General features: G+C 36.3%; 2 protein-coding genes and 1 non-coding gene across 7 annotated transcripts; all 3 read right to left on the bottom strand.

Annotated features, from left to right (window-relative positions):
- Window positions 1–15,754: 15,754 nt before the first annotated feature.
- LOC120077747 (Pentatricopeptide repeat (PPR) superfamily protein) lies at window positions 15,755–20,369 on the bottom strand. Of its 4 annotated transcripts, none has more exons than XR_005481835.2 (3): window positions 20,268–20,369; window positions 16,027–20,193; window positions 15,755–15,784 (listed from the first exon to the last, which is right to left on the bottom strand). XR_005481835.2 is itself a non-coding variant. In XM_039031738.2 (3 exons), the coding sequence occupies exon 3, from the start codon at window positions 19,610–19,612 to the stop codon at window positions 17,828–17,830; it is 1,785 nt and encodes a 594-aa protein (XP_038887666.2). In that variant the 5' UTR covers window positions 19,613–19,829; window positions 20,076–20,193; window positions 20,268–20,369; the 3' UTR covers window positions 15,755–17,827. The 4 variants fall into 4 exon arrangements, 3 of the variants coding, with proteins under 3 accessions (XP_038887666.2, XP_090169608.1, XP_038887664.2); XM_039031738.2 differs by having other exon boundaries at window positions 15,755–19,829; window positions 20,076–20,193; XM_090313482.1 differs by having other exon boundaries at window positions 15,755–19,571; window positions 20,076–20,193.
- Window positions 20,370–49,648: 29,279 nt separating this feature from the next.
- LOC120078006 (pleckstrin homology (PH) domain-containing protein) lies at window positions 49,649–187,104 on the bottom strand. 2 transcript variants are annotated; one of them, XM_039032177.2, is made up of 64 exons: window positions 186,736–187,104; window positions 181,368–181,471; window positions 174,447–174,581; window positions 174,287–174,337; window positions 172,503–172,597; window positions 172,316–172,433; window positions 167,158–167,259; window positions 166,883–167,071; window positions 166,459–166,619; window positions 147,196–147,366; window positions 142,397–142,489; window positions 141,662–141,980; window positions 141,468–141,572; window positions 141,297–141,392; window positions 134,623–134,690; window positions 122,751–122,871; window positions 109,693–109,899; window positions 109,386–109,586; window positions 109,186–109,295; window positions 108,080–108,176; window positions 107,893–107,991; window positions 97,932–98,093; window positions 97,779–97,853; window positions 97,204–97,689; window positions 96,785–97,126; window positions 96,562–96,693; window positions 95,147–95,260; window positions 94,885–95,069; window positions 94,669–94,777; window positions 94,324–94,467; window positions 93,949–94,233; window positions 89,515–90,165; window positions 88,958–89,134; window positions 88,090–88,193; window positions 87,584–87,873; window positions 87,408–87,492; window positions 86,981–87,322; window positions 85,754–86,113; window positions 84,975–85,464; window positions 84,049–84,212; window positions 82,893–83,058; window positions 82,476–82,745; window positions 82,150–82,344; window positions 81,677–81,719; window positions 80,897–81,018; window positions 80,301–80,792; window positions 76,379–77,149; window positions 76,197–76,270; window positions 75,769–76,120; window positions 75,586–75,690; window positions 63,876–64,031; window positions 63,591–63,772; window positions 62,996–63,511; window positions 62,560–62,737; window positions 62,338–62,474; window positions 55,661–55,787; window positions 55,264–55,485; window positions 54,838–55,197; window positions 53,560–53,718; window positions 53,188–53,469; window positions 52,897–53,112; window positions 52,196–52,248; window positions 50,871–50,979; window positions 49,649–50,503 (listed from the first exon to the last, which is right to left on the bottom strand). In XM_039032177.2, exons 1-64 carry the CDS (start codon window positions 186,830–186,832, stop codon window positions 50,156–50,158), a joined length of 13,071 nt encoding a protein of 4,356 aa, XP_038888105.2. In that variant the 5' UTR covers window positions 186,833–187,104; the 3' UTR covers window positions 49,649–50,155. The 2 variants fall into 2 exon arrangements, with proteins under 2 accessions (XP_038888105.2, XP_038888106.2); XM_039032178.2 differs by having other exon boundaries at window positions 82,896–83,058.
- Window positions 143,626–143,731, bottom strand: LOC120078850 (U6 spliceosomal RNA). The gene has a single exon (XR_005482130.2). It is a non-coding gene; the product is annotated as a U6 spliceosomal RNA (small nuclear RNA).
- Window positions 187,105–288,358: the final 101,254 nt, after the last annotated feature.

Raw genomic sequence — 288,358 nt, 5'->3', positions numbered from 1 at the left:
AATACCGTCCAATCGATAATCTCGCACGTGTTCCCGATAATAATCAATAGGCTCAATCCAATATCGTCTGTCCTTATCGACCTCACTTGCCAATCGGGTTTCACAGTAGTCAGAGTGCAATGTCGTTCAAGATGCTTAGTAATTCCTTCATTCGTAGAACCACGATTGGAGCATTCCTCTAACATGTTCAATCAATCATACTATGGGCAATAGTCGATACTCTTTAGTTAACGAATTGAAATACTCTGCACTGTTGGATGTCATTATCATATCTTCGTTCTATTTGGTAAACCCGTGCCCACCTTTGAAGACCGATATCTTCCAAATATTTCGTGACAACACTGTCTCGAAAACTACAAAGTTCGTCCCATTTTATCTGGAACTCTGTCATGCGAAATGCCCTGACTACATCTCTAAATATCCCAACAACCGTGCTATCCTTAAAGTTTGTAACCAGATTTTATTCTATATGCCATGTGCACAGTCCATGAAATTCCGTGGGAAAAAAATGCACGAATAACATTGCCGATAGATACCATCCAATCAGACACAAACACCAGATTATCGAGTTCTTCAATACTGCATTTCAAGTTTGACATAAACCATTTCCATGATCGATCGGTTTCATTGTCCACTATTGCATATGCTAGTGGGTATAATTGATTGTTCCCGTCTATAGAAATCGCAACCAACATGGTGCCTTTGTATTTTCCTTTCAAGTGTAACCCATCAACAATAATACAAGGCCGACAACTTGCGAAACCTCTAATACAAGGCCCTAATGCCATAAACATATACTTGAAATGCACCTCATCTTCAAGTTCGATCTCAAAGACTGTATCTGGATTCTCTATTTTTAACGTTTCTCCATAAGCATGTAGTTTAGAGTATGAGTACTGGAGTACCTCTAGTGAGATCATACGCAGCTTCCCTTGCACGCCACGATTTATCATAACTTATGTTCATGTCATAATCTCTCCTCATATCCTCAACGATGTGAAAAGGTTTATAAATACGTCCTATTCTCGTGAACTTATCTTTAATGAGTTGACCAACAACCGTAACAGTTGCTTGTCTATGGTCGTGATTCAGAATTCCAATGGAACATGTGTACGAACTGCAGTACTTTGTGATCTTGAATATATCAGACTCTTCCATTTTGACTGCACGAAGGCTCCACTTATATGTCTCCCCAATACATATGAATGTGAACAAAGATTTGGTTGATTTCCTGACCTTAAATTCAAAATTTTGTTGATGAGCAAAATAGATAACCTCATTTTCAAGTCCTTTTTGCTAAAAAATAGTTGACCAACTTCAACGTCCTCTGTCCCAGATGAAGAGGTGTCAGACATAATCAACTCTGTCCTATAACTTAAAGGCACAGATGGTGGAACCACTGAAGCTGCTGTAGAACGACGCAGATCTCCATGATCACGATCCATTTCATTCAATCCTGCTGGTTGCTCATTCACATCCAGGACCACAATCCATATAATCGAATGTTGATAGTATAGTGTTAGTAGACAATGAAATATCATCCTCTTCCCGACGAAACTGATATGATTCCTCGTATTGTCTGTCCACAGCCGTATCATCATAACTCACATTTCTAAACCCCATTCCAATATTTTTTTCCTGATTAGATTTCAACGCTACAACTATCTAAAGTCTACTAAACTCTTCTCGTAAAAGAAGGAAGCGAACATCATCATCATTCCTTATGCATTGTGGAGGGGCTTCAAATTCAAGCTTATATTTAACTTTCAGTATAAGATCAAACTCTGAAGAACTGACATTTGTAACCCTGTAAATGCGAGATTTAAGTTCTTTATACTTCAATGTATGAGGCACAATGATTCTTGTCAACTTTTCCCCCAATATACAAATTTTCATTCTCATCTCAATCATCTCCATATTGAATAAGTAGATACTTTTGTGTCATTCTACAAAGCAAGAGAACATTTGTCATTAAGTTGTACAAGCAATTGAAGTGTACTCTCACTCTCAATCTCGCTCTCTCTCAAAATCCCGCTCTCTCAATCTCGCCCTCTCTCAAAATCTCGCTCTCTTTCGTAATCTCGATCTCTCTCTTACTCTTGCTCTCTCTCTTCCTCTTCCTCTTCCTCTTCCTTACTCTCCCCCAATACAAAATTTCGTAATGCTACATTTCTAGAAATAACACAACAAAAATAATTAAACAGACTCAAAATAATGAAACACCTTTCTGAAAAAGTTGTTCTGTTCTGAAAAAACCTCGTCTTGGAAATCCCTGTTCAAAAAATCTCTGTTCAACAAAATACCGTCGAAAATTAGAGAAGTAATCACCTTTGAAATGAAGTTTTTAAAGAAATCACCATTGTATTGTGTTTAGGTATTATTGATTTGATTTGAGGCTTCCGTCGTGAAAATTGTCAAATCATTCGTGTACTGACGAGCAATCACATCAAACCGGAAATTTCAAGTGAGAGCGAGAGCGTTTAATCGGACGAGAGCGAGATTTACCTCGTGTGGCTGGTGTAAGGGCAATTTACGTAATTTGATATGCCGATGATGTCAGCAGAGGGTCAATTGACATTATTTTTTAAAAATGGGTCATTTGATATTTTGGACCCAAAAATTGGGTCATCCGTACAAATTTCCCGTTTATTATGGCAAAGGGAATAAATGAAATATGATTTTATTATTCCAAGATAAGTATTACATGATTTTTGTGAGATCCTACACGACAAAAAGCAGAGACTATACGATAGCCTCATCGCCTAAACGATTGAAGCACTTTTCTATGCGATAGAAAGTTTCTTTGTCAATCGTCTTCCACCTCCAAACCACAAACTCCTTCCTAACCAAAATAGTCATAATCCACCACTCCTGGGTTCACACATCAAGAATACCAAGATCACCAAGTGGTATGTCCTTCCTTTTTGGGTTCGAGGTCTAGTTGCTATTTGGAATGTTCGTGACTGTTCGTGGTGTTCGTGACAATATGAGGGATTTACTTGAAGAAGAGTTCTTCAAAGGTATAATCTCTAAACCCCTTTTTTTAGTTCAAAAACATGTTGTAATTTATGTTTTGATGCATAATTTATATTGTTTACTGTAAATGTTTGTTTTAATCGAAATGAGATTTGGACTATCCGCTTCCACTCAAAGGTTCTTTATAAAACGAGATCCTTCAATTGGTATCAGAGCCAGGTTATGTTCTGATTTCCAAATTCCATTTGTTGTATTGAATTCGTTTACAGTTTGGTGGGTTTTAAGTTTATGCATTGCGTTTAATCGTTGAATGTATGTGGATGTTTTGTTGATGGATAATTTCGGGATAGTTGTCTCTGTTTTGTCTTTTTTTTTTTTTTTTTTTTTTTACAAAAGATAATTTGTAACGGACCCTACGTTTTTTTAGCATAATTCTTGCAATCGAGTCTATATTCGTTTTGTTTTTTTGAGTCATTCGTGAAGAAGCTTTAGACACAAAGGTTGCAGTTCGTTTCGATGGAGAAGACGAAACGATGGTCACATCGTGTAGCTTGAGCTAGACGATCATTTAGATTTGGCTATACATTCATGTAGAATTTTCTATACGATCGTGTAGCATCTGCCAAACAATCGCATAGCTAATGCTATCCGATCGTGTAAAGTGTTTACACAATCATGTTGCGTTAGCTGCATGATCGCGTAGGCGCTCGAGGAGTAAACGATCGCGCGATATTTGTTACTCGATGCAAGGCATGCATGCTAAACTATCGTGTAGGCTATCATGCTCATCTATAGTCAATAGCTACACGATCGAATAGTATATGATACCCAACGCACGCTACTCGATCGTGTACATTATCATGCTCATCGCATAGCCAATAGCTACACGATCGCATAGTATACGATACCCGGCACACGCTACTCGATCGTGTAGACTATCATGCTTATCGCATAGTCTTTAGCTACACGATCGCATGGTATGCGCTACTCGAGGCACACTGCACGATCACGTGGACTTTCATGCTCATTGCATAGTCCAAAGCTATGCAATCGTTGCTACACGATCGTTTACACTCGACGCTTGTTACTCGATGATCAGAGGATTTGCTACATGATCAAGCTACAAGGTTTCAAGGTGAGTGGTTCAAGACCCAATTCACCTGTTCCGAACCGGAAGACTCGAAATTTTGTAATAGATTAGCCTGTTCTTTTCCGATTTTTGAGATATACCATCCCAGTCCATCAACTTTATTTAAATATGCATTTGATATATGTTTATTATATATGTCATAATGTATGTCATATAGTTTTAAAACCCACCATAGTTTATGCATTTTATTTCATGCATCATTTTATATTATAAGAGTTATAATATATTAGTGTACATGTTTAAATTACATAAAGTATGCTCATGCATCATATAATATAAAAGTTATAATATATGCATGCATTATAGCATATCCATGCATCATCTATATTATAAATGTTATAATATAAAGTTGTATGTATATATGGAATGTATGCTATAATTTAGTTCATTACTTGTTTATATAAAAGTTATATATTGGTAATGAATGAACATTGCATGAAGTATGACACTACTTTAGGTTAATTTATAATTGTTATAAATACCTTATGTATGTCTAACTAGCAATGTTGAATGGTTTTAATTGTTTCATTTTTTATAAAAGTTATAATTAATGAAATTAGAATGAAAACCAATAATAAAGAGTTGCTAGTGAAAATGTTTCTGGTCAGAAATTTTGAAACGGTCGCCGCATCATTTTTGGCACATGCTATTGCTTTAAGCCATTTGGATACGTAATCCATCGCTACTAAGATGTATTGTTGTCCACAAGATTGAAGGAAAGGTCTCATAAAATTAATGCCTCAAACATCAAATAGCTCAACTTCTAGTATGTTGTTCAGCGACATTGTGTCCCTTGAAGAAATATTACCCGTGCGTTGGCATGGGTACATATTCCTTTGTGTCTTTGAAAAGAGTGGGCCAAAAATACCTACACTGAAGGACTTTAGCAGCAGTCTTTTGTCCTCCGAAGTGGCCCCCGTAAGGAGAGTCATGGCATTCAGCTAAGATACGTTGCATTTCAACTTCAGAAAACATTGACGCATGATGGAATCTGGGTCTTGTTTGTAAAGAAACGGTTCGTCCCAAAAATAGAATTTGCTGTCATGTATAAGCCATTTCTTTTGTTGGGCGTTGAAGTCTTCAGGGAACTATTTTGTGGTTAAGTAATCGACTATGTCTGCATATCATGGTTCCTTGTCATCAACTCTAAGTAGGCATTCATCAGGGAACGCATCTCGAATCTGAAGGAAATCAGACATGAGAATTTCCATGAAGACTCATTCTTCAGGGAACATTAACAATTACAGTCAAGAAACGGAAACTAACAGGTCATGCAACAACTAGAAATTATAGCATGCTGATAAGATAATTGAGGAATATATACATACCTTTGAAGACTCATTCTTCAAACTCCCTCGATTGCAGTCCAAGCGTCCAAGACAGCAATATACGAATGCTCGAACACAATGACCGTAACACAGCACGATCAATAGCAACCACGAACCCAACAAACGGCTTCTAGAACCTCGAACTCAGTTGAGTTGAGTGAGGACACCACCACAATGGTCACCTTGATATTCTTGGTGTGAGAATCCAGAAGTGTGGGCTATGTATGATCTTGGTTAGAGGAAGAGACTGGAGGAATAACAATCGTGTAGACGATTGAGCAAGTGAAAGATGATAAGTGTCTATCGTATAGACGAATGTTCAATCGTGTAGAAGAAGGCAACCTATCGTATAAACAATGCCCTATGATCGTTTAGCTACGACTAACTGAGTGAACTATCGTATAATGACACTCCACGATCGTTTAGTCTCTCTATTAGCTATCGTTTAGTGAAATATTTTCAATTGATAGCAATCCGTGAGTTTTTTTTTTCCGAAAGTAGCAACTCTTCTAAATTAAGGAAAATATTTTTCCTTTTATCTCACGGTTACTATAAAACCATCAATAACCTCTCACTCAATTAGTTATTAGAGAAAAAGAGAAAATTATCTAATAATTAATACTATTATAAATATATACGATAACCAACTTACTATTACATGTTTATAATCTATAGTTTTAATAATATTTCATCTCATTAAACATATAAACCATAGTTATTTTTCTATTTTATGGTACTTAATGTAAATCATATTTACATTAATCCTTCACTTGATGTATCTCATACATCATAACGATTATATCCTATATAATCGAATTTCCTCTTGTCAATTTGAACATTCAAATCAACACCAAGAACTGATTCTCAACTTGAATCCATTGAGCTACCAAAGGGACCTTATGGACCTGTAGTTTGAATCTGTAATGATACGTGAATAACTGACTAAACTCTTTAGTCACGGGATCCACCATCCATTAACTGCCGAGCACTCCACTAAAGACCGACAGTTACACTCTCCTCACTATAGATATATTTTGTGTCCATACCAACCAATCAATAGTGCGATAGCCCTTCATAAATCGCTCGTAAGTACAGCTGGGCCAATATATCATTTTGTCACTATAGTTACAACTAACTTCTTAAGTACCACTAATCCCTCTAATGAACATAAGTCATAGTCCTACTATGACTGAGTCTTCTTCCAAAGAGAAGCTGTGACCACTATGTTCGAGACCCAAAATCAGCCCTTAAGGGAGGAATCTCTCTACTTATCCCTGCTTCGGGAAAGGAGTGAATTCCACCTTGTGGATTGAGTTCCCAGCTCCCAGATCAGAAAAGTCCCCAAAAAGGTAGCCATGTTGAGTTGGCAATCTAGCCACTCTCACCCATACTAATCAAAGGACCGCCCTCAAAGGCAGGAGTTCCCAAAACACTCAGGATTAAGGTCATGTCATCTATGGTTGTTTAGGTGAGATGTAAGTCTCAAATATCAACGACATTATATAAAGAGACTATTCATCTCATGGCCCGAACTTATACAAACTCTTTGTATAGGACACCCCTGCTCACATGTCTCCACATGAATGGTCAGAATCTACCATCTGTAGTAGTTCACAACACTTGTAAACCTCTACAAAGAGGGTCATATCCATAGTGTCACCAGGATCAAGTATCCCTCCTTAATCCTTATACTATAAACCTTTTTAGATTATCGCTTAAGGCATGATCCACTTTTATATCTCATATACATGCTTAAGTTTTCATACAATAACCATAGAGCTTTGTTTATTGGATATGAGTAAATGCAAAATAAAATAACTCTTATTTTATTAATAACAATGTGTACAGTTTATAAACTACGAGACTCCGGGAGAATTAAGACACCAATCCCAACAATCTCCTATTTGTCCTAATGCCTCAGGAGACTAATGTAATATACATGAGAAATACAAGTACAATATACAATAAACTAGGGCATACTCTATACCCCAGTATCATCTCTCACTTTCCCTAGAAAAGATGCCGCATGTCCCGTAGACCAAGACTCTCCAGATGACCCTCGAACACTTTAGCTGTGAGATCCTTTGTAAACGGATCAGCAACGTTGTGCTCCAACGCGATCTTCGTGACTTTCACATCAACGCAATGCACAATCTCCCTAATCAAGTGATATTTCCGTTCGATATGTTTGCCTCTACGATGACTCCAAGGTTCCTTCACATTTGCCACAACCTCGCTATTATCATAATAGAAAGTGATCGACAAATCCATATTTGGAACGTCCAAATTTGTAAGGAATTTCCTCAGCCAAACAGTCTCCTTAGCTGCTTCACAAATAGCTACGTATTCGGCTTCCATAGTAGAGTCCGCGATGCATCTTTGCTTGATGATTCGCCACACTACAGCCTGACCCTGGTGTCAATTTACAAAAATCACTATCAATCTGAAAGTCAGAGTCTGTGTATCCTGTAAGGATTAAATCCTTATCTCCATACACGAGCATATAGTTCCTCGTTCTCTGAAGATATTTGAGGACCGTTTTGATCACCGTCCAGTGATCTAATCTCGAATTGAACCAATAACAACTGACAATCCCTACTGCATTGCAAGTGTCAGATTTGGTACACAACATTGCATACATTAAGCTTCCAACAGTTGAAGCATAGGGAATCCGTTTCATCTCCTCAACCTCTTGAAGTGTCTTAAGACATTGATCCTTAGACAAAATGATTCCATGCCTGAAGGGTAACAAACCCCTATTGGAATCCTGCATCTGGTACCTAACCAATATTTGATCAATGTACGATGAGACAAGGCTAACCTCTTGTTCTTACGATCCTGAATGATTTGGATCCCTAGAACATACTAAGCCTCACCCAAATCTTTCATTTTAGGCGGCTAGCCACTTCTTAATGTCAGTCAGAAACCCTACATTATTCCCAATGAATAGGATATCATCAACATACTGTATCAAGAAAGCTACTGAGTTGTTGATGATCTTGTAAACACAAGGCTCATAACATTTTGATCAAAGCCAAACGATTTGACCGTACTGTCAAATCTAATGTTCAACGATCGAGACGCTTGTTTCAGCCCATAAATGGACCTATTAAGCTGACAAACTCTTTGCTCCTGATCTGGAACAATGAACCCCTCTAGTTAAGCCATGTAGATGGTCTCCTCAAGATTACCATTAAGAAAGGCAGTCTTGACGTCCATTTTTCATATCTCATAATCATAAAATGTGGCTATGGACACAAGAATCCTGATAGACTTCAACATGACAACAGGTGAGAAAGTTCCTCATAGTCCACTCTTTTGACCTGGGTATAACCCTTTGCCACAAGTCTAACCTTAAAGGTTTACACCTTTCCATCTATACTTCGTTTTCACTTGTAGATCCACTTACACTTTATAGGTTTTACCCTATCAGGCTGATCCACAAGTTCCCAGATGTTATTAAAGTACATAGATTCTATTTCCTGGTTCATGGCCTTAATCCACTCATCTTTGTTAACATCTGCCATTGCTTGCTTATAAGACAATGAATCCTCAAACCCATGTAGCGTTCCGGTGGGTTCATAACCCTCCCACTATGTCGAGGCAGTCTCAACTCTTGAGATGGTCGACTAGATGCATCGACCTCAACAACTCTTGAGGATCTGTCAGTCTGTTCAACAACTCTTGTTGAACTCTCAGTAGTCTCACTAGAAGTCTCACATAAAACAAGCTTACTTCGTGGTTTATGATCCTTAATGTGGTCTTCTTCCAAGAAGATAGCATTTGTAGAAACAAACACTTTATTTTCACTCGGGTCATAGAAGTATCTACCTCTCGTTTCCCTGGGGTAGCCTATAAAGAGGCAAACTTTCGAACACGGTTCCAACTTTTTCGAGTTAGTCACGAGCACGTGGGCTGAACACTCCCCAAATCCTGAAGTGGCATAAACTACCTTTACGGCCCCTCTACTACTCAAAAAGTGTTTCAGAAACACTTTTCGAGGGAACTTTGTTCAGAATGTAACATGCAATCTCCACTGCAAATCCCTAAAACAAGTCTAGAAGATGAGCATAACTCATCATAGACCGAATCATGTCCAACAAAGTTCTGTTTCTCCTTACTGATACACCATTCTGTTGAAGAGTACCTAGGGCCGAGAGTTGATACGTAATTTTGTGTTCTATCATATAGTTCTAGAATTGAAGGTCCATATACTATCCACCACGATCAGATCGTAGTGTTTTTATCTTCTTACCTAACAAGTTTTCAACTTTAGCCTTATACATCTTGAACTTGTCAAGGGCTTCAGACTTACGTTGCATTAGGTAAAGATACCCATACCTGGAATAATCATTTATGAAAGAGATTAAACAAGTAACGGTAAAACTGTTTGATCCTTCTGCTTTTCAGGAATGTTGTTGTTGATCAACGCATTACACTCATGCGTTAGTGTTACTGCTTCCAACTCACTGATCTTTCTTTTCTTTGTTAAGACATCCTTTAAGGATTTTATGTAGCTTGGCATCTGTTCTAATCCTTCTATGAGGGGAATGTTGGTACGCAATTGCTTAAGGATTTCAAGGAAGCGCTTGAATTGTTTCTCGTCATTCTTCTTTTGTAGGCATCGGGGGAATGGTACACTCAGTTGCACCGTAGGTGCCCCTGCATCAGACGTGCTTGGCTGTGAATGACTGACAGAGTCAGGTGCTCTTTCTTCTGGTTTCCTTTGCGTTGTGTTCTCAGCTACTGAAGGATGACTGTCATTTCTTGGACTTATCTTCTTCTCAACTAAAGGTCTACCACTCTACAACGTCACCGCATGACATTGCTCCTTCCCATTGTTACTTCATGGGGCCTCAGTGTTGCTAGGCAATACTCCATGCGGCCAATTCTTCAGCTCGCTTGCAATTTTCCCTACTTGCATCTCCAAGTTTCGAATTGATGACACCTGACTCTTCAGTAATGCATCATTCTAGGTTATGTATTCCTTCAATAAATTCTTAAGCGAAGACGTTGAACTCGATGCCTGACCCCCTCTATTAAAGGTCTAATGCTAAGGTTGTTGTTGCTGTTGGAATCCGGGCAGCAGCCTCTGCGTAGGTTGCTGATGCGTCCTAGGATGTTGCTCTTGTTGGTGACCTTCCCAAGAAAAAATTGGATGGTTCCTCCATCCAGGGCTATATGTGTTTGAGAATGGGTTATTTTTTATAAAACAGACCAATTGTGGGTGTTGTGGGCAGTCATTGTAGGAGTGTGGTTTTCCACATCTAGGGTTGTCATGGGTTGCGTGAATGCATCCATCTGGTGCACCCTTTGAGTCTGTGCTACGCTTCCCATTGATAAATTTTGCAACAAGTTTGTCATCGCAACCACCTGTGTAGAGAGAGTGATTATTACGTTAAAGTTAATCGCATTCACGTTCTGAGAATGCCTTCTACCATATGTTCTAGAATCATAAGCATCATCAACCCACTCATATTGTGCTTGGCGATGCGATCTAAAATTTCCTTAGCTTTATCCTACTATTTGTCCATTATGCCACTAGCTGCAACTACATCTGTTGCAATCTGGGAAGGTCTATTCAAACCCCCCTAAAAAGTTTCCATCTAAATAGTCAAGGGCAGTCCATGGTTGGGACAATTCTTGATTAGTCTCTTGAATCTTTCCCATGCTGCATCAAGGTTTCAAACTTTCCTTGTTCAAAGTTCATAATCTCCCTACGCCTCCTTGCATTGACGATGAGAGGAAAGTACTTTTGCATGAACTTTTCCACCCACTTTTCCCACGTTGTTATCTCACCAGGATCTAAAGAACTCGCCCATTGGTTGGCATCATCACGAAGAGAGTAAGAAAATAAGGGCAGTCTGATAGCTTCGTGTGATTCTAGGAATCATAAATAAGTTGCATGTTTCCAGGAAGCATTTCATATGGGCATGTAGATCTTCACCGCGGGTGCCTCCAAATTGTCTTGTTGTTTGAAACATCTGGAGCATCACATACTTCATATCAAATCTCATCCCATCAGGCGTGGATATACGATCCTTGGCGAAAAGTCATACAATACAAGCGAGCATACTCTCGCATTAAACTCGTGCTATTATTTGCCATCAAGATCGGGTTCAAGGCAGCATTGGCTAATTGTTGAGCTAAGTTCTGATTCCTCTGATCATCCGCTATCTGTTGTTGTTGTTGTTGTCTTTGTTGTCTTTGTTGTTGCCTTAACCTTCGATGACGATTAGATCAGTTTCTTCGTCTAAAGGTCCTTTCAATCTTCGGGTCGTATACGAGTTTAGAAGTATTCTCTCTTCCCATAAAACATTTACAAGCTTAGGCTTGACTTGTAATACTCCTTTAGCTGAAAGTTTTCTATGAAAGAAACAAGCGAAATTCTAGTTAGCTTTGTTGCTAAAATTCTCGGCAATGACGCCAAAAACTTGTTCACCTTGTGATTTGTATCTAAAAATGCTTATGAATGAGGGTGAAAGAGGATAACTAGATGAATGGAGATGAATGACGAATTGCTTCTCTATGTGATAAGAGTAGGCGATGCGTCGAAATGGATGTAGCACACTTATATAATGTGTACAAGCTTTCCTAAATCAGACCCAAATATACATTTAACTCAGGCTTCTTGGTAAGTCCAGGGTCGAACATAGGGATTTTGAGACAGTCTAATGCAATCCTTACGTTGCTTCAATTGTAGAGGGTTCCCAGATTAATGAATGAAGATTATTTACACTAATTTCAATGCATGCATACAAGAAAACATATGAGTTCAAGGGAAAAAGGGGGATTTATGAATGAATGGTGCTAAGTATTTGGGGATATGCGTTGATTCCAAGCAAGATGAACAAGTGTGTGTGAAAGTGTGAGAATGAAATGAAGATGATATGGATGCTTGTTTACAGACCAAGTGTATGAGTATGCATTAGGTCTCTGTTCCTTAGATCATGTTGTTCAACATTTCTCAATGTGAATGCTACATGTATTCCTATCTCTAGGATGCATACATTGGTGACAAAGAATGGTAAAAACACAAGTATTTTTATCTCTAAACCTACTATGCATTCTGACTCAATGCATTCTTTAGTTAACCTACTCTCTCTCAAATAGTTTAACTATTTAACTTCAATCAAGTGATCAAGATGATTAAAGCATGAAATTCTAGTATGCAACAAGTCATAAAAATGACTGCCACACACAAATTTGAATGTAAATAGAGAAACAAGAATGGATTGATCAAATGTAAGATTGAATTTAAAAATAGCAAATGTTTTTACAACAATCTTAACTTAGTCAAATGGATGGTAAATGAAAAGAGAGAAGTAAAAGAAAAGAAAGAAGTCAAGCCGTAGAGTTCAATCTCCTATCCTCTTTGGCTTGATTTAAATGCTTGTTGCAACCAACTTGGTGAAGAAGTTGATGAATAATTCTTTCTCGAGCTTAGTTCGAATTCGGATCGCTGATGACACACCAGGTGCCTTTCGTAACCTCCACCCCCATTTCAGAGAAAACAATTTTAGGAAACGAGTTTAGAGGAAAAGGTTTTCGTAAATGTTTGAAAACATAGTTTGAGAAAAGAAATACTGTAGTGGGCTATAAAGCAATAAACAACGACTTTATAGCATACCACTTAGGATATGAGGATGATAGGATATAGAAACAAGCAACGGAAGCAATCAGAATTAATAAGCACTCTAATTACATTTAATTTGAGTTCTAAAAGCATGCAAAATCAAATTTTCAGAAGAGGGTTTTATGAAAAACATACCTTTGAAGAATTCCTTCAATCCAGGCTGCTCTTTCCCGAATTCTCAACTCCAAATTTACAGTGAACCACCAAAAGAATTTCTCTACTATTCTCAGCCTTGAATTTGAGTGGTGGAACTCAAGATTGAAGTGAAATATGAAGGAAAGATGGTGTGGGTTTTTGGTAGAAAGAAACTTTCTACAGAATTTTCCTAAAATCCAATCATCAGCAAAAATTGAGAGTTTATATTACCATTGACCATGCAGGCATCAAATGATTTCGGCCAAGACCACCTCAATTTGATGAAGGAAGTGGGCTAGGTGTTTGTTTGGAGATGAAGACACCAAGACTAAGAAATGTGGATAAATCCACTTTCTCAATTTTGATTTTTTTTTAAAAAAAATCTTTTATTTAATTTCAAAATTAAATAAAATCCAAAATTCAATTTCTAAATTTGAATATGAAAATTGAAAAATAATTTGATTTTAATTAATCGAACAAATTTAATTAATTAAAAAATAATTTAATGTCAAATATTAAATTAATCAAACGCCTAATTCTAAACATGAATCATATTCATGTAAATAGTATTTAAATCAATACTTAAATATTATAAACTCTCAATTTTGTTTAATTTTGATAAACTAAACGTTAATTATATCGAATATAATTACACAAACCCTAATTTGAAATTGAACATTTCAAATTGAAACCCTAAATTCAATTTAAACACTTCAAATTGAAATCATTTCAAAATCACTCAATTTACTAATTAAGGTGTTCATGTTTTACGAGTCAGTAGAGTGACCTTATGGACCTATAGATCATGAGCTATAACAATTTGAGATTAATTGGCTAAAACACTTTAGACCAAATTAATCAATATTTGTTAACTACCGAGTCACACTACTATAGCTCGATAGTTGCACTCTCCTCCCTATAGATATATTTGTGTCCACTTGATTTAACCATAATCAGTAAGTCGACCTTTCATTGGTCGTTCGTAATAACGAATGGGTCAAATGTTGTTTTACCCTCGAAATTACATCTTGCTTCTTAAGTTCCATTATTCCTCTAATGAACAAATGGTTTGTGATCCAATCACTAAACAGAATTCCTCTCAGGCCAATGAGATGGTGGGGCCCCTTGTTCAAGAACCTGAAATCAATACTTAAGAGAACAACCTTTCTCCTATCCCTAAATCAGGTAGGCATGAATTTCATCTTGCACTCTATGTCCCTAGCTATCCACCCAATCTTACCCCTAAAATGGGAGGCTTATTAAGTTGACGCTATTGAACCAACCCTCATCTATGCAAATATAAAGATAATCCCGAATAAACAGGAGTTCATAGTTCGCTCAGGCTTAAGATCGAGTTACCTAGGTCATCTAAGCGAAATAGTCAGTCTTAACTTATTTCTTGGTCCGATTTTATGCAAACTCATTGCATAGGACGTCCCCACTCCTCATGTCAATACATGAACGAATTAGAATCACTTCATTTGTAGCACCTTACAACAAATTATAACAAATACAGAATGGGTCACATCCGATAGTGTTACCAAAATAATGCACCCAACCTTATTCGAATACCATAGATCGTTTTGGCTATTTACTCGAACTTGATTCATCTTTATGTCTCTATATAAAGTTCAAGTATTCATATAATAGTCATGGATCTTAGTTTATTGGATTTCATCTTTATAAATGCAATTTACAAATTCAATAACTTTGTTGAATAACAACTTTATTGATAATAGAAAATGTTTAACTTTACAAACAGCGAGTTTTAGGACATATAACCTAACAAAGGATTTGATGGTTAGTCTTATCTCCATATAGTATATCATAAGCATTTTTGTGATTATCACCCTTGCATATGAAAAGCGATGAGCGGTCACTTACAACAAAAAGTACTAACAAAGCAAACTAGCTTACATAATGAAATACATAATATGAAAGCATGATAAAAAGAAGTTGAGATGGACGTGCAGCCATAGGCAACAAGCCCTATACAAGCATGATCAACACACCTCATCCTAATGAAAATTCGAGCCTCCTCACATATACTCTTACAGGCAACCCTTTCAGTGGACAAGAGAAGATTATGTGGACACATGGATTACGTGGAAGGAGAGAAACAACCACCTCTTCAATAATGTTTTTTAACATATTTACCTTGCTATGTCATGGTGCAAGTGTGCATAATTCTATAATTCTTTTGATCTTACATCTCTTTTGACCAATTGGGGAAGTCTTTTGTTAGTCCATTAGTTTGAGCCCTTCTTTTATAAATTTCATGCATCAATAAAAAAATTTCTTATAAAAAAAACTGCAATTTCTTCCCATTTCCAATATATATCATTGCCTCCTTGCTAGGTGTTGAGAGATCAACTCTGTTTCTATCTGATAATTGCATTACTCCACCATTACCATTCTAGATGAAATGATCCGAGTTTTCATCATCTCCTACTAAAAGTTTTCAAGGAGATATATGCAGTTCAGAAAATGGCTGCCTATAAGGTGACTAATCCAAGACAACAGCATCAGTAACATGTAAATAGCTCTTATCTTCTTCATCTGACAACATATTGCCAACGGTTGGAACAAAAGGTTCAACAACGGCCAGGAGAAAATCAAGTGGAACAAGAAGTTGAGGTTTTTGAACTAATAACCCAAAAAAAAACAAAAACAAAAACAAACAAACAAAAAAAACAGGAAAAAAAAAAAAAAAAAAAAAAGGTTGAAAACTGTGTGAATTTTGCATCAAGAATAAGCATTGTATGAACTGCTTGAGAAATATTTTCTTCCATGGTACTTACATCACTTGAGAGTTGATTTTGGTATGCGCAGCCGAGCTGTGCTGATGCTGTTAGAAATTCCAATTGCCCGCCTGAATTACAGTTCAGTTCCCTCACGCTCATCAAAAACAGTGAAACCCTCGAGTGTTGCTGAAAGAAAACCTTTACCATTTGTGTTGTGAGTTCTACAATATCCTTGCACTATTAGCCTGGAAAATGCAGTTGAAAAACAGAGCACACAGAAGAATTCGCAATACAAGATATGAAATATAGAATCTGCTTGAGTTACTAAAGGAAAGACTGAAAATTCAATGTTTGAAACAAGATAGAAGTGCAAAGGAAATATTTGATAGTTGGGCCTATAAATAGCGGATGAATGATTAAAAACTAAAAACGTAAAAGAGTGGTGGATAGTATATTTAATGTCTTTTAAAAAATAAGCTTTATGAATAATAGAATGTTGGTAGGCCTTGGATTTTTTCCTCGTGGAATTTTAATTTGGGGTTGTTTCGTTGAAGTCTAGTGGTTTCTTAGTGTTGCTGTCCCCAGATCCTTTAATTTGTTGGCTCATTGTTTCTGTTTTTCTTCTTACATCTTTCTTGTTAGTGATGCTCTTATTCAAAGCCCTTTTTTCCTTTCTTCTTCCTTCTCACATAGGGAGTTTGCTTCCTGACATTTCCTTTTCATTTTATAGATGAAAAGATTTTTTGTTTTTTTGAAGCTTGTTGTTTAGTTAGTAATTAGATTTAGTTAGTTCATTGTCATCCTCTGTAAATAGACGAGGGATAGTCTCTTGTACTAAGAACTTTGAATACTGCACAATGGCTTATGCGTTCCCTTGTTTGTTGATGAGGAGAATTATAGGATAATTAGTACATTTGAGTTTAATATTTGTTTAGTTGTTAATTTAGATTAATGGGTGTTTAATTAGTATTTTAGACTTTATTAGTTAATTGATTTAATTTCTTATAAGACTATAAATAGCCACTTTAGCGTTGTAAGCTTTTGAATATTCATTTGAATATAGAACTTTCCTTGTTTAGCCATGGATTTGTCCTGTCATTTGTTGATTGTCCTCTACAAATAAAAGTGCTCTCTCGTACTTATTTTCTCATCCAGTATATCATCCAGATTCCTTTCCTTAAAAAAAATGATTTTGAATACTGCTGCTCATATTGAAGTAAATAGTTCACTTTAGGAGAGTTTCTTAGACACTGTGCATTTAATTATAAGGAACTGAAAATTAGCTACAGGAGGGAAATTTTAGTTAGGGATACAACACCTGCACAGTAGCTAAAGATGCATCTCCTGATATTCCTGCACGTAAGCACAATTGAACCAGGTCAGTAATAACAGTGTTTCATTGACACGAGGATGGTTCGCTTGTTTCAGATTTTGTCCCATGTAGAACCTGACGACTTGCCATGGTTCACCTAAAGATCGAGCTGCACTGCAGTCATGAAGGTCGTTGTTGTCCTCGTTTTTGTCCTTCTCCTAATATATCTGCATCTTGCTCTTAGAAATTCATTTTATAGATGAAATCCAACAACCTGGGCTGCAAACTGCGACAGTTTCGATCAATTTGTGAGCAGAAAATATTAGCGATTTGGACGGGCGGCCGTTCATTGTACATAACTCAATCACGTCGAAAAAATGTAGATGTGTCTCACTATTTTTCCAATTTACTAAACATAAGATCTTTTGCTTTGAACTCTAGTTCGGACAATTTTTTTCAATGGCCTTCAACCAGGCTCAAGGACGGTTCTATGAAAATCTAGACAATGATTTTTTATCACACCAGTTTCAAGCTTCATGTATAATTTCAGTATAAGCCAACCCATTTTTTGAATGCTCTAACGTCCTGCAATCTTTTCTTTTGTGCCTCAGTTTTGGCGTCTGATGGCTTTAGGCTCCTATAAAGATTCTTATGAAGCATTAGAAACTCGCTTTTGTACATCCCCTTGTCAGTGTACATATTCCGCTCCTCCATATGTCCAACAATTTCCATCACTCTCTCAAAGTAACCACCTTGAAGAAAGCACAGCAACAAGCACTCATACAGATCTCTACTCAATGCCAAACGTGCACTCTGCATTCTCCTTTTCATGTCACCCCATAGGATCGTTATGTTGCGATACATGTGCAAAGAAGAAAACCCAAAAACTAGATTGGCGAAAGTTTGTGCAGTAGGTTGGATGCCCATTTGTTGCATTCTTTTGTAGGCCTGTAAGGCATCCTCAATCATTTTGGCCTTACAGAAAAAGTAAATGGAGGAATTGAACTTGTAAACTCTAGAATGTGAATTAGTCTCTTTCATTTCTTGAACTAGAGATTCAACCAGAGATGTGTTGCCGGCAGCTGCTTTGATTATGGGCAGCGAAATTTGATTAGCTAGTTTGGAAGAACACGTAGAGTTAGCCAAGTCTTCAGTGTTACTGACGGACAGGCCAAACCTTGCCATTTGTTTTTTCAGCACATTTGCTTCCCTGAGCATATCCTTTTTGTAATATGCGTTCAAGAGCAAGAAATAAACCATGGAGTCCATTGCAGAGCCAACTGCTTCAACATCGTCCAAAATGTCATGAGCAGTTTCGAGCCAACCTAAACAAATGCAAGCTTTAACTACATCAGAACACAAATTAGAACATTCAACTGATGCCAACCCTTTTTGAACTTGAAGCAAGAGTTTTGAGAGCTCAGAAGTTTCTCCAAGCCTCCTGAGTTCAATAATGAGTTTAGCTAGAGTCTTATTACTCGCAACAAGCTTCCCATTCTTACAATTTATGAACTCTGGTCTGACTTCCACATTGAGAACAGAATCTTTATGCAGTAGTTCTGGCATAATCTTTATCTTCAATCCATCCTTTAGATGACATGATCCAATTGGAACAAAGCTAGATTTCTGCAAGTCCCTCCAATGTTTTTGAATGCTAGTAGACTCACCAAATTGACATATTTCTAGCACAAGGTTAGCAGCAGAATCAAAATCATCATACTTAAAGTGCAAGCTCAACAAGGCATCATAGAACTGACAATAATGACAAACCAATGAAGGCGAAACTTGGTCAATGTGGATTTTCAAATTCTTTAGCTCATCTCTTTGACCATTCATGTCATAAATCCGTGCAATTAGGACAATTGTAAGCGCATCAGCAACAACCTCAGTTTGAGACATCAATTCCACTAGTTGCTGCCCCTTTAAAGATAATTTAAACCTGACACAAGCATGGAGCACCAGATTAAATAGCATAGTATCCGGTTTCATCGACTTGGCTTGGTCATTTCTACTTGTAGCCTGTCGTAAGAAACAATCACAAATCTGGACCAAAATATTAGAAGCGATATATGTTCCAATCTCTGACTTCACCATGTGCAGAATAACTAGCTGCAACAGTTCCATTTGCGGTAGTCTCCTCGTCTCCAGCATCAATCTAAGAATCTCTGAAGCAGGAATCGGCATTTGGGATCTCGCCAATGCAAGACTAAGTTTAGTTAAGGCATCAAGTCGCAATAGAACTGGCTTCTCTTTCCAGAATTGAAGAACCAAGTTACACGCCTTTTGTAGCCTATTGCAATCAGAAGTATAGGACAATCGAGAAACCAACATAAGCAAAACATTGTCCTTTGGAAAACCATAAAGCCTTCTGAAATCACTAAACAACTCCCATGCTTCATCAATTTGATTATCTTTCAAAGCAAGTTCGAGCTTTCCCAATAGCACATCATAAGATGAACCTCCCCAACATAATTTTGTGGGGTGTGCAGAAGTAGAAACACAGCGAAAAAATGGAATTTGAGACTTTCTATACCATAACTCTGCAACTCTAGGGTTTCCAAAAAAATTTAGGAAGATCAGCTTCTCACTATTAGCTGATATCAAAGCAAAGCTCCGCAAAGCTGAAACTAATCCAGATTTCAAAGGAAAAATTGTGGATAATCGGGATTGCAATAGTCTTTCTCTAGCTAGGATCAAGGCCATAAGAACTAAGAAATTACCCTACAACTTATCTATATGTGAGATACGATGCTCGAAATTTACTAATTCCAAATAGGGATTTCGGCGACAGTACCAGCACTTGCGTGACGGCGATGGCGACGACGACACTGCTGTGAAGGGATTCCTGCAGCGAACGTGCTCGGCGGACCACGACGGCGACTGGTCGAAGGGACGGGCGGCGACTGTGAAAACTGAAAAAGAAAGATGAGAGAGAAAAGAACAGAGAGAGAGAAACAAAGAATTGACAGATGGACGGCGGACTTACCGGTGACGAGCGGCGACGCCAGCGGCACGTGAAATTTTTTTGCATTAAGAGAGACAATGTAATATTGGTAAATGGTAATGAATTAAAAAACAAGGCCTTTTCCAATGTAATTAAAAAAAAGTCCAAATTAAAAATTAAAATAAATAAATAAAAACCAAACGGATGGAAGAAAGCCCAGTCCAACATGTGAAATACCAAAAATATCCCAGTCGATACAAAAAATCGGGACCCGCCCAACTATTAATTGGATTATACAAAACCCACGCTCACGCCTGATACTTGTGTCTTACCATGTCTTCTTCTTCCAACGACAACGAATCCTTAGATACTACACTATAACCATCTATGGCCTGTATATCTCCGGCTTATCCTTCTTTCGCTACTTCATTTTCTTTTCTCGCTGCTTTATTTTCTTCTCCCGCTGCTGCTTCATTTTTTGTTTCTCATTCTTCTTCTTCCTCTGTCCTACTGCTTCATCTTCTTCTCCCGCTGCTGCTTTTGATTTTTAAAGGTTACAATCTATCATCAAATCTAACTTCAAGGTTATAATCATTCTCTTTTCTTTTCATTTCATTAATACTCCTATTTAATCATACTTATTAAACATTATTGGACCTAATTTTGTTTAACTAGATGGTAAGCAAAAAACGATTAATGTTGAATCATCAACCAGTAAAGAAAACAAAGGAAAAGGAAAGAAAATAATGAAAGTTGATCAATAAGCAGAGCAAAAAGAAACAAATCTAAAGAGAAGAAGAAAGTAAAACTAAAATTCTCTATGTATCAATAGAACTTTAACATCAATACATACTTGTTGTGCATCATGCTTATTTAATAATGTACTTATATGTCAACTATTTATCTTAGAAACTTTAGCAAAAACTTTAACATCAATCTATCTATTATTGATAAATTTGAATTAAGATAAACAGAGATATCACAAATAGATAGTGGTAAAGCATTATCTATGTCTATCTCAAATAGACAGTGGTAGAACACTATCACTGCCTATCTGAGATAGACCGACTTCAATGGTAAACATTAATGTCTGTTTCTATAGTTTCTATATCGTTTGTACCCTATATTTTTTTTTAGTTGAGTGGATCTATTATTAATAAATTTGAATTGAGATAGGCAGAGATAGAGTACCATCTCTATCTAACTAAGATAGACAGTGATAGAGCACTATCACTGTCTATCTCAGATAAACAGTGATATACTTCAATTATAAATTCTAATATTTGTTTCTATAGTTTCTATATGGTTTGCTCTCTATATTTGTTTAGTTGAGTGTTATTATTGATAACTTTGAATTGAAATAGACAGTGATAGAGTATCATCACTGTCTATCTGAGATAGACAATGATAGTACTTTGTCTATCTCAAATAGACAGTGATAGAGTTCTATCACTGTCTATCTAAGATAGACAAGGATAGAATACTATCTCATAGATATTGTTAAATATTATTGATAGTTATCTTAATAGTTGTTGGTGTTAGTCAAATTTTACTTTCTAAAATATTGTTAAATATATATTTTCAACAGGTGGAACATGAATTAGTCATGGAAAATGAGAACAGAAACTTAAGAGTTATAGTCTACTTTAGTGTAGAGGTCTTAAATTTGATGAGAACAAAGTTAGATGAAACAATTTTTCCAAAAGTTTTAAATGGCCCATTTGGACACTTTCTAAATATTAACATGGCCAAAAAACCCAACCAATTCCTCAAATACTTAGTAAGAAGACGATGCTATACAAAGAAGCCAAATGTCATTGCATTTAACTTTACTAACCATATAGCAGAATTTGGGTGGAAGAAATTTTGTTTATGTTGGGATTAATGTGCTAAATCTAGTGTATCTCATGGATTGTAGTTTTGTTAACACAAATAATTTATTTAATAAAATCAAAGGTATTTTATTTGACATTTAGACAACATTAATTCACTCCAATAAACTAAGACTCAAGGTTATATGATGTCATAAAGGTGGTTCATATTCAAGTAATAACCTAAAAGGTCTGCTGTAAATAGATGAAAGTTGAGTGTCTTATCCTGATAATACTACGGATACGACCCACTTTGTAATTGTTACATGAGTTGTAAATGTTACAAACAATATGAACTATATTATTCATGTAAAGAAACATGAGTGGGATATTCTGTATGAAGGAGTTTATACATAGACCGAACCACGAAATAATTAGTTTCTCTTTGTAACACCGTTATTTGAAGAAACTAATATTTCACTAGAATGACGATAGGAGACTTGAACATAATCATGAGTGAATTGTGAACTCCTGTTTATGACGACAATCCTTTGAACTGTATGGGTGAGATTGTCCATGATAGCCGACTCAATAAGCCTACCATTTTGTAGATTTGTCTGATTAGGGAGCTGGGAACACAGTTACACAAGATGAAATTTACTTCTTCCCATTCCTTGGGAAAATAGATAAATTACTCCCTTAATAGTTGGTTCCAGGTCTTGAACAATGAAGCTTTAACCTCTCACTGATCCGAGAGATGTTAGTTTATAATTAGACTATAAATTATTTATTCACTAGAGGGATCAATGTACTTAAAGAGTTAGATGTAACTGTAGGGATAAAACGGTATTTTGACCAACTTAACCATTCAACAGACTCTCACCTTTCAATCTCTAAAGCAAACACTACCAAATTTAAGATATTCAACCCATGAATGCTGACATAAATTTTCATTTTATTTTATTTGTATTCTAATAGCCTTATCATAGATGCATAATTAGGTGCTCTGTTTTCAACGCATGGGTAGGTTCGCTTTTAGTGTTGGTGATTTTGATTTTGGTAGTGGAAGAAGTTTTGATTCATTCCTATACACTGCTATCTGCTATAAAGATTAGGTCTAGTATTTTGTGATATATGATATTTGATGCTCACATTATTATGTGTATATAAATCATTATCTGCTATAAACTTTTATTAATGATGATTGCTATTTTTGTGTTATTGCAAATTTTATGGCATTTTATTGGTAAGGGTGATTTTTTCATTTAGCTTTTCAAACGGTTGAAATCACATTTTTTACCAACTAGTACTGTGAGTTTTACATTCTTCTTGTTAAAGATGTGAAAGCAATCCCTTTGACAAATTTCTCTTGTAGGCATGTTTCTTCCCAAGATCAAATTTTTATACAAGAACTTCATTTTAATTTATAGCTTTTAGTTAGTTATCCATAATGTCTTTTGTTGCCATCTACTTTCTGCTAATGGTTGAGATTAAGTAAATCTAACTACCATGGGACATTTCTTCAAAGTCTAGCTCTTAATAGCATTGGTGGATGTCAGCCTGTTCTTGGTTTTGGTCAGGGCTTTCAAAGGCTGATCACTTGAGCACTTCCCCAACATACATTTCCACTTCTGATGCAATTGAAACTGGTGTGTTTATTTAGACTTGGTTGGTTTCTGCTGGACATAAGCTTGGGTTGTTTGTCATTATTGAGTTTGTTGATGCATGTTATGGACAATTGAAGTGCAACTTGAGATAGATCCTGTTAAACAAATAATTGTTCGTAGAATATGGCTTGGATTCTTTATTGACCCCTTTGAGGTTAAAATTTATTTAGGCATCCTAAATAATTGTAGTTTTGCTTTGATTATAGCATGGCATATTGTGCTAAAAGCTTAACATATATTTAGGGTAAATGTTTTCTCATTTTTTTTTTTTTTGCTTGAAATCTTTTTGTATGCTGATAGACTATCAAAATATGCAATGTCTTGACCACATGTGAAAGGAAGAGGTGTAGCTCAGTTTATTTATTCTCTGTTTAATCTATGATTTTGCTTCCATCATTCATGATCAAGTTGCCAAGTTTTCATTTGTTTGAGATGTTTTCTTTATTAATCATCTCATTAAGTAGACCAAAATAGCAAAGGAAGTAGATGAGTATCTATAGCAATCAAGTGGACAAAAGGAAAACCAATACAAGATAATCAAATTTAAACTTACAGAGTGACCTTGCATTCGCATCATATGCCTATGGTATAGTTACTTTAGTATTTGGTTTTGTTGAAATTTGATACTTTCCTAATCTTGTTCTTGCATCATGTTTTTATTTTTGAAACTTGAATTCTCTAAATGTAGAATTATTTGTGTTCCAGTTCTCTTATTTTTATTAATGTTATTTGGTAGGAAGTTACAAAATTGGTCATTCATTTTTGTTCTTTCATGAGTTTACAATCTTAACAATATCCCACCAATAATAGTTGTGCTATTGTAGATCATTTATGTTGGGATGCTTGAAGGATTTTGTTGGCCAATAGTTGACTTAAGTTGTTATCATATAGATAAATAAAATAGTAGAAAATTGTTAAAGTATCTCTAATTATGAACTCTTTATATGACAAATTTGTCTAGGCTAGTTTAGATCTTTTATAACAATAAGATGAACACTGAGATTTAAAGGATTTCATATTGAGTGAAACTTGAAGTGATAATTAAAGATTATATTGCTTGTGATGAAGCATTTTGATAACTTTCTTAATTACAGATTGTATTGCATGTGTTGAAGCCTTTTAGATCTCAATGTCGATTTCACCTCAAGAGATAACTTCATCACCAAATTCTCTCCCATTGTTTGGCTCAATTTGACTCATGATCCAACTCGACAACTCAAAGCTCTTTATCCATAATCTCAATCTGGTTTGACTCAAAGATGGAAGCTCAATTCTATGATGATATAATTTTGAACGCTTGTAAATTTTGTATTTTATGAACTTATATAGTTGCAAACTATATTTTGTACTTTTATTGTTAGATAATTTCATTACTTTATAACGTACAAATGGAATACAAATTTTTATTATTAAAGGAAGTCATGATATTTGATGCATTACCAAGTATTTCATGTGTGTATTTAGCTAAGAATAAGTAATTCTAATGTAAATTGGTTATGAAATGTTGATGTGTAAGTTTGTTGTAGCATAAAATTTAACCTATACATAGGGTATAATAATAGCATTAAGAAAAGGTCATTATATGTTAAAGATAACATTAATAAAATATTGTTATATGGTAAAGATAACACTAAAAAAAGGTTATTATATGGAAAATATAGTATTACGAACAAGTTATTATTCATTAACGATAGCCTTAATAACCAAGGCTATGAAATTTTTTTATAGTAATGTATATCTGCTATATCTTCTTACTCTGTTATAGCATTTGTTATAGTCATACAAAGACGCTAGAAAAAGTCTTAGTCTTTTAATAACATGGGTTGTCAGAACCTTCGAAAAAGGCTATAAAAGGTCTACCATAGCTTTTTTTGTTGCTATCGTATATGTTATTTCTTGTATTGTTGTAGATGGAAAGGTGTAAACTTTTAAGGCTAGACTAGTAGCAAAGGGTTAAACCCAGGTCGAGGGAGTGGACTATGAAGAAACTTTCTCACCTGTTACTATGATTAAGTCTATCCGGATTCTCTTATCTATTGCCACATATTATGATTATGAGATATGACAAATAGATGTCGAGACTGCCTTTTTGAATGATAATCTTGATAAAACCATCTACATGACCCAACCAGAGGGATTCATTGTACAAGGTCAAGAGCAAAAAGTTTGTAAGCTTAATCGGTCCATTTATGGATTGAAATAAGCATCTCGATCTAGGAATATAAGGTTTGATGTTGTAGTCAAATCTATGGCTTTGATCAAAATGTTGATGAGCCTTGTGTTTAAAAGAAGATCATCAACAGTTCAGTAACTTTTCTTATGTTGTATGTGGATGATATACTCATTGGGAATGATGTAGGTAAATATCCTTTTTTTGAATTTTGCATTTTATACCTAGACAACATCTTGTCTATATAAGATGCTTGGGATAATGTCAATGTTCTGTTCTTATGATTCTGAACTATTTGGATTCCAAGAACATACTGTGCTTCTCCCAAATCTTTTATTTGGAATTGTGAAGCCAGCCATCTCTTAACGTCAGCTAGATATTCTACCTCATTCCCAATGAGTAGAATATCATCAACATACAACACCAGAAAAGCGACAATTTTGTTGACGATTTTCTTGTAGACACAGGGTTCGTCAATATTTTGTTCAAAGCCATAAGATTTGATTGCAACGTCAAATCTCATATTCCAGGATCTAGAAGCTTGTTTTAATCCATAAATGGATCGATTAGGCTTGCAAACTTTTTGCTCTTGACCCTGCTGTATAAACCCTTCTGGTTAAGACATATAGATACTCTCTTCAAGATAACCATTCAGAAAAGCTGTCTTGACATCCATTTGCCATATTTCATAATCATAAAATGTGGCTATGGATAAGAGTATTCTAATAGACTTTATCATGGTAACTGGAGAGAAGGTTTCTTCAAAATCTAACCTCTTTCTTTGGGTAAACCCTTTTGCCACAAGTTTAGCATTGTAGGTCTGTACCTTACCAGCTTGGTCTCGTTTTCTCTTGTAGATCCACTTGCAACCGATGGGTTTTACCCCTTCCGGTTGATCTACAAGATCCCAGACAGAATTGAAATATATAGATTCTATTTCAAGGTCCATGACTTTAATCTATTGGTTTTTGTCCACATCGTTCATTGCTTGATTAAAAGACAATGGATCCTCTAAACCATCATCTAATATGATGACTTGAGTTTCAGTTAAACCCATGTATCGGCCAGGCTGTTGCATAACCCTTCCACTACGACGAGGCATTCTCAACTCTTGAGAATGATGTGAAGTATCAATTTCATCAACAACTCTTGTTGACGGACCTGCTCTATCAAAAACTCTTGTTGAAGAACCTGCTTGATCAACAACTCTTGTTGATACATTTGTCGTTTCTCTGGACATTTCTTCTATTACTAGCTTACTGGGAGGTTGATGGTTCTTTATATAATCTTCCTCCAGGAAGGTTGCATTTGTTGATACAAATACTTTATCTTCTTGAGGATCATAAAAGAGACCACCTTTAGTTTCTTTTGGGTAGCCTACAAATAGGCATACTTTTGAACGATGTTCCAGCTTTTTAGGATTCTGTACCAACACATGTGCTGGACAACCCCAAATCCTGAAGTGATGTAAATTTCCTTTACGTCTTCTCCAGAGCTCGTAGGGTGTTTCAGAAACACTTTTCGAGGGAACCATGTTCAAAATATACGCCACAGTCTCAATTACGTGTCCCTAAAAAGAATTTGATAACTGAGCGTAACTCATCATGGAATGAACCATGTCCAACAAGGTTCTATTTCTCCTCTCTGCCACACCGTTCTGCTGAGGTGTGCCAGGGGCTGTGAGTTGAGACTGAATTCCATGTTCTATCAAATAATTATGGAATTCTTTGTCTATATACTCACTACCTCGATCCGATCGAAGTGTTTTAATCTTTTTACCTAATTGGTTCTCAACCTCAGCCTTATACTCTTTGAACTTTTCAAAGGTTTCAGACTTTTGGCGCATTAGATAAATATGCCCATACCTAGAATAATCATCTATAAAACTGATGAAATATTCATACCCTCCTCTTGCTCTAATATTTAGAGGTCCACAAAGATCTGAATGAATCAGCTCTAGGGGTTCTTTGGCTCTAAGATCTTTTCCAGAAAAAGATCTTTTTGTCATTTTACCCTCAAGACAGAACTCACATGGTGGTAATGAACTGTCTTCCAACTTATTTAAAAGACCGTTCTTAACCAATCTTTCAATCCTATTGAGATTTATGTGACCTAGTCTCAAGTGCCAAAGATAGGTATTTAGAGAAATCTTCCTTTTCTTATGAGTCCCAGCAGTTTTAAACATCTTTATGTTCAAAACAGCTTTGACCTCAGTTGGTTTTAACATGTACAAGTTATTTTCTAATTTTGCAAAGCAAATTTGTTTATTACCCATCTTGATGAACACTTCACCATTTTCGAAATAAACTTTATAATTTTGTTCTAGCAAACAAGAGACAGATATTAGATTCCTTTTCGTAGAAGGAATATAATATACATTTTTCAAATAAATGTACTTATCTTCTATAAATAACTTCATGTCTCCCAATGCTTTGGCTGAAACAATTTCCCCGGTCCCCACCTTAAAGATTGTTTCACATTCTGTCAACTGTTTCCAGGAGCTTGTTTCCTATGAGATAGTACATACATGATTAGCGGCACCTGAATCAATTATCTAGATAAATCATATTTGTCTTGTTGTTTGAATTCAGCATTCTCATCTACATAATTCATAATTTCAGATGAGTTGGGAGATAGAGGACAATCCTCTATTAAAACTCTGTTGGTGTAATCAATCGCTAGTAATTTGTTTGTTGATTTGATTTTACTGTTATGTACATCGAAAGCGAGTCCTACAAAAGAATTTGACATGCTGATAAAATTCTAACAAATTCTAATTAGCAAATTGTAACTAAATCCAAAGTCAAGTTTTAGCAAAAAGTAATAATGTACCCATAACCATTATTTATTTGCAACGATATTTTAGTGAGTCAGAATATGTGCTACCAAGGGGCAGTCAGATACTCCTTCACTAAAACAAACAATTTTTACCAAACATTATCCCTGGAATAACTCTTATTCCTATTGTCTCCGGAATAACTCTTATTCCTATTGTCTCCGGAATAACTCTTATTCCTATGGTCATTTAGTTATCATTTTCGATCAAGATCATTACTAACAACTTAGTAATTCTTGTAAGTATGACCCGCCATTTTCAGATCCTATAGGACGGTATGAATTTGCCTCTGAAATAGAAGACAACATCCAAGACGGAACTATAAGACCCTATTCATTTTACAAAGTCTGTGTTGTTTCGAATCCTATGTTACAACCCTCCGAGGGGATAATCGTCGCTAAACGACTAGCAAAGGGCTGCCTAAAGCAAACCAGCAGGTGCAACATAGAATCTCACGGTTCAGACTAATAGAGGAGACCGTAGGATATATTGCCACATATCCTTCACCCACTTACTATGAACTACTTCCTCCGTTTACCTTGATATTGACTCATACAAAACACTCTCCGAAGGGAGGTCACTCCCAGGGTAACATGAAGTGTCATATGAATCTCACGGTGTAAACTATGTGGAGACGTGGTAGTTGAAATCTATTTATTGTATAATAGACTTATATTTGAACAACTTCCTCTTATTCACCAAAATCTAGATTTAGGCTAAAAATACTTTTCAAAGGGAGGTCACTCCCAGGGTGATACGAAGTACCGCTTAAATCTGAATTGTGAACTCTTAGAGACGTGAGAGCTAAAAAATAACGTATCGTATATGTTATTAATCTCCCACTGAAGTTTTCTAATAACTCTATCATATAGAAGTTATAGAACTGCCACTAAAGTGTTCTATTTTGGATAGATTTATACTTAGGTTATTTTCGACGAATAAAACAACCCTAAATCTATGTGGTTTATCCAAATATAACTCTTATAATTGGATTTTAACCTATGATGTCTAGGTGATAAACCATTTTATTACCTCACATCACTTACGTATGCTCATAAAACCGGTTATCAACACTCAATAATTCGGCCGCAATCCCCAGGTAGGAGATGTTCTGTAAACCGTCAACTTAAGTACCCCCAGCCTTAGATAGGATTATATACCGGTTGAGTTTGTAACTTAGGTTTTATAAGTTTTAACAATTAAAACAGGTGATCAACCTATGTGAGCATGCAACTATTGTTTATGGATTTTAAATGTCTAACCCAATTTTATAACAACTTATAAAACTTTAGACATGCTAAACATCCACAACATACTTGAGGCATTCAACATTTAATATAACATTTATATTAAATACGAGAGACCCTAACATGCATACTATATATTATAACAATTATAACATACTTTCAATGCATGTAACATGCTTCCTATGGTGGGATTTTAAATCTAAATGGCATACTATATGCACATACAAGACTTATTTAATTATAACATACATCAAATGCATAAATAATTAAACACAGACTGATATGGTTTTAGTTTTGGCAAAAAAACAAACAAACAAACAGAAGCCTAACTATTAGAAAATAGCTTCTGAATTGCTCTCGAATTGCTCGAATCGCTCCAAAATGAACTCAAGTAGTTTGACGGGACCCCAACCGCCTAAACCGGACCAGCCAAGTCTAAACCGAACCAGCCAAGAACCATTCGAAGCTGAACTGGACCAGACCATAAGAGAACCGGTCGAACTGACATCCCTTGCACATGTTCAACATTACGCTAAGTCTCATCGTTTAGCAATGACGACCATCGTCTTGTATTTTTCCAAATCGTTTAGTAAATGCTTGATCATTTAGTGCACGAAAAGGTAAACGATCGTCTAATGCCATCGCATAGCATTCAACGTATCGCCCAACTGCCGCATAGAGGTAAATGATCACGTAGTGCTATCGCATAGCAATTCAATGCATCGTTTAGCTCCCGATCAAAGATAAACGATCGTAGTAAGCAATCGCTCAGGGCTATCGTATAACTCTTTATAACTATACCTTAGTTCTATCGTATAGAACCAAACGATCGCTTAACACCATCTTCTAGTATTACATGTCATCGTTTAGTATCCGCCGTAGCTTAAACGATTGCTTAGCTCCATCATATAAAACATCATTGCATCGTTTAACATCGTAGGTAAGCGATTTGTTTAGTTCCATCGCATAGAAACTTTAACGCATCGCTTAGCACTATGTCTACACGATCGCTTAGCTTTGCATCTAAACGACCGCTCAGCACTATCGCGTAGCACTTCATCGCATCGCTTAGCGCGCATCGTTGCTGATCGCATAGTACTATTGTATAGTAAATTCAATGTATCGTTTAGTTCCCACGCTAAAGCTAAACGATCGCTTAATTCTATCGTATAGCAAATTGAACGCATCGTTTAGCTCCCGAAGGTACACGATCTTTTAGCGATCAACATCACAACGACCAGCGCCCATTGCTATACGATTGTCTAGCTTTTCTTCACATCGTGTATGTAACAACCCAAATTTGTACGCATACACTACAGGAAATTAAATGTCAAATGTTAAGCAGGACGAAATTTTAATTAAAGGGGTGGTAAATGTAATACCCTAACCCTTATTTAGAAAGAAGGAAAACAAATAAAATATATAATTAAGAATGAAAAATATATAAACTTAATAGGATAATCAGGTGGAAATTTAGAATTGGAAAAAAGATAAGAAATTTATTAATTATCCAAAAATAATGAATAAGGGGGCAGAATCAGGGAGGATTAATTAGAAGTTGGATGCTAGCTAATTCAGGAGACAAAGGGTAGTAGATAACTTTTTATTTGGGCACTGCTCATTGGAAGAATTGGAGGTGAATTAATTACCCATATACTCTTAAAATTTGAAATAGTTAAAAAGAGGAAGTGGAATCCACAAGCAGTGAAGGCAACCACACGTGAAAACTAGCGAGATTGGAGAGAAAATTGAAGAGAGCGAGAGTAAAGAGAGTGAGATTCTCAGCGAGACAGTGGGAGAGAGCAGGAGCGAGAGCGAGAGCGAGAATCACGAGAGCCAAACCAGTGAGAAAGCTGGAGAGAGCGAGATTTTGAGAACAAAGAGAGCGAGATTTGGACAGAAGCGTGGATTATGCGTTGAATTTGACCACGATCTTATAGATTATACATGGAGAACCCTAAAATTGAATACAAACAAAGGTTGAAGACGTAAGGGCAAACGTTAGCCAAAATTAGGTGTCTTATTAAGAGAAATTCTTAAACCTAAATAATTTTAAAGAAGCCATTTGTAGGATGAGTTGTCACACAGAGAAGAGCTGGAAACGGCTATAAATAGGAGGCTTTGGGCTAGAAGTTAAACTCATTCTCAAACAAAACTCAGTAGTAAAAATCGTGTGAAAAGGGTGAAGTAATTCTGTTAGTTTGAAGGAGGAAAAGCGAGGGAAGTGCTGCCCAAATTTCCTTCTGATTTAAGAGGGAAAGCTCTACTGATTAAACCATAATGAATAATAAGGAATAACTAGAATCACAGTCAAGGTAAGTAGTTATCTCACTAGTGTTTCATGGTAGTGTACATTTAATATGTTGCATAATTATATTATTGTTATGTTGCATTACATGTTTAAAATACGTTTATCGACAAGGGACCCTATGCATTATGTTTGTTCATAAGATTAGATTTTAATTAGATAAAGGTTATGCTTCTAGGGCTAGTAGGGCATGTATGGTTGCACCCCTCTAGACCCAATTCTATATCAAGTTTATGCTAGGGACTAATAGGATATGTATGGTTGCACCCCTTTAGTCCAATCTTACGTTTATGTTAATGGTTGATGTTGGATGCGACTCTAGCCCTATTGACTGCATGACCCGCTAATCATCATATGGGTTAGTTTCCGCCTAAGTTCTCGTCTTCCTATCAGGGCGGAGGAATTTACGTTAGAAGCATAACCGACCATCACATGTTATTATATGTTTTCGGTCCCAATCATATGTTTTCAGGACATGTTGCATGTGATTGTACATTTGGTCACTACCCTATGTGAGAACTACTTACTGGGTATATTATATACTCATCCTATTTTTACAGACTTTGTAGGTAAGAACACAACATAGGTGGCATAACTGGACATCGCTCAAATAGCCAACCATCAAACTCACTATTATAGGTATATACATTTTTGTATCACTACGCTAGTGTTTTATGGATCCTGGTGTTTTGTAAAATAAACTTTTTATATAGTGTTTTGTAAAATAAACTTTTTATATAGTGTTTTGTAAAATAAACTTTTTATATAGTTTTCTACCTAATTAATAAAATCTTAGATATGTTCTTTTGAGATATTTACCAAAACTCATCTCATAATAGAAAAGTCTAAGCATGCATGTCGTAGCAGTCGGACCATAATATATAATGATCCAGTCGTTACAGTGTAGTGTCTGGAGCTAGACGATCATTTAGCAACTGGAACCTCAGCGACGATAAGAACAGAGGTTGATTTTCTAGAACTGCAACTGGGCCTCTTCGCTTGTTTCTTCGATTTACAACTTAATTTCAACTCTAATGACTCCAAATAAATTACAGACTCTTGGGAACACATTAAAGCTCATCAAGCAAGAGCCAATTACAAATTTAAATGAGAAACTAAAGAGAATTAAACAACCAAAACTCAGAAAATCATATCAGTGCATTAGTTTCATATTTCTCATATAAAACACCCACCAAACCAAAATTAAATCGAATTGAATGCTTATTTGATGCTCTGATACCAATTTTAGGATTGTATCAATAGCAGTGGAAGCACAAGGATCATCTAAGCATTCAAATTCACTAATTTTGGCAAAATATAAAGCATGCTTTTGCAAAAAAAGTGAGTTTCAAGACATACCTTTTGTAGAACTTCTTCAAAGCTCCATCTCCAGCTGCTATCTTCTCCATATCTTATTGTAGACTACCTCAAGATCTTCCCTACTATTCTCTTGGTGCTCTAGATTGAGTTCTGGGACTCAAAACAAGCTTGAATCAAGGGATGAAGGAGAAAAGCTCACTGCTGCAACTTTGTTGAAGAACCTTTCTTCAAACCAGTTTTTCTCTCAAAACTCTTTTAATTGCATGCTTGATTTTCATTCCAATCTCTTCATTATATTGTAGATCAACATGCAAAGAGAAGAGCTGCATGAGTTGCAGCTCATGCTTGGAGAAGACTAAGGCAAGATATTGCAATATGTGTGAGCTAGTTCAAAGATGGATAATGGAAAAATCCATTTTTCCATTTTGTATTTTTGTTTTCCAATTTTTCAATTTTATCTAAAAATAAAATTTTGATTTAAAAAATCTATTTGATTTTAAAAATAAAAAATTAATTAATTTCATAAATTAATTAATTTAATATCAAATATTAAATTAATTTTAACACATATCCATCTTTATATATTTTAAATCATATTTAAATATATAAATTCTCTTATTCGGTTTAATTCTAAAATTAAACATAATTATATCTCATATAATTACTAATTCCCTTAATTTTATTTTGAACGTTTCAAATTAATTTATCACGCTATTCTAGAGCTAGTCCGTTACGAGCTAGTAGGAGGACCTCGCGGACGTACAGATTATGGGCTCTAACGATCCGAGATTAATTGGCTAAACTCATTAGACCAAATTAATCTCCATTCGTTAACTAATGGGTCATTCCACTAAAGCCCATAATTGCACTCCCCTCACTGTAGATATACTATGTCCACTTGATTTAACCATAATCAGCAAGTCAACCCTTCACAAGTTGTTCGTAATAACGGCTGGGTTAAATATCTATTATACCCCCGAGATTACATCTTATTGCTCAAGTCCCTACTGATCCTCTAATGAACAATTGGTTTGTGATCCAATCACCAAACCAAACTCTCTCAACCTAGTGAGAGGGTGGGGCCCCTTATTCAAGACCTGGATTCAATACTTGAGAGAACAACCTTTCTCATATCCCTAAATCGGGTAGGCATGAACTCCGTCTTGCACCCTATGTCCCCAGCTATCTATCCGGTCTTACCCCTGAAATGGGAGTCTTATTGAGCCGGCGCTGTTGAGCCAACCCTCAACTATGCAAATCTGAGAGCATTCCCGAATAAACAGAAGTTCATAGTTAGCTCAGGATTAAGATCGAGTTACCTAAGTCATCTAGGTGAAATAGTCAGTCTTAAATAGTAAACAGGGTTATAAAGTAAGATTGACTTATTTCTTGGTCCTGATCTTATACAAACTCATTGCATAGGAGGCCCCCACTCCTCATGTCATAACATATACGAATTAGGATCACATCGTATGTAGCACTTTACAACTCTTTGTAACAATTACAGAATAGGCCGTATCCAATGGTGTTACCAGAATAAGGTACCCAACCTCATTCATGTACCATAGATCATTTTGACTATTTACTCGAACCTGATCCACTCTTATGTCTCCACATAAAGTTCAAGTACTCATACAATAGTCATGGGTCTTAGTTTATTGGATTTAGACTTTCATACAATTTATGAGATCAATAACAAGTATATTGATAATAGAAAATGTTTATCATTTTACAAACTGCAAGTTTTTAGGATATAAAACCTAACAAAAATGAGTTTGGAAGATGAGCATAACTCGTCATTGGAGAAGTTCGAGATCGTTGACAACGGTAAAAGAAGAAAGTTAGAGGAATCAACAAAAGTGAGTTTTGATTTCTCCTCTTCTTCCTCTTTTCTAGCATGCTTATGTTTATGTCTGAATATTTATCCTACAAATGCATGTTTTTTTTTCCGTTTCCATAAAAATCAATTATCTAAATGCAAAGCGTTCACACGCTTCTTGGAGAATTTGATTCCTTCAGTTTAGTGACTGATTGAAAGGCCACAAATTCCCTCAATTAGATTTAGGACAAAGAAAAGTGTCTGAACTTAGGAATACTTTTTTTTCTTCATGAAGATCATATAACTAGAAGAGATATAGAGAGAACTTTCAAAGCACTACGTAATGAGGAGGAAGAGTCATTGAAGGTTAAATTAGTCAATCTCTACATTCTAGAAGCTCTTTTAATCCCCAAATAACAATACAACCATGTCAATTTCAAATATCTAGAAATTTTGGATGATGAACAAGTTCTCAAAGACTATCCTTGGGGAAAATTGTCTTACAACATAACCTATCAATTCTTTAAGAGAGCATCATATACTAAGAAAGATGTCTACCTTTAAGGATTTCCATTAGCATTAGTTATTGGGCTTTTGAGACAATCCTATAACTTTTCGATTTAGATGTTGGATTTCAAAGAAAACTTGGAATCAAAGGTCCAAAAATCATCACATGGGAGTGCTTGAAGTAGATGACTGAAGGACTCTAAATGAGAACATTTTCGAAACAGAAGATGTAAGTAATTTCTTAAATGAGAACATTTCCATTGTCTATCACTTTAAAGATAGACAGTCATAGTGTTCGATCTAGTCTATCATTGATAGACCGTAGTAGAATACTATCATTTTCTATAACTGATGGTGCTAGTTTTTTTTCTCTAATAATTTAATATTTGTTCATTTGTAGTTTTGTATGACACCATTGCATCCAACAGAAGAAGAATCTCAATCAACTTTCAAATATTTCATAGAAGTTGAGGTAGAGGAAAAGAAAGAAAGGGAAAAAATAAGAAGAAAGAGAGGCAAATGAATGAAAAAAAGAATGAACAAATTCAAGAAGAATGAGTAAATAGAATAATGAAAGAAATTAGTGAATTAAGAAAAGGCCAATATAAAATAGTAGAAGAATAAAATCTTTTCTTGTAAGAAACCGAGATTTAAACACAACAACTTGAAACAACAAAGGATTTGGATCCAATTCCAACTATAGATTTGGAAACACCCAAAACGCAACTATTGCCTGAGGTTTAATTCTTTTCTTAATCTACTTTTTGTTCAAACACAAGAGATAGATAGTGATAGTCCTCTATGACTTTGTATCTCAGATAGACAATGGTAGACTATGATCAGTGTTAATCTCACATAGACTCTGATAGAGGCCTATCATTGTCTATCTAAGATAGATAGAGATAAAATACTATCTCTATCTATCTGAGATGACATTGATAGAGTTCTATCATTGTCTATTTGAAATAGACACTGATAGTCCTTTATCGCTATCTATCTAATATAGACAGTGATTCTTACTTTCTATCATATGCTTGCAGGTAAATAAAGTTGAAGATATTGGATTTTTATGCCCTAAAATGAAGGAACTCTAAATAGAGGACCAGTGAGCGGAAGCGGATCGTTCGAAACTCTATTGAGAAAGAACACAAACAATTACAGTCTAAAAGAACAGATTATGCATAATGAGTAAACTACAATATGCTTCTTTTAAGAATAAACAAGGGATAGAGTATGCAATACCTTTGAAAAACCCTTTCTTCAAGTATCCCTCGATCGGTCAGCAACTCGTCCAACAACACAAACTCAAACGCAACGATCAGAACTCAATCTCAACGAACAACTGGATGAACCTTGATCACAATCGAGTTCAACTCGACCCTCGACCCTCGAACAGAATAAGAACACCACCACAAGAGTTACCTTGGTATTCTCGGTGTGAGAATCTAGGAGTTGTGGGCTCTGTATGACTTTAGATAGAGGAATGGAGGAAGTAAACAATCGAGTATACGACAAAAGAAGGAAGTCTATTGTATAGACTTGATACTCGATCGTGTAGAAGAAGAAGCCTATCATATAGGCTTGCTACTCGATCGTATAGCAACGAGTAACTATCGCATAGAATACTCGATATTTGATCGTTTAGTCTGTGAGATACTATCATTTAGTAAAACTCTTTTACTCGATAGTTTTTCTTTTTGTGAAACAATACAATAATGAATCATCCTTTGATTTTGGAAAACCATTTTTCTTTTTGTTTTCACAATTACCATAAACTGTGCATAACCTCCCACTCAAGTCGATTATTGAAGAAAAAGAATAATTAATTATCACATAATTAATATATCATAAATAAATATAACAACCAACTTATCATATTATATTTATAACCTATAGTTTTAATATTGTATCATATGCAACATATAAACTATAGTTCTTTTTCTATGTTATAGTATTTAATATAAATCATATTTATATTAATTCCTCCAATCAAATAATGTATCAAATACATCATATCAATTATATCATATATAATTGAATTAATTTAATTATATCATATATAATCAAATTCTCTCTTATTAATTCGAACACTTCAAACTAACCAAAAATCTGATTATCAACTTGAACCCATTGAGCTACCAAGAGGACCTTATGAACCTGTAGCTTGAAGCTCCAATGGTACGTGAATAACTGACTAAACTCTTTAATCACGAGATTCACCATCCGTTAACTGTGGGGCACTCTACTAAAGATCGACAGTTGCACTCTTCGCACTGAAGATATATTTATGTGTCCATTGGTTATAATTAATCAATAGTGCAATGACCTTTCACAAATTGCTCATAAGTACAGCTGGGCCAATTTATCGTTTTGTGCCTGTAGTTACATCTAACTCCTTAAGTACTGCTGAGTCCTCTCTTCCCAAGAGAGGGCGTGGCCACTATGCTCAAGACTTGGAATCAGCCCTTAAGGGAGCAATTTATCTACTTACCCCTACTTCAGGGAAGAAGTGAATTCTGTCTTGTGTAGTTGAGTTCCCAGCTCTCCAATTAGACGAATCCTCAAAATGGTAGGCTTGTTGAGTTAGCAATTTGGCCACTCTCACGCATACAAATCAAAGAACCGCCCTCATGAGTAGGAGCTTCCAACTCACTCAGGATTAAGGTCATGTCACCTATAGTCTTTTTAGTGAAATGTAAGTCTCAATTACAAACGACATTATGCAAAGAGACTAATCATTTTGTGGTTCGATCTTATACAAACTCTTTGTATAGGATACTTCCACTCACATGTCTCCACATGAATAGTCAAGATCAAACCATTTGTAGCACTTTACAACACTTGTAACATCTACAAAGCGAGTTGTATCTGTAGTGTCACCAGGATAAGGTATCCCTCCTTTATTCTTATATTACAGACCATTTAGGTTATTACTTAAGGCATGATCCATTTGTATGTCTCTACATACATGCTTAAGTTACATAAAATAACCCCGGATCTTAGTTTATTGAATTGAGTAAATGCTTATAAAATAACTTATTTTATTAATAACAATATTTTACGAGTACTTACAAACTACGAGACTATTAGGAGAATTAGGACACCAATCCCAACATAAAACTCGTAGATAGTAAATGTAACATTTGACCGATCATTAACCGAGTGTTATCAATGTTTATTACAATAAATAGTTATTACTTATCTTGTATTTATCTTATCTAAATAACCCTAATCCTATAAACTAACATCCTAGACTATTGTATGAATCTTGAACTGTATGTGAAGACATATGGGGATCAGTGTTCAAGATACAGCCTAAAAGGTCTATAGTATATAGATAAGGTTGGGTACCTTATCCTGGTGACACTATGGATACGACCCACTTTGTATTTGATACAAATGCAATAATCCACGCATTCGTGTAGGGGACATGCGAGTGGGGGTATCATATGCAATGAGTTTGCATAAGACTGGACCATGAAAGAGTAACCTCTAGATGTAACTCTGTTAACTAGTTAAGTTTTTATTTCACTAGGATGAACTAGGCAACTTAGTCTCAATCCTAAGTGGATTATGGATTCCAATTCACGAGAGATTATCCTCTGATTTGTATGGGGGAGAGTGGCCAGTTCGTCGACTCAATAAGCCTACCATTTTGGGGACAAGATCGAGTGGGGAGCTAAGAACATAATTTCAGGAGATGGAATTCACTTCTTCTTGACTTTAAGGGTAAGTAGATGACTGTTCTCTTAAATGGTGTCTCTAAGACTTGAACAAAGGGTCTTGCCCTCTCAATGGCTCGAGAAGGATTTTTGTATGGTGGTTGTACCACAAACAGGGTGTTCATTAGAGGAGCACTGGTACTTAAGGATGTAGAGGTAACCTAGGGATAAAATGGAAATTTGACCTAGTTGGTGTTACAGACACTTGTGAAGGGCTAACTTGCTGTTATTGATCAATATCAATGGACACAGAAATATATCTGTAGTGACAAAAGTGCAACTGTTGGTCTATAGTGGAGTGTACCTACAGATAATGAATATTGATTAATTTGGTTAATAAGTTTAGCCAATTAATCTCATATCGTTGGAGCTTCTAATATGTAGGTTCATTAGATCCCATTGGTAAATCATAAAAGGGATTGAGGTAATTAAAATAATTTGAAATGTTCAAATTTACTGAGGGGAAGCATATAATGTATGATGATATATTATAATATAAAGTTTATATTTTAATTAAACTTTATAATATAAATTTATTTTGAATTTGATTCCAAATTAATTTATGAGAGAATTAAATATTTGAAGGAGTTCAAATACTAAATTTAATATGAATAGAATCATATTGAAACTATAAGTTAAAATTAATGCGCATTAGATGTACATTACAACTATAGGTAATATGAGAGAAAAATAATTGAATGTGATTCAATTATAAGGTTAAATCAAATATGTGATATTTAATTTGATGATTAACTGGCGAATTAATTAATTATTTAATTGAATTGAATTGAATTAAATTTAATTAATTAAATTAAAACTATAGGTTATGAGAAAGGGACACAATAGAATATGATTCTAATGCACATTTAATTAAATATGAGAGATTTAATTATTATTAATTAATTTGAATAATTAATAATTATTTAATTTATTTTAATAAATTAAAGAGAAATTGTCAAAAATGGAAAACTAGGGAAACTATTTACATAGTATGGCAAAAAAATTGTCCAAACGGAAACATAAACTTTTTTTTTAAAAAAAATCCAAAACTACCCCTACATATTTGAAAATTATTCTGCGTATATTGCCCATTTTTTGTGCATTTTCCTCCTCCTTCTTCTTCTTATTCCTTGATCACTGTTGTTGTATGTCGTCCCTCAACAAGAAACAAAACAATTAGAACTTCCTCACTATTTCAATTCCGATAACATCAACTACAATGAGATTGTTCTTTGATTCTTTTCTTCTTCTTTTTCTTCTTCTTCGTCTTCTTCTTCTCTTCCTCACCATTTCAATTTTGACAGCTTCAGTGATAATTCTGCAACTTCATCTTCGACTTCAATTTAGTATTCCCGGATCTGATCGCCGATTTTAATTCATTTTCTTATTCTTCATTGCTGTGACATTGCCACACAACTAACAGTTTTTCATTCTTGTTCGTGGATTCCATCAATCATAGGTACACTTTTTCTTCTTCTTCTTCTTCGATCCAAAAAATAGAATTAACCTCTCCATAAAATTGAAATGAGGAACAGTGAGGAAGAGAAGATTCTATGGTTTCATATCTCAGATAGAAAATGATAAAATCACTATCTATCTCAGATAGATAGAGATAGTATTCTATATCTATCTATCTCTAATAGACAATGATAGAACTCTATCATTGTCTATCCCAGATAGATACTGAAGTGCTCTATCTCTATCTATCTCAATTCGAAGTTATCAATAATAGACCCACTCAGATAAACAAGTATATATTAATGTTAAAGTTTTTCTATAGTTGCTAAAATTCCTAAGATAGATAGTGATAGTAGTCTATCACTATGTATCAATCGATAGACTCAGATAGACAACTGTATAATAACAAGCACATTACTAAATTAGCATTGATGCACAACAAGACAATAAACAGAACATAACACTATCTACCAACAACAAAAAAAAGTATAAAGTGCAAACCATATAGAAACTGATATTATTGTTTATCATTGAAGTTTATCATTGTTTATCTCAAATAGACAGAGATAGTATTCTATCTTTATCTATCTCAGATAGACAGGGATAGAACTCTATCATTGTCTATCTCAGATAGACAGGGATAGTATTCTATCTTTGTCTTTCTCAATTCAAAGTTATCAATAATTGATAAACAAGTATATATTGATGTTAAAGTTTTTCAATAGTTGCTAAAGTTCCTAAGATAGATAGTGATAGTAGAACAAGACAATGAACATAACATAAAACTATCTACCAGCAACAAAAAATATGTATAGAGAGAGTGTAAACCATATAGGAACGGATAGTATTGTTTATCATTGAAGTCTACCACTGTCTATCTTAGATAGATACTGGTAGTGCTCTATTTCTGTCTATCTCAATCAATAATAGATCCATTCAAATAAATATGTATATATTGATGTTAAAGTTTTTCTATACTTGCTAAAGTTCCTAAGATAGATGTGATGGTAGTCTATCACCATGTATCAATAGACAGACTCATATAGACAACCATATAACTACAAGTACATTATTAAATAAGCATTGATGCATAATAAGACAACAAGACAAAAATAGAGTGCACACCATATATAAACTATAAAAACTGATATTAGTTTACCATTGAAGTCTATCACTGTCTATCTGAGATAGACAGAAATAATATTCTATATTTGTCTATCTCAAATAGACAGAGATAATGCTCTGAGATAGACAATGACAGTGTTTCTATCACTATAGATAGATAGAGATAGTATTCTATCATTATTTATTTCAGATAGACAGTGACAATGCTTTATCATTGTCTATCTCAGATAGCCATTGATAGTGCTCTATCATTGTCTATGTCAATTAAAAGTTATCAATAATAGATCAACTCAAATAAATAAGTATGTATTGATGTTAAAGTTCTATTGATACACGGAGAATTCGAAGTTATCAACTACTTTAGTTTTACCTTCTTCTTCTCTTAAGATTTGATTTTTTTTCCTTTTGCTCTGCTTATTGATGATTCAACTTTCATTATTTTCATTCCTTTTCCTTAGCGTCCTTTGTTTATTGATGATTAAGCTTTGATTACTTTTTTGCTTACCATCTATTTAAACAAAATTAGGTTCAATAATTATGATTAAATGGAAGAATTGACTAAACAAATATAGTGCTCTATCTCTGTCTATCCTTGATAGACAAAGATAGAAGATCTTCACTTGATTTATATTAGCTTATATGGTTGGAACATCCAATTCTTAAAATTTTGGACACGATTCACATCTTATTCAACTATTACAAGAAAGAATATATGCATATCTAAAATGTAGCTTACACATGAACTCTTCGTTCCAATCAGCACCAGAATCCTATGACTAAATCAAATTTTAATTAATAGGCACATGATATGTTTGTAAAAACTTGTAAAAAATACAAACAAACAAACAATATTTTGCAATTTGTTTTAGCTTGCTTCAACCCAAAATTACTTCTAATTCTTCATTTAATATTTAGTTGATGAATTCAAAGGTTTACCAAAGAGATAGATTGATAGATATATATAGAAGTCTATCTTTGTCTAGAATCTATATTTGTCTGTCACTGATACACAGAGATAGAACTCTATCTCTGACTATCACAGATAGATAAAGATAGATGTCTATCTGTGTCTATCACAAATAAACAGAGAGATGTTTATCTTTGTCTATCAGCTCTTTCTTTCTTCCTTGTTTTGTTTTGAATTTAATTCACTACTTTGCATTGAATTGTATTAGTGAGATAGAACTATTCATATCGTTGTCTATCACTCATCATTGTGATTGGGTGTATCAATGATAGATAGAGATATAAGTCTATCTTTGTCTATCACTGATAGACAGAGACAAAATTCTATCTTTGACTATCACAGTTAGATAAAGATAAGATTCTATCTTTGTCTATCCCTGATAGACAGAGATGGACACTTATCTTTTTCTATCATTATGTTTGTCTATTAGTGATAGACAGAGATAGAACTCTATCCTTGTTTATCTGATAGATACTGATAGAGTTCTATCTTTGTTTATCACTTATAGACAAAGATATAACTCTGATTCTATCTATCAATATTGGATATTTTCTCTATGAGTTTCTTATAAAATCTTAGTGATATTTTCATTATGATTTTCTCATATAATTTTTTTTTCTCCATTTTGTAGAATACCATTACTATTCTTATAATTGTTTTTTTTATAAAGGACAATGGAATGATTACCATTGCTATAAGAATTATGATGTTGGTGGAATTTTGCTAGATGACTGTATAGACTTTAATGATTTAGTTGGTTTGATATATGAAGATATTCAATTGAATGGGTTGGTAGATTTGTTAGTTTTATTGGATTTTGGTAAAAATAGTATTCAAACTGTAGTTCTATGCTGTGGGTATAGTCAATAGGTATCAGTCTAACTCAGGCTAGGGTCATTGGACCGCAGTTAAGAACATCCTCAAGTATCTTCGGAGAACGAGGGACTACATGCTCGTGTATGGGTCTAGGGATTTGATCCTTACTGGATACACGAATTCTGACTTTCAGACTGTTAAAGACTCTCGGAAGTCCACTTCAAAGTTGATTTTTACTCTTAAGAAAGGAGCTGTAGTGTGGCAGAGCACTAAGCAGGGGTGCAGCGCCAACTCCACGATGAAGGCCGAGTACATAGCGGTTTGTGAAGCTGTTAAAGAGGCTGTTTGGCTCAGGAAGTTCTTGATAGAGCTAGAAGTTGTTCCAGATATGTCTAGGCCCATCATCCTCTTTTGTGACAATAGTGATGCTGTGGTAAACTCCAAGGAGCCCAGGAGTCACAGGCGCGGTAAACACATAGAGGGAAGTATAATCTGATCTGCGAGATAGTGCATCAAGGAGATGTGATTGTCATGAAGATCTCCTCGGAGAAAAACGTTGTTGATTCATTTACGAAGGCTTTCATGACTACAGTGTTTGAGGGTCACCTTTAGAGCATGGGTCTACGGAACCGCCCGCGGCTAGACTAGGGCAAGTGGGAGATTTTATTATACTGGGTTTTTATGCCCTAGTTTATTGTTTTGTACTTGTTTTTGTACTCCCCACTTCGCTTTAGAACAAGTGGGAGATTGTTGGGGTTGATGTCCTAAAGTCTCATGTCCTGTAGTTTGTAAATACATTTTGTACAAACGTTTGTGATGTATAATATATATGATATTTACTTCACTTTTTAACTTTGCACATTTAGATGATTTTATTTTACCACAAACCAATAAACTTAAATCCCTGGTTTACTTTATGTAACTTAAGCATGTATGTAGTGACATACAAGTGGATCATGTCTTAAGTGACAACCAAAATGGTCTGTAGTATATGGATATAGGAGAGAAACCTTATCTTGGTAACATTACGGACGCGGGCCACTTTGTGGAATAGTTACAAGTGTTGTGACTTATCACATATGGTCTGATCCTGATCATTCGTGTAGGGAACATGCGAGCGGAGGCGTCCTATACAAAGAATTTGTATAAAACCTGACCACGAAGTGTTAACGTCTCGTCATATAACTCCGTTCATGACAGAGACTTCACTTCACTAGAATGACCATAGGTAACATGACCTCGATCCTGAGTAAGTTGAGAACTTCTGCTATTGAGAGAGGTCCTTTAATTTTCTTGGGTGCGAGTGGCCAGAGCGCCGACTCAAACCTACCACTTTGGGGATTCGTCTAATTTGGGAGCTGGGAACTCAGCTTCACAAGATGGAGTTCACTTCTTCCCTGAAGCAAGAGTAAGTAGATAGATTTCTCTCTTAAGGGTTGATCCCGGGGCTTGAACGATGTGGCGGCACACACCTTCTCATGGCCCAAGAGGTATTCACACATAGTAGGACTATGTTGTATTGTTCATGAGAGGGATCTGTGGTACTTAAGAAGTAAGATGTAACTACAGGGGTAAACGGTAAATTGGCTCAACTGTACTTATAAGCATCTGTGAAGGGTCATCGTATTGATGATTGGTTATATCCAATGAACATAGAAATATATCTATGGTAGGAAGAGTTTAACTGTCGATCTTTAGTCGAATGCCTGACAGTTAACGGATGGTGGATATTATGGCTAAAGAGTTTAGTGAGTTATTTACGTACCGTTGGAGCTTCGAGTCATAGGCCCATAAGGTTCCCTTGGTAGCTTGGATACAAGTTGAGAATCAGTGTTTGGGTCAGTTTGAAATGTTCAAATTGACAAGAGGGAGTTCGATTATATATGATATAATTGAACTAGTTAATTATATATGTTATAATTACCTTTATGTATGAGATACATTAATTTGGAGGAAATTAGATATAAATATGATTTATATCTACTGGAGGAAAAATATTATGGTTAATATATGATATTAATCCATAGGTTATGAATATAATGTGATTATATTCATTGTCTATTAATTGGACGGTTAAGGGATAATAGGTCGGCGTCTCTTTTGTTTTCATAACGGATGAGTAAGTTGAAGAATCGCTTTGAGACACTTAAATAGCTCACGGTGTGTTAAGCATTGGATGCGCGACATAGTGTTGAAGTGTGTCATCGCCTAGTAAAATTAGTGCCTATACGATAGTGCTGAATGATCGCTTACCTATACGATAGTGCTGAGCGATCGCTTAACGCTTACACCCGCACACGCTATTTACTAAACGATCGTTTACCTTTTTCTAAGCGATCGTTTAGTGCCCGATATTTACTAAACGATTGTATAGATGATCGCTTAGCTTTTCCTATACGATCGTTTAGACGACCGCTTACCTTTTCCTACACGGTCGTATACTTCACCTAAACGATCAAGCATTTTGTCTATACGATAGACGAGCCTTTCTCCCACTTGCTTGATCGTTGTATACGATCTCCCTTCCTCCTCTCCTCTACCAAATCTGAACAAAGCCCACCCTTTGGATTCTCACTCCGAGAATACTGAAGGCTCTGAGTGGTTGTGTCGTCCCCGTTACCTTTTGTTTGTGTGAAGACTGTTCGAGGTAGACGATTGGAATTTGCTGAACGATAGCTTGCCGTTCCAGGATAGCGAGATTTTCTGTGAAGAAAAAGACTTCAACTTATATGATCTCTCGATCTCTTATTTATTGTTCCTTTGAGCATGCCAGTAATTTAGCATTATGAATGCATATTAGTATGTTTGAATGTACATGTGGAAATTATGTGAAAATTCTGTCACAATGAATTGGAAAGATCCCCTTCTGCTCGTAGGTACTCTTGAATAAGAGTTCCTTCAATTGGTATCAAAGACAGGTTTCTGATATTCTAATTCATTGCTGCAAAAGAATTGCATTTACAATCTCGGTGGGTGCAGCATGTCTACTCTCTGTTTTAATTGTTAATTCGTTTGTGGATGTGTGGATTAATGGAGTTTTCTGGGATGTAACCTTTTGTAAAGGCCCCTGCATTTTTGGGCACAGTTAATTGTTATCGAGTCTATAATTTCAAAGTTAGTTTGAGTCTTGAGTTGTTCGTGAAGAAGTTCAGAGCAAGGGTCGCTGTTCTTCGAGGAAGAAGACGATCAAGCGTTGGTTGTGTCGTGTAGACGATCATTGAGTATCAGATGCTCGACTGTCGTTTAACAAGCTCGCACACTAAACGATTGTATAGATCAGAAAGCCTCATCGCTTAGTTACTGACTATACGATCATGGAGTAAATGCGTGGTAAATCGTTTACCTTTCGCGTTCTAAACGATCGTCTAGACGATCAGGCTTCATGACCTCATTTTCGTTTATGCGATCGTTTAGCTTTCGTGCTATCGTCTAGTATGCGCTACACGATCGTTTACTTGAAGTCCTTTACTAAACGATGGGAGCTTCGCCTGACGGTTCAAGACCCGATTAGCTTGTGAACCGGTTTGCTCGGTGAAATAATGTAATAGATAGTTTTTCATTCCGGTTTTGTGTTGGTTCATCCCAGTCCATTAATCCATGGTTTTATACATGCGATGTATATTTCTTTTATGTCATATGGTATGCACATATAGATAAATCCCACCTTAAGTTAGGCATTGGTCATGCATATTCTCTTTATTATAAGTGTTATGATTTAGTGAAGCATGATTTAAATTATGTAAGTGCATGCTCATGCATCCTATAATATAAGGGTTATATTTATGTATGCGTTATTTATTTGGCGTAATATTTATAAGCATTATAAATACTTTGTTATGTGGCATGTGTGTTTTAGTTGTTTATTTTATAATGGTTATAAAATGAAATTAGAACTAAAATAATTAATAAAAGGTTAAAATGTAACAAATCTATCTATAAGGGACCTTTTGTCTAAGGCGAGTTCTGTCTAGGCTGGAGTACTTGAACTTGTTTTATTTCAAAGACAAAAGTTGTTTTTGTGCAAACTTAATAAATGACTTAGATTATAGTCAGTAGCCGGATTGTCTAGGTTAATAAACCCCCTAGATAGAACATTAAGTAAGAGGTAATTAGGGCATATGATGCTTCATTTAAACCTTTCGCGTTTCTCCCTCATAGTCCACACCGTGAGATCTATACTCGGCCTCGTGACACCCTGGAAGTGTCCCCTTAAAGGATGGTGTTTGGGTAGGTCAATATCAAGGTAGATGGAGAGAATATTCATAGTAAGTGGGAGCGGGAAGTGCGATAACATATCTCACGGTCTCTCTCGTTGGATTAAATAAAGTTTCTACGCATTGCCTCGAGGCACCCAGGGAGTGTCCCCCTATAGGATGGCTATTTTGTGCGTTTCTTTATTTGATCTCCTGTAAGAGGATAAGGTTACTTAGTCTCTTGTCCTAATCTACTTTTTCCTTACAGTGGACACATTAGACGCATACAAGTTGTGGTTTCTATCGACGATTGAGAGAGAGAGAAATGTTGTACTAAGGAAGAGGAAAGAAGATGAATCGAGAAGAATGAGGGAATCAGACTGAAATTTAAAATTTAAAATGTTCGATTTCTGTCTGATGAAGAATGAGAGGAAGGCACAAGAGGAAGGAGTCTAAAACGAGAGGAATGCGCGAGAATCCAGGTGAAATGCGTGCTATGGACAATTTAACGAGTGGAAAGCACAAGAGGAAGAAGTCCAAAACGAGAGGAATGAGTGAGAATCTAGGATACGTGCATGACATCGAGCGTTTTGAGGGCTAAACAGACATTTCACACATGACTGATGTCATCAGAAGGCCATATTTCGAGTGGGATTCAAAATTTCACACATGACTGCTTTCCATTTTTAGCCACCAATCACAATTTCCTTGACATTTCTTCCTAAATGATATTATTTGATTTTAATTGAGATGATTATGATTTAATTGGATTTGTTGTTCAGTCTTTTATAAATTCCAATCTCTACTCGAACAGGATCTACCCTTGATTCTAAGACAAGATTGTTGAAGCACCTTTGTTTATTCACTCTCCATTGTTCTAAATTTGTAGTACTTAAAAAGTATTCATGTGGAATTATAAATCGCTTTAATTGTAAAAGACATAGATACCATTAATATTAAAATCATTTTAATCATTTTAGTATTCTCTAGGTGCGCGATACCATGAAGTGGGTTGAAAAATCGAGACCACTTTGGCCCCTAGTTAGGTTTTAATGCTCCTATTTATTTATTTTTTTGAATACCATGAAAGAATGAACCAACGTGAAAAGAGAGAGGTTAAGCTAATTATAGTCCTTTATTAGACTCTTTTTGCGAATTTTGTCCATCGTAAATATATGTCTAGACAAGACAGAAATTAAACTTTGATCCATGTCATTACATACATTCCCCCTTTTGAACAAAAAGATCTGCCATTCTGCTTCTATAAAGTACAGAGATTTTCTAGAACTACACATGATTTATCCAAAAGAAAAAGGGAAGTGAAAATTTTAATCTCCTTTAAAGAAATCTACTACCAATGAACAATTTAAAGAGAGTTATGACAACCTTCGTTCTTGTCGAACCTCTCTCAAAAAAAAATGATCGAACATGAAAGAAATCTGAAACAAAGTTCAAAATAAATCAACAAATTCAAGTTGTTTCTTAAATGGACAACCAATTTACATTGTTTTACAATCGGCACAAAAAATGATAAGTCCCGTCGAGACTCTGGTATTTATAAACTCCAATTTTATAGAACAAAGTACACAATCTAATACAAAGTGGGGATAAGATCCTGAAGACTAAATGTCACTAGCAATCTCACTGCAAAACGGTTCTGCTCTCTTCCCGATTCTTAGCATCTAACAAATTTTCTATATGGTATATAATTGAAGGTAAAATTGCAAGGGTATGATGAATTTACCAGCCGTATTTGACATGTTGGAATCTTGCACTTTCTGCACCAAAAGATCTTCTGCCTGACTGCAAAAGACGTTGGTGTTCATATAATTAATCCTTTTTGTGTTGGCTGGCAAAGTTTGTTTCGTAGAAGAGATGCAAATTGGATTATGCAACTTTGAGAAATGGCCTTCTTTGTCAGCCAAATTGGGAAGTATTGGTATTGTTGAACTGCTGTGCCAACATCAGTGATTTCCTGAAGTCGGCAATGGACTGGGGGGTTTATCTAGAATTCTCATAGGCTTCCAGTCAGATTCTTCCTTGCTTTGTCTGAGTGCGACGAAGTGAAGCGCATCGCTTTGAATTTGGTAGATATGACATGCCCAAGGGTATGCATCTGGTGCTGACCAAATCTTCTGCTCCTCAAATACCGTTTCCTCAGCAAGAGATTCGGCAACACAATATACCAAGTTAGGCTCTGGCTCAGAAAAATCGGCAACTGCCACACATCCTGGAGAGACAAAGCCTTCTGGAGCTCTTGGATGCCAGATTGATACCGGAGTTATGTAGTCATCTTGGCAGTTTCTCCATACCTGCAGACGTTTCAAAGTCAGATCTCCAACATTCAGGAGGAACCTTTGCACATTGTGTTTTGATGAATAGAATAGCTTTTATTTTTCTGATCTAGTGTATTCGTCAAAAAGAATGTATGATATAAGTGAGGAGATGAAGCCCATGAGGGAAGCAAAGATAAAGAGCGACAGAATATTATTAGGGTCAATTATAAAAATGTATTATTCCTAGTAATGACCGTTAAAACTTCATCAATCACAAATACAACCTTCCTTTTGCGCACAGTCACGAGCAATGATCAGAGGATAAATTAAAGCATATTCTTTAGCTACGTGTTAAATTCTAATAGTCAAAACATTGACAGGAGTTTTGACTAAAATTTCTTACCAAATCATAACCCACTGGCGGTACAAACATTCCCTCCACGTGACGGTAAATAGCAGCAACATTTGGAGGATGGCTGCCGAGATGAGCTATATCCCCAATGGAGATGTACCTGAAATGAAATAAATCTCTATTGTATAAAAATAGAAGCATGGTTTCTGTTAGTTCTGTCATCCATATTTCTACTAGCAAGATGGAAAGGCAAAACTCTTTGCTTTTCAACTTATTAACTGTCCTAGAACAACTTTTAAGTTATTCAATAAGTAACTTCCCTCTTCAGGTAACTTTCAGTTTTTGCTCTAGATAACTTTGTTCTGGTCTTTTAAGTAGAGTAAATGTATCAAGCTTGGGAGTTGGTGCAGAAAATTGTCATGATAAAGCCCGTTGAATATTCTAACATAAATTTAGTGAAGGTAGAAAGCTCTCTACGTATATAAAAAAAAAAAGCTTGTATTTAGTTCCAGATTTGTGTCCATGGAACATCATTTGGTTGTCATGAACTCATGATATCATAACTCATTAAATTACAAAGGGTACAATCTCAGACAAACCTAAGTAAAATCCATGCTCATTGGATTGTCAAGTTCAAAGATTACCCTTTACAACGATACACAGACGTAAAAGCAGAAAGACTAAGTAGGAGTACCCATTTGTCATCATCTCTGTGCACCGCACATAGATAATTTCTTTTGATCCTAACAAAGATCTTGTTATGATTTATTAAAAGTTAGGGGTAGTTTTGTAATTGCAAAAATAGGAAATTATCTTCTTTTTATTTTGTGTTATTTGAAGATTGATTTAAGATAGGTTATTTCCTTCTATTATTAGGTTAGTTCTTTTTTTTCTTCTAGTATTAGGTTTCCTTCAAATCTCAACGAATAATGAGCATTGGGGCACAAGAACAATAAAGAACAAATCTGAAAGAACAATGAACTCAAGGACACAAGAAAACTCCCAGCTAATTTGAGTGGGCGAGTAAACTCTCCCTAGAGAACTGCTGTTCCAATACACAAATTTCCAATATGATCCCCTACACTATTCTGCTGATAAAAGGACTCTCATTACCACAAAATACCGAGAAAACACCTCCCACTAACTGACGGTCAGGAGAGTATTTTCCTTTTTATCCTTTGTATAAAACGTGCTTATATTGAAATGCACGTGCTTATATTGGAAGGCCCAACACCCCACCCGCCGGAGGTTAAGAAGAATAAATAAATAAAGGAAAATAAAAGCGTTGCAAGATATATAACCTAAATAGATATAATGAAGAAGAACGATATAATGTTAATGTAGGAAAAGTATTACTTAATTGATAGGGGCATTACCCATCAGGACATATTGGTCTCCATATGGTACATATCCCTCCTGTCTCCAGAGCCTGAAAACATAGATTTAAAATGAAATAGGTTATTTTCAAATTCATCAACCTTATTTATCTCATCGATTGAAAGATAATTTGATGATCCCACTGTGAAAAGAGGGAAGACTCACAATCTTTAAAACATACATAATAAGTTGCTCTCTCATCACCTACTGATTTTTTAAATAGAACCAAATACTTGTTTAGTATGGTACTAGAGTACATAAAACCTGAATGGGTACTTTTCCAAAAAAAAAAAAAAGATCTGATCCAAGAATGGTGAACCCACATCTGAAGGGAGTATATTGAGGATCCCACGTCGAAAAGAGGGAGGGACCTCACAATTTTTAAAGTATACATGAGTTACTCCTCTCATGTGGACTTTGACATTTCTGACTCAGCCTAGTCAAAGTCTTCGTAATAGTGTTTTCTCTCCAAAATGTTCAAAGGGTTCTCCATTAAGATATTAATAGGAGGTGAGTTTCCTCTCTAATTATGTTTACTTTACATTGTTAAGTTTTTATTTTTTACTGTTTTTGTTTGTTTCTTGTTTCTTGGTTTCTTTTAAATTTTGAATCTTGGAGCATCAGGATTTATTTATTTAAATTAATGAAATGTGTGTATCCTTAAAAAAATGGTTAAGAAAGATGAAAGAACATAAAGCACCTGCTTTTTGCACAGTATGCAACGCCCTTTTAACTCTAAATCACTGCTCCAAACCTTAGTAAAGTTCATACTGTGTTTCACAAATCTTCCCTCATCATTCGAGAAACTGGATGACAGAAGCTCCCTCGATCTAATAATGGATTTGTTTAAAATATTTGCATCTCTCGCATCAGCTTCACTGCAGGAAAAATAAACATGTCTCTGGCTCGAGGGAACCTAGCATTCAGAAAGAATTTAGTCAAAAAGTTCAATGTTCACAACAATGAAGTGGATAATATCGATAATGCTGACCTTCAGAACAAGGCATTTCATGTCAGATTGATACTCTTTGCTCAATATACTCACCACTGAACAAATCCTAACAGCTTGAGGTTCTCGTCCCGAAATTTCTTCAATATGACACTTTATAACACGTGCAAACTTTTCTGTCCTCTTGAAACTTTTTAAATGGATGATTAAGTGAGAAGGCTGACTGTTAGCCACTTTTGCCAACTCCAGTGCCATGAGCTCCTCCCATGGAACATCCCACAGAATCTTGCAAGGTTTCTTATCCAATTTTCCTGGATCTGAGCACTAAATAGTAGCATAGGAGGGGCAAGTATCAAGAATGGATGAGATTCTATTAAAACCAATAAAGGCAACATAACAGAGGTATTTGCAAACCTGCAGCAGCATGACTCTCTTGTTGGTCACCAAAACAATTCTCTGGTACGGTACAATGAAGTGTTCTTCATAATAATCAGAAAACGCAAATTTTGAAGGCTCCTTGAAGATTTCAGTACAACCAAAATGTGTACTTCCTTCTGCAAGATGAAGAACCATCTAACCCACAGAAAGGCAAAGGAAAAGACATCATAGTTAAAAGAGGGCTTGAAATAAAGTTGATAAATACAATCCATCTGTTCATTGTTAATCTTTCAACATCAAAGGATGTGAATGCGATTTTCTATTTCAATTAATAAAGAAAATACATTAATAACATGAAAAATAACAAAGTTCTTTGGAATCAGAGATATCATCATGAATCATGCAACAAAAACTAACAAACCAATAGCAGCTCTTGGTTTAGGCAGTTTTTGACGCACATTAACCTTTGGGTTCTTACATTATGCTAGAAGTTTGGAAACTGTTCCTAAATTTTGGATGAGCTTGGCTTAGTTTCTCCGAATAAAAGAAAGCCCTGGCCCCACCTAACCAATCCAAGCAGCTGGAGTCCAAAAGGTACATCAGATTGTTCACAACTGGGAAATATTGTCTAAATACTCGGGCAAAAAGTTTGGGGAGATTTACACTAGGATACCCTATAGTATAACTCTCTCACACATGATTGTGCCGAACAAATAACATGACATTAAGATGACGTTTTTATGGCTCAATCAGACATATACCTATAAACGATGTACTCATTGGTATTGGATTAGGCAGGAAAGGGAAGGTTCGTTCTGAATACCAAGATTATGATTTTATTGGGAGATCTAATAGTAAGAAATTCTTGATCCAATAGTAAGAAATTACAGAATTTTCAATGTAAAACATAATGACAGAAAGGAATGAGAGTAATAATTCTTGGCTGCGAGTTTAATACCAGATTCAGGAATCTACATCTCCAGTCTATACAAGCTGCTCATAACTTTTTACATTTTTTAATTAATTAATAATAATAATAATAATATTTTTTATTATTTCTAAAATAAACCGATGGTAGGTAGGACGACTTAATTCTTTAAAGGAAAAGAGTACCTGTTTTTTCTACTAAAATAAAACGAGGAGACATGCAAGCAATAAGAACTTCTCCCTTACAATATTTGAATTTAATGTTGATGAAATACAAAATTAGTCAATTACTCTGCTTTCTTACGTCATAATACCCATGAAGTGGGGAGAAACAATGAAATGTAGAAAACTATCAGGATTACACACACAGTACATATAGAAATATACCTGCCCAACAGCTTCTCTCTCACAGTACTCTCTAAGAATACTGTCAGCATGGATAGCCCGAGGGTTTCTAACTCTTTGGAAAGGAACCTTCTTGTTAAAAACCTCTAAACACTTGGAACAACTTGCACCAATTCCATCAACAGTCAGTGAGAAAAAATCTAATGCTCCACTAACTGGTTGTACAATAAATCCAAGAAACGCACGTCCTAATCCATGAGCCAGACCAAGTAAACCATTCTGTCTAGCACTTTCCACAGGCTTTGTTACCACGCCTGACACTCCAAAAGCAACACCCTGAGCAAGAGCTTCTGTGCCTTGGATTATACCATCACGTACGCCAGTAATTCTCCGTGACCATACCTGCCCCAATTATAAGTCAATCTTTCAACAAAGACCTGCTAATTGCAAGTTGCAAAATTTAGATACCTGCTTTGACCGTAATTGCAAAAACTGGCCATCAGTTGAAAGTTCGGCAAACCCTTTGCTAAGTGAAGCCAATGTTGAACTTGCCATGCCAAGTACATCTAATGAAAATATTAGGTGTAAAGGATTGTGAATAAAGTCCCTCCAGATACGATTTCCAATGGCAGGAAGAATTGAACTTTCACGCATGTATCTATCCCTGTGCATCACTCTTCTTAGGTGCACCTGAAATGACATGCAGCAGTATATTTTCACCATATGATGTCTTGCAACTGTCTCACAACTCACAAGTAGATTTATGAGAATGAACAGAAGGGCAGAAACTATGAAAGATAGTGGAATTACTTTTTAAGATAGTTTCTTCATTTTTCAACATAAAACTATGAAACATTAACTCAACCTGTATCTTGAATGCATTCCCTACAGCTGACAGTATGGGGCTCCAGAAGCCCAAAACTCCATGGGGTCTTTGTGCTGGTGCCGGCTCCAGAACCACTCTCAGCTTCACTTCAGAAATATCTATTAGGCTAAAGAAGTAAACAAAACCATTAGAGTCCTGATTTTTGTATTTAATAAAAAAAGTACAGTACTTAATCTACAACATATGCCATACTCCTAGACCTGGGACCTTTTAGGAGATTGACAAAAATTCAGCAACGGGATAAAAAACGTCGAGAGGATCGACAAATACAAACAACCAATATAAACTGGGATTGGAAAAGGGGAATTAATAAAACATAGACTAATTTGTATTACTATGGAAGGTAAAAAAAATTAAAGGATTTACTAAGCATTCCGTCTCCTCAAAATAATCCCAAAGTCAAGATTTTCTTTTAAATCATCGACTGACCAAAAAACTTAAAGCAGGTTATGGTAAATTTAATTGTACCATCATTTTAACACTCCCCTTCACTTGTGGGCTTGAGAAAATGCCCAACAAGTGGAAATTAATATTAATTGGGGAGGAAATGACATTATAGAGATTTGAGCATAGAACCTTCTACTCTGATACCAAGTTAAATCACCAATTCATCAAAAAACTTAAGCTGATGGGTAATGATAAATTTAATTATATCAACACTTAACACTCTATCATCAAGAATGCGATTTGCGAATGTATATGCATTTCATGAACATGCAAGGAAATCGGAGTGAAAGCCATCACCTAGTGATTAACACCAATATAATTAATGTTAAATCACCACCAAACCCAAAAGCATAAGGTGATGAGTTATGATAAATTCAGTTATATCAATATATTAAAATATAGAGAAAGAGAACACAAGATTTACGTGGAAAACCCTAATACAAGGATAAAAAACCACGGTAGAAAGTCTCTTTTGTTATTTTTAACACACTATAAAAGTTATAATATGAGTCATATATATAGGCTCTAGCAAGCCCTAAAATAAAAAAGGATATAAACCTAGGGTAAAATAAAATACTAAAATACCCTTGGGGCTATACACTATCATCAAAGCCCCTTATTTCCAACACTCTCCCTCAAGATGGGGTGTAGATGTCAATCAGACCCAACTTGCTAACACATGAGTCAAAACTTTGCCTGAGTAACCCTTTGGTGAGAACATCAGCAACTTGTTGACTAGATGGAATATATGTGGAATACAAATACTGCCATTGTCTAGTTTCTCTTTTATAAAGTGTGTGTCAATCTCCACATGTTTCGTTCTATCATGTTGTACAGGATTATTGGCTATGCTTATAGCCGCTTTATTATCACAATAGAGTTTCAAAGGTAAAACACTGTCTTAATGTAGATTAGATAGAACTTTCTTCAACTAGATTTCTTCAAGATTCCCAAACTCATAGCTTTGTATTCAGCTTCAACACTATCTAGCAACAACACTTTGCTTCTTACTTCTCCAAGTAACTAAGTTACCCCACACAAAGATACAGTATCCAGAAGTAAACTTTCTGTCAATAACTGATCCTGCCTAATCAGAGTCAGTATAAGCCTCAATGCATTTCTTGTCAGTTTTTCTGAACATCAGATCTTTACCTGGTGAGCTTTTCAAATATCTCAAAATCCGATTCACAGCTTCCATATGTTCTTCGTAGGATGCCTGCATAAATTGACTAACAACACTGAAAGCATAGGAAATATCTAGTCTAGTGTGAGATAAATAAATCAGCTTTCCCACTAGACGCCGATACCTCTCTTTATCAACAAGAACTTTGTCAACAAAATTTCCTAGTTTCGCATTGAATTCAATAGGAGTGTCAGCAGGTCTACATCTAGTCACACCTGTTTCTTTTAACAGGTCAAAAGTGTATTTTCGTTGTGAGATAGAGATACCTTCCCTTGATCTTGCCACCTCCATTCCAAGGATATACTTTAGATCCCTTCATCTTTGATCTCAATCTCATCAGCCATTTTCTTTTTCAACCTAGTGATCTCAGCATCATCATCTCCCGATAGGACAATATCATCAACATACACAATTATTACAACAATTTTCCCAGATACTGACCTTTTGTAAACAATGTGTGATCAGAGTGTTTCTGAGTGAAACCTTGGGACTTAACAAAGGTTGTAAACCAGTTGAACCACGCTCTCAGGGACTGTTTCAAACCACAAAGACTTCCTGAGTTTGTAAACTTGATGATCAAACTGAGCTTCAAAACCTAGAGGGGGGCTCATATACACCTCTTCTTTTAATTCACCATTCAGGAATGCATTTTTCACATTAAGTTGATGAAGAGGCCAGTCTTTATTAACTGCAACAGAAAGAAGAACCTAGACCGTGTTTAACTTTACTACAGGGGAGAAAATCTCAGAATAATCTATCCCATAAGTTTGAGTAAATCCTTTTTCTAGAGTTCCATAAATCAGAGTGAACGCCCACTTGCACCCAACTATTTTATGCCTTTTTAGGAAGAGCAACAAGGTCCCATGTATTATTCTTTTCAAGAGCTCTCATTTCTTCCATGACAGCAGTCTTCCACTTAGGAATTTCTATAGCCATATGTATGTTTTTCGGTATTGTTACTGTATCAGGCTGGCAGTGAACGCCTTAAACCCAAAAGACAGACTACTATAAGACATACAACTATACATAGGGTACTTGGTGTAGGATCTAGTGTCCTTTCTCAATGCAATGGGCATGTCAAGAGAGATATCATAATCCTCTGGTTTGTCTAATTCCTCATCTGTAATGGGATTTTGATAACATTTTCCAGCCTAATAAAGAATCTCACCCTCTTATGTTTATGTGGAAATCTCATCATTGCTTGCAACCCTGTTATTCTCTAGAACTAACATACCATTCCTATCATTCTCAGCCAAATCAACAATAACATCCTCAACACACAAGTTAGTATAATCAGGGCCAGTAGTACCTTGAGCTTGCATTGGTTCAGATTCATGGATTGGAGCCAACAGAGCAGTAGGGGACACCATTTCCTTTCTGAGATTCTTCCTGTAGTAGGTTATCCAAGGGACTTGTTTAATGGGTAGTACGGTGTCATGGGCATTCAGGACGGGTTTAGAAAGGAGTTCAGGAAAGTCGGTAGGGATTGAAGATGTGGACTAGTTAGTTTCTTCACTAGTACTCTCCCCCTGAAGAAGACTAACGGGAAAGAAAGGTTTATCCTCAAGGAACGTTACATCCATGAAGATGAAGTATTTCCAGGAAGAAGGGTGGAAGCATTTATAACCTCGCTAGTGAAGAGGTACCCAACTAAGACACATTTCTGAGCACGAGGAGTAAACTTAGTTTGGTTAGGGCCATGATTATGGACAAAGGCAGTGCACCCAAAGACTTGGAGAGGGGCATTAGGAATAAACCGCGTGGTAGAGTATGACTCCTTGAGGCATTCAAGAGGGATTTAGAGTTGGAGACATGGGAAGGCATTCGATTAATAAGATGAGCTGCAGTCAAAACTACATCCCCCCATAAGTAAGATGGAAGTGAAGAGATAGCATGAGAGACCATGCAACTTAGAGGAGGTGATGATTTTTCCTTTCAGCCACCTCATTCTGTTGAGGGGTATAGGCACACGAGCTTTGGTGGACAATACCTTTAGAAAACAGAAACTCACGAAAGGTACTAAGGAACTCACGACCATTATCACTACAAAGAATAGCAATTTTATCAGTGAGGAGAAAAACTCAGGTAAGACGGGTATGATCATCAATAAAGGTCTCAAACCAACGTTTTCCCGAAGATGTGGTAATACTCGAGGGACCCCAAACATCACTATGAATAAGGGTGAAGGGCTAAGAAGGTTTATATGGTTGAGACGGAAAGGTGACCTTATGCTGTTTTACACGAATGCACACATCACAAGACAAAGAAGAGACATCAACTTTATTGAATAAATGAGGAAATAAATATTTCATATATTGAAAATTTGGGTGACCAAGGCGAAAATGCCACAACAATCTTTTTCTGAAGTTAACAAATAAGAAGACAACAAACTAGTCCTATAACAATTCCTAGAGGAAGCATCATCAACAAGGAAATAGAGTCCCCTATTGTGTCGGGCAGTGCCAATCGTCTTCCCCGAGCTCAAGTACTGAAAGAAAGCATTATCTGGTGAGAAGGCAACTTAACAATTCAGATCTTAGTATCTTACTAATAGATAGTAAATTGTAAGATATTTTGGGTACATGCAACACATTCTATAAAGTTTAAGGAGAAATATGACCCTGGCTCGCAATAGAAGCAAAGAACCCATTTGCAATCCGAATCTTTTCACTACCAACACTCAGAAGATATGAAATAAAATTATAAGATGATCCAGTCAAATGATCTGTAGCCCCTGAATCAAGTATCCATGGTTTCTTACCATTTACATTGAGGAGACTTAAGGACTGAGAAGTACTTGATTGGGCAAGAGCACATCGGCCCCAACAGCACCAGGGTCACTCTAGCAATTCACCTGAGGTTGTGACTGGGAGGTAGCACTTGCAGATTCACTTACAAGAGCCCGGCCAGGATTAGGCTTGTCATTCGAAGGACGACATCTGCCATTAGATGGTCGACCATGTAACTTCCAGCACTAATCCTTTGTATGCCAAGGTTTCTTGCAATGTTCACAAACAGGAGTCTGTTTTCCATTTTGCTTGTCACCATTAGAACCAGATAATTTTTCACCGAAAGCAATAGAATCAGGAGCAGATACAATAGTGTTGTTCATAGCACTAGATCTGTCTTCCTCTAAACAAACCTCAGAATACACTCCATAAGAGAGGGTATAGGTCTCTGTCCCAGTATACGACTTCGCACTGCATCAAACTTGGAGTTCAGACCAGCAATAAAATCATAAACACGATCAATTTCCTCAATTTTCGAATACTAGACACCTCCACAAGGACAATCCAAGACAATTTCACGACACAGATCCATCTCCTGCCAGATTAGGGACAACTTTTTAAAGTAGGAAGTAACATCCATCATTCCCTGTTTGCACTCGTGAACCTATTTACGTAGAGTGCATAAACGGGACACATTCTGCCTCTTAGAGTATAATCTCTGAGCTGCATCCTAGATATCCCGAGTAGTCGCAGCATATAGTAATGGTTTTCCTATCTAAGGTTCCATACTATTAATTAGCAATGATCAAAGCAGGGAGTCTTCTCCTCTCCAAATGCACTCTTAAGGATCCCCTGACCTAGGTCTTGGTATCTCACCAGTTAGATACCCAAACTTGTGATGCCCTTCAAGAACCATTTTAATGGACTGAGACCAAGAGAAATAATTCTAGCCATTCAACTTTTCTCCAGCAATGAGCCCTGTGGAATTTCCATAGATCCAGAAAAATTATTTGCAGTAGTTAAAGTAGGGAAAGAGGTTACTGGATTCTCCTGATAAATCGATAGACCGGAAGAGATATCAGGATTTACTGGACTCGACTGGAAGTTTGTGGAAGTGCCAAGGGCGGCAATCTGTTGTTGAAAACTTGCCTGAAGGTTAGCCAACTGTAGTTGAAAAACTACCGGAGACAGACCCACCAAACCTGGATTTGCATGGCTAGGCGACACATGCTGAGGGAAGCTTGTCGGCGATAGGTGGGGAAAGAAGTTGGCAGCCGTAGCTGGATGCTGTCCGTCGTGGTAGGAGGACGATTCACCTGCTTCAAGGAGAGTCGTTTAGCTACCGGCAGCAGAAACACTCACAAAATGGGCAGTGCTAAGGTAGGCAGTGCCAGGGTTGGCGGCACTAGGGTTTCCATGGAGGAATTGCGGCGGCAGTAGGGTTGTCGAACCAATATGCAAGGATTGGAGGTATCGATCTACAGCAGCTTGGACGACACTTGCGGTGGCAGCAACAGCGACGGTCTTGACGGTGGTGGTGGCGGCGGCTGCGGCATTGTCCATTGTCGGTGGTGGCGGAAGCACGGTTGATGAAGACCGAGAGTTGTCTTGCACCGATTGGTTTTCGCCGACGACGGAAAAGGTTTTGTCACATGCTCTGATACCATATTTATATAGAGAAAGAGATCACAAGGTTTACGTGGAAAACACTAGTACAGGGAGAAAAAACCACAGTAGAAAGTCTCTTTTATTATTTTTAACACACTATGAAAGTTACAAATAAAAGTCATATTTATAGGCTCTAGCAAGCCCTAAAATACAAAAGGAAATAAACCTAGGGTAAAGTAAAATACTAAGTTACCCTGGGGCTATAAACCATCAACAAAACCCCTTATTTCCAACACAATACTTCGATACTCTACCTCATTTGTGGGCTTGAAAATATGTCATAGACCTAACAAGTGGATATCAATGTTAATTGAGGAGGAAAGGACGTTATAGGAGTTTGAACATAGCACTTGCTCTAATACTATGTTAAATCATAATCCAAAAGCTTGAGCAGATGGGTTACAATATATTTGATTATATCTGTCGATTATTTCCTTTTTTTTTAAATTAATATCCTCACTGTGTTTATTGGGTTATATTTACTGTATTTTTTATTTTCCTAATTTGTAATGAGTGTTTCTTCGATTTAAGAAACCCTTTATTTCGAAAATGATTTTTCAGCAATATCAATCTTCAACGATTAAAGCCACATGCCAACAGCCTTTTGCAGAGAAGAATGAAAATCTTACTTAATGCGTATTTCTGGATCAACTTGGGTGACACTAGAACTTTGGGGTAAACGATCAAGCTGAAGATTATTGTACAACTCAACAACAGCCCAAATGACTGGTTCGTGAATATTAAGCCTCCAAGATTTCTCGGTAACCTATCATGACAAACAAGGTTTTAATGACATAATGAAGGTACAGTTTCTTACTTCGTTATTCTAAATATTAAAAATCATACATTACCTGGACACAAATGTACGGGAAGACTCGGATTCCAACGATATTCTCATTCTGCATTGTTATTGTCATTCGGAATACTGGGTGATTTATATCTGTGGTTTGCTCAGGAGCCAACAGCACTGGCATCAATGTCAGGGGGAGTTGATTATCAAGCTGCAAATTACCAAATGTAACCTCAAACCTGCCAAGTAAAAGTTTTGTCAGTCTGATTCATAAACCTTGTAACCTAAAACTTCATCACCCAGTCAGTTCAAGACATCATTCAAAAGACTTGTGAAAAGAATAAAACACAGAGAGATCAAAGAAAGCTATGAATAAATATTAACTAAACAAAGATGTACAGGGAAAGAATGGTCACGGTACAAGATTAAGTCAACTAGTCCCAGTTAAAATGTCACAAGGGATTATTGTCAAGGGGACAGGAAGAAAGTGTTCAAACCTATTTGTTGTTCCACCATCAAATCCAGTTGAATATGAGATAAAAACTCTCTCCAAGTACATATAAGCCAGCTCTTTTGGCCTGTGGTCTATAATAGAAATGCCCACTACTCCTAACTCAACTATAAGCTCAGTAGGGGCTGCTTCACTATCCTGCACCGGTTTCTGCATTTGAGACCTCCAATTTCTTGCTGCTGTTAAGTATCCAATCTCTTCATGAAAGTCAGATTCCAAATGCCGACTGCCTCTGAACCTAACTACTTTAACATCACCCTCTTTCACCACATAGCAAGATAATTCTGTTTCGCCATCCTCTAAAGAGCAAAATCCAGTGCTTGTATTAAGTTTCCAAACTCCAATACTACCATCACTATTAATTTTAGTATCTAAGAAATGTCGACTATAAGGATCCTCCCAACAAAAATTTGTTGTTGAAAGGGGTGGCAATAAAATCCAAGCCTCTTCACCAAACCCACTCTGACGTAAGCTGATTGTATTGTCAGTTCTATTCTCAACCCTGATGAATCAAAGTTTTAATCAGTTAGGCACTATACCGAAACATAAACCTTAATACGAGTATGTAAGTATGTAAGTACCTGATCGGGCCATCAGTCGATCCAACACGAAACACAATGATAAAACGTGATCCTTCTTCGTAGCCACGAATTTCCATCCTCAAAAATCTACGTGTACCATCAGATCTCCTCAAGACCAAAAATATGGTATCTTCCTTTATAATTTGAAGAGGAAGTGACCAACTGGTATCTTCTAAACGTACCTATAAAGTGAAAACAAGTAAAATCAATTAATGAAACAACTTTTGTTTCATTTAACAGTCAATAAGAGTATTACAGCTGTAGGATTTTGAATTAGTAAGCTACCTGGAATTTATCATGTCCACCAGTTTTCCGAAATGCAAATGAAATTCTTGAATCACACGGATGGAGAACTTTTGGTTCATCTTCGTCACTTAACTTAATGAAGATGTCATGACCAAGCCGGTTGGTAAAGGTCATGAATGGACGGACTAAAATCACCTACGATAACATGGTTGTGCTTTAAGAAGGTGCATATAATATTTATTATTATTTGTTTTTTTTTGGGGAAGAAATTGAATTTCATTAGACAGTAAGATATGCATATGACCACATAGTTATAGAAAATATCTCCAATTGATCAACAAAACCAAAAGAGAGAATCTATAATCAAACTATCCACAAAAGAACTGTACGTGTTAATCTAAAGCACCTGCTAAGTGCTGACTAAAATTCAAATCATTGACAACCTAAAAAACAAAATATTCGGGTTCACTTGCCCTGAACCCTGGCCATGTCAGAAGCTTCCAGCACCTTCAGCCAAAGAAACGCATTATCAGCAGACCAAAACGGAAACCATGGTGTTGGTTTGTTCCAAGAATTTATTAGCTACAAATATTAGATTCCGTTTGTACTTATATGATAGCTGTAAAAATTATGTGGTTATATTATTTGTATTCTCCTCTCTTTTCTTGTAATATTTATGTTAAATCACCGATGGACCCAAAAGCTTGAACTTATGGGTGAAGGTAACTTTAATATTTCATCAACACTCTAAAACTCATTCGCATTGTGGGTTTGAAATATGTTAACGACCCAACAAGTGAAAATCATTTAGGGGATATTTGGGACGTTGAGTTGAGTTATGAAATCTGGAGTTAATATCGCTGTGGAGTTAGAAAGTTTGTGTCTGGGGTGCAAAGTTATTTAGTCTGGAGTTAGAAAGTCTATGTTTGAGATGCAGAGTTGTTTAGTCTAAAGTTAGAAAGTTTGTGTTTTGGTTGCATAGTTGAGTTACCAAGTCACATTATCTGGTACAGTTTAAGTTTTTTTTTTTCCTTTTTTTTTTTTTTTTGTAATCTTAAAAAGAATGATTTTCATGTGGTTATTTTTGTTTTCCTAACCCTTTTTTTAACCCTTTAATTGCACAAATGTTTTTTTTTCCCCAAATTTTTAACACTTATTTGAGATGTCAACTTAAGACCTTTACATATATTTTACAAATTTTTACATATAACCATTGTACTTGAGGTAGACACAATACTTTTATTTCATACTCTTAAATTATAGATGGACCCAAAAGCTTAAGTTAGTGGGTGAAGGTAAATTTAATTCTATATCTAATACTCCCCTTCACTTGTGGGCTTGAAATATGAAGAATGCCAAACAAGAAGAAATGAATATTAATTGGGGAGAAAATGACAATGCAAGGGCATGAACAAAGGACCTCCCTAGACTACCTGCTCTGATACCATTTTAAATCACCAACTGATCCAAAAGATTAAGCTAATGGGTGAAGGTAAATTTAGTTATATATCTAACACATACAAACAACAAAATTACAATATATTTTCACATTATTGGAATGTACGAGTGTAATATGCACGCAAAAAAAAAAGGAAAAAGAGTACGCTATTAAGGGGTTTAGGGCTTTTTATGGCATCTTATGTCAAATTGTAGGTTAGATTTATTATACATGAATGTTGATGTTGAGAATGAGATCAAAGCCTCTCGTTGGCTAGATAAAAGGATGATCATGGGTATAGAAGGAAGAACAACTATCACCAATCGTATAAGACCTTTTAGGTGAGACCGAAGGTCCGAAAGTATAGCCATGAGGGTATAAACTATTATAAAAGACAGACTATTAAACACCATAAACTTATAATTGTAATTTTATATTTAAAAGCACTTTAATTGACCTTTTCTTTTTCTTTTTCAATATATGATCGGTTGAGTTGGTTGTTGGAGATGATCAATGGAGTTGGTCACCATAAGTGACCGTCAAAGTTGGTTGCCAAAGGTGGTAGTCACATAGAGTTGAACGTGGAAGGTGATGATTGTCAGAGGTGGTTGTTGTTGGGGGTAGTTGTTAGAGTTTGGGCACAAGAGGTGGTTGTGGAAGCATGTCGCCTCAGTGGTTGTTGCTAGAGTTAGGCGTCGAAGGTGGTCTCTGGAGATGGTCGTCTAAGCATATCGCCAGTGATGATTGTTACTAGAGTTGATCGGTGGTGGCCAGAGGGTGAATTCATTAAAAGCATTGGAAGGAGAGAGAGAAAATGAGAGAACGATAAAGTTCCTCGACTAGTATGCAAACTTTAATAATAAACACTACTGAACTTGATGGAGTTAAGTTAATTAATGTTAGAGTATATATGTAAATAGAGGAGCTTATTAGTTTCTTGTCCTTTATCGTCTTTCCACTATAGTCTAGGGCTTTCATGTATGCCTATATATATTAAACTCTAATGTAGAGAATGAATGAGATTCTTCAATATTTTGATATGACGATAACATGATATCAGAGCTCTAGCCAATTAGGATTTGGTGGAAGAACCTATTAGTGTTTAGGATTTTGGGAAGAGTTTGAGTTTACACTTCTTCTTGTCGCCACCGTTTGCAGTGTGTTCACCGTCCGTCGCCGTTGCCGCAGCCGTCACCGTCGTCGTAAGTTTGGTTAGTTTTATGTGTTACTTTTTTGACACCACTCGTTCCAAAGAGAAGCCCAGCTATCGATCTACAAAACCGTCGTGATCCAACGTCCATCTGATCAACGCGTGAGCTTCACGCGCCGCCATAGTCCTCTATCGTCAGTCCCACGCATTGGCGCGTGAGAGCGTGTGCGTGGCTAGAATCTTTTCTGACTTTTGGTTTTTTTTTTTTTGTTTTCTACTACTCTGGGCCTATTTGTGTTGTTGCTTTGGTCATATTAAGCTGGTGGTAGACGTCGGTTTGGAAAAGAACCAAATTTTTATTGGAAACCTGGTTAAGTTCAGCTTTTCAGCGGATTTTTCAGAAGTTGTACAGTCTATTGGGTTTGCTTTCATGGGTTCAGATTAAATTTTGCAACTCTACATTTGTTATTCACATATGGCTGAACAAGACCGTGTAGTGACGTCTACTGTGGTTCAATTACGGCCTCAATCCATCCATGGCATGTCTAAAATGCCCGTTGTTCATTCTGTCGCTAAGTTTGCTAAATCTCAAGAATACCAGATATCATCGGAAGCATTTTCTTCATCATTTGCACATGCCCCTATTACAACCATTGCTAATTCAAGTAACATGAGTCATCGTCTTCTTTCATCCTCTACACAATAGGTCATAGACTCTGGTGCTACTGCTCATATGATAGGTAATCCCAACATACTTTCCACCCCTTTATCTTCTACATCCTCCCCAGTGTTACCTTAGCAGATGGATCAAAATTTTCTATTCTTGGATCTGGCATTGTAACTCTCACTCCATCCCTTTCTCTGTCATCTATCCTACATTTACCTACGTTTTCTTTTAACTTGATCTCTATTAATCAAATAACTCATGACCTTAATTGTTCTTATTTTATCCTTATATTGCTTGTTTTAGGATCTTGTGATGAAGAAGATTATTGGAAAAAGACCATGAATCTGGAGGACTATATATTTTTTATCACCTGGTATCGACATTAACAACCATTGCTTGTTCTGGCGTTGTTTCTCCGTTTGATGCACATTGTCATCTTCGTCATCCTTCTCTCTCAATCTTAAAAAAAGTTATGTCCTCAATTTTATAACTTGTCCTTATTAGATTGTGATTCATGCCAGTTTGCCAAACTTCATCGTATTAGTTCACACCCTAGAATTGATAATCGAGCCACTTCTCCTTTCGAATTACTCCAACTGCCGATCGCTCTACCGGCCGTTGGAGGTCCTCCATCGCAACCGTCGTTTCTACCCGGTCACAGCTAGGTCGTCTTTCGCAGCCGAGACGCAGTCGGCCTTCAGTCACAGACGAGCCTTCCATCTCTTCCATCGCAGACGAACCTTCCTTCTCCTCTGCCCAGTCCTTCGAACCAACCGATCCAGCTGAACCAACCAGTCCAGCCAAACCCGGTCTAGCTGAACCAACCAGTCCAGCCGAGCCCGGTCCAGCAAGCCCAACAGAGACCGACAGTAGACTTCTTTCCCCACACTCCTTTCTTTGGTTAGCCAGCTCATCAAACTTCTTTTCCCACGACAGCAGAGACCAATTTTTTAGGGTTTATGGGTAGAAACAACCCACAATGAGTTTTGGTGGGACCATTGGGGACCATTGGGTTTCAACAGCAACCGGCAAATTTGCAGCAACAGATTTCTGCGCTTGGGGCAGCCATTAGATCCACGGCAACTCCTTCGACTGACTTTCATCCAGATACATATCTGGGCTTTCCATTATGTTCAGAAACACTGGTAACTAACTGCTTACCGTACTTTACCTATTGCAAACATTATGTCTGGTTCTGTGGGCAATTCTACAAGAACATCTATCGGCAAAAAACTTAATGGCGAGAACTATTTTTCTTGGTTGCAATCTGTGCAAATGGTCCTCGAGGGATGGTACAAGTTAGTGAGATACCCAGACCGAACCCTGGGGATCCTCAGGAACGTATATGGAAGGGGGAGGATTCTCTCCTCCGCTCGATTTTGATAAACAGTATGGAACTTGATAACGGGCAAAAATGCACGTTATTACAGCGCAAAGATATAAAACAATGAAGGATTACGACGGTAAAAATATAAAAAATCGCGTCCAAAAGCATTAAGTTTAGAACATTGCGATCGCATGTGTCCATCGCATTAAAGAAGCTAACTTATATATTAAGTGCAGAAAAATGCGTTGGTGCAAGGCGGAATTGTGATCCAAAGAATTTAGCGTCCGAGCGCATTAAGATATTGCGACTGCAAGGCTATGCGATCATATGCGTTCGTGAAAATCTGCTCAAGAAGGTGGCCACATAGAGCCGGTGCATCGAGGTGAAAGCTTAATAAATCACGATGGGACTGAAAGCTGATAACTGTCGAATCCGAATTTAGTTGACAAGCCGTTAACGACATACTGTAGCAAGTACACTCAACTTTTCGGTGACAATTATTCGACGCATCAGACAGAGAATGAATGACATCCCATTAGTGCAATCATTTGAGAGAAAAAGCTTTTCACCCTGAAGCTCTATAAATACCGAAGGCCACCCTCGTTAAAGGAGTTCGGTTTCGCTATTTAGACTTTAGAGTTCTTTTTCACCATAGATAGCCGTAGTCTGTAATTTTATATACTTAGAAAGCAGAGACGAGTAAAGGGAGAATACGCCGAGAGATCGTCCTGGTTAACTTGGAAGAGTGCCGAGGAGCGTTGAGAAAAGAGAGAGGGCCGACTCTTACGGAAGCAAGAACATCTTTTGGATCGAGTAGAGAAAACTCAGTGTAAAGCCTTGGGAAGCAAGATATTGTTACCAGGCTCTCTATCCTTACTTTCCATTGTCATTCTGTATTCTGATTTTATTTATAAAATGGAAATTGCATCTCTATATCTGTCCACTCTCTTTACATTATGCATAAGTAACTAAACTGTCGAATGGGTTGAGAAGCACTTAGCTAGCATAACCTAAGATCTTCACTTTATGTGATCATCTTGTATTATGTATGCGTCATTCATCCTTTAGAGATACTCGGGAAGGTGGTCTAAGAATAGAATCTAGGCTTGGAAAAGTCGGATTAGAATCTAGGCTCGGGAGAGTCAGATTAGAACCACATAATCAAGAGATAGAAACTTAGAAATAAGTTCCGTTTGCTATTAACGCATCGCATGCACCCTAGAGATAGGATATGATGGTATGCGGTCACCTTGTATCTGTGCGCATCGTTCATCATCGCATAAACAAGAAATAGAGACTTAGGAATAAGTCCTATAGACATCATCGCATACATCGCATGCGTCCTAAAACTAAGAGCTATCGCATTTGCATTGGAAGATGAATTGTTGTCGCGTGTGTGTAGCATGATCGCATAGCTTGAACGCAATCTCAGGAAGCGCTATCTAAAGACCTTCTCAACCCATTCCCCCGCATACTCATTGTAACTTTCGTTGTTATTGACTCTTTTCTCAATTCCGCCGCGTAGAGTTTATACATTAAACACACATACCAACCAACGCATTGTTTTATTTATCATTGCAAAGTCATCAGAAATTACCGTCGCTTACTGTTTCCATAGTCCCTGTGTTCGATCCTGGACTTATTAGGTAACTTAGTAGGGTTTATACTTGGATCTTGCTAAGAAAACTTGCATGCACCATGCATACTCCTCCATCGCATTATACACCATTATTTCATCGCATTAACCACGCATCAAAACCCCAGATCGGGAAGCCACTACTTTATTCAGCATCAGCTCGGGATATTTGGGAAGCTGTCCAGAAACTATATTCATAGAGGTAGAATGCTTCACGACTTTATACATTGAGGAAAAAGGTACATGAGTGCACGCAGGGGGCTCTTGATGTAACGTCTTATTTCAATAAATTGTCACTATTGTGACAAGAAATGGATCTGTGTCGGGAAGTAGTTTGAAATTGCCCAGTCGACAAGGTTCAGTATTCGAAGATTAAGAAGGTTGACCGCGTATATGATTTTCTGGTTGGCTTAAACTCAAAATTTGATGGCGTCCGGAGCCGAATTTTGGGACAAAGATCGATGTCATCCCTGATGGAAGTTTGCTCAGAAGTCAGATTAGAAGAGGATAGAACTAACGCTATGAATGGTACAGCAACCACCAACTTAGACTCTGCTACGTTTGAAGTCAAGTCATCTGGATCAGAGAATGACAAACAAAATGGAAAGACCCCTCCAATTTGTGAACATTGTAAGAAACCATGATACACAAAAGACCAATGCTGGAAATTACACGGTCGTCCACCAAATGGCAAGCGACGTCCTCCAAATGATAAGCCTAAATCCAGTCGAGCCTTCGTTGGTGAAACGGTTGATGGTGCTCCCCAGGTGGCCAACCATGTGGATCCAGGCACAGTTGGAACTGGCAATATTGTCCAATCAGATACTCCTCAGTCCTTTAGTTTCTTTGTTGAGGGGGATGAATCCTGGATTCTTGACTCAAGAGAAATTGACCACTTAACTGGATCATCTAATCAATTCCTCTCCTATTATCCAAGCATTGGAAATGAGAAAATACGAATTGCAGATAGGTCTTTTGCCTCCATTGCTGGAAAGGGTCACTTATCTCCGATTCAGGGATTGGTTTTACAGAATGTTTTACATGTTCCAAAGATATCTTACAATTTGCTATCGGTCAGTAAAATAACTAGAGATTTGAATTAAAAAGTTGTTTTCTCACCAAATGATGTTTTGTTTCAGGACTTGAACTAGGGAAAGACGATTGACACTGCCTGGCACAACAGGGGGCTCTATTTCCTCTCCGATGATGCTTCTTCTAGGAGTTTGTCTAGGACTAGTTTATTGTCTTCTCTTACTATTTCTGAAACTGATTTTTTATTATGGCACTTTCGGCTTGGACATCCAAACTTTCATTATATGAAATATCTATTTCCCCACTCATTTCGTAATGTGAATGTGTCATCTTTATCTTGTGATGTTTGTATTCGTGCAAAGCAGCCCAGAGCCTCCATTACTTCACAACCCTATAAACCTTCCCGACCCTTCCACTTGATACATAGTGACGTTTGGGATCCGTCTAAAGTCACAACTGTATCAGGTAAACCGTGATTTGTCACCTTCATAGATGATCAGATCCGTCTTACATGGATATTTCTTCTTACAAACAAATCTGAAGTGACGACGGTATTTCAACAGTTCTACACTACCGTCAAAACTCAATTCAATACCAAAATCGCCATTCTTCGGAGTGACAATGAGTGTGAGTTTATTAATCAGTCCCTCCGTGAGTTTTTAACCGTTAAAGGTATCATCCACCAGAATTCTTGTGCCTATACCCCTCAATAGAATGGGGTGGTTGAGCAAAAAAATTGCCACCTTATTGAAGTAGCCCGATCTCTCATTATACCTGCATCCTTACCCTCGTATCTATAGGGAGATGTTGTACTTACTGCGGCTCATCTCATCAATCGAATGCCCTCCCATGTGCTCAAATTCCAAACCCCTTTAGAATGTTTTAAAGATTCTTTTTCGTCCACTCACCTTTTCCCAGATGTTCCTCTTCGGGTGTTTGGCTGTATTGTTTTTGTTCATAATCATGGTCTCCATCAGAGTAAATTTGCTCATCGGGCCCAAAAATGTGTGTTTGTTGGGTATCCACTCCATCAATGGGGCTATAAGTGTTTTCAGCCTTCCTCTCGAAAGTATTCTGTCACCATGGATGCCACCTTTCAAGAGGACAAACCCTTTTTTCCCATTAATCCTCCTCAAGGGGAGACCACTAGTGAAGAGGCTAACACATCTACCTACTCTGTTCCTTTAGATCTGTTTCCTGAGCCTATTCTTGAAACAAATGATCCTGTCCTCCCTACAAAACAAGTACCTTGGATAACCTACTATAGGAAGAATCTCCGAAAGGAAATAGTTCCCCTTGTTGCTTTGCCGGAAGGTGTTCAAGAGTCAGAACCAGAACCGGCTCAAGGTACCTCTATTCTTGATGATAATGAATGTGTTAAAAGTGATGTAGTTAACTCTGACGAAGTCAAGATCGATGGTAGTGGTGAATTGCCAGGAGATACACAGGGAACTGAAAATGTGCAACCGATGGGTACAGATGAACAGGTAGACAAGACGAGTGAGATTGATGCTACCTTGGATTTACCGATTGCCCTATGGAAGGGACGAGGTTGTGCACCAAGCACCAAGCACCAAGCACTCTATGAAAGCTTCTTGTCCTACAGTAACTTGTCTACGAGATTTAAAGCTTTCACTGCCAGCCTGGATACCGTGATGATTCCAGGCAATGTACACAAGGCTCCGGAAGTTCTTAAATGGCGAGCCACAATTATGAAGGAGATGCGGGCCCTTGAGACAAACAGAACGTGGGATCTGGTTGTTCTTCCGAAAGGTCACAAAACAGTAGGATGCAAGTGGGTGTTAACTGTCAAATACAAGTCTGCTGGGACTCTCGATAGATATAAGGCCAGGTAGGTTGCAAAAGGATTCACTCAGATATATGGGGTGGATTACTCAGAAACATTCTCACCTGTGGCAAAACTTAACACTATTCGTGTTCTTCTCTCCATTGCCGTTAATCAAGACTGGCCCTTACATCAATTGGATGTGAAAAATGCGTTTCTGAATGGTGAGTTGGAAGAAGAGGTCTATATGAACCCACCTCTAGGTTTTGAAGCACAGTTTGGCAATCAGGTTTGCAAATTAAAGAAGTCTCTGTATGGCCTGAAGCAATCTCCTAGAGCCGGGTTCGATAGGTTCACTACCTTTGTCAAGTCCCAGGGGTTTGTTCAAGGGCATTCTGATCATACCTTGTTCACTAAGAGGTTAACACCAAGAAAAATAGCTGTTTTAATTGTCTATGTTGATGATATTATCTTGTCAAGAGATGATTCAGCTGAGATTGACAGGTTGAAACAAAGGATGACAGATGAGTTCGAGATCAAAGATCTTGGTGACTTGAGATATTTCCTAGGAATGGAGGTAGCAAGATCAAATGAAGGGATTTCAATGTCTTAGAGGAAATATATACTAGACTTGTTGAGAGAAACAAGAATGACTGGGTGCAAACCTGCAGATACGCCGATAGAAGTCGATAACAATCTAGTAGAATCAGTAGATGATGTTCTGGTTAACGAGGAAAGATATCAACGGCTTGTGGGGAAGTTGATCTATCTTTCGCATACCAGACATGATATATTGTATACAGTTAGTTTGGTCAGTCAGTTTATGCAGGCTCCTTATGAAAGAACATGGAGGCAGTTATGCGGATTTTAAGATATCTGAAGTCTATGCCTGAAAAAGGCTTGGTGTTCAGAAAACATGACAAAAGATGCATTGAGATTTACACAGATTCAGACTGGGCTGGTTCTATTACTAATAGAAAGTCTACCTCTGGATATTGTACTTTTGTGTGGGGAAATTTAGTTACCTGGTGGAGTAAGAAGCAAGGTGTCATGGCTAGGAGCAGTGTCGAAGCAGAGTACAGAACTATGAGCCTTGGTATTTGTGAAGAACTGTGGTTAAAAAAGGTTCCGGTAGATCTTCATCAGGAAAGTCATGACCCGATGAGACTTTATTGTGATAATAAGGTTGCCATTAATATTGCTAACAATCCTGTTCAACATGACGGAACCAAACATGTTGAGATCGACCGACACTTCATCAAAAAGAAACTGGATAACGGAAGTATCTGCATTCCCTATGTTCCGTCTAGTCAACAGATTGCAAATGTTCTCACCAAAGGGTTACCGAGACAAACATTTGACACCTGTGTTAGCAAGTTGGGTCTCATTGATATCTACGCCCCAACTTGAGGGGGAGTGTTGAAAATGTTGTTTAGCCCTAAGGGCATTTTAGTCTTTTTACGTGGTGTCTACAGTCTAGGGTTTCTTACCTTTGGTTATTTATACTTGTCCCTGTATTGTGTACTGGGTATCAGAAATTAATAAAAAACTCTTATCGTGGTTTTTTTTCTCCCTGGTATAGGGTTTTCCATGTAACTTTGGTGTTTTCACTTCTATCCTTTACTTTTCAATATGTATATGTAAATAGAGGAGCTTATTAGTTTCTTGTCCTTTATTGTCTTTTCACTATAGTCTATGGCTTTCATGTATGCCTATATATATTAAACTCTAATGTATAGAATGAATGAGATTCTTCGATATTTTGATATCACAATAAAATTAACACTGACTTGTGAAGTTGGTTGGTGGTCAAACATTGAGTTGAGTTAAAAACCCAACTCAACTCAAGTCAATGCCTCAAATACCCCCAACAATTAGGGAGGAAAGAACGTTACAAAGGTTTAAACACAGGACTTCTTGCTTGGATACTATGTTAAATCACCAATTGACCCAAATACTTAAACTTAAGGTAAATTTTAATATTATATCAACAATCTCATAGTTTCTTACCCTTGCATAAGTGTATGCATTATTTCTCAATGTAATATGGAACTATAGAATCTTACAGATGCATTCTCCTGCACTCCAACACGTAATAAGTACCAATTGGAGTGAGGGTGTTGAGAGTACGGGACATATGGGTAAGATTTGTATAATATAACTAAGGGATTCTTCTTAGTAGTAATTAGCTAGGGTGTCCTGGTTATAAATAAAGGGTGTTAGGGACCTTAGAAGTGTGGATCATTTTAGTGAGAGTTTCCATAGTAGGGCTTTGGGAGAGAGAGCCTCCGAAGAGCTATTGGTATATTATAATTTCTCCTGATATTGCAATATATTACTATCTTTATGTTCTTTGTGTTTCTTTAAGTTTCCTAGAGCACGTTTATTCTGAAGCATCGATCCTAGCCATGGATTATGGCTGCAGTCGCTTGGGTTGACTGTACAGAGTTCTTTTGACAGACAACACAAAGATCACACGCGAATGGACTGGAAAGATCTTTGGCATGCTGGCGGTGGATCCATGGTAAGAGCGAAAATTGCTAATGAAAAATAAAAAATACACAAAAACATCACCATGATAACAGCTAAAATTGATAACGAAAAATAAAAAGCGTGGTGAATGAGAATATTAGAGAAACAAGACTTTTGGGAAGGTGATACAAGAGATGAGAGTATCACCTGAAGTATCCAATAACTCAAATCAAGAAATTACCTTTGTTGGTACAGATTGATAAGGACATGGCTTTGTTGAAATGAAAAGCTGCATACGCTTTCCCTCATCATCATCATCACAAGCATAGAGATCTAAGGATCCGTCCTGCAGATAAAATCAAATTAATAAAGAATGCCTTGACCCTTTTAAGAAGATAATGGATCCAAATTTTGAAACTCTTACCATGTCGCCTAGAGGAGATAGATCTTCAACAGTTACACACTGGCTCTTCCCAGTTTGATTAATTGATACAGAGAGGCCCAACGAATTGAAGTTCAGAGCAGAAGCGATCGTGTAACCTTCGTGTATTTCTTCTTCAGTTATTTCCTCGAAAGTGTCACTGTCAATATTAGTTTTGGACTTAAACCGGTGATAAATCTTTCGTGAATTTTTTCTCCCTGATCTGTCTACAAGATGGAGTGTCAGAGGAGGACATCTAGAAATAGAAAACCAGTAAGGTGCATAGAATCTGATGATCTTCTCCAGGAATGGATGCTCCTGATTATGATTGTGTTCAAGAATAACTTGAACAACCCTGCACAAACCATACTCACGTTGGTCTCGAAGAAGATAAAATGAGAAACAAATGGGGTAGGGAGAAAAAATGGAACCTTCCAGTAATTGAACTTCTCAAACTTAATGTCCTTGACGGAACTCCATGAGGGTGGGATATAAGAACTGCTTCCTGTCAAAAAGAAAAGAGGAGGATGTAAAAGAAAAAAGAAAAAAAAACCATGGCTACAGCAAAATCTCTCATGAACAATGTAGCAAGATGAAAGAGAACTAAATTTACATGCACAGGAAGCCATCCCCTCTGTGGGAGGAGTGAAAAGAACAATGGGTTTCTGATGTCAGCATCATAGACCTTCACAGTTTTCCCCGGATGAAGGATGGCTCTGCAGCAATCAATGAAATGACCACTTTTCTGTTTCTCTAGAACAGAAAATTCTGTCACCAGTGGAAGGTAATTGGCAATAGACAATGGAGCCTTGATAACAAGATTCCAGTCCTGAATAGGGTCAGAGTGTATATCTTTGGCAATTTCCAATGCTTGTATGCCTAAACAAAACCATAATCTATGGGAACTACTTGACGAGGTTCCGCTTGTCTGAACACAATACAACAACTCCTCAGATTCACTTAGGGTTGAAATACATATTTCAGAAAAAATATCAGGCCCATTAACATCATCTTGATTAGGTTTATCTACAACTGAACTCCAAGAGTACTCATCACAATTATTAAGGGTCGAAGGCCTAAAATGAAAGATATAAAGTCCAGAATGTTTCAGCACCGATAAAGGTAGGGGAACCGTATCACCAGGCTTCAATTGCCCTATGAATACTTCCCTCTTTATATTGTTTATTATCTGCCTCCTACTTCTGATCCACCTCCTTTGCCTAGCATGGTTTACAGATTTCACAGAGCTAGAAGAATAGGGCCATTTTAAACTTTTGACATCTGGAGCATAAACCCAACCATCAGCAGCAGTATGAGGGGTCTTGTCCAAATGCCAATCATCAATCCATTCCCAACCTGACGGTAGCTCAACTCTTGATGTTATCTGAGCAAGTGAACATTGGATTAAAAAGCAGCCAAATAATGGATATGAGCCATACAAATATGCACTGAATTTCAATAACTAGAAACAAGAAAGCACCAAAACCATTCCTCAGGAACAATCAATGGAAAAACGGACTTGTGTAAATTATGATGCAAAATCGTTGTAGCCATTGATAAAGCTTAGTTCGCAGAACTGAACCAAACATTGAATATTAATATAACTGTTTCCTCGATACTGGCCTTTGTCAAGCCAGCCCAACTCTATGAATAGATATGCGTGTGTTATTTATTTATATATATATTTTTTTAAAGGAAAAAAATCATTGATATAATACAAAGAGACCCATTCTCCAAATACAAGATCACCAAATAGAAGACAAATATAAGAGACAAAAACAACTGAAGATGAGGAAAACTACATGCCAAATAAGACGAAAACCCATCAACTAAGAAGCACAAAAACTTAGAGAGAGAGAGATAGGCCCCAAAGAATCTAAGAGACAAACTTAACCAAAACAAGCCAGACCAAAACCAAGTAAAACAACAAACAAATGATTGAAAATATTGCACGACAAAAGATCAATAAACTCTTAAGAAACCATAAGGAGAGAGAAACGAGACCCAAGGAAAAATGACAATACAAAACTCTGACAGAAAAACATCTCGAACAATCCATAAAAAGGCTATTATCTCTAAACGACCAATGATAACACCATTAAGCTGTAACTTTCAAAGAACTAGAAGGAATAGCCTGCAACTGAAGATCACAAACCTTAACCAAAGAAGTGAATTTGTCCGGAAAGGAGAAGATATTGGCAATTCTTAGTTTTGGGGGAACAAGATTACACTTTCTTATTGAATATGTGCAATCTTAAGTATTCTTATATAGGAGAAAGAACTCTTACAAATATGGGAAATAATAAACAATAAAGAAAAGTATTTTACAATTAATATTTATACACACATAAAAATTCCAACACTCCTCTTCAAGGTGATTTAAAGATGTCTTCCATGGGCGGCTTGTGAATCAATCTATCAAATTGTTGCTTTGGAAGGCTTTTAGTTAGTGCATTAATGAAAAGTTCTATTTCTGTTAAAAAAAAGGCCTTTGTGGTTAATACATCAACAATTTGCTCGGATGTAGAAAGATAAGAAATACATATTGTTCCTACTTCAATCTTCTCCTTAACAAAATGCTTATCAACCTCGAGATGTTTTGTTCTATCATGTAGAACTGGATTATGGACAATAGAGATGGTGGCCTTATTATCACAATAAATCTTGTAGTAGGTTATCCAAGGGATGGGTTATCCAATTGATATTGTTCCTACTTCAATCTTCTCCTTAACAAAATACTTATCAACCCCGCCCCTGCCATTTAAAGAGGGGGATAGGGGCAGGGATTCCCGTTGGGGAAACGGGTCCAGCCGGGGACCCCTTCCCCATTTCCTCTTTTGTTTCTCCATGGGTACTTTTTTTTTTAAAAAAAAAAAAAAAAGTCCTAAATTATCTTTGGTTTGGGCTTGGACATTTTAGTTGGGCTTAGATTGGGCAAAAGGAAACACTAAGGTAAATGCAAAAAGTTAAAATACCTACATATTCAAAATCTAATCGAGTTGGGGTCGGGGATACTGATGTAGGTATATTAAGGGTATTTTGGGCATTTCTTGTAAAAAGAGTATTTTAGATATTTCTTGTAAAATGACGGATTGTATTCTCTTTTTAAATTCAGTTTTAATTTTAGAATAGGTGTGATAAAACCCTTCTCCTTTGAGTCTATTTAAAGGAGGTTAGGTTAGTTAGTTAATTAGGATATGTGAAGATTGGAGAACAGTTGGGAGATATATTTACCAAAGCTGCAAATGGAGCAAGAATAAGCTATTTATGCAACAAGCTGGGCATGATTGACATATTTGCTCCAACTTGAGGAGTGTTATAAGATATATTTAAATTAATTTGTACAATCGTCCTTTATTGCAATATTGTATATCCCAGATCAGGGTTTCTCATTCTCCTATATATATGTACCTTTTATCTAATTAAATGACAAGAAATTCGTTCTCCAAAAGTACAGAGTACACAACCAAGTTTGAGCCTGTGGCCAAACCAAGTGAAGAGTTGATACCAGTAAATACGAATTACGCCGGGAGATGAGTGGAAGACTGCATTTGAGCTCTACTTCTCATTCGTAGACCGATGGCCAAATTAAGTTACCTCATTGAGTTGACTTGTGATCAACATACTAATTCAATTATCAATATTGCCCATCTCAAATCTTATTTTGCTTCTGTTGACTTCCATTTGGCGTCCTAATTGTCATCTTTGAGGTCAATTCCTTTTTTTTTTTTTTTTTTTTTTTTTTTTTTTTTGGGAGAGGTGGGGAGTTGGTGTACAGACAAGCTAAAGGGTATGCATTGTTAGTGAGCTAAAAGTGAGTTAAAATAGGTAGGTAGTTAGTTAGTTAGTTATTCTACATGCTTATAATCATTTCACCTATAAATAAAGTATCTCCCCTCATTTAAAGGAAGAGAATCATTTCATTCAAAATTAGTCTGTCGGTATTACACTAGAAGGTTACACTAATGATGTTGAATTTACAACCCTCCCACTCGACATGACTATTTTTGGAGATCATCCTGATGAATCTAATTGCCTTCCTTCCTCCCTTACCATCTATGACACTTTTTCCTCCTTTAGTAATTTGATGGAGTTAGTTTTGTCCACTGTTTTGTTTTGTTTTTTTTTTTTTTTCTTTCTTTCTTTTATGCAAAGTTAAGTTAAGCACCATTTCATTCATTTTAGCTTAATCTTTCTTAATCAATAATTGGCACTCTTTATTGTAATCACCTATAGATGTTGGGGGTTTTCCCCCGATCTCAATTATCAATAAAATGTTTCTTTTTTAAAAAAAAGGGGAAAAAAAGAAAATATACAACACATACATCACGAGAAATTAATATTACAAATTAAATTATAACTAAGTTTTAAGCACACGACCAGCTAGAATTCCACCAAACATGTAACAAATGAAGTTCTTTTTAATAAAATTATTTTAAAAAAAGGCTTTTCTTCATTTCATTTCAACTATTTTCTTTTCTAAATGATATTAATTTGAATTCAATTTTTCTCTCTTAAGAGAGAACGATTATTACCTCTGGAACAATTCCTTCTGAGAAATCCTGACTGAATTTCAGGCAGCTAACCCAGCCAGCAGCGGGGCTGTACTTTTCAGTTTCATAGAACTCTTCTGTAACAACCACGTTACTATCGGCTGTTGAACCACCAGAATTACCAGTTTCATCCAGGAGATGCATGTCTTCTTTGCAACGTTTGGACATGAGGCAGACATCAAGTGTAAAATCAGTATTGTTCTGCACTGAGACGAGAGACCTAACTGTCACATATCGGCTGCCGTCCTTGACAGTCACTTGGCTGGCAATGACATCATTCCCTAAGCGCCAACAAGCAGCTGGTGTAGCATAGTTTAACCTAACAGTAGTCCAAGGGCCAGTCCTGTTCGGACTTATTTGAATAGATCCAGATTTTCTTCCTTTACTTTGGGATTGATTAATGTTCTCAAACTCTGGTTTGGGCGACAAAAGCACAGTACAATTTAATCTTCCACTGGACTTGGATGTTTTCCCCTGTGATATAATTTTTAGAAACAACTTTAAATTAGAAATTGCAATAGACTTCCAGATGGTTGTCAAACAGTTACATATCGTACAGGAAGTACAAGACCTATTACCAATTCAGATGAAGCAAGTTCTATACAGCTTAACCTATTCACGTGATCATGCAAATGAAGTTCATCCTCCAAGCTCTGCGCTATCTGTGTTAAAGGGGCAGAAAAGAATCCAGAAGCCTCACCTGTAGAATTGATAAGGAGGGAGATTATAATGACCTTGCTAAATTTTCAAAATGGTTTACTACTCGAAAACTACAAAAACTTACTAAAAAAAGAAAAAAAAAAAAAAGATCAATTTTCCTCATAACATTTCACTTCCAGGCAATTAGAAATGAATAAAAAAGATTCACGCAATTAAAATGAAACGTGACAGTTTTACCACACAAGATATCGCCATAAGAAATTACAAATAACATACATAACAACCATGGATGTTCTTTTCTTTTCTTTTCTTTTTTTCTTATCTTAACAAATATAGATATGGTTGTTATCTGAACAATAGAGATGACGTGACGCCCAAGAGCTAGCAAGGTACCTTATAGGTGTCGGTCATACACATTTTATTCCCATCTTTCCCTTTTTGTTTTGAATTAAAAAAAAAATTCAGATCGGAGTTCAATTCACTGCCAAAATGTGCCGTGTTATATTCTCAAGTCAAACGAAAAACTTAACTACAGTGCATTAGTGTGTGCAAGAATTTAGTTATACATATCCAAAACTCGTTGTGATGTGAATAACAAATATGAACCAACTAGAAATAAGAGTAAGTATCATTGGAATCAATTTGTAGGACATCCCTCCATTCTTCTATTTAAGAGAACTACTAGCATGTTAAGGTACCTTTTCCAACATCTGTTACCATCAATTCCAGCATATATTTTTCCTGTGTATTTTGAAAATATGAATAACATCAGGGAGGCACAAAGAGATGGTATTGACAGAAATCAAAAGCATCTACAAAGTCCGGAAAAAGTTAGATATTTTTCTCATGTAAAGAAAGATATTTGGTGTTATAGATGTAAGATTTTTATATAAAAATGAAAATGACCCCTATCATCATTTTAAGAATCAAGACTGGTAATATCAGCACCATAAACACCAAAAGCACTAATTATACATAATTTATAATATAAACAGCACCAATTCACCCAAAAAAGGATTATAAATAACAATGAATAATCCGATTGAATGGCCATTGATAACTATCAATCAATTCTTCAATAAATCATAATTGCCACCGGTGTAACTATGAATGAATAAAATAAAGATGGTCATGGCTACATGTTGAATGAACAAGTCTATATAGTACCCACCGGGGATTCAACTTTGAAAAAGAATATTTCGTTCCAGTAGACCAAGTCAACCTCAGCAGATAATGAGTGGTCTGAGCTACTTCCGGATGTGCGTGCACTCTGTTGATGTTGCAATTGAGCAAAAACCCCTTGGATGGGAGTAAGGCGAACAGCTACAGTATATTGGTGAACAGCCGGTCCTTCAGCCCCTGGCAACTGTATCAAATGTTTGTCCAAGTAAAAGATGACCAAGTGCAAATAATTGTTCATAAATGAAAGAAACATATTGAAAGAAATGCCGAGGAAAGAGTCTTCACAAAGTAGTTGATGAAAATTATATGTTATACCTCTCCATCAGAAATTATTATCGTCACCATTCTTCTATCTTTCTTAAAATGTTTTCCTTCCAAATGGGAATCTAACATGTTCTTTGAAACAGGAACTTTTAAGGGCTTCATGTCCCCTGAAGGCATCCTAATTACATTTTGAAGACCACGTATTTCAGTAGCTCGGATGTAAATGTCCTGACCAAGTTTGTTTTGTGGGATGATAAAGTAGTCTCGCTTGGCATGCACATCACCGATACTTCTTCCTCCAGAAGTGGAAAACAATGAGTCCTATACGACAATTCCCAGGAAAAAGAAAAAAGGAAGAAGAATTGGTCAGCCAGGCAATACATATCATGCTAATTGTTAACTGAATGCGATCTTGATCTACAGAGGCTATTAATATCAAAATTATAATAGAAGAAGAAACATATGTACTACTCTTGTTTTGTTATGCTCCTGAACATGCGTGAGGTTGATCCAACTTGCATATGCTTGAATGAGCAGATTGACGCTAGACGCTGAAATATTCAAATTTAAATCCCTAGCTGAGGTAAGATGCAACTGAGAAGCTGAACCAGGGGCATTTTGATCGTAGTGGTACCTGACAGGAACCAAATTAAGACAATCATTTAAACGCGCAAACTTATATTCCTGACTGGTGACATCATCCTGATTAAATAAAATTGTATGAAAAGACTTTGCTTTTTTTTTTTTTTTTGTTATTTAAAAGAACCAAGAGCTAATCATCTAAAGATAGCAAAAGAGGTTGCTAAAAGAAAGCTCTCCAACTAGTTTGGTATGAAATAAAAGATGATTACAAGGTCAAGATTCAAGAGCCCAAATGAAGTAGTTGGAATGAACAAATGATTAGTAGTAGTTAATCTTGGGTAATTCCTGATTTAATTCTTTTTAGATTCCTTCTATTTGGAATATTTTGTTTAAATTCTCTAAAAATAGAGAATTCCTCTTTCGTATTCTACAACCTTTGATTCATAATAAAGAAAGGTGGGATAAAAGCTAGGTAGAGGCAATGTGAACCACAATTGATGGAGGTGGAAATTGGAGAAAAAGGAATTTCAGCACATTAGTTCTACCATTGTTCAACCTTCACAACGAAGCTTTTCCTTCAAATGTAAAACACAACAAATAGAGGTGGAAATTGGAAGAAACCCTCAGAATAGGAAAGAGTTGACTGACATCCAGTGTGCAATGGGACATTTAGATTGCTGAATGGAGCATCACGTGAGTAAAATTTTACAAACTAAAAAATAGGATTTCCAATACCAAAAACTAGTGGGTCGCAGAAAAATTAAAATAAGGTTTGCATCTTCCACACTTTTACTATGAGTGCAACACAATTTGGATTAGTTCTAAATTCTATCATTTGTGTTGACAACAAGCAAGGAGTGAGCTCATTGAACACCTTACAAGTTAACGTGAACCAAACAGACCTAAAATATACTTCAAAGTTTTAGAAATGTTATCAATTCTAGTGCACAGTTGCAGTGCATAGTTCAGGCAATCCCTAGGTTCATAATCATTTCATTTGATGAAAGAAATGGCATAAAAAGAAGCATCCCAAGGTAGTTACCTCAGAAATCCATCTACAGGTTCAACAAGAGGCTCCCAAGATTCGTACTTATCATTATATGATCTGGCAGCCAAAAAGAAGTTCATGACAGAATTTAAATATCCTTTTCTTCCATGAAGACTAAATCCCAGCCCGCTAAGCGATATATTGAACAATGGAACCATCTGTCAAAATCAAGAAGAGAAATTATGCAAATAAATCGACAAAAAAAGAAGTCCATTTGTATTTATAATAAACTAAATGTGCATAAAAGGATGGTTCATACTTCAAAATGAAAGAAAGAAGATCGAGAAAGCTCAAAATTTTCTATGAGGGTAATGGAATGTTGGTAGAATTTGAAACAAACAAAATTCCAAGGTACATGGTAAAATTGGCACATGATGGGCCATAGGGCAATCAAATGAAGGCTGTCAAAGAAGAATTAAAACAAGAACAATATGTTGCACAACACTCTCAGATGAGGGTAAAACGAAAAGAATATGTTGCACAACACTCCCATATGAGGGAAGTCTTCGGGATCTGCTGACCCTCATGTCTATGTATTCCACACTTCTATAATTAAATCAATCCATCTCAGGTGAAAGAGTTTTTCCATATTAATTGAGGTTTTCTTTAAGATCCTTGTCAAGGAAGAAAAAAATATATATAAGACAAAGATTTCAAGCAAAAAAATAATAATAAAGATAAAACAAAAATGTCAACAAAATGCAAAAAAAAAAAAAAATGATGCTGGACTAACATTTTTATTATTTAACAAGAAGCAACTTCATTGATGTATGAAACGAAATAAAAAAAAAAAATTTTAAAAAATATTAAATCAAATTGACTCTCATAATGTGCCCCTTTATTTGAAGCTTATTATAACCAGGTGACCAATACTATTTGTCTTATCATTTAACAAAACTGAAAATGAGTAGTTTTCTTACCAAACCAGCATAATCATCAAAAACTGCAATAGAAAACGTTCTCACTTCTGCATCAATTACAGTGTTATCGGAACCACTGGTTACATGTGAATCCGCCAGCTTAAGATTGAAGCTCCTTTGAGGCCTCTTGGACCTGCTCCGCACAACAAAGGTCCCTAACTCATTACCAACTATCCATATGCTGAATGGCTCGGTTATTAGCTTAGCATCTGAAGAATCCCAGGCACTTTCCTCCACGAACTGATCCCATGTTACCATATCCATCCGAATGCATCCCAATGCACTGAAGTCTTGTAGCTTAGGCTTACATTTGCATGCAATACAACCCAAGGAAACAAACCCTGGAGGAGCTTGTGGCAACCAGAAGGATATATCTTCCATTCCTCTTTGCTTCTTGATTTGTCCCACAAGTTGGAAATCTAGTGGGGACTTGTACAGCTCTTCATCTCCGGTATGAAGAAGAATAATAGATGTATTTGGAGGCTCAAATCTGAGTCCAGAAGACAACCAACAGTTAACCATAAAACTACAGGCATGTTTGGATTGACTGGAGAAAAAAATATTTTTTTAAAAAAAGTCATTTTTATTCAAAATCTTTTGAGAAAAAACGGTTTAAAATACACTTAAAAAGTGTTTCAAAAACTATTTTGAGAGATTGTCAAACACTTCAATTTTTTCTAAAACGACTTATTATCAAAATTGAACACTTGAAAAGTTAAACCAAACACACCATAAGACTCTAACATACCGACTAAAAATAGAAAATGAAAGACACACACCCTTTAATAACAACATCACCAAAATAAATCTTCCCCTGAGGAACAACTGGACGCCATATTGATAGTTTCTTCTTGGAATTTGATCCTTTATTCCACCATATCAACTGAAATTTACCAACAGCCTCAAAACGCTGACCAGAAGTTACAATAGGTGATTTCTCCAAATGCAGTGTCTCAGTTTGACTAGGTGAAGCATGACTATCTGAACTCTTAGGCATTTCATGATACACTTCAGGAAACCCAAATATTGAACGACGCAGTTCATATGCAGTACCTCTCACACCAAAAGATGTTGGATCTGCTGGCAAGAAAGATCCAGCAGCATTGTCCACACGCCATAAAGCAAAATTTGAATGGCACCTGCAACTTATAAACAAAACTGTATCAAAAATAATCTTACAGACATAGGTGCCCAAATTTAGTCAAGATAAGAGAAACCAGAAGTACACTGAACATTTCTAGCGGATGGGATTGCAAAGTACACTTTATCGTTTCATTTCAGATTACTATAGCTTTTAAAATAATTACGGACAGCTTCAGTATCAGCTATAAAAAGAAGTAAAATAGTGTTTGGTAAATTTTAATTTTTAAATTAAAAAAGCTAGTTACGGTGTTTGGTAAATTAATACTAACTTGATGTAAATTAGTTATATGAACCAAACTAGGCTTATTATTTCAATTATTTTTTTTTTATGAATAATTAGTTTATAATTTATTTAAAATTGTATATGATTTGAATTTCGACTACTTTTATTTAATCTAAATTATTTGATAAAAGTTCTAAAAAATAATTCTTATAAAAAATGAATCAACTAAAATTTGAAAATACATATGACAAAATATATTAATATAAAAGGATATTATTATAATATATTTATTTAAATTGTTAAGAAGTTAGCAAATTTTTAGAGAAACTAAATCTAAAAGCTAGTATCTATTAATTTTTACACGTTAGTTAAAATTTAAAAGTAATTCTAATAGATTAATAAATAATTCAATTTACAAACAACGTAGGCAGTTAAGATTTCCCCATAATCACTTTTTATAATTGTAAACGCAATCCCTAAAGGAGCCTATATCTTAAATATGAAACCCATCCAGAGTAAATCTTCTTGCATATATAAGACTTATCCAATACAACCATCAATTTCCAAATGTGAATAAAAATAGAATGCCCAGAACGAAAATGAACATAAGAGAGATTCATTAGTTTGATATTTGACATACGGTACACTGGTGCTGATACTTATGCAGTCCCTGAAGGAACAGGCAGAAACTAAGGAAGAGGCGATGCAGAAAACAGCAGACAATGGCGGTTGCATAATTCCATTGGAGACAACACAACCAAGTGCAACATATCCTTTGGGTGCTTCAGGAAACCAAATGGAATAAAAGCAATCCTCTTGGCCTAGACTATCATATCCAGGTGAAGAATTATAATTGTTGATGTGATAACTAGAAATGTCTTGAGAAGCTACCGGTGGCCATATTAGTCTGAAAGATATAGGTCGCTTTACTCTTGCAAAACTGGTATTTACTGCAAGAACTCCTTTCGTTGGTGGTTTTCCACTGCCATTTTAAGAGTGCTCATGTCAATACCAAAAATCAAACCGACAAGATAATGCCAAGGAAATATTATACAGAGATTACTGACGATGGTGTCACATAGTCGCCCAAAACTGCAAAACCAGGTGGAGCATTAGGCCTCCAGAAAGAATATAATTGATCACTGTTCAGACCTGCAAAATGAAGATAAGTGCTGGAAGGATTCAAATTTTGATATTTCTACATATACTGGCAATAAGATAAATAAACAGTGTGGTGGCATACTTTTGATTGTTCCGACTTTGTCAAACTCAGTGCACACGACAGTCATTTTCTTTGACGTCATTCTTAGAAATGTCACAATGTCCTCTTCAACAGCTAAAAACAGCCTCAAGATGCTGAACGAAAAGTTCATAAATATATCTGAAACAGATAAATGTATATTTGTCTTTCCCGAAGCGTTCGAATAATTTATTGAGGAATCAAAGGGCTCCAGAATCCGGATTCCATTACTCTCCATGGTCAAACCGAGTGCATTTGCACTAAATTCAGTCGTATCACCTTTCAGAAGAAACCTATAGGCATGATAAGCATGTAGAACATTACTAAAATGGGAAATTGCGAAATAATCCAAAATGGCGCAATATATATAAATTTCAGAATGAAAAAAATATATGCATAGCATAAGACTCTGCACTAGCATTTGCTTTGAGTGGAAACATGTTGGTATTTTTCTTAGTTTTTTTCAGCCAAATCAAGTTTTCCATAAAATGTAGAGAAACTGCATCTACCTGCAATATACATCCAGTTGAGCATGCAAAAGTTGGTTCTGGAGGATTGTTGATTCCCCTACTTCCCTTGATGTGTTGTAGAAAATCAGCTCAGGACCAATTGCCTGCATGGAGTACATAAATTAAAACGGGCCACAAACAGAAAGTATAAGTTCCTTCAAATTAGTCATCTATGACATGAACATGCTACATAAGTCCCCACGATAAACTACTGGGTGATAAAAAAATTTGAATGGGGAATTTTCAAGAAGATCATCAACATTGAACATAAAGCTTATTTTATTCTCTTCGGACAAAAATCCACAACACATGTTTTAACACTGATCATTTTTAGGTTCAGGCAAATCCACGTTTTTTTTTATGTTTCAACTTTGTCCATGCCAACTGGAATTGCCAAATGATTAAAAGCACTATGACAAAAGCTCACTCCTTCACATATCTTATTCACCTATTACCAGAAGCTTCCATGAAAGTTTTCAGCTCGTAAATGTTCAAACTTCTATGTGCATTTATTAAATAGTTCAACAATGTCAGTTAATTCAAGCATCGATCAGGTGGGAAAAAATGCCAGATCCACAGCTAAGTCAAGGCAGCTTTGTATAGACTAGAGTGATGTGCTCCAACTACGTCAACAATTTACCCTTTCAAAGCGTCCACAGTCCATCTATGCCACCATCCTGCCTTAGAATTTTTAAGAATATTCCAGAACATGAGAGTCGCTTGTCTTTATGCTATTCAAATAACTTTGGCATATTATCTTCAAATCTTTAATTGAAGAGTAGGTTTCAAGGAGGTTGTGCAAAGGCAAAAACAAGAATACATAAGGATAGATCACATTTGAACTAATCAAGATAGTTTAGTACTCAACCTGCAATTCGATAGTATAGTCAGTAGACTTGTTGCTGGTAATATCTTGAGATTGTGCATCTTGAGAACTTCGTTGGACAATGTTATCCCCCAACTCCAAGTACACCTTATCTTGCTTAGATGCTGAATAACTACTGTTGGTGCCCATAAAAACACAAGAATCCAAAAATTGTCCACCCTGCAGTGGTCAAAAGCATTGTTAAGTTCACTATGAATTTTAATGCAAACAATAATGGTCAACACAAAATTGGAGAGCTTTCATCTTCCTAGATTAGAGTCTTCTTTTCTCTTTCATTTGGTTTTATATTATGTATTTTCTTATGTTGAGAATTGTCTCTCTTTATTATTGGGATATGATGAGGGTGCTATAAGTGTATCAATCTGCTGAGGTATTCGAGTGCATATGCCGATCCCCTCGTCTTCTTGATTGTATGGATTATTGTGTCTCGTTGTAATTCAAGCATTAGTTGCTTTTCATTATATCAATTAAAAGTTTGTTCCCATTTTTTTTTTCTAAAAAATAGTGGTTAACAGTAAATTATAGGCAACTAATCATACTTTGATAGTGATGTTTTTGAATTGTAATTTCTTCCCATTTCCAACATATATCATTGCTTCTTTGCTAGGTGCTGATAGATCAACTCCATTTCTATCCGTTAGGTGCATTACTCCACCATTACCATCATAGATGAAGTGGTCAAAATTTTCATCATCTGCTACTAACGGTTTTCCAGGAGATATATGCAGTTCCGATGATAGCTGCCTATAAGGTGACTGATCCAAGATAACAGCATCAGTAACATGTAAGTAGCTCTTATCTTCTTCATCTGACAATATATTGCCAACCGTTGGAACAAAAAATTCAACAACAGCCAGGAGAAAATCAAGTGCAACAAGAAGTTGAGGTTTTTGAACTGATAAGGAAACAAATGTTGAAAACTGTACGAATTTTGCATCAAGAATAAGCATCGTAGGAACTGCTTGAGCAATATTTTCTTCTATGGTACTTGCATCACTTGAGAGTTGATTGTGCTTATCAGTCGGTATGTGCAGCCGACCTGTGCCGATGCTGTTAGCAACTCCAATTGCCCGCCTGAATTCCAGTTCAGTTCCCTCACGGTCATCAAGAACAGTGAAACCCTTGAGGGTTGCTGAAAGAAAACCTTCACCCTTTGTATTGGAGTTGTACAATACCCATGCATTATTAGCCTGGAAAATGCAATTTAGAAACAGAGCACACAAAGAAGATTTCACAATTCAAGAGTTGAAATATAGAATCTGCTTGAGTTACTAAAGGAAAAACTAAAAATCCGATGTCCGAAACAAAGAAAGATAGAAGTGCAAAGGAAATATTAGATAGTTGTGCCTATAACATAGTGGATGTTTAAAATCAAAAAACATAAAAGAGTGGGATAAAATATTTAATTTTTTGTTAAAAAATAAGCTTTATGAATAATAGAATGTTGGTAGGCTAAGAAGCACAGACACTTTAGTTTGATGTCCGTGTTGTTGGACGGACACATATTAGACATTTGTTAGTGCAAGAAATGGGTTGGCACTGGTTGTAGAAAGTCAAAATAGGACCAACATTTGGTAGACATACATCAAACACTTCTCACATATATGACAAAAGTACATAAACTATTTTTTAAAACATAAAAACGAATAAACTCATTAACTTTGAATGTCCTTGTTTAAAAATGATATACTTTATAAAATGTATGTTTTAATAAATGTGTCATTGTCGTGTCTGTGTCTTAATTTTTTTGAAAATGGTGTCCCATGTTAGTGTTGTGTTGTATCCGTGTCTCATATCCATATCCATGCTTCTTAGTTGGTAGGTCTTGGATATCTTTTTCATGGAATTTTATTTTGGGGTTTTTTCGTTGGAGCCTTGTAGTTTCTTAGTGCTACTGTCCCCAAATTTAGTTTTTTGGCTCATTTTTTCTGATTTTCAGGATTTTTTCTCATGGATTTTTTTTTTTGGTGTTGTTTCATTGGAGTCTTTGTACTATAGGGTGTGTTTGGACACTTGGAATGGGGTTGGTTTGTAATGAAATGGGCTTACAGCCCATGTTTGGTTGGCTTGTAATCAACCCCGATTTGTAATTCAAACACTACCCTATTTCCCATCGGTTGTATCATCCCACTTCCCACGGTTTTGAAATTAATCTCTGGTTTCATGTCCACTAGCATTAATCACTCTCTCTCTCTTCCCTCCTCAGTCTTCTCCTCCTCTCAGAATGCCTCGTTTTCTTTAGATCTTCTTCCCCTTTCATTTTCTCCTCTCTGGAACCCTAACCTATGTGCGTGTTTTCACCATGTCATTCGATCTACTTGCCTCTTCTATGAAACCCTAATCCAGCCCGGTTTGGTCAAATGCACAAAACTTTTTATCGATTTGGTTGCCTCTTCTAAAAAATTTCTTTAATTACAAAAAGAAAAACATATTTGCTGGCAAAAAGTACGAAAGCATAAAAGTTTTATCATTTATCAAAAAAAAAAAGGAAAACAATCCTTAGTCGTAGTTTCACTGGATATTTTTTATCAATTTGGTAATTAAAAGAAATTATATCATTTATTAAAAAAAATGGTCAAAAGCACAAAACTTTTTATCATTTATCAAAAAAGGGAAAAAAAAAGAGATTTTTTTATAATTTGGCGAGGAAAAAATTTATATCATTTTACAAATAAAAGGAAAAGCTGAAGCTCTCTAAAAAAACATCAAGCAAACAAATTTTTTTGGTGAAAATAAATAAAATTTTCTATCATTCAGCCATAGAGTAAGAAGAAAAAAACAGAGTCCATTGTAAAAGAAAATTAATAAAAAACTAAAAAGGAAACCTCGTATAATTTTCTTTTACAAAGTAGTCAAAGTTCAAGAAATTGGGATTTAAATAATATCACAAACTATTGTAATATAATGTAGACTATAGATATAAAGAAACAGTCAAAAGAATAATAATAAAAAATAGTCAAAATAATAATAACAAAAAGAATAGTCAAATCCAACCCAATTTCAAACCTGCAATCCAAACACAGTAATAAAAAATACAGCAAACCTAACCCTATACTCCAAACACTGTAATCAAATTCCTAGTAATCCAGATTCCAGACAACAAACCCCATCATAATCTGATTCCCAGTAATCCTGGTTACATTCCAGTTCTCCAAACACAACCTTAGTTTTTTGTTTCATTGTTTCTGATTTTCATTTTATATCTTTCTTGTTAGACATGCTTCTATTCAAGCTACTTGTTTTTTCTTCCTTCTTCCTTCTTACACGGAGTTTCTTTCCTAATGTTTCCTTTTAATTTTATTGATGAAAAGTTTTCTTGTTCAATTTATTTACTCTTTTTTTTTTTCTTTTTTTTCTTTTTTTTTTTTTAAGCTTGTTGATTAGTTAGTTCATTGTTATTCTCTATAAATAGACAAGGACAGTCGCTTGTACTAAGAACTTTGCACACTACATGGTGGCTTACAGTGTTCCTTTCCTTGTTCCCTGCTTGACCAACTCATGGATCATTTCAACTACTTCATTGTAGGGTAATTGTATTGGGTAGCACTTTTAGGGATAATAATTAAGTATATAGCCACATTTTTAAAGAAATTGCAAATATAGCAAAATCTATCGATGATAAACTCTATCGCTGATAGACTTTTACTAGCGATACGGTCTATCATTGATAGACCCCTACTAGCGATATGGTCTATCACAATAGACTTTGAAAGCATAATCTAAATTTTGTTATATCTAGAAATTCTTTTACATTATGCTATATTTGCAAATACTTTGGACTTAATTGCTATTTTTGCAGGAGATTTTCATACGGATCGCCCTTTTCAAGGGCCCAAATGAAAAATGGCCTAGGGTTCATAAATGAATGAAAAATGGCCTTCTACTGACGTTAGCCACATGTGAAAGTACCCATTTGACCTTAAAACGTGCACAAGGGCCTTCCTCTCGCTTTCGTTTCTCGCTCTCAATTCTTGCTCTAGCTTCTCGCTCCTTCTTCTAGTTCCTCATCAAACACAACTACAATTTCTTTCTTCGATTGTCCTTCGTTCGAATTCTTCCTCTCGCTTCTCGCTCTCAATTCTCGCTCTCGCTTCTCACTCCTTCCTCTAGTTCCTCATCAAACACAAATGCAATTTTCTTCTTCGATTTTTATCCTTTGTTCAGATTCTTCCTCTTGCTTCTCGCTCTCGATTCTCACTCCTTTCTCTAGTTTCCCATCAGATACAACTGCAATTTTTTCCTTCGATTTTTTTCCTTTGTTCGGATTTCTCTTCTCGCTTCTCGCTCCGTTCTCTAGTTTCTCATTAGACATAACTGAAATTTTTCTCTCCGTGAAAAAACTACATAACGGGGAAGGGAGAGAAAAAAAAAAACTACAAAACAAACAAGAAGAAAAAGGCAAAGAGAATGGAAGAAGAAGAAGATGAAGAAGACAACAATGCAGAACCAACAAGAAAATGTGGAAGAAGAAGAATGCAAAAGAGAAGAAGACAAAAAAAAAATGCAGATTAATGTTCCCAAATCGAACAGCTACAAAATGAAAAAGAAGGAATAAATGCATTTAGGGTTAAAATGGTAATTTCTCATGATGCTAACGTAAGCAAAGGGCCAAAATTCATTTGTTTTCAAATTTGGGGTTAATTTTCATTTAGGCCCGAAGGAACCCTATGTGCAATTCTTCCTTTTTGCAGCTGCCCATTGTGTTTATCCCCTTTCTTTACACCTAGTCCTAGCGAGCTGGCGCACCCTTATATAAGTGCCCTCTCTTGTACTTATTTGCTTATTGAAATAAATAATTCATATAAGTACATCATCCAGTTTCCTTTCCTAAAAAAATAAAATAAGAATTTTGAATACTGCTCCCATATTGAAATAAATAATTCATTTTAGGAGAGTTTCTTAGAAACTATGCTGGCATTATAAGGAATTGAAAATTAGCTGCAGGAGGGAAAATTTAGTTACGGATACAACACCTGCACAGTGGCTAAAGATGCATCTCCTGATATTCCTGCACGTAAGCACAACTGAACCAGGTCAATAATAACAGAGAGTTTCATTGACACTGAAGATGGTTCACTTGTTTCAGATTCTGTCCCATTTAGAACCTGATGAGTATCAGGTTCTATTATATCAGTTGAAGCAGCAGAAATATTTTTTAATGGAGGCACTACATTTGCTGTCTCAGAGATATTTGACATTGCACATTCAGTGATAATCTGGTACTCTTTGTTTGAGAGAACTGCTTTCAACACTTCTATCTGATAAAATGACAGCAGGAAAAAAGAGGCACAACTTAATTGCATTTGTGAGCAGACTTAGAAGAATAATTGCATAGTTGATATGGCTACCTGAATTCCAACTTCTAAACTTGGTATTTGGTGCAACAAATCCCGAAGTGACCTGCGGATGATCACTGAAACCCCCTTGACATCTTCTATTATGCTTTCCCCTAATTCCGCTCCCACCGCAACATTTAAATTTATGTCATCGATCTGTATATCATACAGTGGTCAGACAGTTACATTGTAACAAACTAACCCTATTCGCAAAACAAATTCTGCGCCACAAAAGACATGCCGATAACTTATTGTTTCAGAAACCTTTTGCCATTCCAAAATTAGTTCAAAAGCCATTCAACACAGAAAAATCATCCTGACCAACAATTTCTCAACAAAATCCCCACAAGATCTCACCAGAACAGTTAAAATTTCCAAATGCACAGCGCCCATGTCTGTTTTACTCCCAGAAATCCACTGAAATGTGTTCTGAATGGTAATGTGGACAATATCAAGCTTCAAATAACTGCCGAAGAAAAATTAGAACATGTAAATAATTATTACAAAGGAAATATAATGCCCACCATACATGTCATGAAATTTGGAAATGACTACATATCCGTTAAAACTCACTCAAGACTGTCTGTCCTTCGAGGCATTAATATTATAGGCTTTGAAAGAGAAAGATCCAACTTCAAAGCAGGCGAACCTTCTATTTCAGTAGTGGTAAACCACTTCTCTGAATTCGTTACTTGATCTTTTAACTTTACAACACCCTCGGCATTTTCAGGGACGAGACCCACAAAGTAACTAACAACCTACAAATAATTTCACAGTTTGATGAATTATAAAATCAAGTAAAACATGGAAAGATTATAATCAGTATAAAGATTACCTCCTGGATAAATCGATTCAAATATACAACGCGTACTTCTGAAAGCTTCCCCAGAAGACTGTATTCATAACCATTGTAATCCTCGTCATCAACATTGAATGAAGAAAAGAATAGCTGCAATATGTAGCAAACTTAAAAAAGAGAACCACCATAATTTGTATAAAACTTACTGTAAAATGCAAGGAACAATTTTTTAAACTTGCATTATTTTCTCAAAACCACACACACAAAGCTGAAACTATAATATGTCTACGGGATATACGTTGAAATAAAATATATCCACAAGTCTGATCCACAGAACATCCACCAAATAACAGAAAAGTAAGATCCGATGAGCATCTTCCAAACTATTATTTCAGAGGCAATGCCAATTAGCATTCAAATACCAAGTCATTATGTGCGATTCATTGTCATTGTATAACTGGTTCGATGCTATTATTTATCTTGGACTAACAGTCGTCATATTTATACATTTCTATCCAAGGATTTTGGATTGTTGTTCAAGTACCAACAGACTTTAGCTGTTTTTTTAATATCAAGATTTTTTTTATTGAGGTTGAACATCCCATTTCTAATTCATTTTGGTTGAATATTACAAGTTTTTCCTATAAAAATATATATATATTACAAGGTTTTTTTTTTTTTTTTTTTTTTTTTTAAAAAAGGAAATTGACCTAGAAAAGGGAACAAATGTAAAAATCAGCCTAAAAAATGTTCGACTGGATGAATGCAGGAGAAAAACAACAAAAAATGAGACAAGAATTGAAATCAGAAATCTACAAGAACACCTCCTAAATGTTCCTAATATCTTGAAAAGAATAACCCGCAGATGCTTAGAAAGAGAACTCCAGCGAGAGGCTTTAAAGTGCACAAGTTCTGTAAGCACACCATTGATATTTAATTTGCATTTTAGAATTCCCAGCTATAAATTGTGGTTTAGGTTACTTTCTTCTTCTGTTACTTCTATTTGTTACTGAATAATATAATTCTTTTTTATTCCAAAACATAAATATTAAAATACAGAATCTTCAAGGTACTACGCAGTGGTACTCATGGTTTCTTCTTTCTCTTCAACTCCCATTAAGTTACTCCCTATTCTAAATAAACTTTAGGAAATTTGAAGTTTAAGTCCTATGCTTTACAAATAATATCTGTGGGGTCTGTTCACTTGCTGCATATAGCTCAAAGACATCCAATCCTAAGTATTTCTTTTTACAAGACACCGAGGAGAAATATCATAAATAGAAAGACAAATCAAATCCGTGCAAGTTAATGAGAGGCCAGAACAACAAAAAGGACAAAATGTTGTCCCACATGATAATGCAAGTTCACCACTATCTACATGCCCGCAAGAATTATAGATATTAATATATACATATACACGTGCATTGGGGGAAGAGAGAGAGAAAGAGAACCTCAACAAAAGAACTGCCACCAGGATTTCTCATATCACATGCCCAATAATACATGTGGCTGCTTGAAAGACTATCATCACTTATTCTCAGATTTCCAAGAGCAGCCTCTATACTAAAAGAGGACGGAAACACCTTAAAGGGAGAAAAGGAGAGATTTCAAGAACATTCCAACTTTAAGACTCGGTACATCTAATGGAGTAATGATGAGATTATGAAACAAAACCTTGATATTAGCAAGCAAGTTGTCCTGAAACAAACTTGCTAGATTTCTTTCATTTTCCTTCACTAGAAAAATTTGTGCACGAGACATCTTCAATTCTAAATTGAATACGACTCTCGACCTCCCTTTTCCTAGCAAACCTTTTACAATGTCATCCTCCATGTTTTTTGGAATCTGTTCATCCTCTTCCATTTGGATGTCATGCCTTATGATGCCTGATGATGAATTATCACTGAATGATTCACAACTTTCTTCCTCCAGGTTAATGGCATTGGCAAACTCAATAAGGGCTACAACTGTAGGTCTACGACAGAAAAATGACAACGTTGCCAAGGTGACAGAAACCTGACACAATAATTCAATATTTTAAAATCAAAATCCTAGTAGGTAATATATAATTAAGCAAGAAAGATGGAGCACACCTGTTTGTCTATATCATGGTATCGAGGAGAATTTTGGTCATAAAAAGCTATTTGAGCTTTTACAAAATTATCCAACATAACAGATTGCTCATTATCCACACGATGAGTTTCAGAGCCACCATGTGGAAGCAGACCAGCAATACGTGAAAAACTGGGGGGTGCAAAATTTTTCAATTGGAGCGAACTTTGAGATTTTACATACTCAAGACCTTTTCCAGGTGATTGTATCTGATAATCAGCATAGTCAATCAAGGTTTCAGGTGCCTCAAAGAATTTCTCATCACCTTCAATTTGAGTTAAATCACTGTTATCAGAACCTTGATTTTTTGAGTAATCAGATAACAAAGGTGTCTCTTCCCCATGAACAAATGATCTAGCCAAATAACAAGATTGTGAACCGGTCTTTGAACAAACTAAGTCTTCAATTTCCAAAGACTTCAGTATAGTGCCAATAAACATGTCATTTGATCTCATTGACAGCTCGACCTATATTGCACAAATGTAACATTCAGAAGAAAATATGAAAAACATATATAAAATATAAGTAAATTAACAGTCAAATTAACAATTTATACCTGACCACCAATTGCCCGGAACTCAATCAAATTTCTCTCTTCTGCAAGAAGGACCTTCTCAAAGTTCTGACCATGCTGAAAAAGGCAATAGCATAACATTTTTCAAACATATAGTGAGTGAAATTTAAAGCACAAGAAGGTTTTCCAAGATACCTGATTACTAGAGCTGAAACGGACTTTAAGTTCATCAAGAGAACCAGTCAAAAATACTTTCTCTATAGATGAATCCATGGTACCATCGCTTTCATCTGATTCCATTTCTGAGTCCTCAGAGTTTGAGGAAGTTTCAGATAGACCCATAATTGGAGCAGAGGCCTACGAAAGTATTAAGGTAAGCAATTTTGAAATATCACAATAAATTCATTTTTTTCAAAAAAAGTAACCTTTTTAAATGTGGAAGTAGCTGATTTAGATATTGTTTTAGTTAATTAGTTGGCTATTTGGTTTTTTTAAAACAAATACGAATTTTTCATTGATTAATGAAAAAGAATAAATAAAAAAAAGTTGGAAGGCTAACCTCTACAAGGAGTTCAAAAAAAAAAAAAAAACAAAAGCTTGTATGTAGCAGGAAAGCTGTTAAAGTATCTAACTTGCCCCGCACACGGTAAAACCCAAACAATCCAAGAAACAGAGGAAAGCACCCTCTTTATGATAAATCAACGCAAAGGTGAAAAATAAACGAGTGCTAGGTTAACAAACAAGAAAAGAAAAAAACCTACTTAACCTAACAATTTGATACCATGTTTTTTTTTTGGGGACCAAAAATAAAAGTTTTCATTGATGAAACGAAAAGAGACTAATGCTTAAAGATACAAACTCCACATGGAAGTGAAAACAAAGATATAGAAAGGACAAAACATAAGCATAACATATGTTTCCAAGGGTAAAGGGTAATCATATGCAAATGAGAGAATCAGAATCATATATTTCATTCACTAGAGAGGACATACATAAAAGTGTATGAAAGATAACCTAAGCAAGCGAAAGTAAAAAAGCCCATAAAGGACAACATGGTTAATACATTTACAATAATATATCCATACTAACATAAGATTCTTGAAGAACTGAAGATTTCTTTGACTACCCTATACGAATTTATTGTGACAATAAAGCCATCATCTCTATTCCTCATAATCCAATTCTACATGATAGAACAAAACATATCAAGGTTGATAAGCATTTTATGGAACAATATATATTCCATATCTTCCTACCTCAAAGAAAATTGCTGATGTACTAACTAAAGGTTTTCCAAAGAAAAAAGTTTAACAAATTGAATGACAAACTGGCTAGGAAAGACATCTTCAAACTAGCTTGGAGGAGAATGTTGGAATTTCTATGTGTGTATAACTGTTAATTGTTAAATATTTTCCTTTATCTTCTTTATTATTTTCCATATTTGTAAGAGTTCTTTCTTTTATATAAGAAGACCTAAGATTGCATGGCCTTACTTGAATCGGAACTGTTTTATAGTTGTACAATTGTATCCTTGAGTTCTGAACACCTATGATTGTGCATGTCCAATAAGAAAGAATAATCTTAATCCTTCAAAATTAAGATATTTTGATGACATTATTCACACACGAAATGATGAAGAAAGTTTGGCTGATCTAAAGAACAAGCTTAAGAGTGAGTTTTGTGATAGTTCTAATATCAGGGATATTTTAATATTGTAAATATCTTTGTTACATTTTCCTTTTATGGCCTTTTCTACGCTTTTCTTCTTTGGTCACTCTTGTACACTTGCATATATATATTTCTTTAGTGAATGGACTAAAGTATCCTAACTTTTTTAAACCTAAGAGTTTTGTATGGTATCAGAGCTCTAGAAAATTAGAGTTTTATGAACTTTGAGTTTTGAGAATTTAGAATCCTTTTGTGTTACATCTAGGGTTTTGTGGAGGGGTGGGTTTATACTTTTGCCCACCACCGCCATCCTCGATTTGTTCACCATCACAACCACCATCGTCCGTCGTCTGCCGCCGCCATTGTCGACACAAGTTCAATCATTTTTCTTCGTTATTTTTTGACATTGCTCAGTCCAACGAGGAGCCCAACCGTCGATCTACTGAACCCCAAAATTCAATGTCCATCTAACCAATGCCTGAAGCTCACGCACCGCCACAATCACTCTGCCCTCCGATCCACACGCCGGCACGTGTAGGCGCGTGCGCCGCTCGTTTTGGTTTGTCTTCTGGGGGTGTCATCGAAGTTGTTTCCTCTCTTTGGTGGTGTGTTAATTTGAGTTATGTACTCACTGTTTGCCGTTCATTGAAGGAAAAATCTCTTCTGTAATTAGGGTTTGCTTCAACACAGCTTTCCTTTAGATTTTAATATGTATTTCTGTCTGGTGTTTTAGGTAATGGCTGACAAGAAACTAGTGGTCATGTCTGAGATGATTCCTATGATGTCAAAAGTGACTAAACACGAGTTGAATGGATCAAATTACTATTCATGGAGATCAAATGTTGGCCACTTTATTAGGAGCATTGAGATGGATGATCATATCACGGAAGAGCCATCGACTATTGCTACTAAAAAAATTTGGTGGTAGGACAATTCAAGAATGCTTCTACAAATCAAGAATTCTATTGACCGTGAAATCGCTGTGTTAGTAAATCACTATAAATCAGTAAAGGAACAACTGGAATATTTGGATTTTCTTTATTCTAGGAAAGAGATCATTAATAGAGTGTTTGATGTTTGTAAGACTCTATATCAACCTAATCAAGGAGAGAAATTCCTTACAAGTTACTTTGTGGAGGTCAAAAACACATGTGCGGAATTCGAAGCCTTGATACCAATTAGCACTGATCCAAAAGGGCATAAATTTAGAGGTCTTTACATCTTTGAACCACAATTACCTACAGCCATCACATGCTCTAGTATATCGTCTCTCTTTGAAGAACATTGTCATTTGGGTCATCTGTCTATATCTGTGTTGAAGAGTCTTCATCCCCAGCTTTAGCATTTGTCTTCTATAGTTTGTGAATCATATCAGTTTGCTAGATTTCATCGTTAGAGTTTGAATCCTCGAGTCAATAAATGAGCTAGTGCTCCATGTAATTTAGTCCAACCTGATGTTTGGGATCTGTGTCATATTGAGTCCAAAGGAGGGTTTCGGTATTTTGTTACATTTGTCAATGACTATTCTTGTGTAACGTGGTTATATTTAATGAAAAATCGTTTTGAGTTACTTTCTCATTTCCGTATCTTTCATGCTAAAATCAAACTCAATTTAGTAGTGCTCTTAAAATCTTACAAGGCGATATTGCTAAAGAATATTTCTCCCATGCAATTAAGTCTTATTTAGATTAGCATTCTTCATCAATCTTTTTGTGTCGATACTCCATCTCAAAATGCAGTTGCAGAATGAAAGAATCGTCATCTTCTTGAAACAACCAGAGCCTTAATGTTTCAAATGCATGTTCCAAAAGCCTTTTGGGTTGATACTGTTTCCACAACCTGTTTCTTAATAAATAACATGCCACCTTCAATTCTTAAGGGTGAGATACCTTTTCGTACTTTATGCCCCAAACAGCATTTGTTTCCCATTCCACGCAGAATATTTGGTTGTACCTACTTTGTTCGGGATGTTCGGCCTCAACATACCAAGTTGGATCCAAAGTTCTTAACATGTATTTTTCTTGGTTACTTCTGTATTCAAAAGGGGGTATCGGTGTTATTGTCCTAGTCTAAATAAATATCTTGTCTCTTCCGATGTCACGTTCTTTGAACATTCCTCATTCTTTTCCTTACATTCTTTCCCTTCGAATAAGAGCCAGGGAAGCATAAGGAGTCAGTGGGTGATTTCCTTGTCAACACAGTCGTTTCCCCTTTTGATCCTCTTCCCATTCATCTCTACCTCTATTCATCAATCATCATTAAGGTCTATAATCGACGACAACCTCCTTCATCTCCATGAGTTGTACCAGAGGCTTCATGCCCTATATCAGAGTAGATCTGAAACAGAGTGATGATCTTCCTATTGCTCTTCATAAAGGCACTCACCTATTTCCTCTTTTATTTCATATAACCATTTGTCGTCTTCTACATGTTTATTCATTGCATCCTTAGAGTATGTGTCCATCCCTAAAATTGTTCATGAAACTTTGTTTCATCATGATTGGTGCACCGCAATGGTAGAGGAGATGACTGTCGTCCGATCCACACATCGGCGCTGCTCATTTCAGTTTGTCTTCTGTGGGTGTCATCGGAGTTGTGCTAGTTTGTCTTCCATGAGTTGTGTTAGTTTGTCTTCTGCTCATTTCATGGTGTGTTAGTTTGGGTTATGTCCTCACTATTTGTGGTTCATTGAAGGAAAAATCTCTTCTAAAATTAGGGTTTGCTTCAACACAACTTTCCTTTAAATTTCAATCTTTATTTTTGTCTAGTTTTTAGGTAATGGCTGACAAGAAACCGGTGGTCATATCCGAGATGATTCCTACAGTGTCAAAAGTAACTAAACACGAGTTGAATGGATCAAACTACTATCATGGAGATCAAATGTTGATCACTTTATTAGGAGCAATGAGATGGATGATCATATCACGAAAGAGTCATCGACTCTTGCTACTAAAAAAATTTGGTGGCAGGACAATTCAAGAATGCTTCTACAAATCAAGAATTCTATTGACTGTGAAATCGTTGAGTTAGTAAATCACTACGAATCAGACAAGGAACTACTGGAATATTTGGATTTTCTTTATTCTAGGAAAGAGAACATTAATAGAGTGTTTGATGTTTGTAAGACTCTATATCAACCTGATCAAGGAGAGAAATCCCTTACAAGTTACTTTATGAAGGTCAAAAACACATGGGCGGAATTCAAAGACTTGATGCCAATTAGCACTAATTCAAAAGTCCTAATGGCTCAACGTGAGAAGTTGCCAAAGATCAGGTTTTGTCAAGCTCAAAGAACTCATCACTGGAAGAAGCTTATACTCGAATACTTCATACAGAGAAGCCATAAGTAGTCATGTCATCTGATTCTAGTAGTGCTTTGATTGGGCACACAAATGAATATAGAGGTAATAGGGGGGTTGGATCAAATAGCTCCAAAGGTTATCCCAATAACCAATGATCTCAATAAGATGTTGTTTGCTATTACCGTCGTAAACCTAGCCATAGGAAACGTGACAGTAGAAAATTGTTGAATAAGGATCAAAGAGTGTCATCCACACATTCTACTCCTGATAATTTTTACAAGTCAATTACGATTTTGCAGAGGAGTTTGCCAAATTTCGACAATATTAGGAATCATTGACAGCATCATCTTTTAATCTCATTACTGTCATCACAGAGACAGGTAACATCTCTAAATGCCTTCTTTCCTCCCCTTTGAAATGGGTCATTGACTCTAGCGCTACAAACCATATGACAGGTAACCCCAATTTATTCTCTAACCTTTGTACATCTACCTCTTCACCTAATGTCACTACAGCTGATGGAACCTCCACTCTTGTTTTAGAATCGATAATCATCCATCTTACTTAATCAATTTCTTTGTCCTCAATTTTAAATTTACAACAATTCTCTTTTAATTTGATTACAGTCAATAAACTCACTCCTGATCTTCATTATTGTCTCTCATTTTTCTTGGTTATTACTTATTTCAGGATCTTATGACAAAGCACACTATTGGTAAAAGGCGTGAATTTAGAGGTCTTTACAACTTTGAACCACAAATACCTACAGCCATCACATGCTCTAGTGTATCATCTCCTTTTGAAGAACATTGTCCGTTTGGGTCATCAGTCTATCTCTATGTTGAAGAGTCTTCGTCTCTAGCATCAGCATTTGTCTTCTTTAGTTTTTGAGTCATGTTAGTTTGCTAGATTTCATTGTTAGAGTTTCTATCCTCGAGTCAATAAACGAGCTAGTGCTCCATGTGATTTAGTCCATTCTAATGTTGGGATCTATCCTATTGAGTCCAACGAAGGGTTTCGATATTTTGTTATATTTTTCGATGACTATTCTCGTGTAACGTGGTTACATTTAACGAAAAATCGTTATGAGTTACTTTCCCATTTTCGTAACTTTCATGCTGAAATTCAAACTCAATTTAGTAGTGCTTTTAAAATCTTACAAAACGATAATGCTAAAGAATATTTCTCTCATGCAATTGTCTTATTTAGATATCCATGACATTCTTCATCATTCTTTTTGTGTCGATACTCCATCTCAAAATGGGATTGCAGAACAAAAGAATCGTCATCTTTTTTAAACATCCAGAGTCTCAATGTTTCAAATACATGTTCCAAAAGCCTTTTGGGCTGATGCTGTTTCCACAACTTGTTTCTTAATAAATCGCATGGCCTCTTCAATTCACAAGAGTGAGATACCTCCTCGTACTTTATGCCCCAAACAACATTTGTTTCCCATTCCACGCAGAATATTTGGTTGTACCTACTTTGTTCAGGATGTTCGGCCTCAACATACCATGTTGGATCCAAATTCCTTAACATGTATTTTCCTTGGTTACTTCCATATTCAAAAGGGGTATCGATGTTATTGTTCTAGTCTAAATAAATATCTTATCTCTCCTGATGTCACGTTCTTTGAACATTCCTCATTCTTTTCCTCACATTCTCTCTCTTCAAATAAGAGTCAGAGGAAGCATAAGGAGTCAGAGGGTGATTTCCTATGAAACACAGATACTTCATGTGAGGCAAAGAATCAGTATTAGGCACGTATCGGATACTGATCCTTCCAGAGACTTCCCAGATACGTATCTGACACGCGATTTGACGTATCTATACTTTCAGATACTTTCCAGATACATATCTGACACACGATTTGACGTATCTATTTCTATGCGTACTTTTTTTTTAAGAAAAAAGACAAGTAACTCATCTAATCTTTCCCAATCTAAAGTTAGGCAACCTATTTAAAAAGCTAACTACTTAGACATATTTCTATGCGTATATTTTTCTAAATATATAAAAAAAATGACGCATCCTTAGACATATCCGTATCTTAGTTTTTTAGAAATTGACGAATCGCCGTATCCAATCGTATCCGTATCGTGTAGCCAAATCTGTGTCTGTGCTTCATAGTTGATTTCCTTGTCTATACAGTTGTTTCCCCTTTTGATCATCTTCCCCATTCATCTCTACCTGTGTCTACCTCTATTCATCCACCATTATTAAGGTCTATAATCAAGGACAACCTCCTTAAGCTCCATGCGCTGTACCAGAGGCTTCATGTCCTGTATCAGAGTCTTCATCATTAAATCCAAAAACGAGTGATGACCTTCCTACTACTCTTCGTAAAGGCACTCATCCTATTTCCTCTTCTGTTTCATATAACTATTTGTCATCTTTTACATGTTCATTCATTGCATGCTTAGAGTAAGTGTTCATCCATAAAACTGTTCATGAAGCTTTGTTTCATCCTGGTTGGTGCGCCGCAATAGTGAAGGAGATGACTACCTTAGATGACAATTGTACTTGAGACTTAGTTTTCTCTTCCTACAAGAAGGAAGTCTATCGGTTGCAAATGGGTGTTTTCAGTTAAAGTCAATCCTGATGGTTCTGTCACTTGGTTAAAAGCACATCTTATAGCGAAAGGCTATGCACAAACTTATGGCATTGACTATGTTGATACTTTTTCTCTAGTAGCAAAAATGGCATCTTGAGGTTGTTTATTTCATTAACTTCAATCAATCAAAGGCTTTTATATCAGCTTGATATTAAAAATGCATTCATTCATAGTGATCTTTAAGAGGTGTATATGGAACAACCACAAGGGTTTGTTGCTCAGGGGGAGAATGGAAAGGTGCATTGCTTTCATAAATCTTTGTATGGATTAAAGTAGAGTCCAAGGGCTTGGTTTGGCAAATTTAGCCAGGTGATTGAAAGCTTTGGAATGCGGAAAAGCACGTCAGATCTTTCGGTCTTTTTTAAGACATCTAAGAGTGGTGTCATCCTGTTAATCATATATGTTGATGATATTGTGATTACTGGTGATGATGCTTTAGGTATCCAATCCCTAATGACCTTTCTCCATAGTCAATTCCATACAAAAGTCCGCCTACTACTTTCAGTAGATCACTGGAAACTGGCATTTAAACTATAAGGTTGGCAACTACAGGGCCAGGGACAGATGTCAAATCCACTCAAATTTTGGCTATCGTATAACCCTTACACTTAATATTACACTATTTTCTTCCCAATTTCAACTGATACAAAGCAGAAAGTGATAAACGATCAGTTTGAAGTTGCAAGGACTACTACCTCAGCTTGGTGTTCTCTTTTTAAACTATTTGCTAATTTTTCCATACAAGATATATGTTTGAATTGGAATGCATTATCTTTTCAGTTTAGATGTTTATTTCTCTTATTCCTTTGTATCAAGGACTTTGTACTTTGAGGCTTTTCTCTTTTCATTATATCAATGACAAGAGCGTCTTCTTTCTCCTCTCAATCCGTCAACCGGCGATTAACTCTTGTAGAGACTTCGCAAGGAAAGTTCAACGCAAAATTGCTTAAAGTTCAAGCCAATATGGCCAGAATTATCGCCACAAATTTGCGCCTCCAGCTAGAAAACCTTACTCAAAAAGTGAAAAAGATTTCAAATGTTGCAGCTCCAAATAATACAATTCATATTCAAGAACAATACCATAACCTTCCGTGCAATCAAGAACAACACGACAATCCATTTCGTGGCCAAGAACATGGGAATTTTCATCAAGATTTTCATGGGTGTGATCAACAAACTAGTCAAGAAAATCAAAGGGAACTTCAAGATTTTCAGCAAAAGCAAGAAAATAACCAACAAGTCCTACCAAGAAACCAAGAAAATAACCGACAAGTTCTTCCAAGAAATCAAGAACCAACAAGAAAATCTCAAGGAGATTTGAACAGAGTAATTTTAGTGCCTAATCCTATTCTGTACCTTCTTCAAGTCCCAAATTATCCACAAATAAGACCAATGTCACAACATTGGATGAGTTTAGATTATGACTCATCCATCGCATGGCCAACGTGCCGGCGACGCATCATTCAAATTTCTGCCCTATCAACTTTCTAATGATTCATGATTATGACTCATCCGAAGAAGAAGAATACTGTAGTCCACGGCCCATTTATCCTCCAAGATTTCAACCTCGTCATCATGTAGAAAATCCTTTATTCCAAAGGCAAATTCCTCTCATTCAACCACAAAGACGTGCTAATCAAGATTATTTTCAAGATTGGCAAGATCAACCGTATTGGAGGCAAGAAACTGACTACAAAATGAAAATCAATATTCCAACACACAATGGAAAAATGAGATCTTTTTAGATTGGATAAACATGTTAAAAATTTCTTTGATTACTTGGGAACACCGGAAAACAATAAGATTAAACTAGTTTCTTTGAAACTAAAGAGTGAGGCATCGGCTTGGTGGGATCAAGTCCTACGCAACCGACATGCTTATGGGAAAAAACCTATAACTAGCTGGCCAAAAATGTTCTTTTCTTTGCTTAGAGATATTGCCTTTGTCGACAGGTACTCGTACACCTACAACCCTTGGAGTCTCGATGAACTTGATGAAAATTTTATGTTTTTGATTTTTTTCATAATATTTTTGTTGAAGATGTAGGAGGTTGGTTTGGCCATACTCCATTGTATAAGTTTATTTTATTTCTTAATTGCTTCATTTTTTTCTTCGTTTTAAAACTCAAGGACGAGTTTTCTTTTTGGAGGGGTAGGATGATGTAAGTAGAAAGGGGTTAAATTGGGTAATTGGATAAAAGTATAGGTTAATTCCCTTTTTACCTCTCATTATATTCAAACTCTATAAATAGGAGTCTTCCTCCTCATGTATGGATTTATATTGATTAATAAAAGTTCTACTTCAAGAATCCTTCAAGATTTCTTCAAGATTTGTAGTCTACATCACATTTGTTAATGTTTTTATTGTAGTGCATTTCTATTTCTCTTTTACTTTTTCTTCCTTCTTTTTCACTCATTTTGGAGTTTGTATCCTTTCAGCAATAGTCTCTCTTTTCATCTTTTGAATGAAAGCTATCTCTTGTTCAAAAAAAAAATGCAACTAATCTATACTCATCTAAACCAAATGAAGGATAAACACAAGTAATCACATATTACGAAAAATAACCACATACCGAAGCACGATATATGGCTCCTTGCAAGCGGGTTTGCCAAGTTTTCCTTGAATCATCAGAATCAAACCTCAATATGAGGGCACTAGTATCCTCCACAACCTAAACCCAAATACAATTACAAAGCTTAGTGATCACGATTCTCAACAGAGCTCAATCATGTACACAAATAGCATAAGACAGACATAACCTTGCTATTTGATCGTGAAGCATCGTAAACAGCCAAAACATGTTGCACCTCCCCAACCAACTCTGCCGGCAGTTGAATGGTCTGTTTTCCTCTTAAGCTTACGCAGATCAATAAACAACTTTTAAATCAGAATATTTAACTTTATCAAATAAAATTAAGGACTGCTAAATAAATAGCTAGTTGACTGTTGCAAGAAAAGGAAACAACGCCAATAAGCTGGATATAAACATACTTTTCCAATCAGTCATATCAAACAGAAAAGGAAACAAGAGATTTCCTTTAAAGCCCAAAGGACTATGAAAACATCAAGCATTTTACTGCTCCAATCCCCAACCTAACTAATCTTATTTGGTGGCTTCGAGGAAAGGGATCCTTCCTCCATCAGCCTCCATCCACCTTCTGCCATCCTCCAACCACCGTAGATTTGGAAAACCTCCGTTCTTTAGCATCCTTAAATACTCCCACTCCCCAAACCCTAGCTGCCCCCCTCCCATATCTAATCCACCCTAGTCCTCCATCCTTTCGTTCTCCGTCCATCATTGGCCGCCTCTGACCTCTCCAATCACCTTCCATCCAGCCTCCGCCCACCCTGAAAACCCAGCCAGAACAACCACCATTTCCTTTCCCAAGCCATTTCTTCTCCTTGTTTTTAATCCTAAGCCGCCTTCACAACCTTCCATAATGAAAATGGAGTTCAATCAACTAGGATAATCAATTTTACAATAATTTCTGGAGCCCACAGCATCCATGTGTCTTTTATAATGCTACAAATTGCATTCAATTCCTAGGGCCAACAACATCAACGTAGATCTGCTATAGATTCTATTTCTTGTAATGATTCTATATCCTCGATAAATCATCCAAAGGTGCAGTGGCAACGGTTTGAATGTGTTATCTGGAAATACATGTTCCCAGCAATTTGAATGTTGAATGTTTTTATCAATTCATCAATTCTATTTCTTGTAATGATTGAGATACAATGTAACAACACTCTTCAAGAAAAGAAACTTATATGGATAATCATTTATCAATTCATGTCTTAAAATTATATCTTAGATGTGCATACAGCCGATAAAGACCTAATTAGCATAGTAGAGTATTTGAACCTGTGATAGCGATTGTAAGATTTGGATCCTGGGCTTTCAATTAAGTAGAGATAGGGCCCTACTAGACAACAGTATCGTCGTTGCCATTCAGCCTCCCTATTTCCAACACCCTATTAACAAAATGAGAAGTAATGAAAGAGATTAAAGATTGATAAATAAGCAAAATATAGAACCTAACAACTCGAGATAGAAAGCACAACCTTCCTAATAAGAACAGATAGCCACCCCTCAAAGTCAGCTTGATTCCACGGTTGAGGAACATCTGAATTTGTATTATCCTCCTGAAAGATCTTCAGAATTTTTAACAGTCGGTGATACCTTGCAGGCGAAAAGTGAAACCCTAAAGACGGCAATCGCACTGCAAGTCTTGTTGAAGGGTAAGACGAATTCTCCAATCGAATCTACGTAGAATAAATCATGTCAATTTTAAAGGCTAGGTATGCATACTTACAGCAAATGTAACAGGCAGCTCAGAAAAGAAACACATACATACTAGTGGAAGATTACCTGTTGCAGCTTTAAGATAACCCCACATTTATCAATAACAGGCAAGATATTAATGTCTGTCACACGGGAAGATTTATGAGTATCTTTGCCAAAAATTTGATTCCAGCTGTAATCACCATCAACCAGAAAGGCAGAGACATCACTCAAGACCACGTCAAATTGCAAATACATATCCAACTCTTGAGAAGATACGTTTTCATGTTCATCCTGTAGACATTAACCATGTATAAGATAAACAATCAACTGCATGTCTGCATTAACAAATTTTGCCAATTCAAATATTTCGATAATATAAAAGGGTTACTTTCCAAGTTTGCAAGCTAAATTATCAGTAGATGTGGGAAATGCTATGTATAGTGTAGTTATCAATACCATTGGACACATATCAAACAAAGAGATTTAATCTTCTTTCCACTATACTGCACCTGAAGAATGGAATTTATTACTACTATCGTTACATTATGTTAATTTGACATTTTTTTTCACGGTATTACAGAATCTGCTGAGTTTTCAAAACATATTAATCCTCTTTGTCATGGAATTTTTTTCTTTTTTTTTTTTTTTCTTTTTTGAGAAGAAACAACTTTATTGATCGATGACAAAGAGAACAATGTAACTACTAGAGATGCTTACAAAGGTTTGGATTTAGTGTAAGTAGTGATGAGTTTGATCATCCTTTCTTGGATTCAGTCGTTGAGGAGCTGTTTTCAGAAGAGCATATTGGGGAAACTTGGAACTCTATTTCAGAAGCAGGAGGATGGACAACCTATGCAGGTGAGTGATTCTTACTCATTTCCTTCTCAAATTCCCTCAAAATTCTCTTCTATTGTGGTTATTTGCGGTCTTCAACTACACGAGATTTCAACTTCTTCTGGACAATAGGCCGTTTGATGCTTTTTTACCTTGAAAAGTTATGAAAATCATTTCTTGGAAACCCAAGGTCTTAGAGATAAATCTATGCATGTTGTTTTGAAGCATTTTCTTCAAAATTAACATCCGGAATTGGTTTTGATTCAGGACACAAAATGACCAGATTTTGATCCTCCTTTCATTAAGACTTTATGGAGTACAAAGGGGATTGGATGGACTTTAGTAGGAGCTCATGGGAAAACCGGTGGTCTTATTATGTAGGATCAAAGCAAAGTGACTCCTTCCAAATTCTTAAAGGTGGTTATACTTTATCCGTCAAGTTCATGACTTCACCACCGATACAATTTCATTGACATAACCCAAGGTGGTTGTACTTTATCTGTCAAGTTCTGTCATGTTTATGCCAAAGAGGACGATAATGCTCTTCATATCCTTGAGATGGACAGGAATTTCATTCAAAATGCAAGTTGAATTAGTTGAAATTGAGGGATGAGAATACCAATTTCTTTTTTAGATCCTATTCTTATTGCCAACGAGGTGGTGGAGGATTGTCGATCAAAGAAAAAGAAAGGACAAATTCTTAATCTGGATCTTGGAAAGGTTTTTGATCGAGTGGACTGGGACTTCCTTGGGAAGGTGCTTCCTCTTATGGGGATTTAATTTTATGTGGATTAAATGGATCAATGGTATACATTAATGTTCGTCCTACAGGCCATATCCATGCTTATAGAGGTATTGATGGAAGAAGAATGCGGCTAATTGGGTAATTGAGTAAAAGTCTAGGTTAATTCCCTTTTTACCCCACTTGTATTAAAAACTCTATAACTAGGCTCTATCAGCTATCTACCACAAAAGATATTTCTACCAAGGAGGCCTGGAATGCTACAAATTGTTCTTGGTCCTTAAACTTTAGCAGAAATCTTAAAGAAGATGAGATTGAATAACGGACTGCTCTTGCTCATCTTATTCCAAGTCTGAACCTTACTAATAGAAAGAACCAATGGATATAGAAGCTTAGCCACACTGGTTTCAATACAAAGTCTTTATACTCTTTCCTCATACCCAACCCTCTCACCTTCACCCGGCCTTTTCAAGAAATTGTGGAGCTGTCCCTGCCCAAAGAGAGTTAATTCCACCTATGGGAAATCACTAACACTTGTCTAAACACTATGGACAGATTACAAAAACGATGTCCTTGGATCCACCTATCTTCCTCATGGTGCTGCCTTTGTCAAATGAACAATGAAGTTGCCCAACATGTTTTCTTTGACTGCCCTTTCTCTAGAGGGATATGGACGGAAGTCTTTTTCTCTTATAACTGGTCTGTGGTCCTTCCAAATGATTTGTAAAGTTCGCTTCACCTACTTATCGGCTGGACTCCTTTCAAAACTGACAAAGAACGTCTCTGGTTAAGCATCATTTGTGTTGTTTTGTGATGAAAGAAATGCTAGAATCTTCCCAAACAAGGCTAAGACAACAAAGGACATTATTGATACCAGCATACACAATGCTTTTTTTTTGTGCAAAGATTTACAGCCATACACAATCACAATTTTTCTTTCCTTGTTTTTGAAAAGGAAACAAGCCTCTTTATTAGAATAAAATGAGACTAATGCTCAAGGTACAAGAGAATTATACGAGGAGCATGAATAAAAAACAGAAAGAGACAAACAAAGCAAAACTAAACGAAATTCCTTGTTACAAATTGGAAACACCTTTTGCACTCCCTTATAAAGGGTCCTTTTGTACACCCTATGATTGGGGTACTCGTGTACCAATGGATACCCATGGATTTCATTTAATCATGAAATTGTTTCTTATCTAAAAAAAAACTCTATAAATAGGAGTCTCTCCTCTCATATATAGACAACTAATGAATAATACTTTTCCTTCAAGAATTCTTCAAGATTCATAGTCTATATTAATTGGCAACAGAGCACCCTCACGAAGGGACCTAACGGCTAGAAAAAAATTCCAGCAAGCTTCCCGACCATTAATGAAGAAATTGGTGAAGAAGATAAAAATGAGGGAGTGAAAAAAGAAAAAAGAAAAAGATAAAAGATAATGTGAAGAGTTGGAAATCAATTGTAAGAAAGAGAAAATGAAACAAATCAAAATTAAGAATATAAAAAATATATTAGGTAAATTAAAGATGAGAGAAAAAGTTGTTATAAAAAATAATATAAATTACACATGAGAGAGAAAGTTGTTATAAAAAAATAATGTAAATTAAACATGAAGGAGAAAAAAAAAGAGGATGGAATTGTTATGTAAATAAAGGTGGACCATAATAGTGACACATGTCACTCATGGGATGGAAGAGGTATGGAAGAGTTCCATACAATAGGACTAGAAATTTTCCCAGCCCTCTATTTGCCCCTTGTGCTTGGGGCTCATGGTAAAGACCTGCAGCATCTGTTGTTAACTATTGGTGCTATTCCCAATCTTCCTAGTACCGATTCTTCTCTTATTTTCATCTTCACTCGGTCTTTGGAAACTCCTTCAGGAGAATATCTTACATATTTCGGTTGGTCCTCACTTGGCATCTAGCTCTCGGTTCTTATGGTCCAACGCAGTCAAAGCTCTTTGGTCTCAAATTTGGTTTCAATGCAATTAGAACGCTTTTTCACGACAAATCACTTCCTTGGCTTGATTGTTTGGGTTTAGCTCGTCTTCTAGCAACATCTTGGTGCTATTTCCAAATATTTTGCTAACTATTCTACTCAAGATATTTACTTGAATTGGAACCGTTTTATTTATTATTATTTTTTTTTTGGCTTATTTTTGTAATGTCTTGTTCAACTATTTACTTTTATATTATTCTTTGTATCTTTTATTTTGAACATTAACCTCCTTTCATTAATAATGAAAAGTCTTGTTTTCTTTTCGATATAAAAGATAGGTTTACTTTTTTGGGGGGCTGAAATCGATGCAACTGATTAGTTATTTTTATCTGGTTGTTTCAAGCTTCGACATTGTTTTAATTTTGTTTTGTTTTTTCCCCGAAAAGAGTACCAGACTTTTCATTAACAAAATGAAATGAGATTAGTGCTCCAAAAGACAAAAACCAAAAGAAACCATGTAATAAAGTTAGAAATAGCACGAAAGGCAATATAGTAATATAATGAAAGTATCTAAAAATGAACAATAATTTCTTGGTTGAAATTATCTAACAGAGGACACCATTGTTATAATATGTATTTATATTATAATTATGAATAGTTGTCCTTTATTGTAATTTTATATCCCCTAAATAAGGGTTTCTTAGTTGCCTATATATATGTATCTTTAGCCTGATTAAATAATAAGATCATTATTCTCTCCAAAAGTATTGAGAACATTGTATCAGAGCATTCTAGGGTTTAGAATATTCGTTCGACGGCTACATTAAGGTTTACGCTTCTCACAAGGTTAGGATTTGAGTGGCTATTTGTCTACATCACCCATCTAGGAGAAGCGTCGTCACTGTCGATTCATTCTGCCTTTGTCAGCGTTGGAACGGCCGTGTGTGAGGTTCATGCACCGCCACAAAGATTTTTCTCCGTAGCCACGCGCTAGCATAGGAGTGCGTGGGACATCTGTTCCACGTTTCGTCGACTCGGTTTATCTTTTCCGATTATTCTATGCAGTTGGTTCCATTGAAATCTACTCGGTCTTGAGTTATTTGGAAAAAATACCCTTTTGTGCTTAGGTTTTGTCGCTGTTTTGTTTCAATTTGGAGTTGTTTTGCTCTTTGATTTACCTCTGATTTCGATTCTGATTTGCTCTTTCTACTTGTGAGATCTACAAACTGTTTGTTAGCTCACAAGGGATGAAGTGAAGCATATGGTTGTATCTAATGTAATTCCCCTAGCATCGAAGATACTAAACACAAGTTAAATGGATCTAATTACTATGATTGGCGTCGAACGATTTAATTTTATTTACTTAGTACAGATATAAATGATCATGTGACTAAAGAGCCACCAAAAGATGATAAGAAAAAAGGCTTCACTTCACGATGATGCTCGACTTTATCTTCAGATTAAGAATTCTATTGAAAGTGAGGTTGTTGGTTTGGTAGATCATTGTGATTCTGGGAAGGAACTCTTAGAATTCTAAGAATTTTTATACTATAGAAAAGAACACGTTCATCGAATGTTTGATGTTTGTATGCAATTCTTTCAAGCTGAACAATCTGTTACAAGTTACTTTATGAGACTTAAGCAGACAACTGCTGAATTTGCTTTACTATTACCGTTTAGCCCCGATGTCAAAGTTCAACAAGCTCAACGAGAAAAGATGGTTATTATGATATTTTTTAATAGACTTTTACCTGAGTTTGGAATGGCTGAAACACAATTTCATTCTGATTTTGAAATTCCATCATTGGAGGAAGCCTTCAATCTATTCTTTAGATTGAGAATTCTCAATCCGATTCGTCTATTTCTCAACCTAACAGTGCTCTTATAAGTAGGAATAATAATAACTCTCAGGGTACTTCAAGGATGACTAACAATTTTCAGAAACCTAGTTATGATAACCGAAAATCAGATTCTTAGGAGATCGTCAATCACTATTGTCGTAAGCCAGACCTCTGAAACGTGATTGTCGAAAGTTATTGTATAAGACTCAACGATCTCAACATGCTCAGATAGCTTCCACCAATGATATGACTAAGAAGTCTATTACTATCTCTACTGACAACTTTGCTAAATTGCAAGTGTTCCAAGAATCCTTGCAGGCATCTTCTTCATCGAATCCTATTTTCACCATTGCCAAGACATATAATACAAAATGCCTTCTTACGTCATCTACCAAATGGGTCATAAACTCTAGTGCCACCGCTCATATGATAGGTAAATCATCCTCTCCTCCACCTTCCTCCGTGTCTCTTCCTTTTGGCCCTTCGATTACTCGAGTCTACTCTAGGCGTCCTCCACAGCCACCTTCAGACACATGTCCTCCACCACTGGCTTCTTCGACATCTGATCCGGGACCAAGTGATGATCTTCCCATTACCCTTCAAAAAGGTAAACGCACTTATACTTACCCTATTTCTTCATTTGTTTCAAATAACTAGTTGTCTTCTCCCACTTATTCATTTATTACATCTCTTGATTTCACCTCAGTTCATGAAGCTTTATCTCATCCCAGGTGGCGTAGTACAATGATTGAGGAGATGACTGCTTTGGATGATAATGGTACTTCAGACCTGGTTTCGCATTTGGTTGGAAAGAAGGCTATTGGGTGTAAATGGGTGTTTCTTATAAAGGTCAATCCCGATGGAACAGTGGCACGGTTGAAAGATCATCTTGTTATCAAAGGTTATGCCCAAATCTATGGGACTGATTATTCTGATTTTCTCCTGTTGCTAAATTAACTTCCATTCGACTATTTATTTCCGTGGTTGCTACTCACAATTGGCCTTTGCATCAACTCGACATTAAGAATGCTTTCCTGCATGGTGATTTTCAGGAAGAAGTTTACATGGACCAACCACCTGGGTTTGTTGCTCAAGGGGAGAGTGATAAGTGTGTCACCTTCGAAAATCTTTGTATGGATTAAAACAAAGTCCTCATGCATGATTTGGTACATTTAATCAAGCACTCAAATGTTTTGGTATGAAAAAAAGTACGTCTAATCATTCTATATTCTATCGATGATCTTGGTATTACTTAGTTTGTTGTATATATTGATGATATTGTTATCATTGGAAATGATGTATCAGGTATATCTTCTCTCAAGACTTTTCTCCAAGTTCAATTTCATACCAAAGATTTGGGGCAATTGAAGTATTTCTTGGGTATTGAAGTAATGAGAAGCAAGAAAGGCATTTACTTGTCCCAACGAAAATATGTACTTGATTTGTTGTTTGAGACAGGTAAACTAGGAGGCAAACCATGTAGTACTCCGATGATACCAAATTTGCAACTTGCTAAGGAGAATTGTTTAAAGATCCTGAGAGATATAGATGATTGGTTGGAAAGTTGAACTATTTAACAGTGACGACCTAACATTGCTTATTCTGTAAGTATCGTGAGTCGGTTTATGTCATCCCGGACTGTGGATCATTGGTTGCAGTTAAATCCTATGTTATCTAAAAGTTTCACTTGGACGTGAGATCTTATATAATAATCATAGTCATACAAGGGTTGAATGTTTTTCAGATGCTAATTGGGCTAGATCTCGAGAAGATAGGAGATCGACCTCTGGATATTGTGTGTTTGTAGGAGGAAACTTGGTGTCGTGGAAAAGTAATAAACAGAATGTTAGTTTCACGTTCGAGTGCTAAGTCAAAATATAGAGCTATGGCACAACCTATGCATTAAATAGTGTGGATACATCAACTTTTATCTGAGATGGGCTTCAATGTTACTGTGCCAGCTAAACTATGGTGTGATAATCAAACTGCTCTCCACATTGCATCCAACCTAGTATTTCATGAATGAACTAAACATATTGAAGTGGATTGTCATTTTATTCGCGAGAAAACACAAGGATAGATATCTACAGGATGTGTGAAGACTGGAGAACAATTGGTAGATAACCTTACTAAAGCAGTAAACGGAGCAAGAATAAGCTACCTGTGCAACAAGCTGGGCATGATTGACATATTTGCTCCAGCTTGACGGGGAGTGTAATAATATGTGTTTATATTAAAATTAAGAATAGTTGTCCTTTATTTATTGGGCGGATCTCAAGGAAAAAGGTGATAGACTGCCCCGATTCTCGAATTTGGTCGCTAGAATCAGAGGGTACTTTTTCGGTCAAATCATTGGTTAATCATCTCCAAATCTCACCCCCACTAGAAGAAGACTTAGAAAAGGCAATTTGGAAGACCAAGAGTCCACGCCGGGTCAATATCACAATTTGGATTATGATTTTTGGATCCTTAAATTGTCCAAAAACACTTCAAAGAAAACTCCCCACACACTGTTTGTATCCTTCAATTTGCTCCCTTTGTACGGCAAATAATGAAACCCAGCAGCATCTGTTATTTGAATGCTCTTACACTATTAACTGCTGGCAGAATCTTTTTAATATTTTTGGCATCAGATGGGTATTTGACAGGTCCTCCCGTGAGAATACATTGCAGATTCTAATTGGACCTAAGCTGAAAGCAGGTCCAAAGAGTGCTATGGAGTAATGCAATCAAAGCAATATTATCGAAAGTGTGGTTCGAGAGAAATCAAAGAATATTCCATAATAAAGAAACTCATTGGACCAAACAATATTATCGGAAGTGTGGATGAAAGCAAAATTGTAGATTTGGAGGTCTTCAAGGCAGAATTCTCATTAACATTAAAGTGCAGCACCATTTGTAAGAAATTATGCTGGATTTCCAATGTATACGAACCAAACAACCCTAGTGAAAGAAGAAATTTGTGGGTTGAATTAACCTCATTAGCAGAAAGATGTGATAGTACTTGGTGTATTGGTGGGGATTTTAACTGTATCCGAAGAAGATAAGAAAGATTTCCAGTAAGAAGAGCAACTAGAGAAATCAGACAATTTAATAATTTCATTAGAAATACAAACCTACCTGAAATTCCTATGTCAAATGGAAGATTCTCTTGGTCACGAGAAGAAGAAACAGTCTCAAGGTCACTCATTGACAGATTCTTCATCACAAGTAATTAGGATGATATGTTTGAAAATTCGACAAGCTAGACCAATTTCTGATCATTTTCCTCTATTGTTTGAAGCTGGAGCTGTTGAATGGGGCCCCTCCCCTTTTAGATTTTGTAATAGTTGGCTACTTGATAAGGAGTGTTGCAGAATTATTGAACGATCTCTAAGTCTGGAAATTCAGCAAGGGTGGGCTGATTTTAGTTTCTCAATCAGATTCAGAAAATTGAAACAAGCCCTTAAAAAATGGTATGCTGAAAAAACCAAGCAGCAGAAAGCTAATGAAGAGGCATTACTAGAAGAAATTTGAAGAAGAGATATGATCATGGAGTCTCAAGAGGAACCCTCTCTTGAGGAGGATTTAAGAATCTCCCTAAAAGCAGATTTAATTTCCATCTACCAAACAGAAGAAAGAGATCTTATTCAAAAGAGCAAATTGAATTGGTTACAATTGGGTGATGAAAATACAGCCTTTTTCCATCGTTTTCTTGCAGCCAAGAAAAGGAAAAACCTAATAACAGAGTTAGTCAATGACTAAGGGAAAGCTACAAAGACTTTCAGAGAAGTAGAAACCCTAATTATTGACTTTTAGGGTAATCTCTACTCAAAAAGTCAAGGATCAAGATATATACCTCAGAATTTGAGCTGGCCAAGAGTCTCTTCAGATCAGAATATGGGGCTGATTTCCATATTTAATTTGGCAAAAATTAAAGAAGCAGTAAAGATGTTGGGAGAAACAAAGCTCCAGGATCGGATGGATTCACCATTGAATTTATCCTAAAATTTTGGGATTTACTAAAGGACAATATAAAGAGTATATTTGATGATTTTTACCGCAATGGAAAGCTCAACTCTTGCATCAAAGAAAATTTTATTTGCCTAATCCAGAAGAAATCAGAAGCAGTTTTAGTGAAAGACTTCAGACCTATTAGCCTATCTACTATAATCTATAAGATTATAGCTAAAGTACTTGCAGAAAGACTCAAGAAAGTAATGCCTAGCCTTATAAGTCAAACTCAAAGTGCTTTCATTGAAGGGAGACAAATCCTTAATCCGGTCTTAATAGCTAATTAGGCATTAGAAAACTACATAAATAAGAAGAAAAAGGGTTGGGTTTTAAAGCTTGACCTTGAAAAGGCTTTTGATAGAGTGGATTGGGATTTTCTTGAAAAAACCCTTAAAGAAAGGAACTTCCACCCAAGTGGATATCTTGGATTTTGGGTTGTATCACTAATCCAATGTTTTCCATCATCATTAATGGAAGGCCAAGAGGAAGGATTAAGGCTACAAGGGGAATTTGACCAGGGGACCCCCTATCCCCCTTCCTTTTTCTTTTGGTTAGCGACTTGCTTAGTATTTTGGTTGCCAGAATCCAAGAAAAAGGGCTGTTTGAAGGCTTTGTGGTTGGGAAAAACAAGGTTCATCTCTCTATTCTCCAGTTTGCTGATGATACTCTACTCTTTTGCAAGTATGACGATGACATGCTAGACAATCTTAAAAAATCTATTACTTTGTTTGAGTGGTGCTCGGGGCAGAAAGTTAATTGGAAAAAATCTGCCATTTGTGGGTTAAATATTGAAGATTCTAAGTTGAGGGCAGTAGCTTCAAGGCTGAATTGCCAATTAACACACCTTCCTTTCATATATTTGGGTCTTCCTCTTGGGGGCACCCAAAGAAATTGTTATTTTGGCAGCCGGTCATTGATAAAGTTCACAAAAAACTTGACAAGTGGAGAAGATACAACTTATCAAAAGGGGGAAGAGCTACCTTGTGCAACTCAGTCCTTGCCAACCTCCCAACCTACTACATGTCCTCTTTTTTATGCCTAAAAAAGTGATTCCAGCCATTGAAAGAATCATCAGAAACTTTTTTTGGGAAGGCTTTAAAGGGGGAAAGATAAATCATTTAGCAAAGTGGGAGATAGTCTCTAAGAAACAAGCAGATGTGGGACTCGAAATTGGAGGTTTAAAAGCTAAAAACGTGGCCTTACTAGCCAAATGGGGTTGGAGGTTCCTAAAAGAGCAACCCTCCCTTTGGAGTCAAGTTATTTTGAGTATCCATGGTAGCAGTCAATTTGGTTGGCACACTTCTGGCAAGGTCCATTGTAGTCTTCGAAGCCCTTGGACAAATATTTCAAGATCTTGGCTGAATATTGAGAAGTTGGCAGACTTTAAAGTGGGGAATGGAACCAGAATTGCATTTTGGCAAGACCCTTGGCTGGATTCTTTTCCGTTAAAGGACAGATTTCCTTCCCTTTTTGGCTTAACATCACTTCCCAACGGTTCAATATCACACTTTTGGGACTATCACACCTCCTCATGGACTCTAAACTTCAGAAGAGACCTAAAAGATGATGAGATTTTAGAGTTCCAATCCCTACTAACAATATTGGTTAAGCAAAAATTATCCAATAGGGAAAACACTTGCATTTGGTCCCTTGAAAAAAATGGCTCTTTCTCAGTAAAATCACTGGTTAATCACCTTTCTGAGACCACCCCAATTTCAACCAGCCTTCACAAGAGCCTATGGAAGTCCAATAGCCCTCGAAGAGTTAATATAACAGTTTGGATCAGTTTGGATAATGCTGTTTGGAACCCTAAATTGTTCCTCGGTGCTGCAAAAAAAGCTGCCTTGCTATTCTATCTCCCCCAATTGGTGTGTCCTTTGTAAATCAGCTGAAGAAGACCTTCAACACTTATTCGACTGTTGTTTTGCCTTCAACTGCTGGAAAGAATTCCTTAATTGTTTCAACACTTCTTGGGTCTTTGATATTTCTTTTAGAAGCAATGTACAACAATTACTTTCAGGTCCTATTCTAAAGAAATACTCCAATTTACTATGGATTAATGGGATAAAAGCAATGCTGGTTGAAATCTGGTTTGAAAGAAATCAAAGAGTGTTCAATGGGAAGGAAACTCCTTGGTTTACTCGCTTTGAGGCGGCAAAACTCAATGCCTCTCTTTGGTGCTCCCTTTCTAATTGCTTTGAAGCCTACTCCTTGCAAGACATAAGTTTAAATTGGCAGCCTTTCTTTCAAATGGAAGACTAATCGAAGCATCGGCGATAGAGACCGCAGCTTCTCTTTAATTAGTATTCTTAATTTTCTTAACTTCTTGATGTAATTTAGATTTCTGTAGCTTAGTTCTATACTTTGTCCGGTTGCAAGATTTTCCTTGTATTGTCTCATTAGAGTGCTCTTCTATTAGCCTTCGATGGCTTTTTCTCTATGTTGGATATGATGAGGGTGCTATGGGGGTGTCAACCTAGTTGAGATGCCCGGGTGCACCTACTAATCCTTTGGTTTCCTATTTGGTTTCTTTGTATTCGCCTTTATTATCAAAGTACTCATCTCTTGTACTATATTTATTGATTAATAAAGGTTGTTTCCTTTTAAAAAAAAAAAAAAAAAAAAAAAAGGCAACTCATTGGCAAAATCGTTTTGAAGATGCAAAGCTTAATGCCTCCTCAGAACAAGACATAAGTTTAAATTGGAGCTCTTTTCTCAAGCAAGAGTTTCAAATTCGTTTATTTGTTTACAATCCATATCTTGTAAGGGTGTAGTTGTTGTTTTCCCTAGCCCAGATAATGTTATTCTCTTAGCTATATTGCTGTGTTTTTATTCTACCATATTGAGATAGATTGTAAGGAAATAATGAGGATGATAAGGAGGTGTCAACCTAATTGAGATGTTCGGGTGCGTCCCTTGATCCATAGACCCTTTTACAAGAGACTCGGTTCCTTTTAAAAAAAAAAAAATAGTTGTCCTTTATTGTAATTTTTTATCCCCTAGATTAGTGTTTCTTAGTTGCCTATATATATGTATCTTTATCCTAATTAAATAATAAGATCATTATTCTCTCCAAAAGTATTGAGAACAACCATGACATGGTCTTTAAATGAGTTGATTGCTGTTTGGGTTAAAATAATCAATCCTTTGTTTCTTGGTTTTCTTTTCTTTGCTGGTTGGTTATATGAGAAAATTCTGTTCAAAAGCTTCTTTCATCGGATTTTTAGTTCATGCATCTTTAAAGAGTTGTCAGTTTGCTCTATATTGGTTGCTGATCCTTTTTTTGGGGTTCCTTGGTAATTTTGAAGTAGATTTTGTCTTTAAAGAAGCTAGAGGAGGCTGGTAGGCCGAAGTTGTTTGAAAGTTTCTCTATTTGGTTGTATTTGTTGTTCATATCTTTTCTTTTTCTCTCCTTGTGAGAGTGTGCATATCTTAAACATTTAGTCCTTTTCATTGACGTTGTTTCTTTTGTGTGTGTGTATACATATATATATAAAAATAAAAAGGCTCCCTGTAGATTGAGCTCTCTTGTTGTATTGAGGGAGATTTTCTTGGATTAAAATTCTTAAGCAAATTTACATCTCTTATCCATTTAATTATTATTTAGTGGTGTGTCTTGTCTTACACTAAATTGTAATAGTAATCGGATACTTTGTTATCGCAAATGCATTATGTAGTCTCTTAATTTAAAAGTTTAGACAATACTGAAACAAGAGCAGAAGCAGAGATGTAACAAAATATCAGAAAAATAAATTTTCACCCTTCTATTCTTTAAATAGGAGTAACCAACCTGTGTTCGAATCAACAAATTACCGAAATCAATCAGAAGCTTTATCGAATTGATATCATCAAGATCAAACTCCGCAGGAATTGTAATCTTAGGAGCTGCAATATCCAAATCCAGCAGAAACCTACAAAGCAGATAAACATTACATGAGATAAAGTTTACAAAATTGTCCGAAGCATCTATAAGATAACTTGCGTCTAGACAATTCTTTTATATAAGAACTTGCATCTAGAAAATTCAGCAGCATTTGAATTAGACATCCTTATAAATTCTCAATCTATAATTCGACACAAAACTTAATTAGCTTCAGTTATGTTCGCTGGTTAAATGGAAGTTTTTTCCACCCTTTTTGTCACATGCATAGTACTTACTACAGTCATCAGTTCTTTTGGAGTTAGTTTTATCTACTGCTTTTTTAGGGTGTAAAATAAAGCGTCCTTTCTCTTATTATAGCCTATCTTTCTTAGTCCATAATTGGCACTGTCTTCAGTAATCGCTTTTAGGTGTTTGGCATTCTCTTATCAATGAAATATTTCTTTTACCAGAAAAAATGAAATTCTGAATGAATGTTTCTCATAAAAAAAAATATATGTATATATGTATATAATTTTGGAGCTTGCAAATATGTTTTTGCATTTAATTGAGCATTGAGATGTAGAATAATATGGATTCTTCCTATGAATACTCCCATGATATCATAGCTAACAATGTTCGATCATAAATCAAAACACGTTTTGGCATTTATATGTTCTTAGAATTGGTAATGTACAATATATTCCATTTTGATGTAGCCTAAAGAGATAAAAGGAGAATCCTCTCCAAGAGTACAATAAAGTCTTTATTATGAATCCAAAGTTATTTAACACAAGAGAAGAATCATCTATTTATAGAGAATTAAATGTAAGATATGACAAAATGTAAATAATCAAGGATTAACCAAGATTAATTTGAATTTCTCAAATTATCTCAATCCTATTACAACATATTCTATCCAGCCAAAAAGAAAAAACTTGTCCTCGAGTTTTAAAACGAAATGAAGGTAATATATTAAAAGAAAAAAAAGTTAAGCCATTCGGATAGAAACATTTCTGAACATCGAGCATCACCAATATATCGAATATTTGACTCTTGAAAGGGAAAATTGTTTCCATCAATACTTTCATTAATGAACCCAAGAATTAAGTTGTTCAAAAAATCCTCTTATTTTTTTAAACGGAACCTCATTCATTGAGTTAATGAAAAGAGACTAATGCTTAAAGTATAATATAGAGATACAATAAAACAGAAGGAACCCAAAGAACAGGGAGTGTACCCGGGAAACTCAACTAGGTTAATACCTCTAAACATCCTAATCATGTCCAAGAAACTATTCAACTGACAAAGCAATCCAAAAGGAGAAAAAAGAGCAAATATAACTCAACAAAATAAAAGGACAATACATCACAGCTCAACAAAATAAAAGGACAATACATCACAGCTCAACAAAATAGAAGAGGGAAGATCAGATTTTAATCAAGGCTTGGAAGAGGAAAAGTCAGACTTTAGTTTTGATGGAAAAAAAAAAGATCCAATTGGATCTTTAACTCCACCACTTCCTTTACATTATTGAAGACAAAAGCTTCTCCAAAGTTCTCCCAGCTTAAAAAAATCAACAATGATGTCGTTGAAGTAAGTTGCGTTAATGCTCAGATAGGGGGATTATTCTCAAAGCAGTCAGCAATTTCGGATCACCCCTCTCAAGGAATCAAAGAAACAATCATCTTTTTGCCAGGTTCTTCTGTCAAATTTAGAGGAACTGCCCTTTGCCCTGCTACTCCAAAAAAATCACTCTCCTTCACTAGATTCAAAAGATGATTCAACTGCAAGTGTAAGTAGTGAGGAGGAGGATTATCAATCTTTGACTGCGACTCAAGATTCTCATCTTTCAGAAGATCATTATGGTGAAGTCATGGAAAGCTTATTCCAAAATTCAGTGGAAAGATCCGCTGTTCAGATTAATACTGTAAGTTTTACTCCTTCATCTACTGAACATATCTGATGTGGGCTAAAAGTCTCAAGGAGTAATCCTCCAAGAATCAAGACTGTGAATCTTTTATTAGAATGAATAATATGTTTCATACCAGAGGGGAAAACTCCTATTTATAGAGTTTATTACAAATGGGGGTAAAAAAGGAATTAACTTAGAATATTACCCAATTAACTTCATTCTTCCTACATCATTCTGCCCCTTCAAAAAGAAAACTCATCCTCGAGTTTTAAAAAGAAAAATGAAGCAAACGAGGAATAAAATAAACTCGTTCAACGACATATGGCCAAACCAACCTCCTACACTTTGAATAAAGTTATTTCGATTAAAGAAGTAAATCCGAGACAAGATCCAATATTGCCACCAAAAGATGAACTTCTCTATCACAAAAATAAACCCAAAAAAGACTTCTCAATCGATCTCACTCAAAACCGTAATCAGAGGACCAATAACAAAATAATTAGCTTCCGTAGAGAACCTTTCAAGAATCACATCTTCTTCATCTTCGATGCTAAAGCAAAAGCCAATAAAATTTCTCCACTTAAAATTGTCATCATCTGAGAGAGCTTTTGGAGTTCTTGATTGAAGACAGATGATTATTCGATGAAATGTAAGAAGAAGCTTTTTTCTTCATTTAAGCTTCATTGGGTTTGGAGCAATGATATCAAGTCCATCGTCATTCAAATTTTAGTTAGCCCTTCATTATAAGTTCAGGTACAACTTTATGGGTTAATTCGGTGAAAGCTCTCCTTTCAGAAATTTGGTTTGAGAGAAATTAACGTATATTTTAAGACAGACCACTTCCTTTTTTTATCATTATGAGATTGCTCAAGTCAAAACCTCATCATGTTGTTCTCTATCAAAACACTTTGTTGTTTATTCAACTAAAGTTATTTGTTTAGCTCGAATGTTTTAACTGCTTCTTCAAAAGTTTAGTCTATGTTTCATATTATGGTTCTACCCTTGTTTTGACAAGTTTGCAGTTTTTTTTTTTTTTTTTGGCATTAGACTCATTCATTATTAATGAAGAGTATTGTTTCCATTTTCTTTTTTTAAAAAAAAAAAGTACACCTATTTAAAGTTACATAAGTCTTTTTTTTTTCTTTTTTTGAAACAGAAACAAAAAACGTAAGTCTATTTTTTCAAAACAAGGAACAAAAAGAAATAAATTTTAAAACACCTTTTTTCATTTATATATGGAAAGAGTACCAAACAGAGCAAAAGGTCAATTTCTTTGGGTGAGTTTTGTAGTTTTACGGAAGTTGTAAGCTAGAAGTTGGGGTTGGCCTTTTTCCGTTTGTTGGAGAGATGCTCAACTTCTTTGTGCGAGCTTTTCATTTTTTTTTTTAATCTCTTTGATCTTTAGGTTGAGCTTTGAGGGTTTACCGGATGGTTTTCATTTTTGTAGGGGACAGATTTTCCTCTTAAGGAATTTCTTAAAAACCTTCATGGTAATTTTACCTACTAAATCTTAAAAGTTTAAGTCGATTGGTTATAGTAAATTTAATTTTCTTTTAAAAAAAATGATATAATGAAAAGAGACAAATGCCCAAAGATACAATTACCAAAGGATTAAAATATCAATGTCGATATATTTTAATTTTACATATATATCAATAGATATACTGTTGAAATTAAGGTTTTGCGTTCCAGGGGCAATTTTGTCTTTTTCATTGTACCCTAGGGTTTTCTTGTTCTCTATTTAAGCTGTTGATCTGCTGTATTCCTTTGTATCAGTTTTCTAATAATAATTCTCTTGTCCCGTGGTTTTTCTCCCTAATTAGAGTTTTCCACGTAAATTCTTGGTGTGCTGTTTTCTTTTCCCTACTCTATTTTTCATCATGGTATCAGAGCATGGAGACGAAACCCTGGCCACCATTGAGGAAAATCCAACAGGAGAATCCCAAACCAATAACCCAGATATAACCACTGTTATCCAAAAACCCATTGACAAATACTTCCAAACCCTTCTTCCCCACTTCCGTGAAGTCCAGATGGAAGAAGTTTGGGTATTTTCCAGCCAGGTATGAGCAACCGAATGGGGCAGTTTTCGCCGATCATGGATGAGTTTGGAGGGGGTGAGTCTTCATCATACCACCAGGACCAAGGAAATATAATCCAAGATCAAGCCAGTTGCAGTTGCAGATTAAACGACAGAACGAGATGTTTCAGCAGCAGCTTGCTGCTATTGGGGAAGCCATGGGATCGAAATCCAAGATCCAATCAATCTAAATCCATACCCTGAAAACTCGGTAACTTCGTTCCCTACTTACCCGTCAAATTTATGTTCTTGAACTATAGGCAATTCTTCTGGAATTATCATAGGGGAAAAGTTGAATGTTGATAATTACTTCTCTTGGTCCCAATCTATTAAAATGGCTCTTGAAGGCCGTCACAAATTTGGATATCTGATAGGTGAAATACCAAAACCAAGGATCGGTGATCCCCAAGAGCGAATGTGGAAAGGAGAGAATTCTTTGTTGAGATCAATTTTGATTGGCAGTATGGAATCTCGGGTTGGAAAACCTTTATTGTATGCAGCTACAGCCCGTGATATTTGGGAGGTAGCCCAGAAACTCTATTCCAAGAGACAGAATGCCTCACGTTTATATACTCTACGTAAGCAGGTCCATGAATGCAAACAGGGAACGATGGACGTTACTGCTTAATTTAACAAGTTATCTCTGTTGTGGCAAGAGATGGATTTGTGCCGTGAAATGATTTGGAACTGTCCTTGTGGTGGAGTGTTACATTATCAGTCTAAAGAAACGAATCGCGTGTATGACTTTCTTGCAGGACTCAACTCTAAATGTGATACAGTGCACAGTCGTATATTGGGGACCAGACCTATACCATTCCTAATGGAAGTCTGTTCTGAAGTTCGCCTGGAGGAAGATAGGTCGAAGGCCATGAATAGTACACCTGTAACACCAACAGATTCCGCTGCTTTCAAAACATCAGGCCCTGTACAAGATAAACAGAACAGTAAGTCGCCCCCAGTGTGCGAACATTGCAAAAAACCCTGGCACACTAAAGATCAGTGCTGGAAACTTCACGGCTGACCGTCAAATGGTAAGAAATGACAGCCAAGTCGAGCTCTTGTAGGTGAATCTGTTACCGGAGATACTCAGACTCAGAACCAGGAAACTACTCAGAGCACTACTACAGTGGGTGTAAGTGCAATCGCCCATACAGGTACTTTTCACTCTTTTGGCCTTGCGAGTATAACTGGTAATAAACCGTGGATATTAGACTCAGGAGCCACAGATTGGTTCTTCTGATCAATTTTTATCTTATCAACCTGGTGCTGGAAATGAAAGAATCAAAATTGCAGATGGGTCCTTTGCTCCCGTTGCTGGAATAGGACGGGTGTCACCCTTTGCCGGCCTAATACTCCAAGATGTGTTGCATGTGCCAAAAGTGTCTTACAATCTGTTATCTATTAGTAAACTTACAAGAGATTTGAAGTGTCGTGTTAGTTTTTCACCTGATGATGTTGTTTTTCAGGATCTGACCTCGGGGATGATGATTGGCACTGCCCGGCATGACAGGGGACTCTATTTCCTTACTGAAGAAGCTTCCTTTAGGATATGTGATAGGACTAGTTTGTTTTCTTCTCATTTTTCCATTTCTGAAACTGATTATATGTTGTGGCATTATCGCCTTGGCCATCCTAATTTCCAGTATATGAACTATTTGTTTCCTCATCTTTTTCGCAACATTAATATTTCTAAATTGAAATGTGATGTGTGTGTCCAGGCCAAACAGCCTCGTGTTTCTTTCTCTTCTCAGCCCTATAAGCCCTCTAAACCATTTACTCTGTTCCATAACGATGTCTGAGGTCCTTCACCAGTCACTACCATAACTGGGAAGCATTGGTTTGTAACTTTTATTGACGATCATACTCGACTAACCTAGGTTTTCCTTCTGACAGATAAATCAGAAGTCACTTCAGTTTTCCAACAATTTTACAATTCTATAGAAACCCAGTTCAACGCTAAAATCGCTATTCTCAGGAGTGATAATGGTCGAGAATACCTTAGTAACGCCTTACACGAATTCCTTATCTCCAAAGGTGGTGTCCATCAGAGTTCCTGTGCATACACTCCTTAACAAAATGGAGTGGTCGAACGGAAAAACCGTAACCTTGTTGAAGTTGCCCGCTCTCTTATGTTGTCAACCTCTCTTCCCTCTTATTTGTGGGGTGATGCTATCTTGACAGCAGCCCATCTAATAAACCGCATGCCATCCCGGGTCCTAAAATTCCAAACCCCATTAGATTTCTTCAAAGAGTCTTACCTAAATTCTAGACTTCTTTCTGATGTACCCCTTCGTGTCTTTGGCTGTGTGGTGTTCGTCCATACACACGGACCTAACCGTACCAAGTTTACCCCTCGGGCACAAAAATGCGTTTTTGTAGGGTACCCTCTACATCAGCGTGGGTACAAGTGTTATCACCCTCCTTCCAGAAAATACTGTCTCTATGGATGTGACATTCTTTGAAGATCATCCATTTTTTCCCAATGGTTCTCTTCAGGGGGAGCATTCCAGTGAAGAAACCAATTGGGGTCCCAGCCTTTCTACTTTACCTGAACCTGAACTCATCCTTGATGTCAGTATCAGTACCAACGCATCTATCCTCCCAACCAAACAAGTCCCTTGGATCACATACTATAGAAAGAATCTCAGGAAGGAAATAGCGCCGCCTGTTATCTCTCCAGCTCCAGTTCATGAGTCTGAACAGAGATCAGTTCCAGGTACTAGTAGTCCTATCCCTGATCATGATAATAAATGTGATAAAACTGATGCTTGTGTTGAAAATGTTGAGAGTAAAAGCAGGGAAGATAATGCCAGCAAGGATGTGATTGAGGTCGATGATGGTGCAGAGACAGATGAGTCTGTCTCTTGAGGACATGGTTGAACCTGGAAAAGAAGCTTCTCTTATTCCCGCTGGAAAAAATGTTGAGAGTGGGAAAATAACAGAACCGGAGGGAGAATGCAGTATGTCAGAAGAAAATAAAGATAGAGATGAATCCCTTGATCTTCCGATTGCCCTAAGGAAAGGTACGAGATCATGTACTAAATATCCGTTGCAGAGTTACTTGTCCTATAGTAATTTATCTCCTGAGTTCAAGGCCCTCACTACAAACCTAGACACAGTGGTGATACCAAACAATATACACAGAGCGTTGGAAAGCCACAGTTATGGAAGAAATGAGAACTCTCGAGAAAAATCATACGTGGGATCAAGTCAATCTTCCAAATGGTCATAAAGCAGTCGGATGTAAATGGGTGTTCACAATAAAGTATAAGCCCGATGGAACGGTTGACAGATACAAAGCCAGATTAGTGGCCAGAGGTTTTACTCAGACGTTTAGGGTTGATTATTCAGAGACCTTTTCGCCAATTGCAAAGCTAAACACAGTTCGGGTCCTCCTTTCTATTGCAGTTAATAAGGATTGGCCCATTCACCAACTTGATGTGAAGAATGTCTTTCTCAATGGAGAACTGGAGGAAGAAGTCTATATGAGTCCTCCCCCAGGATTTGAGAAACAGTTTGATCACCAAGTTTGCAGATTGAGAAAGTCCTTATATGGGCTAAAACAATCACCAAGGGCTTGGTTTGGCAGATTTACTATGTTTGTAAAGTCGTAAGGATATAAACAGGGTCATTCTGATCATACTCTGTTTACTAAAAGGTCTGTATCCAGAAAAATCGCCGTTTTGATTGTTTATGTTGATGACATTATTATTTCAGGTGATGATACCTTAGAGATTGACCGATTGAAGGCAAAGATGGCTGAAGAATTCGAGATCAAAGACCCTGGAAAACTAAGATACTTTCTCGGAATGGAAGTAACTCGATCAAGAGAAGGAATTTCAGTTTCTCAACGGAAGTATACTCAGGACTTGTTCAAGGAAACAGGTATGACGGGGTGCAAACCAGTTGATACCCCTATAGAAGCAAATGCAAAGTTAAGTAATATGAGTAAAAGTGTACCAGTGAGCAAAGAAAGATATCAGCGACTTGTTGGGAAATTAATATATCTATCTCATACTAGACCCAACATCTCTTATGCAGTAAGAATGGTAAGTCAGTTCATGCAGTCACCATACGAAGAACATGTGAGGGCAGTAGAGCGCATTTTAAGATATCTGAAAACCTCTCCAGGGAAAGGCTTGATGTTCAGGAAAACTGAAAAACGATGTATCGAAGCTTACCCCGATGCTGATTGGGCTGGATCTGTAGTAGACAGAAAATCAACATCAAGGTATTGTACCTTTGTGTGGGGCAATCTTGTTACATGGAGAAGCAAAAAAGGTGTCGTTGCTAGAACCAGTGCTGAGGCAGAATACAGGGCCATGAGTCTGGGAATCTGTGAAGAGATCTGGCTTGAAAAAGTTTTGAAAGACCTTGATCAAGAGCATACCAGTCCAATGAAACTCTACTGTGATAATAAAGCAGCCATAAGCATAGCAAACAACCCTGTTCAACATGACAGAACAAAGCATGTGGAGATTAACCGACATTTTATCAAGGAAAGACTCGATAGTGGCAACATTTGTGTTCCTTATATTCCCTCTAATCAACAAATTGCAGATGTCCTAACAAAGGGGCTTCCCAGACAGTTGTTTGACGCATGTGTGAGCAAGTTGGAACTTATTGACATCTACGCCCCAACTTGAGGGGGAGTATTGAAATTAGGATTTTGCGCTCTAGGGGAAATTTTGTCTTTTTCATTGTACCCTAAGATTTCACTGTTCTCTATTTAAGCTGTTGGTCTGCTATATTCCTTTGTATCAATTTTCTAATAATAATTCCCTTATCCCGTGGTTTTTCTCCCTAATTAGGGTTTTCCACGTAAATTCTTGGTGTGCTATTTTCTTTTCCCTACTCTATTTTTCATCATATACCAATAAAATATCAATATCCATAGATATTTATGTAAGTCACAAAATATATACAATCATTTAGATTAATAAGTAAGTTGTTTTTACTCTCAAACTAAGTTATGTTACTAGTATTCTTGTTCATATTTGACTAAATAGATGGCATTGTTTATGTTTTACGGGCATTTATATCTAAGATGATGGAGATATCTATGGATATTTAATATCAAATATCGAACCTGTAAGACGCTTAGGTTTGAGAAAGAATCAGAATACTTTATTCATTCACCAAAGATATGAATATATACAAGAGTACAAAGCATAGAAAAGGAAAATATCACAAAATATTTACAAGAATGGAAAACCCTAATTATAGAATTATAACACTCCCCCTCAAGTTGGAGCATATATGTTAATCATGCCCAACTTGTTACATAGATAATCTATACGTCTTTCATCAAATGCTTTCATGAAGATATCTCTTTATGCTCCCTTGACTCTTATTCAAAGAGAAAGACGGTGATGAAAAAAATGGGGTATGTTCAAAAAACGTGATATCAGGAGAGACTAAATATTTATTTAGACTAGGACAATAACACTGATACCCCTTTTGGACACGAGAATAACCAAGGAAAATACATTTTAAGGACTTTGGATCCAGCTTGGTATGCTGAGGCCAAACATCCCGAACAAAGCAGGTACAACTAAATATTCTGGGTTGAATGGGAAACAAATGTTGCTTGGGGCATAAAGTACGAAAAGGTATCTCACCCTTAAGAATGGAAGAGGGCATGCGATTTATTAAGAAATAAGCTGTGGAAACAGCATCAGCCCAAAAGGATTTTGAAACATGCATCTGAAACATCAAAGCTCTGGCTGTCTCAAGGAGATGACGATTCTTTCATTCTGCAACCCCATTTTGAGATGAAGTATCAACACAAGAAGATTGATGAAGAATGCCATGGATATCTAAATAAGACTTGAGTGTATGAGAGAAATATTCCTTAGCATTATCACTCCGTAGGATTTTAAGAATACCACTAAACTGAGTTTGAATTTCGGCATGGAAGTTACGAAAATGAGAAAGTAACTCAGAATGACTTTTCATTAAATATAACCACATAACACGAGAATAGTCATCGACAAATGTAACAAAATACCTAAACCCTCCTTTGGACTCAACAGGACAGGGACCCCAAACATCAGAATGGACTAATTCAAAAGGAGCAGTAGCTCGTTTATTGACTCGAGGATACGAACTCAAACGATGAAATTTGGCAAACTGACATGACTCACAATCGAAAGAAGACAAATGTTGAACTTGTGGACGAAGACTCTTCAACACAGAGATAGACGGATGACCCAAACGACAATGTTCTTCAAAGGGAGACAACACGCTAGAGCATGTGATGGCCGTAGATGTTTGTGGTTCAAAGATGTAAAGACCTCCAACTTCCCATCCTTTACCAATAGTCTGTTTCGTCATAAGATCCTGAAATAAGCAATAACCAGGAAAAAAGGAGACACAACAATGAAGATCATGAGTGAGTTTACTGACCGAAATCAAATTAAACGAGAAATTTGGTAAATTTAAAACTGATGACAAAGAAATTGATTCAGTGAGATGGACAGTTCCTGATCCTAAAACAGGAGTGGAGGTTCCATCAGCTATAGTGACATTAGGTGAAGAGGTAGATGTACAAAGGGTAGAGAATAAACTAGGGTTACCTGACATATGGTCTGTAGCACCAGAGTCAATGACCCATTTTGACGTAGAGGAAAGAAGGCATTTAGAAATGTTACCTATCTCTGCGATGGTCGTAATGGGAGTAGAAGATGATGCCCTCAATGACTCTTGATACTGCTAAAATTTAGCAAACTCCCCTGCAGAAATCGTAATTGATTTGTCAAGATTATCAGAAGTAAAGGCGACATGTGCAGAGGGTGATGGCATCCTCGGACCCTTATTTAGTAATCTTCTGCATTTACGTTTCGTATGGCCAAGTTTATGACAATAATAGCAAACACCACCTCCTGGATTTAATCTTCATGAATAGTAGTTGGATCCATTCAACTTGTGTTCAGTTACTTTTGACACCATAGGAACAATCTCAGACATTACCTCAAAAAGTAGACACCGGACAGCAAAGAATCAAACCCTAATTTACCGAAGAGATGTCTACACAAGCAGTGAGTATATCTATATATCCCAAACAAACACACCACCAAGAAGAGTCAACACTACTGAGGAAACCCACTGAAGACGGACGAAAAATGGCGGCGCACGCGCCAACGCGTGGACGGACAGCGAACTGGAACAATCGGCGTGTGAGCCTCACGCGCTGGTCAGATGGCAACCGGACTTTGGGGTTTTGTAGATCGATGGCTGGGATTCTCGTTGGAATGGGCGGTGTCGAAAAAACAGCCCTTTTTTTTTTCCCGCGGCGACGGCGGCGACTAACGACGGCGAACGAACCGAAGATGGCGACTGTGAGCAAAAGTGTAAACTCACCTCTCCACAAAACCCTAAACGCATCACAAATGGGTTCTAAATTCTCAAACCCTAAGGTTCACAAAAGCCCTAAGTTTATTTAGAGAGCTCTGATACCATGTAAGACTCTTAGGTTTGAGAAAGAATCAAAATACTTTATTCATTCACCAAAGATATGAATATATACAAGAGTACAAAGCATAGAAAAGGAAAATATCATAAAATATTTACAAAAATGGAAATCCCTAATTATAGAACTATATTGGAATATATCAACATGTCGACAGATATTTCATCCTTGCAGTTACCTTCCTTAAGAGAGGAAAACAACAAGATAAACCAAAAATAGACGAGTGAATGCTATTTCACATTTTTAAACATTGCATGTGATAATTTCATTAAGAAAAAAGAATGTTTTAGGACACAGATAAGAGGTTCCACAAAGGACAACAAACTCAGTCACAAACCTTGAACGATCTTTCAATGCTCTATTCACTTGGTGTTGAGCACTGCGCTTAACTTCATCAATTGTCATCTACAAAACAATGAAATAATTAGCACTCACATAAGTAGGAGCTTGCTGGGGATTTATCCAAGATTGGAATAACAAGCTATATAGCACAAACACGAATACGGGATATGGATACAACGATGCGTTAATTTCTTAAAAAAAAAAAAAAAAAAAAAACTAGAATACGAATACGTTGTGAATACATTATTTAATATATATATATATAGACACCTCAGATACATGTAAATTTAACATAAAGATACTAAGTGTAATCCACTAAAAAAACATAAAATGTCAAGTTAATGATAATAATACATAATACAAAAAACAACATTAAAGACTTTGAAAAACAATAGTCAATAGAATACAATAGAAAAGTTTGGTGGTGCATCAAAGTTCGATCATTAGAGAAGAATAAGATTAAGATTAGAGGGAGAACTAGAAGATAAACAAAGAACTTCTTCGTTAAATTGTTGAAGATATTCAGGTGAGTTACTTTTTTCTTTTCTTTTTTTTCTTTTTTTCTTTTTTTCTTGAAAAAGATACAGTATTGTCACCAAGTAAATGTAAAAAAGAAGAGGTTAATACACCAAATTCAAGAGAAGGACAAAACCAAAAGAACAAACTGAAAAGATATAAGCAGAAAACCAAGCAACAATGACCCGTTAAGAGACAAAGATAAGATACAAAACGATTCATATATGAGAAAAGATAGAAGGGTCCCAGCAACATGAAATGTCTTGAATTGACTAACCATCAACACTCCTCAAGTTGGGACGCTAAAATCTTTTCTTGGCCTCTTGGGAGGTTTCCTTCAGAAAATTGTTGAAAGAAATTGAAATTCAAGAATTTGGGCAGCTTCTACAAATATTTGTAGGGAAGAAAGTGGAGTCTTGTGATGGTTCGCGCATTTGGGCTCTGAACCCTTCTGGCAGATATTCGGTCAAATCTTTGGCAAAATTCTTAGCTGCTACGAAAGTAATTGGAAAGGAAATCTACAAGGGCTTATGGAAGACTTATAGTCCAAAAAGAATTAATATTTTTATTTGGGCCATGATTTTTAGATCGTTAAATTGCTCCTCAACTCTTCAACGGAAGCTTCCTTCGCATTATTTTTCTCCTTCAGTTTGTCCATTATGTCAGGCTGCTAAGTGAAGATCTTCAGCAATTACCTTTTTCATTGTTGTTTCACTATGGCATGTTGGAGGAGATTATTTTCTATCTAACATATCCAAAGAGTCTTTCGTGAAAAATCATCTCGTGGCTAGATCATTATAAAGTTGCAAGACTCAAATGCATCCTCTTGGTGTTCTCTTTCCAAGCTAGCTATTCTGGTTGCATTTGTTGGGTTTTATATTCTAAAACTCGTGGTTTATAAACAATAAAACTTATTCTAAAAATTCAATAAGTTGTTATTGAATATAAACAATAACACTTTTACTATTTAAGACTGACTATTTCAAAGCGATGATCTAGGTAACTTGACCTTAATCCTGAGTTAACTATCGGACCACAAAACAAGTCACTTTTACTTTATAACACTTTTACTATTTAAGACTGACTATTTCAAAGCGATGATCTAGGTAACTTGACCTTAATCCTGAGTTAACTATAAACTCCTGTTTATTCGGATTATGCTTAGATTTGCATAGGTGAAAGTTGGCTCAACAACACCGGCTCAATAGATCTCCATTTCATGAGTAAAACCGGGTATATAACTGGGACATAGGGTGCAAGATGGAATTCACTCCTACCCGCTTTTAGGGATAGTAGAGAGGTCGTTCCCTTAAGTGCTAACTCCGGGTCTTGAACAAGGGGCCCCACTCTCTCATTGGCCCAAGAAGGACTCGGTTTGTTGATCAGATCTCAAACCAATCGTTCATTAAAGAATCAGTGGGACTTAAGGAACAAGAGGTAATCTCCGGAGTAAAACAGCCATTTGACCCAGCCGTTATTACGAACAACCTGTGAAGGGTTAACTTACTAATCATGGTTATATCGAGTGGACATAATATATCCACAGTGAGGGGAGTGCAACTCTAGGCTTTAGTGGAGTGACCCAGTAGTTAACGAATGAGGGTTATTTCGGTGTAAAGAGTTTAGCCAATTAATCTTGGATCGTTGGAGCCCATGATCTATAGGTCCACGAAGTCCCCCTACTAGCTCATAAATGAATTAACCTTATAGTAACGTGATAAGTTAATTTGAAACTTTCAAATTAGAATTAAGGGAATTAGTAATTATATGTTATATAATTACACGTTTAATTTTCGGAATTAAACGAAATTGGAGAATCAAATAATATTTATATATGATTTAAATATTAAATTCATGAATAGGGATTCATGATGGTGGAATTAGTGTTAAATTAATTTAATATTTGATATTGAATTAATTAGAATTAATTAAATTGTTTAATTAATTATTTATTATTAATTTTATTAGAAAGTTAATTATTGAATTAATTTTGTAAAATTGATAAAAATTTCAATTTAGAAAACAAAAATTGATTTTGGAAATCAAATTAGTAAAACAAAATTGAAGAAAAGATGGAAAATGGAAAATCCCAGAAGTGGGATTTCTCCATTTTCAACCATCTTGCTCACATATTCTCCACCATGGTTTTGAGTCAAAATTTCCAAGCATGAGGTGCAATTCATGCAGCTATCTTCTTTGCATGATAGTCTTGCAGAAGATTAAAGTGGAAATCAGGCATGCATCTTGATAGCTTTTGCTAAAAAACTTTTAGGTTGAAGAAGGTCTTCTTCATGATGATGCAGTGACTTCTCCAAATTTCCTTTATTCAAACTTATTTTGAGTCCCACAACTCAATCTAAGGCACCAAAAGAATAGTAGGAAGGCCTTGAGGTGGTTCACAAGTTGATTTGGAGAAGATTTGCGGCTGGAATCGAGATTCAAGTGATTCTACAAAGGTAAGCTATGAAACCCTCTTATTAGTTTATGAGCATGCTTAATTTAAAGCCAAAATTAATGAATTAGAATGTTTAATGATCCGTTTAACTTCCGCTGCGTGTTTTCTGATTCTAACAGCATTTTCCCGTTTGTGAACCCTTGTTGCATTTTCCAGATTATGTATATATAAAACAGTGGAGACTTGCCCTGTTATCTGGGATTCTTGTGTTCTTTTCGGGTAATTTTGTGTGCAAGGGAAAGATACCTAACCGCAAAAAATCACCTGAAGCTACTTTGTACAAGAAAAATCCAATGAGTACAGAGTCGGGCAAACATAGAAGAATGTGATCGAAGACAAAGGTGAAACAGCCCCATTGCTAAATAAAGTCGCCAGCTTAAGTTTGTATTTGTGATGTATTGATTCCATTGGACTATTTGTTCTTTTTGTTTCCTATGACTTTTGGAATGTTATCGTTTGATCTTGTACGGATATGATGAGAATGCTAAGGGGGTGCTAACCTAGTTGAGATTCCCAGCTACATCTCCTGATTTTTAGGTTGCTCTCTCACTCAATGTGTATCTCTCTATTGTAATTTGAGCATTGGTCACATTTCATTATTTCAAAGAAGAGGTTATTTCCTTTCCAAAAGAAAGAACATCCACAAATCAGCCTAACCCAATTGTGACCATTCATCATTCTTTTTCAATAATCCAACTAGGCCCAATTACAAACCAACCTAGCTCATTTTTTTTACTTTTTCTTTTTCTTTTTTCTTTTAGTGAAACAAGACTATTCAATGATGAAATGAATGAATCTAATGCTTAGAGTATAATGAAATAGAATAAGCAAATTGAAGCTAATACAACCTAATAAAGCCCATGACTGGACTTGTCCAAAAAAAAAAAAAGAAAAGAAAAAAAGAAATTCAACCCAAAATGGAACAAGATAGCTCTTGAAAGAAGACCACTATATCTGAAACTATGAAAACCAACAACCGTGTGATAAGAGCTTTTTTAATTCAATTAAATCAGCTCATTTTCAACCCAAAATGGAGGTGAGTTTATTCTGTTAGAACTTTTTTTGTTCAAGTCGGCAGTATCCTCCCTGAGCCACACTATTATTTCTATTCAGTTGGATTGGAAGATGAATTTCTATTATATTTTACAGCATATTTTGATGTCGAAGATGTTTATTTGATCCTTTTTTCCTCTTTTTTTTTTTTTTTTTTTTTTTTTTGCAATCTTCATTTTCTTTCTAAAACTCAATGATGATTTTTTTTCAGAGCAATAGAAACAGAATGATGTAGTAGGATTAAGGTAAATTAGGGTATCTTGGTTAGATCCTTGATGAATTAGGATTATGATCAATTTTCATGGTTAATTAGGATTAGAATTTCCTTGATTAATTAAGATTAGGATTAGTTTTTTTCCAATTTTCTGTCTTCTTGTATTCATAACTTTTGATTCATAATAAAGACTTTGAATTGATTCTTGGAGAGGAGCCTCCCCTCTCGTCAACCTCCATAGCCATTCAAGTTTCTTTCTCGTCTAGATACTCTTTCTTTCCAAGTTTTCGTTCAAAGCTTTCGGAGTTATTTTTTAAAGTATTCAAGGTTTTTTCTACATTTTAAAGAAGGAAGCCAAAAGTTGTTGCAATAGAAATTCTTATTATTATATTTGGTTAGAAGGAAATGGTTTCTTCTTTGAAGATATGAATCTTGAGGAAAAAAATTTCATTCCTCTCTTCATTACAATGGCTTGAAGATAGTTTAGTGGAGTCATTTGGAGTTAAATTGGAACGGACATCTGAAGTTTTATTGTCTCAAGAAGAAGATTTCCAAGATTCACACTTGGAAAATTCAATCGGCCATTCACTGCACAATGAACATAATAAATGTAATGTTGGAATTAATAATACTGTTGACCTGGTTGTTTCTCTCTCTTCTGTTCCCATGGTAGCCGAAAAAGACAGATTAGGAGTTGGAAAGTCCGAAGCACAACAGGTTGTTGAAGTGGAAGAGTTCAGCAAGTTTTTTGAAGTGGAAGAGTCAGAAAGTTGTCTTGTTCCAAAGGAAAAGGTTGCTCCTTTAAATTCCCCTGGACTGGATACGGAAATCTCTTTGGTTGCAATTAATTTGGAGGAAAATCGAAACTCCTAAAAATAAAATTGTTCCTGCTGCTCCTTCAGTTTCTCTTCCAAAAGTTTATTCTCGAAAACAAGGAGCTTCTTTAATTTCTAAGGTTATGGATTCTACTTTCAATTCAGATGTGATTGAAGAAAATTGTTCCCTTACTCAAGTTCCAACATTAATTCCAAAGCCTCAAAGAAAGTCTAGCTTTTATTCAGACCAAGCAGTCATTCGATCGGTCATTTCCCAACCGAATGCTAAGTTCAATATAATCAAGCCGGTCTATTGCCAGCCGTGTTTAGAAATTCAGTTGGAAGGGGAAGAGTCTGACAATGATTCATCAGTAGTATTAGTTGTGGAAAACCAGATTTTATAGTGAAAATTTTGATCCCTGAAGTGGACGACTAATTTTGGGAGAGAGGTTGCGGTTGTTTTTCAAACACCTTCCCTTAAAAAATCGCCTCATCTGCCTTCTTGTAAGTTTGCTGTAATTGATTCCCATCAAATTCCTCCAAATCTTTCCTCCTTTGTTGAAGATGGTGGGTTGCTTGGAAGGACCATTCATCATCGTTCCCAGTAATTCATTTGTTTTCCAAGAAGCAGAAATTTCCTGAGTAATCTCGTGATTCAATCTTATGTTTTGGTTGGTATCTAAAGAAGCTGCTTCAGTGTAGGAGTTTTAATCTTTCCAGTGGGGTAGTCTTCCTTTGCTGGAATCAAGCTCTGTTTTTGGGTGGTCTTGAACTGGGTGGTTTGGTTTTAACTCTCAAATTGTTGGTGGCTTTGGCTGGAGGCTTTTACATTTTTTTGTTTCCTTATGAGGCTATGTTATCTAAAGTTTTCATGGCAATTTTCGATTCTCACGACCTTTGTCTGGGTTGGAGTTTATTTATTTAGGAGACTGATTCATTATGATTTCCAGCAGCTTCTTTGGAGGTTTATCAAGCATCTATAAAATTTTTGGAGCATTATTTAAGGCTATGTCTTATCAGTTGTGGGTTTTGCTGTCAAAGTATCTCAGCCGGATTTTTGGTTTATAAGTTTGTGTGGTGTTATCTTTCTGTCTTCCGTATTTTTTTTTTCAGGTCTTTTTGTAATGGTTTCCTTCATCTTTCATGGTTGTTTTTCAGTTTGTAACGGATTGTGGTAGCTTTCGTGCTATTATTGTTTTCTTTTATTTTCGTTTCATTATAATTTTGAGTGTTAGTCTTATATAAATGCAAAGTTTTGTTCTTAAAAAAAAAAAAATTTGGAAAGGGTTCTCCCCTTATACCTTATGCTACATCACCAATGTTACCTTAACACCACATAGTTTGGAACTAGAAATCTAAACGTTTGATCAATATCCTTCAACTTATTGTCTTCATTGCTCTTCATGTTAATATAACATCTGGATTCATATCAGAAATGCTTTTGATATCTTTGACACTTTCTTATTCATGTACTTTTTCACCTAACCTCCAAAAAAATGTGGAGTGCAATTACTAATAAAATGCATCTGCGACTTGGAGTTTACTCAACTTAACTAGCAAACAGTTAGAAGCAATATGTATAACATTTAAACCATTGGCAAAGAACAACACAAGACCTGTAAGGCAGCTGCTGTTTCCAATGCCACGGTCTGACCAACAGTAGTGCTGCTCTCAAAGAAGCTCAGAATTTGTTCGATGGCATCTTTGAGATACTGGAAAAAGAAGATAATCAGCAGAAAGACATGAAAAAATAATTAAAGTTACAAAAGTATCGAGTTGGACATTACAGTCATGTAACAAGGAGAAGCCTTTGCAACCAAACTCCAGTCCACCTTGGCATCAAAAGGCTTGTAACAGAAGACACCAACCAATGAATCATGAACAGCAGCACTCTGCAAAACACATATATTTCAGTTCTCTACTGCAATCAAGTTATTTTGTCAAGCTTTTGAAAATATCAATCATTTGGTTTGAATCAGACCACAGCAAGGAGACCACTTGGAGAAGATAGTTGATATGACCCCAAATTGATGTCAAAAACTTTCGTTTCTGGAAAAAACTTCATGGAACAATTAAGATCTTCACATGACAGTTCAGCAAGACAATGTTGAGCCTCATCAGTAAGCTTTGATGCATTACGGTTCATGTGAACCTCCACAGAAGTAAGAAGAGTGTCCACTTTGCCAGCGTTTATGATGGACAGTGAATCTTCTTCTTCCTTGTACCCGATAAATTTGTTCAGTTGTTCCCAATCTTCTTGACTAAAAAACTGTTCTTCATCTTTGAATGATTGATTGTTCCTGGACGAGTCCACACCAAACTATCACTGAAATATTGACTATTCCGACTGATATTGAACTTGTTAAAATGGAATGGTTAAAAAATTGTTCAATAATGGTCGGCTATTATGATTACAGAGTGAGTTTTTTGGTGGCAGATCCATTATAAGAAAAGCTGTTTATGATTGTTCTATAAAATTTGGTTTTGTTTTAGATGGATTAGCCTTTCAGTTCTCTTATTGCATTTTTTAGTTTTGTCCTCGTATTTTCTATTTATGTTTAGGCTTCTTTTGTATTTTGAGCATTAGACTCATTTCATTATTTCAATAAAAAAGTCTTGTTTCCGTTTAAAAAAAAAACTGTTATATAAAATTTGAAACAAATTATGGTATGTCTAGGAAAGTTATCATTTGAGTTGTAAAGGAAAAACTATATACCATCCGAATGGCCACCAAGATTTCTTCACTTTTTCTTTCTTCAAGTACTGGTCAGATTCCACCGACTTTTGAACAAACTTGTGAGCGAGCATTCTACAAAATCAGCGATAACAGAAAATTTCATCAATAAATGAAGCTGAATAAATCACAGAGATAAACTTCGACTTTACTAAATATCAAGAGAAACAAATGTATCGAACAGAATTATGTTGTAATATTCACAATGATTTTAATAAGGTTTCTTAAGTAGGAGAAAGGATTTCATAAAATAAATAACCTTACAAATATAATCATATACTAATGACAGCTAATATAATACTGTAAATATTAAAAAATACTATTTAATTTTTTAAAAAGAAGAACAAAAAGAAAACGAGACTAATGCTCAAAGTACATAATTTCCAAAAGACAAGAAAAAAAAGCAATAGAACAACGAAATAGGAAAAAATAAGCACACCAAGTAATACATAAAACGTGAATAACGGAGCCAGCACAATGATGGAAAAGAGTGCAACTTTACAAAACAATACTCCCCGAACCAAGTTTTAAGGTATTTTCTACTGCTAGCATGACGATCAGTTTGTCAAAGTGTAACTTTACGAAACCCTTGATTAGAGTATTGGCTCATGAAATTTGTGAAGGTATATCGATAAACAGAATACTTGAAGAACTAAGATTATCTCAAAGGACACCTATACGGTCCATCGTAAAAACAAGGCTGTCATCCTAAAACTCATCATCCAGTAGGACAAATCACATCGAAGTTGACAAGCATTTCATGAAGGACTTGATGCAAATGTAATATGCACGTCTTATCTTTTAACAACAAAACAAATAGCAGATACGCTAACTAACGGCCTTCCAAAAGGACAATTCGATAAACTTCTAAACAGGCCTAAGGAAGACATCTGCAAATCAACTTATGGGGTATGTTGGATATCCTTTATATTATTTGTAATATTAGATGTGTATATTTCGCATTTATATCTGTAATATTTTTTTCCTTATTGATCGACGATTTCTCTTCTATAAACGAACATGTTGTATTTGGTTCAAGATAGATGAACAAATAAAACAATAATTTTCCTCCCAAATTCAAGTGTTTTCACTCATTCAAACCACCGATATTTTGCATCATAAAAATAAGACATCATAACCTTATGAAAAGCCATAAAAATCTATTTTGCAAAAAAAGGTATTTATCTTGGTTTACCCTTGGGTGGTCTATTACAACCAAATACAACCAATTCGATTTGCGTGTCATCCTTGTATAGGGATCATGCTAATCTTCTCTATATCGTTCCAATTTTATCGGATGTTGCCAAAGGGACCAACCAAATACAACCAATTAAGAACTCAAAAAATGTCGTCGCCCAATATTCGGATCGAAACAGCAAAAATTATTAAAAGTTCATTCCTTTTGAAGGTTTTCCAATGGAGAATGCTCGCTAGTCCAGTGAGAGAAAAAGATGACTCAAAAGCACCAAGATGCAACACAATAATCTAACACAGATCTCCCTTTTTTAAAAGGAAACAAAACTTTTTTATTGAATGAATGAAATGAGTCAAATGCTAAAAGTACAAGAAACAAAGCAAAAGGAAACTTAACAAATAAATGAAAATACAAGCACATTACAAGATCAATATTATTATTCAATAGAAAGATTAAGTCTCTGAAAAATAAAGAGGCTTAGCTCTACAACAAAAATCCATTAAGCAAAAGACTTTCCAACCAAAGAGACATCCAGAGACATCCAGCATGGAGCAAAACTTGAACCTCAAAAGAGAGAACTTTGAATGCGGATGAGGCTTGAAAGTAATATCGAGCAAAGCATAAACTTCTGAACCAGCCAAACATAAGCTTCAGAAAACCAATATTCAAAAAGCCGTGAAGAAGACTTGCACAAGCTTGAACATAGGGGCAATCTGATGAAGAAATACTTAGCAAACCACCTAATTGTTGACCAATTGCATAAAAAACAGAACTGAAAGAAACCAACGAGTTTTCCATGATAAAGCTTCCCCTAGGTTAGATCGCTTTGAGTTTGCTCAGCTAAACGCTTATTCTTGGTGCACACTTTCAAGAGCCTTTGAAGATTACTCCAGGAGCTAAATCTAATTGGCAGGGGCTTATTTCTCCTCCATATTAGAAGCAGTGCCCATTAGCTGGCCTATGTCTTCTTGCTGTGTTCTTTGTATTTTTGGCCTTGTTTATTCCTTCTAGTTTTGGTCTTCCTTTTGTAATAGTTATTGAACTTTGGATATTGGCTATTTTGGATGTTTTGTTTTGTTTGTATTTCTGATTATGGACATGATAAGGGTGCTAAAGGGATGTCAACCTAGTTGAGATGCTTGGGTGCACCTCCTGATCCGCTAGATATGTATATTTTGTACTTTGAGACATTGTCTCTTTTCATTAATTCAATGAAAAGTGCGTTCCCTTTTCCCAAAAAAAAAAACAGAACTCTTCCGAAAAGCCAATGAAAGATTTCTTATACGAATCCAATCTCAATAACACTTTAAAAATATGGTTAGAATGAGCACGATTATTTCATATGAAATTTCGCAATAAGCTTCCATTTACCATATTTCAAGCATGGAACTGAATCTTTCTTTACTTTTAATCAATGCCTTATTATCCATAAATGGATATGTAGAGACTTGTGACTGAAAAAAATTCTTCCAAAAACTCTTTAACTTCCATCCAAGAGTAGAAGCAAACAGAAACCATAAGCAAGGAGTTTAGATCCAAATCCAACACCTCAGAATCCTTCTTAACCCAAAAGGATAAATTACTTTCTAAGGACAGACTTCTAGAAGAAGAGTGGAACGCGGGTTGACGGAACACATCAGCAAAGGACCTCCCATCTGTAGCTTCTGAAATAGCACCTTCGGATGTTTCCATTACTTCATCTTCTGAAAATATGGAACTAATCATGTCTTTGAACAAGTGCCAAGTGTATTTCTCTCTTCCTAAAGGAATATGGATATTCCTTCTTCCACCCGATGAGGACCAAATTGCACATTCTGAAAGAAGAGACCTTTTTTTTTCCTTTTGAAAGAAGAGATAAGCCAAATTGCACATTCTATAAACCAATCTTCTGATGAATGGAATTTAGCTAGGCGTAGAACACCATGGTCAACTCTTGATTTCCTTGAGAAGAAAGAATAAACCGGAGAGGCCAATAGAAGATCCAGAGTTTCTTCAAACCAGCTAAACATTCTTTGTGAGAGGAACACTTTGAATTTCCTACTAAAATCTTCAACAAAAAAACCATGACCATCTGTTCAAACACAGAAGAATATCCATTACAGCTCTTAATTTCCAGGTTGAATACGACAGGGTGATGAGACCGATGCAAGGAAGATGTAGGAAGACAAGAAATCTAGCCAGAAACAGGTCGACGGACGGTAGAGGATAAGGTCAATGGGTGAATGGAGAAGGGAAGGGGAGAGGAGAGAGGAGAAGGGAAGGGAACAGAAGAGATAACACAGATCTCCCTTTATCTCTTTAGAAAAGCTAAACCATACAACAAAAGCTCTTCTCCCCCAACCATGTCTTGTAGGACATCGGAAAATGACTTACTTATCCTCTTGGCTTGTAAGAACATCAACTTTAGCCCTGCATTCATCCCTCAGAATAAGAAGACATCCTAAAAACCAAAAGCTTCCACAAAAGCCCAACCAAATCCTTTGGAACAATATTAAAAGGAAATTAGGATTTATTCCTAATTATTTTATTTTTCATTATTATTTTCTTTTTTGGTATTTTCCTTTTATCTATTTTCCTTTATTGGTTTACTAATGTCTATTTATTCACCTTGAAAAATGTTGGTTATGTGCTCTGATTTATTCAATAATATACAAAATTAATATGGTATCAGAGCATTAGGTTTAGTCTTATTGAACCCTACGATGGAGGTAGACCAATCGCCATTAGGGTTTTAGTATAGATATTCTGCCACCGCTAAGTCCAAATCCAGATCTGGCACCGCCCTCTTCCATTATCGGCACTGGCACCGACGCGTACTCCTCCCAACACACCGCTCGTGTAGATCCGACAGTCCCGCTCCTGATCTGCCTCCATCCGGATCCATTGTTGCCCAATCCGTGCTGTCGACAACATCGCCTCTACCCAGCCGCACACATCCCAGGTCCGTCTGCTGTCGACATAGAACCCACATATGTCAGTTGACTTGGAACTCACATCTGCCGTCAACCAGGTACCTCAATACTCCCAATCCAACCGTCCGCGTATCTCCAATCGCTTGTTCGTTCGTGGGTGTTTCATTTGTGCCAGGTGCTTTGTTCATGTTCGTGGGTTTGGTGTATGCCGTAGGTTTCTTGTCGTAGACTATTCGCAAACCAAAGTTTTCATTGAGGTTATTAATTTGCATCGTAGATTTGGTCGGTCCACAAACTTTGGTTCTGTTAGGTCTAAAAGAAAACTGGTTCTATTCAGACACGCTGGCTCAGTCCAATTGGTTTAGTCAACTTTTGTTCGGTTTGGATTATGTCCGGTTCAGTTAATTTGGCCCAGGCCAGTTCAGTCAGACCGCTTTTGGATACATGTTCATTTTATGGTTTTGAGTCTATTCTGGCCGATAAAACATGTTCTAATTTTTCTTGGTTCTGTTTTCTTGCTTTGTTCTCTCCAATGTGGGGTTCTTATCTATTGAGCATTAGTATCACTTTTTATTTCATCAACGAAAAGTTAGTCTCTTGTTTGAAAAAAAATGATAGTGACAGCACATTATGACCCTGTATCGTAATTAATGATAAATTTGTAAAAGAGTTACCTCCATTGAAGAATGAGCTCAATGTCAAGTTCACGGTCAAGTTCCTCAATATGTTTGTCATCATCAATGATTGCACGAGTAGGATCAGATTTAAGCAACGAAGCGTACAAAGAAATATATCTCTTACGTAAGTTGGCAAACTTCAGAACCTGCTCCCATGTCATTTTTCCACTGCATCAAAGCAAAAAATTAGTTGTAGAAGAGAAAAGAATTCACAGCCTCAAACACAACGATTAATAATCTAAATAAATAAATAACAATAAAAAACTTTTCTTAAAAGTGGGGGAGGGAGGGGGAAGAAGGTCAAAGGATTAATTAGGATAAGAAAATAGGAAAACGTTTCAAGCTAATATTTGATACAAAAACCTACAAAAATGGAAGATATGAATTCATCACCAACCATCATCTACAAAGATTTCATCTATTTTATATGAAAAAAAGAGATACTCAAAAAGGAACAACCAGAAAACAACCTTCCTATTGAAAAATATGTTGAATTTTGGCCAGCTTTTATTGCTGAAAACATGAACCAAAACTATTAAAGGCTGGCCAAACTTCCTCCAAAAAGGATCTAACCAACCAACCAATTCTCACAATGACAACGACATGAAACACTAAAAATTTATGAAGCTGCTGAACCAATATTTTCACAGAGCAACATCATCAAAATCTAAATATTTATGAAGTTGTTGAATCAAATCGAAAGAGAACTTAAAACCAAAGAAGCCCTCCATCAGAAAATGCAACACAACACCAAAGTACAAGATATACTCTAAGAACGGAAGCCCTGAACTTGCAAAAATCAATCAAGAAACTAACAGAAAAGAACCTACCACTGAAGCAAGAGAGAGAGAAACCCTACACCCTACACTGACTACCCCTTCCCCTTAAAAAACTCAAGCCACCCAACCACCATTGTCACCACCTAGCTGCAAACATCTTCAACCACCTATCCCCGATGCCCTTGACCATTGAGCTATGTTGTTGGTCACCATACCCTATATCCTATATCCCCTCCAACGTTTCTCTTTTTCTTTCGTCCTGTTCCATTCCATAACCTTAGTCTGCCACAGACTTCTCCAACTTCCCCTCCGCTTGGACCAGTCGTTTCAACCTTAATGCTGGAAATCTAACTCTCCATCACTGTTGTTGTCTTTCGCCGTTCCAGCTGCCTTTGGCCCCCACCTCTGCCATGCAACTCAATGATTAATGCCATAAGAGAATCACAAGAAACTTCTTTTGGGAAGGACACAATGGCAGTAAGCTAAATCATTTGGTGAAGTGGGCTTTGGTTCAAAAACCATTGACAGATGGAGGCCTCGGCTTTGGTGGATTCAAATCTATGAATCAAGCACTACTTGCTAAACGGGGCTGGAGATTTTTCAAAGAGGAAGGCTCATTTTGGGGTAAGTTATCAAAAGCATCCATGGCACGGATCCTTTCAATTGGCACACGGCAGGTAAAGGGGGTAGAAGTTTGAGAAGCCCTTGGATTAGTATTTCTAAGTCTTGGCTAAAAGTTGAATCGTTGGCCACTTTCAAGCTTGGAAATGGTAGTAGAATTGCTTTTTGGCTGGACCCTTGGGTGGGAGTGACTCTTTTCAGTTCCTTATTTCCAAATCTCTTCCGAATCTCCTTGTTTCTAAATGGATCGGTTGCTGACCATTGGGACATTAGTTTGGCTGCTTGGTCAATCACCTTTCGTCAATTGCTTAAAGATGAGGAAATCATCTCTTTTCAAGATTTGCTTGGGGTCATTGCAACAAGGAAAGTTTTAGAATTTGTTGATAGCAAGGTATGGTCTATTTCAGCCTTGGGACTCTTTACGGTCAACTCACTTAGAACACACCTTTCCCACTCCTCCCCAATGGATAAAACTCTCTTCTCGGCCCTGTGGAAGACTTGCAGCCCAAGAAGAATTAACATTCTTGTCTGGATAATGCTTTGTGGTCAATTGAATGTAGCCTCGGTGTTGCAAAGCAAGCTGGCCGCCAGCTATATCTCTCCTTCAATATGCCCTTTGTGTCTAAATTGGTCAGAAGACTCCCTCCACCTTTTCTTTGTTTGTTCCTATTCAGCCTGGTGTTGGAATAAGTTGCTGTCCTTCTTCAACATTTCATGGGTTATGTGTAATGACTTTAAGGGCAACTTGCAGCAGCTTTTAGTTGGTATAAACCTTCACAAACCCAGCAATTTATTGTGGCTGAATGCAGTCAAGGCTCTGCTGGCTGATATTTGGTTTGAAAGAAATCAGAGGGTGTTCTATGATAAGGCGCTTGGATGTCAAGAGCAGTTCGAATCAGCCCGTCGGCTAGCTTCTTCTTGGTGTATCCTATCCAAGCACTTTAATGCCTACAGTTTGTCAGAATTCAATCTCAATTGGAGGGTGTTTGCCTCCCTCCCAAGTGATGGGTTTTAGTCTCTTCAGCATCAAGTGGTTTTCTTAGATTTTCATTGATTTTTCAGTATGTTTATTTAATTATTAGCCCGTTGTTTGTACCTTTTGGGGAGTGTAATGAAGCTATGCTTCTCCTTTAAGCTAGTCTTAGTTAATTTTTGGATATGATGAGGGCGATAAGGAGGTGTCAACCTAGTTGAGATGCCCAGGTGCGCTAGCTGATCCGTTTGGTATTCGGTTGTTATTTAGCTCATTGTATAATCCTCTTGTACTTTGGGCTTTTGCTCGATATTCTCTTAAATTAATGAATTGTTTCCTTTTCAAAAAAATGAAAAGAGGCTAATGCTCGAAATACAAAGAGATATAAAAAACAAGATAAAGCAAATTCATCGAAATATAACCCAACACTGTACCTGCTCAGAAAATGACCGATTTTTTGTATTTGGCACGAGTATAATGGGTTTTTCGTGAAAGACATAATTTACATAGAAAAGGTAATCCTTTCTCTCTCCCTTTTGCGTTGGTTTGAACCCAATTTGGTTGAGCTTTTGCATCTTCCCGGATCAATCCCTTTTTTTATAAAAAAAAAGATCGAAAGATTCAGAAGCCTTCGATTATCTAAGTTTAGATCTTCTTCTGGAAGGTTTTTTGAATGTGTTGTTTGGCCTACCACGGAATGAGGAATAAGCATTCGTGTTCCAGTTGGTTTTGACAAGGAAGGATGGTCTTTTAAAAAATGGTTTTATTTTTAATTTTGATGAAATGACGAACTTGAATTCCAATGCAGCAGCTGAGGTTGAACCAGTATATCAGTCATAGAGAATTGGGATGAAGAGAGCAATTAAGAATTATGTGGAGGTGTTAGTGGAAAAACAGAGTGACCTCTATTTTGGGAAAAATAAACTCAAGACACATAACTGTGAAAGGGGTTCACGAATAAGTTCTTTTTTTATAAGAGCTAAAATCATTTATCTTGGCTTTTGACACCATATTGTAGGGTGGATCTCGAAAGATATGAAAGATCTCCCTACAAGCCATACATACGACTTTCATCGAATACGACTTTTCACAAAATTTTAAACGTATCTACGAGATCGAGTGTGAAATTGTGTTTACTCACTTTAAATTGAGTATTCGTTCTACGAAATCTCGTTGATTTTGAACTTCATTTGCAAAGGAACCAAACATTTGACGGGTAAGTTGTCTTTATGCACGGCCCCAAAACTCCCGTGGTTTGCGAGAAGGAAAAAGGACTCATCCTTTGTTGAATCTAGCACAAAATGATAAAGAGAGAATTTGTCTATTGATGAACAACGGATTGACAGAACTCTTGGCATTGCTTTGTTTTTCTTTCCTTTCCTATCAGCGAATTTCAATCCTTATATTCGAAATTTTTTCGTTCTTACCAAACTGCTTGCAGAACCAAATCTTGTTCCAAGTGAGGCGGGCTAAGCTTCCATTTGATTCGATCTTGAATTATCTTCAACTCTTCTCGAGATTAGGTGTTTTTTGAGAAAAGGTATGATCCATTAATATCATGGTTGGAACGAACAGACCAGATCATGAGTGAAATGCTCGGACCTTTTATTGGGTTAAAAAAGATCATGCAGTGATTCACTTGAGAACGATGATTTATGGGTGATGTGAAGATTTATGCATAATGATCATAAGAAAACTGCAGTCCTGTTGGAAGATTGTTTCGAAACCCAAGTGCTGATCAATCCGCTCTTTGATGATAAAGCATTGAGTAAAGTTGTCGATGGAAATTTAGCCAATTTTATTGATTCTCCAAGGAAATGGACAGCTTTTGAGGATTCTCATTTGCATTTTGAAAAATGGAAAAGCAGAATATAGTCATTTGAGTTTGATAATGGAACATCGTGGTTGGACTTCAATTAACCGGTTGACCTTTCTGGTTTAAAGCAGGTTGTGGAAAAAGTCCAGAAGTGAATTAACTCAAAAACTTCCATCAGTTTTAAGGGATCCCGTTGAGTCTGTAAAGCTCCTTATTAGGAATATATTGGGATAATTTAGTGGAATATTAGTAGGGAGGATATAAGGGACATATGAGTAATTAGATAGTAAGTTTGTATGAATTTTAGTTATAAATAGAAGGAGCCAGAGTGGTAGGAGGGTGTGAAGAATTTGGTGGGAATTTCCTTCGGGGAATTTGGGAGAGACTAGCCCTCTCGAAAGGCTAGGATTTATCACGGTTCTATTCGTTATTTTTCTTATGTCCTTGTTGTTAATTTCCATTGTGATTTTCCCTAGAAGTATATAAATAAATCATTCTAGAGTCTTGCTCTATTTCTTGGGAATTGTCTTGTCGGGTATTTTACTGTTTACAGATTTAGATACCTAACAAATTGGTATCAGAGCCTGTTCATCCTGAAACATCAATTTTAGAAATGGATTGTGATCGGTCGAATGAGATACTGTTAGAGATACAGAGAGAGGTGAAAGCAGTGCAAGAAAAGCTCCTTCAATCTCTGCAAAGAGATAGAGAAAGAGAGGAGAAAAGACCAGTAGCCATTGAAGCGAAGAAAGAAAGCCTTATTCGAAAACTATATCGAGTTCGAAAAATGGTTGGAACACGTCGATCATACCTAAGACTGCCTCTGAGAAAGCAAGAGAGATCCAGTCGGCAAGGTAAGGAAGGGAGAAGGAAGGAAAATCCACCGGTGAATACTGAATCGAGAAGGCAACCAAGGAGCAGTGCTGGTGGAGAACGATTTCAAAACAACAAAAGAGGAGGTAAGGATCAGGGAATTTGGTGGAACAAAGTCGATAGAAAAATCACGAGGAAGACGAAGCGGAAGTTGAAGAGGAATAGAGGCAAGATAATAATAATGAACAGAAAGAATCGAGGGAGGCGGAGAAAGAACTCACCGATTACCGAGTGGTGCGGCAACGTGCAGAGAAGGAAGCTCAAACGGAATCAAATGAAAACGTGCAAAATGGATGTAAAAGGAATCGAAACAAACGGTGGTTGGAAAGGAAAGAAATATGGGAAAAGCCGTTTGGGAATCTGCAGGAGTGCGACAGCCACATTCAAAAGAGTTGGAAGGATGGCGGGTCTGTTAAAAGCAAGATCAAAGGAGAGTTTTCAACCATTCATGAAGAAATGTTGGTTAAGAAGCCATGAGGTCCGAGAGAAAAGAAGAGAAAAGTGCGGCGAAGACCAATATCGGAGGCAATGGTGTGGGTGGCCTGAGATGATGAATAAACAACGAGAAGCAAAGTTGCAAACGAAGGATTGGAGAAGACTGCGTGGACAGGTTCGAACAACGACTATCCAAGCTGTTGGATCCGAAAGCAAAGCAGACGACGGTCAGGGCCATCGACAAAGGGGAAGGGCTGGCAATGAGTGCAACCGAGTGGTTAATGGTAGAAGAAGTCGTGATGATGGAGGGAAGAGAGCAATTGCATGACAGATGGGGACCACTGACGTGTCAAAAGTTGATGGGAAAGGCAACTAAATTGAGAGGGAATGCCAACCATGACGTTATGGATTTGATGTGTTTGTATGATGGGGCGAGTGAGTTTGCAACCTGGGAGGGCCATGATTATATTCGGAAGGAAAGCGAAAAAGGAAATGGGCAATGGCAAATATGGGAAGGAAATGAAAAGTCTAGCCCTAATTCCATCCATGTGTCGATCATTTATGTGAAAGAGGGATGGGACTACGAGTCTTTCATTGATGGCACGAACAAGCTGTGGCTTAATGGACCAAATTTAAACAGGAATGTTAAGGCCCACCTTCTATCAAAAGTTGAAAATATATGGATTATTCAGGGACTTAAATGTGGGCTTCTGAATTTTAATGGGCTGTTAAAACCCAACCTGATTCAGGAGAACTCAAAGAATTTTGCTAAGGGAAGGGGCCTAGGGCTTGTTGGGCAAGATTAGTTAGAAGTTAAGAGTCTAACTGTAATCAGATTGGATGGGGCCCAATCCTTTGCTAAGTCAGAAAATGTGGTAGGAATTGAAGATGGGTTCCTAGATGGGGTTATTTGGTTTTAAATCCAGAACCCGACCCATTTTGGGCAACACCGAACCCGCAGGGAGGAACTAGCCTTAGCCGTACTACATTGTGCTTGGCTCACACGTTGTCAATCAGTGTCAATATCGAAGCACTTACTACTGATCATTGCCAAAAAGACTAGAGAAGATGATGAACAAGGAGGTGGGAAAAGAAAATTCAATTGGCAACGATGGAAATTGCAAAATGGGAAAGAAGAAAATTCTAAAGAAATCCAGGGTCCCAACGAAGAAAAAAATTGAAGATGGACGCCTTTCCAACCACCACTAGCGTTAAGGGGTTGTTGTTAGTGAACCTTGGGCAAGTGTTCCTCGAGGTAAGCATCGTGGTTGGTAATGTTAGTTTGTTGTTCGATGTCCAGCAAGTTATGGAAACAGCGGTGGAGATGTTGTGCGAGGGTGGAAAAGCATATGCACGAGCGGAGGTCGTCAGAATGTGGTTGGTGGAGAAGATGCAAGCACATCGGGAAGGCTTCACGAACGATGTGCTGAAATTTGCAGAGTAAGTTGGCCTACAATGGACAGAGAAGAAGACTTGGGGAAGAGGAAATATTTGTGAGGAAAAACAGGTTCATATGCACATGATGTGTCAGGTGGTGAGGTCAACAAGTTGGAAAAAATTGCAGAAACATACTGGATTAGTGATGAGCTGGGATTTCTTGAAGCCTACTGCTACCTATAAGAAACATAATGATTTATGGGCCCAACTTTTGAAGAGTTGTGCATATGGGGCAATCCAAAATAAAAGAGGTTGTTATATTCATCATCTGATATATGGGCAGTGGGCGTTACTCAAGGGAAGGCTGCTGTGTTGTTTTGGGCAGCAAGTTGATAGTGGGCCCAGCCCATTAGAGGAGAAGAATGCCAATGGAATTGGAGAAAGAAGAATGTGGAGTCATGGGCTGAATTCAAATGAAGAGTTGAAGCCAAAATTGTTTAACAAAATTGAAGACATTTCTTTCAAAGAGGCTGATGGTTTTGGGTTTACTGTTTTATTTCATGAAAGAGAGAGAGAGAGAGAGAGAGAGATGCCCAATTTTGTGTTTGTATTTTGAAGTACACCTTGAGGACAAGGTGTCTTCGAAGGGCAGTATTGTAAGGCTCCTTATTAGGAATATATTGAAATAATTTAGTGGAATATTAGTAGGGAGGATAGAAGGGGCATATGAATAATTAGATAGTAACTTTGTTATGAATTTTAGTTATAAATAGAAGGAGTGGGAGTGGAAGGAGGGTGTGAAGAATTTGGTGGGAATTTCCTTTCAGGAATTTGGGAGAGACTAGCCCTCTCGAAAGGTTAGGATTTATCACGGTTCTATTGGTTATTTTTCTTACGTCCTTGTTGGTAATTTCCATTGTGATTTTCCCTAGACGTATATAAATAAATCATTTTAGAGCCTTGCTCTATTTCTTGGGAATTGTCTTGTTGGGTATTTTACTGTTTACAGATTTGGATACCTAACAGAGTCACTCAGAAATTTGGATACACCTCGAGAACTCAATTTTAAGCAGTTTAGGTCGTTACAAGTGGAAAAGCAAGGGAGTTTGATAACTGAACTTCTTCCCTCCAAGACTTGTTCGGTTGATGATGAAAACGTGGCACCAGATTCGTCTTTGCAAACAACTTATGGCATGAATGAGGAAGTCAATGTCTAAGAGGAAGCTTTTAATAAGGAAGCAAATGGGATATTAAAGTAAGAGAGTCTGTTTGAAGAAGAAAATCTAGCAGCCTTGTTTTCTACCATTAATAAAATTTAGATACTTACAAGAGATCGTCTTCCCTTCATACAAACGTTCAAGAATGTTTTAATCAGTAGGGTTCTTCCTTGAAGCCCTCAAGTATCTTAAGTAACTCGATTGAACGGTTTATAAAACTCATTCAATCCATTTCAATTGGAAAAAGCCACTTCCAGTAGCATCTGAACTTTAAGAGCGTAAATTTAATAATCAATAGGGTTCTTCCTTGAAGCCCTCAAGTATCTCAAGTAACTCAACTGGATGGTTTATAAAACCCATTCATTCTGTTTCAGTTGAAAAAAGCCACTTCCACTAGCATCTAAACTTTCAGAGCGTAAATTTGATGAGTTAGAAGAAGACTGAGTTCGCCTTTCGGTGTCATCTACCCTTCAACACGCCTCTCACATAATCAATACTAAGTAGTCTCAAAAGTCAAAGGTTATCAAACCATCTGTTCTTACACTCCTTGGTTCAAATATCCAGTTTATCAAAGGCAATATAAATAATACTACAGCAACGAACAAGTATTTAGATATTGATCCATATGAGGAATTGATTGTCAGTGTTAATAGTGAAGAATTAGAGTCAGATTCTCCAAAACAAAGAATCCATAGCTCTTTTCAGAAGATTTATATGGAAAGGCTTCTGAAAATTTATATATAAACTGCTGCCCACTGCTCCTTGAATTGTAGAGCTGAACATTTGCCTTTTACTTATCTTGGTTTGCCCTTGGGGGTACCCTAAACAATTCTCTTTTTGGCAGTCAATGATCAATAAGATTCACACAAAACTTGACAAATGGAGAAGGTTCAATCTATCTAGAGGAGGGGGAGCCACTTTATGTAAGTTCGTTCTATCCAACCTTCCTACATACTATATGTCTTTATTTTTAATGCCTGAAAAAGTCATCTCAATTTTGGAGAGAATCATGAGGAACTTTTTCTAGGAAGGACACCAAAGAAATAAGTTTAAATCATTTGGTGAAATGGAATTTGGTCACTCAGCCCCAAGTTGATGAGGGTCTCGGATTTGGAGGCCTAAGAGCAAAGAATTTAGCTCTTTTAGCTAAACGGGCCTGAAGGTACCTTGATGAAGAAATTTTTTTCTGATGTCAGGTTGTTTGAAGCATTTATGGGAAGGACTCCTATAATTGCACACGACGGGGAAAAATGGTAACTTGAGAAGCCATTAGATTAGTATTTCTAGAAATTGGCTGAAAGTAGATACTTTAGCTACATTTACACTCGGAAATGGCAACAGAATTGCTTTCTGTTTAGATCTATGGGATGGTTCAGTGCCTCTGAGTAGTTGCTATCCAAGATTATATAGGATTGCTTTGTTCCATAAGGGATAAATGGCTGATCATTGGGATGAGAATTCCTCTTCATGGTCTATTATATTCCGAAGATTGCTAAGCCAAGAAGCATATATCTTTATCTGCATCACAGCTCCTCTGGTTTGTAGAGAACATTTCTGCCCTCTTGAAACTCCCAACCTCCAGTTTCTTTGTAAAAAGTGGTCAAGACACTTCTGGCATAACAAAGCTATCAAAAATTCGTGTTTCTTCAAAGTGGCTGTTAAGGTGCGTTGTTTGGCCTAAGACTAGAGGAAGATTCTTCATACATGTTCCATCAGATATCCTTAATTCAGCTGAAACCGCTCTACTAAAGTTGGAAAAGGGGACTCTGGAAGATTTACTAGAACAACCTGGAATTTGGCAAAGAATAGGACATCTACACCTGAAATTCGAAAGATGGAACAAATCTCTTCACAGCCGACCAAGATCAATAAAAGGATATGGAGGGTGGATATCCATTAAAAACCTGCCTTTGAATTATTGGTGCAAGTAAACCTTTGAAGCAATAGGTGCCTACTTTGGAGGTCTGGAAGCCATTGCAATTGAAACAATAAACCTACTCAATGTGGCTGAAGCTAAGATTCAAGTTAAGAAGAACCTTTGTGGTTTTCTGCCAGCAACCATAGAAATATCAGAGGAAAACAAGGGAAGTATTTTTCTACACTACGGTGATATAGAGTTCTTGGATCCTCCAAGCAAAGTTAAGAGGGTACTTAATGAAAACAATTTCTCCAATCCGGTTGACTTAGCTCGCTTCAACCAAGTCAAGATTGATGAAAGGGTAAACCATTTAAGTAAGGTTGAAGACTGGTCTTTTCTTGAAACAGTAATAAATCACTCGAATTTTGCAAGAAATCCCCTTTTTTCAAAGGTTTTGATGGATCATTTGGAAGCAAATAATAACAGTTCACCGGAAAAGTTGGTTCAGGAGGCTTGTGTGCCGGAAGAAATTGGAGTCAACTTGTCGGAAAAAATGGCCGGCCAAACAAATGCCACTCTTTTCGGAGATCCTAACCGGTTAGGTGTGAACAGGTGGAGAGAGAAGGCAGAGAAGTCATTAAAAAGAGAGAAGGAATGAGTCTTTAATGAGGAGTGAGGCAATAGAAACTCAAAATTTTCCCATGGGAAGTCCAACAGTCACTCCTTCGATTATTCCAACAGTCGTCCCTTTGTTTACCACTAAAAACACCTCATTTAAAAGCCCTCTTAAAGTCCATATTCCAAAGAAAATCCAAAAGCCTGAAACAGCATTGACCGGCGGTTCAAATTTCTTGGAAGGACAGGAATTTGATTCGTCTGACACAGACCTTTCACCTTCAGATCTATCTGGCCCCACTGTGACAAAATCACCAGCATTCTGTAAGGAAGACCAACCACTCTGCATGAAAGTAAATCCCAGCTCGATAGTAAAGAAGACTTCATTTGGAAAGCCGAGGAAGTCGAAGCATCACTCTCAAATAAAAGAAACAGTTTGTTCAGATGATGCCGAAGAGGCACCTGCCTTAAAGACAAAAGAAAAAGAGCCTCCCCCTAATCAGTTTACCTCCTCGGAAGTTGAAAAGTCCTTGAAGATTTTGGAAGCTTTGGAAGCTGAATCAGGTGCATACTATAGTCGAAGTTCACACCTCCTCCAACCATTTCCCAAATACTTCGCAAGAAGAAGAAGTTCCACTATTAAATCATGTTCTTTAATTGCAAATTCAGATCTGTTGGAAGATTGTTGCGCCAGGGTACAAATCCCTCTTGACAAGTCAGAAAGGTCAGTGACTCCTCTCCCTTTTCCTCCTTCAATCACTCCTCAATTGGGCAAAAACTTAGATCCTTCTTTCTCATCTGTGCAAGGATCTCTTTTCTCTGAATCAAGAAGACTATCACAAGACTTTGATGAAGTCTCAATAGTCAGTGTCAGCAGTGAAGATTTAGACTTTGAGGACCATAATATCAAAATCAAGGGTAATGAAGACCAAGACGATGTTGTATTAAACCCGAATCTTCTTTTCCAAAATGAAGAGTTACAGGAGTCGGAAGTTTTAGTCCCTCCAACCCTTTCCGACTTACCTCAGGAACTCAATTCAATTTTTGGAAATTTGTGATATTGTCCTGTCATAGTCAGGATTGATTACTGCCTTTTCTGCTTATGTTCTGATACAAAAATCGTAAATGAAGATCATCTCATGGAATATTAGAGGCCTTGGCGATAAAACAAAAAGATTGGTTATAAAGAAACTCCTGAGAAAAATAAACCCGGATGTTGTTCTACTTCAAAAAAAAAAAAAAGGACAGCTTCGACCTTCCATTCATAAAAAGTATATGGAGTTCAAAGGAGGTGGGTTGGGCATTTGTGGAAGCACAAGGCAGATCAGGAGGCATCCTATCTTTGTGGGATGAAAGCAAGATTTCAGTTTTGGAGGTCATAAGGCAGAATTCTCACTAACACTAAAATGCAGCACCATTTGTAAGAAAGTATGTTGGATATCAAATGTTTATGGCCCAAACAACCACAGGGAAAGAAGAAATTTGTGGGTGGAATTAACCTCATTAGCAGAAAGATGTGAAGATGTTTGGTGTATTGGTGGGGATTTTAACTGTATCCGAAGAAGACAAGAAAGATTTCCAATGGGAAGAGCAACTAGAGAAATCAGACAATTTAACAACTTCATTATAAATGCAAATCTACTTGAAATTCCTATGTCAAATGGAAGATTCTCTTGGTCACGAGAAGGAGAAATAGTCTCAAGGTCGCTCATTGACATATTCTTCATCACAAGTAATTGGGATGATCTTTTTGAAAACTCAAGAGTTTCAAGGCAAGCTAGACCAATTTCTGACCACTTTCCTCTTTTGTTTGAAGCTGGAGTTATCGAATGGAGTCCCTCCCCTTTTAGATTTGGTAATAGTTGGCTACTTAATAAGGATTGCTGCAGAATTATTGAAAGATCTTTAAGTCTGGAAATTCAGCAAGGGTGGGCTGGTTTTGTGTTCTCAATCAGATTAAGAAGGCTGAAACAAGCCCTTAAAGGATGGTATTTGGAGAAAACCAAATAGCAGAAAGGTAATGAAGAGGCATTATTAGAAGAATTACGAAGAAGAGATATGATAATGGAGTGTCAAGAAGAACCTTCTCTAGAGGAAGATATAAGAATCTCCCTAAAAGCAGACTTAATTTCCCTTTACCAAACAGAGGAAAGAGATCTTATTCAAAAGAGTAAACTGAATTGGTACAATTGGGGGATGAGAATACAGCCTTTTTCCACCGTTTCTTTGCAGCCAAGAAAAGGAAAATCTTAATAACAGAGTTAATCAATGATCAAGGGGAAGTTACAAAGAGAGAAATTTCCAAACTTAAGAAGAAAAAGGGTTGGATTTTAAAGCTTGACCTTGAAAAGGCTTTTGATAGAGTGGATTGGGATTTTCTTGAAAAAACCCTTAATGAGAGGAATTTCCATCCCAAGTGGGCCTCTGGGATTTTGGGTTGTATCTCTAATCCAATGTTCTCCATCTTCATTAATGGAAGACCAAGAGGAAGAATTAAAGCTACAAGGGGAATTAGACAAGGTGACCCCCTCTCTCCCTTCCTTTTCCTTTTGGTTAGTGATTTGCTTAGTGTTTTGGTTGACAGAATCCGAGAAAAAGCTTTGTTTGAAGGCTTTGTGGTTTGGAAAAATAAGGTTCAACTCTCCATTCTTCAGTTTGCTGATGATACTCTACTATTTTGTAAGTACGACGATGACATGCTAGACAATCTTAAAAAATCCATTACTTTGTTTGAATGGTGCTCCGGGCATAAAGTTAATTGGGAAAAATCTGCCATTTGTGGGGTAAATATTGAAGATTCAAAGTTGAGGGCAGTAGCTTCAAGGCTGAATTGTCAACTAGTTCACCTTCCTTTCTTATATTTGGGCCTCCCTCTTGGGGGGCATCCAAAGAAATTGGCTTTTTGGCAGCCGGTCATTGATAAAGTACACAAAAAACTTGACAAGTGGAGAAGATACAACTTATCAAGAGGTGAAAGAGCTACCTTGTGCAATTCAGTCCTTTACAACCTCCCAACCTACTACATGTCCTCTTTTTTGATGTCTAAAAAAGTGATTTCAGCCATAGAATGGATCATCAGAAACTTCTTTTGGGAAGGCTATAAAGGGGGTAAGGTAAATCATTTAGCAAAGTGGGAGCTAGTCTCTAAAAAACAAGCAGATGGGGGGCTCGGGCTTGGAGGCTTGAAAGCTAAAAACTTGGCTCTACTAGCCAAATGGGGTTGGAGATATGTGAAAGAGCAACCCTCCCTATGGAGTCAAGTTATTACAAGTATCCATGGTAGCAGCCAATTTGATTGGCACACTTCTGGCAAGGTTCATTGCAGTCTTCGAAGCCCTTGGATAAGTATTTCAAGATCTTGATTGAATGTTGAGAATTTGGCAGCTTTTAATTTGGGAAATGGAACAAGAATTGCATTTTGGCAAGACCCTTGGCTGGATTCTTCTCATCTAAAAGACAGATTCCCTTCCCGTTTTGGCTTAACTACATATCCCAACAGTTCAGTATCACACTTTTGGGATTCTCACACCTCTTCATGGACACTCAACTTCAGAAGAGCCCTAAAAGAAGATGAGATTCTAGAGTTCCAATCCTTACTAGCATTGTTGGTTAAGCAAAAATTAATCAATAGGGAAGACACTCGTCTTTGGTCCCAATGGCTCTTTCTCAGTTAAATCACTGGTTAATCACCTTTCTTTGACCCCTCCAATTTCAGCCAGTCTTCAAAAGGGTCTTTGGAAGACCAACAGCCCTAGGCGAGTTAATATCACAGTTTGGATAATGCTTTTTGGAACCCTAAATTGTTCCTCGGAGCTGCAACGAAAGTTGCCCTGCTACTTTATCTCCCCCAATTGGTGTTTCCTTTGTAAATCAGCTGAAGAAGACCTTCAACACCTATTCTTTGACTGCTGTTTTGCCTTCAATTGCTGGAAAGATTTCCTTAATTGCTTCAACCTCTTGGGTCTTCGATAATTCATTTAGAAGCAATGTGCAACAACTACTTTCTGCTAAAGAAATACTCCAATTTACTATGGATTAATGGGGTGAAAGCAGTGCTGGTTGAAATCTGGTTTGATAGAAACCAAAGAGTGTTCAATGGGAAGGAAACTCCTTGGTTTGCTCGTTTTGAGACGGCAAAACTCAACGCTTCTCTTTGGTGCTCGCTTTCTAAATGTTTTGAAGCCTATTCTTTGCATGACATAAGCTTAAATTGGCAGGCGTTCTTACAATTGGAAGCTTAGTTGAAGTTCCGATGGAAGTGGCAGCAACTTATCTTTCCTTTGTATTCTCAACTGATTTAATTTCCTTGATGTATTTTAGCTCTTTGCAGCATAGTTCTTTGCAACTTCAGTTTGTGAAGCTTTTCCTTGTCTTTTCTCATTAGTATTTTCTTTTTCTAGCCTCTAATGGCTCTTCATTTTTGTTGGATGTGATGAGGGTGCTATGGGGGTGTCAACCTAGTTGAGATGTCCAAGTGCACCTACTGATCCTTTGGTTTCTTGCTTGGTTCTTTGTATTTGCCTTTATTTACAAGTACTCATATCTTGTACTAAATCTTATTGATTAATAAAGGTTGTTTCCTTTTCAAAAAAAAATATTCCGAAGATTGCTAAAGGATGATGAAATCATTGAATTTCAGAATTTGATTGGGCAAATTTCAGACATAAGGGTATCTAAAAACTATGTTAGGAGGGTTTAGTCATTAGAAGCATCTGGTAAGTTCTCCATCAAATCACTTTCAGCACATTTTTCACCTTCATCCCCTTTTGATAAATTGTTATTTAAGGCTTTATGGAAGTCAAAGAGCCCTCAGAGAGTTAACATTCTAATATGGATCATGATTTTTGGGCATTTAAACTGCTCCTCGGTAATGCAAAGGAAGCTTCCATCCCAGTATTTGTCCCCATCTATCTGTCCTCTTTGTGAAGCAGAAGGTGAAGACTTGCTGCTTCTGTTTTTTCGCTGCTCCTATGCTATGCAGTGCTTTTGGAGATTATTTTTTTCCTCCAAAGTTAACGGTTATTTGCTGATGGCTTTAGAGACATTGTTCATCAAATTCTAATTGGGCTAATGCAGTTAAGGCATTACTTGCTGAAATCAAAGGGTATTTCATGATAAACAACTTGGGTGGATCGACCAGCTTGAAGTGGCTCCCTTGAATGCTTCATCTTGGTGCACACTTTCCAAGCCTTTTAAAGACTTCTCAATTCAAGATTTAATATTAAATTGGCATGCTTTTATTTACAGATTAGTTTTGCATTTGTACTGTAATATTGGTGTTCTATCATTGTTGGGCTTTTTTTAGAAAGGTTACATGCAACTCCTATCATTGTTGGACTGTTTCGTTATTTTTATTTATTATTGGTTCATTTGTGTTAGAATTTTTGGATATGATGAAGATGCTAAGGGGTGTCAATCTAGTTGAGATTCTTGGGTGCATTTACTGATCCATCTCTTGTTCTAAATATATCTTTTTGTACTTTGAGCAATAGTCTCATTTCATAATATTAATGAAAAGGCTTGTTTTCTTTTCAAAAAAAAAAATATATATATACATATATATATATATAAAACCGGCTGTCACGGGGTTATAGTAAATTTAATATTTTGTAGGCAGTAAAGGTCTGGTTCCAAGATGAAGCACTTCCATTGCCACAATTAGCCTGTAAGTGTTGGTCCAACCAGAAAGTAGAATTTGCAGGCTGAAGGTGTTGAGCCCTATTATTTCCAAGAGTTGAATGTTGTGGTTTTTCGCAACACCATGGAACTAAAAAGTTGTCATATCTCAGATCATTATTTTTGTATGTGGAAGGACAAGAATGGCTTCTGTCTGGAAGATTTGAAGCGTGGTCAAAAATCCTTCCTCTCTTCAGAAGCAGCACGATGGTTGGTTGTTAGCTTAGGGAGACTTTTGAATGGGCCAACCTTCGAATTTTTCCTCCTTCAGGAAAGAGTGGATCAGGGCTTCATCCGGCTAGCTAAGTTTCAAAGCAAGAAGCAATGGTTCATTGAATGCGCAGTCTGGCCTTCATCAGGAGGCAGAACAAATGTTCATATCCCTTACGGCGATGGTGTGACAGGGTGGCATGAGTTCAAGGAAATGGTGAGATAATCTATTTCAGTCCCTCCATCTTCTGGAAGCAGACCAGTTAATCTTCAAGCATCTTCAATAAAAAGCTTCTCAGATGTAGTGAAAGGTAAAAATCCCTCCATTGATTCATTACCAGATCAGTCTAATCAAACATCCTTCAGTCCGCATCTCCAGTCCCCTGCCCTAAGCAAGAAGAAACTGAGTAAGCCCTGCTTCTGGGTTAAAAAGGATTCTGATGTCCTCCAAGAAGACTTCCATAATCTATGGTTAGTAGAAAGGCTTTTTGTCCATAATGAATGGAAGGAATTAGCAAGTGTGTTGAGAGGCTCCTTCAACTCCAATTCATTTTAAATCCCCTGCACGCAGATATGGCTCTAATCAGAATTGAACAAGGTGACCTTAGTGAATTGATTGAGCCTACTGAACAGTGGCAACAAGTTGGCCCTTTTCACCTTCGTTTTGAAAAATGGAATCCGAAGAAGCATGGAAGGCCAACAGTTATAAAAGGCTTTGGGGCTGATTGAGCATCAAAAACCTTCCTCTGAGTTTTTGGTGCAGAGGTACTTTTGAAGCCATTGGTGCTTACTTTGGTGGTCTGGAATGTATAGTTGCTGAGACCCTCAATCTCATTAATGTTCAAGAAGCCAAAATCAGAGTTAAAAGGAATTTATGTGGTTTCATCCCCGCGACTATAGAAGTTAAACATGAAAGCCTTTGTTGTATTTACTTAAATTTTGGGGATATAAAGTGCTCGGATCCCCTGCTATTAACTCCAGTGAAGTTTCTATTGATGAGTTCTCAAATCCATTAGATATTTTACGTTTAAATCAAGTTTTGAAGGATGAAGGGGTCGATTCACTGGCCCTACATTCAGATTGGTCCTTTTTAGCCTCTTACCTATCGGTTCCAAGCTACTCGAGGAACCCCAATACTCCAACGGAAAAGTTTCAACAGTCGAATGCCAAGCCAGCGAGTTCTTTCCGGCCAAACAGAGCAGACGAAGGGGAAAGGTCACAAGATGACAGTTGGAAAGGAAGGGGAAAGGTCACAAATAAAAATGAAGATTTGTCTTTAATGATGAGAAAGAAGATTTCAGCCGTTCAACTATTAAACAAAGTTGTCCCCTGCAATTCATTTAATAAAGAGGAAGAAGAGGAAAAGTCACAACCCCTCACCAGCCCTTCAGCTGATTTATCTTCCCCCCAAATTGTTTTAAACACGTCAGAAAAGCAGCAGGTATGCCAAGGAATAACTTTAAACGAACCAGTTTTTCTATCCCCCAATAAATCAGGGGCATTCGAAAAGTCTAATAAAGAAGGACAGGTCAGCAGTGTTGTTATTTCAGCCTCCGATTTTATTACCAGCCATGCTGGAAGTCCCTCAGGCTGCCATTCTCCAGTGCAAAACCACTCAATAAACAGAACTAGCAAACTTGCAGCACTAAAGAATATAATCCAAAACTTCCTCCACCTTCCGACAAAGGAAACAGCAAAACGGCCCAACGAGTTAGGGAAGCTTCTTGGTGATGATGCATCGCACTTGCACGGTCATGTAAAACTTGCCAGATAAAGAATCTCACTTTTCAAGGGCATGCTGGCAGAAGCTTATTGACATTTTCAATCTTCAATGGGCATTTGGTGCCTCCTTCAAAGATAATGTTGTTCAAATACTGGGTAGCCCTAAGTTGAAAAAGTAAACCTGTTCAAATATTGGGTGGCCCTAAGTTGAAAAAGAGAACCTATATACTATGGATAAATGCAGTAAAGGCTTTACTTGCTGGAATTTGGTTCAAAAGTAACCAAAGAGTTTTTCATGATAAATCCTTATCGTGGATAAATCGTTTTGAAGCTACCAGACTTGATCCATCCACCTAGATCTCTCTTTCTAAGGCATCTTCAAGCTTCCCGGTGCAAGACATTTGTCTCAATTGGAGAGCTTTTACTTCCCTAGATTAGAGGCTACTTTATTTCTTGGTTTGAAGAGATTACTATTGTATTATTTCCTCTTTATGTTAAACTTTATTATCTTCATCTTGTACCTTATGGGATATGATGAGGGCACTAGGGTAGTGTCAACCTTGTTGAGATGGTCGGGTGCGCCTATTGATCCCCTTATCTTGTCTTATATTTTGCTTTATTATGTATCCTTGTATTCAATCTTTTCATTATATCTATGAAAATTTTGTTGTTTCCTTTTCAAAAATATATCCTTTTATAATGCCCATTCTAATGATTGACCACACATTAGCAACACAAAATATTTACTCAACCAGAGAAAAAGAAAACCAGTCACCTGGTGTTTCTCTACATTCAACCATCTTTAGAAAGGTTACATGCAACTCAAATAAAAGTTCGATTAAAACACCATTTCTATTTAAACATACTACATATCACCTAACTCAAATAAGAACTGCATCTTAAATGTCTAAAATATATAAAAATAATACGTTTATTATAAATAAATAAATAATTAAAAAAAAAAAAAAAAAAAAAAAAAAAAAAAAAAGCTTATTTTCCCATGCTTCTTCTATCATAAGAGAAGATTTTAATTCAATAACAAATGGTGACGCATACTTTAGAGAAAACAGCACAACTGCTCCAATTACCTTCCCTTCTTCAACTGGTCAGAAATTGAATTAAAAGCATACTTCCACCAGGAACTAGGATCAGTTTTCACAGAAACATGAGGCCGATAATGAGCATACTTCAATCGCTGATTGAATGCAGCAAAATTATCAACTAACTTCAGAATATCCCTATACCCATTCTGCAAAAGAAATACAAAATAATCATTCAGAAAGACCTTTTCTAGAATAAAGTTTTTCTTGTTTTTCTTTTGACATCTCGCTAGGCTTCCACAATAAAAGAATTTTCAGAAGGATCCCCTATCGTATTAACAAAATTCCTCTTTTGAGTTAGGATTGATAAGTCCAACTGAATCAAAGGTTATCATCAGTTCTTCCATGTCCAACAAAATTTGTTTCTAACCCAAAACTACAGTTTAGGGAGTTTCAGACATATATTTATAACCTTCGACAAACAGAGTGTCACGTCATCCAAATATACTGATGCTTTCTGTAGAGGTTCATGGCTATCTGCAAGATCATTTTCCCGCAACTTTGTATACCTTGCATATCCAGACACCGGTTGCAAAATATAGCCATGTTTTTCAGCAAGACCTTCAGCTGGTTTCCCATTCTTGGTACCAAAACGAAATACCTAAAAGGAATAGGATATCAGAAACACAATACTACTCCAAATTAAAAGATACAAACACTTGTGAAGAAGAGCGAGAAGAGGAGTACTTTGTCCCACTCTGATGGAAGCAAATCCTCCCACGGTTTATCCATACACCAAGGGGATATATCACCATCAAGATAAACTGCCAACTGGTTGAGTTCAACGACCTGTTAACCAGAAACACGACATGAGCAACAAGTTGAATTAGTAAAATTGGAAACAAAGAAATATAAAAATCAATAAGGAGCATATTTAACAAGGTGAGAGGGTCATTTGGAAAGATCACATGATAGTTAAAGCATGCGAGCATTTTCTCCCAAAATTATTGTGCAAAGTCGCAGAAAACTAGAAGATACATAATTGACTCTCCATAGGGATGACAGAGAACACACCAATTTAGGGTCGATGCAATTCAAGGGGCCTTTTTAGTTAATAAGAACGTATGTTGTGTTAATACTTCCATGACTTACTTCCCATAGGAAGAATCGAATCTTCTTGGGAATGGGACCTTTCAAAATATTTCTGTAAAGGGGAGTGTTCTACTTATTGGCACCAAAGGCGAGGTGGTGCGTAATCGATTTCAATCAAAATTGGCCTGTCTTATCTAAGCTCCATTTCCAAGTGTCTTTCCCCGTGGGCTGGTAGGGGAAATCAAAATAGTGGGCATACATCAATCTCTACCTCATTTAGGTGTCGTCTTAGCCCGAGGTCCCATGCTTGATAAGCATAATTCCAGCAATCAGCAACAGAGACCTCCTTCTGTCCAGAAAGAGCAAAAAGTCTAGGGAAAACCATCTTGAGAGGGGTGGAGCCAGCCCACAAATCACTCCAAAATAAGGTATTTGCCCCATTGCCAATCATATGGGTAATGTTGTCATGTATGAGATCTTTCATTTGAGCGATATAGGTCCATGAGCCCTTAGATCTTTCATTTGTTGTATATATGAGATCTTTCATTTTTCGTGTATATGAGATCTTTCATTTGAGCGATACATATGGTTATAATAGGGAACCATATATAGCATTGATTAGACGCCTCCAAAGAGCATCTCTCTCAAAGTTATATCTCAAAACCCATTTTGCCAAAAGACATTTGTTCCGTATCTTCAAGTCAATCAATCCAAGGTCCCCCTCAGTTATAGGGAGTTGAACTTTCTGCCATCTAATTGTGTGGATACCTCTTTTGTCATTATACCCATTCCATAGAAAGTTCCTATAAAGTTTTCAATTCGGTCAACGGCCTTTGAAGAAATCTTGTAGAGGGATAGATAGTATGTAGGGATGTCGCTAAGAGTTGCTTGGATTAAAGTGAGACGGCCGCCCTTGGAGACATAAGTACCATTCCAGATGTTGAGGCACCTTTCCACCTTCTCAATGATGGGCTCCCAAAATGCACTTGAATATGTTTTACCATTCAAGGGGAGGCCGAGGTAAGTGGAGGGCCAATCACCGACCTTGCACCTGAAAGAAGCAGCCAAGGATGCAACCGTGTCTCCGTCAATGTGAATGCCCATGATTTTAGACTTGGAGTGATTAATGCGTAGACCAGTTCAAAGGATTCAATAATCGCAAAGAGGTTGGTAAATTTATCCTGTTCATACAATGAGAAAAGAATAGTGTGATCCACAAATTGTAAGTGATTGATGTTGAGCCCTGTGTTACTGACATTGAATCCTTCAATACGACCTATGTCTACCCCCGTTGTAGCATTCTGCTAAGGCAATCAACCACCAAGGTGAAAAGAAACGGAGCAAGGGGTCACCTTGTGATGTGGTAGGATCAGAAAATTAGGATATCTTGGTGAAATCCTTAATTGATTAAGTTTTTTTTTTTTTAAATGGAGACGAGTCTCTTCATTAATAAAATGAAATGAGACTAATGCTCAAAGTATAAGAGAATTATACAAAGAACAAAAAGGCCTAAGGATCAGGAGGTGCACCTAAGAATCTCAACTAGGTTGTCACCCCTTTAGCGTCCTCATCCTTTCCAAACAAACTATCCTCAAGATAAATAAAACCAAAGTTAAAACTCAACCATACAAAAGAGTAACAAGAAAAAACGATTTCAACATAAACCAAGACCAGGCAAAACAAAACAAACAATTACAGAAAATACTCAAACTAAATTAACTAGAGGAGATCTGATCCGAGAAGCAATCCGCTAGCAATATTGAAAAATGAAGGCCCCCCAATAATTAAAGATTTTCCAGCAAGAAACCAACATTTTAACCATGATACTTTTGAGTGAAACCAAAAGTATCATGATTCATGCTTTCAGTATATGTTTAAAGTTCTTTTAACTTTTGAATACAATCATGACCCGCTCATCCTGCTAAATGATTCTGTTCCACTAACTAGACAACATAGAGTTAAAAGAACGATGGATCATCCACATATTTTCAAATTTAAAATAGTTGGGAACCCATTTTTGGATGCCAAGCGTGAGTTGGATCGGATCATGATCAAATGTGGGTCGAGGCAGACGCTTGACGAACCGCTTCTATATTTATCAATACAGGACTCAAATATCAGGAATCGATCAATTAATGTCATCATAGGGAGCCGTCTAAAGTTGGATCATGGGTACTTGCCATTTGAGAGAGGTGGGCCAATGAGAGAGCAATCATCAACAAATTTGTTGAAGAGGTCCATGCTAGTGGTTCTCGACTTACCACTAGATTTTTCAAAAGACCAACTAGATACGAGATCGCCCCCAATAATCCAATGCTCATTACAAAGATTGAGAGATCATAGAGCTCTTCCCATAGTCGATCCCTATCTTTAGCCTTCGATGGAAAATATACGTTTAACCAAAAGAGTAACCATCCATGAGAGTAATGCGCAAAGATAGAGAGTGGTTACCTTTAATGACTTCGCCAATGTAGGAAGATGGATGATTCCAAAGGACTAGGATGCCTCCAGCCTTGTTTATTGCATCCAAGGAAGCCCAAGCAATGTTACGCGAGTTCTACATGGATTTAATAAATTTCGATCGATGTCTACCCTATTGGTTTCTTGTAGGATGACAAAAGTGGCTTTGGCTTTATTGAGGTGGTCCTTGATCTGCATCTTTTCTTCCTCGAGCAGAGGCCCCCCATATTCCATAATAAGATAATCATTTAGGGGCAGACAACCCTTCCAAAACAAGGTGTAAAGATCCCCTAATGTAGTTCCCTGTTGTAGTTAATGGTGGATGTGAGATTTTTCAACTCTGTTCGTAACTTGGCAAATTTTGAATTGGATTTTCCCCCATTTTTTTGCTTTGTTAGGAATGGCCATAATGCAGAGACCATTTTCTAGAAGCCATGGAGCCAAAGATTGCAAACTCGGATAAAGCAATGTATTTTGGCTCCCTTCATTTTTCTTTCTGTCGGATGTTTCATATATGGTTTCCTCCTTAAATTTTTGCAAACTGATTTCATCCAAATGCTATGCCTGTTGAGCAGGAACATCCTCATAGAAGTCTAGAGGTATGACTGAGAGTGGTGACGGTGAACCTTGCCTAGTAGACACCGATTCGGTGTATGGGTTGGAGAATTGTTCCTCAAAATCTGAAAGAGAAATAACAATATATTTCCCTGTAGTGTCGCATCCTCTGTTCAATCAAAGGATTGCCATCAATATCGCTCCGTAACTTCAATATGTAGGATGGGGTAAGTTAATGTTGAGGTTGACAGAGGATTGTTGATTGTGATTAATGGTTTTGGGGCTGACATTTTCTGATTGTGTTCCTTTGGTGAGGATGCCAATAAGTAGCCGTCGTCCTACTGGGACAATCAGTTTGTGACATCCCCCATTACTTTTCAATTCTACGATCTCTACGCAGTGCCTCCTTCTATTCGAAATTTTCTCAACCCATAATACATTGCCATTAGTACGATCTTCCTTGAAGAATTTTTTATTGAATGGGGCGTCGATTAGTTGTCAAATAGTCGAGGAGAGCCACTAAAGGGAGCAGGGTTGCCGCTTGAAGGAGAACGATCGATCGCATTGTTGTTCTGTGATGCGGTAAGCCCAGTTTTGAGTATGTTATCTGGAGCGATAGTGAATGTTTTACAGTCAACAGTGGAGGAGGGTTTTTTCTTGGCCATCATCAAGGTCCACGGTTCATGGTGAGGTGCAGTGGGGAAGGGGGGAAGGGGGGAAGGGGGGAAGGTTTGGGGCGAGAGAGACATTCTAGAGAGAGAACTTTTTTTGAGTGTTGATATAATATTATGAATAATTTGTCAGCAATCTAGTGACCACCAAAACCGGAACTATTGACAAAGTAAAGGAGAAGTGAGAGGAGAGAACATACTTGCCTTTACACCCACTTGATGTTAAAAATGTTTAGAAGTCCAATCACAAATTTCTTTTAACTTCAATACGCGCTTCATAGCAATCCAAGAAATTCAAGGTTTGAGAATAAATACTAACCAAACCTCCAAGGTTTTCACCAATGGCTTCAAAATTAGAACAAGTCCAGAAAGACAAAGGTAAGTTTTTCAGAAAAAGCCAACCCCCAAAACCAACAATGAATGTTGGATGAGAATGTGCTTTGTAAGACCAGTTTTCAAATTTCAAATGAAATTTACCAATTTTCCTCCATTTTCCATCAAAGTCCAGTTTGGCAAAGTCATCATCAAGTTTAATCAATGCCTTATCAGCCATAAAAGTCTTGAAGAGCAATAAAAATAGGAGATTCAAGAATATATTTGGATGGCTTTGATCTGTTTTTGAAAGCACGATCATTTCTCCCTTCCTAAATCTTAGACAAAACCGCACAAATGAAGTTGGTCCATAAGTCTGCCTTGCAACCCTTGAAAGGGTGGTCCAAAAACATTAATTTGATCCAATTCATAGTGTCAAGAAGGGAAGTCAAATTCCATCTAAAAGCACAGAAGAAATTGTTTGGTCAATGAAGGGGTGGTCCAAAAACATTAATTAATGAAAAAGTTTTTTTTTTTTTAAAAAAAAAAAAAAAGTGTAACATCGCTTTACCAATTAAAAGTTTGTTTTCCTACAAACAAATAAAAATAGAAGTAGAAATGAACAGTTGACAGCAATAAAAGGTTTGCAAGTTGAATGCTCCAGTCTTCGCAATCTGTGTGTGATTGATATTTGTTCAAAAGCATGCACGTAATTGGATCTTTTCCAACAGTAACACAGATCCCATTTCATAACCGGTAACAAAGGGGGGAATGGGATGAGGACATTAAAGAAATAAAATGTGTAGGAAGCAGACCTTCTGAATACGATCAAGTGCACCGCCGGTTATAAAAGTCTCCTTCCCATCATCATCTACTGTAACAGCTGAAAGTTTTTCTAAACTCACACCAGCTGCAAATGGATGTCCAGGATTGCTGCAAATGGAAACTTGTGTTATTAAACAAACCAATCAAGCGCATGAAGTAGAGACATCTTTTTTTTACCTTTCAATATCCTCATATCTGATGTGAATGTTTGATATCGAAAGCTTTAAATTTCCAATTATTGTGCTGATCAGTGATCCCAACCACGAGTTATTCTAGAGAAAAAGAAAACCCAGAAGAAAGGGGAAAGGTCACTAAAGTCATGCAAAACAAAAATATTTCACATATGGTTGCACTAAAAATAATCAATTAAGAGGAAGGAGAGAGAGTCTGAAATTAGGCTCCAACAATATCAGAATATAAACAAGTAATTTTTCACATACAGTTACCCTAGCATCAGGCATATAAAATGAAACCAAACGCAAACCATCACCACATCAAGCCCGAGGACATTTCATCCTAGAAGCTAAGTTCAATCAGACACCATGCACACTTACTTTTTTTTCAGACAATTAAGAATGAAATAATCAAATGAATGTTCTTTAATCTTCATCAACTACAGAATGACAACCGATATTTTGAAGATATTTGAAGTTTGAAGATAACCATTGTTATGATTATTGTTGAAGCATAATTTGAATTTTCTTGTCCATAACTACTCATCTAGTTACTTTTGATATTTTCTTATTGTCATTACAATTTTTTGTTTTCATTAAACAGAACATACATGCAATCGGATATTTCTACTCACTATAGAACAGTATAGTATTTTTCAACAATAGACAAATGCCAATGTTTTAAAAGGCTAAAGGAGGCCTTGATGGTTTACCTCTTGGAGAATCGAGACATAAGCCTCGAGGCAGTATAAGGCGTAAGCCTCAAACATTTTACAAATCCTAAATTGATATTACCTATTATGGCTAAACATGAGTCATACAAAAGTGTTTGAAATAAAAAATTTTAAAAATAAAAAAATAAAACCCACAATTATCACTTAATAAAAAAATTCTAAAAGAATATCTTCAACATCACTGCTATCATCATTAATAGAATTGATTTTTACTTAAATTTTTGTCTTCAATGCTCTTAAAGTCGCAACATTAGAAGAATAAGCCTCAGTGTGTTTATGGTTTCTCCACACATACACACACACACAAAGGCTATTTAAGTTAACCACTATTCTTTTAGTGTTAGGACCCGAAGTTAAGAAAGCTAGAGATGTAGAATAAATGACTATACACCAATATCTCGGAAGACTTGGGTGTGACTTTGTGTGCAAGCCCCTGAAAAAAAAAACAAAGGGACAGAGTTTCCTACCTCAGATAAATGAGCTGTTTCTACTTGTTCTTCATACTCTTTTATTATTTATTTATTCTGGAGGCAGGTTTTTTAGGTGTACTCAGCATTATTTAGTCACTATGGTCATGAGCCTCACAAGTAACAACCAATACATAAATAAATCACAATTCACAATACAACTTCAACATATTTAGCATGAAAATTAATGCCTTAATGTTTCTTTTACCCCCATTTCAGCTCTTATACATGCTGCTATGAGCAGCAGGAATTTTTCTTGTCGCTCGGTTTCTTCTTCCAAAAAACAATATTAAGGCATTAATCTCCATGCTAAATATGTTGAAGTTGAATTATAATTTATTTATGTATTGGTTGTTACTTGTGAGGTTCATGGGTCACAGCCATTGTGATTAAAACTCATCGGCCTTAATGGTTAGCCAATGCACTGAGCATGATGAATTTCAGAAACCATTGGTGGAGAAAACCCGATTAAGATTTCATACAAAAAACTTGCATCCCCTTTATGCCACTGATGTAAAAACTAACAACCGCCAACCACCATATAAGAGGAAGCGAAATGACCATCATAGTGCTTACAGTAGACTTACCATTTCTGTCTTTGTTCGCTGCATCCTCTCCAATAGTTTGATTTCCATTTCCTGCTCCATGTTAAGAGTGAAGAAATTAGATGTTTATATGGTTGTGTATGATTTCTTCATCCCCCCACCCAGAATAATAATAATAATAATAATATCAACAACAACTTACACGAACTCTAGTTTTCTTGACCTCTTGGATACCATCTTCACTGTGTCCCTCAACTTCTGTAGCAGGCTCAGCTAATAAGAAGATTCGATCTAAATACACTATGACAGGATCTTGACCAAGTCTACTCCATGGAACCTGATGAAAACGTATTAATGACATAGAAACCTTGTTACTCAAAAACTCTAAAGTCAAAGTTGAAACAAAATGACAAGTAAACTCTTTCAAGTAGCCGTAAAGCTCAACTGAGAAAGGATTGAAAAGGAGAATGGCTGAAAGACTATGATAAACTGAAGCAGTCCATCTGCACCTTAACCAAGCCATGTATTGGAAAGCCAACAAGTCATCCATGGCAGCTCCACGTGTAGCTTTTTGAGGGAGCAGATTCAGCCAGAAAGTTATGTACTACTTTGGCTTATTTCATTCATCAATGAAATTGTTTCTTATCCAAGTTCAAAACAATAACTGAAGACAGCAAGTCAAGGAATTTACTGCCTAAGCACCAACTATACCTTAGCACCAAGTTGAAAGCCAACACTAAAAGAATAGTGGTTAACACATCAAAAGAAAATAGACTTGAGTCCCATTGATAAGCTAACTGAATCTATTCCACCAGTTCAAAAGGCGGACAAAAGAACTCACTCAGACCACAACAAGGTTCAATTTGGTCAAGAAACTGAATTCTTTTTTTTCAAAAAAAAAAAAAAAAAAGGAAACGAGTCTCTTTGTTGATGTAATGAAATGAGACAAAGCTCAAAATACAAGAGGAAGAATCAAGAGATGCACTCGGGAATCTCAACTAGGTTGACACCCTCATAGCATCCTCATCATTTCCAAATACCAAAAGCCAGAAAAATAAAAGCATGTCAATTTAAACAAAAATCTTGAATGGAATAGTCTTCAAAATGCTTGGATAAAGTGCACCACAAAGAAGCATTCCGCCGAGCAGTTTCAAACCTATCCGACCAACCAAGGAGATTATCATGTAACATCCTTTGGTTTCTCTCAAATCATAAATCAGCCAACAAAGCCTTAACCACATTGTACCAAATCAGCCAAGAACTCCCTTTTAGGTGTGGGCCTAATAGGAGCTGCTGTACATTGTCTCTGAAAACCTCTCCAAACACCCACGATATATTAAAAATAGAAAATAATTTCCACCAACATTGCGCTGAGTATGGGCAAGTGAAAAAGAGATGCAACAAATATTCTCCACGCTGTTTACACAAAGGACAAATAGAGGGGGACAAACAGCTAGATGGAAGCTTCCTTTGCATTGTTGACGAGCAGTTTAGGTGTCCAAAAACCATGATCCACACAAGAATGTTAACAAGCCTCGGCCATTTAGTCTTCCAAAGTGCCTTATAGAACGTTTTGTCCAAAGGGGAAGAGGGAGACAGGTGGGCTGAGGGGGATTTCACTGAAAAATTCCCAGATGCCTCTAAAGACCATGTTCTTCTATCAAAATTATCTGAAACCTTCTACATGAAATTTTCCCAAGCAACTCTTGATACTCAATAATCTCCTCCTTAAGCAATCGACGGAAAATGATAGACCATTGATGACAGAGCCATCCCAGTGATTTGCCACCGAACCTTTTGGAAATAAACTGAATTCCAAGCTCAAGATGATCTTGAGAACTAAAAAGATGCCCACAAATCCAGAACTCAGCATTTCGCTCGGGACAGTAGAAAAACAAAATTGTCGTCTACAATATTCAGAGTTCGACTCGAAATCAAGCAACAAGAAAAAAGACCTGTATACGAATTCAAACATTGGGAAGGAATTTAAATGAGGACAAGCTGACACCAGAAGAAAATTGATCTAAGAAAAATGGGGCTAATTGGGTAAAAGTGATGTAAGAATGGAGGAAAAAAGGGATTTTTTTTTAAAGGAAACGAGTCTCTTTATTCATTAAGAAAATGAAGTGAGACTAATGCTCAGAATACAAGGATACGATATGGATCAGCAGGTGCACCAGAACATCTCAACTACGTTGAGACTCCCCTAGCACCCTCATCATTTTCGAAGGACATAACATAAGATTAAATAATAGGTTTCATAACAGTACTTAGGGAACAAATTAAAAGCAAGACAGCCTAAGAACAATAATAAAACACGGCTAGCCAAAATTCCTTTGGGAAGATAGCTTCAAAGTTCCTGAGAAAGGAAGGCATGCCAATTCAAATTGATTTCTTTGCACGAGTAAGCTGCAAAGGTGCTAGTGAGAGAGCTCCACATAGAGGCATTAAGCTGGGCTACTTCAAATCTTGTGAATCAAGGAGTTTCCTTATCTTGGAAGACTCTTTGGTTCCATTCAAACCACAAATCTGCCAGCACTACCTTAACAGCATTGACCCACAAAATTTGTTTTTTTTTCATAAGGTTTGGACCTACTAGCAACTGTTGGACGTTATCTCTGAATGCTTCCCCAAAAGCCCAACTTAAGTTGAATGTCTTGAATAATGAGAACCAGCAATTTTGAGCATAAACACATTCAAAAAGGTGTTGAAGGTCTTCCCTATTCCTTTTACACAAAGCACATCTATTAGGAGAAAGATAATGGGAGGATAACTTCTTTTGCAGCACACTTGAGCAGTTTAGAGTTCCAAATATCATTACCCAAATGATTATATTTACTCGCCTCGGGCTTTTAGACTTTCAAAGTGCTTGTCTTAAAGATTTATCGATTGGAGGGGCTTTGCGAAGATGAGTGACTAGTGATTTAACCGTGAAAAAGCCATTGGATTCCAATGACCATGAGCGTTTGTCGAAGCAATCCTTCACTTCTATTATTGCAACTAAGCTTAACAAAACTTGAAAATCTTAAATTTCTTCCTCTTTCAGTAGTCTTCTAAATGAGATGCACCAAGAGGATGTGTTTTTATCCCAATGATCCAACACTAAGCCATTTGGTTGAAGAGCTATTTGGAACAAACTAGGAAATCGGAGATTGAATGGAGTATTGTCGATCCAAGCATCCAACCAGAATGCTATTCTGCAGCCGTTACCTATTTTGAAGACAGCCAAATTTTCCACTTTCAGCCATGATCTTGAGATGTTGATCCAAGGGCTTCTAAGACTACAACCTGCCCTTCCTGAAGTGTGCCAACCAAACAAGCTGCTGTCATGTATGCTTTTAACAACTTTACAACAAAGGGAGGAGTTCTCATTCATAAATCTCCATCCCCATTTTGTTAAAAGAGACAAATTTCTTTCTTTTAAACTGCCAAGCCCTAAACCTCCTTCCTCTTGGGCTTTAGACACCTACTCCCACTTGGCTAAGTGGTTTATTTTCCCCCCTTTATCGCCTTCCCAAAAGAAGTTTCTCAAAATTTTTTCCAATCTGGATAACACCTTCCCTGGCACCAAGAAGGAAGAAATATAGTAAGCAGGAAGATTTGAGAGTACTCACTTATAAAGGGTCACCCTTCCTCCTCGAGATAGGTTGTATCTTCTCCATTTGTCTAGTTTGCCTTGAAATTTGTCAAAAATTGGCGGCTGGAACTCCACCTTTTTGGGTATCCACCCAAAGGAAGACCGAGGTAAATGAAAGGAAGTTGCTCAGCTTTACAATTGAATCTAGCAGCCACTGAAACCAACTTGTCTGAATCTACGTTTATGCCACAAAACACTGATTTTTCCCAATTAATTTTTTGGCCTGAACACCACTCGAAAAGATCAACGGTAGCCCAAAGAGTATCTAGCATGGCATCTTCATACTTGCAAAAATTCGTGTCATCCACAAATTGGAGAATAGAGACAAGGATTTTATCTTTACCAACCGTGAAGCCTTCATATCTTCCTTTTTCATGCAAACGAGTGATTATGAGTGATTAGGGCATTTAGCATTTCACTAACTAAGATGAATAAGAAAGGAGAAAGGGGGTCTCCTTGCCTAATTCCTCTTATTGCATTGATTCTTCCTCGAGGCCTACCATTAATGAAGATGGAGAACTTTGGGTTGGCGATGCAACCCATTACTCATGAGATCCATTTTGGATTGAAATTTTTTCCATAAAGCACCTTTTCTAGGAAGGTCCAATCAACTCTATCAAAAACTTTTTTAAGTCCAACTTAAAGATCCAACCTTTCTTCTTTTTGGATCTATAATCTTCTACGACTTCATTGGCTATGAGAATGGGGTCAAGGATCTGTCTCCTCTCAATGAAAGCACTTTGAGTAGGAGCTATTATACTTGGCATGATCCCTTTGAGTCTTTCAGCTAATACTTTTACAATTATTTTATATGTAAGGGTTGTGAGATTGATCAGCCTGAAATCTTTTACTTTTACCACATCTATCTTTTTTTTAATTAAGCAAATGAAGTTCTCTTTAACACAAGAGTTGTAAAATTCTTCAAACAATTTTGTGAAGTTATCCTTTAGTTGAATCCAAAATTTTAGGACGAATTCTGGTGTAAAACCATCCAGGCCTGGTGCCTTGTTTTTTCCCAACCCTTTCACAACCTTAGCATACCAAGCTAGATCCAAAGTTCTTAAATGTATTTTCATTGGTTATTCCCGTGTTCAAAAGGGGTATCGGTGTTATTGTCCTAGTCTAAATAAATATTTCGTCTCCCCTGATGTCACATGTTTTAACATTCCTCATTTTTTTCATCACCGTCTCTCTTCGAATAAGAGTTGGGGGGAACATAAGGAATTAGAGGATGATTTCCTTGTCTACAAAGTTATTTCTCCTTCCGATCCTCTTCCTGATTCATCTCTACCTGTGGCTACCTCTACTCTTCCACCCATCGTTAAGGCCTATACTCGACGATAACCTCCTTCAGTTCCATGGCCTGTACCAGAGACTTCTTCGTATCCTCCAATTCCATGCCCTATACCAGAGTCTTCTTCGTCATTGGATCCAGAAACAAGTGATGATCTTCCTATTGCTCTTCGTAAAGGTAAACCTACATGTGCTCATCCTATTTTCTCTTTTGTTTCATATAACCATTTGTCACCTTCCACATGTTCATTCATTGCATCCTTAGAGTCTGTATCCATCCATAAAACTGTTCATGAGGCTTTGTCTCATCCTTGTTGATGTGCCGCAATGGTGGAGGAGATGACTGCCTTAGATGATAATTGTACTTGGGATTTAGTTTCTCTCCCTACAGGAAAGAAGGCTATCGGTTACAAATGGGTGTTTGCAGTTAAAATCAATCCTGATTGTTCTATTGCTCGATTAAAAGCGCGCCTTGTAGCGAAAGGCTATGCACAAACTTATAGTGTTGACTATGCTGATACTTTTTCTCCTATAGCAAAAATGGCATCTGTGAGGTTGTTTATTTCATTAACTTCAATCAATCATTGGCCTTTACATCAGCTTGATATTAAAAATGCATTTCTTCATGGTGATCTTCAAGAAGAGGTGTATATGGAGCAACCACCAAGGTTTGTTGCTCCGGGGGAGAATGGAACGGTGTGTCGCCTTCGTAAATCTTTGTATGGATTAAAGCAGAGTCCACGGGCTTGGTTTGGTAAATTTAGTTAGGTGATTGAAAGCTTTGGAATGCGAAAGAGCACGTCTGATCATTCGGTCTTTGTTAAGAGATCTGAAGGCGGTGTCATCTTGTTAGTCGTATATGTGGATGATATTGTGATTACTAGTGATGATGCTTTAGGTATCCAGTCCCTAAAGACCTTTCTTCATAGTTGATTCCATACAAAAGATTTGGGCATGTTGAAGTACCTCTTAGAAATTGAGGTAATAAGGAGCAAGAAAGGAATACTATTATCACAGAGAAAATATGTACTTGACTTGTTGACTGAAACAGGAAAGCTAGGGGCTAAGCCATGTAGTATCCCAATGATGCCCAACTTATAACTCATAAAGGATGGAGAATTGCTAAAAGATCCTGAAAGATATAGGAGGTTAGTTGGAAAACTTAATTACCTTAAAGTGACTCGACCCGACATAGCCTATTCAGTAAGTATTGTGAGTCAGTACATGTCATGCCCTACAGTTGATCATTGAGCTGCATTGGAACAGATTCTATATTATCTGAAGGGTGCTCTCGGACGTGGTTTAGTTTATAAGGATTATGGTCATATTAATATTGAATGTTTCTCATACGCCGATTGGGCAGGATCTAAAGAAGACAGAAGATCAACCTCAGGGTATTGTGTTTTTGTTGGTGGTAATTTGATTTCTTGGAAGAGTAAGAAGCAAAATGCGGTGTCACATTCAAGTGCGGAATCAGAATATAGAGCAATGGCACAGTCTGTGTGTGAATTGATTTGGATATATCAACTTTTTGTTGAGTTGGAATTTGAAATCACCACACCGACAAAATTGTGATGTGATAATCAAGCAGCACTTTATATTGCGTCTAATCCAGTATTTCATGAAAGGACAAAACATATTGAAGTTGATTGCCATTTTGTACGTGAGAAAAATCAACAAGGGTTAGTATCTACAGGATATGTGAAGACTGGAGAACAATAAGGAGATATCTTCACGAAAGCATTGGATGGAACACATATAGATTATCTATGTGACAAGTTAGGCATGAGTAACATATATGCTCCAACTTGAAAGGGAGAGTTATAGTTCTATTGTTAAGGTTTTCCATTATCGTAAATATTTTGTTATATTTCTTTCCTTTTCTATGCTTTGTACACTTGTATATATTCATATCTTTGATGAATGAATAGAGTATTCTGATTCTCTCTCAAACCTAAGAGTTTTACAGATATTATAGACACTATCATCCTTAATGCTTTTTCTTGTGCAAAGATAATACAGACTTCTTATTGCAAATTGGAAAACCCTTAAATAGAAGAACACTCCATTATAAATAAGAAAAAATAAAATACTGCAAATATAATACAATAAATACAATGAAGAATTTCAAAAAAAGGAAATAATCAACCGTGAAATATGATCATGGACTGTGCGAGTGGAAATTTCACAAACCTTAATTTTGACTGATCCAAGAAATCCGGCTTTAACTTTCACCGGCAACTTCAATGCATTGAGTGCCTCTGGCTTTAGTTGCATATTTGTTAGCTCAACATCACCTAAGAGAATAACATGAACAAGTTGAAAGTTCAATCAAAACCAAAGGAGTAAGGACTTTAAATACATATATGATAACAAATAGAGCTTGCACACATACTTGACAATGCAATGCCCTATAATTATTTTGATCGTATTCAAATTCAGATATTTTATGAAAAACCTCAACCCATAAAAGTTTCCAGCTCATAAAGAATTTATTATGCCCTCACCGCAATCCATAACCTGATACAGGCAGAAATCATGAACTTGACCTCCTTGTCCAAGCTCTATGGTTAATATTATAATGGTGCTTAACCCTACTATTATCCTCTATTAGTTAGTTCTCACTTCTATTTACATAATACCAGTAATCCCCACCCAAGCGATATGGAGATAATTGATTAAAGATCCATTCTTAAGGCCTAAAATGATTTTTGTCCCATTTTTTTTAGCAGAAACGAGACTATTCATAAATATAATGTAAAAGTCTAATGCTTGTACATGAGAGGAAACAAAGAAAAAGCTTCGAGCATACCAATACAATGCTAGAACCAAATTATATCATAAAGACTAAAACTCTAGAGAAAAAGTACAACAATCCAATTAAACACATAACTCAAGAGAAACCCAAATTCCAAAAGACTTAAAACTCGAACAAGCTCGAAACAAATAGAAGAAAAGCTTCCACCGAAATATCTTGCAAATGTTGAGATTAACGATGGACCCACTAAGCATGATGCAATCTTTGAGAACAATTAAGAGTGTTATAGTATATGTGTAGTTATAGGAGTTTATTAGTCTTTTGCCCCCCTTTTTTTCGAAATATAATGGAGCCTCCAAGATGATAAAATAGTACAATGGATGAAATTGGAGATTCTAACTCATTCTAGGTAATCAAGGAAGTAGAATCTATCAAAATGGACCCAAGAGTGATTCATCGACTCATAACCTTTATTAGTTGATTTAATGCTTTAAGCCAAAATCTAGTCTCCTACAACACATGACTTTACCAAAATGTAATTTTTGAATATCCATCAACCAATATCTCCTTAAAACAAAAGATTGTGGAAACAAAGATGGCTTAGGTGTAATATATTTCTCATCTTAGTGAGGCTAGCTAAGTAATCAACATCCAGATTGCTTTAAATGATCATGTAAGAACTTGAGAAGTTAAAATGGTCCAAGCAGCATTTATCCATATTTATTTACCATTCTCAGTTAGGATTTCCATGTATGCCTATATATATTGAACTCTAATGTATAGAATGATGATGAGTTCTCTCATATTTTGCTCTAACTTTATCATGGTATCAGACCTTTAGGTATTTCCTAGGGCAATTAGGGTTTTGCGAGTAATTTGGAGATTTGTGAACCCTTGAGGTTTTAGGTTTAGAGCATCTTTTAGGAGAGTTTACTTTGGGTTTGGAGTATTTTCTTTGTTGTTGGGACCCGTTGCCGCTACTAAAATCCTCTGCCATTGCCGCCGCCGCCACCCCATCGGAAATCCGCCGTTGTCGCACACGAGGTCAGTCTGTTACCAATGTGTTTTTTCATCACTCCCCAACTCAGAAGAAAGCCCACTTTCCGATCTATAGGAACCCAAAGTTTAGCCGGAAAATAGTCAACGCATGAGTCACACGTGCCACTGAAATCTGCTGCCCTCCGTCACACGCGCCGACGTGTGGTGCATTCGTTTTTTTGCCATCGCTTAGGCTTGTCTTGGTTTGCATTTTCCGACGTGTCTGTGCATTTAGATCCAACAAAGCACACTCGATAGGAAAGATATTTGGAGAAGTGGTTATTTCTAATTCCTTGGTTCTTCTTTCTTTCAACTGTTTGTGAGGATCTTGTGGCCATATTCTGCTCGAGTTCGAAGTTCTTTTGTAAAAGAGGTTGCAATGATGTCTAATGTGGTTCAGTCGACGGCTCCATTCACCCATGGTTCATCTAAGCAGCTCTTTGTTAATTCTGCAATTGAGATCGATGAATTTGAACAGTACCATAAACCATCTAAAGCATTTTCTACATCATCTGCATGTACCCCTATTACAACCATTGCTAATTTAGATAATACGAATTATTGTCTTCTTTCATCCTCTACACAATGGGTAATCCCAACTTACTTTCCAACATTTTGTCATCTACATCTCTTCCCAGTGTTACCTTAGCAGATGGATCAGAAATCTTCTGTTCTTGGAACTGACGCTCGACCCATCTCTTTCTCTGACGTCAGTCCTACATTTATCTCAGTTTTCCTTTAATTTGGTCTCTATTAGTCAAATCACTCGTGACCTTAATTGTTGTGTCTTATTTTATCCCTGTTATTGCTTGTTTCAGGATCTTGTGACGAAGAAGACATTAGGTATATTGTCTCTCAAATCTTTCCTTCAAAGTCAATTTCATACTAAAGACTTAGGAGTGCTAAAGTACTTCTTAGGTATTGAAGTAATGAGAAGCAAGAAGGGTATTTTTATGTCACAAAGAAAATATGTGCTTGATTTTCTATCTAAGACAGGAAAAATGGGAGCCAAGCCATGCAGTACTCTAATGATGCCTAATCTGCAACTTCTAAAAGATAGAGAACCATTTAAAGATCTTGAAAGATATAGAAAATTGGTTGGAAAGTTAAATCACCTTATAGTAACACGACCAAACATAGCGTATTTTGTAAGCATTGAGTCCGTTTATGACCTCACATAGTCACAATAGCAGATCATTAGGCTGCAGTACAATAAATTCTATGGTATTTGAAGGCTGGACCTCGACGTGGGATCTTATATAAAATCGTGGCCATATGATGATTGAATGTTTTTCAGATGCCGATTGGGCAGCATCAAAAGAGGACAGAAGATCGACTTCTGGCTATTGTGTTTCTGTTGGAAGCAATTTGGTTTTGTGGAAGAGTAAGAAGCAAAATGTAGTCTCACGATCAAATGCTAAATCAGAATATATAGGCACAATCAGTTGTGAAATTATGTGGTTACATCAACTCTTGATTGAGTTGGACTTAAATACTATAGTTCCAACCAAGTTGTGGTGTGACAATCAAGTTGCCCTTCATATTGCTTCCAACCCAGTATTTCATGAGCGTACTAAACATATTGAAATTGATTGTCATTTTGTTCAGGAAAAAATACAACAAGGTTTGGCGTCTACCGAATATGTGAAGACTGGAGAACAATTAGGAGATATTTTCACGAAAGCTTTAAATGGAGTTCGAATAGAGTACCTTTGTAACAAGTTGGGCATGATTAGCATATATGCTCCACCTTCGAAGGGGAGTGTTATAGTATATGTGTAGTTATAGGAGTTTATTAGTCTTTTGTCGTTTATTGTAATTTACTATTCTTAGTTAGAGTTTCCATATATGCCTATATAGAATGATGATGAGTTCTCCCTTATTTTGCTCTAACTTTATCAAAGAGCTCCAAATATCTTCACCCAAATTGAATATTCACTCTTCTAGGACAGCTTGATTTCCACAAGGCTTTAAACAACTTTGTATCCATGGATGAAGATGCAGCCAATTTCTTGGAAAGTGATTTAACCAAAAACTGCCCAGAATTTTCCGAATTCCAAACTCTTCTGTCTAGTTAATCAACGTTTATGAAAAAAGACATTATTCTCATCTCCCAATTTAGCCAATTAAGTTTGCACGTCTGAATATAATTTATTTCTTCAACAAGGTATAGTTCCAACAACTCACCTTTCACTGCAACCCTTATAACTTCAGTGGCTGAAATTTCATTGCTTCTGCTTCGCATCTAAAAGTCAAGCTCAGCTAATAAGCTTTTTCTTTCTTCTTACTGCTCTTTTCAAATTCAGGGGATCAATTCTTCAAAGCTTCTTTAAATTCCACATGGAATAAATCACAAAACCTGTCCAACCTAGCAGATTGAACTTGCAATAGAAGCTTCCTTCCGAGCAAGACAAATTTTTGAAGTAGCCAACTGATGCAAAACCGAAAAGGAGATGGTCCCCATATCACAGCCTCTGCTTCTAATAACAAAGGGAAATGGTCTGAGGTGGTTCTATGCTGTTTTGACACCCTAGTATTAGCAAATAAGTCATCCCAATCCTTGGAGATGAAACATCTGTCGATGAGAAAGTGTGAAGAACCAATACCCTTTTAGTAACTCTTCCAACTGGAAAACGCTCATAAGCCCATCTTGTAATGTTGAAGACACCACCCACACACCAAGGTTCTGAAATAAACTAAAACAAAGATAGTAACACTGGCCACAAAAATCTCCTTTCTTTGTAGACCTTTGGGCCATAGACATTTGTAATCCATAATGATTCTTGCATTGAGTCATGACATTGATTGATAGTGTATGGCCCCCTTTTAATACAATTTTAACTTCAATTTTCCTTTCACCCCATAATATTAGCAATACTCTTAGATTTGTCATAAGCCTCCACAAAAGACCAATCAATATCTCTAGAACCTTATATACATCATCATCAAGCAATTTTACAAAATTATTCTTATTTATTTTCTCTCTTCCTCCTTCCTCCGATTTCTTCTCTCTTCATCATCTAGTGCTTTTCTCCTCCAGCCTGACCAACTTCAGAACCAGCTCCGGCGTGACCAACTTCGGTGAGACCATGCACCAGCTCCAACGAGGCCACACAAGTAGCTCCGGCCATCTTCTTCTTTTCCTCTCCCTCTATTCAGTTCATGTTGCGAGATCGCCAACCAGAAAGCGAGACAGAGCGAGATCAAGTACCAAAGAGCGATAACGTGAGAGAATGGGAGAGAGGAGAGTGATATGTGTGAGAGGAAAGGGAGCAAGAGAGCAAAAAAGCCTGCATGCGCGAGGTTCATTTGGTAATTTTACCCGAATATGACATCAGCAAAGGGTCAAAAAACCTAATTTTCAAAATGCCGGTGAATCTCTTTTTTTCTCCTCAAAATTTGGGTCATCCATCTAGCGAACGCAGGGGACCACTATGCCTTAGAAGTTATATCCATAGTAGAATGACAATAAGGTCCAAACTGAAGACATGTAAGTCACTAATTCATCAAGAACATAGTTTAATCCCACCTACTATCTTCCTAGCAAACTCAATACTATCCTCTCATTCGCCACCTTAAAACTATTCCGAATATGAATTACATTTTTCTTATTGCACGAAGTTAAATACCAACCACCTAAGACCAAAAGCACAATATATGTACAATGTTTGCAGAACTTCAAAAACTAACACTCATGCGATGAAGGCAGCAGAAGTAAAATGAAGAAGACGAAACATGAAGTGCAGGAATTGAAATGAATCCAACCTTGCCATACACTGATCTTCAGAGCCTCCTTGTTGAGTCCTCGCACATAATTTCCAAGGTACCTCTGCAATAAGTACGCCACTTGATCCTCCAACATTTTTGGTAACCTCTCGATCAAATTCTTGTTACGTTAAACTACAAACCAAACAACAAGCAGAAAAAACTTAACATGGAGAAAATCAAGAAGAAAAAGAAGAACGATGAGCAATTCACAGTCAATTCAATATTCATTCTCAGAGACGGAATGATCCGTTCAAATCACAGCGTCTTCTCTAAAGAGTATTTTAGAAGAAGGAAAGAAAAGATCGCCACGGCCGACATGTCGAATTACACATTTTGTTTCTGAGATCATTACAAATGAAGCAATCCGAATAATTCCGAGTTCTGACGGCGTTTCAGATCACCGCCACGTGATCTGCACGTGGTCAACATTTAATGAAAAAGTCAAACCTAATGGCTACATTAGTGGTTGCAGGGAGGAGAATAGTGTGGTTCTGTTTGTAGGTGATTTTTACCCAGATAACTTCATCGTTACTCCTGAGACTCCATACGTGGAGTGAAATTACGCAATTGCCATTAGGAGAGGCGGTGTAAGTTGCCGACGTGGAAAATGGCCCGAGTTCGAATAACCGAACGTGCAGGGATAGTTTTGGGCCATTTTAGAATGATGCGTGATCTGCACGTGAGTGTATCTGATTTTGAATTTGATTTATTAGGGTAATAAATAATTAAACTTATGATTTAAATTTTACGTTAGTGTTTTAAAAAATAAATTAAGATGCTCATGCAAAAAGAAAAAGTTCCTTGGATTAACAAAAGAATGTAAAAGAATTCAATAACCATAAGCAATCATCTCAGAAACTCCAATAATCCAGTCCACAAACATATTTAACACTTAAACATAATGTAGACATACTTAACCCACCAAGAGTATAAATGCAATTCTATACATCAATGGATTTGGAATATCAGAACCTAGCTCTTATACCAATTGAAGGAACTCTTATCAAAGATAACCCATGAGCGGAAGCACGATCAATCCAAATCCATTGTGACAGAATTAAAGGCATTCACAAACATACAGAACAGTTATGCAACTTTGAACAAATTACAGCATGCTTTAAAAAATAAATACAAAAGGAACGGAAGACATACCTTTGAAGAAATCTTATTCTATTGATCTCTCGCTCTCGTGAAGAACTTGGGCAATAATCTCTCGCTCTCGCCCAGATCGCCTACCCAGTTGTCTAGTAATCACGAACAATCTTCTCCATGAACAAGTAACGACTTAGACACCACCACTCAGTAACCTTGGTATTCTCAAAGTGAGAATCCAGGAGGTATGGGCTCTGTTGGATTTGGTAGAGGAATGGAGGACAGCAACGATCGAACCAAACGACCAAGCAAGTGGGAGAAGGAACTATCTATCGTCTAGACTTTGTGTGCTTGATCGTGTTGGGTTTTATGTCCTAAAACTCGTGGTATGTAAACAATGGAACTTATTTTGAAAATTCAATAAGGTGTCATTGAATAAAAATCCAATAAACCTAAAAGTCCCTTGACTATTGGATGAGTACTTGAGCCTTATGTAGAGACATAAAAGTGGATCATGTTCGAGTAAATAGTTAAAATGATCTATAGTATATGAATAAGGTTAGGTACCTTATTCTGGTAACATTATTAGATGCGGCTTGATCTATAGTTGTTACAAGGAGTTGAAAGTGCTACAAACAAAGTGATCTTAATTCGTTCATGTTGGGACATGAGGAGTGGGGGTGTCCTTGTGCAAAAGGGTTTGTACAAGATCAGACCATCAGTCACTCTTACTTTATAACGTTGTTTACTGTTTAAGACTGACTATTTCAAAGCGATGACTTAGGTAACTTGACCTTAATCCTGAGCTAACTATGAACTTCTGTTTATTTGGAATTATCCTTAGATTTGAATAGATGAGGGTTGGCTCAACAGCGTTGGCTCAATAAACCTTCTATTTCAGGGATAAGACTGGACAGATAGCTGGGGACATAGGGTGCAGGATGGAATTCGCTCCTACCCGCTTTAGGGATAGTAGAGAGGTTGTTCCCTTAAATGCTGATTCTGAGTCTTGAATAAGGGGCCCTACCCTCTCATTTGCTTGAGAGGGACTTGGTTTTGTTGATTGGATCACAAAATAATTGTTCGTTAAAGGATCAGTGAGGACTTAAGAAACAAGAGGTAATTTCAAGAGAAAAATAGAGATTCGACCCAATCGTTATTATGAACAATATGTGAAGGGTTGACTTACTAATCATGGTTATATCGAGTGGACATAATATATCTATAGTGAGGGGAGTTCAACTATGACCTTTAGTGGAATGACCCATTAGTTAACGAATGTGGGTTAAATCGGTCTAATGAGTTTAATTGATTAATCTCGGATCATTGGAGCCCATGATCTGTAGGTTCACGAGGTCCCCCTACTAGCTCGAAAATAGATTAGCTCTAGAGTAGTGTGATAAGTTAATTTGAAACGTTCAAATTAGAATCAATCAGAATTGGAGAATATATATTTAAATATGATTTAAATATATGAAGATGGATTTGTGTAAAATTAATTTAATATTGGATATTAAATTAATTATAATTATTTGAATTATTTAAATAATTATTTATTAATTTTATTAGAAAATTAATTTATGAAATTAATTTGTAAAATTAATAATTTTTTTATTTTAGAAAACAAATATGATTTTAAAATCAAAATTAGATTTTGAAATAGAAAAAACACAAAAATGAAAAATTGGATTTTTCATGTTCATCTTCAAACTAGCTCACAAAGAACTCATTATCTTCGACCTTCATTTACTCCAAACATGAGTTGTATCCCATGCAACAAATCTCTTTACATGATAGTTTTCAATATATTGAAGAGATTGGAGTGATTTTTTAGCGTTGCAACCGAATGAATTTTTCTGAAAAAATCGGGTAGAAAAAGATGTTTTTCATTTGAGTTGCTGTTGTGAGCATTCTCCAAGTTCCCATTGATTCCAACTTATTTTGTGTCTCACGTAGAGATGTCCACGGGGCGGGGCGAGGCCGAGGATGTCATTCCTCATCCCTGTCCCCACTCCTTATTTCATTCCCTATACCCGTGAAATTCCCCATGTGGATCAGGGCGGGGATTCCCCGTGATCGGGTTCCCTGCGGGAAATTTTTCCCTGTTATCTTTTTTAGTTTTATATGACAATTTGAATTTAAAGATAAATTACTCAAATTTTGGCCTAAAAAAGCTAATTAATTTTTTTAGTAGGAAGAAATAAATATAAATCAAAATATTCACATATATAATCTAGATTTAAACATTCAATTTAAACATATTCATTATCTTTCCCAATAAATAATCCAATTTGAAATGTAAATGTAATATATATATATATAATAATAATAATAATAATAATAATAATAACATAACATTAAATAACTATATTAAATAAATATGTAAAATCTAATTGGGGCGGGGGCGGGGCCGGGCCGGGTACAGGGAACGTCCCCATCCCCATTTAGCTCACGAAGAATTTTTTTTCCCCACTTCCTCCCTCATTCCCCGCAGGCCCCGTCCCCGTGAGGAAATTGGACATCTCTAGTCCCACAACTCAATCTAGAGCACCAAGAGAATAGTAGGGAAGATCTTGTGGTGGTTTGTACAAAGATTTGGAGGATTTAGCAGTTGGAAATCAAGATGTCAACGGTTCTTCAAAGGTATGTTCTTGAAACCCATTAAATTCTATTTAAGCATGTTTTCGTTTTTGCCAAAATTAATGAATTAAAGTACTCGTCGATCCTTGTCGCTTCCGCTGCATGCTGCTACCTTTTCAACAAATCGTTTAGTAAAACTCAGCAGGTACACGATCATTTAGAAAAATAGGCTTGATCGTTTACACGATCGTTTAATGAATCTCGCTTGTCACGCGATCGCTTAGTAAAATGCTTTACACAATCCTTTAGTCAAAGGTGCTAGTACACGATCGTTTAGGCTCTCGCTTAGAAAGCTATTTAATAGTCTCTAGTTAACTAAACGATTAGTTGTAGCACTTAATGAAGCGATTCTTTAGAAAATGAAGACATTTTTCATTTTATCCTTTAGTTATGAAAACTGATCATAACCTCCCACTTTCACGCACGGTTAAAGAAGAAACCACCCACGATTATCATATAATTGTTTTAATTATAAATAAATATAATAACTAACTTATCATATTATATTTATAATCTATAGTTTTAATATCACATCATATGTAGCATTTAAACCATAGTCTTTTTTTCTCCTTTATTCAATATAAATCATATTTATATCAAATTCCTCCAATTAATGTATCTCATACATCATGTCAACTATTTCACATATAATTGAACCAGTTTAATTATATCATATATAATCAAACTCCCTCTTGTCAATTTGAACACTTCAAACTGACCCAAAAAACTGATTCTCAACTTGAATCTATTGAACTACCAAATGGACCTTATGGACCTGTATCTTGAAGCTCCAATGGTACGTGAATAGCTGACTAAACTCTTTAATCACGAGATCCCCCATCTGTTAACTGTCGGGCACTCCACTAAAGACCGACAACTGCACTCTTCTGACTACAGATATATTTTTGTGTCCATCGGATATAACCAATCAACAACACGATAACCCTTCACAGATCGCTCGTAAGTACAGTTGGGCCAATTTACCGTTTTGTCCCTATAGTTACATCTAACTCCTTAAGTACCACTGATCCCTCTAATGAACAATACATCATAATCCTATTATGAGTGGACACCTCTTGGGCCATGAGAAGGTGTGTGGCGCCACATCGTTCAAGCCCCGGAATCAGCCCCTTAAGGGAGCAATCTATTTACTTACCCCTGCTTCGAGGAATGAGTGAATTCCATCTCGTGTAGTTGAGTTCCTAGCTTTGAGTCGACAATCTGGCCACTCGCACCCATGCAAATCAAAGAACCGCCCTCATAGGCAGGATTTTCCAACTCACTCAGGATTAAGGTCATGTTACCTATGGTCATTCTAGTGAAATGAAAGTCTTTGTCATGAACAAGACTAAACATTTCGTAGTCTGGTCTTATACAAACTCCTTTGTATATGATACCCCCGCTTGCTGTCTCCACATGAATGATCAGAATCAGACCATCTATAGCACATCACAACACTTGTAACTATCTACAAAGCAGGTCGTATCTATAGTGTCATTAGGATACGGTTTTCCTCCTATATCCATATTAATTACACGAATAGGATTCATGTTTTTAAAATTAGGTGTGTGAATAATTTAATATTTAATATTAAATTATTATTGAATTAATCAAATATGTTTAATTAATTAAAAATCAAATTAATTTTCAATTTCAATTCAATTTGAGAAAGTGAATTTTGATTTTTTAAATTTAATTAATTATGAGGTATTTAAATAAAATTTTAGTTAATTTTTTGAAATTAATTAAAATTAAAATTTAAACATAAAAACATTGGAAATTAGTTTTGAGCAGGATCTTCTCACATCTTCACTAGTATGAGGTGTTCCTCCATGAAACACACACATTTCCTATTTTCTTCAAGAAATTGAAGTGTCAAGGTTGTTGAACTTGAGGACCTGCATGTGGGTAATATATAAAACACTCCATTTATGTTGATGAAGGTGTGGCTGGTTGCTGGAAATAAGTTTCCTGCATAGAGCTTGTTCATCATCTAAAAAACCCATATTTTCCTTCACAAATTCACTCCAATCTGTGTTCCGGCACTCAAATTCAAGAATAAGAATAGTAGAAAAGATCTCTTTGTGGTTCACTATTGAATTAGAGCTGGAATCATGTGAAGAACAACTTGGAATTAGGAGAATTCATCAAAGGTATGCAGTTTAGAAACCCTCGTCTAAAGTTTCTGTTTAAGCATGCTTTTAGAACTCAAATTGAATGTAATTTGAGTGCTTATTGATTCTATTTGCTTCCGTTGCATGCTAGTATATCCACCGACTAGCAACCAAAGCTTTGCGATTCAGTAGTTCATTGGTCAACGATTTTTGGCGATTCACTAGCCTACCAACCAAAGTTGTGTTCTCTTTGTCCTCAAACTCAAGGCTTTCTATTTGTCCTTAGTTCTCACTAGCTAATCGTTCCACTACTAAAACAACTATATTTTTTAAACTACAAATTTTATTTACTTGACGCTTTTATGAGGAAAAATTATAATGTAACATGTAGTTCTTAAGAAAAACATAAAGAAAAATAAAAGAAGAAAGAGAAAGCGAAAGTTGATAAAGTCAACACTATAGGGATTGAATCAATTATCAAGGCAGAATCATCATTCGCCACTAAACAGATTTTTAAGACAAGTAAATCATATTTACCTTTTTTGGCTTTCTTCTACTCAGCCAAATACTTGGGGCGGTTTCTTTTCCAGTGCTTGTCCTAGTTGCAATGGAAACAAGTTCCATTTGCAGCCTTGGCCTTTTCCCCTTTCTTCTGGGAGGCAGTAGGGCTAGCTTTATTCCCCTTACCATTATTCTTCTTCTTGAAGTTCTTAGAGCTAGAAGAAGAAACTTCGTTCTTACTTCCAAAGGTTTGACCATTTTGAAAGTTTCTTGAGGCAACATTTGCCTCTCCTACCTGTCCCTTATTTTTCATAAGGACTTAAAAGTTTGGAGTTCGTTGAGAAGAGTTGTAAGTTGTAGTCTATTTTGTTCATGACAGCCTCATTCATCTTAGCAACGTTAAATTGAACCGTCATATCAAGAACGTGTTCCCGAACTGGGGTTTCGTCTTTCATATGCGCATTAAAGATGTTTTTGGGAGCTTTGTGCTTGAGCTGAGTGGATTTTTGTCCAAACATCTCCAATAGTGAACTCATGATCTCATGGGCAGAGACCATGCTCTCGTATTTCTTGGCTAAGACTTCAAACAAACTTGCCAAGATATAGACTTTGGCCTTATCATTGACCTTAATTCATCTGTCATAGGCATTACGAACATTTTGTGGTGCATCGGGTCCAGGCTATTGAGGACATTCCTCAACAAGGACAAAAAGTAAGTCGTCATTAACCAGCACATTATTGATTATGGTTTTTCAAGTAGCGTGGTTTTCACCGATTAATTTCTCAGTAGAGAGTATCATCATGACAATATTAGATATATTTAATTGCTTAAATAAAAAAAATAAATTAATCAAAAAACTGCGTAACTTTTTTTTTTTTAAAAAAAAATCAAGTTTAGCAAAGAAAATAATGAAACCCCTTAAATTATATTTGCAATGATGTTTCAATGATACAAAACTAAAAGCTACCGAAGGGTGGTCGGTTATTCCTTCACTGAATTGAGACATTCTTAACCAAACAATACACCAGAATAACTCATATTCCTATAATGTTTAGTTATCATTATTTTGGTCAAGAAAACATTATTTTACTTACTTATTTGATATTTTAACAAAAATAATTTATATTCATTAAACACTTTAATAAACATTAATTATTTATTGCATGCTTATAAAATTTTGACTAATTGACTTTCTAGGTCGGTTCCCAAGTATGGATGTTTCATTTCCTAGTAAAAAATATTTTATTCAATATTTTATAAATTTAATCTTTTATTTTCTCAAAATTAGTCCTATTAAAAAAAAAAAGATTAACCTGTTTTTAATTTTATTAGAAATACTGTTAACATAAAGTTGTAATTGTTTACTAAGAATCTTTAAAAAAAAAAAAAATATTAACCACACCCTATGTTTACATGTAACTCTTTATTATATATTTTAATTTCTAACTTATATAAGAATTATATTAAGAAATAAAAAAACTATAACATGCATCATTCAATTTCATTAACAAGCATAATATAATGATTATATTAAAAATAAAACTATATAATATACATGCTTTAATCAATCATTAAACTATAATATACATTTATATTATATACATGCATACTATATAATATACATCATGCATGTAAAATTAAATATAACATTTATATTCAAAATAATACATGATCATACTATTTCATTAAATAATATAATTCTTATATTAAACTAATGGAATTTATTTTCATGCTATCATATTATATAACAATTATATTTTAATATGACGCATGAATATGTTTAACTAGAATTTTAGATCTATATGGCATACATTATGATATATATATATATATATATATATATAAATTTAATAACACATCACATGTATAAATTAAATTAGACAGCAAAATAAAACAAATTTGATACTCCTAAAAATTAATTAAATTAATATAATCATATTATATAAATTTATTTAATGAAATATATATTTAAAATTTCTTTTTTAAAAAAAAACCTAACGAGACTTGATCCCATGATTAAGGGAATGATAGGCATGCCTCAAACCACTAAACCACTAAACCACCAACCTTCTTCATATGATAGTGCGGCGCTTTTGCTACTTGAACCTTTGGCATATAATTGAAATTTTGCTCCGATTTTTTACTTGAATTGCTCCGTTTTTCATCTGTTTGCTCTAGAATTGACCTTCTTCTTAGCAACAATTGCGAAAATACTATGATCTGGATTTACAAACTTGAATACTGAATTTAAACGCATAAAACAATGGGCCCTTACCTTATCAAATCAAGAAAAAAATAGTAATTTATGAAACCAAATTCAAAACCATCTACTTTGCAAAACACATGCTTCAAACATCAAAGGTATAAAAGTAACCCACCTATCTAATTCTGTAAAATTTCATAAAAAAATTGAAAGGCAAAATTGGCTCTACTACTAATTGAAGAGATTGAATCCCAGTGAGGAAGCGATTTATCGCTTTGCCCCGATTGTGTTACAGGAAAAATTACAGAACTTAAAGAAAAGAATTAGGCTAAACATTAGTTCTACAAGATTAAAGAAAATAGGAATATCTTTGTAGAACCTTTTCTTCAGATCTTCTCCCAGTCCACCGTAATTGACAGCACGATCGAAAAATGAGCAAAACACGATCATCGGTCTTATCTGCTATCCTCTTGGAAACATGGAAGCTTGTGGGAGCTTTTCGTTCTTGGTGAAAGAAAAGGCAAAAAATACAAAGAACTCTTCTTTGTAGTTTCTTTTTGTGAGAAGAAGAGAGACTTCTATTCAATTTGTTAGGATTTTAGAATAATAGGTGAGGAAAGTTAATTCTTCTCATCCCACCAACCATTCCCTTACAATGTAGAGGAGCTTGACCAGTTATTTATTTAACTTTAAACCTAATTTAATTTAAATAAAGTAAATAATTAATTAGTTAATGAATTAATCAAATTAACATTTATTTATTTTTAAATTAAATATAAAATATTTAATTAATTTAATATTTGAATCATATTCAAATATATTTATCTCTTTCATAATCTATAGTTTTAATATAAATCTCATTCACTTTAAGTTTACTATAAAAGTTTAATATGAACTAATTCATATTATTTAATATTTGAATCTCAAATATTATTCTCTCATATTATATAGTTTTGAATTTCAATCTAATTTAAACAAACAATATATTATAATGTATCTATATACATTATATTAATTTGTATCATATACAATAAATTCCCTTAATCAATAATTTGAGCACTTCAAATTTACAACACCTAAATCAATGTTTAATCCCATTATGAGCTAGCAGAGGGACCTAATGGACTTACAGTTATAAGCTCCAATGATACGAGATTAATTAATTAAACTATTTAATTAAAGTAATCAATATTCATTAACTCTTATGAACAGTAGAATATTTATGTGTTCATTGATTTTTAACCATTTTCTGTTAGTCAATCTTTCATAGGTTGTTCGTGACTACAACTGAGTTAAATTACCATTTTACCCATGTAGTTACTTTTTGCTCCTTGAGTATCATTGATCCTCTAATGAATAATTTGTTTATGATCCAACCATAAACAAAATCCCCCTTGGGCAAATGAGAGGGTGAGGCCTCATTGTTCAAGTCTCAGAGTCAGCATTTGTGAGAACTATTGAGTTGTTTGTCCTAAAACTTGCAGTTTGTAAACATTAAACATATTCTATTTTGCAATAAAGATGTTATTAAGGTACATTTAATAAAGTTGTTATTGAATATGTAAATTACACTTGTTAAAACCTAAATCCTATAAACTAACGAACCCCTGGCTATAACATGAATACTTGAACTTTATGCGGAGACATAAAAGTAGATCAGTTTAAGTATATAGCCAAAACAGTCTATAAGTATAAGAATAGGGTTAGGTACCTTATCCTGGAAACACTATGTATGCGACCCACTTTGTATTTAAGACAAGCGATGTTACACTGAATCATTCATGTAGAGACATGCGAGTGCGGACATCCTATGCAAAAGATGTGTGCATGAGACCGGGCCATGAAATAATCACTTGTTTTTAACATCATTTACTGCTGAAACTGACCGTTTTATTTCGCTAACCTAAGGTAACTCAATCTTAATCCTGAGCTAACTATGAATTTCTATTTATTTGGGATTATACTTTAATCTGCATGGGTGAGAGTAGCTCAACATCGCCACTTAATAAGCCTCCCATTTTAGGGGTAAGACCGGGTAGATAGTTAGGGACATAGTCCTACAAGATGGAATTCACTCTAATCGATTTAAGGGTTTGCAGATAGGTTGTTCCCTTAAGTACTAACTTATACTCTTAAACAAGACGCCCCGCCCTTTCTATGACTGAGAGAGACTCGATTTATTAGAACCAAAAACCAATTGTTCATTAGTAGATCAATGGAGACTTAAGAAGTAATATGTATTATAGGAGTAAAATGATAATTTTAACCCAACTGTAAATATGAACAACTTGTAAAGAATCGACTTACTGATCATGGTTAAATCAAATGCATGAAAATATATCTACAGTGAGGAGAGTGCAACTACTGGACTTTAGTGAAGTGTCCCGGTAGTTAACGAATGTTGGTTAAATCGGTTAAAAAAGTTTAACCAATTAATCTCGAATCGTTGGAGCTCATGATCTGTAGGTTCATTAGGTCCCCTTGCTAGTTCATATCAGACTAAACCTTTGAACAATGTGACGAGTGAGTTTGGAGTGTTCATATTCAAATTAAGGAATAAGCATTAAATATATGCGATATACTTAACGGTGTATCATTCAGTTGGGAATTAAATGAGAAAAATAGAGTTGAAGATATCTACATAAGATTTAAATATCAAAATTATGAATAAGGATTCATCGGGATTAGTGTTGGATTTAATAATCGAATTTTAAATTAAGTTAATTAAATTGTTTAATGAATTATTTAATATTAATTTGATTTAAAATTAATTATTTAAATTAATTTTGAATTAAATGGAATTAATCAAAGTTGGTCAAATTCAAATGTTGACTTCACCAAGCTTTGAAAGTCAAAAGTCAAAAGTTGACTTCACTAAGTGGAAAATTCCAAATTTAGTTTTGAATTAAAATTGTATTAATTAAAATTTGACAAAAGTCAAATGTTGACTTCAAAATAGTCAAAAGTAAAAAATGTGACTTCATTTAATGGAAAGATCCAATAATGATTTTTAGTGAAAAAATCCAATTTTTAGTGAATTAGAGATTAATTCATTTGACAAGGTGTTGATTCCACAAAATGTCACTTATCCCACTAAATTGAGTGCATTTTGAAGTGTCAAAATTTGATTAACTCAATTTTGCATGAATTGCATGTAATTGCTCTATTAATAGGATGCTTTGAAAAAGATTAAACTTCTTGACCATTTTGGTGATTTTCAAGTTAGTTGAAAAACAAATTATTCTTGGCAACTTAGAGATTCTAAAAGAGTTTTAGAATTTAAGTCCTCAATTCTCTCTCATTTTCTATTATAAGTTAATCCCTGATTTAGTCACTCATTGGATTCCACTATATCGTACTAAGGCTGGAGAATAGTTAGGAAGACCCTCGTGGTGGTTCATAGCCGATTCGTGAGAAGATTGGAGCGGAATTGGCGATCAATTTGGAGCTACAAAGGTTGTAAAACCTTAATTTTAAAGTTATTTGCATGCATGTTTTATCTTTAAAATTAATGAAATTTAGGGTACCTAAGATCTAAATTGTTTCTGCATGTACGCTGTTTATTCTTATAGGAACAACCTATCTACTTACCCTAAAGGAGGGAAGGAATGAATTTTGTCTTGTGGCACTATGTTTCCTGCTCCTCACTCAGTATTGTTCCCAAAATGGTAAGCTTATTGAGTCGGCAACTAGGCCACTCTCACCCATACAAATCAAAGGATGACCCTCATGTGCAAGAGTTCATAGCTCACTCAGGATTCAGATTGAGTTATATGGTAATCATTTGACATGTTAAGCTCTTCAATTAACGATGTTATAACAAAAGACTATATATTTCGCAAGTCAGTCTTATACAATCTCATTGCATAGGATATCCCCAATCACATGTCTCCACATGAACTATTTGAAGAAAATCATTTGTAATAATTATAAGGTTGGTCGTATCCATAGTGTTACCAGGATAAGACATCCAACCTTATCTATATCTTATAGGCCTTTTAAGTTATTACTTAAACATGATTCACTTATATATCAACCACATACTGTTAAAGTTACATGAAAATAACCTTGGATCTTAGTTTATTGGATTTGAGTTATGAGATTAAATAAATAATGATTATTTATTAAAGATAGAATGACATTTTTCATTTAGAAAATTTGTTTACAAATTTACAAACTACGAGTTTAAGACATAAATCCCAACAAACATAAATTTTGGAATAAAACTAGTCAATTGCATATATGTTTGCCCTTTTGTAGCCTTCTCTCTTTCAACGTCTTTCTCTCTTTGTTATTTAACTATTAGAGTGTATTAGCGTAATTTCTGAAGGAATCAAATTTCCAGCAGAAGCAATTGATCGCCTATGCCTTTGATTAATGCTTTGAATTTACAGAAATACAATGAGGATTAAACATAAATTTGAACATGCTATTATAGAGAATAATTACAAAGGAAGATTACCTTTGAAGACTACTTCTTCAAACCTTCTTCAATTCTTCAAATAAGCACGAACTCTCTAACTCTTCTTGGATCTCGTATAGGACACCATCACTAAGTCTTTCTCACTATTCTCTGTTAAGGATTTGGTTTGTGGGAACCAATTTTTGGAAGACTAAAGGAAGGAAAAATCTTATGTTGAGAAACTCTTCTTTGTATTGTGCGAGAATTGTGGGAGATGTGAGAATGAGTACATAAGAAAATCACACACTTATTTTTTTCAAATGGAGAGAAACTTTGCATATCATGAAAGAGGGGGTTAACTCCCCTCACCTCTCTCAACTCTCTTTTAACGGTAGGGGAGTTATTATTTAATTAAATAAAATAATTTTAATTTAATTCAATAATTATTAGGTAATTCATTAATTACTTTTAATTAATTAAATATCATATATTTAATTAATATTATATTTGAATCATATTCAAATATACTTTCCTCTCATAACCTAGAGTTTTAATGTGTATTTCATTCTCATTAAATTTAACCAATGGTTTTGATATGATTATCATTCATATTATTTAATATTTAAATCTTATTCAAATACATTATTATGTCATAATTTAATTAACTTTATAGTATAATGTATCTATATACATTATAATAATTCTATCCTTAGTTTAAAATTTCGATTGAAATTACGAAATTTCAACCACTTCAAAATTTCAGTATGGGAAAATTTTCGAGTTTTCCCCATCTCAAAATTTCAACAGAAATTTTGATTTTTTTTTTTTTTTGGTTAGCAATCAAACTCAATTGAAGTTTTTTGAAGGTTTATAGACTTGACTTGATTACACAAATTGTACAGTTTCACACATCAATATATAATTTCACCTCAAAATTGAATTGATGTAATTTTTTTTTTTTTTTACCATGCAAAACTTTCATTTTTAAGAAACCAAAATTGAGAAAAATAATAACATATATTTATTTTTAACTTCATTCAAATATTTTTCTACTAATTTTTCACATCATTTCACCTCAAAATTGGATTGGTGTAAATTTTGTTTTATTATTATTTTTTACCATCTAAAGCTTTCATTTCTAAGAAACTAAAATTGATAAAAATAACATATATTTATTTTTAATTTCATTCAAACCTTTTACCATTAAATTTTCACACCATTTCACCTTAAAATTGAATTGATGTGAATTTGACTTCTTTTGCCATCCAAAGTTTTCATCTTCGAGAAAAAGACTTAGAAAAAAATAAAATAAAAATTGATATTATTTTGTAATTATTTTCTATTTTTAAAAAATTTTTGCTCTTGCATCAACATTTACATAGATATTTACACTATAACTCTAAATATTGTCTTACTTTATAGAATGATGATTAAAAATGGTCAAATATAGAATTAAGTCACAATCAAAGTTTCATTAACTAATTATAACAATTTCCATCAATTTCTGTAAAGTTTTTCGAAATTTCCATCGATATTTTCATAAAATTCGGTCCTCGATATTTCTATCGACATCGATATTTCAAACATTGATTGTATTGTATACAATTAACATATATTCTCTTAGAATCTGAACAATTAAAAATTTTCCAAAACTAATTAATCATTGTTTTACCTTTACCGAGCTAGCAGAGGGACTTAATGGACCTACAGATCAGAAACTCCAATAGTTCGAGATTAATTAATTAAACTCTTTAATTAAATTAATCGACATTCATTAACCATGGGTCATTCCACTAAAGACTCGTAGTTGCACTATTCGCACTGTAGAATATTTATGTGTCCATGGATATAACCATTACCAATAAGTCGATCCTTCACGAGCTGTTCATAATTACAATTGGGTCAAATTGCCATTTTACCCCTATAATTACCTCTTGCTCCTTAAGTCTCACTGATCCTCTAATGAACAACCTATTTATAGTCCAACTATAAAGAAAATCCCTCTTAGGCAAATGAGAGGAAGAGACCCTATTGTTCAAGACCCAGATTAAATACTTAAGGGAACAACTTATCTAGTTACTCTAAAGTCGGGAATGAGTGAATTCTATCGTTCGAAGCTATGTTCCTAGCTCCCACCTCACTCCTGTTCCCAAAATGGTAGACTTATTGAGTCGACGACTTAGACCACATAAAAGATCGAAGAGTATGTGTCACAAACCTCTATCCACAAATCAAATAATATTTATAAATCACCAAGCAAACTACTTATACTAACTAGTAGTACAAGCGGCAAGTTTGGGGTCAACCATAGGGAAGCGTGGAAGATTAATTTCTGAAAGCTCATTTTTTGTTAAAGTGGTAAAATGAGGGGGATTGGTGTGGATTGGATAAATGGAAATGCATAAAACTAAAGTGCAGGAAGATAAAAGATAGAAATGCAATTAAATGAGACATTCTAGCTTAGAGGACAAATATCAAAATGACTCAATGTAATCCTGTTCATCGAATTATACGAATGCAATCTTGTGGTTTTTAATTATGCCTAGCCCAATTGATGGGACATCCAACCAATAGTCCTAATTACCTAATTAGTTTAACATGCTAGACGAATTCATACTAAACACATTTACCTAATCGCATTACGTTCTAGGACTTACGTTAGGATGAACATTTAGTTTCCATCATCTAACCAAACATTCAATACAGTTTCCCCTAGGTCAATAAGAACAATACTATTCATTATAGACAACAAATCGCAAGCTTATCTAACATTTTGCTTCATTCGAGATTAACCCATAGTTTTATGTCATATACTACAAGTCAATCTCTAAGCATTCAATCATAAAATCCCAAGTAGTTTGTCAGACAATCAAGAGAAAATATGATTACAAAGTGATTCAATCAGAAAGGAAACTCATAATCAAGGTATAAATATTACATTCGAATAAACCCTCCAACATTACATAAAGTTCCATCCAAAATCTACTAAACTAGAGAAAACCCTTGAAATTACCTTCCCATGAGATGAAGAAGACAAATTCGGGCTCCATCTCAACTAATTACATAAGAAGAAGGAAGAAATTAGAGAAAAATGCAAGTGGAAGAAGTGACAAGCTGAAGAAATGGGCTGGAGGCCGATTGGGGGTGGGGGGGGGGGGGTCCATTCTTTGCCTTAAAAACGAAGAACTGCTTATATAAAAGTCGTGATGGCGCCGCGGTGCTGCATCAAAATCTGGTGCTTTTGGAAAGCGTTGCGCCTTCAGGGACATTTTCATCATTTTGCCTTCTTTGAAGCCTGAATGCTCTTTTTAGCTCCTAATTGCTTGAAATTAACCCAGAATAGCATGTAACGGCAAATTCTACCTCTAAGATGCTCAATACTGATAAAAATATTAAATAAACACAGTAAACATAGTAACGACCTTGAATTAAGAAAAGGAAGAAAACACATTTTTCGTTGCTATCAAACACTCTCAACTTAATTCTTGATCGTCCTCAAGTAAGCTAGAATCACACATTCACAAAAAAATATTCTTTCTCAATCACAAGGGTCGTTACTCTATTCTCAAGAGTCTCTTAAGATAAGATTTGCAACAAAAAATGAAATTCGATTGGAATCATCAATGAAGATAATTTAAAATGATTCTAAATTATTCATGCATGGATGAGTCCAAAGGCCTACTAGTTAAGCCCACACAACTCGAAATGGTTTTATAAGGTTCTCAATTCGTTTTCCCCTATTCTGGCTCAAAGGATCAAGAGCTAAGCTTCCTAGACTCAAAGATGCAAAGACATACTTAAGGGACCAAACTTTTATTCTATTTTTGTCTTTTTCTCATTTTATTACTTTTACAGAAAAGGGGAAACCATCTCTAGACACGTCACCTTCGTTTTGGCTTATCCACACGGGTTACGTAAAAGACATCCAAGTACGAGCAACGTCTCCTAACAAGTTGCCAAAGCTTACTCATTCCTCAAGGATACTTTAGCTCAGATGGAAACTATGGGTGTCATAGTCGCCCCAGATTAATCATAACCCTAAGAAAGAGGAGTAATCCCCTTAAAAAATAACACACAAACTTGCTTTTACTCTACAACATGCTTTGCCTTTTCCAGACTTTCTTTTACTACACAACATAGTTTGCTTTTATAATATAGAACAAGAGTTCAACAAAAACTTAAACATGCGTTACTAAGTTGAGATTTCAGTCACTTAACACCTATCACCTAGGTCTTTCAGAGTGACAAAAGAATTATAAGCCCAATAATACAACTCTAAGCATGCAAGACCTAATTTCATCAGACAAAGGACTTAGGCATGCATGAGAGATAAGAAAAATTTTCAAAACGGGCTAAAAATCATGATCATGCTCTTAAAAAATAATTTCATGCAAACATAATCACAAAGAGGGTGCGTCATCAACTGTTCATCATAACAAACCAAGCAAAAGAGTAAGTAAGCAATTCGAGGACACAAACATTGTCTCAAAACAACGCTGAAGGACCCTAAGCTATCATAATATACCAAACCCCTAACTTAAATGATACATTGTGCCTATTGTATCTTTAATCCAAGCCCAACAAAAATAAAAGAGTCAGGGGAATAGAAAACCTCCCCTGATGACGTTTACGCGCATGGGATGGTGGTATGAGGGCTTGCGCATGTTGGTTTGTATATCCTAAAACTTGCAGTTTGTAAAGTTAAAAATATTTTATTATCAATAACGATGTTATTTGCCATTAGTTCAATAAAGTTGTTATTGAATCTATAAATTTCACTTATAAGGCTAAATCTAATAAATTAAGATGCATGGCTATTATATGAAACTTAAGCTTTATATGGAGACAAAAAAGTGGATCAGATTCGAGTAAAGCCAAAACAGTCCATAGTATATGAATAAGGTTGGGTACCTTATTCTGGTAATACTATCGGATGCGGCCCACTATGTAGTTATTACAATTTGTTGTAAGGTGCGACAAACAAAGTGATCTTGATTCGTTAATGTATTGACATGAGGAATGGAGGAGTCCTATGCAATGAATTTGCGTAAGATTGGACCAAAAAATAAGTCACTTTTACTTTATAACACTGTTTACTGTTGAAGACTGATTATTTCGCTTAGACGACCTAGGTAAATCGATCTTAATTCTGAGCTAACTATGAACTCCTGTTTATTTGAGATTATTCTTAGATTTGCATAGGTTAGGGTTAGCTCAACAACGTCGACTCAATATGCCTTCCATTTCAAGGGTAAGATCGGGTAGATAGCTGGGGACATAGGGTGCAATAAGAATTCACGCATACTCGATTTAGGGATAAGAGAAAAGTTGTTCTCTTAAGTATGAATCTAGGTCTTGAACAAGGGGCCCCACCCTCTCAATGGCAAGTGAGGGATCCAGTTTAGTGATTGGATCATGATGCGTTATTTTATGCGGTGAAATTACTGAAATGAATTGCGGTGATGGGAATGCGTTGTGCAACAAGTTTTCTCAGTAGAATCCAAGTATAAATCTCACTGAGTTTCCTAGTAAGTCCAAGGTCAAACTCAGGGACTAAGGAACACAATATGCGGTAATAATTTTTAAGAAGACTTTGCGGTAACCAATAAATCAAGAGTTATTTTGGGTTGTAGTTCACGGTATAAAAAGTATGCGACGGAGTAAGAAAAAAGTTGATAATACGGAAGATGCGATGAATATGCAGGGAACGGGTTGAGAAGGGGTTCAGCTAACACTTCCTGGGATTGCTTTCATGTTATGCGATCATGCAACACACATACAATAGCAAATCATCTCTCAATGCAAATGCTACGGCTTCTAGTTTTAGAACGCATGCGATATATGCGATAAAGTCTATAGGACCTACACATAAGCCTCTATTGTTGTTTATGCGATGACAAATGACATACACACATACAAGGCGACCACATAATACCATAACCTATCTCTAGGGTGCATGCGATGCATGTTGACAAATAGAGTTTTTCTCTAAGTCCCTATGTTTTGCTTATATAGATCTAAGCTAGCTCTCTCAAGTCTTATGTTCTTCCTTTAGACTCTCTCTCGAGTAGCTCTAAAGGGACGTTCGGTGCAACATAAGACAAGATAATCGCATGCAATGAAGATCCTAGGTCATGTTAGCTTAGTTCTTCTCAACCCATTCGATAGATTTAGCTACTTATGCATGCTTTTAAGAGAGTGAACAAATATAGATAAGCAAGTTCCATTTTATAGATATAGAGTTGAAATAAAAAATAACAATGCGAAATGAGAATAAAGAGCCTGGTAGCAATCTCTTGCTTCCCAAGGCTTTTACACTGTTCTTCTCTACTCTGTTCAAAAGATAGTCTCGCTCTCGCGAGAGTCGACCCTCTCTCTACTTTTCCATGCCTCTTCTCTATCGAGCTGATCAGAGCGATCTTCCAGCATCTCTCCCTTTCTCTCGCCCTGCCTTCTAAGTGAGAGCAAAACTATGAACAAGGCTACTTCTATTTAAGGGAAAATTATCTAACTATCCGAACTCCTTCACTGAAGATTGCCTTCGGTATTTATAAAGCTTCGGGGTGAAAGGCTTCTTCTCTCTTATGATTGCACTGATGGGATGACATTAATTCTTTGTCTGATGCACCAAATATTTGTCACCGAAAAATTGAGTGTACTTGCTACAGTAGTTCGTTAACGGATTGTCAACTTAATTTGAAATCGACCGTCATCAGCTTTCTGTCCCATCGTAATTTATTACACTTTTCACCCGGATGCGCCCACCAAGTTGCGCCGGCTCTATGTGACAATCTTCTTGAGCAGATATTATCGAGCGCAAATGCCCGCGAAGCCTTACGATGACACAATCTTTTGATGCGCTCGGCCGTTGATTTCTTGTGATCGCATTTTTCGCCTTGCGTCAATGCATATTCTACACAAAAATACATAAGTTAACTGTTTTCATGTGATGGACGCATGCGACCGCAATATTATGAACTTAATGCTTTTTGGACGCAATCTTATATGTTTTTATCAACGTGACCCTACATTGTTTTATAACTTAGCACTGTAATAACATGCATTTCTGCCCGTTATCACATCCCCAAATTTAAACAATACTTGTCCTCAAGCATAAGCTAAAGATTTCTTTTTAGAAAGTCGACCGTAGTCTCTTTTCCTAGATTTCTCAAAGATGCCTTACTCAAATCCTATACACCAAAGTTTCCTTAATTCTTATTCAGGTCTCTTCTTAAAATATTTCTAAAATTTAGGGACCGTAAGTTTAACCTTAAAAAAGAATTTACTAGATTCCAGGACATCGCATGATTTTTTTTTTTAAAAAAACTTTTTCCCTGGGGTGTTAAATGATTTGTATCCTTGCTTATTTTAGACATTATTATTTATTTTTTTTCCTCCAAACTTGCATTGATCCAAGTGCCTTGCCTTCGTTTTGGCTTGCGCCCACGTGTGTCATGCGGTCATCCAACTACGAGCAAGGCGTTCTTTCTCAGATTAAACTCATACCCCTTTGGCAGCGGAGTTGCAGTCATCATTTTTTATGCATTGATCACGATTCCTACTTTCGTTTTGGCTTGCCCCCATGGGTGTCATGCGGATATCTAACTAAGTGTAGGATCTGATCGCAACGTTATGATGATTTTTTTTATAAGGCTAAAAATAACAAGGTCGAAAAATGAATACCACACATCAAATTTAAAATGCGGCAATGTCTTCATTGCCAATAGATTGAAAGAAGCCATGCGAGGTTCTTAGGAAGTTTCGTAAAGGCTCAGTTTGTAAGAAAGCTAGCAAACCACTAACATCTAGAAATATTTCATGAAGCGACTGTCCTAAAATTATGTTGACTTTAGTGTATACGAAAAAATAGAAGCATGTGTTTCATCATTGAAATCATAATTGGCAAAGAGAAAGCATGTGTTGACTTACTAAATTGATCAATGTTAAATGATTGCGGTAACCAAAGAGGATACGGTGATAAAATTTTCAAAATTAAAATGCAATGCGATAACGAAATTTTGAATAAAGTCAAGGAAAGATATAACCCCTAAATTTGCATTGTCGCTCGCTTTATTTGTTGACGCATCCTGCTTTGCGGTGATCTACTTTCTTTGGATTGCAGTGATGAAATTAAGTAGTTGCGTCTTCATGTGACGCCTCCACAATCGTTTACCACGATCGTTTGCAAAGAAGACATTGAGAGAGTCAAATAATCATAAAAAAAGAGTTAACAAAATCGTTTACCACGATCGCATTATTATTTTTCTCTCTCTTTTTTTTTTTTTTTAATTTTTTATATATATATTTATAAAGACAAAGATACTATAGATTAAAAGATATGTGATAAAAGTTCATGAAGCAGTGGTATAAAAAGGATATTTCAAAAGGAATGCGTCCCTGATGAGTTTGAGTTGCATAGTAACGCAAGGACTGCTTAGTTTGCGATTCAAGCTGGATTTTTTACGTCCATGATGAATTTTTCTTCTTTTCTCGATCCTCTGGAATCTTGACTGCCTTAATCTGAAGCTTTTCCTCGTTAATGTTCATCACAATCTTCTCCTTTTGCACAACAATTTGAGCGCAACCGGCCGAAAGGAATTGTCATCCCAATATGATTAGCACATTTTCGTCCGCTTTGTAATCGAAAATAATGAAGTCTGCCAGCAAGATTAATTTATCAATTGAGATTGTGGCATCTTTCAACTCTTCTTTAGGATGTATTTTGGATCTATCCGCAAGTAAGAGAGTCTCTGTCGTAGGCGTGAGTTTGCCCATATTCAATCATTTAAAGATTGATAGCGGCATTACGTTTATACTCGCCCCAAGATCGCATAGTGCTGAGCCGCTATAGACCCCTCCAATTGAACATGGTATCGTAAAGATTCCTGGGTTGCATATTTTTTGTGGGATCATGGCATTTTCCGTTACTGTCACTGTCACGATCTTTTCTTCATCATTCTTTTTATTTTTCAATCCTTGCGGGAATGGTGGTGGTTGGACTTCTTCTATCTCATGATCAAGAGGCTTGAGGGTGTACGCAACTTTAGGGTTCATCTTCTCGGGCTTTTCTGAATTGTAAGTCAACGGGTCGTCGGTTGTTACTGCATTCAAATTTGTTGTGATGGGTTCCTCCCCTACTTCCGCAGTCATCTTTTCACTTAGCAAAGAGACTGGTAAGCATTGTTTCTTCCCTGTACCCCCAGCGTTGCAAGGGAGCTCAGTTGAGCTCGACAAAGCTCCTTGCGGTCTATTTTGGAACTCGTCCACAATTTATCCTAGCTGAATATCGAGATTTCAGATGGACGTTGCCTTATTCTGAAGCACTGATTCGTTCTTCTCAATGTATTGCTTCAGCAAGCTTTAACGACAAAATTTGCGGTGTCTGCAAACTGCTGGCTTGGTTATGCGTTGAACCGTTAGTTTGCGGGAAAAATACGAGTGGCCCTTCTTTTTGCACCACTGGTTGAAAGCTTTGTTGTTGATTTCTCCATGCAAAATTTGGGTGGTTTCTCCACCTGGGGTTGTACGTATCGGAATAGGGATTATTCTTTATGAAGCATATTGACTACAAATTTCCAGAGCATTCTTCCATCGGATGAGCGTCTCCACAGATGACACAACTTGCGGTCGTTTGAGCAATCGCGTTGACCTGCCCTTTTTTCACTCCCATGCTATTAATTACGATGCCTTGTATCAAACTCATCATCACAGTCATTTGGTTCTGAAGGCATGCGATGGCCCTGTTGTTCACGTCACTATCTTTAATTCTTAATCTCTGATCACTTTATCGCTTAGTTCTCGTGATTTTTGGAAATGCGATCAAGTATATTTTTGGCCTCCTCATATGTTTTATCAAGCAGACCACCAGCTGCTACCGCATTGGCAGCGGTCTGCGAAGCAGGGTTTAGTTCTTGGTAAAAAATCTCCATTTGCAAGCAGTCTGGTAAGCTGTTATGTGGGCAGTCTCTTACCAGCCTATTAAACCTCACCCAAGCATCGCTGAGCGATTCGTTTGTTTCTTGTTCAAAATTCGTTATTAATTTCCTTCTCCTTGCATTTTCAGTAGGTGGGAAGTATTTCTTCATGAACTTTTCCACGATTTGTTCCCACGAAGTTATCTCTCCTAATTCGAGAGAATAAGCTTGTTTTCTTGCTTGATCGCACAACGAAAATGGGAACAAAGTTAGTCGAACGTCCTCGGTAGAGATATTCGAGAACACAAAAGTGAAATTAATGAAATGAATTACGGTGATGGGAATGCGTTGTACAATAATTTTTCTCAGCAGAATCCAAGTATAAATCCCACTGAGTTTCCTGGTAAGTCCAGGGTCGAACTCAGGAACTAAGAAAACAGTATGCGGTAATAATTTTTAAGAAGACTTTGTGGTACCAATAAATCAAGAGTTGTTTTTCAGTTGTAGTTTGCGGTATAAAAAGTATGCAGCGGAGTAAGACAAGAGTTGATAATATGGAAGATGCGATGAATATGCGAGGAACGGGTTGAGAAGAGGTTAAACTAATACTTCCTAGGATTGTGTTCATGTTATGCGATCATGCAACACACATATAATAGCAAATCATCTCTCAATGCAAATGCTATGACTTTTAGTTTTAGAGCACATGCGATAAAGTTTATAGGACCTACACATAAAAGGGAATTAATTCAAATTAAAAACAAATAAAAGGGAAAATGGAAATTTGAAATAGAAAGTGGAAACACCCCACTTTTGTTAAGTAGGAGGTGTTTCCTCTTCAATTACACACCTTGCCCACTGAATTTCAGGTGATTGAAGTATCAATGTTGTTGAACTTCAATGCTTGCATGTGAATTAAATATAAAACCTCTTAAATTTGTAGATGTGATAAGATTTTTTGTAGCTAGAAAAGTTCTTGTTGCAGTGTTCTTCTTCTTGACAAAACTCCACTCTTTTCCCTTCACAAATTCACTCCAATTTGGAGTTCCACCACTCAAATTCAAGGCTGAGAATAGTAGAGAAAATCTTTTGGTGGTTCACTGTTGAATTGGAGTTGGAATCGTGTGAAGAGCAGCTTGGAATTAGGAGAGTTCATCAAAGGTATATTATATAGAAACCTCTTCTTAGTTTTCTTTTAAGCATGCTTTTATAACTCAAATTAAATGTAATTAAAGGGCTTGTTGATTCTGTTTGTTTTTGTTGCATGCTAGTATATCGTATCAATTTGTAACAAAGTCTGATTTAAGCACTTAATTAGCGTTAATTTCAGTTTTTCTTGGTGTTTTTCATAAGTTGTAGATGAACTGATATGATTTTTCTAAGTTTTGGCATTGTTTTCTCTTCAATTATGTTGTAATTCTTGTTATTGGCTCTTGTTTGATGGTTCTTAATGTGTGTTTAAGTGTCTGTAATTTGATTGGAGTCATTAGAGTTGCAATTAGGATGTAATTGAAGAAAGAAGTGAAGATGGTCAAGCAGTAGGAACTAGATTTTTCAGCCACTGCCCACGATGCTTGATGCCTCAAACTCGATGTTTTTTTTTTGTGAAATACTTGGTGCACAATGTCATACTTGATGGTACTTGATGCTCATACTCGATGGTATTTTATGGAATACTCGATGCTCGATGCCATACTCGGTGGTACTCGATGCAACTCGATGGTATTTTGTGAAATACTTGATGCACGATGCCATACTCGATGGTACTCGATGCAACTGGATGGTATTTAGTGAAATACTTGATGCTTGATGGCATACTTGATGCTTGATGATACTCAATGGTTTTTTTCCCGGTTCAACCCAATTTTTAGCATTGGTAGTCCGGTTCGAGAGGTTTGAGTCCGACAGGACGGTTTAAGTAATTCTTAAGCATTTAGGAGTCATTCTTTTTGCTGATTTTTGTAATTTATAGGCTTTTGTTTGCTTGATAAAGCCAAAATAAAAACTATATTAGTCTATGTTTAATTATTTATGCATGTGATGTATGTGATAATTAAATAAATCTTATATGTGCATACAGTATGCCATGTAGATTTAAAATCCTACCATAGGAAGCATATTACATGCATTGAAAGTATGTTATAAAGTGTTATAATATATGGTATGTATGTATAAAGTTTCAATTGTTTTAATATAAATGTTATATTAAATGTTTAATTCCTTTGATGTATGTTATGGATGCTCAATATGTCTAAAATTTTGTAAGTTGTTATAAAATTTTGTTAGACGTTTAAAATCCATAACAAAGATAAGTTGCACGCTCACGAAGGTTAACCACCTATTTTAAATAGTTAAAATAGGTCGTCATCTTGTAAAATTTAGTTACAAACCGAATCGGTATATAATCCTATCTAAGGTTTAGGGTACTTAGGTTGACGTTTACGGAACACCTCCTACCTGAGGATTATGGCCGAATAATTGAGCATTGTTAACCACTTTTATGAGCAATACAAAAGCGATGTGAGGTTTTAAAACTGGGTTTTCACCCAGACATCGTAGGTTAAATCCAAATATAAACGTTATACTCGGATAAACACCTAGACTTATGTTGTTTGATTAGCCAAAGCAAACCTGAGTAAAAATATACCCAAACAAATAATAGGACAGTTCAGTGGGAGTTTAATAACATATATGATATGTTATTAGAACGTTTCAGTGGGAATTTAAGAATACTTCAGTGGGAGATTAATAACATATACGATATGTTATTTTTATCTCTCGCATCACTAAGAGTTCACATCAACATTTATGCTTCGCTTCGTGTTGATTATGAACCTCGACTACCTTATTCAAAAAGTGATGTTTTGATTTTCATTCTTACGTCCTAAGAGTTTCACATCGTGAGATTCATACGACACTTCGTGTCATCGTAGGTGTTGAAGGAAATCGGATATGAGATTTCCATAAGCAGCAGAACAAGACTATTCTATATTACAATCATGAATGAACAAATCATCTACAGTCGACTTGAATATAAACGGTTATGAAATTAATATATAGAAATTACAGCATGAACAATACAAATTCATAGAAAGCAAACTCTACGCACAATAGCAGATGTGTCTCCACGCACCTATGCGCACTCTGATCGCTCGAACAACAGTAACCATGAACACCCGATCTACATGACCGTAACACCGCATGAACACAGCACGACCACTTCGCTCTCATCCTTAACGATCTTCTCGGTCAAAAACTCCTCCGCAACACGAATGGCCTCCAGAAAACCTCGACGGTGTCGAGTTGAGTCTGACACCACCAACAAGGCAACCTTGTATCGTATAGGTCGATGCCAAATCGTTTAGATAAAACTATGCGATTGTCTAGCAAAAGCTATGTCATCATTTAGCTCGGTAATTCGCGTACATACTCTATCGTATAGCAAGGCATGATCCACTTGTATATCACAAATACATGTTTAAGTTCACATAAGGTAACCAAGGAGCTTTATTTATTGGATATGAGTAAATGCTAGAATTAAATAACAATTATTTTATTCATTGAACTGCATCTTTGTCAACATCCTCCATTTCTTTTTTAAGAGACAACAGATCCTCGACCCCATCATTCGTAATGACATTTTGGGCTTCAGTTAAACCCATGTAGCGATCCGATGGGTTCATAACCCTCCTTCTACGTCGAGGCAGTCTCAACTCTTAAGCTGGTTGACCAGATGTCCCGACCTCAACAACTCTTGTTGATCTGTCGGTCTGTTCAACAACTCTTGTCGAACCCTCAGTAGTCCAAGTCTCACTTGAGATCTCATGTAAAACTAGCTTAGTTCATGGCTTATGATCCCTAATGTGATCTTCTTCTAAGAAGATAGCATTAGTGGAAACAAATACTTTGTTCTCACTTGGATCATAGAAGTATCCTCCTCTCGTTTCCTTGTGGTAGCCCACAAAGAGGCAAACATTTGAACGTGGTTCCAACTTCTTTCAGTTAGTCACTAGTACATGTGTTGAACAACCCCAAATCCTGAAGTGGCGCAAACTACCTTTACGGCCTCTCCATAACTCAAAATGTGTTTCAGAAACGCTCTTTGAGGGAACTTTGTTCAGAGTATAACATGCAGTCTGCACTACATGACCCCAAAATGAGTCTGGAAGATGAGCATAATTCATCATAGACCGAACCGTGTCCAACAAAGTCTTGTTTCTCCTTTCTGATACACCATTCTGCTGAGGTGTACCAGAGGCCGAGAGTTAGGATGCAATTCTATGTTCTATCAAATAGTTCTAGAATTGGAGGTCCATATACTCTCCATCACGATCAGATCGTAGTGTATTTATCTTCTTACCTAATAAGTTTTCAACTTCAGCCTTATACTCCTTGAACTTGTCAAGGGATTCAGACTTACGTTTCATTAGGAAAAGATACCCAAACCTTGAATAATCATCTATGAAAGAGATGAAATATTCATACCCACCTCGAGCTCTAACATTCATCGGACCACAGAGGTCTGAATGTATAAGCTCCAAGGTTTTCTTGGCTCTATAACCTTTTCTAGTAAAAGGTTGTTTGGTCATCTTGCCTTGGAGGCATGATTCACATATCGACAAGGAGATTTCTTCTAAACTCTTTAGAAGCACACTTTTCACCAACTTCTCAATCCTATTGAGGTTGATGGGACCTAACCTAAGATGCCAAAGATGGGCGTTTTTCTTTGGAGAAACCTTTGGTCTTTTAGCTATTGTTGCCGTACTGAACATTACAGTGTTAAACAAGCTTTTATGACTAACGATCTTAGTACATATAAGTTATTTTCCATTGAACCATAACCAATCTACATTTCATTCTTGAAAATAAACACTTTATTCTCAGAAAACGAGACAGTGTAGTCTCGTTCAATGAGGAAAGAAACCGAGATTAAGTTCATCTTAATATGAGGAACTACAAAAACATTATCGAGTAAAAGATAACTATTCTTGTCAACAAATAACTTCAGCGTACCTACAACAATAGCTGAAACAACCTCACCAGTACCGACTCGAAGAGTCATCTGCCCCTGTGACCTAGTTTTCCAGGAACTAAATCCTTGGTAAGAGGAACTGACATGATTAGTAGAACCTGAATCAAGGATCCAGGAAGAATCATCATTCTCTACCAAACAAGACTCTAAGACCAATAAATCATATTTACTGTCTTGTCTCCTCTTTTGGAGAGTAGTGGGATGGAGGTCGTTTGCCATGAAATTCATTTCACACGATTCTTTCCACTATAAATAATCAGTCATTTTTAGAAGCTTTAAATGGAAATACTAACGAGTTGCTGAAAAGAAAAACACATTGACCTACATTAGGTTTTAAACAAATACCCGTTGTAAAACAAAACAACATCCAATAAGGTTTTAGAAAAACTAACATGAACCCCGTGTGACATCTAGTTTTACAATGATGCTTCAAAGGTTTAGGAAAAAAGCCGCCGAAGGGAGGTCAGTTATCTCTCATCTGAATTGAGAAGTTCTCAACCAGTCATTAATACTAGAATACCTCTTGTTCCTTTAACGACAAGCCATCGTTGATTTGGCTAAGAGATAATTAACTTACTTAACAATCTCTCGTAAGTGTGACCCGCCATTTTAAGCCTTAGAGGTCCGTCCCAAAAGACCAATCCGAAGGGAAAAAATCTGATTCGGGCAAAACCTAAAGCGACCCAATCCATTTCTGGAGTTTACCTTGATATTGAGCAACTGCACAAAACCCATCCAAAGGGGGACGATTTCAGGGCAACACGTGGGCGTACAGAATGATCTCACGATGTGAACCAATGATAGAGAACATAGAATGTGTTGACACACACCCTTCACCCACTTACTATAAAAACTCTCTTCATCCACCTTGATATTGACTCATGCAAACACCATCCTAATGAGAATGCATCCTGGGCAATTCGAGGCCAAGCATGAATCTCACGGTGTGAACATATAGAAAGAAACGTTAGTTGAATCATAGACATATCTGATATGCTTTCCCCTCCCACTGAGTATTTTATAACCTAGAGTTTAGCTTACTTAGAAAAAACCCGAATAAGGATTTTAACTAAGTGACTTTTAAGTTTTCCCAAGAGTAACATTTACCTTGGATAGTTGAACAACTTTTGATCGTCATCCATTAAACTCTTTAATGGAGTCTTTGATCAAAATGTCGCATGCTTGTGGAAAATCTATCTAATTCACCTTTCGAAGTAGGTTGCCAGTAAGAGTGTTACGTTTTCGTCAACTTAAGAACCCCAGCCTAGCCAGAACCCGCCTTGGACAAAAGGTCCCTCATAGATAGGTTTACAACAAATTTAATCTTTTATTCCAACCAATTTAATCCTATTAAACCGATTTTAAAAGATTAATCTAGGTTACTAAACTCTTTAGAACCACTTGAACTTAGGTCTATCTCAATCCAATTTCAAAATCCTTTTAAAAAACATGAGTTCACCCTAAATTCGCATGCAACTCTGAATTATTGATTATAGGCCTGATTTTTTTTATAACACTTATAAACGGAAACAACCACAATGTTAAGGTGAAAGATGCAAGCCATTCATAACGATTATAAACAGCCTAAGTGTCATGCTCAATGCATTGTCCATTCATTATTACTTCTTTTATATAACACTTATACAAAACAGCAATGAAACAAGCAGACCATGCTTCCATTCATCCTTAGACTATAACAATTATAATAAAAGGATGATGCATGATAATGTTCAATGCATGCAAAATATAACACTTATATTTCATGATGCATGCACATGCTTTCAAGTAATTTCTTCATGCAAGATTATAACATTTATAATACATGATGCATGAATAATTACACAACCTAAGGTGGGTTTTTAACTATATGACAAACACTTTGACATATAAGTACCATACATCACACAAAGGAAAGCTAACTATTATAAAGACAAGGAGTCTCCGGTTCAAACAGGAAAATCGGGTCTTGAACCGCTCGGCAAAGCATCGCTTCTCCAACCATCCGTCGTGTATTAAGTTCCCTACGATCATATAGACGATAAAACAAACCCTTTGCTCTATAGCTTACCAGCGCTCCAAGAGTTAAACGATCGTTTAGCATGAGTATACGATCGTCTAGAAAAATCCAAACGATCATTTAGTTATTACTACACGATCGTGTACCTTTTCTAAGCGATGAAGCCTGAAGTACACGATCGTTGCTCATGGAAATCTCATGAAAAAGAATTAATTATCCAATGATTAATATTATTATAAATATAAATGATAACCAACTTATCATACTATATTTATAATCTATAGTTTTAATATTTCATCTCATCAAACATATAAACCATAGTTCTTTTTCTATTCCATGGTACTTAATGTAAATCTCATTTACATCAATCCTCCAATAGATGTATCTTATACATCATATTGATTATATCATATATAATTAAAATACCCCTTGTCAATTTAAACATTTCAAATCAACACCAAGAACTGATCCTTAACTGAATCCATTGAGCTACAAAAAGGAACCTTATGGATCTGTAGCTCGAAGCTCCAACGGTATGTGAATAATTGACTAAACTCTTTAGTCATGGGATCCACCATCTATTAATTGTCAGGCACTCTTCTAAAAACCGACAGTTGAACTTTTCTTACCACAGATATATTATATATCCATCTTAACCAATCAGAAGCGTGACAACCCTTCACAGATCGCTCGTAAGTACAGCTTGTCCAATAATCGTTATGCCCTTGTAGTTACATCTAACTCCTTAAGTACCACTGATTCCTCTAATGAACATAAATCATAGTTCTACTATGACTGAGTCTTCTCTTCCAAACAGAAGCTGTGGCCACTATGTTCAAGCCTCAGAATCAGCCCTTAAGGGAGCAATCTCTCTACTTATCCCTACTTTGGGAAAGGAGTGAATTCCATCTTGTCATTGAGTTCCCAGCTCTCAGATCAGACAAGTTCCCAAAAAGGTAGGCATTTTGAGTTGGCAATCCTAGTAAATAGCATGAGTTGGCAATTCCTCTATCACAATCGAGTAAAACTTGATCCTCAACCCTCGAACAAAACTTGACACCACCACTCAGTTACCTTGGTATTCTCGGTGTGAGAATCCAGGAGTTGTGGGCCTTGTATGTATTTGGGAAGAGGGGTGAAGGAATGGAAGAGAAAGAACGGTCGAGTAGATGATCGAGTAAAGCACAAAGGAATCGTGTAGAAAAAAACGCATATACTCATTCATTGATCGTGTAGTAAAATAATACTATCTTATAGTGAAATCGATTCAATCGTTTACTCTCTCAACAAGTAATCTGATTACTTGATCCTTTTGTGCGTGATATGAAAAAATAAAAACGATTTTCATTTTATGCACCAGTTAGCCATAAACTGATTAAAACCTCCCACTAAGGTGGTTATTTGGAGGAAAAAAACTAAAACCAATTATCTCATAATTAATTTGTTATAAATAAATATAATAACTAATTTATCATATTATATTTATAACCTATAGTTTTAATATTATATCATATGTAACAAATAAACCATAGTTCTTTTTCTCCTTTATGGCATTTAATATAAATCATATTTCTATTAATTTTTCCAATCAAATAATGTATCAAATACATCAAATCAATTATATCATATATAATTGAACTAATGTAATTATATCATATATAATCAAATTCACTTTTGTTAATTTGAACACTTCAAACTAACCCAAAAACTGATTCTCAATGAATTCATTGAGCTACCAAGGGGACCTTATGGACTTGTAGCTTGAAGCTCTAACAATATGTGAATGACTGTCTAAACTATTTAATCACGATATCCACCATCCGTTAACTACCGGGCACTTCACTAAAGACTGACAGCTGCACTCTTCGCACTACATATATATTTCTTTGTCCATCGGATATAAGCAATCAACAGTACGATGACCCATCACAAATGGCTCGTAAGTGCAATTAGGCCAATTTACCGCTTTGTCTCTATACTTATCTCTAACACCTTAAGTACCACTTATTTCTCTAAGGAACAATACATCATAGTCTCACTATGACTAAATCCTTCTTGGGCAAAGGGAAGGTGTGGTGCCACATTATTCAAGCCCCATAATCAGCCCTTAAGGAAGAAATTTATCTACTTACCCTGCTATGGGGATGGAGTGAATTCCATCTCATGTAGCTGAGTTCCCAGCTCCCCAATTAGACGAATCCTCAAAGTGGTAGATCTGAGTCGACGATCTGGCCACTCGCACCCATGCAAATCAAAGGACCATCCTCATAGGCAGAAGTTCACAACTCACTCAGGATTAAGGTCATGGTACCTATGGTCATCCTGGTGAAATGAAAGTCTTTATCATGAACAGTGTTATATAACAAGACTAAACATTTCGTGGTCATGTCTTATACAAACTCCTTTGTATAGAGTATCCCTGCTCAAATGTCTAATACACGAATGATTAGGATCAGACATTTGTAGCACTTTACAACATTTGTAACACCCACAAAACAGGCCATACTCGTAGTATCACTAGGATAAGGTTTCCCTCCTTTATCCATATACTATAAACCATTCAAGTTATCACTTAAAGCACGATTCACTTGTATGTTTTCACATACATGCTTAAGTTACAACGATAACCAGAAATCTTAGTTTATTGGTTTGTGGTTAATGAAACTAAAATATCTCATATTATATATCACAAAACTATTTGTTCATACAAGAGTTTACGAACTAAAGAACCCTATGAAATTTAGGGCATGAAACCCAACAATTAGTTCATAGTAAGTGGGCAAAGGATATGTGTCAACATGTTCTGCGATCTCTTTCGTTTGTTTGGACCATGAGATTCCTATGTTGCACCTGCTTATTGTCTTTAAGTTGGCCTTACTAGTCGTTTAATGAGTGCTATCCCCTCAGAGGGTTGTAACATGGTATTCAGAGCAATTCAAACTCCAGAAATTGATAGGATTTCTTAGTTCGTTTTCCAAACTTTACTTTCCAATTCGATAGCATCGTTGGGGCCGACCTCTGAGGTCTAAAAATGGAAGGTTACACTTACATAATTACTAAAATTTTAGTAAGTACTGACTAAAAACAATAGCTAAATGGCTATCAGAATATGAGTTATTCTGTAGATAGTATTTAGTCAAGAATGTCTTGCTTTAGTGAATAAGTATTTGACTACCCCTTGATAGCACTTATTCTGACTCACTATAGTATTAGCTAACTACGAACTCTTGTTTATTTGAGATTATCCTTAGATTTTTACAGGTGAGGGTTGGCTCAACAACGCCGACTCAATAAGCCTCCCATTTTAGGGTAAGACCAAGTAGATAATTGAGACATAGGGTGCAATAAGGAATTCACGCCTACCCGATTTAGGGACATGAGAAAGGTTATACTCTTAAGTACTGAATCAAGGTCTTGGACAAGGGGCCCCACCCTCTCATTAGCCTGAGAGGGATCCGATTTAGTGATTGGATCACAACCAATTATTCATTAGAGGATCATTGGAACTTAAGGAGCAAGATGTAATATCAGGGGTAAAATGGCATATTGACCCAGTTGTTATTACGAACAATCTGTGAAGGGTCGACTTACTGATTATGGTTAAATCAAGTCGATACAAATATATCTACAGTAAGAAGAGTGAAACTATCGAGCTATAGTCGTATCATTTGATAGTTAATGAATACTAATTAATTTGATTTAAAGGGTTTTAGCCAATTATCTGAAATCGTTGGAGCTCATGATCTGTATGTCCATAAGGTCCCTCACCAGTTCGTACAACATGAACACCTTGAATTAATAAATTGAATGAAATTGGAATGATATCAATTTGAAGTGTTCAAATTGATTTTTAAATTAAAATTAGAGTTTGAATTTGAATAATTTCAAATTCAAATTAGGGTTTGTACAATTGTATTCGATATAATTAATCAATGTTTAATTTATCCAAATTAAGTGGAATTGGAGAGTATATAATATTTAAATATTGATTACATATATAGGATTCATGTTTTAAATTAGGTGTGTGATTAATTTAATTTTTTTATATTAAATTATTATTTAATTAATTAAATAGGTTTAATTAATTAAAGTTAAATTAATTTCTCACTTTATTTAAATTTCAGAATTTAAAATTTTGATTTTGATTTTAATAATTTTGAATTAATTGAAATTAAAAACAAATAAAAGGGAAAATGAAAATTTGAAAATAGAAAGTGGAAACACGTGACTTTGTTGAAGTAGGAGGTGTTTCCTCTTCAATTACCCACCTTGCTCACTGAATTTCAGGTGATTAAAGTGTCAATGTTGCTGAACTTCAGTGCTTGCATGTGAATTAAATATAAAGCCTCTTCAATTTGTAGATGTGATAACAGTTTTTGCAGCTGGAAAAGTTCTTGCTGTAATGATCTTCTTCTTGGCAAAAACCCACTTTTTTCCCTTCACAAATTCACTCCAATTTGGAGTTCCACCACCAAAATTCAAGGTTGAGAGTAGTGGAGAAGAACATTTGGTGGTTCACTACTGAATTGAAGCTAGAATTTCGTGAAGAGCAGCTTGAAATTGAGAGAATTCATCAAAGGTATGTTTTTGAGAAACCCTCGTCTTAGTTTTCTGTTTAAGCACGCTTTTAGAATTCAAATTAAATGTAATTAGAGTGTTTATTGCTTTTGTTTGCTTCCGTTGATTGCTAGTCAATCCTATCAGTGCATGAATTGATCTTTTTATTCTTTTAGGGTAGTGGAAAGAAACCTACAAAAGAAGAAGAAGAATCTAAGCTACAAAAGCAGTAAAACAAAGCAATAGATTTCTCACATTGTTCCCTCTAAGAACGAATTTTTTTTTATGTCGGTTGCTCAACGTGTCCTGTCTCCTTTCAAGGCACACAGAAATTCTCGTATTTTTCTGGCCCATTCTTAGATGAGTCAATATAGCCAAGTAAGACTATAAAGCTCTTCATCTTTTGAAGAGAACCAGACAAGTAGAATTTTTATTTTTTGCAATAAGACAAATGTTCACATTGTGATTTTGATTCTAAATGTGCTAAAAATGATGAAGGAGAATGGTGATGAATGAATATGATGAATAAAAATGGATGAAAGAGTGATTTTTCTCTTGGTAAGAGAATCAGGCGATGCTTTGGTAGTGGATGTGTGCACACCTTCTTAATGTGTACAAGTTCTCCCAAGTCAGACCCAAGTATAAATCTAACTTAAGTTTTCTTGTGAGTCTATGGTTGAACGTAGGGACTCTAGAATGCTTCTAACACAGGCCTATTTTTTGGATCTTATACAGATGTTTCCTAATTAACTTGAGAAATGTTGATTATTTACACTAAGCTAATGGCACAAATACAAGAAGAAATAGGAGTTCAGAGGGAGAAAGGGATTTATGGATGAATGGTTCTAAGTGTAAGTAGTATCGATTGATTTCCTAGCGAGTTAAGCAAGCCTATGTGAGTGCAATGAAGATGAGGTGAAGATGATACAGATGCTTCTCTACGATCTAAATATATGTGCTATGCATTTGAAAGTCTATTCTTTAGTTCATGCTAAGTTCAACATCTCTCAATGCTAAAACCACATGTAACTCTATCTCTAGGGTGCATGTGTTGGTCATAAAGAACATGCAAACGATATGAGCAATTGTATCTCTAGACTTACTTCACGCCCTGACTTAATGCATTCAATTGTTAAATTGCTTTCTCGAGTGACTTAACTACTTAATCACTTTAATCATTTAATTATAGAGACTTAAGCAATAAATTTCATGCTCTTAATAAGTTAGAAAAATCACAAACACACACAATTTCGAAGGTAAATAAATAGAGAAGGGATAAATGGCCAAAGATAAGATTAAATTAAAGATAACCAGTGTTTATACAAACAATCTCAACTTAATGAAATGAAATGGTGAATGGAAATGAATTGCGAAAAATAGACGTCAAGCCGCAAAGTTCAATCTTTTGTTCTATTTGGCTTATTTTTTATTCTTGCTAAACCAACATGGTGGAAGAGTTGAAGAAGATATCTCTCTCAAGCTTCTCTTAAACAACACCTCTTTATCAACGGTGAAATGGTGTTTTCCCTCCTACTTCTGGCTTGCAAATGACATAATCTATCTACTGGTGCTGAAAAGAAAGGTTTGTAACTATCTAGCTCTAAATTGTCTAACTGTGATTCTAAAGGTGGCTTCCCCTTATATAGGCAAATCTCAACAACTTGGTGATTGGACTTCCAATAAATTCCATACCCTAGAACAGCTGCCTGCTACTTCTGAAATGTTCAGACATCGCCAGTCAAATGCCTACGCCTGCAAGTGGTGATTTGACAGAAAATTCACGAGCCTGTGTATCCTTCATGCGTCTTTTCGGACATATACCCCTTGCATTGGCCTTGGCTACAATACTAAGTAAATTTCTTTGATTCATGTGTTGAAGTGCGTTAGTGGAGCAACTTTTTACTTAAAATGATACTTTTGTATGAGTTTACCACATGTATATAATTTCATGCATTTTTCTTTCATAATTGGTGCATTTATATCACTAAAGATCCTCGAGTATTCCTAAAATAACTCCTTAACATACTCTTATGATTTAAACACACTAGTTTAACGTCTCATCATGTCCTTTAACCTACAAATGTTTTAGATTGGCATTTGAAAATAGAAGTTTGTTCCTTTCCCAAAGAAATATATAATCGTACTCCAATGGATAAACCCTTTCTTCAAAACTCTTTTGCTTTCTAAAACAATTCTATCTTTTAAATTCAATAATACGTTAGAAGGTTTTCTTATTATAAAAATTCTTTTAAGTGCAATTTATTATTTTCTCAGGACTACCCATACGTTGATTTAAGGACTTACTTTCGTTTTGGTCTGCCCAACCATGTGTCATGCGAACATCCAACTATGAGCAAGTTCCCTTCACAACATAACTCTTATATAAGCATATATACGTTATATTTTTCTTCCTTAGCTTAGGAAGCGGAGTTGGGACGCATTGGTCTTGGTTACTTAACTTTGTTTTGACTTACCCCCACGAGTGTCATGCGGGTATCTAACTATGGATCCTCTTGGTTACTTAACTTTGTTTTGACTTACCCCCACGGTTACTTAACTTTATTTTGACTTACCCTCACGGGTATCTCATTTCCAATCTTAACTCATATCATTGAGATTTTTCCTTTGCGTTGATAGTGGAGTTTGCTTATTACGCCCGAAATGATTAGTAATACAATTTTTTTTATAAATTAAATGAAATTACGATATTTTATAACTAGAGAATGCATCAACTCGAACCTCCTCCAACTCCAAATTTTGGAGATCAGCAAGGTCTTCATTGTTGAATAAGAACTATAAAAATGCCTTGAGGTTTGAGTTAAGGCTTGTATGCATGGGACATCAAAACTATATTCCATTAAATGGGGTTCTATTCTTATATTTCTAATGCCTAACTAAACATGTAAGTTATCAAATATTAGTATCATCATTGAGGTATCATAGCTTGACACAAGACACAAAAGTAATAAAAGAAAGTATAAGAGGAATGCTTAAAGTCAAATGCAAGAATCATAATGATATAAATTTTTTATGCGATGGTTTATCATGCGATGAAAGGGTGTGTGGATACGATGATCATGCAAGTTTTCCTAACAAAGCCCAAGTATAAGCCTTCTTAGTGTCCTGGTAAGTCCAGGGTCGAATGTAGGGATTACTCAAATAGATATATGACAAACTTTATCTCTGATCTTATTACGATGGTGATTAAGAAGTGGATGGTGATTAACTTTGATTAACTAAGGCGATGGAATTAAATGCAAAGTGATAGAAGAGCGGTGTCGTAACAAATATGCGATAAAGGGTTGAGAAGAGGTTTTGCTAAAATTTCTTAAGATATTGTACAAGTCATGCGATCATGCTATATACAAACATTAAGCACTACATTTCTCAATGCATATTGACACATTTTCTATGTCTAGGATGCATGCGATGTGTAGGGAATGCAACAGATAGAACTTATTTCTATGTCTCCTCTACTCTTACTTATGAGATTTAATCCAACTCTTTCAAGCCTAGATTCTATGTCTTTAGACTACTCTTTCAAGTGCTTAAAGTGGTGAATGAAGCGTACATAAGACAAGATGATCGCATGACGTGCATAACTTAAATCATGCTAGTTAAGTACTTCTCAACCCATTCACAAACTTAGTTACTCATGTATGGTGAGAAAAGAATGAACATAGATTGAAATGTATTTTCCATTCTTGCAAATAAAATGTTCAAGTACAAAACAATAAATGATGTAAGTGTTAAGCCAGGTAAGCAGTGTGTTGCTTCCTTTGGAGTTTACATGGCTTTCAGCATTCCAATTCTTTTCTAATTTGTAATCTCTTGCTCTTATAAGGGTTAAACGTGGGTTGGTGTCTTCCGTGCTGTTTCGGCAGTTTCTCGACCTCTCCAATAAATTCATTCCCGGTTTGGTAGCATTGAATGGTTTATAGACTTGCAGACAAAAATAGTTCTTCATCTCACTAATGATTGCGTGGACTGGCAGCATTAATTTCCATACCTGTTGCGCCATCTGATGGTCACTAGAGGTTCAATGGATTTTTCATGGTATGGTCTTCAACGAACGTCAACTGAATTTCTGATTTGAACGCTATCGTCTTTATGTCCCATCACGTTTTATTACATTAGGCCACCACCTATATGTAAGGTCATCGCGCGATCGTCATTGAAGTACCATAGGATTGCCACTTAGGAGATCGTGCTATCGCTTTGTTCTATTGGATTGTTAACTCAGGAGATTGCGCTATTGCAATGTTCTTGCTCAGAAATACATGATTAACTCAGTTTAACTGCTTTTATGCGATGAGATTTAGCGGTTGTGATTTTGCTTGCAGTTTGGCACTTTCTATCGCAATATTGCTTATTTACTATCGCCTTTTTCTCATTGTTTTAATAATTTGTGCTTTAATAACTTGTATTTCTACAAGTTATCAATTTCATTCATTGATCAAGAAATTTACATGGAATTAAAAAAAAATGTGGAACGCATATAAAATAAATTCAAATAAAATAAAAAAGGCCAACACCACTAAATTTAACTATGAGGCTGGAGCATCATCCATGTGTTCAGGTGCAGGGTCTCCGTCCATGAATCTAAGGGGATTCCTTAAGTGTTAAGTTAGAGAAGGAAGGGCAAACATTCTCATCAAGACCTGATTGATATACTACGCTGTAAAGTCAATTTAGTCTTGGCTGCTTTGCATTTGTTGGTTCAGAAAATCCCTTAGAACAATATTCTTGCATCGCAATGTTACCAGTTGCAAATGAAGTGCTTCCATGCATATGGCTAGGGGTCTTATTTGATCTTGGATGAATTGTTTCACTTCATCCATGTTAGCTTGGGGAGAAGGTGTGGATGCATTGGTTTTGAGAGTTTGGGTTTCATACGTGTCATCAATTGGGTCTTCAGTGGCTTTGGTGTTGATGGTTCCCATCTCAGTTAGCTCATAGATAGTCATAGAATGATTAAAGGAAAGAAGTAGGGGTGAGCTAAGAGGAGAAGGCTGACGGTTTGGTGTTTTGTCAATTTTATCCCGATGCCTTTCTTCAGAGGGCATTGGATTAATTGAGTCATCAACAGAAGGAGCTAAGGAAGGGAAAGGTAAAGTGAGGTCCACGATATTGGTGTCTTCGTACATTAAGGCCAGCTCAGCTTCAGAATCTTGCTCTTCTTATGAAGTTTCACTTCTTGGCTCATTTTCGGAAGGCTCAACACGTCTTCTTTTCGCTGGCATTTTAAAAGTTGAGGTTTTGTTGCCTTGGTTTTGGAAGGCAGATTTAGTTGGTTAGGCAAGCCTCGAAGTAGACACCTGATCAGCTTGATGTCCATTAAACCTTCAACTTCTTCAAAGTCATCCTGTAGAGGGATGCCCACGCATTCACACAATGCATATATTAGCCATAGAAAGTAAAGTTGCCCACGTGGCTTCCTCTTGACTACTTTGATTTGCTCCATGATGATTTTGCATATGTCGAGGGGGATGCATTGCATGATGTAGTAGATGGCTAAGATTCACTCTCATAAAACAGTTTCATCATGCGTCGTGGGCATGATGCGCTTCTTGATCAGATAGAGCCACAAGTGTCTGGGAGAAGATTCCTAGGACTCATCGTCCTGATGCCCGTTTGAGATATTTGCCAAGAGCTCTTAGGCGTAGCCACCACTCTTACTGTATCCTGCAGTTGGTTTGGAGTTGGCTGCTCAAGGATGTGATTACCCTCTGCGTCAGGGTTGTCTTCTATGTCGAGCACTTCGTTGATAATTCTGGAAGAAAAGTGAACGATAACCTCCTCCACCAACATCGCGTCTTTCTTTTCATCAAACTCCCTCCCGTAGAAGGTACGGACTAGTTGGGGCCAAATTCTAGTTGAGCCTTCGTAGAGCTGACGCTAGCCCATTATGACGATCGTCTCAGTGATGTACTCTAGCAATGGGCTACGTTCAGGAAAGAAGCCCTTCTCGACGAGAATGTCGTTGAAATGTTATTTTCTTCCTCTGGTTTGTTTTATTGATGCAGTTGCCACCTTTTTTCCCTTGTCACCTTCCTTATGCCTCATTGCCTCACGGGCCAACACCCTAACTTCTTCCTCAAGCTCTTTTTGAAGAGCAACTTTCCTTTGTCCTTGACTTGTAGGTCTGTATTCTTCCAACCTGCGTTCTAGCTCACTAGAATCTGAAGAGCTACTTTCCTGCGTTGTAACCACAGATTCGGTTGCAACTTGATTTTCTTCTTCTTCATCCTCATCAATTATAAGACGCCTCTTCTTTCATGACACCTGTTCTGATGGTCCTTCATTTGCATCGGATATGCATGGTACTGATGTGTCAAGGCCAACTCCTTGCATTCTCTCTTCATTTTCTTCTTCATTCATTTCCTCTTTTAGCATCATAGCATATCTGTCAGCCTCATTGATCAACCATTGGATTTACCGTCGTCCATGAACCTACACCTATGAAAAATAAATTTTATGCACCGAACTAACCCTTTATAATAACTACTAGTACAAGTAGCAAGTCTAGTGTCGAGCCACGGAGAGTTGATTTGGATTCCTCAAAAGTTCAAACTTGTAGGAAGTAACCAGGAGGTTTGTTAAAAATTGTGAAATAAAATTGCAAAAACGAAAAGTGCGCAATGCAAATGAATATGTGAATAATCAATTGAACAAAATACTTAGCTTGGGTATTTGTAGTTTAACTCATTCCTCATCAATTATATCATAGACTATTCAAAAGGTGTGTGACAATATTCAAATTAAAACTTAGCCTACTCGATTAGAATTCTTACCGGTAGTCAATAAAATCAAGTTAATTAACAAAAAAGCGAGAATCCTCAACCAGTCAATCAATCAACGGGCATTAAGATTCAAGGCCAAGCCAAGCCAATTAATCGATTTCCATCGTCTAATCAATTAATTAAGTGAGATTCATCTAAGTTAGGCGATTTGATTGATGGGATTTAGAGAAACCGCTATTTAAAAATGAAAAATTTAATATTTCTTGGTTTCAATAGGACTCCTTACGAGAAGTAAATGCTTGCTAAATGGAATCCTAATTTAACACCACAAACTAACTTAACTGTTACTTCTACGTGATGACTACCTAACGATTACAAATTAGGTCCAATCAAGGAAATCAATTAAAATACATAGCTAATTTGTCAGATGATCCGATACACGAAAATTGAAGAATATGCTCAAGATAAAATCTCATAAATTCACAATAAACTCATAGAATTACAAAACAAGTCTCAAGAATTAAATTCGAACGAAATTAAAATAACCAACCCAACTACGTTCTTACCCTTTAGCCACAAAACATGTTTAAAATCGATACGATGTTCAAAGGGGAAAAAATTATTAGAGAATATTGTGCAAAAGGGAGCTAAAACAAGACTGGAATAGAATGGCGACCCTCGAGATCGGGTGTACATGGTGTGATGTAATGGTTGACCCAAAATTTTCTTTTATAAAACTGTGGAAGTGTCACAATGCTAGGAAGAGTATTGCAACGATGCGACACAAATTGATCGAGCGTCACAACGCAACCTTGACGTTGTGTTGGGTGTGCACTAAGGTTGAATATTTGTAAAACCATGTAGCGTTGCAACGCTAGCTGTTTTGTCCTAGAGTGTTGGATGGAAAAATCCGTATTTACTTGACCAGCACCATGAGTTTCTTTTTTCGAGAGAGAAAACTCAAAAACAATTTTTCAATGTTTGGAAAAACTTTACTAAAATTAGTAAAACAATTTTCCTTTTAACTCACGGTTACCATGAAAATCCAATAACCACCCACTAAATTAGTTATTAAAGAAAAAGAATCAATTATCCAATAATTAATATTATTATAAATATAAATGATAACCAACTTATCATACTATATTTCTAACCTATAGTTTTAATATTTCATCTCATGAAACAAATAAACCACCTTTCTTTTTCTATTACATGGTACTTAATGTAAATCTCATTTACATCAATCCTCCATTAGATGTATTTTATACATCATACCGATTACATCATATACAATCAAAATATCTCTTGTCAATTTGAAGATTTCAAATTAACACCAAGAATTGAACCTTAACTGAATCAATTGAGCTACAAAAAGGGACCTTATGAACCTGTAGCTCGAAGCTCCAACGGTATGTGAATAACTGACTAAACTCTTTAGTCACGGGATCCACCATTTGTTAACTGTCAGGCACTCCACTAAAGATCGACAGTTGAACTCTTCTTACCACAGATATATTATGTGTCCATCTTAACCAAACAGAAGTGCAACAACCCTTCACAGATCGCTCGTAAGTACAGCTTGGCCAATAATCGTTATGCGCCAGTAGTTACATCTAACTCCTTAAGTACCACTGATTGCTCTAATGAACATAAATCATAGTCCTACTATGATCGAGTCTTCTCTTCGAAAGAGAAGTTGTGGCCAGTATGTTCAAGCCCTAGAATCAAAACTTATGGGAGCAATTTCTCTACTTATCCCTGCTTCAGGAAAGGAGTGAATTTCATCTTGTGGATTGAGTTCCCAGCTCCCAGATCAAACAAGTCCCCATAAAGGTATGCATGTTGAGTTGGCAATTTGGCCACTTTCACCCATACTAATCAAAGGACCGCCCTCAAAGGAACGACTTCCGAAAACACTCAGGATTGAGGTCGTGTCACCTATGGTCGTTTAGGTGAGATGCAAGTTTCTAGTATCAACGGCGTTATATACAGAGTCTAATCATCTTGTGGTCCAGGTCTTTTACAGACGCTCTGTATAGGACACCCTTGTTGGCACGTCTCGACATGAATGGTAAGGATCAAACATCTATAGTAGTTAGCAACACTTGCAAACCTTTACAAAGCGGGTCATATCCGTAGTGTCACCAGGATCAAGATCCCACCTTAATCTTTATACTACATACCTATTTAGGTTATCACTTAAGGCATGATCCAATTGTATATAACATATATATGCTTAAGTTCACATAAGATAACCAAGGACAATCTCCCACTTGTCCTAATGACTCAGGAGACTATGTACAATACAATATAAAAATGTACAATATATAATAAAATAGGGCATACCCCGGTATCATCTTCTACAACATCCAATAAGGTTTTTGCAAAACTAATATGAACCCTATGTGGCATCTAGTTTTGCAATGACGCTTCAAAGCTTGAGAACAAAAGCTGCCGAAGGGACGTCAGTTATCCCTCCTCTGAATTGAGAAGTTCTCAACCAGTCATTAATACCAGAACAACTCTTGCTCCTATAACGACTAGCCATCATTGATTTGGCCAGATATCATTAACTTACTTAACAATCTCCCGTAAGTGTGACTCACCATTTTAGGCCCTAGAGGTCCGCCCCAAAAGGCAAATCCAAGGAGAGAAAATCTGATTGGCGCAAAACCTAAAGTGACCCTATCCATTTATGGAGTTCACCTTGATATTAACCAACTACACAAAACCCATCCGAAGGGAGATGCACAAAGGCGACAAGAGGGAATACAGAATGATCTCACGGACGTGTTGACACACACCCATCCCCACTTATCATAAACACTCTCCTTGTTCATCTTGATATTGATTCATGCAAACACCATCTGAAGGGGGATGATCCCAGGGTACCACGAGGCTAAACATGAATCTCACAGTGTGAATATACAGGGAGAAACGTGAGTGGAATCATAGACATATCTTATAGGCCTCTTCCTCCCACCTAGTATTTTATAACCCAGGGTTTAGATTACTTAGAAAGAAAAAAACGGCTAAGGATTTTAACTAAGTGACTTTTAGGTTTTCCCAAGAGTAACTTTTACCTCAGATAGTTGAACAACTTTTGATCATCATCCATTAAACACTTTAACGGAATCTTTGACCAAATCGTCGCATGCTTGTTGAAAATCTATCTAATTCACCTTTCCAGGTAGGTTCCCAGGTAAGGGTGCTACGTTTCCGTCAACTTAAGAACCCCAGCCTAGCCAAAACCTGCCTTAGACAAAAGGTCCTTTATAGATAGGTTTACAACAAATTTAATCTTTTATTCAATCAATTTAATCCTATTAAACCAATTTTAAAAGATTAATCTAGGTTAAAACTCTTTAGAACCACTTGAACTAAGGTCTATCTATATCCAATTTTAAAACCCTTTTAAAAACTTGAGTTCAGCCTAAGTCTGCATGCAACTCTTAATTATTGATTTTAGTCTAATTTCCTTTATAACACTTATAAATGGAAACAACCACAATGCTAAGCTAACACATGCAAGGCATACATAACGCTTATAAACAGCCTAAGTGTCATGCCCAATGCATTGTCCATTCATCGCTACTTCTTTTATATAACACTTATACAAAACAACAATGAAACAAGCAAACATGCTTCCATTCACCCTTAGACTATAACATTCATAATAAAAGGATGATGCATGATAATGCTCACTGCATGCAAAATATAACTTTTATATTTCATGATGCATGCACATACTTTCAAGTAATATCTTCATGCTCGATTATAACAATTATAACACATAATGCATGAATAATTGCACAACCTAAGGTGGGTTTTGAACTATATGTCAAACACTTTGGCATATACACCGTACATCACATGTATAATAAACCAATGTTGATGAACCGAGTAAAATTTCCTTAAAAACACAAAAGGTAAAGCTAACTATTACGAAGAGAAGGAGTTTCCGATTCAAATAGGCGAACTGGGTCTTGAACTGCTCGAGCAAAGCTTTGTGTCTCCAATCATCGTGTACTAAGCACCCCACGATCGTCTACACGATAAAACAAACGCTTTGCTCTATTGCTTACCAGCGCTCCCAGATATAAACGATCGTTTAGCATTTACTACACGATTGTTTAGAAAAAACTAAACAATTGTTTAGCTATTACTGATGAAGCTTGAAGTCCACGATCGCTTATCGCGGCCTGCAATACGGTCGGCTACTGCAATCGTCTATATGACTACAATGATACGAAGCAGCATCGCCTAAGCGATCTCTTAGCTAGCGCCTCCGTACCACATACGCGAGATCGTGTAGGTAGTAACTAAGCGATGAAGCTTGCTAACTACACGATCGACTAGCGCACGCGTATTACTAAACAACGAGCATCGCATGCTCCCACTACGATAGTCTACCTCCAACGCCTATGCGATTGCGCAACCAAGCTACACAATAAAGTAAATGGTTTACACCATCGCTTAGGATTAGCTAAACGATCGTTTAGAAAATACAACACGATCGTCTAGAAAAATCTAAACGGATTCCAACGCATGAGCGCATGCATTGCTCCGCCTAAGGTCTTTTCTTGTTATCTTGTATGCCTTATCTTTTTAAAATTCTCTTTTTCTCGATTACATTTTTTTGCGATGTTTCTATGATTGTACGTATAGTTCACCGCATTTTCTAACTACTCAACGTAAGGCATTTTTCACTTTTATTAGCTTCTTCAAATTTTCGAAGTCTTGATTTTTATCTTGTGCAAACCTTTCGTCAAACATTAATTAATGCATTCTTGTACTTTTGTCTTTAGCTTTGTGGTGAAAATGCTGCCAGCCTCTAAGTTTAGGGGTGGCAGCGGTCTCAGAGACTTGCGTTCAATATATTGCGATCAATAATGTAAAAAAAAAAAAGTTGAAGCGAGCTTTTGAGAATAATAACTCCACTGTTAATGCAATAGGGAAACCCACTTTGATAAGAGTTAAGTTGTGAAAGGCACTTGCTCGTAGTTGGATGTCCATATGACACACGTGGAGGCAAGCCAAAATGAAGGCAAGTCGCCAGGATCAATGCATTAATGCAACTCCTTTGCCCGACGCAAGCCAAATCAAAAGAGATAAGAGTTGAAGTTGAATATGGAACGCAACCAAAGTTCGATGCCCGCATGACACACGTGGGGCTAAGCCAAAATGAAGGGAATAACCAGGTTCAACGCCGCATTTGAATAAGTCATCGCAAATTTTTGAAGTAATTCTTTTAATGAACGCAATCTCAAAAAAGAAAAAACTAAACACAAAATTACGGTGAATGAATAAGAATATTTGAGCAAAGGCTTGCCGGATTTAACTTGGACAAGATCTTTTTGAAGAAGCGGCCTAAATGGAGGAGAGCATTGCGATGATGGTCAAAGGTGCGTGTAAATTATATTCTGAAGAGCTGGCCATCGCAAAGGAAAGCATGAAGGTGAGTTAGAATTTCTTGCGTATAATACATGCTTTAGGAAAGACACAATTTAAGTTTGGGGGTGTGATGACATGAAGAAATACATGTTATCTTAGGCCTTTTACTTAGAATTATGAAGGTTGTTAGGCAGAATATGCATCGATCATGATAGAAATTTACGAGAATATGTGTTTGCGTCGATCAGCATGTTGAAACTCAGCTAACTCGTTACTTTGTGTTAATTATGCGTTTAATGTTCAATCTTTGTAGCTAATGCAGGAAATGAACGAAAACGAGGAAACCGGACCATCGCATAGACGACTGCATGCCTAGAATCCATCACAAAGGCACACACATTGATCAACGCATAGATGTTGCGATAATCAGCCATATGCGTCCATCGTATGGGAGTTGCGCTCGTCAAGCGAATGCGGTCATTTGTAGAGTTGCGGTATTAAGCAAATGCAGCCATTGAATGATTACAGCTGCGCGACATTGCAATTAATTTGATCAACGTAAGGTAGGTGGAATGAACGCATCAATGCATCTACCTCGAAAAAATCCAAAGATAATGTTGACATTTCACCTACCACGCCGTTAGTTGCGGAGGTTCAGAAAGGATGAATGCGCTGAATGTCAGACTTAGAGAGTCCAATCAATGCTGTTGGCGACCCAAGCTCTATAAATAGAGGTCGAAGAGCTGAAATTCAATCATCCGGAGATTATCCCTCAATCGAAGATTTTCCCCGCGATCTAGATGAAATGCGTGAGAAGACGCTTGAGAGTTTTTCACCTCTTTCATCCATTCTGAGTGACGACTGGAGCCTTCAACCAAAGTTAGATTTCGAAAGAGTCAGCTTCTTCACCCATCCATGGCACCACCAACAGCCTTGACGCACATCCGCTAGATGCAAAGCTTTGTTTCCAGCCGGTCTTTTCTTTTTATTGTTTGTATGACATTTTAGAATTAAGAAATTAATACAATCTGTTTTCATGCATTTCTTTGTTCCTTCGACTCCATCTCCATCTTCTTTGCTTAGCATCTTTACTTTCATTGCAGCACTTAAGAGGATTACTTGGGTATTGCATACTTAGTCATGCGGATTAGGAATATGAAGCATGTAGCAACCCACCGAGAGGTGTGCGTTGCACGAGTGTGTGAGTAACCTTATTTGCTTAGTGTGAAGCTGTTGCAACGCTTGTCCATAGGCTAACGCATTGCTCATCTATGAGTGAAGTCAACAACAATCAACTGCCCAGGAGGGTAATTGGTTGGACGCATTAAGCAAGGTATGTGTTGTTCACTAGGGATAGTAACAATCTTGCGTCAACCAAGTTCATGCGTTTGTCTTGTTTTATGTTGTGCCTGACACCCCTTTAGAGCTACTCGAGAGAGAGTCTAAAGAAAGAACCTAATGACTCGAGAGAGTAGGTTAGAATCTAGACTCGAGAGAGCGAGATTAGATCGGCATAAGAAAGAGATAGGGACTTAGAGATAAGTTTTGTTTGTCAACACTACATCACATGCACCCTAGGAATAGAAATGATGATATGTGATCGCCTTGTTTGTGTATCATTGCATAGACAAGAATGAGAGGCTTATGTGTAGGCCCTATACACACCTCTACAAAAACTCCACCACATTTGTTTATTTTTATTACCACAAACAACAATCCAAACAACTACTTGATTTATTTGGTTACCGCAAAGTCTTCTGAGAAATTACCATCGCATATTGTTTTCCCAAGTCCTTGAGTTTGACCCTAGACTTACCATGAAACTTAGTAGGGTTTACACTTGGATTCCACTGAGAAAACTTGATTGCTCAATGCATTTTCATCCATAATTCCACCTCGTAAAACAACGCATCAAGTTTTTGGCGCCATTGCTGGGGACTTCGGCAAATCAGTGTGCTAACGGTAATTTTTCTGATTTCTTTGCAGACTCTCAATCTCTGGCGAATTACGACCCGTAGATTGAGAGGACATTCAGACGGAGACTAAGAAATAGTCGCCAACAACAACAACCAGATAAAGAAGAAATGGCAGAGAACCTGGAAACGGAGCACCAAATGAAATCAACGTCATCGTTAATCCAATCCTACTAGCAAACAATCGTAATAGGCCTATTAGGGACTACGCATCGCCAAACCTTTATGATTGCTCTCCAGGAATCATGAGGCCTGCCCTTGAAGGAAGCCGATTCGAAATGAAACCATTTGATGCTGCAGATGATCCAGATTGTAGGACAATTCGAAGGATGGTACGGTAAGGACCCGCACGCCCACCTCCGAATTTTTATAGAAATCTGCAACACTTTTGTGTTCCCGAACATCTCAGCTGAAGAAGTTCGACTAACTCTGTTTCTATTTTCTCTGTGTGATTAGGCAAGAAAATGGGGGTATTCCCTCGAGCTGGGAGAGATCACTTCGTGGGAACAAGTTGTAGAGAAGTTTATGAAGAAATATTTTCCACCTACTGAAAATGCTAGACGAAGGAAACTAATAACCAATTTTGAACAAGACATGGACGAATCGCTCAGCGATGCCTCCGCGAGATTTAAGAGGTTGGTCAGAGACTGTCCACACAACAGATTACCAGATTGCCTTCAAATGGAAATATTTTATCATAGTTTAAATCCCGCTTCGCAGACCGCTGCCAATGCGGTAACTGCTAATGGTCTGCTAGACAAAACGTATGACGAGGCTAAGAACATCTTGGATCGCATCTCTAAGAACCACGAGGATTGGAGAAAGAGCGATCAGAGACTAAGAATAAAGGATAACGACGCAGGTAATGGTGCTATTGCTTCACTGCAGAATCAGATGACCGCAATGATGAACCTCATTAAGGGAATTGCGATCAACAGCCCAACACCGCAAACTGGGCAAGTAAACGCAATTAATCAGAACATGGCAAGGTGTGCGACTTGCAGTGATGGACACACAATGGAAGACTGCCCACAGAATCCACAGTCTATTTACTTTGTGAAAAATAATCCATTTTCTAACACCTACAACCCCGGGTGGAGAAACCACCCCAACTTTGCATGGGAGAATCAGCAGCAGAATTTCCAATCTGTGGCATAAAAAGAAGGGCCACTTGGATTCTTCTCGCGAAATAACGGTCAGACAAGCAATCAAGCCAGTAGCTCACAACCGCCGTAATCTTCCTCCTTGGAAAGCTTGTTGAAGCAGTATATTGGGAAAAATGAAACTATGTGTCAAAGTCAGGCGTCGTCTATCCGTAATCTAGAATTACATATGGGCGAGATTGCGAGCGAGCTAAAGAACAGACCGCAAGGGACCCTGCCGAGTTCAAAAGAACTCCCACGCAACCCAGGGGGATCAGGTAAAGAGCAATGTCAAGTCGTGACATTGCAGAGTGGAAAAACTATGGAGGAAGAAAGAAAGAAGTTTAGCCGGAATGCCTACATTGGGTTGCAACCTGAGATTGCGGTGATTTAAGAAAAAGAAGAAGGAGAAAAAGAAGTGATAGAGCCAAAAGTTGCGTCCACCTAAAAGCCAACAGAAAAGGGGACCGTGAGAGTACAGTTGCCACCTTTCCCGTAGAGACTCTGTAAGAAAAAGAATGACGAGGTACAGTACCAACCCTTCTTGACTACGTTAAAAAAATTGCACATTAATATTTCGTTCAGTGAAGCGATTGAGGAGATACCTGCATATGCAAATTTTTTGAAAGATAGGGTAACCAAGAAAAGGGGCACTGGTAAGTCTGCCACGGTAACTTTAACACAGAGCTCGAAATCAATAATTCAACCGAACATGAGTGATCCATGGAGCTTTACTATAGCTTGCTCGATTGGAGAACTGTACATCGGGCAAACATTGTCTGACCTTGGAGCCAGCAGCTTGATGCCTCTATCGATCTTTAGGCAGCTGAATGTTGGGCAACTTGCGGCCACGACCGTGACTTTTCAACTTACAAATAGATCTCTAGTGCATCTAGATGGGAAAGTGAAAGATTTGCTGGTCACCATCGACAAATTTATCTTACAAGCCGACTTCATCATCTTAGATTACGAAGCTGAAAAAGATGTGCCCATCATCCTAGGGCGACCATTTTTATCAACATGTCGTGCCCAGATTGATGTGCACAAAAGAGAGATCACTTTGAGCATAAATGGACAGAAGCTCAAGTTCAACATCATCTGTGCCATAAATTTTCCTAACAAAGAAGACCTGCATGAATCTGATGGCAACCAGAATTTGACTAAAGAAGAAAAGCTTGACGAAAAGAATGAAGAAGAGGATGCAAGCGCATCCATTATGACATATAATGCGATCATAGAAAAAACAAACACGGACGTTGAGATGATCGTAACCCAGGAAGAAGAGCCAACAAAAGAAGAAAGAAAAACAACGCAACCGTCCTTAGTAGAACCACCAATAATGGAATTGAAGACCCTGCCGAATCATCTAAAGTATGCATTTTTGGGGAAGAATGAGAAGCTACCAATAATTATTTCCTCTGAACATAACGAAAACAAGAAGAATGCGTTGATGAGCGTTCTGAGGAAACATGTGCGAGCAATTGGCTGGACGCTCGCAGACATTCGAGGAATTAGCCCAGCATATTGTATGCACCGAATTCGTCTTGAAGAAAACCACAAGAAAACAATCCAACATCAGCGCAGACTCAACCCTTCGATGAAAGAGGTCGTTAAGAAGGAGATCATCAAGTGGTTATATGCGGGCATTATTTATCCAATAGCAGACAGCACGTGGGCCAGCCCCGTGTAGTGCGTGCCGAAAAAAGACGGCATGACGATAGTAACCAACGAAAATAATGAGTTGATACCGTAAAGAACCATCACCGGGTGGCGTATTTGAATGGACTACTGCAAGCTAAATGCGGCAACGAAGAAATATCGTTTCCCTTTACTGTTCATTGACCAAATTCTAGATCGTCTTGCCGGAAATGACTTTTACTGCTTTTTGAATGGGTATGCCGGCTATGATCAGATTATGATTGCTCTAGAAGATCAGGACAAGACCATATTCACCTGCCCATATGGAATTTTTGCTTTTTACCGCATGTCATTCGGCCTCTGCAATGCATCGAGCACGTTCCAAAGGTGCATGATGGCCATCTTTTCGGACTATCTTGAGGATTCTCTTGAAATATTCATGAATGAATTCTCTGTCTATGGGCACTCATACGAAGTCTGTCTTGCCAACTAGGAGACAATTTCCTCAATGCATTCAAACTTTACAAGAATTCACTGACAACCGCACCTGATTGGACACTTCCTTTTGAATTAATGTGTTATGCAAGCTTGTATGCGATGGGAGCAGCTCTAGCAAAGAAGAGAAAAACAATCTTACATCCCATCGCATATGTGAGTAAGACGTTGAATCCTGCTCAGACTAACTGCACCACCACAGAAAAAGTGCTACTTGCGGTAATTTTGCATTGGAAAAATTCAGAGCATATTTGCTGGGAACAAAAATACTCATGCACACTGATCATTCAGCGATAAAGTATTTAATGACAAAGAATGATGCAAAGCCGAGGTTGATCAGATGGGTTCTCCTCCTTCAGGAATTTAACATAGAAATAATTGATCGTAAGGGGACAGAGAACCATGTTGCGGATCACTTGTCGAGATTGGAAAACCCAGAGGTTGACCGCAACCAATCAGAAGTGAGTGCGGTGTTCCTAGATGAGCAGTTGTTCCATATTGAAGAATTGCCATTGTATGTTGACATAGTCAACTATCTGGTTTGCGAGCAATTTCCAGAGGATTATACCGACCACCAGAAGAGAAGGCTCAAGTACGAATGCAGATCATATTTTGGGACGAGCCAAATCTGTATAAAAATGGGGCATACCAGATCCTGTGACTATGCGTACCAAATGCTACTCAACAACGCATATTATCGCAATGTTACGACTCACCATATGCTGGGCACTTTGGAGGACAGTGCACAATAACTAAAGTAATACAGAGTGGATTCTGCTGGCCAACATTGTTTAAGGATGCAGCTGACTATGTGATGAAGTGTGATCGGTGCCAACGCACAGGTAACATTTCATGGAAACCTGCAATGCCTATCAACATCATCTTGGAACTTGAGTTGTTCGACGTATGGGGTATCGACTTCATGGGACCATTCCCTCTCTCGAATGGTAAACATTATATTTTGTTAGCCGTCGACTACGTATCCAAGTGTGTTGAAGCAGTGGCATGCGCTGCAAGCGATGCGACAGTAGTCTCTCAATTTTTGAAAAAAAACATTTTTACTCGTTTTGGCACCCCACGTGCCATAATAAGTGATGAAGGGTCCCACTTCATCAATCATACTGTCAAGGAACTGCTGTGCAAATATAACATTCTCAACAAAGTTGCCACCACAAACCATTCGCAGACGAATGGTCAGGCCGAGGTGTCCAACCGAGAGATCAAGCTGATACTTGAGAAGGTGGTAAGGCTTTCGCGAAAGGATTGGGCAACAAAGCTCGATGATGCCTTGTGGGCATACCGGACTGCATTTAAAACACCCATAGGTATGTCTCCGTATGCATTGGTATTTAGTAAGGCGCGTCATTTGCCTCTGGAGATAGATGACAAAGTACTGTGGGTGGTGAAGAAACTAAACTTTAATTTGAAGAAAGCAGAAGAAGCGAGAAAACTTCAATTGGTCGAGCTTGAGGAATGGAGGTTTAACGCATGCGAGAACGCAAAAATTTACAAGGAGCGCGCAAAGTACTGGCACGACAAACACATATGCGGCAAGAACCTCCAAGTTGGGTAGAGGGTCTTACTATTCAACTCACGACTACGACTCTTCACTAGGAAATTAAAGTCTCGTTGGTCTTGACCATTCATAGTTAGAGTGGTATTCACGCATGGCGCGGTCGAATTATCTAATGATGACGGAATCAACATATTCAAAGTTAATGGACAACGAGTAAAAGAGTATCATGGAGAAGGCTGGCATCACCAAGTCGACTCCATGGAATTGAGAAACTCTGAATAAGAAAGAAGTAGGTGGTCCCTGTGCTATCAGACGATCGAAATTAATTAGGGACGCAAGTTTTGTGAAGTACCTGTTGGAATCATGAAATCCTTAACTTTTCTCTACTACTCAAAATTTTCATTTCACTATATCTTTTCAGTTCTTTATCTATTCTTATTGTGACAAAAAAAAAAAAAAAAAGAATGGGTTGCAGTAAAAGAGTTTGTTTTGTTTAATATTATTTGACCCTTTCACTGTTTTTCTTTCAACGATCGAGGCGAACGATTGTACACGAAGAAGCAACTTATCTTATTCCGCCACCGCAATCCAAAGAAGATAGATCGGCACAAAGCAGGATGCGTGAACAAACAAAGCGAGCGACAACACAAATTTAGGGTTTTTATTCTTCCTTGGCTTTATTCCAAATTCTGCACTATCGCATCGCATTTTAATTTCGAAATTTTATCACCGCATCCTCTTTGATTACCGCAATCATTTCATATTGATAAATTTAGTAAATCTTCGCATGATTTTCTCTTTGCCAATTATAATTTCAATGATGAAACACATATTTCTATTCTTTCGTATATACTGGAGTCAACTTAATTTTAAGATAGTCACGTCATGAAATATTTCTAGAAGCTAGTGGTCTACTAGCTTTCTTTCAAACCGACCCTTTACCAAACGTCCTAAGAACATCACATGACTTCTTTCAATCTTTTGGCAATAAGGACATTGCCGCATTTTAAATTTGGGAGTAAGGTACGTATTTTTGACCTTGCTATTTTATAAAAAGAAAAAAAAAAAAACTCCACTGTCAACGTAATGGGGAAACCCATGTTGATAAGAGTTAAGTTGCGAAGGGCATTTACCCATAGTTGGATGTCCGCATGACACACGTGAAGGTAAACAAAAACGAAAGTAAGTCGCCAAGATCAAAGCATGAATGAATGACCGCAACTCCGCTGCCAAGTAGGTATGAGTTTAGTTTTAGAAAGATCGCGTTGCTCGTAGTTGGATGTCCACATGACACACGTGGGGGCAAGCCAAAATGAAGGTGAGACACTTGGATCAGCACGAGGTCAGGAAAAAAATAACCATGTAAAAAATATGCAAGGATATAAATTATTTAACACCCCAGAGGAAAAGTTTTTTTTTTTAAATAAATAATGTGATGTTCTGAAATTTAGTAATGTCCTTTTGAGGGTTAAACTTGCGGTCCCTAGAACTTAGAAATATTTTAAGAGAAGACTTGAATAAGAATTGAGGGAATTTTGGTGTATAGGATTTGAATGAAGTATCCTTGAGAAATCTAGGAAAAGAGATTTGCGGTCGACTTTCTAAAGAAAATCTTTAGCTTATGCTTGAGGACAAATATTGTTTAAATTTGGGGGTGTGATAACGGGCAGAAATGCACGTTATAACAGTTCTAAGTTATTAAACAATGAAGGTTTGCATTGATAAAATATGTTAGATTGCGTCCAAAAAGCATTAAGTTCATAACATTGCGGTTGCATGCGTTCATCGCATAAGAACAGTTAACATTGGTATTTTTATGCAGAATATGCGTTAACGCAGGGCGGAAAACGCGATCACAAAAAATCAATGGTCGAGTGCAGCATTACCGCAAACAACTGCCCAATAAGGATTGCTGCATAGAGCCGGCGCAACTTGGTGGGCGCGTCTGGGTGAAAAGCATAATTAATCACGATGAGACAGAAAGCTGATGACGGTTGAATCCGAATTAAGTTGACAAGCCGCTAACGATAACAAGTACACTCAGCTTTTCGGTGAAAAATATTCGGCGCATCAGTCAAAGAATTAAAGGCATCCAATTTGTGCAATCATAAGAGAGAAGCCACTTTTTACCCCGGAAGCTCTATAAATAGCGAAAGAATCCCTCATAAAAGGGGTTCACGAGTTCAGCAGTTCAGCAAGTTTTTGTTTATAGTTCAAAATTGTCCATAGTTTTCTTTTATTTTTAAGAAGGCGGAGCGAGAGAAGACAAGAGACACCGAAAGATCGCTTAGGGCAACTTAAGAGAGAACCCGGAGGCATTGAAAGTAGAGAGCGGGCCGACTCTCGCGAGAGCGAGATTATCTTTTGAACAAGAGTAGAAAAGACAGTGTAAAAGCCTGGGAAGTAAGAGATTGCTACCAGGCACTTTATTCTCTTCTTGCATTGTTATTTTGTACTTCAACTTTATATTTATACAATGGAAGTTCTTATTCTACATCTGTTCACTCTCTTAGCACGCATGAGTAGCTAAACTTGTCAAACGGGATGAGAAAACTAAGCTAACATGACCTAGGATCTTCATTGCTTGCGATTATCGTGTTTTATGTTGTACCCAACATCCCTTTGGAACTACTCGAGAAAGTCTAAAGAAAGACCTAAGACTTGAGAGAGCTAGGTTAGAAGCTAGACTCGAGAGAGGAAGATTAGATCTGCATAAATAAGAGATAGAGATTTAGAGATAAGCTCTGTTTTCCAACTTGCATCGCATGCACCCTAGAGATAGGTTATGATATTATGTGGTCGCCTTATTTGTGTGTGTGTCATTTTGTCATCACATAAATAAGAATAGAGGCTTATGTGTAGGTCCTATAGACTTATCGCATATATCGCATGCGTTCTAGCATTAGAAGCCATAGCATTCGCATCGAGAGATGGTTTACTATTGTATGTGTGTTGCATGGTCGTATAGCATGAACGCATCCTAGGAAGTGTTAGCCGAACCCTTCTCAACCTGTTCACCGCATACTCATTGCATCTTCCGTTTAATCAACTCTTTTCGAAACTCTGTCGCATTTGTTTATTTTTATTACTGCAACCAACAATCTAAACAACTACTTGATTTATTTGGTTACTGCAAAGTCTTCTGAGAAATTACCGCATATTGTTTTCCCAAGTCCCTGAGTTCGACCCTGGACTTACCAGGAAAATCAGTGGGGTTTACACTTGGATTTCATTGAGAAAACTTGATTGCTCAACACATTTTCATCATCGCATTTCATCCATAATTCCACCTCATAAAACAACGCATCGATTACTTAATGTACATCTCATTTACATCAATCATCCACTAGATGTATCTTATACATCAAACGGATTATATCACATATAATCAAAATACCTCTTTTCAATTTGGATATTTCAAATTAACACCAAGAACTGATCCTCAATTGAATCTACTGAACTACCAAGGGAACCTCATAGACCTGTAGCTCGAAGCTTCAACGGTACGTGAATAACTGACTAAACTCTTTAGTCACGGGATCCACCATCCATTAACTGTCAGGCATTTCACTAAAGACCGACAGTTGAACTCTTCTTACCACAGATATATTATGTGTCCATCTTCACCAATCAGAAGTGCGACAACCCTTCATATATCGCTCGTAAGTACAGCTCGGCCAATAACCATTATGCCCTTGTAGTTACATCTAACTCCTTAATTACCACTGATCCCTCTAATGAACATAAGTCACAATCCTACTATGACTGAGTCTTCTCTTCCAAAGAGAAGCTATGACCACTATGTTCAAGCCCCGAAATCAGCCCTTAAGGGAGCAATCTCTCTACTTATCCCTGCTTTGAGAAAGGAGTGAATTCCATCTTGTGGATTGAATTCCCAGCTCCCAGATCAAATAAGTCCCCAAAAAGGTAGGCATGTTGAGTTGGCAATCTGGCCACTCTCACCTATACTAATCAAAGGACCGCCCTTAAAGGCAGGAGCTCCCAAAACACTCAGGATTGAGGTCGTGTCACCTATGGTGGTTTAGGTGAGATGCAAGTCCCTAGTATCAACGGCGTTATATACAGAGTCTAGTCATCTCATGGTTCGATCTTATACAAACTCTTTGTATAGGACATCTCCGCTCGCATGTCTCTACATGAATGGTCAGTATCTACCATCTGTAGTAGTTTACAACACTTTCAAACCTCTTAAGGTATGATTCACTTGTATAGCACATATACATGCTTAAGTTCACATAAGATAACCAAGGGGCTTTGTTCATTGGATATGAGTAAAGCCAGAATTAAATAACACGTATTTTATTCATTGAACAATGTGTTATCTTTACAAAACAAAAAGACTCTAGGAGAAATAAGACACCAATCCCAACAATCACTTAAGGCATGATTAACTTGTATATCACATATACATGCTTAAGTTCACATAAGATAAATAAGAACTTTTGTTTATTGGATTTGAGTAAATGCCAGAATTAAATAATACTTATTTTATTCATTAAACAATGTGTATCTTTGCAAAACAATGAGACTCCGGGAGAATTAGGACATCAATCCCAACAGTACACTCGAGTCCTACAAAATAATCAATTTAACCAAATGAGTAGCTTAACAACCCTGAGTTAAGTGGAAGAAGATAGCAAATTTCCATTGCTATCACTCGTCCATCTCTTCCTACACTGGACTCAAGGTGCTTTTGACCCTCTGATGGTCAGGTTCTTTTTCAACCAATGCATCAGTGTTTTTCGACGCATCATCTGGTCCATTTCAGCAACATGTCTTTCGTTCAGGCTGGCTAGAATTTTTCTGAAGACCTTTTGTTCATCTCTGTGAGCCAGCTTGTAGGGGTCAGTGGGTTGTGGGATGGGTTTAAATGCAGGATTGTTGGAACTTTGAGGTTTACCATATGGCTGAGGTCGAGTAAAAGGTGGGGTGTTGGGTTTGATGCCCTAAATCTTGTAGGGTCCTAGAGTTTGTAATTGTTATGTACAAACTCATTATTTATTTTGTTGCATTAATCACAAACCAATAAACAAAGTTCCATGGTTATCTTGTAACTTAAATATGTATGTAGAGGCATACGGATGTATCATGTTTTAACCAAAATGATCATCTACAAGTATAGCCCGCTTTTAGATTTTACAATTGTTGTAAAGTACTACAAGTGATCTAATCCTGATCATTCATGTGGAGACATGTGAACGGGGATATTCTATACAAAGGTGTTTGTATAAGACCAGACCTTAAAATGAGTAGTATCATTAGATAACACCGTTCTTAATAGAGACTTCCATTTCATCAGGATGACCATAGGTAACACAACCTGAATCTTGAGTGAGTTGTGAACTCCTGCCAATGAAGGCGGTCCTTTGATTTGTATAGGTGCGAGTGGCCAAATCGCCGACTCAACATGCCTACCATTTTGGGGATTCGTCTGATTGGGGAGGTGGGAACACAGCTACACAAGACGAGATTTACTCCTTCCCCATTATAATATAACGAATTTATGAGAGGAATTAAATGTTTGAATATGATTCAAATGTTAATTATATGAATTAGATCATATAATTAATTTTTAATGTAAATATGATTTATATTAAATACCAAAAGAGAGAGAAGAAACTATAGGTTAGATATTGTATATGATACAATTTTAAACTATACGTTATATGTTATATTTGATATAACAAATGATTGCATAATATACGATAAGTTGGTTATTATATATTTTTTTTATAATTTTAATTGTGAACTAAAATTATTTATTAATTATTTTATTATTAAATAATTTTCTAATTATTTGATTTTTAAAATAATTAAAGGGAGGGAGTTGACTCCCTCTCCACCATTTTCCCTCTACCACGTACAAAGTGGTGGAGGTCTCTCTTTGATATACTTGCAAAAAGACAGAGATAAAAAAATACAGAACGTTGTTCTCTATAAATTTCTTTTTGGCTTACCAAGGTTTTTCCTCTAAAAAAAATATTCCTTCTCCCTCAATCCCAAAACACTTTAGAGCCTACACCTCATAGATTCTCACCAAAGAATACTGAGGACTCCTTCGTAGTAGTGTTCGATGGATTCAATTGAAGAACGTCTTCAAAGGTAAGGTTTCCTAAACCTTTTTGGTTTCTTTTTGGGCATGTTGTATAATTTATTTTTCCCTAATGCATGTGCTGTAAAAATGATTTAAAAAATATAAAGCATTGGGATGATCCACTTCCGCTGCAGCCCCCTTCTCAGCAGTTCTTTTAGATGGGTGTATGTGTAGGATTGTATCAACAACAGCGGAAGCACAAGGATCATTAAAGCACTCTAATTCATTAATTTTGGCAAAATATAAAGCATGCCCTTGCAAAAAACAAGTGAGTTTCAAGACATACTTCTTTAAGAATTTCTTCAAAGCTCGATCTTCAGCTGCAATCTTCTCCAAATCTTGTTGCAGACCACCTCAATATCTTTCCCACTATTCTCTTGGCGCTCTAGATTGAGTTGTGAGACTCAAAACAAGCTTGAATCAAAGGATGAAGGAGAAAAGCTCACAGCAGCAATCTTGGTGAAGAACTCTTTCTTCAGCACGAATTTTTCTCCAAACTCTTCAATATATTGCAGATCAACATGCAAGGGAGAGAGTTGCATAGGTTGTAGCTCATGCTTGGAGTAAGACAAGACAAATATGATGGCTTTTGTGTGAGCAAGTAAAAAGATCGATAATAGAAAAAAGGGTTATTCCATTTGTGTTTTGTTTTCATTTTTCAAATTTTATCTCAAAAATCAAATTTTGATATTTCCTAAATCCATTTTGATTTTAAAATGAAAAATTAATTAATTTCATAAATTAATTATTAAATAAAACTTAATTAATTTAATATCAAATATTAAATTAATTTTAACACATATCCATCTTTATATATTTAAATCATATTTAAATATATAAATTCTCCTATCCCGTTTAATTCTAAAATTAAACATATAATTATATCTTATATAATTAGTAATTCCCTTAATTCTAATTTGAACGTTTCAAATTAACTTATCACACTATTCTAGAGCTAGTTCGTTATGACCTAGTAGGGGGACCTCGCGGACCTACAGATCATGGGCTCCAACGATTCGAGATTAATCGACTAAACTCATTAGACCAAATTAATCCATATTCGTTAACTAATGGGTCACTCTACTAAAGCCCATAGTTGCACTCCCTCACTATAGATATATTATGTCCACATGATTTAACCATAATCAGCAAGTCGACCCTTCATAGGTTGTTTGTAATAACGGTGGGTCAAATATCTGTTTTACCCCCGAGATTACGTCGTATTCCTCAAGTTCCTACTGATCTTCTAATGAACAACTGGTTTGTGATCCAATCACTAAACCAAACTCTCTCAGCCAGTGAGAAGGTAGGGCCCCTTGTTCAAGACCTGGATTCAATACTTGAGAGAACAACCTTTCTCCTATCCCAAAATCGGGTAGGCGTGAAATCCGTCTTGCACCCTATGTCCCCAACTATCTATTAGGTATTACCCTGAAATGGAAGTCTTATTGAGTCATCGTTGTTGAGCCACCCTCAACTATGAAAATCTTAGGGTAATCCCGAATAAAGTGGAGTTCATAGTTAGCTCAAGATTAAGATCGAGTTACCTAGGTCATCTAGGTGAAATAGCTAGTCTTATAAAGTAAGAGTGACTTATTTCTTGGTCCGATCTTATGCAAACTCATTGCATAGGACGCCCTTACTCCTCATGTCATAACATGTACAAATTAGGATCACATCGTATGTAGCACCTTACAACTCTTTATAAAAACTACAGAGTAGGCTGCATCCAATGGTGTTATCAGAATGAGGTACCTAACCTTATTCAAGTACCATAGATCATTTTGACTATTTACTCGAACCTGATCCACTCTTATACAATTTATGAAATCAATAATAAGTATATTGATTATAGAAAATGTTTATCATTTTACAAACTACAAGTTTTAGGACATCAAACCAACAGTATGCGGTGAGCCTAGTGAGGAAACAGGGGAAGGCTGGGCAACTTCAATGAGGAAGATAATGGTTAGAGGTTCAATGCCTAAGAGGACTGTCGGACGCACGATGGTGGGTGGAGGGGCTGGTTTCTTGTATGGCTTTACGACAGCGGATTTGGTAGGGCCCTTGGACGCATGCTGCCATATCGAGTTGGAAGGGATTGAGGATTTAGGCATTCGAGCATATAAGGAGATGGAAGATTGAGGTTTTGCAAGGGCTTTAGAGGAGATCAAAGGTCATAGGGTTGGCTTCGCGAGAGCTAGTTGGATGGCTGGCCTAGGTTTGGTGGTAGGCCTAGGTTGGGTGGTAGGTTTAGGCTGAATGGTGGTTTTTCAGGAAGAAGATGAAGCAGTTGATGGTATAGACAAAGTAGTGGGCTTCGATGGAGAGGATGATAGTGAGGGATAAATAGAAGAGGAGGAGAAAGAGCTTATCAGCGAGTCTCTGACAAAGCCTAGAGATGCATTATGGTTGTCAGAAGCGTCTGACATTGTGCTCCGGTGAAAAGGGCTTGAAAGCTTGGAGGGATGCTCGATTCAGAGTGGTAGGATAATGAGGAAGCTCGAGAATTCTGAGAAGCTAGGGTTGAGAGACGGAAGAAAGAAAAAGATAAAATGGGTTATGAATCCCTTTTACAGGGAAACATAGGGGAGAGAGAAAGTGGAGGACAGAGTTGACATGTGTTATTAGTGGGTGACGTTTGGGCTACGCATTAAATGCGAATCTGAAAAGACACGCCTTGGGCCACCCAAACACTCAAGTAGTTCAGCTTCCCCTAACGTCTTTTCCTCTTCCAATGCATGGGTATGTGTTGGCCTAATTCCAACGCCTCTACTCTAGTACCCCCCTCCCCCCCAAAAATTTAGAAATCCATAAGGTTAGTTTTTAAACAATCATCCAAAAGCATACAAGGTAAACAATCATGACACAAACTTAAAATTTCAATGCTAAAAATGAATTCAAACAGGAATCAGAAACAAACACATGGTATACATAATGCAAAAAAAAAAAAAAAAAAAAAAAAAAAAAAAGTAAAGTAGGAGATAGGAAGTGTCCTTGGAATATATGTCTATATGCACACAGGGACACTTCGATGGGAGCTTCAGGCAACCTCGCGTAGCTCGATGGATGTCTTGTTGCGTTCCATATTTCCTTCAAAGCATGGTTGTACCCTCTACCCATTTACCTTGAAGACGTTATTGTCATCCTCTCGAGTGAGCTCCACAACTCCATGAGGAAAGATTGCTTTGATAAAAATGGCCCTGGCCACCTAGATTTAAGCTTTCATGGAAACAGTCTCAAACATGAGTTAAAGAATAATACCTTTTGACCAATGAAGAATTCTTTATTATCGATGCATTGGTCATGTCAACGCTTAGTCTTCTCCTTGTAAATCTTCGTATTTTCGAAGTGTTAAACCGCCACTCATCCAGTTCATTGAGTTGCAACTTTCTATTTTCCCATGCGTCATCTAGATCTAAGTTCCGTTTGTTCATTGCCCAAAATTCCTTGTGCTTCAATTCGAAAGGTAAGTGGCAGGCTTTTACAAATACTAAAGTATAAGGAGATATACCAATATGCATTTTTCTTATATGTCCAAAGAGCTTCATCCAGCTTATGTGCCCAGTCCCTTTTGGATGCGTTGGCAACTTTTTCCAAAATCGACTTGGTCTCTCTATTAGAGACTTCTGCTTTTCCATTCGTCTGTGGCTGGTATACAGTTGCCACTTTCTGTCTGACATTATATTTAACAAGAAATTTAGATATGATGCAGTTATGAAAATGTGTACCTTCATCTTTTATCAATGCCCTTGGTGTCCTAAAATGCATGAAAATGTACTTGGTTAGAAATTTAGAAACAATTGTCGAATCATTTTTTGCACAGGCCATTTCCTCGACCCACTTAGGCACATAATCCACTGCTACTAGAATGTATTGCTAACCACAAAATGGAGGAAAGGGTCCCACGAAGTCAATGCCCTAAACATCAAAAAGATCAACTTCGAGTATATTGTTGAGTGGCATTGCGTTTCTTGCTGAGATGTTGCCCGTGCGTTGGCAGGGGTCACATTTAAGAACATATTCCCTTGCATCTTTAAATAGAGTGGGCCAAAAGTAACCACTCTGGAGGACTTTTGCAACTATCCTCTATCCTCCAAAATGACCTCTATAAGGAGAATCATGGTATTCAAATAAAATGTGTTGCATTTTAACCTCGGGGACACACCGACGCATAATGGAATCTAGGCTTTGCTTGTAGAGAAACAGTTTATCCCAAAAATAAAACTTGCAATCATACACAAGTTGTTTCCTTTGTTGGGCATTGAAGTCTTCTAGAAATTGTTTTGTGGTAAGGTAATTGACAATGTCAACGTACCACGACCTTATCTTTAACCTTGAGCAAGCATTAGGGAATGCGTCTTCAATTTCAGTCTGGCCCAATTGCATTTTATTCTCCAATGTCGATAGGTGATTAGCCACCTAATTCTCAGTACCTTTTCTATCTTTGATTTCTAAATCAAATTTCTATAGCAACAACACTGAATGAATGTGCATCGAATTCGTGTCTTTTTTTGTCCATCAAGAACTTTACAGCAGAGTGATTAGTGTAAACGGTTGCTGACACACCCACCAAATAAGCTCTAAACTTCCCAATAGCAAACACTACGACTAACATTTCTTTTTCAGTAGTTGTGTAATGTTCTTGGGATTCTATTAGTGTCTTTGACGAGCAGGAGATAAGATGTATTAGGTTTCCTTTCTTTTGGCCTAGCATAGCTCAATTAGTCATGTTTCTTGCGTCACACCTTAATATGAAAAGCTGCGTCCAGTTCGGAGCTACCAATACCCGCGTTGTTGTTAACACATACCTTAAAGTTTCAAACTCTTGGTGGCAATCTTCATCAAATATGTAAGGCTTGTTCAACTCCAGAAATGCACTCAGTGGACGTGCAATTTAGGAAAATCCTTTTACAAGTCTTCTGTAGAAGCTTGCAGGCCTAGAAAGCTCCTTGGGGCCTTGACATATGCAAACGCGGGCAATTTTGCAATGACATCAATTTTGGCTTCATCCACCTCCAACCCTACTTTGGAAAACATGTGCCCAAGAACAACGCCTTCTGTCACCATGAAGTGACATCTTTCCCAGTTAAGTACCAAGGTCATTTCCTTGCATCTAGTGAGGATGGCTTCTAGGTTATTGAGGCAGGAAAGGTAGGAATCTCCAAAAACTGAAAATTCATCCATAAAAGCTTTGATAGAGTGTTCAAGAAAGTCAAAAAATATAACCATCAGGCATCTATGAAATATTCCAGGTGCATTTACATAGCCAAAGGGCATGCGTCGGAATGCGAACATTCAAAAGGGACATGTAAAAGTAGTTTCCTCTTGGTCCTCAAGGGCGATTAAGATTTGATTGTAACCAGAATACCCATCTAAGAAACAAGAGAACTCTTTTTCGGCTAATATATCAAGCATATGGTCCTTGAAGAAAAGTGGGAAGTAGTCTTTCTTTATCGACACGTTCAGCTTCCTATAGTCCATACAAATACGCCACCTAGTAATAGTTTTAGATGGGATCAATTCACTGTTGTAGTTGACTACTACAGTTATGTTGCCTTTCTTTGGCATGCATTGAATTGGGCTTACCCAGCAACTGTCAAAAATAAGGTAGATCACCCTTGCGTCGAGCCATTTAATGATTTCCTTCTTTATCACTTCTTTCATTATGGGGTTGAACCTGTGTTGGGCCTCGATCATCCGGTCTTCCTTCAACCAGCGTTCATCCGATTGCTCATGTATGCGTTTTTAATATTTGCAAAAGAAGTTGTTCGTTAGACTAAGAAAGTGTAGCTAAAATTATGACATGTAAAGTATTACTGTTTCCAAGAAAAACATATTTTAATTGATGTGGAAGAGGTTTGAGTTCAAGAATTGGCGACTCCCCCAGAGGTGAGAGCGTTGGTTTGGTCTGTTGCTCATCCAAACTTAGTGGCTTGAACCTCCGTGTATTTTCACTCAACACATGGACCTCACAGACTTAGTCCACTTCTTGTTCCTCTTCCTCGAGCAGTTGATTTAATCAATAGGTTGACAGGGTTCTGCATCATCTAGGAACTTTAATGCGATCAACACATTGAATTTGACTTCTTGGGTGTCCACACATATCATGAGTTCCTCATTTACACATCAATCAAAACTTTTTCGGTCACTAGAAATGGGTGTCCAAGAATGATTGGGATATCTCTATCAGTTTCATATAATGAAATCTATCGAAAATATGAACTTGTCAACCTTCACTAAAACATCCTCAATCTTTCCTTCTAGATATGTGATTGATCTATCAGCGAGTTGGAGCTTTACTGTGGTAGGCCTAGCATCACCGAAAGTTTCTTAAAAATAAAGAGGGGCATGAAATTGCATTCCTTTGTTAACGCCACGGTTTCAAGCTTGCTAATCTTTCTCTTCTTTGTCAAAACATCCTTCAAGAATTTTACATAACTAGGCATTTACTCCAACGCCTCTATGAGAAGGATGTTGGTATGTAATTGTTTAAGAATCTCAAGGAAGCATTTGAACTTCTTCTCGTCATTCTTTTTCTAAAGGCGTCGAGGAAATGGTGCCTTCCCTCTTACTTCTCGCTTGTAAACAACATACTATATCTACGAGTGCTGGAAAGAAAAGTTTCTAATTGTCTGGCTCTAAATTGTCTAACTGTGATTCTGAAGGTGGCTTCTTCTTATATAGGAAAATCTCAATAACTTGGTGATTGGACTTGCATTAAATTTCATACCCTGGAACAACCGTCAACCACTTCTGAAATGTTCAGACGCTGTCAGTCATATGCCCATGCCTGCGAGTGGTGATTTGATAGGAAATGCACAAGCCAATGTATCCTTCATGTGTCAAATATTCTCGGACGCATACCTCTTACGTTGGCCTTGGCTGAAAAATTTAGTAAATTTCTTTGATTCCTACGTTGAAATGCATTAGTGAAGCAACTTTTTACATAAAATGATATTTTTGTATGTATTTACTACATGTATTGAATTTCATACATTTTTCTTTTCATAATGAGTGTGTTTACATCACTAAAGATCCTAATTATTCAAACTTTGAGAGAACGATAACTTGTATTTCTACAAGTTATTAGGAGAAAAGAGAAAAAGAAAGAATTGAAAGACTCAAATAATCCAAAAGAGTCAAAACAAAGAAAAGACTCAGCAGACTCGTAAGGACTAGAGGAGGAGAATTAAAAAAATATACGAAATACCAGGATTTAGAATAGGACGAGGTCTTTTTGAAGGGTTGAAATCCCTAACACACCAGAAGAATAACACATAACTATACTTGAAATTAATTTAAAAAACCGAAACACCAGTACACTGGAAAAATTATACAGAATAAACCTACTATATAAACCCAAGGTTAAACATATTTTTTTAACTATAGGGAGAAGAGTTTTCTTTATTCACTTTCGATGAAGACTCATAATGGAATCAATTCTCTAGCTGGTCATGAACACCACCAAAATGGCTACCTTCCTATTTTCTGAGCACTTGAGGTCAAAGGCTTGTGGGAACCAATCTTGAAAAAGGGAAAACAATCACAGGAATTTTTTTGATGTTGTAGAGAGAATTAGAGAGAAGATTTTTTTTTTCACAATACCTTTCTACGAAAAAATAAAAAGAAAAAAAACTTCATACCTCTTTTTTTTTTTTTTATTTGCATGTCTAATAGGCATGAGAGAAGAATGTGGGTAGAGATTCACGTTTAGATAACTCCATTCTCACGTAAAGGAATTATTAGGTTTTATTTAATTTAATAAAGTTAAATTAATAATTAATTAAATTAAATCCAATTTAATTAAAAATTCATTTCAATCCTATTTAAATGAGCATCTCTCACATAACCTATGTTTTTAATTTAATTAATTAATTAATTAGTTTTCTAATTAATCAATTACCTAATTAAATATCACATATTTAATTTAACTTACATTGGAATCATATTTAATTGTATTTTTCTTATAACCTATAGATTTAATGTGTATCTAAGACGCATTAATTTGTAACTTATAGTTTTAATATGAATCCAATTCATATTAAATTAATATTTGAACTCCTTCAAATATTTATTTCCCTCATAAATTAATTTTAAATCATATAAAAAATTATCAACATACATTATACATTTTCCTAAATGAATTTGAACATTTCAAATTCTATTCAAGGTATAATAACGTAAATACCCTTTATGAGCTAGGAGAGGGACCTTATAGACCTACAGATCAGAAGCTCCAATGATATGATATTAATTGGCTAAACTCATTAACCAGATCAATCAATGTTCGTTAACTATGGGTACACTCCACTAAAGACCTACAGTTGCACTCTTCTCACCACAGATATATTTCTATGTCCATGGATATTGACCAATAATAGGAAGTTAGTCCTTCACGAGTATTCGTAACACAAGCTGAGTCAAATTATCATTTTACCCCCAATTTACTTCCATATCCTTAAATACCAGTGCTCCTCTAATGAATAATTTGTTAATGCTTCAAACTTTAAATAGAAACCCTCTCGAGCCAGTGAGAGGGTAGGGCCCTTTGTTCAACTCTCAGACACACCACTTTGGAGATCACTCATCTACTTACCCTAAAGTCGAGAATAAGTGAAATCCATCTTGTATAATTATGTTCTCAGCTCTCTACTCGGTCTTGTCCCCAAAATGGTAAGCATTTTGAGTCAGCAAATCGGCCACTTTCACCTATAAAAATCAAAAGACAATCTGATGTGAATAGGAGTTCATACTATACTCAGGATTAAGAATAAGTTGCCTAGGTCATCCTATTGAAATTAAAGCCTAACTAGTCAATGGAGTTACATTTAGTGGTTACTATTTCGTGGTCCAGTCTTATGCAAACTCATTGCATAGGGTACCTTCACTCGCATGTCTCCTACACGAACGCATTGGATCATTGTGTTTGTATCAAATACAAAGTAGGTCGCATCTATAAGGTTACCAGGATAAGGTACCCAGCTTTATCCCTATACTATAAACTCTTTAGGTTGTATCTTGAACAATGATGCCCGTATGTTTCTACATACTATTCAAGACTCATAAGACAACCCAGTTGTTAGTTTATTGGATCTTAAGGTTAATAAGGCAAAATAAATACAACATAATTAGGGTTGGCAACAAGGCCGGGTCGGGCTCAGGGGGTAGGGGAAATTCACCCTCATCCCCACCTCCGTCCTAGCCATTTGAAGGCAGGGACGGGGGTAGGGATTCCTCTTCGAGCAAACAGGGTCCCCGTGGGGCCTCATTCCCTGTTTCCCCATGGAGATTCTCTTACTAATTCTCCACAGGGAATCCCCTACTAGTTCCCCATGGGGATTCCCATTTTTTTTTTAATTTAAGTGATTTTATTTAAAATTTGATTAGTCCAAAAAAAAAAAACAAAATATAATAACTAATCTATGAAATAAACACAATTTAGAAGCTCACAAATCCATTAAATAAGTTTATCGGATTCCTCATTTTTTTAATTCAAATGAATTTATTTAAAATTTGACTAGTCCATAAAAAATAAACAAAATATAATAGACTAATCTATGAAATAAACACAATTTAAAAGTTGAAAAATCCATTAAATAAGTTTACAACTTAAAATTAAACAAAGTTTGAATAAGGAAATCAATTAACGGCAAATGCCTTATATATTTAAAATATATAAATTACTCATCTTTCTCCCTTCACCGATGACTTCACATTCAAATCTTTCTTCCTTCTTGGTATCATCCCATCATTAATTCTGTGTATTATTCATTCCTACATTTAAAATGTAATTAATAAATAATGTCACAAAAAAAAAAAAGCTAGAACACAAAAAAATAAAATGTAAATAGGTCGCATCTATAGTGTTACCAGAAAATAATGTTAGTCCTCGAGCATACCTTAGTCACCACGCCATCTTCATCAAAATCGTCTGCATCTTCTAAAACAGTTACTAAATATTTAACCATTTCTTTTCCCGTGCTAGTACCTTATATTGTCACATATTTGTAATAAAAGAAAATATTTATTAATATATTAAATGCTAAAAAGAGGTAAAACAAAATAAACAAACTAACCTGTCAAAACTTCAGTTGCAATCCAATTTTGAACGCACATCAAAGTCTCTATCGTCTTCGGATGAATTTTGTTATAATGTGGCTTACAATCTTACCACAAGTACTAAAAGCAGATTCTGATGGAATACTAGATAACAGGATGACTAATATGTCTCTTGCAATTGTTTGTAAAATGGATGCTTGACACCATTCAATTTCCACTAACTCAAAATGTCAAAATAAGATGTTCGAGGTAAGACATGTTCATCCAAATATGCATCAAACTGTTGCTTCTGATTGATATTATCGGAATTTGATACAAACAAGTCATAATCATTAAAATCATCAAATTATATATTCTGTGATGTTCCATCAAAATCTTTAGAGCGACCTCCACCTTCCTGCTTCAGCTGATATTCTGTTTCCAAATCTAAACAAATTTTTTTAATCCTTTCCACTTCAAGAAAAAAACTATCTCTATAAATTCTAGGGAAGTAAAACTCAATCAACTTCAATTTGCCATTGCCCTATGAATTTTCTTCCAATATTTATCAAACATTAAAATCATATTTGAAGCCATGTCTCTTATCTCTTGAATGCCAGAATTCGTCCACTTAGAAATAACCAATTTCAATTTACAAATTTTTGGGAAAAAAAGATTAGCAATAGGATATTTGGATCCAAAAAATATTTCAGTCACGTGATGAAATATTTTAAATTTCTCACATATCTCTTTTGCTAATACCCAATCTCAATCCAAAGGCAAACTCTTGTACTTTTTTTCTCGTTTTTTTAATCGATAAAAAACAACATTGTACTTCAATGTAGTGGCTAACATAAAATATGTAGAATTCCACCTAGTACAATCATCAAGACTCAACATCTGACTATCATAAACATTCAACTGACGAGTAGTTTCCTCAAATTTCTCCTTCTTTTTTTGTGTATGCACTAAAAAAGACACACTACAACGTACTATTTCGATCCCATTGTAGGATTGTATCAACAGCAGTGGAAGAACAAAGATCATTTAAGCACTCAAATTCACTAATTTTGGCATAATATAAAGCATGCTTCTGCAAAAAAAAAAAGGGTTTCATGACATATCTCTTGTAGAACTTCCTCAAAGCTTCTTCTTCAGCTGCAGTCTTCTCCTCTTGTTGTAGACCACCTCAAGATCTTCTCTACTATTCTCTTCGTGCTCTAGATTGAGTTGTGGGACTCAAAATAAGCTTGAATCAAGAGATGAAGAAGAAAAGCTCACTGCAGCAACCTTGTTGAAGAACCATTCTTCAAACCAATTTTTCTCTAAAAAAAACTCTATGGATTGCGTGCCCGATTTTCACTCCAATCTTCACATTATATTGCAGATCAACATGCAAAGAGAAGAGCTGAATGAGTTACAGCTCATGCTTGGAGAAGACAAGGCCAAGACAATGTAATATGTGTGAGCTACTTTAAAAGATAGATAATGGAAAAAACATTTTTTCCATTTTGTGTTTTGTTTTCCAATTTTTCCAATTTTATCCAAAAATCAAATTTTGATTTTAAAATGAAAAATTAATTAATTTCATAAATTAATTATTAAATAAAACTTAATTAATTTAATATCAAATATTAAATTAATTTTCACACATATCCATCTTTATATATTTAAATCATATTTAAATATATAAATTCTCCTATCCCGTTTAATTTAATTCTAAAATTAAACATATAATTATATGTCATATAATTAGTAATTCCCTTAATTAAAATTTGAATGTTTCAAATTAACTTATCATGTTATTCTAGAGCTAGTCCATTACGAGCTAGTAGGGGGACTTCGGGAACTTACAGATCATGGGCTCCAATGATTCGAGATTAATCGGCTAAACTCATTAGATCAAATTAATCCCCATTTGTTAACTAATGGGTCACTCCATTAAATCACATAGTTGCACTCCTCTCACTGTAGATATATTATATCCATATGATTTAACCATAATCAGCAAGTTGACCCTTCACAGGATGTTCGTAATAACGATTGGGCCAAATATCTGTTTTACCCCCAAGATTACGTCTTATTTCTCAAGTTCTTACTGATCTTCTAATGAACAACTGGTTTGTGATCCAATCACTAAACAAAACTCTCTCAGCCCAGTGAGAGGGTGGGGCCTCTTGTTCAAGACCTGGATTCAGTACTTGAGAGAACAACCTTTCTCCTATCCCTAAGTCAGGTAGGCGTGAACTCCGTCTTGCACCCTATGTCCCCAGCTATCTATTAGGTCTTACTCTGTAATGGGAGTCTTATTGAGCCGGCACTGTTGAGCCAACCCTCACCTATGAAAATCTAAGGGTAATCCCGAATAAACAGGAGTTCATAATTAGCTCAAGATTAAGATCAAGTTACCTAGGTCATCTAGGTGAAATAATCAATCTTATACAGTAAACAACGTTATAAAGTAAGAGTGACTTATTTCTTTGTCCGATCTTATGCAAACTCATTGCATAGGACGCCCCCATTCCTCATGTCATAACATGTGCAAATTAGGATTACATCGTATCTAGCACTTTACAACTCTTTGTAACAACTACAGAGTAGGTCGCATCCAATGGTGTTACCAGAATAAGGTACTCAACCTCATTCATGTACCATAGATCATTTTGACTATTTACTCGAACCTGATCCACTCTTATGTCTCCACATAAAGTTCAAGTACTCATACAATAGTCATGAGTCTTAGTTTATTGGATTTAGACTTTCATACAATTTATGAGGTCAATAATATGTATATTCATAATAGAAAATGTTTATCATTTTACAAACTGCGAGTTTTTAGGACATAAAACCCAACACCCATCTCCTATCACTGCCAACCCATCTTTCACAATTAAGTTTAGAATATAAGCACAACACCGCATCTGAAATAAACTCCCATCCAATATTAAGTTTCCACACAAACTATCAACAAGCATATTGACTATGGAGTCATTTGTACTATAATTATCTATAGTTAGAGCTGACAATTTTTTATCAATATTCCAGTCTAACAGACATTCCATTATTTCTTCACGAAGCATCTCAGAACTCAATGGAGAAGGGACATATATAAACATGATTATTTTGTTTTGCAAAACCCAACTATCATCAACAAAATTTGCAAAGACAACTATATAACCTTTTGTTTGGTGGTTGGAAGTCCACATGTCTGTTATAAGGGCAATTTTTCCTTTGATCTCATTCAACAATGTCATGGTTTTCAACTTTCAGTCTCATAAATTTTCAAAATCTCCTTCTTTATTGTGTTTCTTGACACCATCTTAAACAATGGTTGGATGACATTACAAAATTCCCTAAAACCTTCATGCTCAACTATTGAGAGAGGATATTCATATTTTATTATCATCCTAGCTAATGTTTTTTTTGCAGCTTCCTGATCGAAGTTATATAAACTCAATGTAATGTTCTTCTCTCTGTCAGGATTCAATAGGGATTGTCGTATATCATTTTGTCCCTTATATGAGCATATCTTAATATGGTCATACAAATGTTTGGTTCTATTTTTACTTTCACCCCCTAATTTTCGTTTGCAATAATTACAAACCGCCTTGTCTATTCCATCTATTTTTTGTTTCTTAAAATGGTTCCAAACAACTGATGTCAATCTCCTCTTTAAATATCCCTTCTCAATATCCTCACCAAGAATAACACAATTATTAACAATCAAATTATCATCATTCGAGGAGTATGGAGTTAAATTTGGGGTTGAATTTACGGTTGAATTTAGGGTTGGATCTGGGATTCGACTTGGAATTGAACTTGGAGAATCTTTATTTGTAGAAGGTGATGAAGACGTTGTTTTCAACCTACCAAAGATTTAATTTAAAAAACCCTCTTTAAACTTGGACTTAATTTTCAAAGCATTCAACCGCAAAGTTCAAAGCATTCAAAAAAAGTCTTGGAATTATGGAATGTCTTATAATTCAAACCCCAAAAGCATTAAAAAAACTCAAAGCATTCAAACATATTCAACCCAAAATTCAAGATTAGAATTATAGAGATACTTTTCAAACATATTCAACCCCAAAAATTCAAAGCATTCAAACATACTTTTCAAACATATTCAAACCTAAAATTCAAAGCATTCAAACATACACAAACATACTTTTCAAACATATTATTTACTAAGTTTTATAAAATTTAAATTTGAAGGATTACATTTACAATGAAAAAATATCAAACGGCCAAACAAGAGAACGAAAGGAAATTTTTACCGACTTGAACGGAAATAGATCTCAGACGATAGCGGCTTGAAGCCTTGAACGGACAGATCCTGCCTCTCGGAATGGCATAAAGTCTCTTTTTTTCAAATGAAAAACAAAAACCAATAATCAAAATATATCCTTACCAATCATTTGATCTACTTTTCAAACTAAACTCATGTATTACCTTTCCAGATCTCGCCACTCGGAAGTCGAACGACAGCGGCTCGAGCTCGAATAGACAGTCTTGAAAGCAGACGCAACAGCTGACGGCAGATGCAATGCACAACGAATAGTTCTTCTTCACTTCATGGCTGACAACAGACGTAACACCCAAGGCCTTCCTTCACGAATCATGGTTGACGGCTTCACTTCACGAATCACGGTAGATCTTTCTTCACGTAGCCAGCCACACTTCTTGACGCTTCATCTTCAGTCTTCACTTCAAGGTCATGCACGGCTTCGCCTTGAATCAGTTCAGAAGACACAAGCAATCAGTCACACACAGTAGATAGGGTAAGGAAGTTTGGGCTTAGGACTAGCAGAAGGGAAGAAGATGGAGAAGGTTGAAAAACTTGACTTTGGGCTTTTTTAATTTAGGGCTTTTTTTAGTTTTTAAGTTTGGGCTTGACTTCTTGGGCTTAGAGTTAGAGTTTGGGCTCCAACACTACATATAATAAACATATATATAAATAAATTATTTTATATATCATAAATATATATTTAAAATAATATAAATATATCAAATCGGGATCGTGGATTAATTGAGGTCGGGGTTGGGGTCGGGGTGGGGATATCGTCCCCATCCCTGATCGTGGAAATTTTCTCTAGTTTTACCCTACCCCCGATCAAAATAGGGAATCTCTAACCCAAACGGGTTGGGGCCTCGTTTTTTTTTTTTTTTCCAACCCTAAACACAATCAATAACAATTGTTGAGATAATATCAATAACTCTTTATTAATGACGGTCAATCATTTACATTTACTATCAACGAGTTTTAGGGCATAAAACCCAAAAAACTCCCACTTTAACTAAAACTCTAGTTAATGGGATGTGCATAACAATAATAACCCAAAACAACGGGGATGGTATAGTAAAAAAAAAAAACAATAAACTAAGGCATCGACATACCCATTTTACATCTCCCACTTGCCTTAGATTATACAATGTACATGTCTCGTAGATTTAAATTCTCTAGATGACCCTCAAAACTTTAACCAAGAGAGACTTCATAAATGGATCGGCCATGTTGTGCTCCAAAGAGATATTTGTGACGATCACATCTCTTTGTTACTCAATCTCTCATATTAAGTGATACTTTCTCTCAATATGCTTTCCTCGTTTGTGGCTGCAAGGTTCTTTAGAGTTGGCTACTGCCCTACTTTTGTCACGATATAAGGTGATGGGTAAGTTCTTATTTAGAACAACTTCCAAATAACTTAGGAATTTCCTGAGCAAAACTCTTTCCTTTGCTGCTTCACAAGCAGCTATATACTCAGCCTCCATAATGAAGTCTGTTATGCATCCTTCCTTGATGTTATGCCATACTACAGCTCCCCCATTCATGGTAAACATTGATCTTAATGTGGATTTTTTAGAATCCTTGTCAGTTTGAAATCAAAATTGGTGTATCCCGTAAGGATCAAATTCGTAGCTCTATACACTAGACTGTAGTCTCTCGTTCATAAGATACTTGAGGTTGTTCTTTACTGTAGTCTAGTGGTTTAACCCTTGATTAGACTGATACCTACTGACTATTTCCACTACATAACAAATGTCTGGCCTAGTGCAGAACATAGCATACATTAAGATACCCACAGTTACAGCATAAGGAATACGTCTCATATACTCAATTTCTTAATGTGTCTTAGGACACTATTCCTTAGACAAGCGAACCACGTGCCTGAAAGGTAATAAACCCTTCTTAGAGTTCTGCATCGAACAACGAGTCAACATTTTTTCGATATAAGTTTTTTGAGATAGAGCTAGCGTTATGTTCTTACGATCCCTAATGATTTGGATCCCAAGAACATACTACGTCTCTCCTAAATCTTTCATTTGGAATTGGGCTACCAACCATTTTTTAACATCATCCTACATCATTCCCAATGAGTAGGATATCGTCTACATAAAGTATCAAGAAAGCTACTTTACCGTTGATGATTTTTTCGTAGACACAAGGTTCGTCAACGTTTTAGTCAAAACCAAAAGATTTGATCACAATATCAAATCTAATGTTCCAAGATCTGGATGTCTGTTTCAACCGAAAAATAGATTAATTCAACTTGCAAACTTTTTGCCCTTGACCTTGGGCTATGAACCCCTCAAGCAGACATGAAGATGGTATCTTCAAGATTGTCATTTAGAAAAGCAGTCTTGACGTCCATTTGTCATATCTCGTAATTAATATATGTGGCTATGGATGAGAGAATTTTTATAGACTTAAGCATAACAACAGAAGAAAAGGTTTCCTCATAGTCAATCTCTCCCCTCTGGGTATAACCCTTTGCTACAAGTCTAGCTTTAAAGGTCTATACCTTACCAGCTATATCTCTCTTTCTCTTATAGATCTATTTACACCCTATGGGTTTAACCCCTTCAAGTAGATTTACAAGTTCTCATACTGAATTGAAGTACATAGACTCCATTTCAAGGTACATGGATTTGACCCATTGGTCCTTGTCTATGTCATTCATTGCCTGCTTATAAGACAATGGATCCTCAATACCATCATCTGATATGATGACCTGAGTTTCAGTTAAACCCCAGTAATGGTCAAGTTGTGATACAAGCCTCCCACTGAGTTGAGGCACTCTCAACAATTGAGAAAAACGAGGTTGACCCAAATTGCTAGCTTCTTCATCAAATCATGATGAAGGATTAGCTTTTCGCCGCATGCCGTTTTGCCTCTGCAATGCGCCGAGCACGTTCCAAAAGTGCATGATGGTGATCTTTTTAGATAATCTCGGGGACTCAGTGGAAATATTTATGGATGACTTCTTCGTTTTTGGGAACACTTATAGAGTCTGCCTAGCTCGTTTGGAGAAAATTCTGAAAAGATGTGAGGAGATGAACTTGGTGTTCAACTGGGGAAAATGTCATTTCATGGTGAAAGAGGGTATAGTGTTGGGACATAAGGTCTCCCGGGAAGGGTTGGAGGTGGACAAAGCAAAATATTGAAGCAATTGAAAGACTTCCACCTCCAACCAGCGTGAAGGCTGTGCGAAGCTTCTTGGGGCATACTGGATTCTATAGACGATTTGTCAAAGACTTTTCTAAGATTGCAAGACCACTGAGTTCGTTGTTAGAGGCGGATAGAAAGTTTGAGTTTGACAACAACTACCTCAACGCATTCAAAGTTCTAAAAGATGCGCTAGTTACCGCGCTCATACTAATGGCGCTGGATTGGACAATGCCATTTGAAATCATGTGAGACGCAAGCAGGTATGCGATGGGGGCAGCCTGCGCGCAAAAGAAGAAAACAATTTTGCATCCCATCGCATATGCGAGTAAAACTTTAAACCCTGATCAGATAAATTATACCACCACAGAGAAAGAACTCTTGGCTGTGATTTTTGCGTTGGAGAAATGCAGGGCATATCTGTTGGGAACCAAGGTACTCATTCACACTGATCACTTGGCAATCAAATATTTAATGACAAAGAAGGACACAAAGTCGAGGTTGATCAGATGGGTTCTCCTTCTTCAAGAATTTGATATTGAGATAATTGATTGGAAGAGGATAGAGAATCAAGTTGCGGATCACTTGTCCAGACTGGAAAATCCTTAGGTTGACCGCAATGAATCTGAGGTGAGCGTCGTGTTCTTGGATGAGCAGCTGTTCCACATAGATGAATTTCCCTGGTATGCGGACATCATTAATTATTTGGTTTGTGAACAATTTCCTGAAGATTACACCTACCATCAACAGAAGAAGCTCAAACATGAATGCCAACATTATTATTGGGATGAGTCGAATCTATATAAAAGAGGCGCAGACCAAATCATTCGATTATGCGTACCAAATGCTGCTCAACAACGCATATTGTCACAATGCCACGACTCACCATATGGTGGGCACTTTGGAGGGAAACGCACTGCAGCCAAAGTTTTGCAAGGTGGATTCTTTTGGCCTTCATTATTCAAGGATGTGGCTGACTACGCAATGAAATGTGATCAGTGTCAACGCAAAGGCAATATTTCATGGAAGAACGCAATGCCAATGAACACCATCTTGGAGCTGGAATTATTCGACGTATGGGAGATTGATTTCATGGGGCCATTCCCTCCTTCGCATGGCAAGCACTATATTTTATTGGACATCGATTATGTCTCCGAGTGGGTAGAAGCAATAGCATGCGTCGCAAGTGATGCGCCGATAGTCTCCCAGTTCCTCAAGAGAAATATTTTCACTCCCCGTGCCATTATAAGTGATGAAGGATCACACTTTGTCAATCACAATATCAAGAAGCTACTGTGCAAGTACAATATCCTTCACAAAGTGGTCACCGCATACCATCCGCAAACGAATGGCTAGACTGAAGTGTCCAATCGAGAAATTAAGTTGATACTTGAGAAGATAGTAAAACCTTCGTGGAAAGATTGGGCAATGAAGCTTGATGATACGTTGCGGGCATACCGGACTGCATTTAAAACACCAATAGGTATGCCCTCTTATGCATTGGTATTTGGCAAGGCATGTCATTTACCTTTGAAGCTGGAGTATAAAGCATTGTGGGCGGTCAAGAAGCTGAATTTTGATTTGAAGAAGGTAAGGGAAGCGCGAAAAATGCAGCTGGTCGAGCTAGAAGAATGGACGATCAACGCATATGAATATATGAAGATTTATAAGGAGCGCACCAAGCGCAGGCATGACAAACGCATATGCGCTAGAAACCTCCAAGTTGGGCAAAAGGTCATACTCTTCAATTCCACCCGGGAAAATTAAAATCACGCTGGTTCGATCCCTTCATCATCAAAGAAATATTTCCAGCCAGAAACAGATTTAAATTTAATGGACAACGGATCAAGGCATATTGCGGAGGAGATTTCCAGCCAGAAACAGCCTCCGCAAAGTTGAAAAAGTTGGACTACCATCTTACATGACTTTTGAACTCTTATCCCTTCGTCACTTTACTTTTATTCAAGCTATCTTCATCTTACTCATTCTTATAATTTCCTTCTCCAGAAAAAAAAAACTTGTGTTTTGTTTTAAAATCATTTGACCCTCTCTTTGTATATATTAGAGTCAACTTAGTCTTAAGATAGTCACCTCACGAAATATTTCTAGAACTTAGGGGTTGGCCAGTTTTCTTTCAAACTCTCTTTACAACGCATTCTATGATCATCGCATGACTTATTTTAATCTTTTGGCAATGAGGACATTGCCGCATTTTAAATTTGGGGGTGGGGTATTTGTTTCCGACCTTGCTTCTTTCTCTAAAAAAATTTGAGAATAACAACTCCACTGTCAGCGCAATGGAAAACCCATGTTGATAAGAGTTAAGTTGTGAAAGACACTTACCCATAGTTGGATGTTCGCATAACACATGTGGGGGCAAACCAAAACGAAAATAAGTCACCAGGATCAATGCATAAATCAAGTGACAGGATTCGAACCTATGGCCCTCTGTACCCAAAACAGATGTTCTTTCTGGGGACCTTCTCTTAACCGCAACTTCATTGCCAAATCGGTATGAGTTTAGTCTAAGAAAGAGTGCGTTGCTCATAGTTGGATGTCCGCATGACACACATGGGGGCAAGCCAAAACGAAGGCAAGCATTCGGATCAGCGTAAGGTCAAAAAAATAGCAATGAAGAAAATTTTTGTGCAAGGATCAATCATTTGACACCCCGATGGAAATTTTTCTTTTTGAAATAAATCATGCGATATTCCGAAATTTAATAAAGTCCTTTTGAAAGTTAAGCTTGCAGTCCCTAGGTCTTAGAAATATTTTAGGAAGATACTTGAATAAGACTTAAAAAAATTCCGGTATATAGGATTTGAACGAAGTATTCTTGAGGAATATAGGAAAAGAACATTGTGGTTGACTTACTAAAGGAATCTTTAGCTTATGCTTGAGGACAAACATTGTTTAAATTTGGGGGTGTGATAACGGGCAGAAATGCACGTTATCATAGTGCTAAGTTCTTAAACAATGTTGGATTGCATTGATGAAATATATTAAAGTGAATCCATTAAGCATAAATTCTATAATATTGCGGTCACATGCGTCCAACGCATTAGAGCAGTTAATCTTTATATTTTTGTGCAGAATATGCGTTAACGCAATGCAAAGATTGCAATCACAGGAATTCATTGGTCGAGCGCAACTTCACCGCAAGGCTTTGCATTGATCGTGCTCACACACATTCGCTCGAGAAGGATCGCCGCAACTTGGTCAGCGCAACATGGTGGTCGCATCCGAGTGAAAGGATAATTAAAAGCGATAGGATAGAAAGCTAATGACACTCGGATCCAAATTAAGTTGACAGCCGATAATGGTCACGAAGTATATTCAGCTTTATCGGTGACAATTATCTAGTGCATCAGTCAGGAATTAAAGCTATCCCATCTGTACAACCAAGAGAGAGAAGCCGCCTTTCACCATGGAAGCTCTATAAATACCAAGTGCATTCTTTAGAAGGGGGTTCACGACTTTTACAATCTTTTGTTCCACAAGTTCACGCCTCAGTCCATAGTTTCCTTTCTTTTTAAGGTGGACGCGAGGAAGAAAGTTGTGCCGATAGATCGTTCTGGTAAGCTTGGAAAAGTGTTGGAAGCTCCAACATAGAGAGAGGGCCAACGCCTGTGGAAGCAGGAACACCTTTAGATCAGAATAAAGATTCAGTGTAAAAAGCCTCGATCAGCAAGGAATTGCTACCGGACTCTCTACCTTTACTTTCCATTGACATTTTGTACTCAACTCATTTATAAGAATGGAATTTCTTTCTCTACATCTGTTCACTCTCTGTTGTTCACGCATGAGTAGCTAAATTAGTTGAATGGGTCGAGAAGTATTTAGCTAGCACAACTAGGAAATCTTCATTCTTTTCGGTTATATTGTTTATGTATGCTTCATTCGTTCATTAGAGATACTCGGGAGGGTAGTCTAAGGACAGGATCTAGACTTGGGAATGTCAGGTTAGAATCTAGGTTTGGAAAAACCAGATTAGAATGCATAAACGAGAGATAGGCGCTTAGGAATGAGCACTATTTGTTATCAACACATCACATGCATCCTAGAGATAGGATATGATTGTATGCGGTCACCTTGCTTTCATGCATTTTGCATCATCGCATAGGACAAGAGTAGAGACTTAGGGATAATCTCTATGGATACTTTGTATTCAACACATGCATCCTAGACTTAGGAGCATCGCATTTACATTGGAAAATGACTTGTTGTGCATGGCTGTAACATGATTGCATAGTCTGACGCATTCCCGAGTAACGTTAGCTAAAGATCTTCTCAACCCATTCATCGCATACTCATTGTATCTATCAACGAAACTGTATTTTCTCAAATCCGCCACCTTTATTTATTTCTTTTTCATCAACGCAACAACACACCCAACACTTTATTTATTTACTTGGTTACCACAAAGTTTTCATAAAAATTACCAACACAATCTATTTTCACAAGTCCCTATGTTTGACCCTGGACTTACCAGGAAACTCAGAGGAATTTACACTTGGATTCCATTGGGGAAACTTGAGTGCACAACGCAATTCCATCAACGCATAGCATCCATATTTCCACCACATAATTCCAAGCATCAGCAACTCCCACTGCATGAGTTGAAATAACATTTCTCGTTTCAATCTTGAGTGTCATTTCACCCTCCTCGAGCTGCTGGACTAAACTAATTCCTTATAAAGAAGAACAAACATGATCAGTGCCTCTCGAATCAAGTATCCAAGCAGTATAGTCATTTTTCACTAAACAAGTTTTAAGAACTAGTAAATCACATTTACCTTCCTTTTTTTTCTTCTTCTCAACAAGGTACTTGGGGCAATTGCATTTCCAAAGACCATCCTTATTGCAGTGGAAGCTCTTGCCCTTATCAGCCACCTTGGCTTTGTCCTTACTCTTCCAGTAGAGGGAGTCTTCCTTTTTCCTTCTTTCTTCTTCTGGATCTTCTAAGAGCCAGATGATGAGGGAACAAACTTAGTTCTAAAGGATGAACACTTATGGAACTTATTGGAATGGGAAACATTTGCCTCTCCTTCTATCGGTTCCTTCTTTTTCATAAAATACTGATAAGTCTATAACTCATTCAAAAAGGTCGTAATGGTGTACTATATTTTATTCATAACCGTATTGCTGTAGAACTGAAGGAAACTCTTCGGAAGAGACTCAAAAATAAAGGACTCCTCAAGAAAACCTACCTCCAAAGTATAGATGATGGATTGCTCTAGCATGCTCTCCAATCTCTATAAGGCATCAATTGTAAAGCTCGAACCCTAATTATTTTAAGTAAGAGAAAGTAATGAGACGTCTCTTAATGAGTTGAATGAAGCCATGACTTAGGAAGGATAGAGGGTGGAAGCATGAAGAAATAAGCTCGTGTAAGCTAAGTGTACACCCCGAAATCTAAGTTCCTAAACAAGTATGTTTTGCCAAAGGAAAGATATATTAAATATCATATAAGTGAAAATCTATGCAAATTATAGAGATTGAGGAGAAAGGAAAAGAAAAACGTATTAAATAAAGAAACTCACTTATTGGCTTGGGCTAAGTCATTAGATATGAGTTAACGTGGCGAATTATCCTTGAATTTGGGAGGCGACAGAAAGATTAAAAGGGAAAAGGAACTTCGAAAGTTTGGTTTTGGCAATCTACATGAACAAATTTAGTGAAATCAGTGCCATTTGATAGCTGAGAGAATCTAATTTTCAAAGTTGTCTTGCCGGAGAAAGATGGTAGGAGAAGAAGAATGAAAAGTGATGAAATTACAAGAGGGACAGAATCTTGGGTTAATTAGGGCCCGAGGTGAAGATTGGGAGCACTATGGCAAACAATATGGAATTTGTTGCTGAAATTTTAAAGCAAGAAAGTTACTCAATTCTAAACATGTTTGTAGAAGGAAGTTTCTTCAAAAGAGGTCTAGATTTTGAGTTATGAATTTTTAAAGTTGTAACAGAGAACCTGTGCATAAGCAGACAGTTGCTTGGGAAGAACAAGCAAACAGCTCACGGTGGAAATTCTAGCGAGAATTTGTAAAGAGGATCTTGCTAATGAAGGAGATCTCACTAATTTTATGAAGAAGATCTCGCTCTAGAGGGGAATCTCACTAGAAATTGAGCAGGTATCGCTGGTGTCACTGGTGAGTGGGTATCTCTGGTGACACTGGTAGCTGAGTATCGCTAGTATCGCTGGGGGGCTGAGTATCACTGGTGTCACTGGTAATGAGATCTCGCTCAAGGTGATCTCGCTGGTCTCGCTCAAGATGATCTCGCTGGTCTCGCTTGTGGTGATATAGCTGGTGTGGCTCATGGGGATCTCACCAGTAGAGTCGTCTGTGTAAAATTCCTTTAATAAATGAATTAATTAAGGTATTTTACTAGGAATTCTAAGTGGTTTAACTAGGAAATATGTCCTTTTAGGCCAAGAAGAGCTAGAAGAAGCATGTAACCCGTTAAGAGGTCAACAAGCTGTGAGTGACTATGTGATGAATTAATGTTTTTAATGATTTAGAAATTATGATTTCTTTAAAGTTATTCTCATGCTAAGTGTATAGATGAAGTGCCAAGCAACGTAACTGTGGAACTGTCTCTCATGCTATGTAAAGCCTGTTTTCCATGGAATTGATATGATTTAAATATGTTATGTTTTCCAAATGCTTTCAGCAAGTTTAAGTAACTTTATTTTTATGATAAACTAGTATGATGGATGAATTAGTATGATGATCTGAGCACTAATCTTTAGTGTTCAACTGAATGTTATGACTAGTTACGTGATGGATACTGAAGGACAATGAGAAGGTATCCTTTCAATTAAATGTTTATGACTAATTTTACTTAAAACGAGGTACCGAAGGACTTTTGAAAAGGCATCCGGCCAAATTGATACCGAAGGACTTTTGAGAAGGTATCTGGCCAAATTGTTATCGAAGGACATATAAGAAGGTATCTAACCAATTTGGTACCGAAGGACACTTGAGAAGGTACCTGGCCAATTTTATACCGAATGACTTTTGAGAAGGTATCTAGCCAAATTGATACCGAAGAACATATGAGAAGGTATCTAACCAATTTGGTACCAAAGGACACTTGAGAAGGTACCTGGCCAATTTGATACCGAAGGACTTTTGAGAAAGTATCTGGCCAAATTGATACCAAAGAACATATGAGTAGGTATCTTAGCAGCTCGATACTGAAGGAAATTTGAGAGGGTATCTGAGCAGAAGTACCTGAGGATACTGAAGGACAATGAGAAGGTGTCCTAGTCAGGTACATAAGGTACGACGGTACTCAGTTATAACCACGTGCACGTAGGTAATACGACGTCGAGGGATTGAGCAAAAGAGTTCTCCCGGACTAAGGTTGACGTTGAGGGTTAAAACTATTAGTTCACTCTCAACTAAGGATAAAGGCAGTCATATATTCTTCTAGGCTAGAAGGATAGTTTGAAATTTCTAATGCTTGTGAATGTTTATCAACGCTTGATGTTTACTAATGTATGAGTTTTCTAAGTATGTTTTTCATGTCTAACGCATGCTAGTGGTTTTACAAGCTAGTTTAATATGTTTTAATCCAACTTATTTCACAAAATATGAATCATGCGTTAGGGTTAAAGCTAAGGTTGAATGAAGTTTGACGTACTATGTTTTAAATACCTAAAGTTGCCAAAATACATGCATTGGTATTTCTAAACATAATGAATAGGGATATTGGTAGGGAAGGTATCTGAATAGATGTACCTAAGGTGTTGACGGTACGTAACAAACTCCGTGTGTATGTAGGCAAGTCTGAATGAGAGGCCGAGGTATAGGTCTTTTAGCCAGTAATAGACGGTGGGAGCTAGAGCGGTGTATGCTCGTTCTCAACCAAGATGTAATGATGATTATTGATGTATAAAAGTTGTTATCAACGTTTATGTCTTAAGGATGTTGCTTGAGATGCCATCGGTATATTTAAAGAGATCAACGTAGGGATCTCTTTTAGCCATAGTTTAATATGAACAGGTTGAAGTAGAGATCTCATTTGGCCATGGATTGACGTTGGGAATTAGAGCAGTGAATATTCATTCTCAACTAAGATTCAGATACATTGGTTTAATAGGTTTTAAGTACACGTCTGCTTAGTATACTTTAAGTTCTAGCATTATGTTTTCAAGCTTTCAATTTAAGTATGAGATTTACGTTTTATTAAGTCACTCACTGGGCTTCTAGCTCACGTTTTCAAATGTTTTCTTTTCTAGGTAACAGTCAGTTCCCATAAGACTTTTCTGTTGCTGCTCTGCCACTCAAAGAAACAGGTTGAGGGAAGCGTAATTGAAGACCTGTATTAGCTAGTACACATGTGTCTGTCTAGTGACAAGTATTCTTGATGGGGCTCACTAGGTGGTAATATCCATGTATAATCAAAGTTGCGGAACCCTGTAGTGTAAATGTATTAAGTTCTAAGTTAATATGTATGTATTCAGGGTTTGAATATTAGTTAACAAGTAAAATAGGCAGTACATGTCAGCAAAAGGGTTGGTAACTGCTGCAGTTACTATTCCATCATGGTTAGGAGGGTAATCTGGTGCGAGGTGTGACATCAGTCAACAGGACAACATGGTCAGCCATGCTTTGCAGCTGAGCTTGAGTGTCCTGCTGAAACTTAAGAGAACTATTAGCAAGTTTGGACACTAAAAACTCCAAAGTCGCACATGGGGACGAGTCTCCAGAAAGTGGTTCCTTCTCCTCCATTGTGTTGACATAGACTACCTCATGCTTCTGGGCCTCTGAGAAATCAAGGTAATGATCTGGCAATAATTCTTCCGGCCTTTCAACTAATGTTGCAAGCTGAATAACAGGGTCGCTCAAGCTTTGTAAATTAATTACAACCTTTGAATCGGGGCAAAGACCCTCTTGCTGGAAGCGCTCGAACTTTTGCTACCTATAAAGATTGTTCTGTTGAAGCTCAAAAGTGCAGTTGTTAAGGATAAATTGGTTTGTTGATATGCGTTAATGGTCATGCGATGATCAAGCAAAGGTCTGAAGAATATGTGTTATGTGTTAACTGTGTATGTGATGATCATGTGCTCCTGTCATAAGTTTTATTGCTCTCTCACTAAGTATAACAAGATCGCAAGTTTCTCGCGATGATCCGATGTCGAAACACGGAGACTTGCAACTAAAAGAGGAATGTAAAGTAATTTGTTTAAGGTAGAGAATAAAAATAAAAAGAAAGAAGTTGATTAACTATGCACTACTCCTACTCCTAACTAAACAGATAATGAGCAAGTGAAGTTTGACTATGAGAATCAGTAGAGATGCGGTGTTATATAACGAGACGTTAACACTTCGTGGTCAGGTCTTATACAAACTCTTTATATAGCACACCCCCGTGTCGCCTACACGAATGATCAGGATCAGACCATCTATGATTAGTCACAACACTTGTGACCATTCCACAAAGCGAGTCGCATCTGTAGCGTTGCCAGGATAAGGTTTTCCTCCTATATCCATATACTACAGACCATTTTGGTTATCACTTAAGACATGATCCACTTATATGTCACCACATACATGCTTAAGTTACATACAGACAACTAGGGATTTTAGGTTTATTAATTTGTGGTAAAGCAAATAAACCATTCAACTGAGTAAAATCAAGAAGTGAAGTAAAATATCATATATATTATGAAGGAAATCGGATTCGAGATTTCCATGAGCAGCGGAAGAAAGATTATTCCAAATTACAATCATGAATAAAAAATGCATTTACAATCGACTTCAAACAAGCGATTATACAATTCATACAGAAATTACAACATGAATAACTACAAATTCACAAAGGAAAAACTGTACAAACATTTGCAGATGCGTCTCCACGCTCTGATGCTCACGGCCACTCGAATAACACTAATCTCGAATGCTCGATCTACACAACCGCAACACCGTAACGAACACAGCACGAACACTTCGCGCTTGTCCTCAATGATCGCATCTGCCACGAACTCCTCAGCAACACGAACGGCCTCTAGAAAACCTCGACGGTGTCGAGTTGAGTCTGACACTACCAACAAGGCTACCTTGGTATTCTCGGTGTGAGAATCCAGAGGGTGGGCTCTGTTCGGACTTGGTATGAGGCAGACGAAAGAGGAAACACCGATCGCGTACATGACTAGGCAAGTAGGAGATGGCGGAGACATATCGTATAGGTCGATGCCCAATCGTTTAGATAAAGCTAAACGATCATCTAGCAAAAGCTATGTGATTGTTTAGCTCATCGCTTAGCTCGGTCTGTCGCCTACAAACACTATACGATCGTTTACTTTGGGCAAGTGATCATCTAGCAATACTATGTGATCGTTTAGTAAATACTGCATGATTATTTAGCTCGCCATTGCACGATCGCTTAGCTCGCCCAGCCGTCATTTAGTAAATATGTATTTACTTGACGACTATCGTGAGATCCCTTTTTGTGAAGGGAAATCTCAAAAACTTTTATCAACCTTTTGTAAATCTTCTTTTCAAAATAGGAAAACCACTTTCCTTTTAAATTCATCGTTACCATGAATGCAATAACCACCCACTAATTTGGCTATTAAAGAAAAAGAATTAATTATCCAATATTTAATATTATTATAAATATATATGATAACCAACTTATCATACTATATTTATAACCTATAGTTTTAATATTTCATCTCATGAAACATATAAACCATAGTTATTTTCTTATTCCATGGTACTTAATGTAAATCTCATTTACATCAATCCTCCACTAGATTTATCTCATACATCATACCGATTATATCATATATAATCAAAATACCTCTTGTCAATTTGAACATTTCAAATCAACACCAAGAACTGATCCTCAACTGAATCCATTGAGCTACCAAGGGGACCATATGGACCTGTAGCTCTAAGCTCCAAGGGTACGTGAATAACTGACTAAACTCTTTAGTCACGAAATCCACCATCCATTAACTGCCATGTACTCTACTAAAGACCGACAGCTGAACTCTCCTTACCACAGATATATTATGTGTCCATCTTAACCAATCAGCAGTGCGACAACCCTTCACAGATCGCTCGTAAGTACAGCTAGGTCAATAACCGTTATGCCCCTGTAGTTACATCTGTCTTCTTAAGTACCACTGATCCCTCTAATGAACATAAGTCATAGTCCTACTATGACTGAATCTTCTCTTCCAAAGAGAAGTTGTGACCACTATGCTCAAGCCCCGGAATCAGCCCTTAAGGGAGCAATCTCTCTACTTATCCCTATTTCGGGAAAGGAGTGAATTCCATCTTGTGGATTGAGTTCCCAGCTCCCAGATCAGACAAGTCCCCAAAAAAGTAGCCATGTTGAGTTAGCAGTCTGGTCACTCTCACCCATACTAATCAAAGGACCACCCTCAAAGGCAGAAGTTCCCAAAACACTCAGGATTGAGGTCGTGTCACCTATGATCGTTTAGGTGAGATGCAAGTCTTTAGTATCAACGGCATTATATACAGAGTCTAGTCATCTCGTGGTCCAGGTCTTATACAAACTCTTTGTATAGGACACCTCCGCTCGCATGTCTCCACGTTAATGGTTAGAATCTACCATCTATAGTAGTTTACAACACTTGCAAACCTCTACAAAGCGGGTCATATCCGTAGTGTCACCAGGATCAAGTATCTCACCTTAATCCTTATACTACATACCTATTTAGGTTATCACTAAAGGCATGATTCACTTTATATCACATATACATTCTTAAGTTCACATAAGATAACCAAGGAGCTTTGTTTATTAGATATGAGTAAATGTCAAAATTAAATAACACTTATTTTATTCATTAAACAATGTGTATCTTTACAAAACAATGAGACTCCGGGAGAATTAGGATACCAATCCCAACATATTACACATCACAAGCATTCGTACATATTGTTTACAAACTACAGGACATGAGACTTTAGGGCATCAACCCCAATACTACTTATATAGCAGTTGCTTGGTGTCGTGGCATTAAGGCGTGTGTGCGCATCTGTCAAAGTACATAGTGCCGCAATGCTGCACCAAAATCTGGTGCTTCTAAAGAAAGTGTCGCGTGCTAGTGCCATGGCACTGAATGTTGCACCTCTAGGGGCATTTTCATCATTTTGCCTCCTTTGAAGCCTATATGCTTTTTTGAGCTCTTAATTACTCCAAATTAACCCCGAACAGCCCGTAACAACCAATTTTACCTTCAAAATGCTCAATACCTTTGAAAACTCTAAATAAACACATTAAATATAGTAACGACCTTGAATTAAGAAGAGGAAGATGGTACATTTTCGGTGCTATCAGTCACTCTCACCCATACAAATCAAAATACAAGCCCTCACAGGTAGGAGTCCATAACTCACTCAAGATTGAGATCGAGTTATATATGGTTATCTTATGAAATAATAATCTCTTCAGTCAACGATGTTACAAAGAAACATTAATTATTTTGCGGTCCAATTTTATACAGACTCTTTGTATAAGATACCTCCACTTGCTTGCCTATACATAAACGAATTGGATCAAATTGTTTGTAACACTTAAACATTTGCAACAATTATAAAGTGGGTCGTATCCATAGTGTTACCAGGATAAGGTACCCGACCTTATTCATATACTGTAGACCTTTTAAGTTATTATTTGAACATGATCCACATGTATGTCAACTACATATTGTTTAAGTTACATAAAATAACCTTAGATCTTAGTTTATTGGTGAGTTACACAAGTCTAAATGTCAAATAAAATAACTCCTTATTATTAAATAAATAAATTTAGTTTGTACATTACAAGCCACGAGATTTAAGACATAAACCCAACAGATTTATCATTCATTACAAACCACAAGTTGTTAGCAAATGGAACAACAATATCTTTCAAAGCGATAAAATACCTTAATATCATTTATTTAGATTCATAATTTATTGGAACGAGCGGAAGCATAATAACAAAAAATTTATCAAGGATAAACAGACATTGATAGTTAGTCAAAGTCTTTTATAACTGTCTATTGGTGATAAACTTCTATGATTGGTAGCCAGTATTATCTAGCACTTTAAACATTTATCATGGTATCAGATCCTTCAGCTTCTAAGTCAAAGCTTGATAGTCAAAACTCTACCGACTATCACAGATAATCAATGACAATCTCATATCACTACTTATCAGTGATAGAAAATGATATACTTATATCACAAATAGTCACTAATTCTTAAAACACACTTGCATAGTCAAAACCTATACAAAATAAAATAAAGTCATCCTCCCTGTGGATAAGGAATGCCAAAGAAGAATGAAAGTAATTACAATTTCAGTAAAAGTTTTTCTTGTACTAATATGGTGATAGAACTAAAAATAGATGACACCACTACTTCATCATTATGTGTATCAAATGGTCAGAAAATTCTTCAAATTTGTCTACCACTGATAGTTAGTGATAGATGTCGAATATTGCCTGTCACTATGTACCACTGATAGACTTCTAGACAATGATAGGAAGTCATAGATCCTAATAAAAGATAATTTAGACAATTTAGAATGGGTGTAAATGGGTTAAGTTAGGTCGAGTTAGATCCTAATAGACGCTCAACTCATTACACTTGAAGGCATAAGCTACGTTAAGGATGCAATGTAGATACACTACAAGGAGTGTAACCTTACGCTTCGGCAACTCCAGGCCAGTGTCGTTCCGTTGGTCTCGAGCGTAATTACATTGCCTTTCCATAAATGAAAATTTTGCTATTTTTTAAAGGATTTTATGCCCAAATTTGCATCTTCTATATATTTGGACCTTTTTTTATCATTCAACAGGACAAAAATTCTAACCTAAATTCAAACCTAAAGGAGTGAGTTCTTGCCCAAAAAAAGTAAAGGGTGAAGAATTATTATGGAGACCATTAAACTTCCCAACATGCTAACGAAGAGAAGATTGGCGATTTCTACCAAAGGAGGAGCATTTCGAACGAGATCTTTTCTGGTTATTTACTTTTCTTTGCTTGAATGTTGTCAAAATTTTATGTGAGAATATTTTTAGAACCATGAGTGGCTAGATTCTCTTGTTTTAGGGTGTTAATGAATTTTCTTATGGATTTAGATTAATATTTAGAGATTTCATGGAACTATAGAACTCTTTATCTTTTAATGTTATTTTTATTAATTTATATTGATTGGTCATCAATGAATGTTAGATTAAATGTTCAATCCGATAGGTTACATGTTTAATCAAACTTGTAACAATGAAATGCTATTAATCTATCACGTGCATAGCTAGGGGAATAGTAAAAGTTGTTGATGACAATATTTAATGTCACATATCTTAATTTGGTATCACAATCTTAGTTATCATTTAGAATTGCATGAGAAAGAGTTGTGTTCGAAAGATAATAATTCATATTTTAGTTTCTAGACTTAGGTAAATTGTTTTGCATAATTCCTTGATTGATCTAAATATCATCTAAAGAAGTTTGTAATGAAATCAACACACTAAAACGCTCTTTTTCTTTGAAATACATTCAATTTTTCTAATCATTTAGTTTTCTTACAATCAAATAAAAAATCGCTCAAATTTATTTTTCAATTCCTTAGCTAAAATCGGCACAATTTTAAATAGATAAGTAGCAATTGTTCCTTGATCCCTGAGGACGATACTTGACCTTTCACGTCGTTTTATTTACTATAACTTGACCGCGTATGTTTGCATGCCCTATCAGATGTTTGCCTGTCACCCTCTATTGTGACAACAGTGGAGCAGTTGCAAATTTAAAGGAACCTCGAAGCCATAAACGAGAAAAGCACATCAAGCGGAAGTACCATCTCATTAAGGAGATTGTACACAGAGGAGACGTGATTGTCACGCAAATAGCCTCACAAGACAACTTAGTTGATCCATTAACAAATGCCCTCTCAACTAAAGTATCGAGGGTCACTTATTAGGACTAGGTCTATGAGATACTTATCACTAGGGCAAGTGGGAGAATTTATGGGTATCTAATGCCTTAGTTTATTGTATTTATACTTTTTATTCTCTTAGTGTAACTCAACATTGTATATATTTGTATATATGGATCCACTGGAGTTTTAGCCCAAGTAGGAGTATTGCTGGGTTTTATATCCTAAAACTTGCAGTTTGTAAAAAGATAAACATATTCTATAGTCAATAAACTTATTATTGATTTTATAAATTGCATACGTAAAAATCTAAATTCAATAAACTAAGATCCATGGCTAGTATATGAATATTTAAACTTTATGTAGAGACATATAGATGGATCAAGTTCGAGTAAATAGTCAAAACGGTCTATAGTACATGATTAAGGTTGGGTACCTTATTCTGGTAACACTATTAGATGCAGCCTATTTTGTAGATGTTACAAGTTGTTGTAAAGATACTACAAATAAAATGATCTAGATTCATTCATGTACTGACATGAGGAATGGAGGTTTCCTATGCAATGGGTTTGCATAAGACCGGACCAAGAAATAAGTCACTCTTACTTTATAACGTTGTTTACTGTATAAGATTGACTTTTTCACTTAGATGACCTAGGTAACTCGATCTAAATCCTAAGCTAACTATGAACTCCTGTTTATTCGAGATTATTCTTAGATTTGCATAGGTAAGGGTTGGCTCAACAGAACCGGCTCAATAAGCCTCCCATTTCAGGGGTAAGACCGGGTAGATAGCTTAGGACATAGGGTTTAAGACGGAATTCAAGACTACCAGATTTAGGGATAGGAGAAAGATTGTTCTCTTAAGTACTGAATCCAGGTCTTGAACAAGGGGCCACACCCTCTCACTGGGTTGAGAGGGATCTGGTTTGTGATGCAACATTGTATATATTTGTATATATTGATCCACTAAAGTTTTAGTCCAAGTGGGAGTATTGTTGGGTTTTATGTCCTAAAACTCGCAGTTTGTAGAAAGATAAACATATTCTATAGTCAATAAATTTATTATTGATTCTATAAATTGCATACGTAAAAGTCTAAATCCAATAAACTAAGATCCATGGCTATTATATGAATATTTAAACTTTATGTAGAGATATAGAGATGGATCAAGTTCGAGTAAATAGCCAAAACGGTCTATAGTACATGATTAAGGTTGGGTACCTTATTCTGGTAATATTATTGGATGCGGCCTACTCTGTAGTTGTTACAAGTTTTTGTAAAGATACTACAAATGAAGTGATCCATATTCATTTATGTACTGACATGAGAAGTGGGGGTGTCCTATGCAATGAGTTTGTATAAGTCCGGACCAAGAAATAAGTCACTCTTACTTTATAACGTTGTTTATTATATAAGACTGACTATTTCACTTAGATGACCTAGGTAACTCGATCTTAATCCTGAGCTAACAATGAGCTCCTATTTATTTGGGATTATCCTTAGATTTTCATAGGTGAGGGTTGGCTCAACAGCATCGGCTCAATAAGCCTCCCATTTCAGGGGTAAGACTGGGTAGATAGCTGGGGACATAGGGCGTAAGACAGAATTCACACCTACTTGATTTAAGGATAGGAGAAAGGTTGTTCTCTTAAGTACTGAATCCAGGTCTTGAACAAGGGGTCTCACCCTCTCACTGAGCTAAGAGAGATCTAGTTTAGTGACTGGATCACAAACTACTTGTTCATTAAAGAATCAATAGGAACTTAAGAAACAAGACATAATCTCATGGGTAAAATAGGCATTTGACCCAGCTGTTATTATGAACAACCTATGAAAGGTCGACTACTAATTATGGTTAAATCAAGTGGACATAATATATCTACAGTGAGAGGAGTGCAACTATGGGCTTTAGCTGAGTGACCCATTAGTTAACGAATGGGGATTAATTCGATGTAAAGAGTTTAGCCAATTAATCTCGGATCGTTGGAGCCCATGATCTGTAGGTCCACGAGGTCCCCCTACTAGCTCGTAATTGGATTAGCCTTAGAGTAGCGTGATAAGTTAATTTGAAACTGTCAAATTAGAATTAAGGGAATTAGTAATTATATGAGATATAATTACGCATTTAATTTTGAAATTAAATGAAATTGGAGAATTAATTAATATTTAAATATGATTTAAATATTAAACTTATAAAGGTGGAATTTGTGTAAAATAAATTTAATATTAGATATTAAATTAATTAGAATTAATTAAATTGTTTAATTAATTATTTATTATTAATTAGAAATTTAATTTATGAAATTATTTTTGTAAAATTAATAATAATTTCAATTTTGAAATCAAAATTGATTTTGGAAATCAATTTGTAAAATTGGAAAAACACAAAAAGAAAAAAGATGGAAAATCCCATTCACCTTCATGAAGTAGCTCACTCAAAACCCACTTGCTCTTGCTTCAATTCACCTAGCATGAGCTGCATCTCATGCAACCTTCTTCTATGCATGATTGTCCTGTAATAAATAGAAAAGATGGAAGTGGAAATCGGGCATGCAATAGCTAATGAACTTGCTGAAGTTTTGTTGAAAACTTGTAATGTTGAAGAAGTGTTCTTCAAGTTGCATCAGTGGTGTTCTTCTCTTAATTCCCTTCATTCAAACTTATTTTGAGTCCCACAACTCAATCTAAAGCTATAAGAGAATAGTAGGGAAGACTTTGAGGTGGTTCACGAGAAAATTTGGAGAAGACTTGCAGTTAAATTCGAGATTAAAGAGGTTCTACAAAGATATGACTTGAAACTCTCTTCTTATTGTATGAGCATACTTTAATTACAGCCAAAATTAATGAATTAGAATGCTTATTGATCCTTGTTGCTTCCGTTGCATGCTGATATACTCCTTCAAAACTAGAGGTGTTCATGGGATGAATTGGGTTGGGTTGAAAGACTTTTTAGACCCAACCCAATTGTTTGGGTTATAAATTTCTTCAATCCTAATAACTCTTATTAAAAAATGAACTCAACCCAACCCAACCCAACCATGAAATATTTGGGTTGGGTTAGTTCGGGTTAATGGGGTCATTTGTTTAAAATTTTGTTCTAAAAAGAAGCACAACGTAAATATGTAAACATCTTATTTAACTATTTTCATATATTGAATTAAGATTAACAACTCAATTTCAATTTAAATAGTGAAAATTTTCTTTCTAAAGTGCAAAGAAACTACTTTTAAGAATTGTTGAATAATAAATTATTCAAAAAATATTAGAATTAAATAAAATTAAAATTAATAAATGTATAAATAATTGTTTTATAAGTAATAAAAAAACATATTTTAAAAGTAATAATAAATTCGGGTTGGTTTGGGTTATATTAGGTGAACTCTTGAACCAACCCAACCCATAAAATTTTCATTTATTTGAACCCAGCCCAACCTGAATGAGTTGATAACCCAACCATCAGTTTTTTCGGGTCATCAGATTTTTTGAACACCCCTATTCAAAACGATATTGATCACAAACAACTTCTTGAACGATCTCAAACACTACCACGACAGAAACCTCATTATTCTCTTAGGATTTCAATAGAGGATAGGTGGTATCCAACTATTGGGAGATGGAGAGGAGAATAGTGTTTTTTGGAGAGCAGAGAGGCTCAGAGAAAATTCAGCACAATAACACTAGAGAGTTGTGTATTGTTGGAGTTTCTTTATAATGAGACTTATTATGTGGATCTTTATATAGGGAAGGGCCAAAGCCTTTCCCTAATATATTTTCCTTTTTCCTAATATATATTTTCCTTTTATGTAATTAATTAAATAACACTTATTTAATTAGTTAGTTCGATTAAATAAAAATTTAATAATTTTAATTTACAAAATAATTAAATAACCAAATTTAATGTATATATTTAATTATCATATACATTGCATGTATATGTACAATCTTCTCTATTAATTAATTCTTTATAAATTTAATTTGCTTGAATTAATTAATTTGAATCTTATTCAAATATTACTTTCCAACTTAATTATAGATCATATCCATAATTAATTATATATTAGTCACATTAATATATAATTTTCTCAAATTAATTTGAATAATTTAAATTATCCTTTTAAGTATCATCTAGTGAGCTAACGAGGGGACTCGGTGGACCTATAGATCAGAAACTCCAACGATATGGGATTAATTGGCTAAACTCGTTAACCAAATTAATCAATATTCGTTAATTGTGGGTATACTCCACTAAAGATCCACAGCTACACTTTTCTCACTACAGATATATTTTTGTGTCCACGGATATAGACCAATTCTAGCAAGTTAATCCTTCACAAGTGTTCTTAACACCAACTGGGTCAAATTATCGTTTTATTTTTGGGTTACCTCTGAGTCCTTAAGTATCAGTGCTCTTCTAGTGAACAACTTATTTATGGTCCAACCAATAAACATAAATACCTCTCAGGTCAATGAGAGGGTAGGGCCTTTTTTAAGTCCCAAAGACACCGCTTAAGGGAACACTCATCTACTTACCCTTAAGGTAAAAATGTGTGAGTTCCACCTTGTATCATTATGTTCCTAGCTCCCCATTCAGTCTTGTCCCCAAGATGGTAGACATATTGGAGTAGTGATCGGCCACCCTCACCCATAAAAGTCAAAGGACAATCCCTCGTGAACAGGAGTTCACAATATACTCATAATTAAGATTAAGTTGCCTAGGTCATCCAATTGAAATAGGAACCTAACTAGTTAACGGTGTTACTTCTACTGGTTACTATTTCATGGTCCAGTCTTATGCAAACTCATTGTATAGGATACCTCCACTCACGTGTCATCTACACGAATACATTGGATCTTTGCATTTGTACCAAATACAAAGTGGGTTGTATCCATAGTATAACCAAGATAAGGTATCCAGCCTTATCCCTATACTATAGACCCTTTAGGATGTATCTTGAACATTGGTCCCTATATGTCTTTACATATAGTTCAAGACTTATAGAACAGCCTTAGATGTTAGTTTATTGAATTTAGGGTTATTAAGACAAAATAGACAAATAACACATATAATAACCGTTATTGAATTAACATCGATAACTCTTTATTGATGACAGTAAATTAATAACGTTTACTATCGAGTTTTAGGGCATAAAATACAACAAGGGTGAGGTACCTCATCGTTCAAGACTTGAAATTAACTCTTAAGAGAGCAATTCATCTACTTACCCTATGATCAGGAAAGAGGGAATTCCATCTTTTGTAGTTGTGTTTTCATATCCCCACTTAGACAAAACTCCAAAAAGTGGTAGGCATATTGAGTCGGTGAATCATACCACTCTCACCCATACAAATCAAAGGATTGCTCTCATAGGTAGGAGTTCACAACTCACTCAGGATTGAGGTCAAGTTACCTATGGTCATCCTAGTAAAATGTAAGTCTTTCCAAGTAACGACGTTATAAAGAAAGACTAATCATTTCGTGGTTCGGTCTTATACAAACTCTTTGTATAGGATACCCCCACTCACATATCTTCACATTAACGATTAGGACCAAATTATTTGTAACACTTTACAACTATTGTGACAATTAAAAAATGGGTTGTATCCATAGTGTCATTAGAATAAGGCACCCAACCTTATCCACATACTACAAACTATTTAGGTTATTACTTAAACATGATCCACCTGTATGTCAATCACATATATGTTTAAGTTACATTAAATAACCTCAGATCTTATTTATTGGATTGAGTTACACAATTCAAAATGTTAAATAAAACAACTCCTTATTTTATTAAATAAATGAATATCATCGCTTATACATTATAAACCATGAGATTTAGGACTCAATCCCCAACAGGACTAGCATGCAAAATCATAAAAATCATATACTACTTCTATCGTTAATAATTGTGATATGACAGTATATTAGTATCTATCAGTGATAGAAAATGATATACTTCTATCACTGCTATAAGATTCTATATAAGACAATTTAGTGATAGACTATGATAGAAGATAGTGTCAAAACTGAAGGGATCGAACTCTAGTAGAACCGTAAGATTGCCTTTTTCTTTGATTTTCTTTTAGATACAAAATTCAAAAAAATTGAAAACCTAAATTATAGAATAATCTCATGTTGTAATTTTCATGGTTAAGCATAAATAGAAAAATAACACTATACTTGCAAAGAACTTTTTTTCCAGCGTTTCTCCTCCTCCAATGTCAATCGAGATCTCTAACAACGATCTATTATCCAAAAGGTCTTCCTTGCTATGATGTTGGCAAGGAATCAACTGGTGGGAGTCTTTCTTGAAAGAGAAGGGAAGTTGTAGAGGGAGAAGATGAGTGAATTACAGAGAACTTTTCTCTGTTGATTTAGTTGTGTTGAGAAAGAAAAAGAGTGATTGTTCAAGCAAAAAAAAAAAAAAAAAAACACATTATAATTCCCTTTTATATAACGTAAGAGTGCTTAGTAATTCATTTTGCCCACTTCCCCCCTTCCTTGTATTAAAGGGGAGTGAATTAATTTATTAATTAATTATCTCATATTTAATTAAATAAATATTTGAATCATATTCAAATGTAAATTTCTCTCTCGACCTATAGTTTTAACATGAGTCTCATTCATAATAACTCTTAGTCTATAATTTTAATATGAATCTCATTGATATTAATTTATTATTTGAATCATATTCAAATACATTAATTCTCCTATATTATATAACTTAAATTTGAATCACATTCATAATTAACTATATAATAATATATCTACATACATTACATTTTATATTAGTTTCCCTTAAAATTAATTTGGACATTTTAAACTATTCTTTCAATACCTTGGTCCTTATCAATTCATTGTGAGCTAGTAAGGGGATCTTATGAATCTACAGATTATAAACTTCATTGATCCGAGATTAATTAATTAAACTCTTTAATTAACTAATTAAATAGACTCATAGTTACACTCATGCATTGTAGGACAAGTTGCGTCCATGGATATAAGTATTCTCATAAATAATTTGAATAATTCAAATTATTTCAAAAATAATTATTTCTTGTTTTTATCCTTACTGAGCTAATAAGGGGACCTTATGGACCTACATATTAGAAGCTCTAATGATACAAGATTCATCAATTAAACCATTTAATTAGATTAATCAACATTCATTAATTGCCGGTCACTCCACTAAAGACTGACAGTTGCACTACTCGCACTATAAATATATTTAAGTGTCCACGAATATAACCAATCAATAGTAAGTTAATCATTCACAAATTGCTCATATATATGCAATTGGGTCAAATTATCATTTTATCCTTGTAGTTACATCTAACTTCTTAAATACCGCTGACACCTCTAATGAACAACCAGTCTATAGTCCAACTATAAACTAACCCTTCTCGGGCTAATGGAAGGCTGAAGCCTCATTGTTCAAGATCCGGAATCAGCTATTAAGGGATCAATTTATCTACTTTCTCTGCCTATAGGACATAGTGAATTTTATCTTGTGTAGTTGTGTTCTCAGCTTTCTACTCGGACAAATCCCCAAAATGGTAGGCATATTGAGTCAGCGAACCAGGTCACTCTCGCTCACCCATACAGATCAAAGTATCGCCCTCGTAGACAAGAGTTCACAACTCACTTGGAATTAAGGTCAAGTCACCAATGGTCATTCCAGTGAAATGTTAGTCTCTACAAGCAACGGCGTTATATGTAAAAACCAATCATTTCACTGTCCGGTCTTGTATAAACTCTTTATACAGGATACCCCCACTCACATGTCTCTACATGAACAATATGGATCATACCGTTGTAACACTTACAACTCATGTGACAGTTAAAAAATGGGTTGTATCCACAGTATTACTAGGATAAGACACCCGACCTTATCCATGTACTGCAGACCTTTTAGGTTATTACTTGAACATGATTCACTTATATGTCTATCACATATTGTTCAAGTTACATTAAACAACCTCATATATTAGTTTATTGGATTGAATTAATGCTATCTAAATGTCAAATAAAATACTTTTTATTTTATTAAATAAATAATTTAAATTTACAAATTACGAACTACAAGATCCACGAGATTTAGGACAATAAATCCAACAATCTCCTACTTGTCCTAAAGCGAGTGGAGTGTACAGTATAAGATACAATATAAAGTACAATACAATAAACTAGGACATCCTCTATACCTAAAAAGTCTCTCACTTACCCTAGACAAGATGACGCGTATTCCATATACTCAGACTCTCCAGGTGACCTTCGAAAACTTTATCCGTGAGAACCTTTATAAATGGATCGACAATGTTCAACACTTAAAGGAACTACTCATCTGCTTATCCTATACGGGAAGAAGTGAATTTAATCTTGTGAAATTACGTTCCCAACTCCTCATTCGGTCAATTCTCCAAAATGGTAGGCATATTGAGTCGGTAGTGTTCATGCCACCATCACCCATACAAATCAAAGGACGAGCCCTCACAAGCAGGAGTTTATAACTCACTCAGGATTAAAATTGAGTTACTTATGATTAATCTATGAAATATTAATCTCTTCAATTAACAGATTTACAAAGAGAGATTAATATTTCGTGATCCAGTCTTATACAAATTCTTTGTATAGGGTACCCCCACCCACAAATCTCTACATGAACGATTTGGATCAAATTATTTGTAACAATTACAAAGTGAGTCATATCCATAGTATCACCAGGATAAGACACCTAATCTTATCTATATACTATAGACCCTTTAGGTTATTAGTTGAACATGATTCACTTGTATGTCAACCAGATATTGTTCAAGATTACATATAATAACCTTGGATTTTTACTGTAGTGTATAATTCATTATAGCATATTTAATAAAATAATCAAATAGTATATTAAATAACTAATTAACTACGATGCTTTATGGCACAAACCCGAACAATAACATTATATAAGACTTATATGATTAATATCATATTATATCAATAATGTAAAAAAAAAAAAAAAAAAAAACACATCTATCAAACTATCAGGCTGAAGTCAATTTCATTTTTTGGTTAATTTAGAAAGAAAAAAGACAATTAACAGTTAATTGATTAAGTCAAATTCATTTGCTAACTTATAAAACAAGTTCATTTAATTGATAATACAATTTACAACTTTAATTTGCAGAAGTAGTGCTAAAGCAGAAAAGAAATAGAAGTAGTCCTAAACTATCCATAATGAAGAGCCTAGTTCTTATGATATCCTCAAGTAAAAACTTGGAGCATTCATCAAACTTGGTGGGTGTCTTATTGACTTCTCTTAATATGGTTTTTTCTTGTCATTCTTTTCAACTTTGTTGTCCAAGGTTTTTTTTTTTTTTTTCTTGTTAGTTCTCTCTGTTTCTTTAACCTCACATAGTCAAGATGACTATCATCTACCACCTTTAGTCTAAATTTTTTAGGCTTAGGAGACGCCTTCTCTTCAACTACTTAAAATTATAACCGTAAGAATGTTAATGATATAAAAGTCGAATATAGCAAGAGTTATATCTTAGTTCAATATTTACCTTTTTGTCACATGCTTGTTATTTTAGTTTTTCTTATTTGATTCTCTTCATCATCAGCAGCTTTTACTTCCTTCTCATTAGCTTCATTATCCTCAGCTACCTTCGCAGTTTCAACCTATAAAAAAATGTTTTTAAGTTAAAAGAAACATTGTTCTTAAGACAATGATAGGAGTCTAGCATTGATAAGG

The sequence above is a fragment of the Benincasa hispida genome, chromosome 5, assembly GCF_027475165.1.
Source record: "Benincasa hispida cultivar pf3 chromosome 5, pf3_genome.v1.1, whole genome shotgun sequence".
NCBI lineage: Eukaryota > Viridiplantae > Streptophyta > Magnoliopsida > Cucurbitales > Cucurbitaceae > Benincasa > Benincasa hispida.
This window is presented reverse-complemented; position numbering and strand designations above follow the sequence as displayed.

Excerpts from the sequence above, each read along its gene's own strand:
- LOC120078006 (XM_039032177.2), bottom strand. The coding sequence starts at position 186,832 with ATGTTGGAGGATCAAGTGGCGTACTTATTGCAGAGGTACCTTGGAAAT. Across the intron at positions 62,475-62,559 it reads TCCCGTACATTTGTGTCCAG|GTTACCGAGAAATCTTGGAG; the intron begins GTAATGTATGAT and ends TTGTCATGATAG. Across the intron at positions 52,249-52,896 it reads GCATACTGTGCAAAAAGCAG|GCTCTGGAGACAGGAGGGAT; the intron begins GTGCTTTATGTT and ends CTATGTTTTCAG.
- LOC120077747 (XM_039031736.2), bottom strand. The coding sequence starts at position 19,984 with ATGGCCTTGATCCTAGCTAGAGAAAGACTATTGCAATCCCGATTATCC.